The 288358-nt window shown below is 43.4% G+C and overlaps 8 protein-coding genes, 3 non-coding genes and 3 pseudogenes across 29 annotated transcripts; 6 read left to right on the top strand and 8 right to left on the bottom strand.

Moving 5' to 3' along the window:
- Positions 1–1235: 1235 nt before the first annotated feature.
- On the bottom strand, positions 1236–120054 carry Ap2b1 (adaptor related protein complex 2 subunit beta 1). 6 transcript variants are annotated; one of them, XM_075991336.1, is made up of 23 exons: positions 119864–120054; positions 116764–117063; positions 111319–111378; positions 104635–104740; positions 100027–100162; positions 96621–96866; positions 86884–87074; positions 84550–84771; positions 83680–83800; positions 83467–83562; positions 80740–80855; positions 78452–78617; positions 77144–77242; positions 73202–73461; positions 69505–69697; positions 55661–55706; positions 54714–54856; positions 45800–45945; positions 44063–44192; positions 17546–17630; positions 16601–16687; positions 8722–8876; positions 1236–2391 (listed from the first exon to the last, which is right to left on the bottom strand). In XM_075991336.1, the coding sequence occupies exons 3-23, from the start codon at positions 111353–111355 to the stop codon at positions 2317–2319; spliced, it is 2856 nt and encodes a 951-aa protein (XP_075847451.1). In that variant the 5' UTR covers positions 111356–111378; positions 116764–117063; positions 119864–120054; the 3' UTR covers positions 1236–2316. The 6 variants fall into 6 exon arrangements, with proteins under 6 accessions (XP_075847451.1, XP_075847454.1, XP_075847449.1 ...); XM_075991339.1 differs by lacking the exon at positions 55661–55706 and having other exon boundaries at positions 54714–54860; positions 119864–120045; XM_075991334.1 differs by lacking the exon at positions 119864–120054 and having other exon boundaries at positions 54714–54860; positions 55665–55706; positions 116764–116895.
- A 142-nt stretch (positions 120055–120196) lies between these two features.
- Positions 120197–124038, top strand: Pex12 (peroxisomal biogenesis factor 12). The gene is made up of 3 exons (XM_075991341.1): positions 120197–120776; positions 121051–121604; positions 122664–124038. The coding sequence occupies exons 1-3, from the start codon at positions 120651–120653 to the stop codon at positions 123061–123063; spliced, it is 1080 nt and encodes a 359-aa protein (XP_075847456.1). The 5' UTR covers positions 120197–120650; the 3' UTR covers positions 123064–124038.
- Positions 124039–124808: 770 nt separating this feature from the next.
- On the bottom strand, positions 124809–124905 carry LOC142832048 (Z30 small nucleolar RNA). The gene has a single exon (XR_012907141.1). It is a non-coding gene; the product is annotated as a Z30 small nucleolar RNA (small nucleolar RNA).
- Positions 124906–134410: 9505 nt separating this feature from the next.
- Slfn14 (schlafen family member 14) lies at positions 134411–144916 on the top strand. The gene is made up of 5 exons (XM_075942293.1): positions 134411–134650; positions 136730–137792; positions 139412–139543; positions 140151–140865; positions 143126–144916. Exons 2-5 carry the CDS (start codon positions 136766–136768, stop codon positions 143925–143927), a joined length of 2676 nt encoding a protein of 891 aa, XP_075798408.1. The 5' UTR covers positions 134411–134650; positions 136730–136765; the 3' UTR covers positions 143928–144916.
- Positions 144917–148059: 3143 nt separating this feature from the next.
- On the bottom strand, positions 148060–148250 carry LOC142832097 (U2 spliceosomal RNA). The gene has a single exon (XR_012907182.1). It is a non-coding gene; the product is annotated as a U2 spliceosomal RNA (small nuclear RNA).
- Positions 148251–154391: 6141 nt separating this feature from the next.
- LOC142860286 (schlafen family member 2-like) lies at positions 154392–211396 on the bottom strand. 6 transcript variants are annotated; one of them, XM_075991344.1, is made up of 8 exons: positions 168477–168644; positions 168229–168308; positions 164871–164955; positions 164630–164709; positions 161068–161245; positions 158956–160001; positions 157302–157409; positions 154392–156391 (listed from the first exon to the last, which is right to left on the bottom strand). In XM_075991344.1, exons 4-8 carry the CDS (start codon positions 164643–164645, stop codon positions 155865–155867), a joined length of 1875 nt encoding a protein of 624 aa, XP_075847459.1. In that variant the 5' UTR covers positions 164646–164709; positions 164871–164955; positions 168229–168308; positions 168477–168644; the 3' UTR covers positions 154392–155864. The 6 variants fall into 6 exon arrangements, with proteins under 6 accessions (XP_075847459.1, XP_075847458.1, XP_075847460.1 ...); XM_075991343.1 differs by having other exon boundaries at positions 164630–164955; XM_075991345.1 differs by lacking the exons at positions 161068–161245; positions 164630–164709; positions 164871–164955; positions 168229–168308; positions 168477–168644 and adding exons at positions 205984–206829; positions 211313–211387 and having other exon boundaries at positions 158956–159143.
- Positions 177812–187428, bottom strand: LOC142860287 (schlafen family member 1-like). The gene is made up of 2 exons (XM_075991350.1): positions 187154–187428; positions 177812–182638 (listed from the first exon to the last, which is right to left on the bottom strand). Exon 2 carries the CDS (start codon positions 182611–182613, stop codon positions 181171–181173), a length of 1443 nt encoding a protein of 480 aa, XP_075847465.1. The 5' UTR covers positions 182614–182638; positions 187154–187428; the 3' UTR covers positions 177812–181170.
- Positions 193638–195297, bottom strand: LOC142860285 (schlafen family member 2-like). Its single transcript, XM_075991342.1, is given in 2 exon segments — positions 193638–194532; positions 194534–195297. Coding segments are annotated over 2 exon segments (1041 nt in total). The 5' UTR covers positions 195260–195297; the 3' UTR covers positions 193638–194217.
- Positions 211397–217948: 6552 nt separating the features above from the next.
- On the bottom strand, positions 217949–222461 carry LOC142860289 (golgin subfamily A member 5-like; annotated as a pseudogene).
- LOC142860288 (nuclear inhibitor of protein phosphatase 1 pseudogene) lies at positions 218950–220277 on the top strand (annotated as a pseudogene).
- Positions 222462–230841: 8380 nt separating the features above from the next.
- Positions 230842–236418, top strand: LOC142860290 (schlafen family member 2-like). The gene is made up of 2 exons (XM_075991351.1): positions 230842–231115; positions 234760–236418. The coding sequence occupies exons 1-2, from the start codon at positions 231066–231068 to the stop codon at positions 235838–235840; spliced, it is 1131 nt and encodes a 376-aa protein (XP_075847466.1). The 5' UTR covers positions 230842–231065; the 3' UTR covers positions 235841–236418.
- An 11445-nt stretch (positions 236419–247863) lies between these two features.
- On the top strand, positions 247864–266927 carry LOC142860291 (schlafen family member 2-like). Of its 9 annotated transcripts, XM_075991355.1 has the most exons (8): positions 247864–248098; positions 253039–253221; positions 253377–253457; positions 254921–256865; positions 259917–260090; positions 261172–262208; positions 263545–263646; positions 264515–266927. In XM_075991355.1, exons 5-8 carry the CDS (start codon positions 259960–259962, stop codon positions 265033–265035), a joined length of 1791 nt encoding a protein of 596 aa, XP_075847470.1. In that variant the 5' UTR covers positions 247864–248098; positions 253039–253221; positions 253377–253457; positions 254921–256865; positions 259917–259959; the 3' UTR covers positions 265036–266927. The 9 variants fall into 9 exon arrangements, with proteins under 9 accessions (XP_075847470.1, XP_075847467.1, XP_075847471.1 ...); XM_075991352.1 differs by lacking the exon at positions 253039–253221; XM_075991356.1 differs by lacking the exon at positions 253039–253221 and having other exon boundaries at positions 256247–256865.
- A 642-nt stretch (positions 266928–267569) lies between these two features.
- LOC142832094 (U2 spliceosomal RNA) lies at positions 267570–267760 on the top strand. The gene has a single exon (XR_012907179.1). It is a non-coding gene; the product is annotated as a U2 spliceosomal RNA (small nuclear RNA).
- A 16340-nt stretch (positions 267761–284100) lies between these two features.
- The window catches only part of LOC142831580 (tudor domain-containing protein 7-like), a 20249-nt pseudogene continuing 15991 nt past the window's right edge, over positions 284101–288358 (bottom strand).

Here is a 288358-nt window from a genome sequence, read left to right on the forward strand (position 1 = left end):
CTTGAGAGGGGCCTGGAGGGAAGCTGGGCAGGGGCAGCAGACTGTTGTCTCTTCAGGAGACCCTTTCATGGAAGCAGCATCCCTCCCTAGCTCTGCCTGGGGTGGAGTGAGAGGTGGCTTCCCCAGGGGTCAGACATCACCGATTGGCTCAGTTAGGCCAGCAGAGAACAGCAGTTCTTATCCAACACAGGTAGAGAGGCCTCAGTTTCAGGGGTGGGCAAACCCTGGCATCAAACTGTTCTCTGCTTGCCCGGGCACATACTCTTCTTTCGGGAACTACAGTTTGCTTTGAGATGAGAAAACTGTGTTTGTAGTGTGAACCCCTTACACTACTCATATCCAACTGACTCCATGAATGAGTCTCAACAAGGGAACTTTGTCAACTTGCTTTTCCACCCAACATATCACCAACCTACCTGCCTCCCACACAGCCTTGCAGCATTTCCTATTCCCGCATGGTGAGGGAGGGTTGTATTTCCTTTCCACCAGCCAGCAAAGATGCTCAAGGCTTATGGAACTTGAGAGAAAACAGGATCATTCCAGCACTCGGTTGAAGGAAGCTGGTTTCTATCTGATTTTCCACAGCCTCTCCTCTGGATCCAGCGGGTTAGGGCTGAGTCTAGCATGAGGATGAGGTCTCTGGACCCTGGCATGCTTCTGACTTGAGCAGGGAACTCTTAATGGACCCTGACTACAAGGTGCCAGGCTGTGCCATCTCTAACAGTGTGAACAGTACTCAGAGGGCAGTGGGTATGAGACATTCTCTGATGAATCAGACCAATGTGCTATGGGAGGGGACCTCACATCCTCAGCCCTTTGAGAGATGACAAGAACTACATGGCCTTCTGGGATGATCTTACTTTGATTTGGAGCTTGAGTCCCATGGATGGAGAGCAGATCAGGGAGCTGAGGGACAGCGAGAACTGGCAACCTCTCTACACTCAATGCTGGCCTCCAGAACTGTGCTCTAGGAGAGCCTGGCAAATGTTAGCTCCACTTCACTCTCGTTACCTGGATGTGTATTCAGGTAACTGAGATGCCAACCGCCACCTGCCACCGGCCAATGGTGGAGCACCAAACTCAGTACGGAGTATGCAAAGAGCTGCAGGCAGGCACAGGAAAAGAACAGCAACAAGCCAGCCATACAGGGGAGCTGACGGAGCTTTAGGGAACCAGCCTCAGCTCTGCTACTCAAGAGCCAAGAGGCCTCAGCAATAATCTTTTTTCCTGTTACCTTTCTTTTTTTTCCGAGACAGGGTTTCTCTGTGGTTTTGGAGCCTGTCCTGGAACTAGCTCTTGTAGACCAGGCTGGTCTTGAACTCACAGAGATCCACCTGCCTCTGCCTCCCAAGTGCTGGGATTAAAGGCGTGCGCCACCACCGCCCGGCTCCTGTTACCTTTCTTTGTTGAAAAACAAGGTTGGACAAGCCATTAAAGTCTATTTCGACTCGAGAACCCTGACTTTCAGTGTGAACTGGCCCTGAGGAACAGAGGGAAGAAGGCTAGGGGAGGGCGCTGTGGTTCTCACTCAGCTCCTCTCAGCTCCTCAGCCAGTGTGATCACTGCGGCAGCGCAGTGGAAGGGAACAGCCTTCTACCATCTCTCGGCTTTGTGCCTACAGGCCCAGGGTCCCTGCACTCGGAAACAATGAAGACCACCACTGCCAAGCATGGAGTCATCAAATGAGATAGCGCGGGACATAAGGGAGCTTGAAGGCTTGGCCAAGGAAAGAATCTGGATAGAGGGGAAAAAGAATGCAAATGACCAGGAGCAGGGTTGCCACAGACAAGAGAACCCTCCTCCCCAGAAGGGGCTGGGGTCGTGCCTGTTTCTCCTCTAAGACTGACCGTCAGTCAACCCTACCTACTCATGTTCTACCTCAATTTCTCATCTGTACAAAAATAGAAAACAATAAGGTGCAGTTTATGTTTTTATGACACTTTTCCTTGCTTTAATTAACTTGTTGCCTTTTTCTGCTTGTGAAATGAGCTTTCGATGACAAAATATCAAACTACACTCAAAAGAGAGTGTAGAAAAGGCTAGCCATTGGCACAGCATGGAGAAGCACACAGGGAAGGGCTGAGAGCAGCAGCAGGTGGCAGAAGTGGGGAATGATGGAAGCAGTGGACACATGTCACAGGAAGCTAACCTATCCAACGGGGTGAATGCTAATGTCAGCACAGGGCGACTGGTCACTACGGGGGTGGGTGGCGCAGTGTTTGGGTTCAGGCTCTACACAGCAGTACGACTTCTTTCAGTTAAGAGTTCTTGGCTTGCACCGATTACAGGGTGGCTGGAGGGTACAGAACCCATTTATTAGTTTTTCAAAATGCTGTCATAGACCTGGTAGATGTACTGAGAGACTTCAGGGGCTCTGCACTTCAGCGACAGCTGTGAAAAGGAGGAAAAAGGAGATTAGTATGGAGATGGAAATAGATCCAGATGCATCCAAACATTCAGGTCAAGACCGTTTCTGACATTCCAAGACACTCTACGACTGCAACAGGCAAACAAAGAATTCACATTAACACAAACCATGGATTTCAAAACTTCAATTTTGTTGGTGTCAAGCTGTGCATTGTGATCTCCCCACAGCCCACATGATCCCAGGGGACCACTGTTCTGAGGCTCTGCCAAAGGTGCAGAGGTTAGTACTGAGGAAACCCCTTAACCTGGTAACAGTCCTTTCAGCTGCTGATCTCAGTCCCTATGTCTGATATGGATCTCAGTTCCAATTTCAGGAGGACAGAGTCTTAATTTCCTGAAACACCAACATTCTAAAAACTTAAAGTTAGCTAGGTGGTAGCTCATGACTGCATGCCAGCAGCTTAGTGCATATGGCCAGTGTGAACTCTGGAGACATCTCAAGGTACCCTGCCTATACCTGTCTGGAGCCTGTCAGCCCCAGCACAGGACAACAGCTTGTTGACGTGGACAATACTAAGGGTGGAGCTTTGAATATGAATACTATCTTTACCAATCCTTACCATATATTTGTTGGCACAAATACAAGTGCTTCTAGAGCTTCAAATTAGTTACTCATGTCTGCCAGACACTGTGTGGTCACAGGGAGGAGTTCACTCACTTTTGCTCTTGGCATCAGGGTGCTTTGGCAGAATCGAGGCTTTGGGCAAGTAAGGTTTCGTTGTGGTGGTCTGAGTGAAAATGGCTGCTACAGGCCCAAAGCGAGTGGCACTATTAGGAGGTACGGCCTGGGAGGAAGTGTGTCACTGGGAACGGGCTTTGCCATTTCAAATGCTCATATCAGTCAGTCTCTGATGGAGGAAGGTCATTGGTTAAAAAATAAAGAAACTGCTTGGCTGGCCCTCATAGGTTAAAACATAGGTGGGAAGAGTAAACAGAACAGAATGCTGGGAGGAAGAAGAAGTGAGCTCAGACTCGACAGCTCTCCTCTCGGGAGCAGACACCTCAGAGAGAAACCATGCTCCCTGCTCCTGGATAGACACGATTCAGCTCCGACCCAGGATGGACGTAGGCTAGAATCATCCTGGTAAGCCACCTTGTGGTCTACATAGATTATTAGAAATGGGCTAGTCCAGGTGCGAGAGTTAGCAGAGAAGAGGCTAGATAGAAATGGGCCAAGCAGTGTTTAAATGAATATAGTTTGTGTGTTGTTATTTCGGGGCATAAGCTAGTGAGGCGGCCGGGGTGCTGGGGACGCAGCCCCGGCGCTATTATTACAACAAGTCTCTCCCTCCCTCTCAATCCCTACTACCTATGGATCTGGATGTACAACCCTTGGCTACTTCTCCAACACCATGTCAAACGTGTGTTGCCATGACAATAATGTACTCCACCTCTGAACTGTAAGCTAGCCACAATTAATGTTTTCCTTTATAAGAGTTGCCACGGTCATGGCGTCCATTCACAGCAACAGAATCCCTAAGACAACTGTCATCAAACCATTAACACTGGGTGGAGTGGCAGCCCATGATGACATCAGGATCTTTGGTGGCTTGATAGAGGGAAAGACTAGGCAATGAGATTTGTTTCTTCAGGGATATTTTTCCCTCCTTCTGTGTATTCTGTTTTAGGGATAATCTGTTACTTTTCCTTTAGGATTATCTCACTGTGGCATGGGAGTGCATCCATGGGTTAACCTAACCATGAGCTCTGCAGGAGAGTGATTTATCTTTGTTCAACTGGAGATGCCAGACGACCACACAGTCCACATCGACACCTGTACCTACTCTCTGCATTTTTAAGAATGTGCAGCAAAATTTTAGCAATATTTTAAGCTGCCAACCCCGAGTCCAGCATACTCTGGTTTAGGCATACCTACAAACTCCACCACTACAATATGGAATGGCTCACATTTTTCTGTAAAGTGTTACCATGAGGTACTTGGTAGCTTTTGGATCTGTGTGCTTTTGAGGGGCTGAAAACTCCCAGGTGTTCTTAAAGTGCAAGTGAACCCTCGATTCCCATGCTTGTGTTTTCTGGGTCAAATGAAAAGAGATCATTTAAGATCTCTTCAGAAGCCGGGCGATGGTGGCGCACGCCTTTAATCCCAGCACTCGGGAGGCAGAGGTAGGTGGATCTCTGTGAGTTCGAGACCAGCCTAGTCTGGTCTACAGAGTTAGTTCCAGGACAGGCTCCAAAGCCACAGAGAAACCCTGTCTCGAAAAAAAAAAAAAAAAAAAAAAAAAAAGATCTCTTCAGCTATAGCATTTCCTATAACTGTGAATCTCTCTCTCTTTCAGACAGGGTTTCTCTGTGTATCCCTGGCTGTCCTGGAACTTGCTCTGTAGACCAGGCTGGCCTCGAACTCACAGAGATTAGCCTGCCTCTGCCACCCGAGTGCTGGGATTAAAATGCATACACCATCATGCCTGGCTTACAAATATCTCAAATTTTCAAAGAATACAGAGGAGAAAATATCTTTCACTTCATGATTTAAGAATCCATGGTTGATGCATACAGTTGGCTAACATATGACCACGCAAAAAGCAAACTACTGGTACACGTTAGAAACTAGTAAAAGGACATTATGGAACGTGCAAAAAATAATCTTATAGATTATATAAGGGGCTGGAAAAAAGGTTCATTGTAAGTTACAAGAGACTGGATTCTCACCCACATACATGGTGAGTGGGCATGCTTAACTGCCTGCAGTATCAGCAGCTGGCTGCACTGGCTGCCAACCGAGACTGGTCTAAACGAACAAGGCGAGAGTGAGACTCAGGCTCCCCGCGTATAAAACACACACATGTGGTGGTGTGATAGTAATGGCCTCCCTAGGCTCATACACCTGAATGTTTGGTTATTAGGGAGTGGCACTACTTGACAGGGATTAGAAGGTGTGGCCTTGTTAGAGTAGGTGTGGCCTTGCTGGAGGAAGCATGTGATGAGGGTTGGGCTTTGGGGTTTCAAATGTTCAAGTGTTCTCTTTTTTTCTGCTGTGTGGCGATTGGAATATAGAACTCTCAGCTCCTTCTCCAGCACTATGCTTGCCTTTGGATCGCCATGTTTGCCACCATAAAAACAATGGATTAATAAACTTCTGAACTATAAGCTAGCCCCAAATATAAGAGTTGCCATGGTCATGGTATCTCTTCACAGCAACAGACCACTGACTATGACACATGTGCACTGACACACATGAACACACACGCACACATCACACAGAGAGACACATAGAAAAGAGAGGCTATGTGGTGTATGATTTACTTTCTATAATATTCCAAAATGACACAGTCATTGTAGGAGAACCAATGAGTGTTTGCCAGGGCTAGGTTTACATTCCAGCCCCTGGGAAGCAGAGGCAGGTGAATCTCTGAGTTTCAGGCCAGCCTGGTTTATATGTTAAATTCCAGGCCAGCTAGGGCTACAAAGTGAAACTCTGTCTCAAAAACAAATAACACCCCCAACAACAAGAAAAAGACAAGACTCCTCACACACACAAAAAAACAAGTCACTCTTTCCCGCTGACAAAGTATGTCATGTGCAGTCTCATTTATGTCTGTACTTATTTGTTATTTTCTAGTTTTGAAAGTATACTACGTATAAAATATTATCTATATAAAAAACTGGGTAAAAGTAAAAAGTCCCATTAAAAACCATGTGAGTTCTCAATTATTTCAAAATAAAGTATGTTTTAAAGTGTTAACTATATCTAAGAGAGTGAATAGCCTTTCTCAAACAATTTGCTTTAGGAACCGTCAACAAACACCTGAACCTTAAATATTACTGTCTATTTTTTAAAAAAAAAATTACATGATTTTGAACAAATCTTTTTTAACCCCACTTCTGGTGCCAGGGGTTGAACATAGGTCCTATCCTAGCCAACAGGTGATCTACCATTGAGTGATATCCCCCAGCCCTATTTTTACTTTTTTATTTGAGATGGACAGAGTTTCTGAGTGCCCGGTTTGGCCTTGAATTTATGATCTTCCTGCCTGAGTCTCTCACACAGAAGGATCACAGTCTGTGTACCAGGGTCCAGCCTCACTAATTATTCTTTTTTTTTAAATATTTATTTATTTATTGTGTATACAATATTCTGTCTGTGTGTATGCTTGCAGGCTAGAAGAGGGCACCAGACCCCATTACAGATGGTTGTGAGCCACCATGTGGTTGCCGGGAATTGAACTCAGGACCTTTGGAAGAGCAGGCAATGCTCTTAACCACTGAGCCATCTCTCCAGCCTTCACTAATTATTCTTAAATATGTATTGCTGTGTGCATGTGGCACAGTACTTGTGGTGGTTAGAGGACAATTGGTGGGAGCCAGTTTTCTCCTTTCACCATGCAGATCATCAGGCTCGGTGGCAAGTGACTTTACCTACCCCGTCACCTCACTGCCCCTCTCTCATCATTCTTGACCAGGATCTCTTTGTCTACAACCTAGGACTAAAATGCTTCTTTAACTTAGTCAAGATGGAACAATGTATACACTACTAATGGTGAGTTTAAAAGGCACATACATACAGACTTTGAGCAAATGTCTAGAAAAGTAAATGGAGGTATTTTACAAGATCTGAATTTTACAGCAAGACCTTGTCCTGGAAGAGTACAGAGGGTTTTCTTGTCCTAGGCACTTAAGGTAAATAACAAGGTTGATTATCACTTTCTGAAAAAAGTAAGAGATGAGCCTGGCTTGTTGGCACATGCCTTTAATCCCAGAACTCCTTTTAACTTCAGCATTTGGGAGGCAGAGTCAGGCGGATTTTTGTGAGTTTGAGGTCAGCCTGGTCTATATGATGTATTCTAGGATGACTAGGGTTATATTATGGAACTCTGTCCCCAAAAAACCTAAAACAAACAGCAAAGCAAAACAAAAAAGATAAGAGATAGTGGCAGGGACGGGACGAGTGTCCACCTGTGGGGAAAGCTCACAGACGCTGACGAAAGCCCGAGCTGACAGGACTCAGCAGCAGGCACACACGTGGCATTCCAGCTTACACCAGGGGAAATGGAAGCTAGGATAAACAAGAGCTGTTAAAATTAAGGAATGGTGTCGGAGGAGTAACAGGTTCCCTGAGTCTGATTTTTCACCTTCCTCAGAACTAGTCAATTTTGAATCTTCTTCCCATCACATCTTTCAAAGCAGTCTAACATGAGAATGAGACATTCCCCCATTTCTCCAGGTTTGTCAGTAACCTTCCCAATGCAGATCACAAGCAGCCTTTGGACCAGTCTTTGCTGTTTAGCAATGCAATGGTTTCTGCTGTATGAAGCCATCCCAGAACCTCTACTTCAGTTCAGTGGGATACTGGAGGAGGTTCCTCAAGGTTCAAAGGGGAAACCTGCAGGCAGGAGACTTCCCTCCAGGCTAAAGAAACCATGGTTAGGAATGGTTAATTAGTGACTTGTTCAAATCATGACTTTGAGGTAGTAGTTGTGTCTAGGTTTAGACATCCTTAAGGCCAAGAACTCCAAAAGTACGAAAGGTCCAGTTTAAAGCCAGGTAGAAATTATTTTGGGGGTATGTGTGCATATGTGTGTCCATGTGCAAAAGCCAGAGGAGTGTGTTGGGCATCCGGTTCTACCTTTTCCATCACAAGTCTCTCACTGAACCTGGAGCTCACCACTCTGTGTGTGTGTGGAGGGGGGGGGGGGGGAGAGAATGAGGTTGGCTGGTCAGCAAGTTCCAATGATCCTCCTGCTCCCCCTCGTGCAATGCTGGGTTTTACAGCATGCGTGGTTATCCCCAGCTTTTATGTGGGCACTGAGGATCTGAACCCAGGTCCTCACGTTTACACAGCAAGCACCATTACCCACTGAGCCATCTCTTGGCTTCAGAAACATTTATTTATTTTTGAGACAGGGTCTCACTAGGAAGCTCTGGCTGGCCTCAAACTCACAACAATCTGCCTGCCTCTGACTACCAAATATGGGATTAAAGGTGTGCACCATAATGCCCAGCTAGAAACACTGCTCTTGACAGCTTATTACAGCACCAACTTGATGCTGAAGAGGAAACATCGCTATGTGTCAGGGAAGTGACAGGTTTGCAGACCTCCTTGCTGTCAGAGGCAAATGATCTACCCGAGTACCATGCATTTTGAGTGGCAGAAGACTACAGCGAGGAGAGGCAGTCTTTCATGAAGGCAACTAGGGACTCCTTTACTGAATGCTCCTTTTGGGTGTCTCAGGTCAAAGGTACTTCCTCCAGTCTCTGTTGGGCACTAAGGAAGAAATGTATGGGTTCTTACTGTCTTACTCTAATCTTTCTCATCCATTCAGGGAAAGGCCTTACCGTATAATTGGGGTTTCCAGGCTGGATCCGTAGCTCGGCCAAAATCCAAATGCCATTAGTGAGCTTCAGGGACTGGTACAGCATGTCTTGCCCTTCCACATTCCTCTTGGCAATAGTGTAAACATTGTTGTTTTGCAGCTTGCTGGAAACTGTGTCTAGAAGCAGAGATTCAAAACTTACTCATTGAAAATCTCAGACAGATGTATTCCCTCCTCCGACATTCTTGTGAGCATCGCATACTCGCTTGAGTTCCCTGATGAACTCTGGCACACACACATTCCAGGGGGCTCTTCTAATACAGATAGGCAAAACGAAGGGCCTGTCATATTATCATACAGAAAACATAATAAGGTGTGTTAATATTGGTTTAGAGTTACCAAAGAAGATTACACAGTAGAAAGGCCTCAGATTGACTGAGGCCAAACTAAGAACTCATAGTAATGACTTTTCTTGAGGCTGTGACAACACTCCCTGGCCCAAGCAACAGAAGAAAAGAAGGGCCTGTTAAGGCTCACAGTTCATTGTGGTGGGGAGTCATAGCAGCAGGAGCTGGAGGCAGCTGGTGAATGCTGCGCCCTCCTTCAGCAAAGGATGAATGGGTGCCAGTGTTCTCCTGCTTTCCAGTTTTTATTCAGTCCAGGACTCCACCCCAAGGAATGGTGGACAGAGTTAAGGTAGATTTTCCCGTGTCAATTAGTAATCCAGATAATCCCACACAGGCATGCCCAGAGGCTAACCTAATTTAGAAAACTGCTCACAGCAGTGTCTAGAGGCGTGCCCTCTAGGGGATGCTAGCTGGGTCAAATGGACAGTTATCGAGAATCACAGAGGTAGATTGGAGCAAGTGCTGGGGAGAGCAGGGGTCCTCACAGACGCGGCAGTGTGGGTGTTACTGCTCCCCAACCAGCGCAGTTACATTGATGGTCAGACGCAGGCTTCCCCAGTCCCTGTTACTTGACTCTGAGTCACTTAGGCCTCAGTTTCCCAGGGTTAGAAAAGGGCAGAACTGCACAAACCTTTTCGAATCAGATTTTAAACTGGATACTTAACTTTTTTTTAAGCAAGCAAATTAATTCTTTAGATGCTAGAGGAAATCATGCTTTCAAAGAAACAAGGAAACGAAGTGCTTTAATAAAAGACAAGAATGCAGTGCTGACCAGCTGCCTCAGGCTCCTGGCTCCTGCTGCAGTGACTCTCCACCTCGATGGACAGAGAGTCTGACAGACTCTTCCTTTCTTCTGTTGCTTTGCCCAGAGAATGTTGTCACAGCCCTGAGAAGTCATTACTATGAGTTCTTAGTTTGGTCTTAGTCAATCTGAGGCCTTTCTACTGTGTAATCTCCTCTGGTAACTCTAAACCAATGTTAACACACCTTATTCTGTTTTCTGTCTGGTAATATGACGGTCTGATAGAAGGATACCGAGGAGGGCTAAAGCTGTGTGAAGATGACTGGTCCACGAGGACCATGCCTCTGCACTCACTAGCTCAGGGCAGGGCTTTGCTCTTGTGACTACAGCATCAGAGACCTGATGGTCTAGAATTAAAGGGCATGTGGGATACTGGAGTCAGAGACAGACAAACTAAGAACGGAGATGATGCGCCAGGTGTGGTAGTCCATGCCTTTAATGCCAGCACTCGATAAAAAACCACACCCTCCACACAGAGAGAGAGAGAGAGACTAAAGGATAAGCACAGTTTCTTTGCTAGTTACTTATTGTATTAGCTTCAGATGAGACCTCAAATTACTCAGCCTAGTTCAGGAACTAAAAACTCTCCACAAAAAGGTCTGCTGTATTCCTGTAGGGTCTCTAGGAAAAGGAAGCATGGTGGCGTTCTGCCCAGGGAAAAGGAAGATCTCAGCACAGGCAACCTCATGTTTTTATTATGAGCTTTTCTCAGCATCTGGACAACACGTACCCGTTACCACTATCTGTAAATATGTATTCAGATTTTGTATTTACTCAGGTGCTAGAGCTGCTCCAGGGTTAAAGCACCTGCTCAGACGGAAGTAGCTTCTCACTATGATGTCAGGTAGTTTCAGGGACAGCAGCGCTAAGGCCTCATTCATTAAACATTTTATCAGTTATTATTTAACATTTTGCCTTTTATTTATAAAGTTTTCACTAATATCAAAGAAACAACTTAAGTTGTTAAGTAGTAACAACTTAAGAATGGCTTTAGGGGCTGGTAGAAGGCTCAGCAGTGAAGAACACTGGCTGCTCTGCCAGAAGACCTGGATTCATCCCAGCTCATTGTCTAATGCAGTGGTTCTCAACCTTCCTAATGTTACCACCCTTTAATACATTATGTTAATAATGTTAACCAACCAGAACATTCTCTCACTCTTTATTTTTTAAGACAGGGTTTTGATGGTGGAAGTTATAAAATAATTCCACACTAGTTCAGAATTTTATATAGTAAAGGGTTATTTATTTAGGGGAGACCTACAGATCACTATCCTAGATAAAAGTCCTCTGCATGAATGGGCAGAGAGCCGGAAGCAAGACAGCAAGAGCAGGCTTTACCAGTTGCATTTATAGTTTAAGAGACCACGCCCAAGTGGGTTGGTATCTTAAAGGCTACTGGCTAAAGGAGTGGAAGAAGCTCCCACAGCAGGGTTTCTTTGTGTAGCCCTGGCTGTCCTAGAACCAGCTCTGTAGACGGGGTTGGCCTCTAACTCAGAGATCTGACTGCCTCTGCCTCCCAAGTGTTGGGATGCATGTGCCACCACCATCCAACAATTTATTTTGTTGCTAAATTATAATGGTAATTTTGATACTGTTAGAAATTTTAGTACAAATATCTGATATGCAGAATATATGGTATGCCACCCCTGTGAAAGGGTCATTCAACTCCTAAAGGGGTCATGACCCACATGCTGAGAACTGCTGGTCTAGGAATCTGATGCTCTCTTCTGTCTGGCCTCTGAGGCATGCATGTGGTGCAGATTTATATGCAGGCAAAACACCCTCCATAAAAAAGAAAGAAGGGGGAAGGGAGGCAAAGGGAGGGATGGGTTTTATCCCAGATAGAAAGTCTATCTCAGGGTAGTTCTATGCAATACCGCTGGAGGAGGGAGCCTCAATAAACTCTGCAATCATCTTGTAGTGGGGGAAGACAGCTCTTGCTGTCACTCTGGTTCCTACAGTGAAGTGCTCTTGCAACTTAATGGGTTGCTAAGCAACATTTCCAGCTGGAGTTTGGCTAATGCTTTTTGAAAAGACGGTCTTTAACACACAGGGACTTGCTTTAAGTGGCAAAAGCTTTTTCCTAACTTTCAAGGTGCTTGCCTACTTTCCAGAAAGGCAGGTGCCTTTGTTGAGCAGTCTTGTTGCATAGGTCTACATTCATTTCATCCATGTATCGAGGCCCAGATGCCTGCAGACTTCTTGTGTTCTCACCATTTGTGTAGCAGATGACAGGGAAGGAACAGGGCTCGGCTCAAGCTGAATGGTTGCATGTACTGTGACTGCTATCAGAAGGCTGAATGGAAAAAGGGTACTTACGAGCCAACTTTTATATTTCTACTTACTGAAACTATATTAATATTATTAAAGGTGTGTGTTATTTGTTTTGGGGGCAGGGGTTTATTATATACCCTGGGCTGTGTAAATCAGACTGGCTTCTATTCCCGGCTCCCTAGTGCTGGGATTACAGATACAAGTCACCACACCCACATATTTTTAAATTTACTTTTTGAAGTGTTAACACACTGAACCCAGAGCCTTGCACGTATCAGACAAGGACCTATCACTGAATGAGGATTTAAAAACTGAAAGATATTTACTCTGCTAAGTTTACCAACTGAGGAGGCAAATGCTGGTGATGTATACCTCAACCTCCACCCAGGAGCCTGAGGAGGAAAGGATGCAGTGAGAGCAAATGTTAGGCAGCTTCCAGCCACACTGGAGCAGACTTCTTAAGCTATCACAGTGTTATGCACACTTGAACTACTGGCAGACAGACCAGAGTCTGGACGCTGGGAGATGGTGAGAAGGAGGTACGATGTCAACGGCTTCTGTGTCTACAAATGATGCTAGCTCAGGCCAAGGTACTGAGATCTGTCCCAAAGAAGGGTGATGGTCAAATACGATTGTACTTGCTTCAAGATGTCATTTCTTTTTGTTCTTTTTCTTCCTTCAACAGACCTGGCTCTGTGGATCTGGGTGTTTGGGGTCTTAAAAGGTGTGGGTGTGGTCTTCCCTCTCTCAGCTTTATTCTTTAGCTAAGGTCACAATTTTGTCGGTGAGAAGAGCAAAGAAGGACTATAAAGTGGATGGTGGAAATCTGCACTTGGGCCCCTTTGGGGCCCTGGTCAGCAAGTTCAAAACCGTTCATCTGAAAAGGACGTTTCAGAAGAAGACTGCTGAAAATGACTGGGAAAAATCATCTGGGGGAAAAAAAACTATTGCCAAGTGCCAACTAGGAAAGTTTCCATTTTTGAAATGTCCCAAAGCATAGGAGAACCACAATAAAACAGAAATCTAACTCATTCTCACTTAGTGGCCATGCCTGAAGAAATAGCTTTTTACACAGTACCAGACAAGTGAAGATATATACCAGGTGTTTGAGCTTTCTTGAGTATAGTAAACAAAAGGCTTGCAAAACGGCTTGCTATAAGCACCCCTTTTTAGATTATGGATGGCAATGTACCTACCTACTGTGTATTTAGGTAGTGTTTCAAGATATGCAATAATCCCAAATGTAGCTAAAAGGTACGATTTGGCTAGGTGGTGGTGGCATACACCTTTAATTCCAGCACTCAGGAGGCAGAGGCATGTGGATCTCTGAGTTTGAGGACAGCCAGATCTAAAGGACAGCCAGGGCTACACAGTGAGACAGTGAGATCCTGTCTCAAATTAAAGAAAAAGATACCTGTAGAAACGTTTGAATGTTTGCTGTTGAGAAACAGGAGTCTTGTCTGTTGGCGCCTTTTTAGCCTAAAATGTTCTAGTATTTACATACAACAAACAGCAATACCATCACCAACACCACCCCAGACATCTTTATTAAGGTCTGATTATTAAGACTTGCAGAGGGTCTCTTTCTTCTCTAGACAGAGATCAGAGAACAGACAGAAAATTTCACTGCTAAGTTGGTGAGTCCTGTAAGGCTGTGACTTCCTGGAGCCCAGAGTGTTCCTTCCATCTGTCAAATGTCTTCGCTAGCACAGAAGGTCTATTTTAAGTGCTGCTGCTATTGTGATTAGGAAGATCAGCTGGAAAGGATGGTATTTTTAGCTCTCAGCTAGACACAGGGTGTTGAATCAGAAGGCAGCAAACCTGCATAGACTCTGTTAATAGAGTCCTCAAGATGGGGAGGAAATGGAAAGGCCAGGGCCTTCCGCGCAGCAGTGTGGAGACAAAGAAGAGTTGGAAGGGATTAGCTGAACAAAGTGGTCTTGCAAGACAAGCAGTGATTTAGCAAGGGAAATGGCCTTGGGCAGCTGGAGAAGACAAACTGGCTGTTTTTCTTTACGATCCACGTGCCCCACTGCCACAATATGTGTCACCAGGAAACTGGTTCAATAGCATTTGGAACACACACACAGGAGGAACTAGTGTGAGGCCATGGTGGTTTTCAAAACTGAGTCTGCTGTGAGGACTGTATCAGAGCAAACAGCCTCCCTGAGAAAAAGGCCCCATGCTCTGGTGCAGTAGGCATTCTTTTCTTTTTAGTATTTTGGCATGCCAAACTAAAGTTCTTGGTTAATCAAATTCCCTGTGCAAATACACGTCCTTTACACACAGGACCCCTAAAACCAAAACTGCTTCCCAATTACTCTGGCTGTTACCTACTCTCTATAGGGAAGGAACGGTGACCTTCCACCAGAGGTCAGGAGCAAGCACTTGGGACCTGTGGTTCTACAAGCAAATACATTAGCGTAACACTGAGTGGGACAGGCTTTCTAAGCAGGACTTATCAGAGCTCTCAGTGTGTGCACACACAGGCATGCCGTATGCTGCATTTCCAACCTTAATCACTCTAGGAAAACGTCTCCACCTTTTTTTATTAAGGGACAGTTGCCACGGGATGGCGGTTAACCCAGAGCTGTGTCTGTGACATAGAGAGCAGAGGCTGATTCTCAATAGGGCCTGATTCTCTGGGTTTTGCCATCAGCACCATGGCCTCTATCTACCGCTGAAGGTTCCCACTTCCTGAGAACAGTTACTTCTGTGAAGCGCTTCTGTGCTCACCAAATTACTCTGTAATTTGAAATGGTTCACTGTAACTCACCAGTGAACTTCAGCTGGCAACTTAAAAACCCACAAAACAAAACTGAGAGTCTCCTCACACCCTCTCCAGGGGCACAGATGTGAGGTAAGGAGGTAACCCTTATAAAAGCCAAGCTCTATCTGAAGTGTCTATGCTCAAAAGATGCTGGCTGTCTTTTATGTCTGAGGCCTCAAGCAAGCATTTATCCTTCAAAATGTCTCGGAGGCCCAACTGGACCAGCACATTTGAGAGCCAGCACAGGAAGATGCTGATAACATTTGGATTTCAAAAGCCCTACATACAAAGATCTGTCTGAATACAGAAGAAAAATACAACACAGAGACCCAAAAACCTAAAATTAAAAAAGGAAAATTGAAATGACAAGACAGTGAGAGCTTTTTCTTTTCTGTACTGCATACTGTCTGTCTCCTTCCTCAAATGCTCTGCTCCAAGCGAATGGAGAACGGCAGTGTGCTGAAGACCCACAAGGAGGACCAACACTGTGCAGAGGAGGAAGCGAGGGGTCAGCGAGGAAGGTGCTGCACAGGAGGGAAGGGAGGCTGCTACAAAAGCCCGTATTCTGAACAACAAACATTCCAGTCAAACAAAGCCCTATGGACAGACAGCTGCTGTTCTCTCTCCTCTTGGATTACCTCTTTTAGTATTTTACAATAGCAACAAAATTAACTACAAAAGGGTTTAGGGATTAATGGTGATTTAAAAGGTTATTATCATTATCTGAAACCTGACAAACAGGAGAACACTATAAGTTATCAGCCAGGCTTTAATCAACCATGATACATGCTTTACTTATAAATAGAATTCTAAATACAGGTTCTCAGATCCTTTTCTCCAATGCCAAACACTGATCCGAGAGATGAAAGAGGCTTTCCATTCTGAGGAGGGTGGCTTTCCTCAAGTACCACTTTAGTTACCTGATGCTGAGGACACTTAAGTAACATGACTGACATTCATTCACTTCTTCTGCTACTGAAGGACTAGCATAGTACATGGGCCAGTTACATGGTTCGTGTTTTGTTTCTTTCATATTTTTCTACATTTTGCAGTGCTGAGAGCAAACCTAGGATCTTCTATAAGTTAGGGCTAGTTTCTTTATTTTAAATCTATTAATCTTGTAGCTTGTAAGTAATTCAGTGCTTTACATCATAATATCCCATATTTTGAAATTTTTTTTTTTTTTGGTTTGGTTGTTTTTGTGTTTTGAGAGACAGAAAGACTCAAAGACTCACTGTATAGTGCTGGCTGGCCTGGGACTCACTGTGTAGACATCCAAGCTGCCTGTTAACTCCTGACATCTGCCAGCCTCTGACTCAAGTGCTAGAATTAATCCATGCACCATCATGCCTGGACGCATTGTTTGTTTGTGTGTGTGTGCTTTTAAAAGGAGATGGGCTCATTATGTAGCCAAGACAGGCTTGGAATTTGTAATCCTCTTGCCTTGGCCTCCTGAGTTCTTGGATTACAGGTGTATGCCACCATGTCTGGACAACATGCCAAGTATTTAAGAGAGATTTGCAAAGTAATGTATGTAACATAAACCCATCACAATCATGTTAAATGCAGAAAGAAGTAGGGACAGGAAAGAAAAATTTTAAACATTTAATTTGACTAAGATGGAAATGAATCAAGAAGTATTACTTACCAGCATTTAAATGACATTCCTTAATCTGAAACTGAAGTTCATTTTCATTGGGAATATCCTTCCATGTTGCAAGGAAGACCTGGCGTTCTGTATGGGGAAAGGGAGAAGAGGGGATACGTCAGTATTCTATTCCCTGATGCTTCTTCTACCAGTTTTCCTTTAGCTTGCCAGGAGCAGGCTAGGATTGGAGCAAAGTTTATGATATGCAATGGTGCTGTATACTAGGCCCTTACTGACTGAACTAATAGACCCTGGAAAAAAAGTTTGCATTTAAAGTTTAGTTTTGGCTCCTTGTAGTCCTACTTGGGGAATTTTAGGCACATCTCGTGACCTTTCTTCTTTCCAGTGTTTCTCTGTGTAGCCCTGGCTGGCCTCAAACTCAGATATCCACCTGTCCTGCCTCTGAGTGCTGGGATTAAAGGGGTGCACCACTACACCTGGCTGGATGGCAGTTTCTTAAGTAAGGAAAGGGAAAAGCCAGTAGCTACCTTGGGGTAGGAAAGGAGACTAATGGTTTATTACAAATTACTGAATTCTTATCTCACTATGAACTCAGGGTCAAATAAGTGCTAAATTTACATACTATGTCACTAACTCATAAAATAAATGACTTTCATTTTGCAAAGGCAGAAACCAAAACAGGGGCCAAACATTTTGCCCACAAACACACAGATAACTGACAAAGACCAAGTTCACAGCCGTCCTCAGTCCTCTCACCTGTGTGTGGGGTGGCTGGGTCGATCAGCTAAGTGGCTCTGGGATTTGGGATGGCAGAGTAAGAACAGCGACTGACAAATGACCAATGATCAATTATTTATTGGGGTTTTAGAATATCATAACGCCATTTTAAAATTTCAAAATGGTCTGTACTTCTAAGGCTATGTTATGCTTGCCATTCAGATGATGGCCAAAGGTATATTTAGTAGGACAGGAGGACACACTTACCCATTTTGCCATCTTCTACAAAAAGCACATTGAGTGGGATGAGGCAGCTGAAGTAGAAGACATCAATATTGTTTTTAACAGCCACCTGGCAGGAGAGCAAAATGGAAAAATGTGGCCATCAATAAGGAGCCAGGCAGTAGGAGGAAAACAAGTGTGTGTCTAGAGATCTACTTCCTATTTCAGTCAAAGCAGGCCTCCAATCATCACACACCAGCCCATCGCTGCGAAGCACATCGTCCTCACTCATAACCGTGACCACCTGTAAGCAATCTATAGGATACCCTCTAGACCAGAGGTTCTCAACCTGTGTGTCACAACCCCTTTGGCGACTGAACGACCCTTTCACAGGGACTGCATATTAGTTATCTTGTATATCAGCTATTTATATTACGACTCATGACAGCAAAATTACAGTTTTGAAGTAGCAATGAGATAATGTTATGGTTGAGGGTCATCACAACATGAGGAACTGTATTAAAGGGCCGCAGCTTTAGGAAGGTTGAGAACCATTGCTCTAGACAAAGAATAATCTCTGCAGCTGTGTCTTTTCAACTTTAAAAAACTAAAGTTCTGAGTGCTTGTGCATGCACAGGGCTACTATGATGAATGTGCAGAGGTCAGAGGGCAACTTCTGGGTATCATACTAAAAAACACTATCTGCCTCCTTTGACACAGGTTCTTCCATTGGCCTAGAGTTCACTAATCAGAGCAGGCTGGCAGGCCAGCGAGCCCCAGGGACCCTCCCGTCTCTGCCCTGGCCACGTACCTACTACAACACCTTGAATTTCTACATAGGTTCTGAAGATGGATTCAATTCTCTTATTAAACCATCCTCCACAGCCCTCTTCCCTGGTGACATTTCTTTCTTTCTTTTTTTTTTTTTTTTTTTGGATTTTTCAAGACACCCTGGTGACATTTCTATTGTTTACAACTAACTAAACAAAGTAGCTACCATTCCCTTCTTGTTTAATAGATAAGGAAACTAAAGAAAGGAAAAGGGATGACCCGGGACAGGTCATAAAGACTGTACCAGGATTCAAACTCAAACTTGTCTGATTTTCAATTCAGTCTTGATTATGTTTTTTCCTCCTCAAAACCTAGAGGCCACATCACCTTGTAACTTTTCCAAGAGCTGGGTTTGATAAGAACCTCTCAGGTCCTACCATAAAGAAGCATATCGGGCTCAACTGCTGGTAAACCTCAAGGTTATAAGGACAAGCCTTTAAGCAAAGAAGTGGTTTTTCTTTTCTTTCTTTCTTTTCTTTCTTTTTATATACAAGCTTCTGGACTGTGGTCTTACCCTGTGTGCACATGCTGTTTTAAATAAGCTACTGCAGGCACTTTTATTTGGGGCACTTGACTAGTGTGGGCATGGGGACAGGCTGACTCCTGCCTGCAGCAGGTTCTGGAGCATGTGAGGTGGCAAGAGAGAGGAGCTGCTCTAAGACACTGCCTCCCACAGCTTGCTGCCACCAGCGACTTCCTCCCTATGTTCCCAGCACTGCAGAGTATGTTCCTCTGGGCAAAGTTCTGTGATCATTAACGAAGCCTATTTCTTTCTCACTTTGCTCTTAAAAAGCAAAAGAAACTGGATGTGGTAGCTCCTGCCTATAATCCCTACACCCAGGAAGTTAATATAGAAGGAACTGCTATGAGTTCAAGTCAGCTACAAAGACCCTGTCTCAAAAAACCAAAATCAAATAAACAAATAAGTAAAGAAAAAGTGCTTATCTAAACACCATTATTCTCTCTTCCTTTTTTCCATATTTTTATGAAAATGTTTTTGTAATGTATTTTCCCCCTTCTCCCAACTTTGTTCTTTCTCTCTTTTTTTTTTTAAAAACTCAAGCAAGAAACAAAAATCCAAGAAACAGAAAAACAAAAATCAAAACAACAGGCAAAAGACCAATAAGACAAAAAAAAACCTCCCCAAAACAAAAAGAACCCAAAAACAAACAAATAAACAACCCCCCCCCCAAAACAAAGCAAAATGAAAGAAAAAGCCCACAAAAGTACCAGAGTTCTATGTCTTCTGAGTATTCCTGGGCATGGGCCTGCCTGCCCTACAGTGTGGTTGGTGTAACCAAATGACAGATACTAAATTGAAGACAATTGATTTCCCTTTGTAGATAACCCCTTGGTCAGGAATGGACTCCATGTCCATTTCCCCGAGTGCTGGGACCCTATCTGGCTTGACCCTGTGCAGGTCCTGTGCATGTTGCCACAGTCTCTGAGTTCGTATGTGCATAAGTCCTGGTGTGTCTGGAGAATACTGTTTCCTTGCATTCATCCATTACCTTTGGATCTTACAATCTTTCTGCCTCCTCTTCCTCATGAATCCCTGATCCTTGAGGGGAGGAATTTGATGGAGACATCCCATTTAGTGCTGAGTGCTAAGAAGTATCTAACTCTTTGCACACTGTCAAGTTGTGGGTCTCTGTGTTAGTTTCCATCTATTGCAAGAAGCTGCTTCTCTGATATGTGTTGATTGAGGCACTGATCTATCTATCCTCCCCTCTTTTCTACCTAAACTACACACCCAAACTTCACCAAAACTGTGGCTATGTGACAGAAGAAACTCCTTTCTGAAACCTGCAGCTCTTACATCTTTCTGGACTTACAGAGCACCGTCGCCCCTCCTCTGTCATTACCAGGGTAAGCCTCCTTGATAGTCTCTCTGATCTCTCAGAATTCCTTCAATTACTTTCTTGGTAAGCTGTGCTTCTAACCTTCCAGTTACTAAGGATAAAAGTTTCTGACCTAAACCACACAGCCTGATTCTCAGAGAGACCAAGCCTGCTGGTTAAAGCAGGGAAAAAAATGTCAGAAAAGGGTGTGAAGCGCCTTTGGGTGCATTGCAACACCACTTCCAGAGACATAAGGCAGCCGTGGCTTCTGGAAGAGAGCTATGCTCGAATTCACCTGATTCTCAGCAGAAGAATTAGAGAAAAGGAACGTCTTTCTTCAAATTATGGCCTCGAGAAGATGTCACGACAGTGCCTGGCTCTGGAAAGGGCATACGAGTGAGAACTGGGGAGACAGCGTCGGCTGGTCACAGGAGGGCTTTGTGAACACTAATGACTATTATTACTATCATCCTTGACTATAAAGCAGTCAGATCTCACAATGCATCAGTTTAAAGATTTATGGGTGTTCACTATATTCCAAGCACTTGCCATAAAACTAAAAATAGAGAAACTACAATGGTTATCTCTGCAGGGGATAGTGATTCTTAACCAAGGGCTTTTCTCAGAACCATCTTGACAGGCTTTTCACAGCAGACATTGGGATCTGCTCTATATGACAGAATGACAGCCTCTTCCTCTGGAAACAGCATCTAGAAAGAGCACTAATATACAGCAGTGCTTTTGAAGGAGGCTGAGTGAGTTCCTAAACATCTGTCCCGAGAGCGCTATTCCAGTCACAGCCTGACGGCAGTGCGAAGCCATAAAATACTTCTTGAGGTCAGCAGGCTAAACCATTTCGTTACTGCCTGGACCTCATAAACAGATAAAAGCCAGGAACCCTCTGCCACTCTGTGACATACAATACAGGGTTCTCATCTTCCCCGAAGACGGCCCCAAAACATCTGCTCTAGAATAATTCTGTGAACAGATCCTTTAATCAAAGGCAGCAAACACTGCTGGCAGAGTCTTGGGAGTCAGAACAATGGGTTTCAAATTCTAACTCTGACACCTGCTTTCTGTGTGACTGAGGGGCAAACAATATCCAGAATAATTTCCTGTCCAGAAAAAGACCAGAAGCATTATTCACAGGGCTGTCATAAAGATGAGCTCATATTGGTTAAGCACACAGAATGCTGTCTCACTCTCAAGCACAATGGTGACTGCGTGACAATAGAAAACAACTTTCTATAGTGATATTTGGTTTGTGTTTTATCACATAAAGCTTACCTAAAGATCAGAGTACAGAGCTAAGCCACTAGATGCTAGGGCAGTGGTGGCACACATCTTTAATCCCAGGATTTGGGAGACAGAGGCAGATGGATCTCTGATAGTTCAAGGCCACTCTGGGCTACACAAGCCTGAATCTGTCTAAAAGAGAAACAGAACTCACACAAAGAGGATCCCAGCTCTTGAGACCTCATGCCTTTAATCCCAGCACTAGGGAGGTAGAGAGTGATATGGCTGGGTGGAAAGAGGAATATAAAGTGGGAGGAGACAGGAGCTCAGAGGTAGTCTGAGGTTTGGTGGAGACAGTTGCAGTCAGAGGATGCAGTCTGAGGATAGGATTGCCCCTTTGGTCTGAGGATGCAGTAGAGGTAAAAGGTCTCTCCAGTGGCTGGCTGCTCTGCTTCTCTGATCTCTCAGCTTTCACCCCCTAATATCGGACTCTGGGTTTTTATTATTAAGACCAATTAGAGTTCGAGCTACAACTTTCACTACCTTATTTCCTATTTTGATTTTTTGAGTTTTTTTAAAAATAATTAAGGATAACCACATTGGATTATCCAAGATTTTAGTATTACTACTATGCTACATAGGGATCAGATAGTTTTAAAGAGCTTACTGACAAAATGTTTGCTTAAGCCAACCAACATTCTACTGTGACTTGGTAAGAGACCATCTTTAAGAGCAACAGCACAAAGTTATTTGCTGGGGAAATGTTTTAATCTTATTTTAGTTTTAAAAAAATCTGTACTTTTGCAGTTTTCAAACTTTTACCATTAGGTAGAACTGCATTCATTTCAGGGCTCAGTGCTCCCACGGATCCACCTCTTGTTTACCTTTCTGGGCTAGTTCCTTCACTTCGACCATATCCAAATTACTTCTTGTCCCCAGTACTGAAAGTCACAGCTCTGCACTTTCCTGTGCTCTTCTCTCTGCCCGATACATCCTCTTCCTTAAGCTTTGTCTAACTTAGCTAACTGTAAGTCTCACAGGAAGTCCTCAGCCCCTCATAGCGCCCAGTATACACACTACTATTGCAGTGAAGAACGTATGCTCATTTATGTAGGGCCACTGCTGAGACAGAGCTGAGAGTGCTGGGCATCTCACTTTCACCAGCACCCGGCCTGGTTCCATCACTGTTTGTTGGATGAAATGAAGGAAAGGACATACACAAGCGGACCAGCACCCTGGTTTGTTGTTTCTCTCCTTTGCACTTCATTCCCAACACTCATACGTGTAACAAAAATATCAGTAAGAGCTCAGGAACACAGACTCTCAATGGAGCCCAGGGTTGGGGGAGAGATCATGGTGGTGGTTCTTTCAGTTTGAGATCAGAGCTTAAGCGTGGTCTAGCACTTAAGGGAGTAGACTGCACCCCTTTGATCCCAGCACCTGGGAGGCAGAGGCAGAAAGATCTCTGTGAATCTGAGAGCAGCTTGGTCTACAGAGTGACTTCTAGGTGCCAAGGCTATATAGTGAGCCCCTGTCTGAAAAAACAAAAACAAAACCAAACAAACAAAAAAGCAAGCTAGATGCTCCGTGGATATGCCAACCATCCTTTATAAACAGAAACAGTCCCCTTCTTTGAGATAATCACACGTGTATGTGCTTCACCTGCATGCATGTGAATGTACATCATGTGAATGTCTGGTGCCTGCAGAAGTCAGAAGAGGGAGTTGGACTGCCTGGAACTGAAGTTACAAATGGCTACGAGTCATTATGTGAGTGCTGGGAATGGAACCTCAGGCCTCTTCAAGAGCAACAAGTACTCCTATCTGCTGAGCTCTCTCCAAGAACCTAGCCTCTCCTTTTTCCTCTCCCACTTCCTTTTCTTTAGGATGCTGGATGTTGAATCCAGGGCCCTCGGCATACTAGGCAAGCACTCTAAGACTGAGCAACACCCAGGCCTGCGTTGTTTTAAACACAGAATCTTGCTGTATGGCTCAGACTGGATCCTCAACTCCTGATCCCTCTACCTCTGACTCCTGGAGAGACAGGCATAAACCATTACAACTCAAGAAACAAAAATATTTTTTGTAAGATAGTGGGTCTAAATTATGTAGCCCAGGCTAGCCTGGAGCTTGCTATGTCCTCTTACCTCTGCCACCCAAGTGCTGGGATCACTATTAAGCCCATCTTCTTACTGTCATTGTTTTAATGGACAGTTTAAACTATTATGTATTTATGTGTGTCTGGGTATGGTTTTATGCACATTTGTGTGGGTGCCCATGGTGGCCGGAGGCATTGATTCCCTAGAACTGGAGTTACAGGAGCTTGTGAGCTACCTGACATGGACGCTGGGAACCAAATGCGGGTGTGCACTCTTTACCACTGAGCTCTCTCCAGCCCAGCTGTCATTTCAAACTCAATAAATGGAACACAGAGAACCTTTCGGCATCTTCCTATTTCTGCACTTGCTTCCACTCATCCGCCTGCAACTCCCCTCCACAACACTCAGCCTTCCTAGTTTATTCCCCATACGGTATCCAGAAGGAGCTTAAAGAGTAGGAAGGCTGGCAAGTACTTCTCTGCTCAAACTTTCAATGGCTTTCCATCTCATTCAGAATACAACTGCTATAATCTGGTCCCATTAACCCTGTGACGGTTCCCCCCTTGCACTTCCAGACACATGGCCTGTTCTTTGCACACAGCCCAGCCTGCAGCTTCCAACTTCCTGCTTTTGCACTTGCTGTTTCTTCCTCCAGACTTCTGCATGGTTTACTACTTCCTCAGGGCTCTGCGTTAATCACAGCTGATCTTCTCAGGCAGGTGGGTCTTCCAGACCACGTATTATGACAGTAACAGATCACCCCTCCAATCCCATTATTTTTTCACTGTCCTCTTTCCTGTCCCACATGCTTTTCAGTTTTCTTTTTAACATTTATTTGCTGGCTTGATCGTACCTCTCGCAGTAAAACATGAATTATATGAAGGAAGTTTTATCTTTTGTTTACTGCAGGATTCTCAGTACCCACATGAGTGTGGAGTAGATGCCTTTAATCCTAGCACTCAGGAGGCAGACGTAGGTGGACCTTTTGTGAGTTCAAGGCCAGCCTGGTCTAAGTGTTCCAGGACTGTTACACAGAGACATTCTGTCTTGAAAAACAAATATATATATATTCTATTTTTATATTAAAAACATACAAAGCAGCCACACATATGGAGCATGCCTGTAATCCCAGTCTCCAAGAGGTGGGATCAGGAGGATCACAGGCAGGAGGCTAGCTTGGACTACATAGCAAGGTCATGCCTTAAAAAAATAAGCAAAACAGAGAATATCACTGTGCAACACAGCTCATAAACAGTAAATAATATTTAATCTCTAGTTTCACCTGTGTAAATGCACAGTATAAAATATATTTCTTATGTAAACTGTAGTTAAAAAGAGCATAAAGCTCACAATATTCACATTCCCAATAAAAAATGGTTTTTAAAAAAAAAATGGGTTCAGTGAGCAAAGGAACAGAATGCCCACTTCAGCTACGGCTCTGAGGCTGCCCAAAGCAGGCCACAGATGGTACAAGGAGAGGCTTGCCTTCCTCTGGTATACACACCATATGCAACATGTGGCCATAACAATATGAACCTGCTTCCTTCCTAGGGACATCAACAGGAAAAACAAATAGAAATGATTATTATGAGGCACTCTGAAACACAAAAGTGAGCTAAAAATGCTTACTAGCCATAATAATGCTTTTTTAAAGGTACTTTCAGGGCCTGCTGGGGAAAGAGTAGCCTGTCAGCGTCAGCCTGCACCCAGCAATTACTTTCTTTCCATAGCATAGGAGGCCTGCTGCAGTAGCTGTAGCCTCTTTATGGTGGCACAGCTGGAGACGAGCAGCCTAAATTAATATTCTAACTGCGTTCCAGTATATTTAAAAGTACTATAAAAAGGTCTGAAATGAACCCAGCCTGAACTCTGGCAAATGGGGCCTCTTAAGATGCCTCTCACCACAGGTAACCAAAGGAGGCACCACTACCACAGGACCCAGTCGAGCCATACAGGGCTAACCTCTGAGATTATCTCATTCACGCTTCATGACGTCACATGTGACCTTTCCAAGTCTCTGAAGAATATTTTTTCTTTTTATTCCTTTTCTCCATTTAGCTTTTGGAAAGATTATTTGCAGACTGGTCCAAGTTAGGACCCAGCAGTGACGCCAACAGTCTCCAGTTCTCCGAGGACTGATGATTCAGATGTGTTTTTAAAGTGCCACACAACCTAGTCAACAGATCCTAGGGGAATGGCTCCGAGTGACAGGCTTTTATCGGCACAGATTCTAAGTGTGATATATGTCACCTGAGACTCAGGCAGAAACAGCCTTTTCTGTTAGCTGCAAGAGTTCACCTGTCCTTCAGCTTTCTTCATTCCGAGTCAATGCCAAACTGTCTTCTACCTTCAGTTTAAATGTTATCTTCCACCTCAAAGCCTGTTGATCAATGAATTACGGGGGAATCTTCAGAGAATCCTGAAAAAGCAGAGCTATTTGCAACTGATGACAATGTCTGGGCACAACAAAATGTAGCAGAAATAGTCATAAAATTCTCACAGAAAAGATCAATGTATTTTCTGCCACATGGTAGTTACTCTTTAACCCAGTGATGAGCTGTAAACAACCCTCTTTCCATATTCGTTCTGTGATCATCCAATAGGTCAGAATTCATGTGAGTTGAGTAGCGCTCAGACCGCACCAACTTGCTGGGTACCCTGTTAAAGGCTCTATCTGTTGACGCTCGGGAGACGCTGGCTATTATCCACTGTCAAGAGGATGTGAACGGGAACCCTAGGAAGGGAAAGCACGGCAGCTTCCTCTCCTGACAGGTGTAGAGGTTCCAGGTCCGAGGTCAAAGCCCCATGGCAACAACACGCACTGCAGCACTTGTAGTTTTAACAAAAATAGAAGCTTTGACAGGACATCTCCCCATGACTCCTAGAACTCAAAATCCTCAAGTAGGACAAATTATTTCCCACATTTAAAAATACAAGAAATTCCTAGGAGCCAATCTCTTTTGCAGGCCTTGTTTTAAGAACGGGGACTCATATAATCCTCATTCTGCCACGAGAGTTATCTAATCAATTCTCAAACAAACTCTCAAGTCATTTAGACCTTGGATTAGAATGTATACAGACTAAATTCCAAAATACCAAAGAGAAGATTAAGGTTGTAAAGTAGACACTGGTTTCCACGAGAGACTAAACTGTCGCAATTCTGATTTGGGCAGGGGCACACAAGGCCGTCTATGGGAAAAGCCCAAAGCACAGCAGCATTAGGACTACTGAAATCAAGCTCTGCAATGTTTAAAGATGTATCTTTAATTGTTACTGATGTGTATATGTGCACATGCATACTGGTGCCTGTATGGCCCGGAACAGGGTGCTGGATACCGAACACTGGCTTTCTGAAGGGGCAGAACAAGCACTATCAATCACTGTAATGCTGTTTCTACCCAAGCTCTGCAACTCTTACTGCAGTTTAAATTTAAACCAGATCCAAGTAGCCTACCTACAGTCATTAGAGAAGCTCTCTGAACTGCAGGGAACAGGCTAAACTCACACCCTCAAGATCCCGGCACAATATTCAGTGCAAGAACAGCCAGGTGACAACTTGCTCCCAAAGTCCAGTTCAGCTTAGAAATTCCAATTCCTGTATCTCTTCTCTCTTAATTCATAATCACACCTATTTCCACCAATATAGATTTCTGGATTACATGTAAAGAAATCCTGGGTCAGAATTTTTCTTTTAAAGGCAAATGTTAGGCTGATCATTATCTAAAGAAACTGTTTTCTATTCTTGTGCACCCCTAACTGACCTGGAACTCACTATGTAGATCAGATGGGCTTCAAACTCATGGTGATCCACCTGCCTCTGCCTCCTGAATGCTGGGATTAAAGGTGTGTGGCACCATGCCTAGCTGTGAAATCTTTAAAAACAAATCAAAACCTTCAAGTAAATAAAAGAATGACCAGATAAAATGAACAACCATGTTCTTTTATTTTTATTTGATTTCAATGCTGAGTAAGTAGTCCAGGATAGACTCTCAATGGTCCTCTTGCTTCAGCCTCCTGAGTGTTGGAACTGCAGGTATGAGTTGCCATGCCCAGTTTACCTGTTCTATTCAAGCTCCCCCACCTCTCCATCTATGTGTTTCTCTTAAATACATCTCTGTATTTATTGGGGTTATGGAAAGGCAAGCAATTTGCCTTCTGGACTCAGTAAAAATGTCCTGTTCAGCTATGTTTCCTGTCAGGTATCTAAATGATTTTGGTTTCCCTTAAGCACTCTGAGAGCATTCCTCAACTTTTTCATTTACTCTGAGCTTGAGCTTTCAAATTTACTCTAGAAATACTAATAAAAGTAGTCTTAGGCTCTTAGGACACAGTTGAATAATTTAGGGCTGGCAGTTTGATTTTATTCTTAAGTACAGGCACAGGTTAGTGACATGAAAATTATACAAATGTTAGAAGACAGCCTATTTGTCTCCTCATCTCCAGTCTCGGGATGTGGTAATATGCCTTAAAGCAACAGTTCCTTTCCCATTCCCTCCCACAGAAATGAATCTGTGATTGCTGATCTGAGATGAAATTTAGGCTCCAGATCACCCCCACCCAGGAAAATGCTCAGACCCTGAGCAACAGCAGGCAGAGGTTATAGTAAGGGAAACCTTGCTAAGACGAAGAGCTGGTCTTGCTGGATATTGGTTAAGAACTAGAAGAATCTCAAAGCAATCCCCACCAAAATCACAACACAATTCTTCACAGACCTCAAAAGAACAATACTCAACTTCATAGGGCATAATTATTATCTCAAAATGCCCTTAATAAAAGGCAAAAGATTTTAACTTCATATGGAAAAACAAATCCCAGGATAGTCAAAACAATCCTGCACAATAAAGGAACTTCCAGAGGCATCACAATCCCTCACTTCAAGTTCTACTATAGAGCTACAGTAATAAAAACAGCTTGGTATTGGCATAAAAATAGACATGAGGATCAATGGAATTGAACAGAAGACCCTGACATTAATCCATACAACTATAAACCCCTGATTTTGACAAAGAAGCCAAAACTGTACAATAGGAAAAAAAAAAGCATCTTCAACAAATGGTGCTGGCACAACTGGATGTTGACATGGAGAAGAATACAAATAGATCCATACCTACTGCCACCCACAAAACTCAAGTCCAAGTGGATCAAAGACCTCAACATAAACCCAGTCACACTGAACCCGTTAGAAGGGAAAGTGGGAAGTGGCCTTGAATGCATTGGCACAGGAGACCACTTCCTAAATATAACCCCAGTAGCACAGACACTGAGAGCAATGATTAGTAAATGGGACCTCCTGAAACTGAGAAGCTTCTGTAAAACAAAGGACACGGTCAGCAAGACAAAAACGACAGCCTACAGAATGGAAAAAGATCTTCAATAACCCCAATCTGACAGAGGACTGATCTCCAAAATACATAAAGAACTCAAGAAACCAGACAGCAAAATACCAAATAATCCAATTAAAAAATGGGGTACAGATCTAAACAGATAATTCACAACAGAAGAATCTCAAATGACCAAAAGACAATGAAGGAATTGCTCAACATTGTTAGTCATCATGGAAATGCAACTCAAAATGACTCTGAGATATCATCTTATACCTGTCAGAAAGGCTAAGATCAAAAATACTGATGACAGCTTATGTTGGAGAGGATGTGGAGTAAGAGGAACACTCCTCCACTGCTGGTGGGAGTTAAAACTTGTACAGCCACATTGGAAATCAGCACGGTGGTTTCCCAGAAAACTGGAATTCAATCTACCTCAAGACCCAGCTATACAACTTTTGGGCATATACCCAAAGAATGCTCAAACATACCACAAGGATACTTGCTCAACTATGTTCACAGCAGTAATACTCATAATAATAGCCAGAGCCTGGAAACAACCTAGATGCTCCTCAACTGAAGAAAAGATAAAAATATGGAACATTTATACAATGGAGTATTACTCAGAGGTAAAAATCAATGACACCATGAAATCTGCAGGCAAATGGATGGGACTAGAAAAAAAATCATCCTGAGTGAGGTAACTCAGACCCAGAAAGACAAATATGGTATGTGCTCACTCATAAATGGATACCAGAAGTAAAGCAAAGGATAAACAGGCTATAATCCACAGCCCCAGAGAAGCTAGCTAACAAGGAGGACCCTAAGAGAGACATGCAGGGTACCCTAGGAAGGGAAAAGAGATAAGATCTCCTGAGGGAAGAGGGGAGGGGAAGGAGGATGAGAACAAGACGGTTGAATTCACAGGATGGTTGAGTTGGGGAAAGGATGGAGAGGGAGAGAAATGAAAAAGATATCTTGACAGAGGGAACCATTATGATATTAGGGGGAAACCTGGTGCTAGGAAAATTCCAAAGAATCCACAAGGATGACCCCAGCTAAGACTCCTAGCAAGAGTGGAGAGGGTGCCTGAACCGGCCTTCTCATGTAATCAGATTGGTGACTACCCTAATTGTCATCATAGAACCCTCATCTAGGAATTGACAGGAGCAGATGAAGAGCTTCTGGAGTCCAGTCAAAGAGAGGGAAAGGAAGGATTATACCAGTGTGTGTGGGGGGGGGGAGGGAGTGGGTGTTGGGGCAAGATCATGATGAGGAAACCCACAGAGACAGCTGGTCCAAGCTAGTAGGAGCTCATGGACTCTGGACTGACAGCTGGGAAGCCTGCATGGGGCCGAATCAGGCCCTCGGAATGTAGGTGACAATTGTGGCTTGGGTCTATTTGTGGGACCCTGGCAGTGGGACCAGGATTTATTCGTGATGCATAAATTGGCTTTTTGGAGCCCATTCCCTATGGTGGGATGCCTTGTTCAGCCTTGTTGAAGTGGGGAGGGACTTGGTCCTGCCTCAACTTGATATGCCAGGCTTACTTGACTTCCCATAGGAGGTTTTACTCTCTCTGAGGAGTGGAGGGGGTGGGAGAAAAGGTGAGATGGGGGAGAGGGAGGAGGGGAGTGAGGGGCAACTATGGTTGGTATATAAAATGAGTTAAAAAGAAGAGTTAGAGGAATCTGATGTTTATAAATGGAAAAATAGGCTTATCCAATAACAAACAGTAAACTATCCACTTATGGTGTTGTTTGGTACTATTCTAGGCACTGAGGGATTAGGAAGGGGGGGCAATAACTACTACTTTTCAACAGTTTGCTCTTGTCAGAGTGGGGAAGGAAGTACGGGTGAAAATGTATTTAAAACATGGCAAGTAGCATCAGAAGAAAAAAGGGTGGAGTGAGACCTTACTTAAAAGATTCTGTTTTAGCAGAGGTGTTGCCGAATATTTGTGTACACTGCGTGAAGCTGTGTCACTGTGATTGGTTTACTGAAGAGCTGAATGACCAATAGCTAGGCAGGAGAGAACAGGTAGGATTTCCTAGGAGAGAAAGCTGGGAAGAAGAGAGGCGTATGACTTCACCAGCAGACTGGGAGCAAGTCGGTTGTGCCATACTTAGAAGAGACACATGGTAGAATGTAGATTAATTAAGTTATAAAAGCTAGTTGGGAAAAAGCCAAGCTAAGGCCAAGCTTTCACAATTACTAAGTCTCCGGGTCATTATTTGCAGGTTGGTGGTCCAAAGATAGTACAACTAGAAAGCTTGCTACACAGAGGCCTGAAAGAACTAAATAAGCCATTGGGAAGGCACACTCCAGAGGAGAAATGGCCAATCTAAAGGGTTCAAGGTAGTAGAGGACCTACTGCCAGCCCTACAGCAGAGAAAGGAGAGGAAGGACAGATAGGGTCAATGAGGTACGAAGAGAGAAGGACATGGTTAGGACATGTAAGGTCCCGTAGCCTGCTAGGACTTCAGCTTCTCAGCTTAGAAAATGCACCATTCTTTCTGTCTGGGAATGTAAGCTCAAAGGGTTTCTGCACAGAACTTTCACCACAGCAGGTTCATTTCTATGAGCTTCATGCCTTACAAGGAACTTCAGGGTCAAGAGAAAATGATGTCAAGATACATGGCTCTGCTCTTGTTCCAGGTAGCATCCCTCCACACCCCTGTGGTGTTGAGGATTAAGCCCAGGGCCTTGTGCTCCAATGATCTATATAGCCAGCCCCACTGTACTCATTTAAAAAAAAAGTTTTACGGCAAAAAGCCCAACAGGAACTTATAGTGTAGATGCGACCTCTTTCTGTCAAAATATGACTAACCTGTGATACTATGCTGATCAACCCAGTGGCTATCTAAACACCATTATTACAAACCTTCACTTTTTCCTTACTCTAGTTAGTTAGCCTTCAATAGGATTCCTTTATATAGTATCAGTGCCAAAAATAGCCACCAATTATTTAACAGGCAGAGACAGGTCAGTTCTCCACATGATAACAAAAAAAAAAAAGATATTATTTTTATTCTATGTGTGTGAGTGTTTTTTTTTTATTTTTTTGACTTCTATTAAGTCCTTATAAAACAGAATACAAAATCTTGGCGTTGACAGTCGGTGCGAAAGGAGTCTGTGGTGGTCTTTCCAGCTGGCAGGACGGAGCTGAAAATGCTTGCACACCGCGCTCTAAAACAAGTCTCATCTTATAGAATCCAGCATGGTTGGTGGCCAAGCCATGGATCGTCTCACAGTTAAGGGGTCTGAGGTGTCCTCCAGGTTGGACACAGAGAAGACCAAGGAAGTGACAGCCCTGCAAGGGCTAGTCCTTGGGTGCCCAACAGCTGAATCACACTGATGGGTGAGAACTGGGGTACCCAGGAGCCCCCCCCCCACTTCAGGAGGCCTTTGGAATGTGTCCAGAGGCAGGCAGGACCGAAGGAAACCTCTCCCACTGTGATGATCCTATGAGACTGGGGAAGAGGGTATTGGGCAGTGGGTATCCCAAGCCCCCACCCACCAGACCCCAATATTTAAGAACTCTTCAAGAACAGGGAAGCAAGTCAAACTATTTCTTTAAAAAAAAAAAGCCTAAACTAAACTTGACACTCTTGACCAAGGGGTTTTAAGCCAGGAGACCTGGAGACACCTGAGCAGAATGTGGGGCAGGGTGGCCTGGTCCCCAAAGCCAATCCCCCCACCTCCCTGTCCAGCAGGGCCACAGAGAAAATGGGAACCCGTATAGCTCATGGCTAGAAACAGTCCCAGGCCTGGAGTACTGCAGGCCCACCCAGTGCCCTCCTCAGCCCCTCTCAAATGCCCAGAGGAAGGCCAAGGCAGCGCTGGCTCCTTTTCTGAAGGTAGGCACACACAACCCCCTGCCCTTGGGGGCAGAGGAAGGTAAGGGACCTCTGAGTGTGGCTATAGCTCAGGGTAACATAAGGGAGCCAGGAGAGCTCTGAACTCCAGGGTCAGCATCGGGCAGGCTGTGGCCGTGGTCAGGCTGAGCCCTGAGAAGGGGCACTCAGGTGCCCTGGTGGGGAGACACATGGGGACCCCATGTTTGCTTATGTGGACCTTGTCCAGCACCTCTCCAGCCTTGGTGGAGCTAGCTGGGTACAGGTCCTCCTCAGGCCCTGCTCCTGGGAAGGGGGACTGGGAGCTGTAGGTCTTTTCCAGGGCAAGGAGCTAAGCAGCCTGGAAGGAGATTGTGTGTGAGTGTCTTACCTGCATGTATGTATGTATGTATGTATGTATGTATGTATGTATGTATGTATATATGTATACCATTTGGGTGCCTGGTGTCCAAGGAAGCCAGATGGCATCAGCTCTCCTGGAACTGGGGTATAGACTGTTGTGAGCCCTCATGTCGGTGCTGGGAATTCAATCCATGCCCTCTGCAAGAGCAGCAAGTGCTCTTAACCACTGAGCCATCTCGCCAGGCTTCCCAATGCTAAACTCTTACCTTAAGCAATTCTGCAAATCCTATACAACAAACACCCCCCGTCCCCACCCACAGTCATAACTCTTCCCTTTCAATGACGGCTATATATATGTACCTTGCCAGGACCGGGAGAGACTGCAGCTGCCACATCATAGCATCAATACTCACGGATAGAGGAAGGAAACTTATCGGCTGCAGCCTGCTGTGAGAACTTATTATTAAACTTTCTTTTCTTCTTTTCTTTTTCTTTCTTTCTTTCTTTCTTTTTTTTTTTTTTTTTTGAGGTTCAAGGAATCGAACCCAGGGGCTTCATACATGCTGGGCAAGAGTTCTACCATTAGGCTACACCTCCGACTGCTGTTCAACTTTAAAATAGTAGCTAGCAGATAGCTCAGTGAGTAAGGGCACCTGCCACCAAGCCAGACACAACCTGAGTTAAATTTCCAGGACCCACATGGTAAAATGAGATAATCAACTTGTGCAAGCTGTTTTCTGACTGCCCCCTCCCCTTGTGCGCACTCGCACTGCAGAAGGCACTGAGGCACCAGGGGAACCTGGACGGTCAAACACACAGGGTTGTTCCTGCAAATGAGAGGATGCATATATAACCTGTTACCTACCCAGAAGGCTGGGAGCAGACACGGTTAATAGCCTGGTGACCTTTCCGCTAGTTATGTGACCATACAGGATCCTCCCCCATCCCTCATCAGGAGCTTGGTCCTCCTGGTCAGTCTATAGAACCATACCGGATCCTCCCCAATCCCTCATCAGGAGCTTGGTCCTCCTGGTCAGTCTATAGAACCATACCGGATCCTCCCCCATCCCTCATCAGGAGCTTGGTCCTCCTGGTCAGTCTATAGAACCATACCGGATCCTCCCCCATCCCTCATCAGGAGCTTGGTCCTCCTGGTCAGTCTATAGAACCATACCGGATCCTCCCCCATCCCTCATCAGGAGCTTGGTCCTCCTGGTCAGTCTATAGAACCATACCGGATCCTCCCCCATCCCTCATCAGGAGCTTGGTCCTCCTGGTCAGTCTATAGAACCATACCGGATCCTCCCCCATCCCTCATCAGGAGCTTGGTCCTCCTGGTCAGTCTATAGAACCATACCGGATCCTCCCCCATCCCTCATCAGGAGCTTGGTCCTCCTGGTCAGTCTATAGAACCTATCTTTATGGAAGTGTCAGACGTGCTTTACAAAGAGTTTTGATGTAGGCCCGTCCAATCTTTATTTAGTTTACTTAGTAGACTCAAAATTTATATATGCCTCATTTTGCACATGGAATTGAATTAATTAATCATCACAAGCAAAGTTTTCGCCAAATTGTACTGTGCTTAAGAATTTCTAAAATAAAAGACTCAGGGTCAGATTTCCAAAGTCTGAAGCAACACTGGCTACTGAGACATGTTGAACCGAACCGTGTTCTTGCCTCCTGCAGCTTGGTTACTCTGCTGGCTGTGAAGGTCACAGAGACCCACCCTCACACCACACATGTATACATTAAGTAAATCATGTAAAAAGCCCCTTTAAAACACATTTAATAGAAACTGTAGTATGTTCTAAGATTATGAAGGCAGGACTATATTAGTTAAAGTAACACCCCAAATCCTAGACTAGTAGGCTGTAGAAGCACTAGTAGCAGCATAAGAACTTCAGGTTAGCTGCAAATTGGAAATAACTAGAGTCACAGCTGTGCCTATGTACTGTCTGGTTTGTTATCAATTACGTGGACAAAAGGAAGACATGTGGCTGTTGAGATGCTGAAGAGGACAGATCACTGAGCACCGACACTATCTCTAGGCAGTCCTCCAGGGAAGCATCATATACAGAAGGGACAGAAACTGTCAGCAAAACAATAGATTCTGAGTATTTACTTTCCAATTCTTTCAGTGGTTACTGGAAACAAAGGTCACTTCTAAGCCAAGGACCACTGTTCATTCATACACCTTTCAAGAATATTGGTCAATATTTTTCTTAGTTTCTAAACTATAATAGACTCCTAACAATATTCACCAGTAACCCCACGTCTGGTTTTTTTTTTTGTCTGTTTGTTTTTTTGTTTTTCTCTTAAAATAGTAAGACTGACAACTACAACAATGCTTTCCCTTAAACCAGGTTTCCTGAAATGGAACAAAAGGGAAAGCAAAGCCAGGTGTGGCGGACACCTATAACTCCAGTTACTCAGGATGCTCAGTAGGATTGTGAGCTGAAGGCTAGACTGTGCAACATAGGGAAAATTATCTCAAAATAATACAAGAACATAAATAAAAGGGAAAATGAGTTCAGATTCAGCACATTTTCATTATATGCCACCATGACTGATTTTCACTCTGCATACTTTGATTCAGAAAGAAACTTCTGTAAAATCCACAATTGGTTTACCTACAGAGATACTAAAGGAAGACATTTTCATTTCAAATAACTATCTTTCTTATGGAATGGAATTTTATGAAGACTGAGAGGAGGATTTTAGGATAATAAACACTGATAGTATTCCTGCAAATACTCAAACCCCTACCACTGCCAGTGTAGTGTGAATTCTATCAAATTCAAACAGAAAAAGAGTAAACAAAAGCTATCCTCGCAAGTGCAGGATTTTCTATTCTCACTAAGAACGGAACCTGGGGTCTTGGGCATGTTAGACAAGAGCTCTGCCACGGAGATACAGCCCGAGCCCCAGGACAGAAGCCTTTACACGTGCATGCTCGGGGGCTTTTCTACTTGTTCTATGTGTATATTTTGTTTTGTTTTTCTTTGTTTTTAGGTGGTGAGAATTTAATCCCAGGTCTTAAACATGATAGGAAGAGTTATACCACCACGCTATACTCCAAGTCCTCAATTTTTTTTTAAGATTTATTTATTTATTATGTATACAACATTCCTTCCAGGTATGTCTGCATGCCAGAAGAGGGCACCAGATCTCATTATAGATGGCTGAGAGCCACCATGTGGTTGCTGGGAATTGAACTCAGGACCTCTGGAAGAGCAGTCAGTGCTCTTAACCTCATAACCGCTGAGCCATTTTTCCAGCCCCAAGCCCTCAATTTTTATTTCTAAAAAACTAATGGCTTTCATATTATGAAGCTTGAATAACCTACACTTTTAAAGGCAAAAAATTTTATATCTTATAAGATATATCACTAGAGAAAAACATGAGAGAGTATTATAAGTAAATGTGAACGAGACTCTAAAATAGACCAGTCTAGCTCAGGAAAATCCCAGTGTTCTCTTTAACTTGAACCTATAATGTACATTCAAACTTTGTGTAATGATTTTCAGGATAATGAGAACAGGGGGACTGGAAAGACATTACCTGTTTTGTACTGAAAATTCAACATTCTCCTAATACCTAAAGATCATATAGTTAAAGCTGTTTCCAACCATGTAACAAACTAGAAGTCTCCAATGGATTTCATTTTTCTATTATTCACTTATAATTTATAATTATGCTAAAAATGGGTATGATTTTAATAAGAGTCTGGGGCTGGAGAGATGATTCAGGGGTCAAGAGCACTGGCTACTCTTTCAGAGAACCTGGGTTCAAATGCCAGCACCCACATGTCAGCTCCCAACTGTCTATAATCCAACTCCAAGTGATCTGACACCCTCAAACAGGCATACAAGGAAACAAAACAAAACAAAAACAAAACGTCCTCATGCGTGTGTGTTAATTTATGTGCATGTGCCACAGGGTACATATGTGGAGGTCGGAGGACACTTGCAAGAATTTGTTCTCGCCTTCTATTATGTGGGTTCCAGGGATCTAACTTAGGTTTGTCTTGTTTCAAGGACCTTTACTGGATGAACCATTTTTGCTGGCTCAAAAAAGAATTTTTAAGAAGGTATAATCAGTCTTCTAAGCAAAGACAGAAATATAAATCACATTTAAGGCTGAGGCTATGGTTAAATTGGTAGAGTGCTTGGCTCAAATTCACAAAGCCCTGGGTTCAGTTCCCAGCACCACATAAACAGGAAGTGGTGGCACAAGCCTGTAAACTCAGATGTTCAAGGTAATCTCCAGCTACACAGAGTTAGAAGCTGGCTGAAATACATAAATTCTGCTATAACTAAAGAAGAATAAAACATTTTAGTCATAAATCCATAAAGGAAGTGAAAACTTAAGAGCAATAACATCTTAAGAAAAAGCACACAGATTGGGCAATAAAACCATAGAATCCTTAGACAGTTAGGAATTAAATCCTTAAATGGTTAGCATTCTGGACTTGTATGGTGGGGTAGGGCCATTTAAAAGAGAAGACTGGAAATGGATACACAGATTAATGGAGATGGGTTAGTTTAGGATATAAGAGTTAGCCAGAAATATGCTTAAGCTATTGGCCAAACAGTATTACAAATAATATAGTTTCTGTGTGGTTATTTCAGGGCTGGGCAGCCGGGAAAGAACAAGTGGCTCTCCTACAACAGGTAGGCTACAAAGAAGAGCTCTCTGCACTACCCAATCTAGAGTAGAGGAATAGAGATGTTTACTTAATTTTAATTTATATAACCACACTGTAAACTGAGGGCTTTTTGGCAGCAGGACCAGGTAGGATAGAAACTTGCATCTACATCATATGCAGGCTAATGACTAATATATTAAGCAGTACAACTAAAGAGGATTGAGGCTATAGCTTCACTGTACAACACTGCCTTAGTATGTCACAAGTTCCTCAGCTTGATCACCAACACTGCCACCTCCCAAACACAACGAACAATACGGCAGAAGCTTACAAAGATAGCAACTACCCTTCATAATAAATTTTCCCAATTTAAATAAATAGCCACAGTAAAACCAAAACAAGGGGCTATGGATGCAGCTCAGTGGTAGAATGGTCACCTAGTATGTACAAGGCTCTGCGTCTGAGTCCCAGAAATGGAAGACAAAACAGTTAGGACACTAAGACAAATTAGGAATTTGCACATTAAATGGATACTTGGCTGTCAAGAAATTCTTGGTAATATTTTTAAGATATGAGAATAATTATTGTAGGTGTGTGTGTGTGTGTGTGTGCGTGCGGGCCAGATACTGATGTTGGGTGTCCTCCTTAATAACTGTTGTGGTGGTTTGAATATTAAATATTCCCAGCTGCTGGTGCAACTGTGGGAAAGCTGTGGAACTTTTAGGAGGTGGAGTCTTGCTGGAAGAAGTGGGCTATTAGGACTGAACCTTGAGACTCTATGTATGGCCCCTCCTCATTTCCTGTTCACGCTGCTTTCCGATGTAAGTCAGCTCCTGCCTGCTGCCATGTCCTTCCCAACATGGTGGGCTATATCCTTCAGAAACTATGAGCCAAAGTTTGTGTTTGTCAATATATTTTGTCATGGCAGTGAGAATGTAACTATGACATGTTCCAAATTTTTTTAGACAGGGTCTCACTATATAGTCCTGGCTGATCTGGCACTCTCTTATGAAGAACAGGTTAGCCTTGAGCTCCACCTACCTCTGTTTCCTGAATGCTGAGATTAAAGATCAAATCACTCTGCCTGGTTCCAACTTATTTTTTAATACAGGCTCTCTCACTGATTGGCTAGACTGTATTGCCAGCATCACCTCCCATCACTGGAATTACTGGTACTTGTTGTCACGCCCAGGTCCTCATGCTTTCTTTGCCCACTAAGCCGTTTTCCTAGCCCTATCACCCTAATGTGGTTCTTTTTTTTTTAAAGAATTTTTTTGTTTTTGTTTTGAAGATATATGACAAAATTCACACAGAAGGAATGATACCAATGTCTGGGGTTTGCTTTAGAAAAATGGAGTAGTCTGGAAAGGATGGGGAACCTATATAAGACTTCATTGGTGAAGTACAGGGTATAGAACAGGATGAAGAACTATAAAGACTTCAGAGTAGAGAGAAAATGATTCTTAACCTAGAATTGATACAAAAAGTGTTAAACAAGTGTGAAGACAACAGGTGAAACCTTAGGGCAGGAGAGATGGCTCAGCGGTTAAGAGCACTGGCTGTTCTTCCAGAGGCCCTGGGTTCAATTCCCAGCACCCATATAGTGACTCAAAACTGTCTGAAATTCTAGTATATCCAACAACCTCTTCTGGCCTTCAGAGGCACCACACACATGGCACACAGATACACACTCAGGAAAAAATACCCATATACATTAAAAAAAATGGTGTCTCCAAAAATTTATTTCTCTAGTCTCAGGAAGATCTGTTTTATCAAAATGAAAAAAAAATAAAGCAAGAAAATGAAACTAAAATGCGGAGAGCCTCTGGAGGAGACGAGGGTGGTACTGCATGGTGTCAGGGGCCAGCAACAGTCTACACGGAGACAGGCTTTAAAACTTCGGAAGAGACTTCAAGAAAGGTAAGCTGACAAGACCATGGTGGAGAATATCAACTCCATCCATAACACTTTGCACTGAATTGTGCTTAAGAACATAAAAAAAGACATAAATTTTTGATTTCTAAGAACTTTGGTGGGGAAAAAAATCACAGCTTATTATATGGTTCAACATGACTGCATTTTAACAACAGAAAGCACTGACTGAAGCAAATTTCAAGGTGACCAGGAAGATGGAATGTGGGAATTAAGCATGCAGATGATAACAGCAAGGCAGACAGGAACTCTTAAAACCCAGAAGTTTCAGTAGACAATGTTTCATTTACAGAAGCAAATAGCAAAAGGATCAACTAGAAGAGGCTAAAGAGGTTGCTTTTATGGAGAACTAGGGCCACACTGGGGAAAGAAGGCTGGGGTCTGAGTTTTCCCTGTAGAATCAGTTTTTATTTTTCAGAGACGGATTCTCACACTTTAGCTTAAGTTATTTATTCAGCTAATCTGAAGCTCACTATGTAGCCCAGGCCAGCCTTATATTTGCTGCAAATCTTTTGCCTAACCCATACTGCTGCTGAGGTTAGAGACACCACATCCAACCCAAATGATTCTTTAAGTGATACTTACATAACCCTGCTAAAAAGTATCCTGAAAGAATGACGCTATCAATTTTCTCATTCACAGCACCACGAAAAAGGAAGCCATGTAGCCATGGGAACTCTAAGGCATGTCACAACTCCATTGTCTCTGTTCAGGCTCTGACTTGAAGAAGCAGTTACTTGCCAGTGAGTATACTGAGAAAATATTCCTGAGCAACTAACACATGAAGAATGGAAACAATGACACTGGAGTCAATTAAACACATTTAGAGAAAAAGTACTTAGAGACTTGTTAAGGTTTTTGTTTTATTTAAATAGAGGGAATAATCTTTTCTTTTTTAAGGATATAATTATCTGATATAAATAAACTCAAAAGAATTCTGCAGTGGGGCAAATTTTACTTTGTATGCTATTCTGGATTTAGAGGCCTTGTGTGTGTGTGTGTGTGTGTGTGTGTGTGTGTGTGTGTGTGTGTGAGAGAGAGAGAGAGAGAGAGAGAGAGAGAGAGAGAGAGAGAGAGAGAGAGAGAGAGACTTGTTGTGGAGCAAACCTAGAGTTTTACACACAGTAGGCAAGAACTCTACCACTGAATTATATCCTCAACCTCACAAAAGCCTTTCAGCCAGCCCTGGAATGGCAGTAAAATGATTCCAGGTTCAGATCTCAACCAGAGATTCATCCTGTATCTGTGGCACAATGGTTGACTTTCTACTTTTAGGAGTAATTGAGGCTGGGGAGACAGCTCAGTCAGTATAGAACTTACTTTGCAAGCATGAGGACCTGGTTTTGATGACCAGAAACCATTAAAACACAAACATGCATGGGGTAAAATGCTTTCAATACCAGCAGTGGGAAGACAGGCAAAGACAGGCAGATCCCTAGGGCTCGCTGGTCTCCTAGCTTAGCCTGCTTCATGAGCTCTGGGCCAATGAAAGACTGTGTCCTAAAACAAAGTGTTCTCCTGAGGAAAATGGCACCAGGGGTTGACCCCTGATCTACACACACATAGAGGAACAGCAGGCCTGGGAGACGGCTCAGTTGGTAAAGACCTGGTGTATAGGTCTGAGCATCTGAGTTTGATCCTTAGTAGCCACATAAGAAAGCAACCTATGGTGGCATGTGTTTGTAAATCAAACACTTTGGAAGCAAAGAAAGTAGATAGCCGGAGCTCATCAGACAACCAGACCAGCTGAATCAAAAAGCTCCAAGTGAATCCCATCTCAAAATACAAGGTGGATGCCAACCACTGGCTTCCATATCCACACGCACACACGTATGCATATTATATACACCACGCACAAATACAGGAGAAGAAATGATGTATTTTTAAACTTAAACTATTTCATACTATAACAAATGGTAGCTTATTGAACATTTTATTTATTTATTTTTTAAAAACAATTTATTTAGATTCATTTTATGTGCATCTGTGTGAGGGTGTCAGATCCCCTGGAACTGGAGTGACAGACAGTTGTGAGCTGCCATGTAGGTGCTGGGAATTGAACCTAGGTCCTCTGGAAGAGCAGTCAGTGCCACTGAGCCATCTCTCTAGCCCTTATTGAACATTTTAATGAAAAACTTTTGTGACAGTACTATAGTAAGTTTGGGCTACTTGGTCTAGTCTGAAGTTAAATTTAACTCTTCTTGTTCACAACAGGACAAGAGCAGAATGGAAGCTAAACTCTGCAGTCCCTCACTCGCTCCAGCTTTCTATTCGCCTCGTCTCCCAGCAGACATGGATATAGTGTTCAGAGGGTATGAAAGCTTTTCTCTTTAAGGTTTTATCTTTACCACTGACAAGTGACAATTAATAAGAGTCACAATTATGCTATCCCTGAGAGAAAAGAGCCCATGAGGAAAACTTGGAGAATCAGTAGATGACTAGAGATGGAATTGGGGGTGCGGTGGGTTGTGTTTGCTAGGCAAGTGACAGGCCTTTTACAGACTGCTTTTTATAACAGCAGGTATGTGAAACATAACTTACTAAAGAAGATCCACCTTCTTTTAGGAGAGTTCCTATCAGGGATTCAGTAAATTCGAAATGCAAATAGGAAAGTAAATTAACAATTCCTTTGTTTTCTTTTAGGAACCAAACACTTGCCCTAGTTTCTGTGACCCAAATATTCTTCCATCCTACTTCTGAAGGGGAGCATTCGTGCATGCATGCCGACTGTCCTAGACATCATGCTTGGGGCATAATAGGCCAATGGGAGGTTAGCCTCCAAGAAAAGAGAACAGATGCATATCTGGGTTAGTTACTGAAGACTGTGAGCTGGAAACGCCCTTAACACATTACTTTCCTCGTAGTAACAGCCAATTCTATCTGCGGAGTAACTCTAGTTTTCTTCTTCTAGTCTCAGCCAAATTACATTCTGACTCACTTGTCTACTCTAAAAAATTCTTACTCAGTGCTAAGAAAAGCAACAATCAGCCACTGTGGCAACAAGGTAGTCATAGAACCAGCAGACAATTGTGCTGGTGTCCCACTACTGAAGAATGTTTAGTTTGAAGTGCAACATAATAGCTTGTTTTATCAATAGTAGTCACATCCTACATGGGTATTTCTAGAACACCAAGCAATGTGATCCATCTGTCTGGACTGGAACGTGCATGGTTAATAAATTTTTTTTCAACATGTTAAATATATTTTAGTCTCATTCAAATATTCTGTCTTTTCAATTTCCAGGCAGGGATATCCTTCACTAAGTCTTAAGTCTGCCACAGCACATTTTCTTCCTTTTCTCCTTTCCACTGACCAAGTGTAAGCTAATTATCAACATATTTTCCCTTCAGGTGGGAGTCTTCTGTTTTTAAATAATTTATTTTTATTTTATTTGCATGTATGTGTGAGGGTGTCAGATCTTGGAGTTCAGACAATTGTTAGCTGCCATGTGGGTACTAGGAATTGAACTCAGGTCCTCTGAAAGAGCAGTGTTCTTAACGGCTGAGCCATCTCTCCAGCCCCCAGGAGTCTTCTTTAAAAAAAGACTTATTACTTTCATGTATATGAGTATTTGCCTGTATTCATCTATGTGTACCATGTGTGTGCAATGCCTACAGAGGCCAGAAGAGGGTGTCAGATCCCCCGGATTTGGAGTTACAGACAGCTGTGAGTTGCACGTGGGTGCAGGGAGTGGAACTTAGTTCTCTATTAAATGGAGACAGTGCTCTAAACTGTTAATGCATGTGTGCATGTGTCCGGTTTCTTGAGTTGGAAATTTTATATCAGGCATAGTGCTAAATGCCTATAATCCTACACTTAGAGGAGGTAGAACCTGGAGAATCAGAAGTTCAAAGTTATTCTCAGCCAAGTTAGGATAAATGAGACTCTCAAAAAATACTTTAAAATGTTAACTCTAAGCATAACTTGTTTTTGTTTATTAAAACAAAATAAAAAACTCTTCACCAAAGTGTTACTTTAAACTATCTTGTTACCAACTTTATCATAAGGAAAGAGGTTTTTCCTTGGAGGTTTCCTATTGGAAGGATGGATCTTTAGCATGCTGGAGTTGAGACAGGGAATGGCCTGGGGTGAGGGCACTGGGAATGCTAGCCCTTTTAGACATTCCAGTAGCTCTTGTGAGAGCTTGTCTAGGTTTTGAAAGAGTAAAGTTTTATTTTAAAAAATCACTGCCTGGGCTTCTCCTTCACTTTCACAGTTGCCCTGTCACATGCCATCTACCACAATCCTGTGTAGGATAAAAGGAAGCCAAAGTGCCCTTGCCAGATTAAATGTTGACACCATGTTCTTCCACCTGCTGAACTGTAAGCTAAATACTCCTCTGTACATGGGTATTTTATTATAGCAATGGCGAATGGGCAACTGTAGATAGATCATTTTACACATAAAGGAAAATCAGCAAGATATTAATAAACTGTGAGTAAAGGAAAACTCTGACCTGCAAGTTATTTAGAGGTTCCATCTTCATGACTGGGCCCAAGGTGTTGAGAGGCAGAGAGACATCAATGCTCTGGTTTGGCATCAGTGGAGTATGGATGGCCAAGGGTGTGCTCGGGATGACACCAAAACTAGAGAGAGGAGGAACACTCGGACATCAGTCAAGAGGAGAGGTCACATACCTGTAGGTTTCCATAGCTTAGTCAAGACAACTAAATAAAAGCTCTGCTGACCTGCTCTAACACTGCCTATATTCATACTTTCTATTTCCATTACATGGATTAGAAAGACAGCTGACCTGAGCTAGTGGGAGCTCACGACTCTGGACTGACAGCTAGGGAGCCTGCATGGGACCAACCTAGGCCCACTGCATGTGGGTGACAACTGTGTAGCTTGGTCTGTTTGTGAGGTCCCTAGCAGTGGTATCAGAACCTGTGCCTGGTGTATGAGCTGGTTTTTGGGAACCTATTCCCCAGGCTGGGATGCCTCACTCAGCCTTGATACAGGGGGAGGAATTTGGTCCTGCCTCAACTTGATATGCCATGTTTTGTTGACTCCCATGGGAGGCCAGCCCCTTTCTGAATGGAGAAGTAGTAGATGGGGGGAGGATAGATGGAGGTGGGGGAACAGGAAGAGAGGAAGGAGAAACTGCAGTTAGTATGTAAAAGAAATGAAAAATGTAATTTAAAAATAAAGAAATAAATAAAAACAATAAAAAGAAAAGAGAGATAATGTTCATGGGCAGGAACTATTGCTGATGCTTATTCTGAAAGATTTCTTTTGTGTATCATGTTGCTGGAGGGACAGCTTTTTTTTAAAACTGAAAATAGATTTTTCTCTCATATATTCCAACCAGAGTTTCCCTTCTCTCCACTCCTCCTAGCTCCCCAAAATTTTCCCTCTCCCCCAGATTCACCTCCCACCCCCAATTCCCTTCAAAAGGCCTCCAAGAGACAACAGCCAAACACAACAAAATAAGATACAGTAAGACAAGACAAAAGTCCTTATATGGAGGTTGGCCAAGGCAACTCAATAGAAGAGTCCCAAGAGCAGGCGAGAGTCAGAGACACCCCTATTCCTACTGTTACAAGTCTCACAAAACCACCAAGCTAACAACAGCCATAACATATACACAGAGGACCTGGTGCAGACCCATGCAGGCCCCATGTTTGCCACTTTAGTCCCTGTGAGCCCGACATGAGCTTTGCTTAGTTGATTCAGTGAGCCATGTTCTCTTGGAGGGACAGATTGGATAAGTATCTCTTTATATATATTTTTCCATACATAATCTTTTCAGAAAAAGATTTACGAATCTCCTCTGTGAGTAACCTAGCACATGGGAGGCTAGGACAGGAGGATTACAAGGAATATTCACTTTGTAAAGCAAAATATGAAAATCAATGTCATGTCACTAGCTTAATAACCCAATTGGTCAGTAGAAAGGTAACAACATACTTCTTTTTGTTGTTGTTGTTGCAGATGGATGGGTGTCTACTCCCAGTAGCACTGATGAAGGGTGGGTACCTTTTCTTTGCCAGTACTTGTCATTTTCGTGATAGCCATTCTGACTGGATGAGACAGACTCTCAAAAATGGTTTTAATCTACTTTTTCCCTGATGGCTAAGGACATTGGACAGTTTGACATTACCATTTTTTTGCACTATGTTTTTTCTTTAAAGAACTATATTCAGCAGGCACTTGACTCTTCAACAGCAAACCTAGGACGTGCACATCTTACCTATTCTTGTTGAACTGGATGGCAAAGTCCGTCATGTGCTGCAGAGCTTTGTTGGTGAAGTTCATTTCCATATAGATGTGGCCTTGGCGATGAGTGAATGTGCCCGAGATCTCCAAGCCTTTAGCCTTTACTGCAGGTAGCCAGACCTGATGAAACACAGCACAAAGCCCAGGAAGGAAGATTTACCTCCATGATGTTTCTTTCCCAACATGTAAGGGAAATCCAACCCCTCAGGAAATTATGGCAATTTTTAGATAGTAAATGTGAAGTTTGTGTGAAAGGCTTTGAATAAAGCAGTTTTTTTTTAAATTTTGAGATCATGCTCAATTATTTATGAGCCAATTTAAAGTAAAAGTCTATGAGCAATTGGCATTTTTTCTATCTTCTGTTCAACTTGGTCATTTTACTGTTTTAAGTTCTGCTGCCAAACGCTTATACAAGTAAAAACCATTCTGATGAGTACCATGCTTCTGTTAGGCTTGAAAAAAGACTCAAAGGGAAGAAATTGAATCTTCTAATGAAAATAGCATGACTGTAATCTTTCAAGACATTTTCAACATTACCAGCAACCTATTAAGGGCAAGGACCATATGTTATGTTATATTTAAATCTATTTCCATTTCTGACAAACAGTTAACGCCTCAGATGTTACTTAAATGTTTTTTCTCCTTATAACTGGTTATGTATCCTTGGCCCCAGAATCTATAATCCTGATTAATGCTACTCAAAAAAGGTAGAAAGTTTATGAGCTGTTATGATCCTAACTAGAGAGTTTATGGGTTGGAAATAATTATAATTTACCCAGCCACATGGAAAAGAGAAAATATAAACATATTTTCATTTATGAGAAGGTTACAAAAATTAGAAAAAAAAACAACAAAAAAACCCCCCAAAACCCCAAACAACAACAACAACAAAAAAAAAAACCAACAGAAACCCCGAAAAAACAAACACCAGTTGATTCCCGGGGTAAAGTAGAATATGGGAGACTTGGTATTCTTTATGATTTGTTGACAGTAATCTGACACTACCTCAGCAGAGGGCAGATAGGGAAGATCTGCTTTAAAATGTGAAATAATAAATACTCTCACAAAAGCATACCAGGAAATACAAAGATGTTTTCTGCAACATCACAACAAAGAATGAAGGAAGCACCAGGCAGTAACATAAATGCTCATCAACAGGAGAATAATTAATATGCTAATTTATCAATCTACTGAATATAGCCATTCAACAGAATGTGACAATTGTAAAAGGATGTAAAGCAGCAAACTCTGGTGCTAGCATTTTCAAAGGATACAATGTACAGGAATATGCATAGTTTTCCCTTTCTGTTTTGAAAGCATACAAACAAAGTTAATAGTGACTATAATATGAAGAAATGGGGACAAGAAAAGACTCAATATTCTGTTTTACATCTGTAAATTATTTAATTGGTCATTCGTAAGTGTAGTTTTTACACTAATAATGAGTACATTAAATAACTTTTATTGAGGCAGACGGCGCAGGCGGACGCTGGGAACCAGCGCGGCCGAGAGCAGATCTCCCCACTACAATTAAATCAAAGAGGTAGGCCTTTGGTTGGCGAGGTCCCTGGCAAATGAGGAGCCGGGTCCTGTTCCTGAAGACCCTTCTGAGGGGTGAGAGGAATCGTGGCCCCCGGCAGGAGCCAGGAAACAGAGCGAGGGCATTTTGTAAGAAGAGCCCCTGGCCAGCAGGGAAACCTGAACCGGTTTTAAAAGACCCATTAGATAGCATCGATAGGAGGAGATGGGCAGGCGCCAAGGCAAAAATTCACCCAATAATCTCAAAAACAACATGAAAACACCAGAACCCAATGATCTTACAACAGAAGGACTTGAACACCCTAACACAGAAGTGGAAAAAACTGACTTTAAATACGTACATGATACCCTGTGAAACCAAGAAAAATGATCAAACAGGTAATGGAAACAGTTCAAGAATTGAAAACTGAAATGGAAGCAAGGAAGAAAACACAAACGGAGGACCAGTTGGATATGGAAAATCTAGGTCAACAAGCAGAGCCTACAGAAACAAGCATAATCAATAGAATACAAGAGATAGAAGAAAGAATCTCAGATTCTGAGGACACCATAAAAAAAAATAAATGCACTGATCAAAGAAAACAGCAAAGCCAACAAATTCTCATCACAAAACATTCAGGAAATACGGGACACAATAAAAAGACCAAACCTAAGAATAATAGGAATAGAAGAAGAAGAGCCACAGCTCAAAGGCCCAGAAAATATTGTGAACAAAATTATGGAAGAAAACTTTACCAACATAAAGAAAGATATTCCTTTGAATATTCAAGAAGCATACAGAACACCAAACAGACTGGATCAAAGAAAAACATCTCCTCGCCATATAATAATCAAAACACTAAATACACAGGTTAAAGAAAGAATATTAAGAGCTGCAAAGGAAAAAGGCCAAGTAACTTATAAAGGTACACCGATCAGACTTACACCTGACTTCTCTATGGAAACCATGAAAGCCAGAAGGTCCTGGATAGATGTACTGCAGAAGCTAAGAGACCATGGATGCAAACCCAAACTACTATACCCAGCCAAGCTACTGTTCACTATCAATGGAGAAATCAAGACATTCCAGGATAAGAACAAATTTAAACAATACGTAGCCACAAATACAGCCCTACAGAAAGTAATAGAAGGAAAATCTCAACCCAAGGAACCCAACATTGCCAACACTGCCTACAATAACTGAGGCATCTAGCGACCCTTCACCAGCACAACTCAAAGAAGGGAGACACACAAACTCTACTACCAAAAACAATAAGAATAACCAGAGAAAACAACCACTGGTCATTAATATCACTTAATATTAATGGGCTCAATTCACCTATAAAAAGGCACAGGCTAAGAGATTGGATACGAAAACAGGATCCAACATTCTGCTGTTTGCAAGAAACACATCTCAACCACAAAGACTCAGAGTAAAGGGTTGGGAAAAGGTCTTTCAAGCAAATGGTCCTAAGAAAAAAACAGGTGTGGCCATACTAATTTCTAACAAAACTGACTTCAAACTAAAATCAATCAGAAGAGATCGAGATGGACACTTTATACTCATAACAGGAACAAATTCATCAGGATGAAGTCTCAATCCTGAATATCTACGCCCCTAATATAAAAGCACCCACTTATGTAAAAGAAATATTACTAGAACTCAAGGCAGACATCAAACCACACACACTAGTAGTAGGAGACTTCAATACACCTCTCTCTCCAATGGACAGGTCAATCAGACAGAAACCTAATAGAGAATTAAGAGAATTATTGGAGGCAATGAAGCAAATGGATTTAACAGACATCTATAGAACACTCCACCCAAATAGGAAAGAATATACCTTCTCTGCAGCTCATGGAACCTTCTTGAAAATTGACCACATACTCAGAAACAAAGGAAACCTCCACAGATACAAAAAAATATCAGTGTCCACCTGTGTCTTATCAGATCACTATGGATTAAAGTTAGAAGGCAACAACAATGCTACCCCCAGAAAGCCGACAAACTCATGGAAACTGAACATTCAACTACTGAACCACACCCGGGTCAAGGAAAAAATTAAGAAAGAAATTAAAGTCTTCCTTGAATTTAATCAAAATAAAGAGACAACATACTCAAACCTATGGGACACGATGAAAGCAGTGCTAAGAGGAAAGTTCATAGCACTAAGTGCCCACTTAAAGAAAACAGAGAAAGCATACATCGGGGACTTAACAGCACACCTAAAAGCTTTAGAAAAAAAAGAAGCAGACGCGCCCAGGAGGAGCAGAAGACTGGAAATAATCAAACTGAGGGCGAAATCAACAAAATAGAAACAGAGAAAACAGTCCAAAGAATCAATGAAACAAAAAGTTGGTTCTTGGAGAAAATCAACAAGATCGACAAACCTCTATGAAACTAATTAAACAACAGAGAGAGAACACGCAAATAAATAAGATCAGAAATGAAAAGGGGGATATAACCACAGACACAGAGGAAATTCAGAGAATCATTAGATCTTACTACAAAAGCCTGTATGCCACAAAACTGGAAAATACAAAAGAAATGAACATTTTTTTAGATAAGTACCATATACCAGAGCTAAACCAAGACCAGGTGAATGATCTAAATAGACCTGTTAGTCACGAAGAACTAGAAACTGCTATCAAAAATCTCCCTTCCAAAAAAGCCCAGGACCAGATGGTTTCATTGTAGAATTCTACCAGAACTTCCAAGAAGAGCTAATACCTATATTCCTTAATGTATTTCACAATATAGAAACAGAAGAGTCATTGCCAAATTCCTTTTATGAAGCTACAGTTACCCTGATACCAAAACCACACAAAGACCCAACCAAGAAAGAGAATTACAGGCCTATCTCACTCATGAATATCGACGCAAAAATTCTCAACAAAATACTGGCAAACTGAATCCAAGAACACATTAGAAAAATTATCCATTATGATCAAGTAGGCTTCATCCCAGAGATGCAGGGCTGGTTCAACATACGCAAATCTATCAATGTAATCCACCATATAAATAAACTGAAAGAAAAAAACATATGATCATTTCATTAGATGCTGAAAAAGCATTCGATAAAATTCAACACCCTTTTATGATAAAGGTCTTGGAGAGACTAGGGATACAAGGGTCATACCTAAATATAATAAAAGCTATTTACAGCAAGCCGACAGCTAACATTAAATTAAACGAAGAAAAACTCAAAGCCATCCCACTAAAATCAGGAACACGATAAGGATGTCCACTCTCTCCATACCTCTTCAATATAGTGCTTGAAGTTCTAGCATTAGCAATAAGACAACATAAGGGGATTCGTATTGGAAGGAAGAAGTTAAGTTTTCGTTATTTGCAGATGATATGATAGTATACATAAGCGACCCCAAAAACTCTACCAAAGAATTCCTACAGCTGATAAACACCTTTAGTAATGTGGCAGGATACAAGATCAACTCCAAAAAATCAGTGGCCTTCCTATACACTAAGGATAAGGAAACAGAGAGGGAAATCAGAGAAGCATCACCTTTCACGATAGCCACAAATAACATAAAATATCTTGGGGGTAACTCTGACCAAGGAAGTGAAAGATCTATATGACAAGAACTTTAAGTCTTTGAAGAAAGAAATTGAAGCGGACACCAGAAAATGGAAGGATCTCCCCTGCTCTTGGATTGAGAGGATCAACATAGTAAAAATGGCAATTCTACCAAAAGCAATCTATAGTTTCAATGCAATCCCCATCAAACTCCCATCAAAATTCTTCACAGATCTGGAGAAGACAATAATCAACTTTATGTGGAAAAACAAAAAAAACCAGGATAGCTAAAACAATCTTATACAATAAAGGATCGTCTGGAGGCATTACCATCTCTGACTTCAAACTCTATTACAGAGCTACAGTATTAAAAGCAGCTTGGTACTGGCATAAAAACAGAGAAGTCGACCAATGGAATCGAAGACCCTGACATTAACTCACAAACATATGAACATCTGATTTTCGATAAAGGAGCTTAAAGTATACAATGGAAAAAAAGAGAGCATCTTCAACAAATTGTGCTGGCAAAACTGGATGTCAACCTGTAGAAGAATGAAAATAGATCCATATCTATCACCATGCACAAAACTGAAGTCCAAATGGATTAAAGACCTCAATATCAGTCTGAACACACTGAACCTGATAGAAGAGAAAGTGGGAAGTACTCTACAACACATGGGCACAGGAGACCACTTCCTATGTATAACCCCAGCAGCACAGACATTAAGGGCCTCATTGAATAAATGGGACCTCCTGAGACTGAAAAGCTTCTGTAAAGCAAAGGACACAGTCACTAAGACACAAAGGCAACCCACTAACTGGGAGAAGATCTTCACCAACCCCGCAACTGACAAAGGTCTGATCTCCAAAATATATAAAGAACTCAAGAAACTAGACTGTAAAAGGCTAATCAACCCAATTATAAAATGGGGCACTGAGCTGAACAGAGAATTCTCAACAGAAGAACTTCAAATGGCCAAAAGACACTTAAGGTCATGCTCAACTTCCTTAGCGATCAGGGAGATGCAAATCAAGACAACTTTAAGATACCATCTTACACCTGTCAGAACGGCTAAAATAAAAAACACCAATGATAGCCTTTGCTGGAGAGGTTGTGGAGAAAGGGGTACACTCATCCATTGCTGGTGGGAATGCAAACTTGTGCAACCACTCTGGAAAGCAGTGTTTCGGTTTCTCAGGAAATTCGGGATCAACCTACCCCTGGATCCAGCAATACCACTCTTGGGAATATACCCAAGAGAGGCCCTATCATACAACAAAAGTATATGCTCAACTATGTTCATAGCAGCATTGTTTGTAATAGCTAGAACCTGGAAACAACCTAGATGCCCTTCAATGGAAGAACGGATGAAGAAAGTATGGAATGTATACATATTAGAGTACTACTCAGCAGTAAAAAACAAGGACTTCTTGAATTTTGAATACAAATGGATGGAAATAGAAAACACCATCCTGAGTGACGTAAGCCAGACCCAAAAAGAGGAACATGGGATGTACTCACTCATATTTGGTTTCTAGCTATAAACAAAGGACATTGAGCCTATAATTAGTGATCCTAGAGAAGCTAAATAAGGAGAACCCAAAGAAAAACATATAGGCATCCTCCTGAATATTAACCTTCACCAGGCAATGAAAGGAGACAGAGACAGAGACCCACATTGGAGCACCGGACAGAAATCTCAAGGTCCAAATCAGGAGCAGAAGGAGAGAGAGCACGAGCATGGAACTCAGGACCGCGAGGGGTGCACCCACAAACTGAGACAATGGGGATGTTCTATCGGGAACTCACCAAGGCCAGCTGGCCTGGGTCTGAAAAAACCTGGAATAAAACCGGACTCGCTGAACATAGTGGACAATGAGGACTACTGAGAACTCAAGAACAATGGCAATGGGTTTTTGATCCTACTGCACGTACTGGCTTTGGGGGAGCCTAGGCAGTTTGGATGCTCACCTTACTAGACCTGGATGGAGGTGGGTGGTCCTTGGACTTCCCACAGGGTAGGGAACCCTGATAGCTCTTTGGGCTGACGAGGGAGGGGGACTTAATCGGGGGAGGGGGGAAATGGGAGGCGGTGGCGGGGAAGAGACAGAAATCTTTAATAAATAAATAAACGGAAAAAATAAAGTTAAATAAAAAAAATGAATAGCTCAAAAAAAAATAACTTTTATTACGTATCTATCTATCTATCTATCTATCTATCTATCTATCTATCTATCTATCTATCTATTCGCTTTTTCAAGACAGGGTTTTTCTGTGTAGCAGACAGGGTTTTACTGTGTAGCCTTGGATAGCCTGGAACTCAGAAATCCACCTGCCTCTGCCGCTTAAGTGCTGAGATTAAAGGTGTGTGTCACCACTACTTGGCAATAGTAACTTTAAAAAAAATGATATTTTAAACACTTATAACCTTATTATTTTATGTATGTGAGTATTTTGCCTACATGTATGTCTGTGCACCGTGTATTTGTCTAGTCTACTTTTAGTTGTGCTATACAATGGCTGTATATACACAAGTAATGACTTGCAGCAGACAACCAGTGTACATTGCTATGGCAGGATTCTTTGTGGAGAATAAGATGGGGAAAGACAGAAATCAGGGATACTGGTCCTTAGAAAGAAAGACTAAACTCAGATTGGATGGCTAGCATGTCTCTCAAGAGCCTAAATGAAACTTCATTTACAGAGTCTCCCATTTTATATTTATGTCGGAGTGACATCAAGCAAGACTGAGACTGGAAGAGTCCTGAAACACACAGCTAAATAAGAACTCGAAAGAAGAGCACTGAAGCTGGATATAGTGGCTATACTGGTAAGCTGGCATGCATTATGATTGTAAAAAGTGGACTCCGGAAGTGAGGGCAGCCTTGTCTCTGACTCAAGCATTTCTCTCAAGTGACCCCCAAAACTCCCTGTCCTAGGTCAGTTTGGCATCCTGCCTCTAACAGGAGAAAACAGCAAATAGCTCAGGATATTTAAAACATTGCATCTCTGAGAATGGACAGAAGAAGGCAAACTATTTCCAACAGAAGCTACTAATGTCTACCATGGAATAAAAGTACCTGCTTTGGAGCCAGAAGCTAGTAACTCATCTAGAGAAACCTCTCCGCTTGCCTGGAGATCTCGCCAGGAGCTCCAGCCTCACTAGTTCAGTCAATTCTGCGGTGTGAGCATCTCGTCTGATGATGTCTTTTTACTGGTTCCCCCATAAGGGCTACTCCAGCTGCCTCTACTAGAGTAAGTGCCTGATGTGCAGATGCTCTGCTGTCTGTTCTTTCACTTCTGCTCGCTACATACTTATTAATAAATTCACTCACTTGAAACCACAAGCATGGCTACTGTAGATCATTCTCTGTCTAGAACAGTGGCATACTATTCTAGCAATATAAATCTAGGAGCTTGATGCAAAAGACCATGAGTTTGAGCTTGGGACACAAAAGAAAAGAGGTATACTAACACCTATGAAAATCAAATTTGAGGAATTGTACCCCAGAATCCATATATAGTACCAATAAGGAAGGAAAATAAAACAAAGTTTTTTTTTTTTTAAAAAGCCACTATTCTCTACTGTGTGTGCTTGCTGATACACTGTAAAGTGATGTACCTTAATGCTGACAAATTAGATATCTCTAAACATGAGGTCCAATTCGAGTATTTAATATTTCCAATTTTAAGCCTAATGGTGTTTCCTATGGTTAAGTTCCTCATAGATCCTCCAGAACAAGAGCTACATCCCGTGTGAGTGGAGTAACACTTGTTAGAAGTAATCTAGGCTTTGTCCACTGAGAAAAGTGTTGCCCATTCTATGTACTTACTGCTTTAGGAGCCACGTATCCACCAGGCGCCATGCCTATCCCCGTGGAAAGTTCAAACAGGTCATTCAAACCGCTGCTGACCACAGCAGGAGTGGGAGAAGGAGCGAAGGTTGCAGGCACCGACGATGGGATGAAGGACTGTCCTACCTTTGGGGAAAAAGGGAAAGAGATGAGAAAGAATAGAGTAATCGTCCTTAAACTGTTACTTATTTTAACAGCACTGGTTAATCCATTAGAAAACACTGCAGTTACAATATTTGTAAGAATCCACTCAGCATATTGTTTTAATTACTTTTTTTTCACCAATGATAAATGTAAACATACTTTAGAAACTTTGTCAAGGCACAGTACTAGGTAGGATGCAAGAACACAGTGATCCAAGATTTTGTCTTGTTTGTTTCCAATTTTAGCTTCCACGATTCTGTGCAAAAGGCCTACAGGTACTCTAACGAAAGAGGAGTTTATGTCTACAGAATGAAGGAGAAGCATCCAACTTAAATAGCGGTTCCATTTCTACATGAGTTGGGCCAAGTCTTACTTCCCATTTGAGTGTTAATATCCAGCAGGAAGCTCTCCTGAGGGAGATGATATTCACACCCCATAGGAATTCATCTATGAGGAAAATGCCTCTACGAATCCAGAACTCTCTCCAGTTCCTTCTGGACACCAGGGCATAAAAAGCATTCTGCAGTCAAGATGGGAGGGTCCATTTCCTTCAGCTCTTCAGTGTCAGAAACAAAAAGATCTATTTCTACAGGCACCACAGCATCAATCCCTAAACAAGTCCCTAGACCACATGTGGCATGTGACCCTGCACTCTCTGCCCTCATGCACTGCGACCAAGCTTGTGGTGTGCAGTGCTGGAGAGCGGGTGGCTACTCCCATAACATGTGCAGGAAAGAATCAAACAGGGCAGAGCTTCCCATGGTGAAAAAAACAGATGGCACTTACTGCCGGACTTCCTCCAATGCCCCCGCCAAGGTCACTGCCAAGCTGAAAGAGAGAAAGGAGAGAGAGGAGAGAGAGGTAGAGTTCATTTAGCTAAGTACTAGATGCCCACATAGATTCTGTAAATTGCTCTACCAAGTCATCGGAAACACATGCCATTTGACTTGTCTCCCAAAGCCTAAGGAATTCTAGATCATCAAGAAACATGTTCTAGGGGAACCAAGTAGTGGTAGTGAAAGGGTGTGAACATTTAGCAAAAACTTGGAAAACTTAGCAAAAACTGGGACATCGTAGGGATGTTTGAGATGTAATTTTCTACCCCAAATTCACTGGCATGAATCTGAGTAAGATTTAGTGTTTATATACTCAAAAGAGCTCTAAGCCCAAGCAGCAGCATTACTTTTCCTTACAAAGAAATTTAAGGTGGGGGAGAAAAGCAAAGAAAGACGAAAAATGCTTTAACCTACAAAACCTGCTGCCTTACTGAGATGATAGGAATCAAACCAGTATTGAGTTGCAATTTCAAGCTCCAAAAATTACCAGGGGAACATAAAAGGTTTTAGTTGAGAATGCTCCTTGGGGGAAAAACAGCTAGTACAGAAAGATATGCATGCATCGCCCAAACCTCCCACAGTTGGTACCTCTAAGGAGAGATGCTGTGATTTATATGGAGTCCGTCATTTAAAGGAGGCAAAGTAGAGAATTAGACTAGTTGGTTAGCTGACAGGAAAACATTCCACAGGCTCTTAGTCTTGCTTCTTTCCCCTCAGGTGAATACAAAATTCACTCTGAGGGCAGTCTTGTCTCCCTTGACAAGACCAGTGAAGAAAAACTGGAGCTCTTTAGCTAGTCGGTCTCTCTGTCTCTGTCTCTCTCTCTCTCTCACACACACACATACACACTAATGGTACTATTTACAAAGCTAAAGCCTTTTTGTGGGGCGATGTTTGCAGTCCTGTATTTGCCTCCTTCCTAGCTCTACAATCCTTTGTGAATCACCAAATAGTTTGTCCTAAAAACAGACTAAAAGTCTAAAAGTACTGCGGTATTTCTTGTTAGTGATGATAATTTAGAAATCATTGTGTTGGGGTAGTAAAGACAAAATAAGACTGCATCTTTATTTGGGAATGACTTATGAAATGACAGTACTATATAAAATGATGCTGTCAAAACTTAAAATTCAATCTATACTCAAAAATGGCGAGGCCCATGACAAAATTTTGTTTTATTTAAGATAGAGAATAATTCTAGCAGGTGCTTTAGCCAAGCCAACATTTCCAGAATGTGGTTCTCACAGATCACTCAATGGTGTCATTGGATGAAGCCAGATACTTAACCAAATAAAAAGGTCATTGCAACCACCAACCTGAGAAACTGAAAAGGTGCCAAAGCCAACAGAAAAGACATTGCATATTGCCTTTCCCTGGTTCTAAAATGACACATATCGGCAGCATGATGTCTGAAAAGCATGGTATTCTATTTATAACATTTATTGAAAGCAAGGCATGAAAAGATGCCAAGCAATGAAGGGAGCACAGATTAATCAGGGCAGGCTTTACAGACTGGCAGGAGGTAGAAAACACAATGCAAACCTGTACACATAACTAAGTAGAAAAGAAATTCCGAAGGAACAACCTCCCTCTGCCTAGAAGGTGATGAAGTGAAGATTCAAAGGCATGGCAAAGCAGAATTTTTAAAAAAGCAAAAAGGGCAGGTGTCGTTTCTCAACAGCATCCGCAAAGGCTGAAAACACAGGGCAGATACATTTTTGTTTTTAAAAGTTGAACCAATAAGCTTGCAAAAGCAATATAACTTGTAAACATCTTTTAATTTTCCTGTTAGTAATAAATATATGGTGTTTTCTGAGACTAACATTCAAACTTTTAAGTAATATTAATAACTAGTTTATACACCAGTAACCATGACTACTCCCAACCTTACGTACAAAACAAATCAAGCATCTGTGTGTGCACATAAGCTTTAAAAGCTGCTACTGCCAGTCTCATCATCAGAGATGGTGATTTACTTTTCTGAGGTGTCATCTGGACACTGTGAGATAGTTCTAGTTCATCCTAATATACATTCAGCCAGGGTTGAAAATATCACAGTAGAGAATTATTAGGATTCAGACAAGATTCTGATGTTAAAAATGACTTCAGAGCTGACTTCTATATAAAGCGAGAGATGAGAATGTGAGGGGATAAGAGAGGAAAGGAAACCAAAACAAGACCCGAGGAAGAGGCTCTACAAAACATCCCGTTTGTCCTAATGCTGATATGGCTTATCACTTCCTAACAGGCTAACCCTACCTTCCCCAAACCACTTGCTCCTCTGGCCAGGTTTGCAACCCAAGTTTGAAAGACAGAATTCTTTACCAAACTGGTTGGCATACACTGAGAAGTATTTAAAAAAGTAATAGTTTTTCCAAATATGCAATAAAAAGCACAGAGAAGAGGTAGCTAATTGGCAATATTTAGATTAAAGGAATAAATCCTGTTGTTGTTTGGATCCAAAATGTCCTCACAGGCTCATGTTTGCACATTTAGTCCCTAGCTGTTGGTGGTGTTTGGGGGCGTGGAAACCTGGAGGCACAGGCCTTGAGGGTTCTACCCAGTCATTTCCATTCTGTTTTATGCTTCCTGATCTATCAGGATGGAGGAGCTTCTACCATGTACTACAGCTGCCATGAACTTTGTGCTTTTGGGCCAGTGATGAGAGAAGTAACTAAACAAAACCCATTTGTAGTTCTTGTTTTGAGACAGGGTCTCACTATGTAGCTCATGGTGGCCAGGAACTCATTATGTAGACCATGTTGACCTTGAATTATAGATCTACCTGTCTCTGCTTCCCAAATGTTGTAATTAAAGGTGTGCATCACCATGCCTAGCCCATTTTAGTTTTTTTCTTCCCTTAGATTTTTATTCTCATCTTTGAATATTATGAGAATATTAGCTGGAAGAGATCTAAACACAATCTTTCCCCATGCTACTGACCAATTTTATTTGGAACCACAGAAGAAACAATCCAGGGGGTTGCAGAGATGGTTCAGTGGTTAAGAGCACTGGCTGTTCTTCCAGAAAATAAGCATTCAATTCCATGCATCCAAATGGTGGCTCACAATTGTCTACAACTCCAGTCTTAGAGGATCTGACACCTCTTCCAGGCATGCATGTGGTTCACAGACACACACGCAGGCAAAATACCCATATACATAAAAATAAATAAATATATTTAAAAATAAAACAATCCTGATGATCCTTTTTGTACTGCAATCTACCTAGAATCAAGAATACATTAATTCATCTAGAATCTGGCACACGTAAGGCCCAAAAGATATGAGACACACAGTCAGTAATACAAAGGTTAACTTAATTGTGCTATACCCAAAGTAAAGGGAGTAGTGTAATTCCCTATTCCCCAATCTAAACCACAGGATTTACTGCCGTTAAATGGTACTGAGAATAGAATTAACATTTGGTTCCTGTCAAAGAGTGGTCACTCCACCATGTCTAAAGTAATGCTTAATGAGGGGAATGGAGTTAATGTTGGATTACACAGTAATAGGTCACTGCAGAGCTATAGGAACTGGACAGAATGCAGTGATTCCATGGTGACCACTGTAACCTACAAGCTGAACAGATAGATTTAGGCACATCACATGAGTTCTGTAGCAAGGTCAAAAGTCTGAAACACATGTGAACTGCAGATGAGCTCTAAACAGCAGAGGGGAATGTCAGCTCGGCTTGAATGGCTACATACTACAAAAGAGTAACACAAGAGGGAACTGAAGAAGAAAATTCTATTAAAGAACAAATCTGCTCAACTCTAAGGGAAAAGAAAATCATAACAAAAGAATATTAACAGAAACGCTCACTGATTTAAAGGAAAAAATTCCACACAGCATTAGTGACTGGGTCCAGGTTAGGTTCCCCTGACCCTGCTTTGTGGCCAGTCCAGAGCACATCGACCTATCTCTAAAACTATGGAGCTGTCTAGGTACCTGACAGCTTATTTTCTTAACCACGGGAGCAGACTTTAAGCTCAAACATTCTACACTTCAGTCTAGACTCTCATTTATGGGATGCTTTCTAGAACTCACTGAAGGGAAGTGACCCTAAGGAAAGCACCAACCCTTACAGTTTGTTAACAGTTCTGGTCCTCAGGAGTCTCGAATGGTGTAGAACAAGACACAGAGATTCCTATCACAAACAAAGAAACCTGTGAGGGGAAAATATGGTTTTCAGCTGTTGAAATATCAAATATGGTTTCTCTATGCAGAGAAGCATCATAAAACATAATCAGTGAAATACACATGGAGATTCTATGAGCATGTGATAAGCCAAGAATCAAACTGATGACTAAGAACACAGACTCCTTTTCCTCAAAGGGGAAAGCAGGGAGCTATAGCAGACACTTCCTGATAAGAAATTTAAAAGTTTCTTTGAAGCCCATGATAGGACTTTCAAGCCAGACAGAAGCTGTATAAATATAGTCTGCCCACTGCTCCTCACACCACTGCCTCTCTACAGAGGAACTCATTCCTCCTCCCCACAGAGGAGGAGCTTGTAAGAATTGCTTTGCTCACAACTCTAACCTGGAATAGAGCCTGACATATCATAAGCATTCAATACACATTTATTAAATTAATGTTCTAGTGACCAGGTAAGTACAGCTACTGGCAACAGTTCTTAGGAGTCAACTTTGCAATGAAATCATTTTATTTACTGGAGAAAATAATCACCAAAGGACAGAAGCCAATGAACTGTCTACTGGCCCAGAGCACACTACTAACATCAATCAATTATCTTGAGTACATGTGAGAAGGACCAACTGGGGGAATGAAATCTCCAGGCTGAATGCCTTGCTAGGACGGCACTATCTGCATGGTTTGTTTGTGTTTGAGACAGAGTGGTGATATGTGGAAGAGGATGGTCACTTATTTGCTATTATAGCCTAGGCTAGCCTCAAACCAATGACCCTCCTATCTCAGCTTCACCCAGTGTCTGTGTGATGTTGCTAGCAGAAGAGACACCTATTATTTTATCATGAATCACTGCCAAATAGATGAGAAGGTGGGACTTGTGTATTCACCTGAGAGAGTTTAAGACCTTGAATTCTTCCTCTTTTCATCAACGAATATAGTTCTCTAATTCTCCAATGCTCATGTACATCCTAGTGACACATTAGCATAAAGGCACATGACACGGAACACAGGAGGTGCAGCATAGAGACGTCTGGGAGAAACCAGTCCATATTTTGTCTTAAACAATCAAGTAATTTACATGCTATGTTCTAAGATGTCAGTTTGTCCTGTGCTTTCGTTAATCACCATTAAGCAATACTGACACTGCAAAATGTTAAATCATTGTTTATCCTGCAGCTTCAAATGCACACTCACTGTCCTGTGTACTTCACAGTACATCAATCAAAGTGAGGTGCCACTGACCTTACTCTCGAACACAAATTTTGAACCACGTAGCTGAATACAAGGTCATAAAAATTTTGGAGACAGTAAAGGTTTCCATGCAATGACTAAAAATTAATTCAAAATCAAATGTGCGATGAATCACTTCCCATCCATGTTACATCATGTGACTTCACCGAAGTTTTAGTTCTGAACAAGCAGTATCTGACCTTTGTGCTGCTCTGCTGTCATGCCTCTTTCACAGCCAATAGTACTGCTCAAAGCACTCGACTCAGACACTGAATATTACTGTTTGCTACGAATTGTACAAAGTTTACTGCTGCTATTGAAACATCATGGATTAATTATGGAAAACAAAAACTTTTAATACTTTCCCACCTTCTTTTATTAGCACAAAAGTACCAAATTAGTGTATCTCTGTATTGTGTTATAATATCTGACTTTCAAAATTGCTGTTTTGAGTTGTTACATTGAGTTCTATTTTTTTTAAATCATTAAATAAACTTTGGTTTGGAATTAGGACAGAATTTCCAACAATGGAGAGTCCCTAAATATACTTCTACCACTCTTTTGTACTATGCATTTATGAGAAAACAGCATTCTGAGCATTAACAACTATAAAATATAAATATTATTAACTCTGAAAAATGTTAAAGCTTAAATATCAAATATTCAACCAAGAGTAACTTTTTATATAAAAATAAACAATACCAATCACATTAACATGCAGATGTGCTTTGATCATTAAGAAACAGTGGGGGTTGGAGAGATGGCTCAGAGGTTAAGAGCACTGGCTGCTCTTCTAGAGGTCCTGAGTTCAATTCCCAGCAACTCACAGCCATCTATAATGAGATCTGGTGCCCTCTTCTGGCATGCAGGCACATGTGCAGACAGAACACTATACATAATAAATAAATCTTTAAAAAAAAACAATTTAATTGAAGCTGGAGAGATGGCTCAGAGGTTAAGAACAATTGTCCAAATGATCCAGGTTTGGATTCCAGCACCTCTATGTCTGTCTACAACCATCCATATATAACTACAGTTCCAGGGGATCCACAGCCCTCCTCTGGCCTCTACAGGTACCAGGTATATGCTGCACACCGTGTATTTACATGCATATGGCAAACCATACATATAAAATATAAAATCAAATTTTTGAATGCTGAATTATATGCATACCAAGTAATTATTTTAAAAATAAATATCTGATTTATTGTCAGAAAATGTTTGATTTGTATACTTTTCTTCTTTTTTTTTTTCTTGGTGTTTCAAGACAGGGTTTCTCTGTATAGCCCTGGCTGTCCTCAAACTCAGAGAGGGCCATCGGTCTCTGCCTCCTGAGTGTTGGACTAAAGGTGTGCACAACCACCACCTGACAATATATGTTGTGGTCCACACAAAAGGATTGTTTTTGTTTTGGTGTTGGGTCTCCTGGAATTGGAGTTACATACAGCTGTGAGCTGTCATGTGGGTGATGGGAATTGAACCCAGGTCCTCTGGAAGAGCAGTCAGTGCTCTTGGCAGCTGAGTCATCTCACCAGCCCTTAGTATACTTATTTATGTATATACTGAGGGCTGCATAAAAATTTCCTGGGCAAGAGGGAGGGGGAAAGGAGTGGGGAGAAGGGGAGAAGGGTGGGAGGAGGGGGAGGGAAATGGGAGGCTGGGAGGAGGTGGAAACTTTTTTTTTTCTCCTTTTCTCAATTAAAAAAAAAATTTCCTGGGCATAGAGGACCTTGAATGGAAAACATTTAAGTTCTATTCCAGAAAAATGGCAATTACAAACAAACCAGAGCAATCACAAAATGGAGATAAATTTTGAAGATTAGAAATGGATTAACAGTAAACAATGGTCAAACTTCTCCTAAATTGCCTGTTATGGTTTGCATAAGTGTCCCCATATAGTCCATGTGTTAAAGGCTAGTCTAAACAAAGGCTATGGGGAGGTATGGGAAGAAGCATAAGTTATGAGAAGGATGCTGGCCTCTGAATAGGGCGGGCCCCTGTAACCCTTCTCATGTTTGAATTTCCAGTCATGGAACAAGTGATGGAAGTCTATCAACTATTGCTATCCTGTGCCCTCTCACTGGAGGCCCTGTCTCTGCAGTCCCTGTCTGGTCCTGGAGTCCTACAGGATTCCTGAAGAGGGGCTGGTTTTCAGTTACATTGGAATCTTGAAGAAATACACCCAATCGGGTGGATGAACTTGCCAGCAAGTGTGAAGGCAAGCAGGGAAAAGCAAAGCTTCCTTTTTCCATGTCCTTTATGTGGGCAACATCAGATGATGTGGCCCAGATTTAGGGTGGGTCATCCTGCCTCTAATAATCATTAAGAAACCCCTTCATAGACATGCCCAGAAGCTTAGATTTTAGGTAATTCCAAATTAGTCAAAATGACAATCAAGATTAGCCATCCACAGGTCCCAAAGCAATAGGACTAAACATTCGTTATCTGAAGCCACCAAAACGATGAGCCAACATCGTCATAGATGGATTATCTCAGGTTCTGCTTAATGACAAAGGTGACACAAACTGAGGCTAGCTCTTAAATTTCTGCATCAACAAAAACGAGTTTCAGAACCACTCTGAAAAATGTAATGGGTAAAATGGGTCAAGAACTTACAAAGATCTCTGTGATGGTTTGAAGAGGTAAGGCCTCCATAGACTCATGTTTTTGAATGTTTGGACCGTAGGGAGTGGCACATTAGGAAGTGTGGCCTTTTGGGGGAAAGTCTGTCACTGTGAGGACAGGCTTTGAGGTATCACATGCTCAAGAGATACCCAGTGTTGCACACAGTCTCCTTCTGCTGCCCATGGATCAAGACGTAGAGCTCTTAGCCCCTTCTCCAGCACCATGTCTGCCTGCATGATGCCATGTCCTGCCATGATGATAATGGACTGAACCCCTGAAACTGTAAGCCAGCCCCAATTAAATGTTTCTCCTGCATGGTATCTCTTCGTAGTAATAGAAACCCTAACTAAGACAATCTCTCCACACAATAAACTTAAAAAACCAAGTTCTTAAGTCACTGCAAAGGAGAAACAACAATGCAAAACTAGAATTTATGGAGAATTTCCCGTGGGCTAAGCACTCAAAACCATTAATAAAGTAGCACACGACAAACAAACACAAGGTAAAGAACTGCCGGGAACAGCGTGGGAGGGAGGTTTTGAAAAGCAGGCACTAGAATCTAGAAAAGCACAGCTTCTCCTAGATCCTGCTCTCGCTCCAGCTAGGGACAGAATCCTTCTCTAGTATGAAATCCTTCCTCAGCATAAACGGCACCTGGAATAATGTTTTCTTCATATTTTTTGATACACAACAGCACCACTTAAATAGAATAACACACAGAATCTTGGATGAACAAAAGACCAGTTTAGTCAAGGCTGCTGTTGATAGACTAAAACAACAATAGATAGGCAACAAATAACTGGGATTCAGTGGTTACTTCCATAGTCCTCAGAGGTATCAGACGCTGAGTACAACACAGACAAGAGTCACACACATGGATCTCAGGTCATCTCCTATCCTACAGAAGGATATGCACGGTGAGAAAAATCATACCTAACCCAGAACAGGCAGTTTTATAGATCGATATCAATGGCATTAATACACATGGCTTATAATATGAAGAAATGAAAAAGTCAAGATAACTACTTATGTAAGCCTACCTTAAATTGAATGCCACCATGCTTTACTTATAGAACAGGCAAACCACTTAGTTACATTTTACTTGAATTTTCCACATTAAGCTGACAGTTGTGTTTACAGTAACAGAAACAAGAAATATCTGTAGAGTAGAAGCAATAAGAGAAGAATGCTGAAGAGCAGTAAAAATAGAAGTGGCGATGAGACTGCAAGAATAGGTAGGCTTTAATCCCAGCACTTGGGAGGCAGAGGCAGGTGGATCTCTGTGAGTTCGAGACCAGCCTGGTCTACAAGAGCTAGTTCCAGGACAGGCTCCAAAACCACAGAGAAAGAATAGGTAGGAATTAAGTTTGATTCAAATTTTGAGCTAAACAGGCATTCCACTTCTAAAACTGCCCGAGCTCCTGTTTTTCAAAAGTGACTGCCCCCTTAAAACAAAACATAAACCAAGCAGGCCTAAGGAGCTTGGCTTGGCTCCTCTGTTTCCAGTGGCATTCTAGCCTAGTCTGCTGTAGGAGTCGCAGATTCCGAGAACAACGGGAGAACTGTCATCAACGGGAGAACACTTTATTTATGTATGACTAGTAAATTAATTAGCATTTCCTGAACATGACAGCTCTAGGAAAAGGTCACTAAATAGCACAATCTCTCAAGTATAGCGATGAAAGAAGGTAAAAAAAAAAAAAAAGACAAACTGGAGGATCAGAAGAATCTAAAAAAAAAGGAAGGCTGAAATTATCTGTTAGTGAACAGAAACTTTTAGGAAAATGAGCCAATAAAGCTAGTGCACACCTGTGATCCCAGCATGTTCAAGGGTGACGCCAGATAGGGACAGAGTGAGATATTGACTAAAAAGAAAGTATATAATCTAAATAGAAAATGCCCTAAATTTTTTTCAGTCTTCAATATATCTAATCAAGTTTAACTTCTAGCTAAGACAGACTGAATCATTTAAAATCCCAATGGAAAGAAGAAAAACAAAACAAATAAAAAAAAACCAACAAAACAAAGGTAAACTCATTTTTAAAATACTCATTTTTATTTATTTTATTGTTTGTTATTAGTGTGCATGTGTGCAAGTGTGCACGCAGGTGTGCATACAGATCAAAGAACAACTTGGTTTACTCCTTCCACCCTGGATTCTAGGGACTGAACTTGGGTCATCACTGGCCTGAGATGTCTGTTTTTGTAAGCTGTGTCAAAGAGGCAGTCAGAAAACATTTTTTTGCGGGGGAAGAAGTCACTGTTTGGCACAAGAGATCAGCTACCTAATTCCACCTAGAATTTTATTTGGCTCAATGCTCTTATTCCTGGCTGTAAAGTTAAAAACAGCTCCAACAACTTTAAAATAAAAGGAAAAAAAAAAGAGCATTTGGGGCCAGGTTTGGTGGTGCACTTAATCTTTAATCTCATCACTGGAGAGGCAGAAGCCTGCAGATCTCTGAGTTCGAGGCCAATCTGTTCTACACAGTAAGACCCTGTCTCAGAAAAGACCTTGCCCCGCAGATGTTTTACTGCTATATATAAATAGCATTGCTAGATGGGGTTAATTATGCAGCTGGAATGAGAATCATAAAAAGGTAAGGAGCTGGTAGGTAAAACTAACTAGTAGCATACCAATGACCTGCATAGAGTGAGGTTTAGTTAATACCCAACACTAATGCTGGACCTTGTGGCATATGCCTGAAATTTCAGCAGTAGGGATACTGAGGCAGGAGGATCGTCAATTTGAGACCAACTTAGGTTACATACAAAAAGAAAAAAACCTGTCAAAAACAAAAACAAAAAAGCTGCCTCAAAAACAAGGTAGAAAGCAAAGAACAACACCCAAGGCTGTCCCCATATACATGACTAACCAAAACAAACACAAAAACCACAAATAGGTTTTACCAGAGCGTAACAAATCAGGATCTCTGGTACAAGATCTTTATACACATTATTATATAGTTTTATGAAATGTTACTTACTATAAGGAAAGGTTTCATTTAAGAAATGACACTATTTATACAGAAAGCAAAAAAACTGAAATTATTTTCCTCTTTAGATCATTTGAACAGGTATTTTTAAAGCATCACAGTCCACCGATGCCTTAGAAACTTATTTTCCGGGCTGGAGAGATGGCTCAGAGGGTAAGAGCACTGGCTGCTCTTCCAGAGGTGGCTCACAACCATCTGTAATGAAATCGTGTTCTCTTCTGGCCTACAGGCATACATGCAGACAGACCACTGTATACATAATAAATAAATAAATACGTTTTTCTTTCTTTATTTCTTCTTTCTTTCCTTCCTTTCTTTCCTTCCTTTCTTTCTCTTTCTTCCCTTCCCCTCCCTCCCTTCCTTCCTTCCTTCCTTTCCTTCCTTCCTTCCTTTCCTTCCTTCCTTCCTTCTTTCCTTCCTTCCTTCGTTTTAAAAAGAAACTCATTTCCACACAGCCACATTTGGGCTTCTCTTGTGTTGCTCTTGTAAAAGAAATTTCTGTTTTCTGAGTGAATATATTAAATTATATACAGATTCAAAGTAAAAAGTAAGGGCTGTTAGTACTCACATGATGGCTCATAACCATCTGTCACTCCAGTTCCAGAGGATACGATGTCCTCTTTTGGTCTCTGAGGCACCAAGTATGCATGTGGTACACAGCCATAAAACACAAAGCACCCATACACATTTAATTAATTGACTAGAAAAGTACCCTGCCATGTTTTTTTTAAGACAAAGGGTCTTACAATATAGCCCTATAGCTGTCTTGAAATTTCCAATGTAGACTAGGCTTGCCTCAAACTCACCGAGAACCATCTACTTCTGCCTCCCAAATGCTGGGATTAAGGGGCACTGTGCCTAACCTCAAGCAAGTTCTTAGAACCTTTACACTCACTAACTAGGCTATGTTGGCTGGCCAACAAGCCCCAGGGACCCACCTGTCCATGCTTCTGAATACCAGGCTTAGAAATGTGTGCCACCATTACCTGCTTTTTGATGTGGGTGCTGGCAACCAAACTCAGGTTCTAGCCCTTAATGATTTAGCCATCTCAGCTGGGTGGTGGCGGCACATACCTTTAATCCCAGTACTCGGCATTTGAGACTAGCCTCGAATTAGAACTAGATCTAGAGAACTAGTTCCAGGACAGCTAGGGCTGTTACAGAGAGAAAATCTGTCTCCTCCCACAGCCTTTTTGTCTGAAGTGGTACTTACAATGAGTTTTATCTTTATGTACTATGTATCTATCCACCTGTTAGAATTGTGGGCCTGGAAACACCAAAACCAGGGCCTCTCCTCCACCTCCATCCCTAAACCCGTTTGTCCTCTTAGGTTCAATGAGTCCATCATGTAGTAACCCTCCAGAGAAAGCAGTAAGGAAGTTAAAGCATAAACCTGAGGAGGTAGTATTCAGTCTATAGTTGATACATCAATACAACAAGAGCTATTTTCATTTCTTGGGCAGCTCCATGATACTTAAATTATCTGTCTACTTTGAGTTGTAAAGGCTATACAGCAATGTGGGATGATGACAAAATACTATTCTTCTATAGTTAGTCAAGACCAAATTCCATGTTCAAAAGAAAGACAATAGGGATGTTAAATGTGACAACAAGCTAGAATTCCCTGCATGGTCTGTGACTAGACTCTGGATGCAGTGCACAACTCACAGAGGTCTGACTATAACCTTAATGGATTCTCTGCCAATCAAATCTTAAATGCAACTATACTGACATGGAAAAGCCATAGATATCACAGTCCTCATAATGCTTAAGAGACAACAACATTATATGCAGAAGAGAGTAAGTGGTTTTGCTTCTATCGTCTCCGAAAGTGTGATGATACTATGGTGTGTGCCTTTTAATGTTGCTGGGAAATACATCAACTTGTCAGGCATCCTGATAGTCACCAGAGTATCAGACACCTAGTCTGTAATCCACGAAGGTTAAGTACCTGATTTGCAGGGAGACTTGTGACCTACCATTTTCCTTGGCTTTTCCCCAGACATGGACGGTTGCCATTTGATAATTTCTCCATCTTGTACAACAATAACTAGTGGCCCATGTCCCAGACATTCTGGACTTTGGAGCCTTTTATTATTAGAATCCTGGAAGCTAATTAAATTGGAAGTATGACAAAGGCAGAAGTGAGGAGGAGGAAGGAGAAAAGTCAAGCAGTTTTTTCCAACTGTAATAAGGATACAGTTTAGACAAAAATGCTCACATAACTGCCTTAAAACATTTTGGAGTTGGAAAATGCACAAACCAATAAATATTTAAAAGAATATATTTAAAAATTTTTTTTAGAGTGTGTGCATGCTGAAGCAGGGTCTCCTGTAACTCAGGCTTCCCTGGAACTCACTTTGTAACCAAGGTTGGCCTTCAGCTCCTGATCCTCCTGCCTCTCCTCCCAAGTGATGGGATTATAGGTATATACCACCACACCCAACAGGTTTAAAAGCCTGAAAGATGGTGACCAGTATGAAGCCACTTTAATGATACTCAGGACCAAAGGAAAACTTGTAAGAAGTTAAGAAGCAGGAAAAATAATGAACTCTGGTAAGGACATTAATAAGATAGCCAAGTAACAGGTTGGCTAAATACCAGAAGTTCTTATAAGCAGGTCAACATGATAAATCAAAACACATGCAGACATATTCCATCCCAATAATGAACAGAATGGTAACAAACTCTCTAAAGATAGATAATTCTGTTTCTGCTTATCAAGGAAAGACAAATAAAGTTCTCTAGTTCACCAAGAACTAAAAATAATCAGAGAAAAGGAACTGCTTACCAGGCTATCCAGTCCTCCTCCTAAAAGGTCCACAGCTCCCATCTGCATGGAGGACACTTGTGGCATATTCACTGGGGGACCCAAGTCAAGATTTAAAAGATCCCCCAGAAGGTCACCTTGAGAGGGGATAACCTGAGGCTGTTCCAGGTTGGTTGCAGTGGTGGTGCCAACAGGGCTATCCCCTGCATCAGTGCTGTAATCAAACACAGAGGAGAGATTAGAAAAACATCTTCACCCATGATACAAAAAAGCAACAAGCAAACGTCACAGGTATAATCACAAAACACTAAATATACTATTAAACAGGGCTGAGGTGGCTCAGGAGGTAAAGGTTCTTGTCATCAAGTTCAATCTCAAGAATTCACACAGTGGAAGAGAACTGACTCCCACAGGTTGTCCTTCATGAGATGTGCGCACACATATAAAAAATAAATACATGTTAACAAAAAACTTAAGTAGCTTTGGACAAGATCTGAACGTGGAGGAGTAAGAATGGCAGTAAACAAACAAGGAGAGGATGAGCGATGCTGCCAATAGGGGATCCAGAAGGATGATTTAAAAAAAAAAGACACTCGGGTTTTGTCTGCTTTTTTCCTAGTGTTCTTATGCTAAGAACACATTCTACAACCGTGCTATAACCATAACTTCAAGATGCTCAATTCTGCTATGTGTAAAGAAAAATAACTACAGATGTTCAAAAGTCAACTAAAGACAAGCGACTGGCAGCCAGACATAGACAATAAACTTGGAAGGAAATTTATATACACATCTCAAGGCTGTGGGGCCATTTAGGGGATAGGTCCTGGCTGGCAGAAGTAGATCAATAGAGATAAGCTTTCAAAGGCATACCCGACCTCCTGCTGGCTTCTATGAGAACAAAGTGCTGCCTTACACCCCTACTGCCATGAACAGGGGTGTTCCTGTGCCCATACCTTCTCTGCTATGACCAGGGCAAAATAAATCTCACTTGTTTCTGTCACATATTTTGACACATAGTAAGATAAATGTGCTAGTCACTTGTCTCATTGCTGTGACAAAGTATGTGATAAAAACAACTTAAAGAGTTTTGGCTCATAGTTCAAGTGTGTGGTTCATCATGGTAGGGAGGGCACGGTGGCTAGAGCAGGAGACAGATGCTCACACTCTGCCCAATCAGGAAACACAGAGCAATGAAAACTGGTGCTCAGCTTACCTTCTCCTCTTTATTCAGCCTGGGCCCCCAGCTCTTGTCTCTTAGGGTTGGCCTTCCCAACTGAATTAACCCAGTCTGGACAATCTCTACAAACATGCCAACATTTGTTTCCATGGTTGCTGAACCATTAGGATCCAGCTGCCAAGAGTTACAGTTTCTTTCTCGTGCTAGCCTGTTCTCTGCTTCTTCTGCTGCCTCCCACTTCTACTGCCTTGAGTGGAGTACTTCTGGTGCCATGTCTTCCCTACTACAGTTCCTTAAGCAGGGGAGCCCTTCTATCCCCTTCCCTAAGGTTTTTTCTATCAGACGTTGTCACATGAAAGCTAACAACATTGAACTGCAGAGACTGAAGAAAAAGACAATCTAAGAAAGACAACTTAAGATGAAAAGTATCAATAAAGCCCTATCATGAAGGGACAAAGGAGGAGTCACAGGAGATGATCTCAGAACTTTTAAGAAACATATGAACACAAAGGCTAATGAAATTACATCCAAGAAAATCAATATCCAGTGTTTCCCATTATAAAGTTGTGTAAAGTAACTGCATAAATGCCATCAAAGATATAATCTCAAAAGGTTAATTTGTCACAAATCAGACAACTATTTCTAGGGCAGTTGGCAAATACTGGGCACAGTACACACTTGGGAAGACAGCACTTCACTCTTTTCTGAGTGATTCTAAAAGACCTCACCTTTTAAACCACTACAAGAGGCAGCAGGCTAAAGCTTTCAAGTGTTGCTGTATTTCATGTCACAAGTATATCACTAACTTTTGCTGCAGAAGAGTTAGGGATGGATGATATGGGATTTCCCTCTGTATGCTGTGAATACTATTGGTTAATAAAGGACTGCTCTGAACCTATAGCAGAGCAGAACTTAGCTAGGCAGGGAAAACTAAACTGAATGCTGGGTTAAAGGAGGCAAGAGGAGGGAGAAGCCATGTAGCCCCTGTCAGAGACAGATGTGGGGGGCGGAACTTAATTACCCAGTAAGCCACAGCCACGTGACGTACACAGATTAACAGAGATGGGTTAGTTTAGGATATGAGTTAGTCAGAAATACGCTTAAACTATTGGCAAAACAGTACTGTAAATAATATTGTTTCTGTATGATTATTTTGGGAGTCTGGGTGGCCGGGAAACGAACAAGCAGCCTCCTCCTACAGATGGACCTTTCTCACATGCCATTTGCAGCAATTAATCACATATATCTACAACCCCTGTTGTTTTTTGGATGGTTGGCGTGCTGGGAATTGAACTTAGGGGCCTCAGAGGTGATAGACAAGCACTCTACCACAGAAATATATTCCCCAGCCATTATCTCCACTTATACCAAAGTATGTTTTTCTTGTATCAGTCTTTAAAGACAAAAATAAAGTATAAATGGCTAAGGGGCTTTGATAAGGACCTATGTATAAAGCCAGACTTGGTTGCCTAGGCCTGCAGTCCCAACTTCATGGCAAACTGCAGCAGGAAAATCTAAGCTTCTAGGCTGAACAATGAGTTTTGGCTAGCCTTGGGTACATAAACCCTGCCTTATAAAACAGAAGCAGGCTGGGCAATGGTGGCACACACCTTTAATCCCACCATTCAAGAGGCAGAGGCAGGTGGATCTTGTGAGTTCCAGGTCAGCCAGGGCTACACAGAGAAACACTATTTCAAAAAACAAAAAAAAACCCCACCCCTCTAAACAAAAGCAAAAAGAGTTTATTAGTGTTCCTCCTCTCTGATTTTAAAACTGAAGAGTTAGGAAGCAAAAGCTGCATGCTGCATGCTGCCTGCGGTCTGCTCCTAACACACTTTCCTTACTGATCTCATTAAACTAATTTGGTGAAACAAAACAAAGTAGGCATATGTGACTGAAAGTTTTATCTATATATAGAATCTAAGCTGTAATACATTGTAATTCTATAAAAGCATTTCATTAGTAGTTTAACATAAGTCATCTATACAAGAGAAATGGTCTCTACTAAGGTTTTCTGTGTGTATGTGAGCATGTGCCAACCCACAGAGGACAGAGGAAAGCTGAGGCATTGTTCCTCAGGTGCCTAGTTGATTTTTCTTTCCATTTACGCACATCTGTGTTTAAGTGCGTGCGGCATGTGTTCCATGTCAAGGAGCCCTGGAAGCTTGATTAGTTTGGCTAGCCCCAGAACTTTCCTGTCTCACCTCCCCAGTGCCTGACTACAAGCACTCACTACCATGCCTAGTTTTTCCACATAGATTCTGGGGATCAGACTCCCTCTGTCACCTGAGTAAGCTCCTCAGCCAGGCCTGGTATTTAATAAATTACTAGACTTAAGCAACTTTCAAACCTTATCAAAACAGAAGGTATGAGCATAATTTCCTTTAATTTTATTGTACTCCTATGCTGGAACTGAGAGAAAGAAGCCCTTTAGGGCAGCAAGATTGCAGAAGGCACAGCAAGATCCTTTTCAGGCACAGAGCAGAAGACAAGACGCCTAACCAGCAGCTTAGTCCTCACGGAGTGACTTCACCTGCTTACCTCCCGTGATGAATGGGCAAGTGCTTGCGATGAATCCCATGACTCCCTTCCACAAAAGCATTTGGAGGCTTGTGGTACACAGAAGCCAAAGAACCAATGTGGCAGATGAGCTCATCCAGGAGGGTAGGCTCTATGAGGTCTGTCTCCTCAGAGATCAGTGGCTTCTCAGACAGCACTACTTCTTTGGCTGTCACAGGGTCAGTTGAAAGAAGGCGCCAATAAATATAACCCCGATCTCGAAGGTCAGGATTATCAGAATCCTAAAGCAAAGCAAAGGCAAGGAGACTCAGTTGGCTCTGTCTCCACAGAGACACTAAAGTGCCAGGCTTACTGTCAAGGCACTGCTGTAGTGACTTAAGCAGATTAGCTATCAAAATGATATTTTACTGGGATCTAATAATATAGTTATAATTATATATGTCTAATGTTTCAAGGAACTTAAATATACACTGAGAAGGGGTTAATGTTCAGACTCAAATTCAAAGGGAAGCTGAGAAGAAAAAAAAGCCACTTTAATCCAGCAATAGTTAAATGGCCTTGGGAAATAAGAATAGTATTTTAATTATTCTATTAAGGTCTCTGTATATCATGATAGTTCAGTGGGTTAAGGCACATGCTGGCCTTGTGACCTGAGTTAAACCTCTGGGACCTATATGGCAGGAGGAAAGAGAATTGACTCCACACAAGCTGTCAATTGACTTCTACAAGCAGAGTGTGACATGTGCTCTTTCTACTCTCTCTGTCTCTCTCTCTCTCTCTGTCTCTGTCTCTCTCACACACACACAAATAAAAATGTGTCAGTCTTTTAAAAAAAAGACTTTTTATTTTACTTGTACCAGTGTTCTGCCTACATACAGTATACATAAGTGCACCATGTGCATGCAATACCCACAGAGGACAGAGGAGGCTATCAGAGTCCCTGGAACTAGAATTACAGATGGCTGTAAGCAGCCATGTTGGTGCTGGGAAATGAAGTCAGGTCCTTTGCAAGAGCAGTAAGTACTCCTAACCAAACATTGAGTCATCTCTCTAGCCCTCATGTGTCAGCTTAAACAAAAACAAAACTGTTACATAAGTCGCATGCACCTGTAATTCTAGTACGCAGGAAGGACTGCATGAATTTGAGGGCAGCCTGGGGTATATACTGAGAACTGGGTCAGTTAGGTACACAGTAAGCTCCCATCTCTAAATTTTTTAATAAAATGGCCATAAATATTAGTAGTAATAATTCTAACATTTATTCTACCTTATATCTATTTTTTATATATTCTTAAATTTTTAAAATTTTTACTTATATGTCTACTTGTCTATATGGCACATGTGTGCAAAGCCTGTGGATCCCCTGGATCTGGAATTACAGACATTGTGAGACACCATATGGATGCTGGGAATTGTACTGAGTTCCTTTGCAAGAGTAGCAAGTGCTCTTAACTGTGGAGCCAATTATCTAGCACCATAATTTTCTTCTTGATTCAAATATCTACATGCATCTCCTATAGAGAAACTGTTTAAGTCATAGTAGTAAAAAGAGACTATATACAATGCTTATAAAAGTACTATTAACTAAAACAACAACAACAAAAAACCCCACACGATCCAACAACAAATCACAAATGTATGTGCGTTCAAAAAACGCAACACAAATTTAGCACTCTTTTTGTTGCAATTTTAAAATAATTTTATGCATGTTTATGGTTTAAAAATAATTATGCTCTGTTGAGCGTGGTGGTGAACGCCTTAGAGAAGGCAATTTCTCTGAGTTCAAGGCCAGTTCAAGATCTACGTAGTGAGACCTTGTCTTGGAAAGAAAAACAAATTATAATCATGCTACACTAAGATTTACAAGGGTATAAAATAAAAAAGAAATCTCTCACAATTATCCACTCCCTTCCCACTCTCAACTCTCCACCTCCAATAACCAGCACTATTAGCAAGCTAGATTGTCTCAACACATCACACAAGCTTTTGGCATAGAAACCAGTTTCATTTACACTCACTTTCACATATAGTCATACACATAATAAAAATTAAAATAAAAATATTTTCAAGAGCACTTACAAATGAATCTTTAAGATGTAAAATTAGTAACAGGAAAATGACAGCTCAGAACTAGGCAAAGTAACATAGAAGGGACTGAAACTCTGATAATATACCAATTAGAAACAGGTGAAAATGACAAAAAAATAGTTAATATTTGAATCGAATTCTATGTGTAGATACACATCTTAATAGACAATTGTGTTAAAGCCAACCTGTTTGCATATTCAATGAAAGACATTACTAAGTCTGATGGACTGGTGATCATCGTATTAGTTACACTATAAAAAAAGAAATTATTTTGATTTCTATGGATTTGAGATAGTGACCTGATATTCTTTTCCACTGCTGAAATTTGAACATAGGGCTCTGTGCACGCTACTATGACTGGGCTATATCCCCAGCATTTTAACAACTTTTTAAAATTTGAGACAGAGTCTCACTAAGTTTTCCAGGTAGACCTTGAACTTTTTGTTATCCTTCGGACTCAGCCTCCCCAGTAGCTGGAATTACAGCCTGTGCCATCAGGTCTGGCTATGACTTGACCTTTAAGGCCAATAGCCACATTCCCAAATTAGAATTCACTTGAACTTCTTTTCTTCTGACCAGACATATCTTATGGGATGGTCAGGGTTAACTGCTAACTTGACAGAATACATAATTACCTAGGAGATGGACCCGTGGGTGCGCTGAGGAGGGGAGGTGTAGTATCTTCATTATGATAATTGATATACATAAAAGAACCATTTTAATTGTGGGTGGAGGAATCCTGGTGATATAGAGAAAGGGTACTGAGCAGCACACATGCGTGCACGGTTCTTTGTTCCCGACTGTAGATACCATGTGACTGCCCCCCCCCATGTTCTTGTTCCTATGACTTCCAGTCTTATTGGACTGTAATGGGAACTGTGAGCCTTTCTTCCTTATGTCGCTTGTCAGAGCATTTTTGTTTGTTTGCTGTTATAGCCTTGGCTGTCCTGGAACTCACAGAGATCCACCTGCCTCTGTTTCCTGAGTGCTGGGACTTAAAGGTGTGCACCACTAGGAAAAGCATCATATAATTCAAGTATCAAACGGTGTAAGCACTTTAACATTATCTCTGAGAGAAAGGCGCCTCTCTGAAAGGTAGATAAAGCACACAGCATTTCATATGAAAACTGAAGGAGTCACCTAAAAGATAGCAGACTCAGTGTTATTTTCACCTATGTAGGGTATTTTTAATCAATAATATATAATCTAAATCAGCTTTTTAAAATTATCATGAAAAAAAAAAGAATAAAAAAAAAATAAAATAAAATTATCATGAAAACTGAAGTCAATCTAATTTTTTTATTTTTAAATTGTCATTTTTAAATTAAAAATGTGTATATGTGCGTGTCTGAATGTATGTATGTGCACCACATGTGTGCAGGGACTTGCACAGATCGGAAGAAGGAGAAGGAGGAAGAGGAGAAAGAGGAGGAGGAGGAGAAAAAGAAGAAGGAGAAGGAGAAATGCCTTCACAAGATCAGACTGTAGACAAGTAAGACATTCTCTTAATTAGTGATTGACAGGGAAGGGTCCAGCCCATTGTGGAAGAGGCTAATCCTGGGTCAGTGGTTCTGGGTTCTGTAAGGAGGCAGACTGAGCAGCCATAAGGAGCAAGCAAGCCTGTAAGCAGTACTCCTCCATGGACTACGCATCAGCTCCTGCTTCCAGGTTCTTGCCAGGCTTGAGTTCCTGCCTTGGCTTCCCCCAGCAGACTATGATTCAGGATGTGTTAGCTGAAGAAAGCCTTTCCTCCCCAAGTCGCTCTTCATTGTGGAGCTCACCACAGCAAACACAGCCTTGAAAAGACAAGAAGTGTCCACTTTTACCATGGGAAGTAGCACAAATCAACCCTTCAGATGCTCTCAGATCTCTCACCTGTGTGGCCAAGCTCAAGACCTGTTGGACCAGTTCCTGTGTTTCTGATGGCTTCTTGAGAAACAGCTTCACTATGGCAGTAAGCAGTGTGAGCTGCACCTAAAAAACAAAATCAACAAAGTACATGAGAGGCAGCATCTCATTTCCTCAACTATGAATTACTGATTTTGAGAGATGAAAGAGGAAGCTCAGCCAATGGAACGAAGAGCGGCCAAAGGGGTTCTCAGAGACAAGTAATCGCCTGAACATTCACTAGCCTCTTATTTCCAGTTGCATTTTTGTATCAAAAATGATTTGTTTCTGGGCCATATTTTCAACTGTTTTATTTCTTTTTAATAAAAAAGTATTATTATTGTGTGTACATGATATGTGTGCATCATGTGTATGAGTACATGGGTCACAGGGCACACGGGGAGGACAACTCTGTGGTCAGTTCTCTCCTTCCGCCTTTACACAGGTTCCAGGGATCAAACTCAGATTGCCAGGAGGCTTGGCAGAAGTCACCTTTACCCTCTGAGCCAGGCCTCAACTGTATTTTTTAAAGTACACACATAAAACTGGCTCTTGATTAAATTGTGTATTATTTACTTTGGCCAAAGCTTACAATTTTGAAGGACTTATGAAACCACTTGCCATACTGGGATAAGAGCCAAAACAGAATTATGTCAGATTAGAGCCAATTAGAGGGAGCCTGCTGATCTACTATTAATATTACGCCTATTAAAATTACTATATTGGATTACATACACAAACTTCTATTTGCTATGAGCACAAATGCCAGAGAGAAAGGCTTAATAGTCTGGCTGCTTTTCTAGGTCTCTGACTCTAATTTTATAGGAGGGAAGGACAGATGGGGAGAAATCTAATCATCCGCAGAGAATCTTTTCAAGTCTCACCATGATGTTCTGTAATGAGCAACAGCAAATGCTAAGGACAATATGTAATCATCTTTAGGTGACAGAAAATAAAACTCTGGTTACTGCTCTCAACCACCACAGGGAAGCTCACTTCTGGAGCATCACTTGCAGCACGTAAGAAATGAGACTACATAGGTGCTTCTCAATCTCTGGGGTGGAGGACCAGCAACCCGGGTTTCAAAGAGCCCCCAAATGTTCCAATGTGCGTTAGCGTCTATAAACTATGGTCTAAGGTCTGCAGCTATCACGCTAGAAACCAGGACTGATCAAAACAGTCATCCTCTCTGAGAAAGGGAAACCATGACATATAAATGCATACAAGAAACGACTCAATGTTTAACATCGGTTATCTTCCTGAAGAGATGTAGACACAGGATAGAAGAGAATTTACCTGGGTACTTTCATCATGAAAACCCTCCAGGAAGCTCTCTAGTAATTCATCAGCATTATCGATTCTTTCAGCATATTCTCCTACAATCCAAATCATAGCTGCTCGAGCATCGGGCTCATCCAGGGAGTCCAAGTTCTCACAGAGAGTAGCAATGATACTTTCATACCTGTTACAACAAATGGACTACCGTTACCAAGGACAAAACTAAGAACTGTACTTGACAGTGGAAGTTAAGAGTCAAAACCATCACCAGGGACTCCAAGCCAAATCACCAAACTACAAAGATGTTTAGTGAGCATAACGCAGTAAGTCAGAAATTAATGGCTTACACTTTTCTTCACATTTGCTTTAAAAATACCTTAGATTACTTTATTATTTTATGTATATGAATGCTTAGCTTGTATGTATGTGTGTGTACCACCCACAGCCCTGGTACCCACAGGGGTCAGAAGAGGAAATAGGATCCCTTAGGAGTGGAGTTACAGATGACTGTGAGCCACCATTCTTCAATTATATTTCTTTTTTCTTTCCTATTTATTTATTTATTAAGGCAGGGTATCTCTGTATAGCCCTGAATGTCTTGTAATTCACTATGTAGACTAGACTGGCCTTGAACTCACAGAAATCCACCTGTCTCTGCCTCCTGAGTACTAAAGGTATAAACCACCATGCCCAGCTCAATTACATTTCAATAACTAAGATTTAAACTTTTACAAGAGTTCATGAGACAGACTTTCACAAGGAAAGAAAATTAACCTGTGGTATAAGAAAATTCTACTATCTTATGTCTAAAACCAATCTTTAAGTACAATAGAGAACTTTTCTAGTATGCACTTTTGCCTTCATGGTAGAAAACATTAGAAATCTCACTTTCTTTTTAGGAAGATGGGGTTAGAAAAGAACAGGAAACTATCTGTCTCCTATTGCACTTGTTACTCTATTTCTCTCTGTGTGTGGTGTGTTTGTGTGTGTATGTGCGTACGTGCATGCACAAAGAAGCTTGACAGCATGTTCTACTTTAATGGAGGCAAGGTTTCTTTCTGAAACCAGAGCTCACTGATACAGCTAGTCTAGCTAGCCAGCTTGCCCAGATATTCTGTTTCCTGGCACTAGGTTTACAAGTGGGCCACCAGGTAAGCCTGACTTTTATATGGGTGACAGGGATCAGAACTCTGGTCCTCAAGTTTATGCAGTAAGCGCTTTATCTGAGCATGCTCCCCAACCCCCATCTGCTTTTTGTGAAAGAAATCTTTATGTTCTAATGCACACATTATAGACCTATGTCACCAAGACCAGCTGGCTAATGTAATTTAAACATAGAACAAGATGGAACAAAGTAATGTGGGAATTTGACCTAGATAACTAGGTCAAATATCTGTCCCGTTCCTACTCATTAAATCAGGCTTTTGACTTTTCTTAAAATTAAATTGTCATAACCCCTTATTTATATAATTGGTCATACTGAGATACACTTTTTTTTAAAAACAACCTATAACAAAACAGTTTAGAAATCTTACTCTCCTTTTTTTGGGAAGTGCAGTAAAAGATGGTGGTCCTCTTTCTAAAAATAACACTTCTCAAACAAAATAAAAAACCACAAACACACAACACACGAATTCTGACTCCCTGTCTTCAGAATTAAAGTACTGGTTTTATTGTTTTTGTTTTATAAACTAAGAATCCTCAATCTGAAATTCTGTGATGTGAAAATGCAGGCTCTGAGTATCTGTGTGGAAGCAGCTACAACACTGCACAAGAGGCCAGAGGTGGGGAATTCACTGCAATAAATTCGGCATTTCCCACAAAGTAACAGGTCCCACACAATAACTGTGTGGCTATTACTGTCATGCTTTTGTGAAGCAGTGGCCACATGATTCGTGTGTCATGTTAAGACCCTTCCAAGAGGGTAAAGTATACAATCATTTGTTTAACATAAACAAAGTGTATCCAGACAACAGGGAATATATAGGTTTCCTGTTAAATAGTAACTGCCGAGAGACAGTATATACTCAAGCAGAGACTCATTTTTACAAAAATAATAGAAGTAAATGGGTACAAAGGCTCATGCCTGCAATCCCAGCACACAGGGCCAACGTGAAACCCCATCACCATCTCTAAATGAGAAGTTTAATCTCTGTTAGCTGCACACCTATGTATCCTGACTTTTAATAAAGTATCTATTATAGCCAGTTATATTAAGAACAATAATTCTTAACTAGTCAATTTCAAAGTGCCTTACTTAAACATTTCCCAAATGATTTGAGAAAGTTACAAGAATTTTGACATACTTGTTGGGGTATTTGCGGAAGATGTCCCTGATGACAACAATTGCCTCTTGGACCACATAATTTACTTTGGTCTGGATTAGGTCAAGCAATGTGCTTACACAGCGTTCTGCTGATTGCTAAGGAGAGAAGCATCAAAACATAAGTCAGATGATCTATCCAATAACACTATCTCAACACAAAAAAGGAAAAAAAAAGGAAACATACAAGTACATTCACTAAATTAAACAGGCACTTGAATTTGCTAAAGCTATACTAGAGGAAGATCATCTATTGTATATCAACAGTAGAAATTCTAGAAATATACTGCTTTTATTCATTAAAAAACAAATTGAGAAATGTTTTGGATTTGGTTTTGTGTGTTCTAAGAGCCTCACTCAAGTTAGTCAAGCACTCTACCACTGAGGTATACTTCTATGTCCCAGATAATTAAGTTAAATGAGTAAACATTAACCTAGATAACTGGAAGACCAGAAATAGGAAAAAAATAGCCAGGGTCTGAGGAAAGAAAGGCAAAGAGTACATCTAAGTGGGAGGTCCTTAACTGGAATTCGTAGGTGAATGAAGAATGCATGGGATGTTTTGGTGTTTTAAAAAAGATTTCTTCACTGGTCTCTCTCTCCTCTCTCTCTCCTCTCTCCTCTCTCTCTCTCTCTCTCTCTCTCTCTCTCTCTCTCTCTCTCTCTTTCTCCCCCTCCCTCCCTCCCTCCCTCCCTCCCTCCTTCTCTCCTTCCCTCCGTGTATGTGTGTGTGTGTGTGTTGTGGAATTTCTGAGCTTACAGGTTTTCACTTTAGCCTTTGAATCTCGAGTTTTATTAGAACCACAGAAATTTAGTTAAAGCTACTTTTAAGGGCAGCAACAGAGACATTGTCTAGGTAGACAGAATTCCCTCCCAGGCTATAGCCTAAGCAGCCGGCTGCTAGTATTTACAGTGCAGCCACTGTGATGAGGATAAAACTGCATTTGTGTGCACACACACATGCTGGTGCTCATGAAGAGCCCTGAAAGCTGGAGTTACAGGAGCCTGTCAGCTGCCTGATGTGTTTGCTAAGATCTAAACTCCAAATCTCATGGCAGATCAACCAATACTCTGAGTCATTTCTCTGACCTCCTGCACAGGGTGTTTTAAACCTCCCAAAAAGGAATCACCAAATTTTGTATGGACTTACAAAATATTTTACAAATATAAGGTCCATAGCTTTTCTTTTCTTTTCAGTTATCTATGGCTCAAAATATCCCAGAATAGAGTTTAATCCATTAACCTTTTACTAACTGAATATGAAATACAAATTGATAAATTTATTGCTACTGTGACAGACTTTTTTTGAGGACAGGATTGTGAGAAAAATCCCCAAAGCCAAGGGTAAGTCTATCATTTATCACAATGTACGATCACAGGTCACTAAATTATGTGCCTCCTGTTAGGATTAAAAAGCACACACCACCACCTGAAACTCGTGAATATCACCAAGCCTCCAGATTTAGTCATCTAAAGGAAATGGAGGTATGAGATCAGTAGAACCATGAAGATACAGTCCAGTCTCTGAGAAAGTCTCTAAGTCTAGTGAGCAATCGGTATGTGTGGTATTGGGGCCAGCAAGATGGATCATCGGATAAGGGCACTTGCCACCGGGCCTGCTGACCTGAGTTTGATCTCCAGGAACCCTATGGTGGAAGGAAAGAACCAATTCTTACAAGTGGTCCTCTGACCTCCACATGCTGCCCCCTCAAACAATAAACATATAAATGTAAAAAATAAATAGGTAATATCAAAATAAGTTAAAACCAAAACAAAATACAACACCTAAGAACACATATTACCAAAAAAAAATAAATAAATAAAGTGTGGAAAAGACCACAAAATTAAAGCCAGGCATAGTGTCTCATGCTTGAAATCATACACTCGAGAGACTAACGGAGAGGGAATGTGACTTTGGAGCTAGCCTGGGCTGCACAGTAAGACTCTGTCTCAACAAGTAAAACCAACAAGCCACCCCCAAATGCTTGGGGGAGGAGTGGGGTGTGTTGAAAAGATAAAAATCTGTAATTAACAAATCAGTAAATAATAAAACTATTTATAGATATGGATGTAGCAAAAGAAAATCCAAAATAAAAAAGAGTTAAAAGTAATACTATTGGGGAAGTATATCTAGGTAGAGAAGGAAAAGAACCAGGGACAGCGGCTTTTCGTTTTCACTAGGGCTGTAGTGCCTGACGGGCACTGTGAGGGCGTTGTTTTTGGAAGATAGAGTTTATCCCAAGGGTGCGGCCTGTAGCGGCACAGGTTGCCAAGCTCATCCCAGGTGAGAGGTGACCTGGGGCTGCTTCCCAAGAGCCTTCAGAGGTCCTAGGAAGGGAGGCCTGGGCTTATTGGGAAACCCTTTAGGGGCTTTAATCTGGGGCTGAGAAGGCTCAGGGGCTAAGAGTAAAAATGGCCGCTCTTCCAGAGAACCTGGGTTAGATTCCCAGCACCCAGATTGTGGCTCATGACTACCCATCTGTAACGTTAGTTCCAGGGGGTCCAATAGCCTCTTCTGGCTTAGAGAAGTACTTAGCACACGCAAGGTACATAGACATAAGGCAGACAAAACACCCATAAGCACTAAATTGTTCAGTTCATTAAGTGTATATGCTTTATTATTTTGATAAACTTCAAAATATACATACTCTAAAGTAATGAACACTCAAAATCCCATACTGTGTGATCTATATCTCCTCTGGAGCCTTACCTCCACTTTGATGGCACACCGTCCAATGGCCCTCACAGCTTTGCGAACAAAGTCCACGTCGACCTCAGTGGCATATTCCTTCAGCTCTGCCAGAACCTGTCAAAGATCCAAGTGGATAACCTTTAAAGATTCTCAAACAGCAATTTCATGCCTTCTGGATGTCAGATCTTAAGTTCAAAGCCATCATAAATTTGAAACAGCTTAAGGTCTGACCTGCGCAATGTTAGCCTGGGATGCAAGACGAATCATGATGTCCAACTTCTCTAGTTTAACATAGATGGGATCATTGTACTTCACAAAGAAGACTTTAATTTCCTGTTTCAAGATTTCAGGCCTGTGATACACAACACAAGAAAGGAAGAAGATAGAACTTATTTACTGACATATCCTGCTCAGTCTTCCTGCCTGCCCCCTTGAGGGAGGCAAAACCACTGACAAATGTGCTGTGTAAGTCTCTATTGTGCCCCCACCCCATATAGTAGCTGCACTACACAATAACACTTTTACTTCCGCACAGTAAACCTGGGTGTCTAGCACATTCTAGGCAAGCATTCTAGCAAAAAGCTAAACTCCCAGCCCATCTATTCTCCACAAATTCCTTTTGATATCTGATTTGTGTTCTTTTAAAGGACAAGGGGTATGTTACCACAGAGAACTGCTGAGGAAGAAAAACCTGGTCCTCAACTACAGCTTTCCAAGGGTAGCATATCCAAAGGAAGCACTTAAGAAAGCAACCTTGCTGGGCGTGATGGCACACTCCTTTACTCCCAGCACCTGGGAGGAAGAGGCAGGGGAACCTTTGTGAGTTTGAGGCCAGCCTGAGCTACATAGTGAGAGCCTGTTTTCAAAAATCAACAAACAAACAAACAAGCCAAAACAACCCTGAACTGCAACAGCAGATAATTACTACCAAAAAACTGGTAACTGTAAGTTGTATTCCTGGGCAAGTTGTACTGCTATTATAACATTTTCACTTCCACACAGTAACAAACAAAAGAGATTAGCATCGGTCTATAGGGCATTTATATTAAGCTTAATTCAAGATCACACACGTTTTAAAATCACCAAACCACTATTTCCCACCTTTTCTGGACAATTAGATTGATGTTCCTCAGGGCAACATACTGTACTTCTGGCTCCCCCGACAGCAGAGTGACAAGCGGAGGTGCTAACTTCTTGAGCAGCATATTGTAGTAGTCAGAGTCCTTGGGTAACAGCTCTAGGAACTTCATCAGGACTTTCACTGCTGAAAGCACCACCGCAGAGTTGGCATGGGAGAGTCGAGGAGTCACTCGCTCACAGATGCTGTGGGCAGAAAGGGAAAATACAGCACCTTTGCTCAATTCATCCATAAAGTTATGCTTCAGAGTTCCATGGCCCAAGTATCAAGAAATCAAAGATTCAGTTAGCAAAGTCAAAGTTCTATGCTTAGGTCAAAATGGGATCCAACACCGCAGAAGCTTCGTGCCCAGCAGACTACAGGCAGAGCAGGGGCATCAGAAGACTTGAGAAGCCAGCAACAGGGATATCCAAACCGGAAGGGAACTAGCAACCCCCCAGACACTTGCACTCACACCAGTTACCTTCTGGATTTTAGTCCTCTGTCTCCCACACATAATGCTAGGGCTCCCTGCCTCACAGCTCATCTCTACTCAACCTATAGGAAATCAAACCAAACGTCCTGAAAATAAATGCACAGTGAGAGGTGTCATCACCTGTGTCTTAAAGACAAAGTGGGTTGGCAGACAAAACTACATAGCCTCTTGCTTTCAAGCTAGTAAGAAAAACTCGGGAACAGATGAGGCTTTTGTTCTGTTTGGGTTTGGTTTTTAATATTAGAATATTATTACAATATTCTCCTAACTTCTTCTAGCCCCTACTACCTATGCTTAGATGCCCCGTAGAATCTTGATAGTCACACGTATAGTGTTCTCTGAAATCAACCTAATCTTGCCTGCTCTTGGGCAACATCACGAGTCCTGTTTACAATGTTAGAGACAAGGTAAGCACCTGCTTACTCTCTTCTTTTTATGTCCACATGGCTGACTCCAGACTTAAAAAAGTCCCTTTCACAGATACCTTCTCAATTGCTCTTTTTAAAAAGTATAATTCCAAAAATTAAAATAAAAAAATAAAACCCTGCCAAGTGTGGTATGCACAGCTTTAATTCCAGCTTTTGGGAAGCAATGGCAGATGAATCTCTGAGTTAGAGGCCATGATCTATATGGTAAGTTTGAGTCCAGTGGGGGCTACATATCGAGAGCCTGTCTCAAACAACAAACAAAACAAATATTGAGGCAGGAAGGTCACAAGTTTGTGGCTAGCAGAGGTTATATGCATAGACCCTGACTAAAAACAAACAGAAACTATAGAGATGGAAGGCATTCTCTTTATAGTCCCTTCTAGTACCTCTGTTAGCAGTCATGAGTTATGGCCTGCGTTCTTGAATATCCACACTGTATAAACTCCTACCCCCAGAGTGAATGGTGCATGAGGGCCACAACTGTTGCCTGTTCTCTGTGGAATTCTCACAGCCTAGCACAGAACCCAGCACCGAGCACCGGCTTAAGAAGTTCTGCTGAGGGAACTAATGAGTGCAATGTCAATAGCCAACAGAAAACAAAATTCTTGGTAAAGTTCTCTTCAGAATATAACTGTACTTTCAATGATGGAAAGAAACTACCAGCAGTTTTAGGTCCAGAGGGAGTCATTTCCCAGACAAGTGAAGAGAACTTACATTCTAGTAGCTTGGAAATCAGCTTCAGCCAGGCAAGGAAGGTTCTTATCTACCATAATTAAAATATGTCAACTTTAATGGAGAGTCAGCAATTCTTCAGAAGTACTTTGCCTAGACCAGTGCTTATATATACAACATGCTCAATTTAAAAATGGGTAGTAACTCCAGCCTTGTAAACTGAAATGTACTTATATGTTGATGCCATTTGCTAATAAAGTTCTGACAGTCAAGGAAATCCGCAACTGTAGGCGGTAAAGGGCTGAGTGGAGCAATCAAGCCGTTCTCAAAAGCGCCAAATCAAGGGCAAGACACATCTGTGCTGCTGCCTCTAAAACACTTATCTATTGTTCAGCTCCATTACTAGTATGAAGAATCTAACAGAATAGACAGCATGTCATTACAAGGACAGACATAACTTTTGTTTACCAAATGACCAGGAATTGGAAGATGGGTGACAATATGGTGGAAGTTTTGGCAGAAGTATAACAGAAACAACTAAATTCTTGATGTGCTTTAGCACTTACAGTGCCCCTAACTCCAGTGAGAAAATATGCCAGGGATAGCAATGTCCCCTACACCCTCTGCCTTCCTCAGTCTGATAGCCTCTTACACTAGGAGCAGGCATTAGACATTACTCAGTCAGGCAAGACCATCAGCTTATGTCCAGTAGACAGACTGACCTCTGGGCTTCCCGGTCATCTTTAGGGTTGTAATTAGACAGGCAGTCCAAGATGAAAATCTGGCCCCATTCAGTGCACTCATTTAGGGCTGTGAGCAGCTTATTGATATTCTGAGGGTTCAGATCAAGTAAGTTGCTGTTTGGGTGAGATTCACTGATCTCAGACAATGCTGCCACAGCGTTAGCCACCACCTGTGAAGGAAACAGACAGTGACTTGAATATGCCAGACAACCAAAGCTACGACACACAAAAACCTTGGCAGGATCACTTCACAGCTCTCACTTCGCTCCTAAACATTTTACCCAGTTAGACAGAAATAAATGAACTGCTTTCAAAACATGCATTAAGCCACCAATGACAGCCTATACAGTTTCTGAGTAGTCAGGCACTCCAGAATCAGAGTAATTCATCCATTAGTAGAGGCACGATGATTCACTATGGAAACACTAACCACTGTAGCTGCACTCAAAACTGCAGCTAAAATCAAGACACAGCAACAGCTGCAAAAAAATGAAGCTAAACTGCTGGTGGCTCATACCTGCAATCTCAACACACGAGTGACTGAGACAAAAGGATATTTCCAAGTTTGGGACTATTATGGGCTAGCTACAGTAAGCTCCAGGGCCACCTATGGACAATAGAATGAGACCTCACCAAAAAAAAAAAAAAAAGTCAAAAGTAAAATCTCAATAAATATTTGTTGTGTAACAGAGAAAAATCTAGGCCAAAGGCCAAATTATAAATGAATGTAGACAACAGGGAGGTGACATTGTCCGTTATTCAATATTATCGCATACCTCAGAGTAAGTAAGTGTACTGGAAACCGTAATTCATGAGTACACAATTCTAGAAGAACACATAATCTCTATACAATGTGGTTTGTTCATCTGGAAATCAAGGAGAATTTAATCTACCTCATAAACTAATTTTAGCTTGAGGGTACAAGTTCAATTTTGTTATACATTAAGAAATATTTATGGAGAAGCTGGTCAGCAGCTCGGAGCACTGGCTGCTTTTCCTGAGGTCAAGTACCAGCACCCACATGGCAGTTCACAATTGTCTGTAACTCCAGCTTCAGGACAGACTTGCACAGGCACAGATGCAGGCAAAACATGAATGCAGATAAAATAAAATAAATCATTAATTTTTTTTCCATGTTAGGCCTTTAATCCCAGCTCTTGGGATGCAGAGGCAGGTGGATCTCTGAGTTTGAGTCCAGCCTCATACTGTGCATGTTCCAGGACAGCTAGGGCTACAAAGAGAGACCTTGTCCTTAAATACAAAAACAGAGAATTTCCACAATGCCTGAAAACAAATTTAAGGTGGTAACATTACCATAATTCATCAAATAACAACAGGAAGGTTTTTTTGCACTAACATCTCTAAAACTGGAGTGCATTTAAAAACAACCATCACGTTTTTTTTCTGTGCCTGGATGTTTCGTCTATATGAACATCTGTACACCATGTATGTGCCTGGTGCCCTCGAAGGTCAGAAGAGATGCTGATCTCCTGGAACTGGAGTTACAGATGGTTGATAAGAATCAAACTCGGATCTTCTGGAAGAACAATAACTGCTCTTAACTGTTGAGCCATTTCTCTAGCCCGCAATCACCCATTCTTTAGTGGAGAATGTTCTTCACAGGGATATAGAAGCTAATCATATATGTTATAGTTGATGAAACTGTAGACTCAATGAAATATAATATTTTAAATACATCCTCTTCTTTGAGATGGTGTGAAAAACTGTTACTCTAGACAAGAAAGCACACTTGTGCCTTGATTCACTGATAGGAGAATATGTGTAGCTACAAAACAAGGTCAGTATTTTAAATAAAAATTAAAGATTATTTCTAATATAACTGATAAATGAATATTCAAAGTTATTTTAAAATTTCAAAAGCACTCATGAACACCACAATGAAAATATTATCCCATGGTTCTGTACAGGTGAGTTTTAAAATATGTTTTACACTAAAAGTCCATACATTAAGATTAGCATGGCTGATCATAAGTATTTCATAATTTAAAAAGAATCAAGAAGCCAGCTTCAACAATACCTAAAAAAAATTCAATGGCATTGATGCATAGTTGAGTCTTACTAAAATCCCGACAAAAGCTTAAGAAACTGAGTTTTACAGTCATGTTAACAAGACAGAAACACAACGGCTACAACCTAGCTATCAGGGTTATTATCCACATTACCTAGATAATCGGGAGATTATACTAATCATGAAATAAACAGGGAAAGTAAATATCCAAGAGAGAGTGATTTAATACATAGTACAATGTAGCAATAGCCATCATTATGTAGAAGATAAGGATGGCAAACAGAATACTCTTAAGCTATAATTTGGTGATGAGAACAAAAAGTCCCACATGAAAAGAATCAAAGACTTGCTGAGTAAATATAATTAAGACATTTCGCTGCCACAAACCAAATCTGACCTAATGTATCATCTATAATAACACGTGTGAGCTTTTCTCAAAGGCTTTTGTTCATTCTATCCTTGTGCATGAGATTTAGTAAAACAGGAATGCATAAAGAATGAAACACTGCCTATAATCCCAGCATGGTTCAGATCATCTTCTGTTACAGAAGTTTGAGGCTAGCCTAAGGTACAAGACCCTGTCCGCAAGCAAACAAACAACCCCTAAACAAACAAAAATAATAATCATTCCCAGGAACTTCACATGCAGGGAAAATAACTTATTTCCCATGCATGATTGACCTTATTTTAGAATAAAAAAATTATAATGTCTTGTCAACTGCTTATTTTGACTGCTATGCCAACACATTCAACCATGGTCATCAGTTTAAAAGAAATCTCCTACCATAATTACCATTTTTATCAATGCATTTCCCTCACCTCCACCATGCGCGTGTGTGTGTGTTCATGTGTGCATGCATATGTGTACATGCATGCATGTGTTGTTTAAAGTTAAATAGAAGGCTTGGTAATAGAAAAGAAAAGATGAGAAATGAGGAACTAAAAATAGACACGGAGAGAACAGAAACAGATTAAACACAATGAGGAGTTAGAATCCCCTCGTTACCATTACAGGCAATTAGAAGTTAAAGAAAGTGTGTCATGCAACTAATGAAGGGTAAGTTTTAATGCTTAAATAGCCAATGTCTACTTACTAACATATTAAAACAAGGAAGGAAATACTCAAAAGTCAGCTAATAAAAATAAACAGAAAGATCAGATCAGAGGACCACGTTGAGCAGAGCCTGTGGGAGGGAAGAGGATACCGGTCAAGTCACCACCAAAGTGACAGGGCAGATGAGCCGCTCTTCCACCCTGCACCAGACTTCCTGTTCCTCGAAAACCACCCGAGGCTGCTTCTAGCTCTTCACAGTCATCTTCCAATCAATTCAGACTCTTGGGTTTCCAGAATTACCCAAGGCATGCTCATGGTGGAGTGCTTTTCATTCTCACGTCAGTAAAGCGTGCGCCCACATGGTGATAAACCTGATGCCAGTCAATCACACTGAATCTGGGGCAGATGAAGGAAAAGACTGAGTTCAAATTGACAAGTGGGCAGCTGGTGTACACCAGGCCTCTTTTTTTTGCCAATGCTTCTACAATTTTTTTGAAATAAAAATTTAAAGATAAAGTGATAAGTTAGAAATCATTTCTTCGCAAAGAACTTTCTCCAAAGAAGAACACACCACTGTAGGGACAGAGTGAGAAATGCCCAAAGAGAAAGCTCAGCCAAGGTCAGCATCTCAGACGCGTGTCCCTCGGTCACAGGGTCACTCTGTATCGGAACTGTTAAGACAAGTCTAACATTTCCTCCCTAAGAAATGATCCTTTATCTTAGGAATGCTGCTGTAATCTCAGAAAGCCTAGGAGCACATAAGGGAAAAAAAGAGTTCTAAAGGAAGTTCTTTTAAAAGTACATTTGCAGTCACATGTGGCAGCACACACCTGCAATCCCAGCACACACCTGCAATCCCAGCACTCAGGATGCGAAGGCAGGAGAATTAGAAATTCAGGGCCAGTCTTAATTACATAAGCCTCTGATTCAAAACACCAAAGCTGGAGGGGAAAGAACATTATCAATGGGGAGACTGAGCTTTCTGGACACACAAACTGATTTCTACAACGTTGGTATCTAGGACAGGAGAGACAGCTCAGAGCTCAGCATTAATGGGCTGGTCTTCAGAGGACCCAGGTCAGAATCCCAGCCACTCACATGGGTGCTCATTATCCTTCTGGCCTACACACACACACACACACACACACACACACCCCTCACAGAACATTAAAGTAGAAGAAAGACTAATTAGGAAGAGGAAAGGGATAAATGAGAGAGGAGTGAGATGATAATGGGGTACTTATGGTCAAAATATATGACATATATGTATGAAAAGGAATTAATATAGACCAATATAAACAAAATTTAGTCTAAATATTATTTGAAAAGCTTTTAAAAATTAATGTACTCTTTTGACAAGTTCACGCATGCTTATAATGCATTTCCTAAAATTTTTCTTCCTAAGATTTATTTTATACATATGAATGTTTGCCAGCATGTATGTATATGCACCACATGCATGTCTATTGCCTGTGAGGGTCAGAAGAGGACATCGGATGCTGGGAATGGAACCCAGGTCCTCTCAGCCACCGAGTCACCTCATCGCCCCACCCTCTTATCTCACTATCATGTCCTTTGGTTTTATCTCTTCAAATATTCTCAAAAGCTTTTAAAATAAAAGTGTTGCCATTAAAAGAGCAATCTTTCTAGAATTACTAAACCCATCACCACAGAACAATGAGAAATCCGTGCTCATTATTACTAAGATTTATTCTATACTAAGCTCACCATTAAATGTCTTGAGAGTCTTTGTCTAAAGCTCAACACTATGACATAAGCATTTTGTTATTCCCATTTTGAAAATGAGGACACTAAAGCTTGGGGGAACACACAGCTAAGGAGGATCAGATTCACTGATATTTCTCAGGTACACTGAGAAGATATGTTCTTTACTAATTGGTTTATACCTTATGGGAGGCTGGAGCAATGGAATGTAGTGGCATTTCACTTGTATTTTAATAAATAAAACTGCCTAAGATCAGAAAAGTAAAACGGCCACACTGGCCAGCGTTATGGACCAAGCAGCAATAACACACCTTTAATCCCAGTAGACACACTATCTTGCCATAGAAACCACTCAGTAGTGGTACACGCCTTTAATCCCAGTCCTAGAGAGGATTATAAAACGGGAGGAGACAGCTCTCAGGCTCAGTCTCATTCTGAGATTCCTGGAGACAGGATCACCATTTTTGAACTGAGGGAGAGATAAGAGCCAGTGGCTGGCTGTTTTGCCTTTTGGACCTTCAGGTTGAAGTTTTCTTATTAAAATACAAGTGAAATGCCACTACAATGGAAAATGGGTATTTCCCAGGGCTGCTGAGAGTGACAGAAGGCTTGGAAGATGGAGATCATGGGGGTTCTGTAGTAAACCAGAGGGGCTGAGAACTGAGCTCAACACTAAAGCACAAAGCACACATGGTATCACTACCAAGGGAGTCTCTCAAACCGTAGATCCTAATATAAATGTTAGCTGTAGAAAGAAAACCCAAGATACCAGAGAGCAAAACCAAATTAAGCAAGGAAAAGACTAACACGGCCAAAACTCTAAGGAGCACTCCATTCAAAAGCACACTTTTCCTGCAAACATACTTATCAAATGATGCTTCTAAAATTCTGGTATTTGTGAAGAAATCATGGACACTGTTTTCCTGCAGCTGCCAGTGTGTCTTCATCCTAAAGCAAGCTTACTTACAAAGTGGGCTAGTAAAATCCACAACTGAGCGAATGCTTAACTCTGATGCTATCACAAGATATTATTCTATCAAAATGCATGGGTATTAAATTAATGTGGATGTTGATCTTGTCCTAATGTCTACTTTATAATTACAGTAGCAGTCACCTTCTGGCATATGCCAGGTTCTTTAATGGGTACACTTTAAAATCTCAATTAATACTCCCAACCCCTTCTTCTCTCACCCCCTTTTCCATGTAGTCTTGGCTGGCCAGAAACTTGTTATATAGATCATGGTAACCCCAAACTCACAGAAATCTGCCTGTCTCTGCCTCCCAAGTGCTTTGATTAAAGATATACATTAATGTTGCAGGAGCTCCTTCCGCTCCTTCAGCCAATAGCCGTTGAGATACCAGCCCATTGGTCTCTCTCCCTTTAAAAAAGCAGCCACTTCCCTTTCCTCTCTCTCTTGCTTCCTGCTCCACTTCAGGAGACTAGACTCCCTTCCTGATTGTGCAGAGGGCTGTTGTCTGGGACGGTGATCTGTAATTTTTCCCCTTTAAATAAATAACCATTTTATTAATCATAATTCCAAACTGGTGTGGGATTGTTTGTGACTTACGCCTTCGCCTTCACATTAACTAGGCCTGGCCTAAGCTTTTTTATATTTAAAAATTTTTTATTATGTGTGTGTGTGTGCACACTCATATGTGAGTATGGGGCCCTCAGAGGCAAGACAAGGGTGTAGCAGTCACCAGAGCTGGAGTTATAGGCAGTTATGATGGAGAAGCTGCCAAACTTGGAGAGCAACACACCCTCTTAACCATTGAGCCTTCTCTCTAGCATGTATACTCCCAACTCTTGAAGACAGTATCTCTCATTTTCCAGAAGAGGAACTAGGAAGATTAAGCAACATTAGCATAACACTAGCACTAAACAGAGTCAAGAAATATTATCTCAAAGCTAGCCTTTCCTCTGGCAAGTAGGACACTGAGAATCGGCTTTAAGTAAAGTAGTGAAATAACTACAGGAAAATGGGGTATCGTAGGAACCCCTAAAAATGACAGAAGGAAAAAAAAAGTTCTATTACTTATTGCAAGGCACAGCAATGCTAGTACTCAGAGCTGATCTAACTCCAAGCACTGTCAGCTCCTGATTTCCACTGTATTCTCATACTAAGATTTTGGCCAGGTAGTGGCGGCACACGCCTTTAATCCCAACACTTGAGAAGCTGAGGCAACTGATCTCTGTAAATTCAAGACCAGATTCGTCTACAGAATGAGTTCCAGGACAGCCAGGGAGGTTACACAGAGAAACCCTGTCTTGAAAAGCCCCCTCCACCCCCCAAAGGATTTGAAGTCATGCCTGTAAATGTTCCAGTGCTTTTCTCTCTAGGAAGCCATTCTGAACTGTAAGAACTCTAAGGTGGGAATCTCATGTCCTTTAAGACATGGTGCAGTGCTGCCACCATGTGGGACAGCCTGAGAAAAGGTGGAAGAAAATCACTCAAACAAGGGACAAGGACTCAGATCCACAATTAGAGAAAGAAGATGACTTTGTAGTAATTAATGGTGGACAGATAATTAAAGAATTTCATGTAGTCAATTCTAAACCATTTTGAAACATGAAAACACAACAGACCTAACGCGTGTGGGGTATGTATACACTTAAGCTTGTTTCTTCACATAAATCCATGAAGGTGGTGATCAGGAATAGGTTTGGGACTCAGAGCTAGGCTGCAATCCTGGCTGCATTACAACTAGCCACATCCTATAGAGACAGCAGCCTCTGGAGTGCACAGCTCTTGATCTGAAACATGGAAAGTCTTCTGCTTCAGACAGACATGAAAACAAGTGAAATAGTTTACATAAAAGCACCCATCATTGTGCCTAGCACACAGGCATTACAAATTAAATATTCCTTTTCGAGAGAAACAAAAGCCTCAGAAGCTTCTGAGTTGTTTGAGCGAGTGTGCTCCATGCCACCACTAGACCTTGAATGTCACTGTCGCTCATGCACTTGGTCTACTTGTTATTTACATCTGATCCCACCAATAAAAGGAAAACCAGGCGCCAATGCTAGCGTTTACTTAAGGTTACTTTCCGGTAACTCTAAGTCAACAATAAAAGACACTAAAATAGTCTAGGGGGATGTGAAGAAAATGGTTTCTTTCAGTGGGAGAGGCCTCCCAGAATGTGAGTTTCTCATAAGCCTATGAAGTAAACTTAACTTATTTTCTATAAGTCTCCTCAAACATACTTGTAAAGTCTCTTCAAATCAGCTCTCCATTTGTTGTTATAAAAATAAGTTAAAAAGTGTCACCAATAGTCAGGAGTGATGGTAATCCCAGACTTCAAGAGTCTGAGATGTTGAGACTGTCAGTTCAAGGCTGACCTAGGCTGCAAGATGAGTTCCAACACATTCTGGACTGGACAGTGAAAACAAACAATGACGACAACTCTTGGGAACATTGGTTTAGTATGTATACTATATTAAGTTTAAATAGAAACCATCCACCAATGCCTGTTTAAATTACATACAACCAGGTAATGAAGGAAACAAGTAGGATTAGACTATATTGATAGTTATTTAATCTGGCAAAGATAAATAAATCCATTTATTATATTTGTGAAAGTACTATGCACTGTATTTAAAAAAAAATCAAGACCTCTCCTCTGCGGAGGAAGCTTAGATGAGGTTAGCAAACTAGGCATGCACGCTGCCAGCTGACCTGATACAGATCTTCCAGGGTTACCTGGATCTCAAATCCTGTTTCCTCACAAACAAACAAAAAACCTGATTGCTGTGCTTTCCATTCCTCACACTCTAAAATTTAACAGGTTTCATATGGAAGAATTACATGAGTGTAGAGGTGCCTTTTCCCCCGTCAACCTAGAATTGCTTGTGGGAGTCGGAGTTTATTTTTTGCCTCAATCCATTCTTAGCTTCACTGAATATTTAATAGGTTTCCACAGGGTACAAGATATTCCGCCTGTCTAGTTGGTGCTTAGAACTTTATCACCTCGTCTGTCCTTGGATAGAGAATTTCAAAGATGGTTGCTCAGAATGACAGAGTGAAGCACCAACAATGGCAAAGGTACACTGGTGCCAGCTAAGCAGTCCACTAAAACTGGCATTGCTAGGACTGGTGAGATGGCTTCGCACTAATGACGCTTAAAACCAAGAGACCAAGGATCTGAGTTTGATCCCTGGAACTCACATTGTAGGAAAAGAGAGCCATAGCACACCATGGCAATACTCACTTCAACACACACACACACACACACGAACACATGCAAAGTAATGTAAAAAGAAAAAAAAGTATGGCTATACAGACTCAATTCTTTATATAATTTTTAAAAAGGGTGCCAGGTTAGGTACTGCATGGGAAAGTAAACCAAAAAGTGGGGTTCATCTTCTAATAGTGGCGATGACACCTTCCTTACTGGAAGTCATTGTTCCAGTTCTTCCACACCTACTCTTAATCCTGCAAAGTGGTTCAAACAAAATATAAAGATGTCAAGAAGGAAATAAACTCCAGCTTTGAGATGGGGCTTTAGCTTGGAAATAAGGTACTTGCACAGGTTCTGGGTTTAATCCTCAGCACTGCCAAAACCAAACAAATAAAAAAAAAATTAAGCGTTATATTCTGGCTGTTAAATACACAGAACACAATCAATTTTATCTTAGAGTTCTTTGAGAATACATTACAATAGTTGGTAAATACAGATTATTTTGATTTAGTTTTAATTTCATACAAGATATACCACAGATCACTATCTGAAAAACTAATTCTAAAAATAAAAACACCCAGGGATATGAAGTATACCATCTATGTATTACACAAAACTATTTCCCACAACTACCCTGTGGTCAATGTCTCAAAGAAAACATGTGCTAGGCACACCTCGGAAAGGGCTCATTTTAAATGTTGCTCTCTTTATAAAAGCACAATGAATTACCATTGGATTTGAATCTGCTATGAGATCCCGCAGAGAATCCAGAAATCCCTGGTCTTCCACCATCTGGGCATTGATATCATGGAGTTTTGCCACACAGACTGCTGCTGTTTTCCGAACATAGGGGTCTTCATCTTTCAAGCACTTGCGGAGGGGTTCACAGAGATATTCTGTAATCTTGTCCACACGGATACACCCCATGGTTCTAACTGCCAATGCTCGAATCAAAGGATTAGGATCTTCACAATCCTATCAAAGAAAAAAGAAAAAGCAACTACATGAATACAAGATGATTACAAGTAAATACTCCAGTTGACATAAACCTTGCAAGTTTCTAGTATATTCTACATGAGAATCCAATCTCTCATGCTATTCTTTTCCTAAAGGTCTTAGTTGTCTACTCAAGAGCTTAGAAAAAAAGAAGTTTTTTAAGAAATTTATCAAGGCTGGAGAGGTGGCTCAGAGGTTAAAAGTACTTGTTATTGCAGAGGACCTAGATTTGATTCTCAGCACTCACATGGCAGCTCACAACCACCCATAATTCCAGTTCCAAAGGACCCAACCTCTGTAGGCACCAAGCATGTGCATGGCACACAGACACATGTAAACAAAACGCTCACACACATTAAATAAATCTAAAATAAAATAAGGATTTATGCTATGAATGTGTACAGGTGCCATGTGCTTACTTACGTAAAGGTACCCACAGAGGCCACAAGAGGGTGTCAAGAGGGTGCAAGTGGAGTTACAAGGGGTTATGAGCTACCGCATGTGAGTGCTGGGAATAGAACTTGGGTCCTCTGCAAGAGCAGCAAGTGCTCTTAACCACAAAGCCATCTCTCCAGCCCCAGAAAGAAATCTTTTAAGTGCTGCATACACACAATGAGGAAAGGTCCAACAGGGCTCAATCTTACTAGGCACGAGTCTGGTAAGTCGGTGTGGCCACCCCTAGAACTATTAGTGGACTTGCCTAACAGAAATGACCCCCTTTCTTCTATTCTTGTTCAGGAAAAAGGACAGAATTGGAAAGGTTATGTCACCTCCACTGTCAATCTGTAACAACCAAGTAAAAAAAGAACACAACTGCAGGAGGCCTACAGAATAAAACAAAGATGTGCTATGATGTGGCTGGGGCCTGACAGAAGCACACGTCCAGCTCAGCAGCAAAGTGGGCTTTCTGGGCTCCTCAGCAGCAAGCAGTCTCCTTTACAACAGAGTTTTTCCAAACAAAGCATTGGCAAAACACTGACAGAGAATAAATGTTCTGTCTGCATGTATGCCTGCATGCCAGAAGAAGGCACCAGATCTCATTACAGATGGTTGTAAACCATCATGTGGTTGCTGGGAATTGAACTCAGGACCTCTGGCAGCCAATACTCTTAACCTCTGAGCCACCTCTCCAGCCCGTCTCTCTCTTTTTATTTGTTTGTTTGTTTGTTTGTTTATGAGGCAGGGTTTCTTTGTGCAGCTCTGGTTTTCCCAGAACAGGCTGGCCTTGAACTCATTAGATCACCTGCCTCTGCCTCCCAAGTGCTGGGATTAAAGGCACCTGTCAAAATCTCCTGGCCAAGAATATTTTCTTAAAATTCCTGTTTCGCCGGGCGATGGTGGCGCACGCCTTTAATCCCAGCACTTGGGAGGCAGAGGCAGGTGGATCTCTGTGAGTTCGAGACCAGCCTGGTCTACAGAGCTAGTTCCAGGACAGGCTCCAAAGCCACAGAGAAACCCTGTCTCGAAAAAGCAAAAAAAAAAAAAAAAAAAAAATTGCTGTCTCAACAATTTCTTTAGGCTGGGCATGGTGGTGCATGCCTTTAATCCTAGCATCCTAGAAGCAGGTGGATCTCTGAGTTTGAGGTTAGCCTAGTCTATACAGCAAGATTTAGGACAGTCAGGCCTGGACAGTAAAACTTTGTCTCAAAATAAGAAAAGAAAAGTTCTCTTCAAATCATGTACATTTATGCTCAACTCTTTCAAAAATTAAAAAAAAAATCTTCCCTATAATATATTCTACCAAAGAATCATTTGCTCCCCCCCCCAAAAAAAACAAAAACGAAAAGTTGTGATCTGTGTGCAAATGTAGAAAACCACGAGGGAAAAAGCCTATAAAAAGTTTACCAGTTATTTTTCAAAGTTCAAACAGAGGCTAATTTTGGAAATGTCTGATGTTTTTAAAAGACAGAATCTATTGCAGACACAAAGCGGTAGTAAGGTGATTAACGCACCTCCAAGCCCATCCCAGCTAATGACAGAAAACTCTGACTACGCAGTGGCAGCAAGGAAACTGTATCACTCCTTATTAGTTAGGCTTTCTGAGACAGGGTCTCCTACGGCTAGGCAGGCTTCAAACTCACGAAGTTTGGCGTTGTCAGTTTTAGAGTCTGTGACAATAGTAGTGAGGTCATGATTTTAAAAACAGATCCTAGTCAGGTGTGGCAGCCCATGCCTAGAACTCTAACACATGGACGGGAGCGGAAAATGAGAGGAGGCCAAGGGAGGAGGCTCAGCCTGAGCTAGAGAGAAAGACCCTGGGCTAGGGAGGAGAGCAGGATGGAAGGACTGAGATCCTATGGTCTGACTCTGACAAATGTAAGCATGAAAATGATGCTGAGAGAGGGGCTGGGGTCAGAAGAGTGTTTTATGTACAGGGATATAAATTCAACAATAGTGGCCATGTGTCAGTAGTTATTTCTAAAAAAGAAATCACAAGATGAATATTTTACTATTTCCCCTACGTGAATATTTTTAATTTGCATAATAAAAATAGTTAATCATGGGTTGAAGGGAGGCTCAGCAGTTAAAAGCACCTGCTGTTTTTTCTAGAGGATCCAAGTTCAGTTCCTAGAACCCATGTCAGGAGTTTATAACAGCCTGTAACTCCAGCTCCAGAGGATCCAAAACCTTTTGGCCTCTGCACTCACATACAAATAAATAACAAAATAAATCCTTAAAAAATACTTAATCCAATGTTGTAAGGCCTACCAAATCAAAGACAAGTAGCACCTCCTGCAGTAGTGTTTCTGAGTCCTAACCCTAACTCCGAGGAAAGATAGAACAAATCCTCAGGTAACAATATGATGGTTTGTCCAACCTCTGTCAGCAGCTATCTATTAGGATGAAATACCCTATGTCCGTTAGCCTTGGAAGCAAGACACTGAGGTTCACCAGGCTTTCTTTTTTTTATTCATCTGGCAAGGATGGATGGACCAAGCCCCACAAGCAGAAGGCTTCTCACATGGTTTCAATGTCCCTGGCTGCTCTGCGCTGATGTACAGAACGCTTACAAAGTGAAAGTCCTGCCCTCTGCTAGGACTTCCCTGCAGGACTTTGTCCCTAGAACACAGGTTTCTGTCTGCAGTGCAGACACAAATGAAGAAAGCCACTCTGAAGATTGAGTCCTTGGGAAAACTACCTTCACAAAGCTGTTGACAGCCATGATGGCCATGTCTGGCTGACTCTTGGCATAGTTCATTAGATAGAGGTACACCAGCTTCTTCAGTTCCAGGTTGTCAGTCTGCATACAGTTCACCACATCTGGGAAGAGAGAGCTGAGGAGAGAAGAGGAAGAAATGAGTGAAGCAGTGTCGGTGCTAAGCTGTTCACAGATAATGAGGTGACGGCCTGCGATTCCAGAGCCATTTGACAAGAGGACAATGGTGACAATTCATTTTCACGGAAATGAGTAACGAAAATAAAAATAAGCCGGGCAGTGGTGGTATACACATTTAATTCCAGCACTTGGGAGGCAGAAGCAGGTGGGTCTCTGTGAGTTTGAGGCCAGACTGGTCTACAAAGTGAGTTCCAGGACAGTTAGGACTGTTAGACAGAAAAACCCTGTTTGAAAAACCAATCAACCAACTGATCAATCAATCAATCAATCGTACTACAGACTGTCAGCTCTCTAGATTGTTTAGTTTTGTAGTGCATAGGCTGAACTAAGGGCCTTGTGCATGGTTTCAAGAACTTTACTACTGAGCTATATCCTTAGTTCTTTCTCTCAAAGCTTTGGTGGAGTGGAGAAACTATTATGAAAAACTTGAGAGCAACAGAATGAGCCCAACATCTACATTACCCACAAATGCTGATACAGCTCCATTTTGACTCACATATACCCTCAAACCTCATTCCCACTACTGACTCTAGATTCCTTGTTCAGTGACAGAGACAAAACCCAGAGCCTCAGACATCCTAGGGAAGTGCTTTGTTACTGACCTATGTTCCAAATCCTGGAAAGATTTTAAAATGAATCACAGATATATTTCTTACCGAGCCACATGCCTAGGGCTTGGCTCTCTGAGCAGGGTCTATAGTTTAGGGGGACCTGAAACTTACTATGTAGGCCAGATGACCTTGATCTCACTATTATCCTACCTCAGTTTCCCAAGGGCTGGGTTTTCAGATGTGAACCACCACACTCAGCTTACATTATGTTGTTTCATCTATAATAAGCTAGGCATATTTTTTTTAAAAAATAGCTTTATTAAACAAAGAAAAAATAACAATTTTCACATCAGTTCATGGTGGTATCAAAGCATTCCAATGCTTTAATGCTCATTTCCCTCCACCCTTGACCAGTAGGAACTTAGGTGGCGCACAGGTTCTTGTGATATGACCCTATATTTTCAAATGTTTCTATGATTTTTCAAATGTTCAAGTTTTAAATTTTTAATAAAGATCTGGAATCAATAATTTCTCCAAAGTGTCCTTATTCCCTTTTGGGAGAATTTATGAATTTATTTACTTTTAGAAAGCACTATGCACTTACAATTGAGGTATTATCAAGTAAGTGGTCTATTGATTTCCCAATACCAGCCATCATTTCACAACCTACCATTCTCTTATAAGAACTGGAATGTCTAGATGCACTCATAAAATAGCATCATTAGCCTTAAAGGATTGAATTCCAAGTCAGGCTTCTAAAATGAGTCATATTTTAAAAATACAAGTTAACTAGGAAGTTAGCAAACAGCCTTTCCAAAGCTTTATTAGAATACTTTGTAGACTCTAGTTTTATATATCTTACAAATATAGGGAAGAAGACCACAAATGTCAGTATATTTTGCATATGTTTTGTACACACATAAAAGCATAATACAGAAACTTTCCTAAGTCATAAACATGGTATCATTTTTTAAAAAGGAAATACTCAAGTGTATCTGGTCTGTGCAGATATGGAGGAACCACATGGACCCTAGTGACTGGTTTCAGATCATCAGGCCATCTCTCTGGCCTTAAAGAGATGCAGAAAGGCTGCAAAACCAGTGAGTAATTACAAAACATTATTCAACGGTATGCTTACAACCCTAAGTAATTCTAACAACCTTCACAAGAAGACTGAAGCTGGGCACACTGGTGCATGCTTGAACCCCAGCTTCTGGGAGGCTGAGGCAGGAAGACTGCAAGTTCAAGGCCTGCCTGTGCTTCAGGGAGAGTTCAAAGCCAGCCTCTGCAACATAGTGAGACTCTCTTGAAATAAAAAGGAAAAAGAAGGCTGGGAAGGAGTTTAGTGAAGAAGGACTTGCCTATTGTAGGCAAGGCCCTAGGTTCAATTCTCAGCACCAACAAGAGAAAATTATAGCAGACTTCAAAGGTTTATTATTATTACTTCAAGAGGAATAACTAGCACTTCAAAACTTTCCCAGTTTTTCCTGTTTGAATGTCAATAAGTATAAATCACACAAACAAAAGTTTTCTGGAGATCTCAGGGAAAGTGAATGCCGAGACCAAAGGCTCAGAGCTGTCCCCATAAACAACAGTAAGCCCAGATATCAGTGGTGGGACAGGAGGCCGCTCAGCATCTTCTGATGCTCCTGATGCCCTGAGGAAGGTTTCTCCTAGTCCTGTCTCATAAAAGGACAAGACAGTAAATATTTTAGGCTTAGTACACCAAGAATTCACTTAAATAACAAACATAAGCCAGGCATAGTAACACACACCTTTAATTCCAGCACATGGGAGGCAGAGACAGGGGAATCTCTTTGAGTTTGAGACCAGTCTGGTCTACATAGTGAGTTCCAGGAAGGCCAGAGGTATGTAATAGAAAGACTTTGTCTCAAAAATAAAATAAAGGGCTGGAGAGATGGCTCAGAGGTTAAGAGCACTGACTGCTCTTCAAGAGTCCTGAGTTCAATTCCCAGCAACCACATGGTGGCTCACAGCCATCTGTAATGAGATCTGGTGCCCTCTTCTGGCCAGCAAGGATATAGATAGACAGAACACTGTATACATAATAAATAAATCTTTAAAAAAAATAAAATAAATCTTAAGCCCATTCCATAAATTATTTTAAAATTAGTATTTTAATCAAAAAAGATGGCAGTGCTTTACATTTTGCTTATTGTTTGTATGTGTTTGTGGGCATTCATGCTACAGCACATATGCAGAGATCTGAGATAACCTGCTAAAAGTGGTTCTCTGCTGGGTTCAGGGGAACCAATGGGTCATCAGGCTCTGCAGCAAACGACTTTACCTACTGATCCACCTCATCAGTCCCTTGTTTACACATTCGTAAAGCTCTACAAGACCTAGTTAAGTAGAAACAACGGGAGCCTCGTTATTACCTCTGCTGTGGGATGTTTCAGCCAAAGTACAAGAAAATTCAGCTTCATATGAATATATGACTCAAAAAAATAAAAAAATAGTTTAGTATCTTTTTCAAATAATGTTCTCTCTCTCTCTATATATATACACACACACACACACACACACACACATATATATTTATTTTATACAAGTAGTGTTTTGTCTGCATGTATGCATGTGCACCACATGTATGTCTGATGTCTGAGGAGGTCACAAGGTGTTGAGAGTGTTGGATCTTCTGGGTGCTGGGAATTGAACCCAGGTTCTTTGCAAGAGCAACAAGTACTCTTAACCACCGAGCCATTTCTTCAACCCCCTAATCACACACAGTATATTAAAATCACAGCTTACACACACACACACACACACACACACACACACATACATGGGCTGGCAGGATGGCTTAGCAAACAGAGTCCTTGCACATGGGCTGCACGGCCTGATTTAATCCAGGACTCCACAGGTGGCAGGAGAGAACAGACTCTTGAGAATTGTCCTCTAATGTCCACATTAAAAAATAGCTATTGAATAAAATAAAATTTTACTGCATCATCAATGACAATCCTAAATGAAACTGGTTTTTTTTTTTTCTTGTAACTTCTTTTTTCTTGATAGTAAAAAACAGAAGGACTATGCAGGCCAGCACCATGGCCTGTATCTGGCAATATCACCCACCACTGTTTTCTATCAACTCAGAATGGTACAGAGGCAAAGACTCGTTTTAAAGTCTCACTAATCACAAAGACGGAGGCAGTTTTGGTCATGCTGGCTTTCACCTGGAATCTGACAACAGAATGTTGAGTCGTACAGCGGAGGACACCAGCTTAACCCAATTAAAGAGTATGTGAGCTCAGCAGCTTTTCATCAGCTCCTAAAACTAACTGAGGCCACAGATATGTACCTGTGCCAGGGCTAAAGACAGTTTACGCTAAATCCAAAAGCAACAAAAATGAAAACAGCAAACTAATGAAACACTTAGGTCAGAGCTGATATAAAAGCATGGCCACTTCCTTGTGATGTTTTCAACGGGACAACCCCCCATTCTCATAGGTTTTTTTTTTATGTGTTTGCTTTTTTTTTTTTCTTTTTTTCCAAGACAGGGTTTCTCTGTGGTTTTGGAGCCTGTCCTGGAACTACCTCTTGTAGGCTGGTCTCGAACTCACAGAGATCCGCCTACCTCTGCCTCCCAAGTGCTGGGATTAAAGGCGTGCGCCACCACCGCCCGGCTATGCCTTTGCTTTTTTTGAGATAGAGTTGCTATGTTGTCCAAGTTGGGCGCCCAACTCAGACTCAAGTGATCCTCCTGCCTCAGTGTTTCAAGCAACTGGAAGTACAGACGTGCACCATTGTACCTCAGTGGTCTATGGTTTTATAGGAAAGCAGCGAGAACTATAAAAATGGGTTGAGCTCTCTGCGGTGTAAGCGTCGTCACCCTTACCTAACATCTTTCCCCACGGTCATAGCGGCAATCACCTTCTTCACAGCCTCCTTCCTCTTTTCTTTCTTTTCATTGTTGAGTTCAGCTTTTAATTCAAAGATTTCTCCTAAAAGAGATGAGAACAAACAGGTGTAGTCTCAGGACTAGAGAACGGGGAGAACACTGTAATATAAAATGACACCAGGATAGCAAGACAGCCACTGAACTACGATTATTTAAAAATTATGAAATGTGCAATCCAAAGCCCCAGAATATTAACTGACCCACCAACAAAGACTCCATCAATAAATTTTTAAAGCCTTTTAAATCGTCGTCTTTGAAAATGTAATGCAGACCTTTCTTTAGCAGTGATGGCACCCGCTTTAATCCCAGCACCAGGGAGGCAGAGGCAGGCAAATTTGTGAGTTCAAGGCCAGCCTGGTCTACAAAGTGAGTTCCAGGATAGCCAAGGCTACACAGGGTATTTGAAGGATGATCTCACAGCAGAATTTTAAGGATCTCAAAAGAAAATAAATGTAAGGTAGGGAGGTGGCTTGGGAAGGATTAAGATGTGCAGTCTTAGTGGCAGAAGTGTGTCACTCCAGAGGGCTTTGAGGTTTCAAAGGGCACCATTCCCGCTGTTCCCTCTCTGCTTCCTGTTTGTGGACCTGGATGTGAACGCTTAGCTGCAGCACACCATCACCATCTGCCTGCCTGCACACCATGATGGTGACAGACTCCTATCTCTCTGGAACTGGAAGTCCCAAAGAAACCCCTCTGTAAGTTGTCCTGGTCACATTATTCTGTCATAGCAAGAGAAAAGTAACTAATACAGTACTGGAAACCTGGTCAAATGCCAGGGCCAGGGAGGCTGTAGGCCATGGAGGGCAATCTATCCCTGCTATTCTGCTGCTGTTTTACTATGTTGTCTTCTACATGCTCACATTTATACTCAGGGGTTAGAGCTGTTCTCAATCTTGGTCAGAAAAGCTTTTATTGAATTAGATATTGATTATTGCAGAGTCCAAATTACTCAAAGTGCTGAGAATATGTGATCAAGTCTGCAGCCTTAACCGGAATCTCTGTATCAACCACCTTACCTGCCCCATGGCTCATAGAGCATCACAGAAGGAGCAGTGATGGAAACAGCGTATGAGCTGGAGGATGGGGAGGAGGGTTGTGAAGTGCTGTTTCTGTGCATGAGATGGCCACTGCATTCCTTAGCTCACAGTTCCTGTGGTTATGTGCACAACAAGGCAGCCAACATTAAAGCATGGATTGGGAAGGCACTCAGAGGCTCAACCCCTAGCTTGGGGGCTGTCAGTAGGTAGGTGTTGGCAGCTGAGTCATTTTCTTTGGAGGTGTAGCCACTGAGACTGTCTACACTACACTAGATGGCTCCCATGTTTATGGGCATGAATGAGGGCAGTACCAACTGGATTCAGTGGATTATTAAAAAAAAAAAAAGAAGGGGGAAGTGGTCCTGGACATGAAGATACATCATAAGTGTATGAAATCCTCAATAAATACATAGGACTAGTGATATAGCTAAATGGTTAAAGATGCTTCAAAACCTACATGGTGAAGAGAACTGACTTCTGAAAGTCGTCATCTGATTTGCACGTGTACTGTGTCACACACCTATACACATACACACAAATACAATAAACATGAAAATATCACCACCTTTGTCAGAACTTTAAGGGCTCAGCCCCAATCAATTCAATGTAGCCCAGCATGGTGGCACATGTCTGTACTTCCGGCATTTAGGAGGCAAAGGCAGGAAGGAAGACGGCCACAGGTTCAAGGCTAGCTTTAGTAAGTTACTACTACTTAGTACGTTCCAGGCCAGGTAGGGCTACATGAGATCCTGTCTCAGAAAGCAAGAAAAAAGGAGGAGGTCGAGTGAAACTTCAAGCCATTTCTAAAGGACCAATTCTGAATGGCTACTCAATAAGTGTCAAAGACTGTTGTCACTATTTTAAGGCACCATCTCTAGCCTCATCTGTCTTTAGAACACGGGGACAAAGTAAAAAGGCAATGGTCCTAAATGACAAAGGAAAGGGAGACTGGAAGGAGAGCTCCCCCTCCACCATGTTGATGCCTACTTCCATGTCTTCCTTCTATGTCTTCCCCCACCATTTGTTGGTGTTTGTTTTGCTTGTGATGGGGCCTGGAATTTACAATGTGAACTAAGATGGCCTCTTAACTCATAGGCAATCCTCTGCCTCTGCTTTCAGACTGTTAAAGATTGCAAGTGTGTGCCACCTCACCCATCTTTCCCATCTACACCTTCAAACTTGACAATATTGCCCCCTTGTCTGGTATGAGAGGCCCTTCTACATATGTGTTGCTTTTATTGGTTAATGAATAAAGCTGCTTTGGCCTACAGCAGGGCAGAATAGAGTAATATTTTCAATCCAAGCAGATAGAGGAGGAAAGAAGGCGGGGTCAGGGAGACACCATGTAGCTGCCAAAGGAGACAGACATCCTGGAACCTTGCCGGTAAACCAAGAGCCTCATGGTAATACACAGAATAATAGAAATTGATTACTTTAAGATGTAAGTGCTAGCTAGAAATATCTTTAAACTATTTGCCAAATGGTATTGTAATTAATATAGTTTCTGTGTGATTAGTTCAGGTCTGGACGTCTGGGAAATGAACGAGAGGTCTCCGACAGCACTTGTCCACCACCTTCCAGACTGTTCTCAATGCTCATTTTACCTAGACGTCCTCAACCAGTCTGCACACTAAGTCATCTCCCTGAAGCCCCTGGCAGGAAGTATACTGACAAGAGACATAAAAATGGAGCACAAAAAAAGCTCATCTTATCAATATCCATCCCCAGCAGGCAAGCAAATTGTTCTAAAAATCACGACCCCATTTAACTGACAACTACAGAAATAACACTGGCAGAAAGGCTAGGCCTTTAAAAGCGTCATTCTCTTCTTCACCGAGACCTGTGCTGCCAAATGCAGTTCTCAGGGCTCCTGTCATTTACTTCTGGAATAGTGAAGGACAAACAGCAGGGTTTCAGAAAGTCTGAATTGTGAGCAGCAGCAGGAGCTGCAGAATCAAAACAGGATGTAACTGAAATGATTCCAGAACCAAGCACAAATGTAAAGAATCTGCTCCAGAGGCGGTTCTAGTGGGCGGCACAGGAAGCAAAAGGAACACGGTCTATCCATTTTCGAAAAACATGGTATTATCTAGCAGTGACTCAACTGGTATGTCTCAAAGTTTCATAAATGTCACCTGCACCTTTACAAGAGAAGGTATGCTAAACAAGTATGTTTTAAAAACCTGTTTTAAAAAAGGTCAGGTGTGGTGTATGCCTTTAATCCCAGCACTCAGGAGGCAGAGGCAGGAGAATCTCTGTGAACTCAAGGCCATCCTGGTCTACAGAGTGAGTTACAAGATAGTCAGGGCTACATAGTGAGATGCTGTCTCAAAAAATAAAGAGCAAAAACAAAAACCTTTCTGTCATTATAGATAATATGTTGGTCACCAAAGCACATAAAGTATTAGCAGAAGAAAAAGTAATACATATCCAAATGATTAAGTAGTTAACTGAAAAGAGTAACAAGGACTTAATGGCTGGGTGTGTGTGTGTGTGTGTGTGTGCGCGCGCGCGCACAGCGAGCATGTGAGATGTATGTGTGGGAGAGACAGGGGACAACTTTGTAGAATTGGCTCTCTCCTTCCCTTTACAGGCTTGCTCAACAAGGACCTTTACAAGGACTTTTTCAGTAGCCCTGTTTGATTTTGTTTTTGTTTTGTTTGTTTTGTTTTTTGAGACAGTTTCTCCGTAGCTTTTGGTTCCTGTCCTGGAACTAGCTCTTGTAGACCAGGCTGGCCTCGAACTCACAGAGATCCGCCTGCCTCTGCCTTCCAAGTGCTGGAATTAAAGGTGTGCGCCACCACCGCCTGGCCTGTTTGATTTGTGAGACAGGGTCTTGCTATGTAGCCCAATCCAGCCTCACAAGCATCCTGCCTCAGCCTCCTAGGTACAGATTCTAGGCATATGCTACCATGACCGGCAGGCTAATGTTTTTTGAGGTATAAATAATAAAGATAGAGAAGAAACTGAATAGATCTATAAAAACAGGTACTAGGAGAGCCAAAGTATCTTGCATGCACACTTTATTATCCAGTCCCACTCCTTCCACTAGTCAAATCTACCAAGTGCTGCTAGCAGCTAAAAATGGTTCTCTTTGTTGACTACACATTAAAAATGTCTGTAGAGCCTTTAAAATCTCAATATTCAGCCTAGTATGGTGATGGATGTGTGTTTGTAACCCCGGCACTTGAAAGGATGTCAGAAGAGTGAATTCCAGGCTAATCTGGGGTACAACACAAGTTCTAGGACAACTTTGTTACTCAGTAGTAAGAATCTAACTCAACATTAAATAAACCAGATTAGATAGCAAAGATCAGAACAGAGATTGGAGAGATGGCTCAGAGCTTAGGAGCATTGGCTGCTCTTCCAAAGGACCTGGATTTGATCCCAGTACTGAGATGGCAGCTCACAACTGGCTATAACTCCAGTTCCAGGGGGAATCTGATGTCCTTTTCAGCCTCCACAGGCACTAGGCATGCATGTGGTGCAGACATACCGCAGGTAAAGTACCCATACACATAAAATAATAATAAATAAACAAATTTTTAAAGATCTCCTATCACCAACCACCAAACACAAAACAAAACAAACAAATCAATCTTCAAACTGTATCCCACAGTTATGATTTTGATGCATCTGCTTTATAATTCTCTACATAGACACAGACCTTTTTCTTGTATCATTTAAAGCTACATACATCTTTAGCCCTGATATATAACTTGTGTTTTTCAAGGTTAAGAAACTTTCCTTAATTATTTTAATTAAAATATCAATGCAACCTAAACGGACCTTGTTCTTCCCACCCCATGCCCAGCTGTAGGGCACATTCTGCTTAAGAATAAGAATTACATTTATTGGCATGTCTCTTTAGTCTTAATCTGAAACAATTTATTTTCATGATATATTTTTTAAACTGGGTCTTAATGTGTACCCTGGTTAGCCTGGAACTATGAAGACCAGGCTGTAAACTCCCAGTAATCTACTTGCCTCTCCCTCCCGAGCATTGGGTCATGATAAGATTTTTTTGAGTACAGGACCCTTATTATGAGAAGCACGTCCAGTTTGCCATGGATTTCCCTCATTGTAATAAGGTTATGAATTTGGCAAGCTAACTTCACAGAACGTCACATCCAAAGGCAAATAGTGTCACTTTGACCTGTTGTTGGTGCTGATAACATTGATTATATGGATAAAGTTCTAAACACCACATCTGGTTTTTTGTTGTTGTATTTTTTGTTTGTTTTGTCTTTTTTAGATTTTTAAATTTTTTTTTGTGTATATGAATGTTTTGCCTGCTACCCACAGAGATCAGAAGAGGGCAACAGATTCCCTGGGACCAGTTATAAACAGTTGTGACCCACCATATGGATGCTGTGAATTGAATTAAGGACCTTGATTATATTCAATAGGTTATAATCCTTACTCTAATCACTTTTTTGTTGTTCAAATTACCCAAATTTGGCCAGTGGAAGTTCCTTTAAGGTGTGGGGGTGGTCCTTGATGGCCCATCATTTTCTGAGTAGTTCCTTACTTAGAAGATATTCACCCTCAACTTAACACAGCCCCGGAATCAGTATTTGCCAAACGAGTTCTGGATCCTTTCAGTGAAAGATGGTTTTTATTTATTTTTGTTTTTTGAGAAAAGGTTTCTCCGTGTAGTTCTGGCTATTTTGGAACTCAGCCTGTGGACCAGGGTAGCCTCAAACTCAGAGATTCATCTGCCTCTGCCTCCAAATGCTGGGATTAAAGGCGTGTGGTACCATTGCCAGGCTGAAAATGTTATTTAGAAACCAAGATTGAGTACTAGGTACCCTTGGCACCCACTCGACTTAGAGGAAATTGGAAATTTGAGTACTTAATCAGGAACACCCTCCACAAGTGTTAAGGTACCAAGCAAAATGCGCATGGTGCATACTCAAAGGCAACTACGCGTCAAGACAGCACACCAGAAACTACTTCAAGGCAAATAAACACAAATTCTATGCCAGCAAAGTTGTCACATTCCAGCCACTGGAGGATACACACACCAGAGGAGCAGGCCAAGACACTGGAAATCAAGAGCAATAAACGCCACAGTAGTTGGTGCCATGCCCAGAATATTTCAACAAATATAAAACCTGATGAATACAAAACCAAAGATTTCTGACCCCGAGAAACAAAACGAGCTCAGCTGGGTGTGTAGTAAGATGAGGACAGTGAGGCTAATCTACCCCTGACTGAAGGCCATCCATAGCTCTAGAAATCTGCCATCTGGAAACAATTTGGGAAAGCAGATTTTCCCAAGAAAAGTCTTTAGTTCCTAGGCCCTCACTCAAGTGTAAGCCCCACATTATATTACTGCCCACAAAGGCGATGAAGAGCTGGAGGTGTAGCTTGATGGCTAGATTAGATCCCCAGCGCTGGAGAGCGAGCATAAAAAGTCCCCTACACTTTAATTACTTATTCAAACACAATTAATTGCAGAAACATCAAATTCCCAATGAGAAGATGCAAACACATGTAAAAAACTTCAGAACATTCTACTTGGGGAAGGTAACCCAGCAACTTAAGTGAACAATCCGAAGACTGGACAGGTTCTACTTACCCTTCTTATTGGTTGTGAAGTACTTGGAGTCAGTCATGATTCTGGATCTTTAGAGAGTACCTACAGCAAGAGTGAAGAACGTTGTTAGCCAAAGTATGTCTCAGCAAGGCATCTGACTGACTTGAAGACCATCTATAGTTCAGACCTTTTAAACAAAAGGAGTAGCTTCTCCTGTTAGCACTACCATTCTTGCTTCAAGCAGCCCAGGAAAGAAAAACTGCAACTTGCCTCAAGGAACTTCTAGGGCAAAGTATGAAGGACAAATGGAACAGGGTAATAACCTGAACCCCTTATGGCACTGAAGCCTCCAAGGACAAGCTTGGCACCTTTGTAAATACACCTTAGCCACTCACTCAAACATTTAAGACAAAAAGTCTTAGTGCCAAAGATTTCTCCATAACTTTCTAATCAGAAAAAACCTGGTTACTCCCCTGCCTCAGCTCAAAGGCAGAAACAATTCTGCCAACCTATTAAACACTGCTGGCAAAAAGGGTCTCAGAAAATAAGAGGCCTGCCTTACTCCCTGCCCTGGGAGGTAGAGGAAGGAAGGCCAGGAGTTCAAGGTCATTCTCCTCAGCACAGCTACACAGTGACTTTGAGGTGAACCTGGACTACAGAAGACCCTGCCTCAAAAATAAAAAAGAAAGAAATTAAAGAGCTAGAAACCACGAATACCACATAGATTACAGAAACTGTTTTGATGTTTGTCACAGAGGTTTGCATTAACATTTTCACATCTTTCTAGCAAAAATCCAGAAAATGCCATTATCAATCCATTCACAGCATCAACTAAATAGAAAGCAGACAAATTAGGGATTTTTTTGTTTTTAAAGATTTTTATTATTTACTTGTGTGTGCACCCATGCCCAAGAAGATCAGAACAGGAGCTGGATCCTGAAGCTAGAGTTACAGATGGCTGTGAGCCACCTGATGTGGGTGCTGTAAAAAGAACAAGAGCAGCAAGTGCTCTTAACCAGTGAGCTGCCTTGAGCTTTTTGAGACAGCTTCTGTAGCCCTGGACTGACCTGGAATTCTCTATGTAAAAGGCCCTCTCCTCCTGCCCTCTGTCCAGGCACTGGGCTTACAAAACACGATACCACACACAGTTCTTTTTGGTTTTTAGACAGGCATCATGTAGCCCAAGATAGTCTCAAACTTGCTACATAGCTGGAGATGACTTGAATCCCACTTCTTCTGTCTCCACCTTCCAGGTGCTGGGAATACAGGTGTGTGCCACATGACTGGTTAGGAATTCTTCACGGAACAGGCAGGAGGATCTCTGAGTTCAAGGGCAACTCAGTCTACATACTGAATTCAAGGCCAGCCAGGGCTGCATAGAAAGATCCTATTTCAAATAACGACAGACTTTTTTTTTAAGGATTTGTACTAGAAATCTTGTCTGTGAGTTTACACACACACACACACACACAGAGAGAGAGGGGGGGGGAGGGGGAGAGGGGAGAGAGGGAGAGAGGGAGAGAGGGAGAGAGAGAGAGAGAGAGAGAGAGAGAGAGAGAGAGGAGATACAGAAAATCACTAGTGCCTGACAAGAGTGTTAGAAGCTGCCAGTCAAAACTTACTGTTTACACAGAATGCTGTTAAACCATTCTAAAGCCCATGGAATCATCAAAACTTCAAACTTATGATTTAAAAACAAAATCTGTTTGGAAGTTTTTCACCCAGTTACTTGGGGAAATTGCACAAAAGCACTCTGCTTTCTAAAGCTAACATACACATATATAAGATTATTTTTTTCTTCTGTTTTGAGACAGGGTCTTCTCTGTGTCCTGGCAGGCTCCAGACTTGCTATAAAGCCCAGACTGGCTTCATACAGTGATCCTGCTGTTTCTGCCTCACGCGTGCTGCAAACACACGTGCCACTATACCCAGATAACACGACATTCTAACAGGGATTCTCAACATACTCTGCTCATAGTACACTGACATATACATGGTATAACATCCAAAAACATAAAATAACAATTTTTTAAAAGACTGCAACATAGCACCGGAAGGTAGTGGCGCACGCCTTTAATCCCAGCACTCGGGAGGCAGAGGCAGGCGGATCTCTGTGAGTTCGAGACCAGCCTGGTCTACAAGAGCTAGTTCCAGGACAGGCACCAAAGCCACAGAGAAACCCTGTCTCGAAAAACCAAAAAAAAAAAAAAAAAAAAAAGACTGCAACATAGATCCTAAACCAAGAATCTCTGCTCTAACAAAAAGAAATAAAGAGATATGACCAGCTACTTGGGAGGCTGAGGTAAGTCTAGATAATATAAGGAGACTTTGTCTCAAAAATAAAAAAAATAAGGCTGGAGGTGGTTCAGCAGTGAAGAGCACTGGCTGCTCTTTCAAAGGATCTGGGTTCTGTCACTTGGCAGCTCACAACTGTATCTGTAACTTCAGTTCCAGGGGACCAAAGGACCTCTCCTGGCCTCTGGGGGCACTGAGTACACAAGTGCTATATGGACCTACATGTGGCCAAAATACCCATACACAAAATAAAATAAAGAAGGGCTCAGAGGTGGAGGGCTTGCTCAATACATGGGAAACCCCATGCTCAGGCCTCAGCACCAATTCAGAACAGGGATATGGCTCAATGGTAGAGTGCTTACCTAGCAGGCATAAGACTGCTCCATCAAAAGAAAAAAGAAAAAAATTTAAAAAGAGAAAAATAAGCAGGGAAATACATCACTCACTTAACTGACACTATGGTAAACAATTATGCAAAGAATCCTGCGGACAAGTCTATCTTTGCCTTTAAGAAAAAGCAAAAACAAACAAAAAACCTCCAAGGGAAAAAAAATGAAAACAGTCTAAACAAAAGCAAAGAAGTAGAAAAGAAGGATTCGGGGTAGACTGGATCTAAACACAATATATGCATATATAAATATTAAATATTTAATTAAAAATGAGAAGCGAGCCGGGCGATGGTGGCGCACGCCTTTAATCCCAGCACTCAGGAGGCTGAGGCAGGCAGATCTCTGTGAGTTCGAGGCCAGCCTGGTCTACAGAGCTAGTTCCAGGACAGGCTCCAAAGCCACAGAGAAACCCAAAAAGAGAGAGAGAGAGAGAGAGAGAGAGAGAGAGAGAGAGAGAGAGAGAGAGAGAGAGGCGGTAGTAATGGCAGAACCTTAATGTCACTGTAACTTTCAACTCAAAATAGTTAAATATACCTATTTTTAAGTGAAATAGCCCAAGTACTAGCCAGATACACACACCAGCTTCTCCAAAGATATGAAAACTGGATCTAATATGCCTATATTAGAAACCGCAGAAAAAGAGCCTGGACGGGAGCTGGAAATAATACAACCTGCCTAGTGCTTCAAAATTCAAACTCCTACTGAAGTAAATCTTTGCTTTTCAGGAAACCCCTAGAAATAAGCAAGCCACAATGGAATCTGAACTCATAGGAACTTAAACAACGTCAAGCCTGAAAAATCACTAGCTGATTGATGGTGTGACCTAGGGACACTGGTAGAGAACAAAGCAGTCACCAGGCAAAGTATGTAATCACCTGCATTTGTCCTGGCCCACACTGTGATGCCAACGCCTTTCACAGGCCTCCCTGTACACAGCTATAATCTATAGCAGCATAACCTAGTTTCTGCCAAATATAGATTGTCAAAGTCCCTCCCTCCTTCCCTTCCTCCAAGTCCCCAAAAGAGAAACTCAACATTGAAATAAGATTAATAGGCTGAGTATAATAAGGTCAGAAAAAAGTTAATAAGGTCTTAATTTCAAATGGTTCTCTGGGAAATGGTAACTAACACTAGCATTGGCAAGGGGACTATGCCCTTCTTTGCATTTTGAACTAGCCAAAGTTCGGGGAACTGTAAAGCAGAAGCGACATTCTGGTAACCTCTGCTTACAAGGCTGAGGTGGAAGATCCTATCTGGCCAAATGGCCAATAGTACAAGGACAACAGCACTTCAGACTAAATACCTTATCAGAAATAAGACGTAAAGGCCAGATTCATCTCTGGTTTCTATTTTAAAAACTGTAAGTTAATTCATTAATATAGCATTATACATAAAGAAGCCCAATAATTATGAAAATGCCAAGGTATTCTAGGAAACAAGCCTGGGAGGAAAGAAAAAAGGGGATGGTGTCCTCTCTGGAATATTCCTTGTCTGACTTGGTTCGAACTTGGGCCTAAGGCATAACAGTTTAAAATGATGGTCCTTTTCAGAAGAAAAGGCTGTAAGGGAACTTCTTTGAGGCCTCATTGGTCAAAACATTTGTTTTATATTAAGTTTAATCACCCACCTTTAGGGAGGCTGTTTGCAGAACACACTCCCCTTCATTTCTCGGGAGTCTGCCCTGCAAGACACCCGCGACCAGCTCCGGTTTTACACCTCACTTAGTCACCACTGAGCTGTGTTACCCTCCCTGCACCGCCTTCACCTGCCGCTTTCTATTATTACTCTGTAAGTGCACCCTAAGGCTAAGCACAACTACAATTAATAATTTAAGTGCTCCTCACTGAGAGCACTTTCGAAGTCAACTTGCCTTTCTGAACTTATTGTGTGTCCTTTGTCTTTTAAACCACAATGGTTGCAAAACTGTTTGGCGATTCAAAAACCCTCTCCCTTCTAAAAGTTAAAAAAAAAAAATTCAATTAAGCATCCATGACACATTCATGCTACTTCATAATGAAGTAAATAACCTGAGTTTTATAGGAGCCCTCCCCTAAACAGAAGGCTGCTCAGAAAGCTAATGCATTCTGTGAATTCAAAGAATAAATAGCAGGAAATTCCAGTTTTTTCACTTCTAGTAGCATTTACAACCTTGCTCAAACTAGACTGCTCCTGATAACCACAGGGAAGAAAAGGTGGGGGAGGGGGGAAACCAACAATTTCGGACTAAGATTGCCCCCTCTCACACAGGGGGTCAATTATACAGGTTTCACCTTCCTTCCTCGAAGTACATTTAGTCCCCTTTTCTCTTTACCAGTCAAGACTCTGGAGATCTGTTCAGTTTTCAGCAGGTAGGGAGAGGTGCCTTTAAACCCCAAATACGGGCGACAAGAGCGGTTTCCGTGGCCAAACCGTCGAGGGAATCCTTTCTCCTTCTGCTGTGCGGGACACGTCCCGGCTTCTCAATGAACAGATGACAAACGGGAAAGCAGGGAGGTTCTCCCTCGGCCTCCAGCCGCTAGCCGCCACACCCCTGGCCTCAGCCCTCTCCCTCCGGGGCACTCCGGAGCCCCCAACTACCAGCTGTTGCACCCGACTGGGCCACCACGGCCACCGCGGAGGAGGCACTTTCTCCAGGTTTCCCCCTCACAACGGTCACACCCGAGGACTCCCTCCATCCTCAACCGTCACGCTCCGCGGATCTCTCTTTCCTCCCGCGCCTACGACCGGGCTTAGGGTTCCCCTCCCTCACAACCACCTCCAGTCAGTCAGGGACACACCCCAAAGCCAGCCGCCTTGAACTTACCGGAGGCAAGGGCGGGGTGGTGGCGGCAGCCGGAGAGCACGGCCCGGGTGGTAGTTTAACGGTTTCCTGCGCGTCACGATTCTTTCTAGATCTAAGCCACTGCGCAAAACCCAATTTGCCAGGGACAAAGATGGTGGGCCGGAAGCTTTGGCGTAAGAGAATCTCGCCGCGTGACGTCATCCGGGTGCGCGGAAGAACCGAACAACTAGGCTGTGTCTCTGTTGCCCAGGCAACGGAAAGGTTTCCTTATCTCTGGGTCAGGGAAGTGCCTGTCGACCAAGGCTTTGAAAGCCAAAGCGGCTTTCCCAAAGGATATGCTGAATTAGTGGATATTCTCGGCATTTATTTCCGTGAACAAGAATTTTGTAAAGTCTGGGTGGGATACCCTATTTTCTTAAACACAAACCTCAGGTAATATGTCGGATTCATAAGTCTGTAGGCTATAGAAACCGACTGACTACATGACTAGAGGAACTAGGAGATAGCGACTTAAAGAGTCTAAGAAATATTCAGAGCAGAGTTCGAATCTCCATATTGAATATCACTGGGGAAACTTAATAGTGCCCCACCCCACCCCACCCTGCTCACGCCCTTCGTCTTGGTACTTAAGTGGTGTAAGCTAGCTTTAAAAACAAGAAACACGTGTCAGACGACGTAGTTCAGGGTAGCCAGCAACTGGAGCCCCTCTTGTTTCTGCCTCTAGCGTGATGGAACTCATCTTTTTTGAACTTTGAATCTATATACCTTAGAGGCTCTTCTGCCCTGCTGCTTTTGGCTTCTCTCACTTCACCATTAAACAAATATTTATTAAGGACTACTACAGAAATCCAACTTTTTTATTTTTGTAACAGTCCTAGCTGTCCTGAAAATCGTTTTGTGGAGCAAGCAGGCTTCGAACTCACAGAAACCGAAGCAAGCCTGGTTCACAGAGTGAGTTCCAGTACAGCTAGGGCTACACAGAGAAGCCCTTTCTCAAAAAAAAAAAAAACAAAAATGAAAAAACAAAAGTATAATCAAGTTAGCTATTGTTGTGCTTTCCTGTCACTTTAAGGGACAAGCCACGCCCACTCCCATTACCTCTGACCTGCCCGCTGCCATATGGGCCCTTCCTTTTCTGCTTCCTTGACGTGCTTGCTTTTTATTATAAGGAAGACCTGGGAATGTTATGGTTTTGGTCCCTTTAAGAGACAAGCCACACCCATTCCCCTCCCCATCCGCTGAGGCAGGCTGATCTTCAGCTTCCGGCCTGAACTGGTTCTCTCTTTTCCATCTTCCTCTCAGAGAGGCAGCTTCGCTTCTGCCTCTCTCCCCACTTCTCTGCTTCCCCCCTTCTCTGTCTCTTTCTCCTCTTCTCTCTCTCTCCCTCCCTCCCTCCCTCTCTCTCTGTCCCCCCCTTCACCCTTCCTTCTCCATAACCCCCTGAATAAACATTCAACCTCACCCTGCATGTCGTGTCTATCCATGTTTCTGTCTTCTGCTCGCCCACCATGTGTCTCCCTGCCTGGAACCAGCCATTGCTCAGGGACCAGCAGCCGTCTCTGTCTGGGGCCCACTGCCTGCTGCCACATGGCCCGCCACCACTGCTCTGGGACCAGCAGCTGTCTCTGCCTGGGACTGGCTGCTCCCAGGGCCCGCTGTCTGCCGCCACCATTTGGGACCTACAGCATTTCTTTTGCCTACTGCCGCGGGGATCTTGCAGCATTTTTTAAAAAAGAATAATAGCTATTTTCTGAGAATTTATTACATAATTTCCTGTGTACATATTTATTATATATTTAAGATCTCCAAAACTGATGGTCAGGCTTAGCCTTTAATGCCTTCTAAAAGAAAGGTCAATCCCTTATGTGTCTTTTATTAAACTACACATTTGAGAGTGAGGTTTTTGATGTATTATTTGTTTACTAAAACCTGGCACATTACCAAAGTAAAATAAAAATCGACACCATTTTTTCCCTCAGAACTGGGGATGGATCCTAGGGCTTCATACATGTTGGGCAAATACTGTACCACTGAGTTATATCCCCAACCATGACATTATTTTTAACTCTTCCTTTTCTCATGTAATAATCAGCTTCCTTTTAAAAGAGTAATTTCATAGATCCATTCATCTAGATGTCTTGTTCCTCTAAGAATGAAATGAGACTCTAAACCAAGATTATTCAACTGGATTTTCTTTTTTCTCCTCCTTTCCCCCTTTTCATGTTTCAAGATCTCACTGCCCAATCTCTCAGGTGCTGAGATTACCTGTGGGTGCCAGCACTTCCTGTCAGTTAAAACTGGACTCACCAGCACAGCGACGCTTGATACTCATTTTAACAAAGTTACTTGGATGAAATTTTGCTAATTCCTGCTATGGAACTCTAAAATGGTTAAATAGTCCTGTTCTTTTTGGGCTCTCTTATTTTTGTGAGTATGGGCTACATAGTGATTACCAAACCAGCCATGGACAGGTACACAGCAAGAAACATTTTAAAGCTAAAACAAACATTTTTTTTTAAAAAAATACGTTTTAGTAATTCAAAAGTTGCACTTCCTGACAACTATTCTAGTAAAGTATAAATCATATTCTAGAACTATACAGGTAACTTCTAAAGTTGAAACAACTAAGCCCAACCTTAAAAAGGTTCTCATTGTATAAACCAATTGCCTACTTTTACACTCTAAGGTCCTAAGGTCTTTTTAGCCAAGGAATTGGGAGTTACAGGGAGACGTTGAACTCGTCCAAATTCCATTAACCTCCACCCACAACTCAAAAGAAGTAAAGTACACAATCTGGACTTTGCAAACCCTTTGGCAGATTACTTTTTGTATACAAACCGAAAAGTACCCTAGTCTATCAAAACTCCGCTCCCGCTAGACTATCAGGTTGCTACAGTGTCAGGAACAAATTTCTTCTAGCAGAATGTGTCTTGAGTAGTAACTTAATTTTACACATGGAAGACAATTTAAGCTACCAGTAAGAAAAGTAATCGTTCTAAATTCTGGTGGATAAGAAGAAACTTTTTCATCTTAGTGAAACTTGTTGAAAACTGACAATAAGAAACGTTAAAGTCTGACTCTAACTTCTCGGGAAGATAGAAGAATTTGAACTAAGCACCACCTGCGTCGGGTCTGCGCAGAAAGGACCTGCTCATCTTTTTCCCCCTGGCTTGATCGCCCGTGGATAGGGGTGTCGGGCAGGGGCCCCAGCTCTGCAGAGAGGCTGGAGTTTGGCCCTCCACCGAAGCCTCCGCGCAGAGATGACCAGGAACAAACCCACCCGCCACACTAGCCAGTAGCCTCATTAAAGTCAGGAGGACGGAAGCGGAAGTCCCGGTTGGTCATAGAGTTCCCTGGTTCCGGCTAAGGGCCACAGTCGATGCTAGAGCGCCTGTCTTCCGCCCGCTGTGCGGAGGTCCTCAGAGCTTCTGTTTCCGGGTGCGGCGTCTGTCACAAAGCCTAGACCTCCCTTCGCAGGTGGCGTCACGGGTCCTCAGCACCGCGCCCGAGGTCAGCAAGCAAGGACGGGCGCTTCCCAGCGGGCGCCGGGCCTCGCAGCTGCGAACTGCACCTCGAGCGACACGTTCCTTGGCTCACACCTGGCTCCGAGTCACTCACGGTCTGCCCTGTGAGGTGCAGCATTTGACAAGTCATTCCCCAGCCCCCACATGCCACGTCCCGAGCTTCGGAGTTAACAGCCCTCAATTTTGAGACTCCCTTCCCCTCGGCCTCCATAAATCTTTTTATTTTTTTTTTAAACCCCAGTTGAGTTTGCTCTTGTAAAATTAAATTTGGAGTTTCGGGTGCCATGCAGAAAGATTAAGACTCAGCACCCGTTTGATAGAAATCAGGTTCATGCTCCTTAGAGTGTTTGTGGGAAACGTGACTCCCAGTACACACAGGATACCATGGCTGAGCACGGGGCTCATATCACAACTGCTTCGGTGGCGGACGACCAGCCATCCATCTTTGAAGTGGTAGCGCAGGACAGTTTAATGACAGCAGTGCGACCCGCTCTTCAGCATGTGGTCAAGGTAAGGTGTTATTCCTCTGAAAGGTTTCAGGAACGAGTGGCTGCAACTCAAAACATCTTATTAGTAGTCAGGAGTTTGCAATGACCAAAGTGTCATTCTTATCCATGGCTTAATTTGCATCCAAAGAGCCCTGTACAATTTCTAGGACCTCAGGGAGCTTAGGCTATACCCCCAAAGCGAGTTATTTCAGCTAGGTGTGTTGACTTTAGAAGGAATAAGCTAATGTGAACACAAATGGAAGACGGTCCTGAAATGAATCTTGTTTTTGCCTCAGGTTCTTGCAGAATCCAATCCTGCACACTATGGCTTCTTCTGGAGGTGGTTTGACGAAATCTTCACCCTGCTAGACCTTCTACTCCAGCAGCATTACCTTTCCAGAACCAGTGCCTCATTTTCTGAACATTTCTATGGCTTAAAGCGGATTGTAGCAGGGAGCTCACAGCAGCTTCAGCGACCGGCCAGCGCTGGGCTTCCCAGGGAGCACCTTTGGAAGTCCACCGTGTTCCTAGTTCTTCTCCCCTATCTGAAAGTGAAGCTAGAGAAGCTGGCTTCTAGCTTGAGAGAGGAGGACGAATACTCTATTCACCCCCCTTCTTCTCACTGGAAACGATTCTACAGAGCCTTCCTGGCGGCATACCCGTTTGTTAATATGGCCTGGGAAGGCTGGTTTCTTACACAGCAACTTAGATACATCCTAGGAAAAGCGGAGCATCACTCGCCCCTGCTGAAACTGGCTGGAGTTCGGCTAGGTCGACTGACAGCTCAGGACATGCAAGCTATTGCACACAGACTCTCTGAAGCCAGTGCGATGCAGGACCCTGTCAGAAGGTAAGACCTTAACGTTGTCTAAAACCCTTCCGTTAACAAGATTTAAAGTTGTACGTCAATCATCTGGTTTGCGCCAGTTATTAATGACATTGTCATAGCAAAATCACTCCTCACATCCATAAACAAGGACCACCTTTCTGGTAATGTTTCTCATCATAATAGGTACACCTTGCTGCATGCCTGGTGTATGCAAGGCTCCATGGGAGGTATTTACTTTGTGTACATTATCTTATGCCTCATCACAGACTGCTAAGTTAAATGCAATGGCTTCAGTTAATAGTTGGGGGAACCAACGGCTAGAAGACGTAGAACCAAGACTCAATGCAGAACATACAATTCTAAATGTTTTCTTTTTTCGAGACAGGGTTTCTCTGTGTAACAGTCCTAATTGTCCTGGAACTAGCTCTTGTAGACCAGGCTGGCCTAGAACTCACAGAGAACCATCTGCTCCTGCCTCCCGAGTGCTGGGATTAAAGGTGTGTGCCACTACCGCCTGGCTTAAATGTTCTTATCCATGAACCACCTCCACCAATGCTTATTCTCCCACAAGTTCAAAGATATATGCATCTCTTTGCCGCTAAATTACTTTTTAGGTCAAATATTTCTTCTTCTTGGTGAATTATCTTCCATCTTAAAATTCTATAAATTCATCTTTAATGCCTTCCTCAGATCAAAGCCTAATCTTTTGTTGCAGCTGGGGGCGCTAGAGAGATGGCACAGTGGTTGTGTGGATGGCATGCACTGCTTGCTCTTCCAGAGGATCAGAGTTCAATGCCCAGCAGCCACATTTGGCAGCTCACAGCTGCCTGTGACTCCAGATCTTCTGACCCGACTGGTACCTGCATGCGCATATAGACAAGCAGACACAAACATACAATAAAGCTTTTCTTAGGTGTACATCTAGCAGTCGATGGGAGTGAAAGGTTTACAACAGACCCTCCAGTCCAGGAGCGCTCCATCTCCAAACCAGTGACTCCCTGGAACTACACTTGGTGACTCTGTGATCACACCCAAATAAGCTATTTTTTTTTCTATGCCCTTTGCTCTCTTTCCCAACAGCGTTGGTGAGAGGATAAAGTCGGCTCTGAAGAAAGCTGTGGGAGGTGTCGCCTTGTCCCTCTCCACTGGCCTTTCCGTGGGGGTGTTCTTCCTGCAGTTCCTTGACTGGTGGTACTCTTCTGAGAACCAAGAAACCATCAAATCACTGACTGCTCTGCCTACCCCACCGCCACCTGTACACCTAGACTACAACCCGGATTCGCCCCTGTTACCCAAAATGAAGACAGTGTGCCCGCTCTGCCGTAAAACCCGGGTGAATGATACAGTTCTTGCCACCTCTGGCTATGTGTTCTGTTACCGCTGTGTATTTAATTATGTGAGGAGTCACCAAGCCTGCCCCATCACAGGCTATCCCACGGAAGTCCAGCATCTAATTAAACTCTACTCTCCAGAGAACTGAACGAGATCAGCAGAGTATCTCACAGCTCAAGTTCTGGACTGTAGGCCGCAAGATTGTTTCAGTGTGGCAAACAACACTGATACTTCCCTAATTCATAACTGCAGTTATTTTCAGTAACTATATGGATTCCTTTAAAAGGACATATCCACTTGATCCTAACTTTTTGCTCTCTACCAAGCTGGTTAAGCAGGAGAATCAGGATTACAGGCGGCGTGAGGGCCAATGTGGACGTGGACTAAAGAAGGCCTCTAAGTGTTGTTGCTTGTCCTCAAGAGGAGGGTTTTCAGTTGAATGTGGCAGCTGAAATATGTGTCGTATCCGCACCCAGGAGGCAGAGACAGGATTTTTGAGTTCAAGGCCACCAGAGGGAGACTGTCAAAAAAGTAAAATGAAAGTGAGAGGCTATGATTAAGGACACAAGCTCACAGGCAAACCCAGGTTAGACCTTACACGACAGGTGGTCTGGTAAACGGGCCTTCTCTTTAGAAGGTATTTCTTTACCCGTGAAGAAGTAGCGTGTAGTCTTCATCAGACTACATACAATATGAAACAAGGACTTCTTTCTAGAAATACTTAGGGACATTTTAGAGAAGCAACCCCTTCCAAATACCTTGACTTACTAACATCCGCTAATTATCAGCAGATAATTGCTCACACCTGTCTCTCTTGGAACTTGAGTCTGGAAATTTCCATGTGAATGAAAGCTAGCAAGCAATGGTGAGATGCAGTAAATACTTACGGAATGTTTACCGAATGCTTACCTAGTGAATACTCAATGAGGAGCAAAAGCTTTCTGCTTGCTCTTAGGAGTTTTCTCAATTGACAGTTTGCTCAATTGACATGAATCATCCTGGGTATTATGAAAGTTTCTATGAAACATTTAAGTAAATTTTAACAATACAGGATTCTGGGAAAGAATTGTTCCATGCTGTCATGATTACTTCAGGGGTTTAAAATAAATTTTCATACAGATCACCTTTGAGTTCTTGAAGTATTCCTGTATTGATTTAAGTTTTGCTTATTAAAAAGACAAATCCAATAATCAGAACAAAAATTCTGTTCTAACAATAATACTGCCTTGTATGAAATAGCATTTACCAGAAACACAACAGATCAGTTGCCTATTTAGGGAAATTTATGACAGTAGGTGGACAAGCTGATGAAGAAATGGCTTTTGGAAAATCTTTAATGTAGGATGAACGAAAATAATTTGTAAATGCTTGGTATAATACTGTGACTCTTCGAGACCAGCCTGGTCTATAAGAGCTAGTGCCAGGACAGGCTCCAAAGCCACAGAGAAACCCTGTCTCGAAAAACAAACAAACAAACAAACAAAAAAATACTGTGACTCATATTCTCTGGCACCAGGAAGATGAAACAACTTTATTAGCTTTTAAAATGGACAGACCATCCTGTGGACTAAAAATATTAACATTCACATATACCAGAAGGAGAGACCATGGTCTTTTACAAGATCTGGTAAAACCTATCATAACAAAGGTCTAACCCAAACAAATACCATTGTTTATTACAACACTTTTAATACAGTAATAAATCAATGAAGAATTGGTTCCGATTCAGGGCAGAAAGGATGAATCCTCCATGACGTTTTCAACCCTGATTTCTCACCTGGACCTAAGAAGGAAAACATGAAAGTATCAGTAATTCAAGGCTACAGAAGAATACACATCATAAGCTAGGATCCACACAGGTTCAAATACACCTGGCGGCAGGACACGCACAATCAGCTCAGAGAGAAGATTAAGGGATCATGTCCTGGTCAGAGCCAGTGCCAGAGCAATGGCAATACCAGGTCAGACTATACTTCACTCATCATTGCATCATCTCATTTAACCTTCCTGGGTGACCTAGGATGCCTACTTTCATACCCAAAAAGAATTTAGACTTGCATACCAAAAGAGCTACTTTCCTTAGACCTTTTTTAGAAATACTTTCTGCTATGCGGTAAGTAATTGGGCAGGGGGCTTTTCTGTTTTCACAACACAGAGTAGTGAGATATCACTCAGAAATTTTTTTAGAGCCAGGCATGGTGGTACATGCCTCCCTTAATCTCAGCACTTGGGAGGCAGACTGTTGAATCTCTGTGAGTTTGCCGTCTACATAATTCCAGGACAGCCCTCAGAGCTACATAGCAAGACCCTGTCTCAAATTAACAACAAAAATTTTTGTTATTTAAATGAGTCCAATCTCCACTTATTTGGACAAAATCTTAGGAATATTTGTGAAGAGACTTATAGCCTAATTTAAAGTAATACCTGTAGAAAAGATTCTCTACAAAATTATAAATCAATTAACATGGAATTCAGCTGCTATCAAAAATAAAAAAAATATATATAGTCAAAATGCTTGTAGTTCCAGCTACTCTAGAGGGTCAGACAGGAGGATCACTTGAGCACAGGAGTTAGAGGCCTGAGCAACGCAGGAAAACCTAGTGAACAAACTATTCAACACAAATTTTTCTATCAGAATCTTCTAATTTCAGTTCAAAATCTCTGAGAGGCTAGGCTCTGCTAACGCTCTATAGCAATTAACAGCAGAATGAGGAAGAGAATTGGTCTGAACACCAGGTTTCTATTTTTCTACCTCTTAACTTCTCAACTCCTGCCTTTTCCTAACATAGGAGAAACTACTGGAACCGGGGAGATGTCTCAGCATTTAAGAACACTAGTACCTCTTGCATAGGACCAATAACTGACTTTAAACCCATCACCTTGACAACATTGTGATTCAATGGGTCTCCTGTCTCTAGTTTCCCTGGGCTCCAACACATATACACAGACCAAAAACCTATAAAAGTGTGATTCAGCAGCTACAAGCATCCAATTACTCCCCATGGCCCAGGAAATAAAATCCAAATTTCTTTGCTTGGCATTCCAAGGGATTTCAAAACCACAAGTGAAACCACAGGTCAAGTCCCAGAACCATCACAACAAAAACAACCCCCAAACAAAACAAAATTCAAGCCAGGTGTAGTGGTGTGTACACCTGAAATCCTACTGCTTTGGGAGGCTGAGGCAGAAGAATCCTAAGTTTGAGGCCAGGGTGGGCAATACAGACCCTGCATTTTTTTAAAAAAAAAATTGAATCCAAATTAATCCACGTTTGTTCTTATCTAATTAATAGCATAACCCTAACAACTCTTATAGACCACCCAACCCAGACTATCTGTAACTTCTTAGATCTACTCAATTTGGCCTTGTGCCTTCCCTTCAATGGAAACCCTTCCTCCAGCTCAGTTCTGCCTCCCCAGTAGTGACCCTCCGAACTGCCACTTTATGCATGAGGCTTTATCCCAATTAATCCCAAAGGAAGGCTCCGACCTTCTTCTGAATTACGGAAGCAGAGTTCGTGGAACCAATTCCACTTAAAGATCCCTGCAGACATGGGAACTGAACCCAAGCTCCTGCCATGCCCAGCACGTTCCCTAGTTCTCTGTCTCTACACAGTCCACCTGAAGCTTCTTCCCGCTCTTCATGTGAGAATGGCTGGGGATACTATTGGAGCTACTCTGATATCTCCTTTTCTGTTAAGTGCCCTGAACTGCCTTATTTAATTTCCTCTGACCTCCACAGTTTTCTCTTCCGTCACAGCAATCAACACCCACTAAATACGCAGCAGTTCACCAGTACCCCCCCCCCAGCTCCATCTCCCCCACCAGCCCCATCTCACTGATTTCGAGGCTGACTGTTACTAGCCTGAGTACAATAAAATGACCCCAGTCAGCCCTATGGTCCTCAATTAGAAAAGCAGCACAATTTATAATGCCAGTTTACCTCCAACCGGTCACGCGGGCAAGGACCACACCTCGGGTATCTCCAAGCTCTCATTCGCCTATCCTCTAACACATGGCGCTCTGCACAGATCCCTTTGCTGGCCAGCGAGTGCTCACACACAGTACCTCCTCAAAGCAAAAAAGAGATAAAAGTCCAAACCCCACCAACTTCGAGAGACAGAAGCCATCCTTGGTGGGGAAGAAGACTGAGGCCAGGGTGGGACCTTGAATCGGCACCCAGCCTGGACTCCTCATTCCGCAGTCTTGTACCAAGACTGTCAGGAAACACCTCCCGTCTGCAGAGGATGACGGAACCCAGTTCTGGGACACTGCGACCTGGCCACACAGGATTCCCGCGCCCTGCTCCTCTGCCGGTGTGCTTCCCACAGCCCCACGCGCACTAAACAGCCAATCCCGCGGCAACCAGAGATTCACGTGAGAGCTGTAAGGCGGGGCTGATATGAAGAGCAGCCAATCGAAGGGCGAGGTGAAAGGCAAGGGGTGGAGCTGTCGTAATGGCGGAGGCTGCTTTCCCGGTGCTTCTAGGCTACCGGGCCTGTGGTCTACGAGTTAGGGCTGTGTTGTTCTGTACAGAGAGCGAGCGATGCTGTTTTTCTTCTCCCTACAATACTCTGTTCATGGGATTCCTGGCGACTGTTAGGCACAGTGATTTTACGCTTGCCTCGGTAGAGAGTGGGGAAGGGAGAGAGGCGAGAGACCCCTATGTTGAACATTTTTAAAGACAAAGTTTTTTGTTTGTTTTTTTTTTTTTTTTTTTTTTTTTGGTTTTTCGAGACAGGGTTTCTCTGTGGCTTTGGAGCCTGTCCTGGAACTAGCTCTTGTAGACCAGGCTGGTCTCGAACTCAAGACAAAGTTTTTTAAATCAATTTATTTATGATTGTGCATGTGCGTTTTCCTTGCGTGTTTGTCTGTGCACTATGTCAGTGCAGAGCCTGCAGGAGTCAGAAACGAGTGTCATTTGGAACGTGAGCTATCACGTCGGCGTGGGTAATAGGGGGCCATTTTCATTCAAACCTCTGCATAGGTGTTGCTGGTCTTGAACCTTTGATCCTCCTGACTCCACCCCCGCCCCCAAGTGTTGGTATTACAGGCATGCACCACCACACCCGCTTTACTGACTTAATTTAGGGACAGGATTTCTTTTCTTTCCTTTGTGGGGGAGAGGGTTCGAGACAGGGTTTCTCTGTATCTTTTTAAAAATAATTTATTTTTATTTTATGTTTGTGCATTGGTGTTTTAGCTGCATGTATGTCTTTGTGAGGTGTCATATCCCCTGAAAATGGAGTTCTAGACAGGTGTGAGCTGCCCTGTGCTGGGAGTTGAACCTGAGTCCTCTGGAAGAGCAGTCAGTGCTCCTATCCTCTGAAACATCTCTTCAGCCCCTTCGCTGTGTATCTTTAGCTGTCCTGGAACTCACTTTGTAGACCAGGCTGGCCTTGAACTCACAGAGATCCGACTGACTCTGACTTCTGAGTGCTGGGATTAAAGGCAGGCACCACCACTGTCCAGCCAGGATTTATTTTCCGGTGATGGTCCTAACAAATTACCACAAACCTGGTAGCTTAAAATGACAGAAATATGTGGGGTATTTTTTAAAGATTTATTTTTATATTTTATGTGTATGGATTTTTGGTTGCATGTATGTCTGTGCACCATGTTCATGTGTGGTATCTGAGAAGATCAGAAGAAGGTATTGGATTCCCTAGAACTGGAGTTATGGATGCTGGTGAGCCACCATGTGGGTTCTGAAATGAACTGAGATTATCTGTTGTGGGATATTTGTACAATGTGTGAAGATGTATTTGCTGTGACTTATGTAATAAAAAGCTGAATGGCCAATAGCTAGGCAGGAGGTATAGGTGAGATTTCCAGGGAAAGAAAGAAAGAGTTGGGAGCTGGAGAGATGACTCAGCAGTTAAGAGCACTGACTGCTCTTCCAGAGGTCCTGAGTTCAAATCCCAGAACCACATGGTGACTCACAACCATCTATACTGAGATCTGATGCCTTCTTCTGGTCTATAGGCAGACATGCAGACAGAACACTGTATACATAATAAATATAATAAATCCCCCCCCAAAGAAAAAAGAAGAGGAGGAGGAGATAATCGAGGTGCAGAGAGACACCAAAGAGTCCTGGAAGGAGTTGGACATACAGAATGAAAATGGTAAAAAGCCATGAGGCAAAATGTAGGTTAGTATAAATAGGTTAATTTAAGTTATAAGAGCTCATGGAACAAGCCTAAGCTAAGGCCAAGTGTTCATAATTAATATTATTTGGGAGCTGACTGGCAAAATAGAGAAAAATTCCCTACATTCATGTGAAAAATCAATTACTTCCAACTACTAAGACATATCTCTAGTCCCAGTCAGTTTTTTTCTTTCTTTTTAAAAACTTTTAATGATTTATTTTACGTGCATTGGTGTTTTGTCTGCATGTGTGTTTGTGTAAGATTATTGGATCCCCTGGAACTAGAGTTTCAGGCAGTTGTGAGTCACCCTGTAGGTGCTGGGAAGTGAACCAGGGTCCTCTGGGAAGAACAGTCAGTGCTTTTAACTGCTGAGCCACCTCTCCAGCCCCTTTTTTCTTTTTTTTTCTTTTTTCTTTTTTTTGGTTTTTTGAGACAGGGTTTCTCTGTGGCTTTGGAGCCTGTCCTGGAACTAGCTCTTGTAGACCAGGCTGGGCTTGAACTCACAGAGATCCGCCTGCCTCTGCCTCCCGAGTGCTGAGATTAAAGGTGTGCGCCGCCACCGCCCGGCCCCCTTTTTTCTTTTTTTATAGCAAGAGGTTCTGATGGGAAACCTCCTTCAGCTAATGACCTTTAAGAGACTGGACCAGGTAGGGGTGTGACTTTTTGGGTACCCAGAGAAAACAACCGGTCTGCCCAGCTCTCCTACTCTCTTGTTCCCGCGACTCCTGTTTCTGTTCCTCTCTAACACAGGCAAAAACCAAATTGGGACTGTCCACCATGGCTTGCATCTCTCGGCCATGAGGCTACAACTGCAACACCTGCTGGCCGGTAATGATTATTACACCTACTCCAATTCACTGTAATTACCTTAGGACAGGTAAGATCTGTAAAGCTACAAAAACAATTACCAATAACATAGCTATCCAGGAGTTCAATAATTATTTTTGCTTATTCTATGGATGGTATTCTGCAAGGTTTATGTGATTTTCCTTATACATAAACACACATCCAATCCAATATGGGGCTTCCAGGTTCTCTAGCACAAGGTAATGCAGAAACTGATCAAATATTGATTGAAAGTGTGCTGAAGGCCTTAGAATTTCATAAAAAAAATCATGTCAATAGCAAAGGTTTAAAGAAAGTTTCTTATTACATAACAACAAGCTAAGGAGATTATAAAGAGATATCCTACTTGCTTTTTCTATAACCAAATACCATTACCTGCAGGTAGTAACCCAAAGGGTACTCAAAGGAATGAGATCTGGCAGATGATGTGTTTCACTTTACAGAATTTGGAAAATTAAAATATGTGCACCACACCATTGACACTTACTCAGGTTTTCAGTGGGCAACTGTCTTGAGCTCAGAAAAGGCTGATTCAGTAATTATGCATTTATTTAGAAGTTATGACCATCATTGGTATAGCTGCACAAATAAAGACAACGGTCCAGCATATGTGTCTAAGAATACGAAATGTTTTTTGCTTATTATAATATAAAGTATATTGCAGGTATACCAAACAATCATACAGGTCAGGCAGTTATAAAAAGATCAAATTGAACTATAAAGGATACATTACACAAACAGAAAGGGATGAAAAATACCCCCAGAAATACATTGCATAATTTTTTTTTTTTTTTGGTTTTTCGAGTCAGGATTTCTCTGTGGCTTTGGAGCCTGTCCTGGAACTAGCTCGTGTAGACCAGGCTGGTCTTGAACTCACAGATATCCGCCTGCCTCTGCCTCCCAAGTGCTGGGATTAAAGGCATGCACCACCACCACCCGGCTAACCTTGAATTTTCTTAATACTAATGAGAAAGGAACAACAGTAGCAGAGAGACATTGGATAATAAAAAAAACCCTTCTGAATTAAATCAGCCAATGTATTTCAAGGATGTGTTGACCTCACAATGGAAACCAGCAGATATGCTACATTGGGGAAGGGGTTTTATTCTTGTTTCCACAGGAGAAGAAAAACTATGGATACCACCAAAATTAATAAAGATTTGCTTTAAAAAAGAGAAACTCTTGGGGCTGGAGAGATGGCTCAGTGGTTAAGAGCACTGTCTGCTCTTCCAGAGGTCCTGAGTTCAATTCCCAGCAACCACATGGTGGCTCACAGCCATCTTGTATTGAGATCTGGTGCCCTCCTCTGGTGTGTGGGCATACATCGAGGCAGAATGTTATATAATAAATCTTAAAAAAAAAAGAAAGAAAAAGAGAAACTCTTGAGAAAGAGAAATGACAGCTCAGCTCATCCACAGAGCTGACAACCATACAGGTGGTAAGAAAACCTCATAAGAGTTTGGGTAGGGTTCTGTTCTTATCTTTACAGGAAAATTCAACATCTTCAAAAAGTCAAGAGATCCTGGACTTTTAGACACGTGAAGAGTAAAAAAATAGCTATCCAGAAAGGATCATCAGGCAGAAAGGAATATGACTTATGAGGACAGGTTTTATATATATATGTGTGTGTGTGTGTGTGTGTGTGTATACATATATATGTGTGTGTGTATACACACATATATTTATAAATATATAGAGCTGTCTTTGGAGTTGATAATGGCTAATCCTTCTCTGTGGGAGGTCATTCTGTATATGTGTAGCTTTTATTGGTAATGAATAAAAATCCTGCTTTGGCCTGTGATAGGGCAGAGTAGAGCTAGGCAGGGAAAACTAAACCGAGTGCTGGGAGGAAGAAGATAGAGTTAGGAGATGCCATGTAGCTGCCACTGGAGACAGACACACTGGAAGCTTGCTGGTAAGCCACAGCCATGTGGTGAAATACAGATTAATTGATATGGGTTAAAGATATAAGAGCAAGCTAGATATACGCGTAAGCTATTGGCCAAACCTTATTGCAAATAATATAGTGTATGTGTGGTTATTTTGAGTCTGGGAAGCTGGGAACAAACAAGCAGCCTCTTCCAACACTTCTCTAAATCTGAGCATGTTGTTAGAAGAAAAATTCAGTTTCTGTCTCATGTCAGGAGCCATCTAATATGGGTCAGAAAGAATTTAAAAAACTTACTTTTCTCCATGCCTATTTTGTCTGTATCATATCTTTCATTGAATACATGTCTACATGAATAATGTGTAAGTTTTCCACAATGAATAGTAGATTTTCCTGCAATAATCTATGAAGTTTCCAGGAAGACAATGGGGCTTCACAACCGTGATGCTATATGGTTGAGATGACATCATGATGCTGATAGTGCTTTTAAGACCAGTTTTTGGTACCAGCTGATGAAATGGTGCACCTTCTTACAACATTCTGACCAGAACTCCAAATAAGAACTTTAGAAAAACCCTATTGACTACTCAGAGATCATTTGAAATTATACAAGACACCCATTGTTTTACTTTCACAGGATCCCATAGAAAGAACATCGCACCCATGACAGCTGGAAGCAATTCTAGAAGACAATATACCTTCTCCCAACAAAGTTTGTCCTTAGAGTTATGGACACCATATAGTGGCTGAAAAAAAAAAGAAGAAAAATTGAATGGGATGCTAGGTAGATTAGTGTGAACTTACACTAATAATAATAATAATGAGTAGTAGATTGAATACTTGTGAGCCATTATTTATGGACAATTTACATTGGTATAGATTCTTGTATATTGATACAAGTTCAAATTATATTTGTTTTATTGAATATGCTCCTATTTCTGTTTACAATATTTGTACACCTATGCAAAGTTATTTTGTTAGATTATTTGAATGCATGTTTTTACTTCTGTTTAAGACATTTTATATGTTGATATAATTTTTAGGATATGTCTATCATATTGCCTGGTACTAGAAACCTAGCCAAATACCTGGGGCCAGTGAAGTCATTGAACATGGAGGAGAACCTATAACTGCCACTTTTCTTTTTTTTTTTTAATGTATAGCCCAGGCTGGCCTAGAACTCGTGATCCTCCTGCCTCTGCCTCCTTCAGCAAATCCTACCGGCGTGCGCCACCACAACCGGCTAACTGCCACTTTTCTAAACCAGCACAATTCCTAACTACAGTTCAAATATTTATCCTTATACCCACAGAGAAGTATAGGTCTTACTCATTAAAGAAATGTTTCCTTGTAACAGATGGAGATCATCACAGAAAGCCACAACCAATCAAACTGCAGAGAACAAGCGACCATGTGGTGTCCAGTCGCAACCGAAACGTCTACAACACAACTCCTGTGCCTAAGATTTGGGGGGCCAAAATGGAAGAGAGGGGGCGAAAAGACTGTAAGAGTCCGCGGAACAGGAACTTTGATGTGAAATTGCATCTCCTAGGAATGTAATAGAATAGACGCTTCACCTATGAAGCCCCATCAATGTGCTGACTGAACAAGGGCAGCACGGATAATGTGCTACTATGGAAGGCGGAAATCTCCTGGGGCCTCAGCCATAGACAAGGAAATACTGAGGGAGAAATAGTCTGTCCCAGTGAAGAGCTCACAGATTAGTTAACCAACACCAATTTGCAGGAAAATGAATACAACTGAAGATAATAGTATTAAGCAAGTTAAGACAGTCTCAGGCAAATATTGTATGTTTTCTCTCATTCCTGGTTCCTAGGTTCTATATAAATATATTAAATCAGGTATGTATATATGACATGAAAGCAGAAATAAAGCTTTTTAGGGCAAGAAAGGGAACTATCAGGAGGGTAGATGGGCAGGAAGAGGGAGATTGAGGGTATAGGGTGGATACATTAAGCATATAATATATACTTGTATAAAAACTTTAAAAATAAGGATCCTAAGAGAGACATATATGGATCTAATCTACGTGGGAAGTAGAAAAAGACAAGATCTCCTGAGTACACTGGGAGCATGGGGACCATGGGAGAGGGCAGAAGAGGAGGAAAGAGAAAGGGAAGGGAGCAGAGAAAAACCATGTAGCTCAATAAAAACAACTAAAATAAATAAATAAAATTTAAAAAATAGGAAAAGTGATAAAAGTAAGTAAAACACAATAGAAATTTTAGACAATAATGAACTAAGCTAACATGCTCACAATGAGTGTGTACGGGATAGCCTAATTTAAAGTGAGTACAGCTGGACATGGTGACACACACCTTTAATGCCAACATCATGGAATGGAGGCAAAGGCAAAAGGATCTCTGTGAGTCTAAGGCCAGCCTCGTCTATATAGAGACTTTTAGGCCATCCAAGGCTGCATGGGGAGACCCTGTTTCAAAAGATTAGATTGAGTGCAAAGATTTGCAACCAGTTTTAACCAGGAAAGAGGTGCTGTGTCTCGTGTGGAAGCGATGCTCCCTCCTTTCAGAAGATGTGAACTGAACTCGGGCCGCTCATTTGAAAATTGCCAAGTTTCCCCACTCTAAAAGGACCTGATTCACTCTCTGAGGTCAGACCTTAGCTCGCTAATCTGCCATGACAGAGACTCTTCTTGAGTCCTTATCAGCCTTCCTCAGTGGGTCAGTGTTGTGAAGGCTGAGGAGTCTGGCAGAGTTCCTGTTCCTCCCAGGCCGATATCACAGGGCGGCAGGGCCCTCAACAGCAGGCAAACATTCCTCCCAGAGCCAGATGAGGAGCTGAAGCAGCCAGAGGAAACAAGAGTACCAGGTAAAGAATTGTTTTTCTAAATCTCATCAGTATTTTGGGCACAGTTCAGGTCTGAGAGGAGGAAAGTTGGGTATAGGTAATAGTCAAGGAGATATTTGTTAAGGAAAATGAGTGAGAGATTCTCAAACTTGTGGGAAGGATGCTCAGTTGGATCTAGAATCTCAGAACACTTAGTCATCTCCTGTACTTGTGAGCATCCAAATACCATCCGTGAGACTTGGGGTTATGAGACTCTCAGTTAGGTTTGTTGTATAGATCCCACCCATGAAAGTGACCAGGAAAGCAAACTGAGAATAAGGAAGCCATTTCTAACAGAACTTCAGAAAATGGAATGAGCTTGCTCTGGACTGCACGCAGTCTCTGCAGGACCTCGGTGTGCAGACAGCACATGGGCACTCTTGCACAGAGAAAGACCGCTTGCTTCAGTTAATAAGAAAATGTTCTGCGTTAGAGTTAATAATGGCCTTTCTGAAATATTTTCTTCAGAGCTCTACTTTCAAGTTAGATGGCTATTCTCTAGTCTTAAAACAAAAGGTTGTTGGTCACAATTTAGAAACCAGACTCCAAAGGCTTAGGCTCTTTTCCAAATCTTAGGGGCTCCACACTACAAGGCCAAACCAGAAGGGAAGGTGAATCTCTGCCTCACACCACACTGTCCGTAATTTAGAAGACGTGTAAAGAACTAAAGCAATTTCAGCATTTGGCTTTGATTGGCATTCTTTCGAGAGTAAACTAAGGTCTTTAAAACTTTTAAAATACCATATAAAATATCAAATCTTATGAGCTGTATACTTTTTGTTTCTTTGTTGCTGTTGTTTCTAAGATTTATTTATTATGTATACAGTGTTCTGCCTGCATAGTATGCCTGCAGGCCAGAAGAGGGCACCAGATCTCATTAAAGGTGATTGTGAACCACTATATGGTGGCTGGGAATTGAACTCAGGACTTCCAGAAGAGCAGCCACTGCTCTTGACCTCTGAGCCATCTCTCCAGCCTCTACTTTTTGTTTGGTTTGCCTGTCGGAGACAGGGTCTCATGTAGTCAAGGTTGGCACTAAACTTACTATAGTCAAGAATGACTTTAAGCTGCTGACCCACCTGCCTCCATTTCCTGATGGGATTACAGTTGTGTTGGGATTACAGTTGTGTACCCATACGTCTGGCCTCAAATTCTTCATCCACCTACATCAGCCTTCTGAGTGCTAGGATTATAGGCGTGTGCTACCATGCCTAGCTTGATGCTTATTTTTATATCAAGACCTACCACGCACAATCCAGACTCCACTTCCTTTGTTTTCCACTGCTTCTTCGCTTCCTCTTTGAGTTATGACTAGAGCCCCTGACTTCAGCTTCTATTTCTGCACATCTTTTAACTACTCACTTAGCTCCTGCACTAACCCATCCCCCTTATATCTGGACTCAGTGTTGGTGCATCCCAAATTTAAGTGGAGTGGGCTGCAAATCTTCAGCAACTTATTTTTTCCCATTATGGAAATGTATTAAATATTCACCTTTTAATCTATGGCTTCTCTTGTTGAAAGTTCTATTTGGCAAAAAAAAATTTAAAAATATTTATTTATTATGTATACAATATTCTGTCTGTGTGTATGCCTAAATGTCAGAAGAGGGCACCAGACCCCATTACAGATGGTTGTGAGCCACCATGTGGTTGCTGGGAATTGAACTCACGACCTTTGGAAGAGCAGTCAGTGCTCTTAACCTCTGAGCCATCTCTCCAGCCCTGGCAAAATTATTTTTAAAAAACAATGCTATCAAGGATTATTTCCAAAGCTGGGATCAGTGGAACAGGTCTGTAATCCCAGTTATTCAGGAGCCTGAGTCAGCGGGGACCCAGCTAAAAATGGTGAGTGAAGGGAAGGCTGGGAATGTAACTCAGCAGAAGAGCATTTGCTGAGCATGGAAAAGCTGGGGGTTCAATTCCCAGTCCCACTAAAATATCTTTTGAAAGATTACATTCAATGTTAAAATGTATCTCCAACAATGTAGAGCCTTGGAGGAAATATTGTCACCTCTGAACTTCTTACTAATACAGAAATATTTCTGTCCTGGTTATTTGTAGGAATACCTTTCTGTTATTGCTGGGAGTGTAAAAAAAATGCCCTATGCTGAGATCACCATAAATTTGGGCAAAGTGACTTTGGGAGAAGAGAACAGGAAGAAAATGACCAATAATTGTTTGAAAAGACACGAGAACTCGAGTGTCATCCAGGCTGTCTGTGCACTGCTGAATTCTGGAGGAGGCGTGATCAAAGCAGATATCAATGATGAAAACTATAGTTACCGGTGCCATGGGCTGGGACAGGATCTGGAAACTTCCTTTCAAAAGCTCCTTCCGTCAGGTTCACAGAAACACCTTGACTGTATGCAACAGAACCACCACTTCCTGATTTTTGTAAAGTCGTGGAGCCCAGATACCTCCAGCCTTTCGCTGAAGATTTGTAGCTTACGCTCCAACTTATACCAGAGAGATGTGACCTCTGCCATCAACCTGAGTGCCAGCAGTGCCCTGGAGCTTCTCAAAGAGAAAGAGTCTAGAGCCCAAAGAGGTGTCCCCAGGTTGCAGTCTCAGAAATGCACGTTTAACAGATCCATCCAGGAAGAAGAAGATATTAAGGTGTGTGCCTCAGAATTTTTTAAAAAAGATAAACTCAATTATAAGGAGAGGCTTAACTTCACAGAGTCAACACACGTGGAGTTTAAAAGGTTCACCACCAAAAAGATTGTCCCTCGGATTAAAGAGACGCTGGCTCATTACGTCTCTGCGTTTGCCAACACTCAAGGGGGATATGTAATTATCGGGGTTGATGATAAGAGCAAAGAAGTGTTTGGATGTAAGAAAGAAAAAATGAACCCGGAATTACTAAAAATAGAAATTAAAAACTGCATAGAAAAGTTGCCCACATACCACTTCTGCCGTGAAAAGCCCAAGGTGAATTTCACAGCCAAAATTTTGAAGGTTTACCAAAAAGAGGCCCTGTATGGTTATGTCTGTGTGGTTCAAGTAGAGCCTTTCTGCTGTGTCGTGTTTGCTGAGGACCCAGACTCCTGGATCGTGAAGGACAATGTTGTCAAAAGACTGGCGGCTCAACAATGGGTGGACATGATGCTGGGTATTCAGCCAGGTAAAAAAAAAAAAAAGATGGAAGGCATCGCCGAGGCTATGAACCCTCTTCTTTACCTTTTGAGGGTGTTCTGTCATGTAGTTTAGCTTTAAAAACCAGAAATATACTCTTGTTTACAGATGCACTCCCACAAGAGTGTTCTTTTACTAAGGGTTTAGTTCCAAAGACTCAGAGTCACTTTGAAATTGAAAGAAACAAAGAAAAAAGAAAGGAAGGAAGGAAGGAAGGAAAAAAGGAAGGAATAAATAAATTTGGATTTCAGTCTTTTGGGGGCAAGTTATCATATATCTTCAGCCATGAATTAGTGAGTTCCTTTTCTGTGCTGTAAAATTCTGTTGACAAAAGTTGGCTGATTTTTCTCATGTTCATGGAATAGTTTCACTGGAAAAACAATCTTGAGAGGACACCATTTAAGTATGACATTACACTAAGTATTTGGAGGGAAATTCTCTCTGTCTCTGTCTCTCTCTCTCTCTGTGTGTGTGTGTGTGTGTGTATGTGTGTGTGTGTGTATGTGTGTGTGTGTGTGAGAGAGAGAGAGAGAGAGAGAGAATGTCACAAATTTGAACCATTTCAGTAAATCTAGAAGCATATATCTTAAACTATGAGGCACTACACCCTGGGAGGAATGAGGCAAGAGCAGATAGATACTCTGGGGAGTGACCACCCCAAGGGAGGAAGACCGCTGGTGGTTGTACTTCCCTTACATCTTGTTTGGCAGTCAGCTTGGTGCTTCCTATTCAACCCAGAAAATACTTAAAAATAAGCTCGTTTACTTGCTTGCAGGATCAGATGCTCCCGATTTGATAGAACACCTTACATCACTGGATACAGACGTCATGGCATCATCCCTTGTCTTTTCCTAAATTTGTCTGATCTATTTCCTCATCTCTCCAGGGAGATCCTTCACCTTTTAATTCCTTCTTTCGCTGGATGGAAATTAAAAGTAACTGTAATGAGCCGGGCGGTGGTGGCGCACGCCTTTAATCCCAGCACTTGGGAGGCAGAGGCAGGCGGATCTTTGTGAGTTCGAGACCAGCCTGGTCTACAAGAGCTAGTTCCAGGACAGGCTCCAAAACCACAGAGAAAACCTGTCTCGAAAAACCAAAAAAAAAAAAAAAAAAAAAAGTAACTGTAATGACCAGTTACAGCCTGTGCTGCCCTCTTTGGCCACAGGACTGCTTACAGCCAGCGGGGCTTTCTTCTTTCCTCCATCGCTCCTGTAGGTGGCCACCAAGGTGCACAGGCTGCTTGCTTAATTGTGATTTCTCTCACTGTCCTTGAGCTTTGAGTAACAGCTGTGCTTCGTGTGACCTTGGCTGCATCTAGCAGCTTCCCTTTCTTCTTACAGGTGACCTGGCATCAGGATTTTAGAGTGGGAAGGAAGCTCAGGGACCATTACCTCCTGAGAGACAGGAGAAATGGCACTGGTTTGAGTTACCCAGGGAGGCACACTCCTGGAGAGCCACAGAGCAGTTCCCAGCTTCTTTTTCCTGCCGTGAACAGCTGGGTGAGACAGCGTAGCACCTCACACCTGGTTCTCGTAGAAAGAACAACTGCAAAGTTCTTCCACCTTTGAGTTTTCATTTCACCTGAGACCGCTTTGTATACTTGCTTAGATCCTTCCAGTTTGCCCACCACTGATCCCAGTGCTCACCCAATCTCATCAGCTTGGTCTGCACCAAGAAGGCCAACGCATCTCAGCAAAGTCCTGAAATATAAGGAGACTCTGCAGCGTCATTTCTTTCCAGGTACGCCTGTCTCTGTTTTGGTTTTGTTTGGCTTTTGAGATAGTTTCTTACTATGCAGTCTAGCCCAGGTTCCCTCTTCATTTCAGCTGAGAAGGTTGTTTTTATACAAAAAACATAGCTCAGTGGTAGTTTGCCCAGCATAGGCAAGGTCTTGAGTGTGATACCCAGCATTGAAAAAAGAATTAAGTTGGGAGGAATTGATAGCAAGTAATCCAAATCGTTTTTCTTAGAGAATGTCAAATGTAAGACTTACCAGACATACCAGACATAATGGTCCTATAATTACACACACACACACACACACACACACACACACACACACACACACACACAGAGAGAGAGAGAGAGAGGGGGGGGAGGGAAGGAGGGAGGGAGGGAAGGAGGGAGAGAGAGAATTCTTAAATCTTAGTCCTCAATCTCCATCAACCTATCTGTATTGATTTCAAACTACCTATGTCTTTTAGTCTTCAAAATGGAACGTACTGGAGTTAGTTCTCTTTGCAACAGGAAAACCATGGTTCTGAGGCTAGAGTTGTCCTTTTCTGTCAGGTTGCAAGAACTGGCTTTGTTTTCAAGTTTTGGTAACTTCTATTCCTTCACTTTTCAGTGACAGAGGCAAACCTACAGTTTCAGCCAGAATCCCTCTGTAAGAAGCTGTTCTCAGATCATCACGGACTGGAGGACTTACTGAAGGCACAGATGCATCCTTGTTCTCACGGGACTGTGATAGTTTCTAGAAGCTGGGCTGGTGATATTGGTTTAATGAAAGAGCAGAAGGTCCTGTGCGATGCTCTCCTGGTAGCAGTCAACAGCCCGCTGGTACTCTACACAATCTTAACAGACCCGAGTTGGAACAGAGGATCTGACTATGTGCACAACACCGCCCTTCAGTTAAAGCAGCAGCTACAAACTCTTGGTGGCTACTCTGGGAAAGTGTGCATCATTCCAAGGCAGATATGCTTGAGCAGCAGAGGGCTCAGACCTGATCCGTCCCTTGTGTGCTACCCCCGATCCTACACACTGTCTAGTCAGACAGAAGTGGAAGATGTGCTGAAAGCCCTTGTGGTGGTCCCACTGTGCTCCAGGTCCCTGCTGAGTCATCAGCTGGGCTGTGAGTTTTTCAAACATCGGATAGAAGAGCAATGCCACTCACTTTCCGAGAGCCTCTGGGAAACCCCGGAGCTGTTCATCCATTGCTTTCCAGGAGCCAGGAAGACACCTCTAGCCATAAAGATGACGGAGAAAATCAAGGATGTGTTCCACTGCAAACCAAAGGAGATCCTCTATGTTTGTGAGAATGACTCCCTCAGGGAGTTTGTGATGTGAGAATTTTACCATCTAAACTTCAGGGGGGAAAGGCCTTTCACCACAGGCACAAAAGGAATTTGTTTCGCGTTTAAGGTTTGGCACTGTTTTTTCACCGTGTAAGAGCAGAAGCGTGAGTAAACACAGATGTCCAAACGTGGTTGAGCTTTAAAACGGGTGATTTATCATATTCAATCCCAAATAGGCTAAGGATGCTTGTCATTTGTTTATTTGTTTGAGACAGTCTTTCTCCTTAAACTCAATCCTCCTGCATCTGCTTCCTGAGCACTGAGATGAAAGAGATACACTACCATGCCCAAACATGACTCTAATTCATAGTAGAAACATGTTCACACGATCTGTGTCCTCAGCTCTAAGAAAAGTAGAAACGAACCTGTTCTACTTTAAGTAACTTTTTGCTGGATAGTTAGTGTTTTGGTTATACAATTAGTCACTATATCTAGCTGGAAGTTAAATGCAAACACAATTTAATTTTGTCTATAAGATATTCACATATTTGAGTTGTTCTGCACCAGTAATTTTAGAAAACATTAGTTCTCTAGCTTTCAGTGTAGTAAATAAGTTGGATATTGCACAGTTTAGCAAAGATGGAAAATTCATACTATTTCTTTTGGTTTTAATTATTCAAAAATATTTTTGAGCAGTATTTACATTAGATGCTATTAAATAGAATGTCAGAGAAAAAAACAATGAAGACTTTACAAAATAAACAACGCAAGTGCTGTGTTATTGGTATTATTGGTATCATAATAAAGATCTTCCTCTTTATTGTGTCGGTCAACAATTACTCTCCAGAGAAGGAGACTCTTGGCCATACTAAATCATTAGGAAGCCAGGTGTGAGAGCGCATGCCTGTAATGCCAGCACTCGGGAGACTGAGAGTTTGAGGCCAGCCTGGCCTATAACAGTGAGGCCCTGTATCAAAAGAATCGGCAAACGATAAACAGTAGGAGAAGTGAATGAGATGGGGAGGAGCCTTCTAGGCAAAGGGCACACAGCAGGTCAAAGGCAGTGAGAAATAAGATCTAACCGGAGTAGAGCCAGAGTGTGGACACATGGAAAATGGTGACGCTGGAACGTTTACGGGAATGACTAACATAATGCAGATCTGTAACTAATTTTTTTAAATGTCCCAGCTAAAACCCCAATTGCCAAATACCTATCAAGCTCCTAATGTGAGGAAGGTATGGAGACAGCTTAAAATCAGTGCTTCCCTCAAGAGCCACAGAGGGCAAGCTAGAAGAGAGTGAACGTAGTTACAAGTCACCGCCCAGAGAGCAAAGCCCCAGGAACTGTAGCCTCAGTCCTGTATGAGGGACCGACCCTGTTGGATCCTTAGAGACGGCAAGAAGCCAGCAGACCTGAGAAAGGTGTTTGTGTAGCTCAGCATATGTGCATGCTACAATGTACCACAGCATGCTACCATGTACCACAGCATATGTGCATGCTATGATGTACCACAAAGGGAAATGGACTGGAGAGAGGAAGCCCTTTGTGTTTTCTTTTCCTTTTCCTTCCTTTCTCTCTCTCTCTCTCTCTCTCTCTCTCTCTCTCTCTCTCTCTCTCTCTCTCTCTCTTTCTGTATCTTCTTGAAGAAACTCAGCAACTGGTGTTTTTCTTACCAAAAACTCAAAGGAGTTTCTGATTTTTATAAGACAAGCAAAGAAAAAGACCTTGCTTTACACAGAATTTGAATTAGCACATACCTCTTCTGCATGTATGGACTACGATATGCCTCTAGGAGACTGTTCCCTAATCCTAAGAGGACACGTTAAAGAAGTAGGAACAGGCATGAGTTACTTTTGAGATTTCCTTTAACTGTAGTGATCTTGTCTTCTCCTGCCAAGCATCACAACTGGACCAGTAGAAACAGCAAGATTTCCTAACTTCTTTTTTTTTTTTTAAGATCAAGTATTGCTATGCAGGCTAGGTTGGCCTATGGTCATTTTGTAGTCCAGGCTGTCCTTGGACTCAGGATCCCCAGCCTCCTGAGTGATGGGATTATAGGCACAAACCACCTGACTGTCCAACTACTTCATAGTAAAATTTCACATGAAGATTTAACTGAAAAAAATCCCCAAACTGTATTCTATCTTTTGGGTACCTTGGAAGTAGAGAGATTTTATTGTGCTACCTCTATTAGTGAATCGATCTGCAAAGAAGAATGAACATCTATTTCCAATCCAAAGTGTAAGGAAAGCTTTTGTTATCTTTGTTTAAATGCCTGAAACCATGTTTTCTCTTTTATGATTACAGCCGACAAGTTGCTTGCCAAGTTGTGACCCAGAGGACCTTCATGACAGAAGAGTTCCCAAAGATTAAACACATAGTGGTGGATGAGCCTGAGGATTTCTGTAGGAGACACGGTGATTGGTACAAGAAGGCTAAGAGCATCACCCATCCAAGAGCGAAGGGGGCTTCAAGCGAAAGCCTTCACCATGGGACCCTCTGGCTTTTTCTGGATCCTTTCCAAACCCACCCTGCAGATGTTAGTGGCCTTCCTGCTCCTTCTGCTCAGTTTCCTCGGAAAGTAATCACTGAGATCCACTGTGCTGTGGAAATAGCAAACATCATAAGAGAAGAAATGAAGAGGATCCGAGAAAATCCTCCCTCCAACGCATCTCCAGACATGCTGGCCATGCTCCAGGAGGCTCCCTACGAGGAGGCGATGTGTGCCCAGGTTCTGCCTGGTGTGTGCGAGATCAAGGCTAACCTGACACTAGAAGAGATGGCTGACCATGTGGCAGAGAAATGTCACAGCCTGTTCCACGATGGCTATCTGTCCACAGATGTTGCAGTTCTGTACAGGAGAGAGGAAGACAGAAAACAGTATAAGGCTGCATTGCGCAGAGCCATGGCCCACAGAGCAATGGAGGTTGCGTTCTGCACCGCTGCTGACGTTTGTAGCGATGGCATTGTTTTAGACAGTGTTCAGCAGTTTTCAGGCATGGTAAGGAAGATTGTGTTTGGGCTTAGTCCCGAAGGCGCGCAGTCAGAGGGGGCCCATAAGCTCTGCTTTGCCTCGAAAGCCGTTACACATCTCTACTTGCTGTACTAAAGGAGGACAGCGTCCTGGTGACTATTGTAATAAACACAGGAAGTCGAACAAGAGCAATCTCTCCTCCCAGATGGGAGATGGGTGGTGACTACTTCCTTTTTAATATTACAAGTGGAGAAATGAAGGCACATCGCTATGGCCTGGAGTTGCAGCCTTTTTTTTTTCTTTTGGGGAGGGCTGTGTCACTCTGCTAGTGGTGGCTGTGCCCTTTGCTCAGTCTACTTCTCTCTCCTGGACAGTGACAAGATAAGTATGATTCCCTGCCTCCAATCTTCCTACGTCAATTCAGTTCTTATTCTGTCATCCAAAGATCCTAAAATAGAAAACAAATCTTACGAAATTCCCTGCTCTGGGGAGTTCCTGCAGCCTTTAAATGGAATGAGTTTCCAAGGCTTTCTATGGTGCTGGCCCCATCCTGGATCATGCCTCCATCTCCCAGCGTGTCTATGCACTCCAGGCTTGTAGCCATGTTGGGAGTGATGGTCGGATATCCTTTAGACTTGGACTGAGTGTCTTGAGAGCAGCACCTAGATTAGCATCTCAGACCGTCTTTGGGGCTCCAGCTTCACAGGTGCAAACTTGGTTTCCTTTCCTCACAAAGTGCAGCGTAGTCTCTTGGGGTTGACTCTGTTAACCAAGGTCACAGCAGACAAAAACGTGAGCGAAAGCGCCACTCCGTTCGTTTAGAGTGTACACTGTGATAGTCAGTGGGCTAGGGGTATTTGGCTAATTTATACATTCATCAAGAACATAGGAAGCTGAGTGATGTGAGCAGAGCCTTACAGTAAGAACAGCTAAAGGGACAGCCTAGATCTAGTGGCCAGCTGTTCTCTCTCTCTCTCTCTCTCTCTCTCTCTCTCTCTCTCTCCTCTTTTCTCCCTTAATATGACAGATAATACAATTAGTGTAATAAAATAACAAAGATAAAGAGTTGCTTGTGGTGTGAAGCTTCTAAAACATTGTTAAAGGAGGGCAACAGAATATGATCATATCAGCTTGAGAAATGGAAAAAAAAATTAAAAAACTCCTAAACATCTCTTGATCCGGTGTATTTTTTTTTCATTTTTGTTTATTCCTCTTCCTTTAAGATATGTTACACACATTGCAAGTTCTGCAATTAACTTTCTGTTCTATATGGCTGCTTCTTCCATTTAATTTTTTGCAAAGTGTTGCTACAGTGTTACTGTGCCTAATACTTCACATCCATCTTTATTTCTTCCCTTTGCATATCCTAACAGTAGAGCTAGATATTGAAAACTGGTATAGCTACTCTGGAAATCACTGTGGAGACTTCTCAAATAGCTAAAAATAAACCTACCAGCGAAATATGCCTGGGGCATAATCTTAAAGGACTTGACATCACACTCCATGATGAACACGCTCAGACATGCTCGTTGACATCACACTCCACTGTGAACACACTCAGACACGCTCGTTGACATCACACTCCATGATGAACACGCTCAGACACGCTCGTTGACATCACACTCCACTGTGAACACGCTCAGACACGCTCGTTGACATCACACTCCATGATGAACACGCTCAGACACGCTCGTTGACATCACACTCCACTGTGAACACGCTCAGACACGCTCGTTGACATCACACTCCATGATGAACACGCTCAGACACGCTCGTTGACATCACACTCCACTGTGAACATGCTCAGACACGCTTGTTGACATCACACTCCACTGTGAACACGCTCAGACACGCTCGTTGACATCACACTCCACTGTGAACACGCTCAGACACGCTCGTTGACATCACACTCCACTGTGAACACGCTCAGACACGCTTGTTGACATCACACTCCACTGTGAACACGCTCAGACACGCTTGTTGACATCACACTCCACTGTGAACATGCTCAGACACGCTCGTTGACATCACACTCCACTGTGAACACGCTCAGACACGCTTGTTGACATCACACTCCACTGTGAACACGCTCAGACACGCTCGTTGACATCACACTCCACTGTGAACACGCTCAGACACGCTTGTTGACATCACACTCCACTGTGAACACGCTCAGACACGCTTGTTGACATCACACTCCACTGTGAACATGCTCAGACACGCTCGTTGACATCACACTCCACAGTGAGCACGCTCAGCCATGCCCATTTCCTCTGTATTCACAACAGCTGGGAAACAACCTAAATGACCTTCAAAACTGAATGATTAATGAAAAGGGATATGCACACAAAGGAATTCCACTCAGCCGCAAAGAAAAATGAAGTCATGAATTTTGTAGGTAAACGGATAGAAGTAGATCATATGCCAAGTGAAGTAATCCAAACCCAGAAAGACAAATGCCACATGTTCTCTCTCATCTGTGGTCCTTAGCTCAGAATCTTTAGACATGAGTAACCACAGAAAGCAGGAAAGTAAAAAGGGAGCAATTCAGGAGAGCTCTAGATTGGCACAGTGCTATGAAGCAGAAAACGGGGTGGGGCTTTAACCAGGGAGGGGGAAGGTGAGCAATACAGATGGGGCAAGAAATAACACTAAGAATGTTTCATAAGACATGTAGACCCCACGATTTTATGCTTACCTAAAATTACATGTAATATATATGTGTATGTGTATACACAGATGTATAGTTTAAAGAAGTTACGACACTTGGGGTGACAATGCTCCCCAAAAGAGCCGTGAACTAACAAAGCCTCCAGTACCATGTATGAGACACATGAGTTCTCTTGACTTGTAGTCCAAGCGGACCCCAAACACAACAACATGGTCTATTGCTGCTGCACTTGGTTGACTCCCAGAATTTGGAAGGAAGACCCTATCTCTGAAGAAGTCACACCCTTGTGACACAGGACTTGGAGGAAATGATCTGGAACTGGCCTCAGAGCCTTGTCCTTGTTGACGGGCTCTTGCAGTGTTAGAAGATTCTATGGACGCTGCCAAGGGAGAGATGCATTTGGTAGTCCCCTCCACTGGAAAGCCTATGAACCAGAACTGTAGTAGAAGCATGGATCACTTAACCTTGATGTTGCATAAGTACAGTTTCAGGGAAAAGAAAAGATGACCCCATTCACGAATGGGATTTTAAAAATAATTTTTAGCCAAGCATAGTGGCATACACCTTTAATACCAGCCTCTTATGTGCTATGGACTGTCATGAAGCTATAACCCCAGACTGGGTTTTATTTTATATTTTGAGACTGGGTCTCACTAAGTTACCCAGGCTGATGTTCAACCCGTCATCCTCCTGCCTCAGCCCGGGGAGTAGTTAGGATAAGAGGCCTACACCACCAAGCCTAGCTTATTCTAAATTTTGTTCAGATGATTTAGGAAATGTGTAATAGTATATTTTCTATAAAGTGTACTATTATAGCGGAACACACACACAAATCAAAAAACAAACACAAAACCCTCATCCTCATTTTCACAACGCCCCCGATTGTTACTCAATTTTGCTCTTTCATTTCCAGTGCTAGCACACTGGCAGATATGCTTTTGCTGAGTTGTAATCACAGGCACACTCCTCTTGGTGCCTGCTGGGGCTGATGTTCCACAGCCCCTTCTCACTCTGCAGTCTCCCACGGCAGACAAAGCATCTTCCAGGTCACAGCCTAGGCACAGCAAGCAGCTCCTTGGTGCCTTTGAGCAGGGAGGGACTGACTGGCAAGGCAGATTTCCTGCAGCCTGAGCTCAGGCCTGTGGGTTAGCACTTCACTTCATGAAGGTCTTAAAACTAGGGCAAGGTGAGAGCTCCAGCACTGTAGGGGACTTGGCCACAGAGCAACATAGATAGATTCTTCTCCTCACGGGTCACTGTGAGGAGATGGCACAGGTGACAATTATAATTGGTACAGGTAAGCAAAAGTTACTAGACAGTGGCTACATATGCTACCCAAATTTATGCTGTTTGACAAAACTAATTAAAGACAACTGAAAAGCTGCAGATGCAAGAAAGATCTAATTCCTTACCCTCCTGCAAAGAGGTGGAAAAAAGAGAAGACATTCACACTTAAGCTTCTGGGAACAGCGGCACAGTGAACACGAACGGATAGATCCATAGATCAAAGAAACTACAATAGAAAGCTTCGTTAAGAATCCTGAAGCTCTAGGAAGCAAAAAGTCAATCTGTTGTTAGACCACAAACATTCCCCCGAGGGGGTGCACCGTTCCTGGAGGTACTGCAATACCAGGTCGATGCGTGAAGTGGACGGAGCAAGCTCCTATTCCAACTCCTAATTCCAAAAATCCATTTAATATATTGTCCTCGGATAGAGGACGTATCAGATATTAAACTGATAAGAACAGATACTACACTTGATCTTAGCCAAAAGGCCGAGAAGCGATACCGACTACGACCCAGACGCTTGCTCCACTAACAGGCACACTCACCTTTACTTCACGGTTACAAACACGGTCGCACCGACAAACACTCACCAGGCACGAACTCTCTTGTTCTATCATGAACACAACTTTTACTCTGTAAAAAGCTCGTGAAAATTCAAGGAAGGGCGAGATTTTTTCCTTGCACTTTTCGTTCCCAGAGTTCCCAGGAAACCGGGTCATGGCTTCATTTGCATGCCCCGCCCATCGCGCTTTCGGTCACGGTGCTGCAGGAGTGGCTGATGGACCTACAGACTGATGCTTTTCCCAGGATTTTCACAATTTCCGGACACAGACTTGACTACAACTATCAAAAAGAGGTTCCCTCCCTCACCCACCCACTCCTCCTCTTATATCTAGTCCCTTATGCATCGCGTCTCTCCCCGAGATGACTGACATTCCTGACTGAGCGGAGGGGTCGGTGCCTCCCTGCGTGTGGACCTAGGGAAGAGACTTTCTGATCTGCTCAAGGGTGGACTGAGCCTTGGATGGGCGCTTGGAATTTCGGCTCTTTTGCTGTAACTGTTGCTCTGGCTTGTTACGTGCCGCGCCCTTCCCCCCCTTAATTCCTCCCCTTTAAGTCTTATTTAAGTCTTATTTTATGCAGTCTCTAGCAGATGAAGTCCAAACTGATCTGGAACTTTTGGTGAGCTTCCCATGCCAGCCTGGCCCAACACCAGGTTCATTTCTTTTATAGTTTGAGATAGCCGCTGTGTAGCCGTTGCTGTTTCAGAACTTGCAATGTCGACCAGGTAGGCATCAAACTCAGAGATGGATCTGGCTCTGTCACCCTGCCCGCCACACCCGGCACAGTTCCTTTTACCAAAACTCATATTGGGTTAGATTTTATGGCGCAGACCTGTAATCAACTCCTCCGTAGGCTGGTCCAGAAGAGGACCCAGTGATCCAGGCTGGTCCAGGCTCCCAGTGAAAGGACATGTCTAAGCGATTAAAATGTGTGCTATTTAAAAAGTTTTGAGTTTGGGTTTTAAATACCTTGGGTGTGGAGGAGAAAGGTCTCTTAGAGGATATAGCAAGAACTCATATGAACATTTTGTCAGACTAAACCATGTTTTGTCAGACTAAACCACATGGTGGGCTCTTGGTCCATTCCCGGCAGCCTGCAGGAAGGGTTACTGAGTACAGGAGGGGATGCAGGAAGGATGTGGTGAAGATCACACACATCCCAGCACATTGCTCAGCCCTCATGGTTATTTCATAGTTTCCTTTTCTCTTGCTCGCAGGAACCCCTGGTATGGTCTTCTTTTCCCACTAGTCAGTTTCTTCCACCTAAATAGGGTCCTTTCAGATATTATTTTGAAAGGTTTCTCTTTGGGATTTGGGGCAAGATCATTAGTCCTGATTTTACTCAGTCAGTATTCACCAACGGATGCCAACAAGAGTTCATGACCTCTTGTCTTCTCCCCACTCAGAGATGTCACACAGCAAGGATGTGAGCTCCTTGCAGTAACCTGTGTGTGTGTGTGTGTGATCCTCAGCGCTCTGACACAGGGGCAAGTCTCTGAGACTGTGAACACAGAGGAAGAGAGTTGTGTAGGCCTGCAGCTTTGGCGATCCCTGTCTGTGACCAGCAGACCCTGGTGCACATGGGGCAGGAGTCTGTGGAAGATCACAGGGTGAGGAGATGAAGGTGGTCAGAGCCTGCTAAGTCCCTTCAAGATCTCGTGAGCCCACACACAAGCTCCTATTGTGCTCTGTTTACACTATTATGGGATTCCTGAGAGTCTCCACAGGGACATCCCCTAAAGACTCCACCACTCCCAATTAGCATCATTGTGAGGAGCAGGCCTGTTGTAAGAGGCTATTTGTTCATTTCCTGGCCACCAAGACTCCTAAAATAATCACACAGAAAACATATTATTTGCAATACTCTTTGGCCAATAGCTTAAGCATATTTCTGGCTACCTCATATCCTAAACTAACCCATCTCTATTAATCTGTGTATCACCACGTGGCTGTGGCTTACTGGGTAAAGTTCCATCATGCATTTGTCTCTGGCAGTGGCTACATGGCTTCTCCTTGACCCTGCCTTCCTTCTCCCAGCATTCAGTTTAGTTTTCCCCGCCTACTCTGTACAGGCCCAAGACAGTTTCTTTATTAACCAATGGTATTCACAGCATACAAAGGGGAATCCCACATCACAGGCCTTTATGAAGTGGAAGTCTGAGTGATGCTCAAGATGCAAACCATAGCCATCTACCCCAGATCCTAAATTTCACGTCACCTCACATAGGAAAACACATTCAATACAGCACCAAGAGTCTTGAAGTCTCAACTGCTTCTGTCTCCTACCTGGGGCACAAGCCCCTCTCCCCCTGGCCAGTTCACCCTGAGCACCTCTACTTGTATTGCAGGTGAGGGGCCTTCTGGGATTCTGTTTCTCTGCCAGTTAAAGAACTAAAGGCAGGAAAACTATGGAGCACAGCAGGGAGGGTGGTGGAGTGAGATCTCAGACACAGCAGACCGCAGCAACAGAGTCAGCCTGTCGAAGGCTTTTATTAGGGGAGAGGAATCACAATACAGAGCAAGACAGACAGACAGGAAAGACCCCGAGCAGAGCAGAGGGGGCCTCGGGAAGCTGAGGTTCTGTCTCTCCTTGATGTCTGGGGGCTCATAAGGTCTTCCATCCCCATTTTATGACTGTCCAGATTGAACAAAGACAGTGCAGCTGATAGATCCATAAGTCTGGGAAAAACACATTCTGGTCTGGCTTTAGTCTTGTTGGATTGGTCCATAGGTGGTGGTGGGGTCCTACTGGCAGGAGGAAAAGTCCATCAGGCCTTTTTTGAAGCTGCCAGGCTTTTGCCTCAGGTCAGGAGGATGAGGAAGAAGTCACCATCTTGTAATTTCACAAACTTGATGATCTGGTCATGACCTCTCTACTTGTACCTTCTCCATGTGTAGGAAAAGCCCTTCCATCCTCTCTTCCCTCTTGAGCTCCTTTTTGCTTTCTGACCATTTCTTCCAGGAATACTTACCTGTGCTGTTTGCTCTTTCATTTTTTTCTCCCCTTTAGCTGCCTTCCCTTTAGCCACACTGATTAGACAGTACACAGCCTGTAGTCTGAGGGGGAAAGAGAGGTGGGTGCTGGTGTGTCAGGTTTTGCAATAGGAAAGCCTCGGGTGAGGCCAGGGCAGCACCAGCCAACCAGAGACTGAAGATGCCAGGGTCTGCTTCCATTGTCTCCCCAGCTCAGCTTGCTTCACCAGCCTCCTGTCTCCTGATTGGAAGTGCTCTTCCAACAAACGCACGATCAATACATGAATATTCTATCTGTGTGCTCACTTCGGTTTCTTCGTTTTCATTGCTGCTTTTCTTTATTAATTTTTATTGAGCCATATATATTTTTCTTCGCTCACCTCCCTTCTTTTCTCCTCCCCTTCTACCCTCTCCCATAATCCCCACACTCCCAATTTACTCAAGAGATCTTGTCATTTTCTACTTTTCATGTAGATTAGACCCATGTATGTCTCTCTTAGGGTCCTCTTGTTGTCTAGGTTTTCTGGGATTGTGAATTATATGTTGTTTTTTCTTTGCTTTATGTCTAAAAGCCACTTATGAGTGAGTACATATGATATTTGTCCTTCTGGGTCTGGGTTACCTCACTCAATATGATGTTTTCTAGATCCATCCATTTGCCCACAACTTTAAATTTTTATTTTATTTTTTTTGCTGTATAATATCCATTATGTAAATATACCACATTTACCTTTTCCATTCTTTGATTGAGGGGCATTTAAGGTTGTTTCCAGTTCTGGCTATGACAAATAATGCTTGCTATGAACATAATTGAGCACATGTCTTTGTGGTTTGATTGAATATCCTTTGGGTATAGACCCAAAAGTGGTATTGCTTGGTCTTCAGGTAGGTTGTTTCCTAATATTCTGAGAAATTGCCATACTTATTTCCAAAGCAGCTGTATCAGTTTGCACTCCAACCAGCAATGCAGGAGGGTTCCCTTTGCCCCACATCCTCTCCAACATAAGCTGTCATTAGTGTTTTTAATCTTGGCTATTTCTGACAGGTGTAAGATGGAATCTCAGAGTTGTTTTGATTTGCATTTCTCTGATGGCTAAGGATGTTGAGCATTTCCTTAAGTGTCTTTCAGCCCTTTTAGATTAATATGTTGAGAGTTCTCTGTTTAGGTTTGTACACTCCCTTTTTTTTATTGGATAATTTGTTCTTTTGATGACCAATTTCTTGAGTTCTTTGTATATTTTGGAGATCAGACCTCTGTCGGTTCGTGAAGATATTTTCCCATTCTGTAGGCTGTTGTTTTGTCTTGTTGACCGTGTCTTTTGCTTTATAGAGCTTTTAAATTTCAGGAGGTCCCATTTATTAATTGTTTCTCTCAGTGTCTGTGCTACTGGGGTTATATTTAGGAGGGGGTCTCCTGTGCCAGTGTGTTCAAGTGTACTTCTCACTTTCTCTTCTATGAGGTTTAGTGTGGTTGGTTTTATGTCGAGGTCTTTGATCCATCTGGACTTGAGTTTTGTGCATGGTGATAGATATGGATCCATTTTAATTCTTCTACATGTTGATATCCAGTTATGCCAGCACCATTTGTTGACTATGCTTCTTTTTCCATTTTATATTGTTTCCTTCCTTGTCAAAGACCAATGTTTGTATGTGTGTGGATTGATATCTGTGTCTTTTATTTGGTTCCATTGGTCCTCCTGTCTGTTTCTATGCCAATACCAGGCTGTTTTCAGCATTGTTATTTTTCATTCCAAGTAGATGGCATTGCAGATACCTCAGAAGTTAATTTTACAATTTGCATCAGACCTAGGACTCTAACAACCATAAACATCCCCTGATTTCTTTTAGGAAAACAGTCAGATTTAAGTAGATTTAATACATTATGTACCAGTAAGTTGTAGGTCTTCCTTATATTCAACTTAAAATGGATTATTTTTCTTTTTAAGAAATAGAATTTCAGGGCTTCAGATAAGTTCAAGATCAAAATCAATTTAGAGAAATATCTTAAGAAGACCAAAATAGGTTTACTTATTTTGACACTAGGTATATGAGTGTTTCTGCATGTATATGACCACACCCCTGCCTTATTCTCTTTCAAGACAGAAGAGTATAATGGATCCCCCAGAACTGGAGATAGAGATGGTTCTGAGCTACCATGTGGGTGCTGGCAATAGAACTCAGGTTCTCTGCAAGAGCAGCAGTACTTTTAACTGCTGAGACATCACTCCAGACCCTAAAATGGACCTTTTAAAAAAATTAGGAGTGCATAAATGTATCTATTTGTGTGTAGATGTGGGGTTGGTGACCATGCACCACAGCCCATGTGGGGATCAGACTACAGCTTACAGGAGTCAGTCTTCTCTTTCCAGCACTGATCCCTGGGATTGGAGCTCAGGTCCTCAGGCGACAGAGCAGAAACCTTCGCCCACTAGGACATCCCACCGTCCCCCACACTTCATTCATTTGTTGATGGTTTTCTAATTTGTCTGACATCCTGACCCTTCAGTCAAGCATGTCAGCACTGCTACTCCACTGCCCTTTCCCAGTCCACCTCTCCTCCCCACACCATGACAGCCTCCTCTATGCGCTTTCCTGCTTCCTGGTTTCCTAGATTAACCAGCTCCCATTCAGTCTCTCAGAGAGGCTGTCATTAGATAGCTGCTTTCAATAAATTCTCTCCTAATGAACCTCCCATATGTTCCCACACCCTTGACACTACATCAATTTCCAGGGTCAACCGTGTTGTCTCTTGACATACTCTCATGAATTCACCCTTGATCTTGCCTCCTTTTCCAAGGGTCTCTAATAGACCTCAGACCCATGGCAGTTTGTGGGTGATGACAGAGTGGTAAGGCGCCCTCTAGACCAGTTACTTGAACAGGCTGTCTCAAGGGCAGTGTTCAGGCTGTGATGCTAGCATGTCCTCTTACTTTCTTGGTCTTCAAAGCTCTGAGCCACAATTCTGAAAACCACAACCCCAAGTAATCAAAACACCTAAAACATCAGGTTAGAAATATTATTCTGGAAAAATAATAAGAATTATTAAAAAGGCATTGGTGATGTTTTCAAATGATTATTTATTTTAGAAACATAAAAAAATGGCAGAACATGTTGATGGCATCCCAATTTTGATAAGTATAACTTCCCAGATATAACAATGAAGATTCATCAAAGAAAGATGCATACAGAATTGTATTTAGAAAGACACAGATATAAGAAAATATTGGATTACAAATAAGTTAGATTTTAAAAATAAATTGCATTGATTAAGAAATACATGAAAACAGAAAACATGACTTAGAATGACTGGCATCTCTGAGCGCCCAGCCCATAGCCCTGTCATACAAAGTCTCGTCATGGTCAACCTGCCTTTTGATGAGCACCATCAAAAGTCACAACAGGTACGAGTGCATATATAATCACCCTGAGGGGCCAAATGTTGAGAAATTGCATCCTTCACAAATGAAGATGTACAACGAGGACATTACTTCCTTTATGAAGGATACACCAACATTTCAAATGCACAGTACTCGCATATAAAGTCAATGCTGTAAACACCTTCATAGGTGTTAGTGTACAGCACAGACAATACTACAATTCGAATATAAAACATATATACTTCGAACCGTAAAAGAACAATATCAGTTTCTTAAAACCGTATCATCAAGACTTCAAAAGGGACCAATGTTTTAGAGAGAAACTGAGGCACATGCTATAGTCCCATAGAGAATACTAGCATGTCCTAATTCCTCACACTTGTTGGCCTTCTGAAGCCTTACATAAACAGATACACTGTTTTCTTAAGACGCAATGTACAATTGTATTTCTTTTCTACATATCTTTGAGCTTTCCAGAAACCTCCCGTAGTTACTATTTGCTGCTGTGAGCAGTGTCCACTTACTTTCTGCAAACCCTGCGCCTTGCCTCTGTGATTTGGGACATGTGGAAAGTCCTTCCTGGGTTGTCACATACAAATCACAGATTTAACAGCAATCGCACACACAGCTGAGCAGCAACACTGTGACCAAATGTTGCCTTACACTGCCTTCTTCATCACTGCCTTCACTAACTTCTCTAGGGAGAGTGTCTTCCATCATTAGAGTCCCCATGCATTTCCTCAGCGAGAAGGATGGCTATGCAGATTGGGACAATTTTTGGCCTTTTAATTATTTTCCTGTGTATTTCTTTTGAGGCATGGTCTTTCTTTACACCCCTAGCAGTCCTGGAACTCTCCTGTAGACTAAGATGACCAGCCTTATTCGAAGAATTGGAATGAAAAGCATGAGTCACATCCCCGGCTTAGGGACACATTCTTAAAGCACTGTTTTGCCATTGTCTTCTTCAACGGCCAATCCCTTTCCCAGAATTTTATTATTATTTTTGTTAAGTTATCTAAAGACGTATTTTCCATTTTTTAACAGAATGAAAGAATATTATCACCTACAAAACGTGAACTATCATGGCACCAAAGTCCATTTCCTATGACAGGCAGTCTCAAACATGAGTTAGGACAATCCTCGAAAAGTAAAGTATCTAATTCTATGTTTAAAATTTCAGAGGCAAACTGATCACTACAGTTTAACCTTGGTACACTGTCCCTAAGACTTCAGCAAGAGCCTTCTCTAAGTCCCTTACTGTCTTGGTTGTCAGATAATAATCACTGGGGTATCTTATTATCGAGCTTGAATCATATAGAGACACTGCCTTATGACCCAAGTACGTTATCTTTATCGCAACACCTATTTTCCCAGTGAAACCGCCAAGATTTACCAGCTTCTGCTTTAAAGTCAGTGCAATTTGTTTACAGTCGTTCTTTAACTTAGTGCCCAGGTCCCTCGGAACGGAGCTGTCGCCTTCCAGCTCCTCCTCTCCCCGGACAAAGCTGTGCAGGGTCAGGAGACTGTCCTGGGAAATATGAAGCACATCCAAGATGACTTCCTGCTTCTTCTGTAAGTCCAGACTTAAAGCCAAGCTCTCAGAGATGATCAGCGTTCCTTGACGAAGTGAGCCCAGCTCTGTCTGAAGGAACTGCTTATATCGTTCATGTTCTGAGCACAGCTCCATGCGGAGGTCTTCTGGAGAGCATGGCACCTTTCTAGCCAGCACTAGAAGAATAAATAAACATACCAAATTATAAATCAAATATGTCATGAATGTCCTGTATGAGCTATCACCAAGCAGCTGGTAAGTCCCACACTTTGCATCACAACCCAGAAGGTGAACACACAAGACACCAAACGATTATTTAAGAACAGAAGGGAGGCAGTGCAAGGGGGACTTAGAAACTCAGACTCTGCAAAGAGAGAGCTTTGGAAGCAGTTGAACACTCACATTCCTGACTTTTCCATAACATGGTGCATCAGGAGCCTGCTCTGGTGCTCAATGAATGAGAAGAGTCAGGGGAGCAAAGGACAGACCTAGTGCTGAAGACCGAAAAGTCAGGCATCACCAAAGAGGTGATGAGACAGGAGGAAAGCGAGGAGACACAGGATGGCTCCACAGAGCAAAGGAGAGAGCAGAGCACATTCCCAGAGCTCCAGGGATGGGGAGAGGATGCATCAAAGGAGAACACAAGGTAGGCTAGACTTCCCTGTGAGCACAGACTGGCAATCACGGACTTAGGATAAATCCAAGTTCTTGAAAACCTATTTCCAGTACAGGAGTTTGAAGAGACACTGTCACCTTCTACCTGTCAGGTTGACATTGGAGAGGAAGTCCATTTTGTCTGTCCTCCTATGTCAGAATGTTACATGTAGCCAGATGCTATCTATAGTGTGTGTGTGTGTGTGTGTGTGTGTGTGTGTGTGTGTGTGTGTGTGTGTTCTGGTGCTTTCAGGGTGGTATGGGGTGGTTAATGTTTGAGACAAAGTTATTCTAGTGACCTGAAAGGGACCTGACAGCAAATATCAATCCCAGTTCAGGAAGCCTGGAGACAGATTTCAGCACAGAGACCTATTGAGGCAAGGAGGCCTGAACACGGTCACAGCAACCAACCTAGGAACCCAGTGTCACTACCTGGAAGGCGGGCACTCTGTTGCTGGGCTTCTGGAATGTCAATAGCAAAGAGACACGGTGGTGGGCTGCTTGATTGAAGGGTCTGTTTGTATTTTTGCTTGAAGAAACCTGAGAAGACAGAAAAGGTAATTTTAAATTTCTTGCCAGTCATACTGTTCACTAACTAGTGCAATGTGTTTTAACAATCCAAGTTGAACTGTGCTTTCCTAAGAGAAAACGGGGTTAGATATTGAGGTTAGATTTTGAGGTCAAATGCAACTTGCAAAATTAAGCTTTGATGATAGTGAAGTTCTCAGCAGTACACTTACAGAAAACATAACTGCAAAAAGCGCACTAATAGTTCCTGAATGTGTTAACAACTAAGTGGGTCTGTTTTACTTTGTTCTAAGTGTAATTTAGACAACATCCCATAGACCATGCTGGTGCAAACCCACTACGTGGACCTTGGGCTGCAAGTGCACCACCACGCCCAGTTTATGAGTTTACAGACCAGAGCGATTGAAGCCAGGGCTTCTGGATGCTAGGCCAGCACTCTGTCACCTCAGAAATGTCCCCAGGTTTGGTTTCTTTTTAAAGCTGATAAATCCAGAAGGAATGAAGGCTGGGAGAGGAGTGGGTTTGTGCAGAGATGGGGAAGCTCGCACTGTGAGACTGCAGAAGTTTCCGGTGCTCATGTCAGCTGGGCATCCCTAGTCTAAGGGAGTTAAAATGCCAGCATTTTTTCCTTCTGAGAAAAATTCAGGGTTCTATTTTGTATACAAATGTGAGAAAGAGGAATCTTTAAGATAAAGGCACAAATGGCAATAAAGAGGCAAAAAACAAAAACAGCAAAGGAGCAGATTAGATAGTGGGGTTTCTGAACCGAACACAGGTTACCATAGGACCCGGGGTAATGGAGACAATCTATGGTGGGCGAGCGCATCACAATGTCCAAACAAAGGGACATTCTCATCGCATTGCTTGGTTTTCTAATGCATTTGTCACTGTCAGTGACGGATGAGGGACACAGAAAGTTGACCCTGAGAAATGGGATCAGTGCAGTGGGAGCCTGGGGTGGGCTCCAGAAGCCTTCGCAGCAGGAGGGATTTAGACAGACAAGCTGCCTATAGGCTGAGAAAGGCAAGGAGAACTCGATAGGCAACTCTGGGTGGATGCGCAGAAATTCAGAAAGCAGATAGGATAGCGTCCATGAGAGGCTCTGCTGATCAGCTTTCTGATGGAAACGGGTGTGACAGTGAGGCTAGGACTGGAGAAACTTTCAGGATTCTGTTGCAAGAAGTTGGGCTGTGTCTTGCCCATGGCCTGAGTCTTGGCAGGGATCTCAGCTTAACCTACTGTTGGAGGTGGCAAGACCCTTGAAGGGAATTATGGGGCCTGGCCCCCTTTCCTCTTCCTGCTTCAGTCCTGGCCACTGGAGCAGCAGGCTGTATCACACTTGGTCATTGTGAAAGAAATAGCTCATAGCCTTACTGAAAGCAGCTAACATACTTTCCATAGGGCATCTAAGTGGACAGAAGAAACAGGAGGTTGTGAGCTCTGGATAGTATCTAGTAGAGATCAGTAAATGAGGAGTTTGGTGTTGTCCAGGTCCCAGAAAGCAATCTTCCAACCCCCAAGCCAATTAGAAAGTGATTGCTAATCCCCCTTCCCCAACCTGGTTTGTCTTCCATCTGGAGCTTGACCCATTCCTCTGAGGTAAACCTCTTCACATCGTTGTCTTCCACGTGCCAGGATTCGGGCTCTTCAGCAAACACAGCACAGCAGAATCTCTCCACTCTGAGTGCACACACATATTTGCACATGGCTCCTGGTCTGTGGACTGGGATGAATTTGCATGTGTACCTTATCTTCTCCTGCTTCTCCTCACAGAAGTGACCCACAGGCAGCTCTCGTATGCATGCCTCTATTTCACTCTCTAGATCCTCAAGATCTGCTTTCTCTGCTTCAAAACCAATTATTTGTTCTTTTTCCAAATCTAAACCAATGAACAAATATCCCCCATCGGTGTTTGCAAATGCAGAAACAGTTTTAGGGAGAATCTCCAGAATTTTTTCTTTAGGGGACATTTTAACTTCTGCATGTTTGGATTTAGTGAAACAGAATGTCTCCTCCAGGGTCACCTTTTCTCTGTTAAAAAAAGTGGCAAGGCATTTATCAGAGTCACATGATGCAGGCAAGCTCTCTTTTGAACGTGATCTCCCTTCAGAGTCCTTCTTGGCTTTGAGGAAGTGCACGGCGTCAGGACCTTTCAGTTCAACTGAAGTTGACAAATTTCTCACATAGAAATTGGTTTTCAAGGTGAGGACTCGCTGACCAGAGATATCCGGGACCCACGGTTTCACAAAAATTAAAAATTCCCCTTTGTTCTGCATGTAGTCTCGGTATTTATAAGGAAATAGAACAATTTTAAGAAAAGAATCTTCCAAATCCAGTCCTACTCCATCTCTTTTGAAGCTGTAATCTGAATTCTTAACGCGAGCCTTGACCACGCCCCCTCCAGAATTCAGCAGAGTGCACACAGCCTGTGAGATACTGTGGGCCTCTCTTGCTTTCAGCTCTTTATTTTTCATTTTCTTCCTAATCTCCTCTCCCTGTGTGATTTCTCCTACATACAGAACCAGTTCGGCATAGTCCGTCTCCTGGTCAATGCTGATGCTCATTTTCGGAGCACTTGCTCTCTTTCCCAGATGAAATCCTTTCCTGTAAAAGATACGGAGCCATTAGAGCAGGAGCCAACCAGCGAGAGCCAGCTCTGCTTTACAGAGCACAGCACAGCCGCCTGAGCTGCTCTGGGTGAAGGTCGGACCCGATGTTTTGTTTATGGGTTGTTTGACAAATTTTGAACAGACTACAATAACTTGTGAAGTTGGTAAATTTTCTCATTGGTTGTTGTGATTACATATGATCCTCTTCTAGTCGTTTTAAACTAATAAACTTCTTTGTGTATATTCATCATTCGTGGCCCTGTGTTATATAAGGGGCATTTAGAAATTTTAGTCTATTTATTTTACTACTTTATGTGTATATGTTTTTTTGCCTGCATGTATGTATGTGCCCCACAGGTGTGCCTGGTGCCCATGGAGGTCAGAAAAGTGTGTTGGATTCCTCAGGATTGAAGTTGGTGGTTGAGAGCCCCCATATATCTACCCTGTGTCCTCTGTAAGAACAAGTGCTCTTAAGCACCGAGCCAGCTCTCCAGACCCTAGAGGACATGAAACCTAGGTGAATGCTGCACACTGAGTATATTCTCCTGTCTGACCTTTCTTTGATGTCCCCTATGGCCCCTTAAATAATTTCACCTCTTCTTTCATGTCTTATACACACTCAAGATTTTATGGATGTGTAATCTATAAACTCTAGGGAGCACAACCGAGAGGAAATGTCTGAGATTTGTCTCTCTAGGACTGGTTTGATTCACTGAGTGTGAGCATGTCTTATGGTCTCCACTCCCCACAGTGGTTGGGACGACACTCAGGGCTTTGCATTTGTGAGGTGAGCGTTCTCCATGGGGCACACTATAGCTCCTTACTTCCTTTAATGCAGGGGTTCCCCATGCTCTATCTCCCTACAGGTGTTGCGTCTATGCTCTGGGGTCTTGATTTTCTCTTTTCATTTTCTCGGGACTTTTGTTTCTAATCCTGTGAAGTCTTCTTTGTGCTGTTGCTTAGGAGTGCTTTGCTCTGTCCTAGGACTCTGAGCTTCTGACTTTCCTTCTGGGCTGCTTCCTAGTTTCTTCCCACCAGGACAAATCAGTTAATACACATACCTTGAGTTTTTCAAATGTCCTGATCTGGCAGGCAGTCTTCTCTGGAGAACATTTCCCGAGAGTTGACCAGAGGACTCTGTGAGTGTCTGTGGATTCACATCTTTCACCGACATTGGGCTCTTTGCAGGCATTGTTTCTTTCAATAACTTCTCAACTGCTTTTTGACACTTTCTGCTTTCTGGGGACAAAAACTGTGTCAGTCTTCGTGATAGCAATCCACATTTTTTTGTTTGTTTATTTGTCTGTTTTCAGTTCCTCATGGAGGTTATTTGATCACATTGTGAACCCCGAAATTGCATTACTTACTGGAAAAACCTGTTTCTCGTTGTGACATGACTCAGCCCTAGCACACACCTTTAATCCAAGAGTTTTCTGCTTGAATCTTGTAAACAGAAATAAGTAAAATCAACCATAGTTCAAGAGGTGGAGCAAGCAACCCGTTGATAAGGGTAAAAAATCCATAGATAGTAAGAGGGAGTTCAGAGGATGAAGGAAGAGAGAGACGCACAGGAAGTAGCAGGGAGGGACATTCATTTGGAGGAGTTTTAATTGACAGTATAGAAAACTCCTTTTTTGAGATGCTGATAGAGGAGGAAGCAGTTGGGTGCTTCCTCTGCCTCTCTAAGCTGGTAGACTTTCACCCCAGCATCTGACTCCCAAGTCTGTATCGGTAAAATTGAATGATTAGTTTAAAACAGCAGCTGCTTTTGATGCTCCCTGGCTTAGTGGTTTCATTGTTTTTTTTTCTTCAGTTTACATGTTTGTTTTTCTGTCTATTCAGTCTAGTATTGGGCATTTCCATGGGGAACACATGGCTGGCGATGCACAATCCAGCCAACCACATCCTCACTCTGTACTGAGGGTTTACTCAGCCATAGCAATGAATACAATGCATCGTTGCAGGAAAATGGATGGAGCTGAGGAGTGTGATAAGTGAAGCGATGCAGAAAGACAGACATCACGTGTTTACTCCCACATGCAGAATAAAGCCTCTAAAAGGTATTAAAGTACTAGGGCAGGAAGAGGAGCAGGAGGGGAGGGGAGAAGAGAGAGTAAAGAGGGGTTCCCATGACCAAAGGACATCTCGTGGGTGACAATGTCAGAGTGAAGCCCCTTATTCAGTAAAACGAATACCAATCAATAAGAAAGAGGCTTCTGTGAAGGAAAAACATCACCACCACCAACAAATCAATTTTCTCATCCTAACTTTCAGCCTGAGGTGTTTTGAACTGCGGCTGCTTTGCTGTACTGACGCTAGGGGGCACTCTCACACAAAATGACAGCGAAGACAGCCTTGGACAAGAGGAGCTGCAGAGCTGTGGGAGGATAAGGTGGGGCACTTCAGTGTCTTGGCCAATGGCCTGTCCCTGTTGTGAGCTAACCCCCACTGAGCTCATCTGACTTCAGGCAACCGAGTTTGTGTGAGTGACTTGTGCTGTTCTTGCCAGCTTGGTGTGGATGCTCAGGATTCTTTTATGCCCTGTAGATTTTTAGCTCTCTGAACATGTTTGAGTGTGCTTTGTGTGTGTATGATAGCTTAAATTTTTTGAATGTTTTTTTCCCCGTTATGTATGTCTGTGAATCACTAATGTCCCTGGTATCTTTGGCAGTCAGACAATGACATTAGAACATCTGACTTGGAGTTACAAATGGTTGTGAGTTGCCCTTGGGTGGTAGGAACAGGTCTTCTAGAAGAGCAGCCAGTGCTCTGGATTGCTGAGCCATCTATCCTTGTCAGTCTTTCTCCATCCTTCCTTTCTTCTCTTGCTAACATAAATGCCGTTTATTCAGAGTGCAGAATACCCATATGAAATATATACATATTATGAGATGGTTAAACTAAGTTAATTAACTTATGGATTATTTGATACAAATAGGAGGAAACTGTCATTTTTGTGTGAAGAACACTAACCACCTACTTCTAGAGTTAGGTCTGGTGGTGCATCCTATAATCCCAGTACCCAGGAGGCTGAGGCGGAAACTGCACAACTTCAAAATCAAGCTTGGAATGCAGAGTGAGTTCAATGTCAGCCTGAGTAACTTTAGCGAAACTCCTTCTCCAAATAAAAAGTAATCAGAGGACTGGAGATAGAGCTCAAAAGCAGAGCATTTGCCCAGCATGTCCTCGGCCCTGCCTTCATCCCTCTGTACCACAATACGATGTCTAATTTTGGTAGCTTTCCAGGTAGAACACACTACCGTTTGCTGTAGGCGCCCTGTTCTGCAATGCTCCTCTTACATAACAGACAATTGCTAGCCTTTCAGCATGTGAGCCCATTCCCTGCTCACTGCCACCCTAACTTCTCCTGTCATCTCAGTTTCTTTAGATTCCTTATGTAAGTGAATTCATACAGGATTCCCCCTTCTGTGCCTGGCATATAATACAGAACATATTCAGGTTCTTCCATGTGTTCACAAGGGACTATATTTCCCTCCTTTTAAGGCTCCATACCAGCCCGTTGTATGTGTACTACATATTCTGTGCTTCTCATCCATCCATGATTTCATATTTTGACTTTTTCAAAAATGCAGCAACAGCCAGGGACAGGCAACCCTCTGCCATAACGATCTCACTTCCCTGGACAAACCTAGTGGTGTCTCTCACTCGCTGAGCTGCCACTGTGTTCTCCAAGTTCTCCACTCTAAGTCATATGCTCACCCACGCTGTCCTGGGATCTCTTGACTCCACATCTCTGACAACATTTCTCTTTCATCTTTCTGATAACAGTCACTGCAGATTCAGGAGCTGAAGAGACAGGCTCCATAGGTAAGAGCACCTGCTGCTCTTGCAGAAGACTCAAGTTTCCTACATGCACGTAAAATAAATTAGTCTTATAAAAAGTCAGGATGCTGAAGGATAGCTCAGCAGTTAAAGCACTGGCTGCTCCCCCAGAGGACCTGGTTCAGTTCCTAGCACCCACGTGATGACTCACAGCCTTCTGTAACTCTGGTTCCAGGGAATCTGTCATCCTCTTTATCTCTACAGAGCAACAGGCACACACATGGTGTACATGAAGGCAACAACAAATAATAATAAAATAATAATTATAAAATAAAACAATTATAATATAAATATAATAATAATTAAAATAATAAATTACCCAGTCATTGTGACAAGAATAAATCATATTTCACTGTTCTTCTTGTACCTCCTCAAAGATTATGACTTTAAATTTTTGTCAAGTGTCTCTTTGGCATTTGTGAATCTGCGTTGAATGTTTCCCTAGCCTCTATCCAGCTGTGGATTCCTGAACAGATGGGATCCTGGGGTTTCTCCTCTTTCAGCATCTGAGCTGTGGGGTCTGAAAATTATCTTTTTAGCCTATTTTTAGCTGAAGTATATCTTTAGTGTGAATTCCAATTTCATTCTTCTCTGTGTAGAGATCTTTCATCAGTTTCTGGTTGTAGAGTTAGTTCTCTAAGAGGATGGGGCATCATTAAGGGACGCTGAGGATCTACACAAACCCCTCCTCCCCTGCCTCACCAGCCAGACTTGGACCAAGCATAATCCAGCACCTTAATCTTTCCCTATCCCTAAATAGAGAAAAGCATTTGCTCTCACCAAACTCCTGCAGCATCCAGGTCCCCAGAAGTCTGTGCTTTGGGAGAAGAGGCTGTGGAGATGCCAAGGATCCAAAGATTCTAGAAGAGACCAATTTATCCAGGATTTACAGGAAACAGTGGATTGTTGAAGCATCAACTCTTATTCATCCCGGAATAGACAGGACCTGCTTTTGGGGTGAGGACAGAAAGAGAAATGCAATGAATCTGTAGGACGCTGGTGTGAACCTGGCTCACCCTACCTTATGCTGGAATCTTGTTGCTTGAAGTTCTTTTTGTTCAAAAGAGGGAATTTCACGTTGTGCAGCCTCCTCCAGAGCAGGAGCCCTGCAAGGATGAGAGTTCCTTCAGTGCCGAATGTGGCTTCTCCTGGATAAATACTTAACCTTCATGAGTTCTGGTTTAGTTTCGTTGTTATTGTTTATTTAGTGTTTCCACAGAGGGAATAAAGCAGTTTTGTTCCTTTGTCTTCCTCCTCTCTCTGTCCAGAGTTACCCAAATTCTGGCCTCCAACCTTGTTCCCACCTCAGCCTCCCAAGCACCCATGATTATGGGCACACCCATCACTCTGTTGTTATTTCTAGGGGAGAAGTCAATCTATTAACATTTGACTTAAGCTTCTGCACCTATGATGTTCTTCTTAGCATCACTGTTGAAAAAAATGCTGGTGTTAATTTTTCAGCAACTTCACGAAAGGAGGGGGAAGTGCTGGGTCGCAGCTCAATGGCAGAGATCTGCCCTGATGTGTGGACCATTCTGGATAGAACACCGTGCAGCACAGCCATTACCCTACAGCTGAAGGAAGTACCATTTCACTGACATGATGAGCTTTCTTTCCCTCATGGGCGAGTTCATCATGGTTTGCCATCCTGGCAAAAATCAAAGTAGAAAGTTTGGAATTTTGTTTTGCTTTGCAGTCATTTTTCATTTACAATTAGTTTAAAAATAATGATTAACAGCTTCCGTCAAAACCCTGAAAACTGTAGCTTTTTAAAAAGTAGTGTTTTGATTCACATATGTGTGGGTACCACACATGGGACTGGCGCTCATGGAGTTCTGAAGAGGGATCCCCGAAACTGAAGTTAGGGATGTTGGTGAGCCAGCATGCTGAAAACCAAACCCAGGTCCTCTGCAAGAGCAGCAAGTGCTCTGAGCCTCAACACCATCCCAGTGCCTGTAAACTGCTCCTAATTTCATATTCATAATAATGCACCAGTACTTCTTAATATCATGACAACTGAGATTGGACATGGCTTCCAGATGGTTAGAGTAATATATGTGAGGATTGGGTGTAATCATAACTGAGGCAGGAGAATACTAATCATCATATCACTAATTATTTATTTATTTATATTTCATTTTTATTTATGTATTTTGAGATGGGATCTTTATATGTCCACTTGGCTGGCCTCGACCCATCAGAATGGCCTCTAACTCACAGAGATCCACCTGCCCCTGCAGCCTGAGTACTGGAATTAAAGGGATGAGTCAACCCTCCTGGCCACAGCTATTGAATTTCTATAGGCCCAGGGTTCTCTCATAAATGTCCTGAAATCTACATGTAGATGTGGTGCAGGGGTATAAAAATTATACTGGAAGGTGGGAATCCTGAGAAGATACACAAAATAATTAAATCACAGAAAAGAAAAATAGAATACTGAAGTCAAACAACCTTGTGGGAAAGAAGTTTGTTTTGACTCCAGGAATCCAATTTAACTAAACCATGAGGATGCATCAGAATTCGTGACTCATTTTACAAGAAGGTAATATTATCTAAAACTGTAAAACCATAGGAACACTAGAGAAGTTTCTGGAAGCTGAATTACTAGGTCAAGTGATAAAACTACTTATATATTTTATATTCACCATTGGGTTTTCCCCAACAATTTTCTATTGGGCGGGTCTGTGCAGGCACGCTCAGCACCTGATAGGACACAGGCCTAGGGTTCCATATCTATTATAAACCAGTACATTCCTCTATGTTCCCCAAGTACCCCGAGCAAGGAGGAAAACACTGTCCCAAGATGAGTTCAGACTGGCCATGCATTCAGATAGGTCTGAGGTAAAGAAAGCACTGAACACTCTGCTGAAAGTTCACAGTCAGGCTAAAGAAAGAAGTCTGGTCTCCCAGGAGAAGAACAGTGAGGAAACCAGAGGTGTGTGATCACTCAAATGTAGACTGAATGCCTAATCATGATGTTCATGTGATGTAACTGAGCTAGAAACACACAGGAAGTTGTGTGTTCTTACTGTGATGAGCATTCTGGTTCACGGGAGAGCTAATGAGTGTGTGTTAGTGCCAGTCAGTGCCTATTTCTACACAGGAGGGCAGCCCCAGATGTCAGTCACTTTCCCTAATGCCCTGCCAGAGATCTTCATCTCCATTTAAAGAGCTGTCAGGAGCCAAGCATGGTGTCGGCTTTGGGAGCCTGCTGTGGGCATCCTGAGCTTGAGGCAGGCAGAACACACACTGTGAATCACAGGCCAGCCTGGGGTACACACCAAGACCCTGTCTGCCTCCTTCCCTTCTAAAATACAAAAACAGACCCACAACCAAACTACACTGGGTCTAAAGCGACTGTACCGCCGAGGAAGAAGCAGTTTCCTTTCTGGTCAGTTAATAGTTGCACTCCACCCTGTTCTCTGCACTCCTGAGCAGTCTCAGTTCCTCATTCCTTACCAGCCCCTCCTGTCCTGCACCCTCCTTACCAGGTCCTGCCCTAAGCCAGCACCCCTGTATGAAAAGGGAACAGAAGTCATATTTCACACCGAAGTGCAAAATGACAATGCCCCTGAGATTATTAAAACCCGAGGGTGCTACCATGCAGTCACATTGAGAGGAGTTGTGGGCTAGCCTGGGACAATGACCATCTCAATTCAAGGGTCCATCTATGAAAACTGACTATGGTTTATATCCACTACCTTCAGGAACACGGCTATGACACCATCCTTAAAAACCAAGGCAGACACCAGAGCTCACCAATTTCCAAGATTGATGTAGAGCTCACTCAAGTCCTGGAGCCCTGGGTCTAATTTACCAGGTTCCTTCTTAAATTGTAGCATTGAGTTTCAGGACATTCTCTCAAAAGAAAACTGGGGTTCAGGGAATCCAGTCAGCTCTCTTTGGAAGTAAAGAGGATGGCATTCAGATGTCCTTACTTTCCCCCAAATGCAGGTTGGTAGGAAAGCAGAGAAAGAGTGGCCAGGAGAGGAAGGACCTGCTTTCTGTGGAACAGAAACAAACACCCAAGCCTAGACCACGCTGTCTCTTTCTCTCCTGGGTTGGCACTGTGCATTTCCCTTCGAAAAGCAAAGTTCCCATCTTCTAAATTACAAAGTTCCATAGGGGCTGATTTTTTTCTGGCTCTAAAGTGCTACTTCCCTTCTGGGAACCATGTTTTCTTACCTTGCAACAGGGTCAGGTCTCCAGGAGAATAGGGAACCCTCAAGAGACTCTAGAGAGTCACACAAGCCTGCCATACAAGCCCCTCATTACCTCCCTATTCCTGCCTCACTAGTCAGTCACAGAATGAGCATAGTAGCTTCTCACTCAGCAACTTAAAGCCCCCCTCCCCAAGAGAGGAAGACATTTGCTCTCACCTCAGCTCCGGTGACTCTCAAGTCCTCAGCAGTCTGTGTTTGACAGAAGAGTCTATGAAGATGCCAAGGAGTCGAGATTCCTACAAGGAAACCAGGTTGGGTTTACCTGAGAGGGATGGGTTGTGCTGGCAACTCCCCCACTCCACATCCCCCAGGGGTCAGTAAGTTGACAGGCCCTGACTTTGGGTGGGAAAAGAAAGAGAAAGACAGTAGGGTCATGGATGCTGCAATGGACCTGGCTCACTTACTCAGTGTCCTGGGAGCTGAGTTCCTTGAAGCCAGAGCACTGGTAGGTTTCCAGTTGTTTCTCTTTCCAGAGATGAATGAAGAATACATTGGGTGGCTAAAAACCTCCCCTGATAAACTCTTAGACAGCAGCTGGCTAATATATAGCCAAGGTGTGGTTACTTGATGCCCTGAAGTGACTAGTTTTATGAATTAACCTGTGCTGTCCTCTGGGACTTTGAGCATTGCGTCACTCCAGGAAGTATGATGGGGAACTGTCACGCTCTGTGTAATTCTCACTCAAATGGACGAAGACAAGAACAAGAACAAACGGAACGCAAACAAACGTGAAAGTGTGAGGAGAACACAGGGACCAGATGGAAGGAGAAGGGCAAAGGGAGGGTAGAGGTCCAGGGGAATTTGTTCCTATATAATAAATACTGGCATGAAAGAAATTCTAATTTAATTTAGAAAAGAAATGAACTGTTTGTGGTCTCTTAGGAGGAGCGCCAGCCTTCCATCTTTAGCAGCCATCCTAGAGCAGCCTAAGCCCCAGAGCCACAAAGGGCAGGTGCTGGGGGGAGGGGAGGAGGAGAGCAGTGAGTGTCCTGGGGAGAAGGAAGGGGCCTGCAGAGGGCTTCTGTTAGCCCTTGGGCACCTGGCAGGAGCCTTCAGACAGAAACCTGGCCAGCCCAGCATCCTATGGCCACTAAGTCACTCTATTGTCTGTGTGCCCTATGTCACCCCTTCCCCCCATTTAAGAGACAGGCTCCAGATGTTACCTCTCTCTTCTTTCCCTTGCTCCTTTGAAGAGGCAGGCAGGTAGGCCTTTGCGTCCCTCACTCTCTATCTCTGTCTCTCTGCCTGTCACCCTGTTTCTCTCGCCCCATTCATGTTGTCCCCTCCCCAACTCCCTCTTCTCTTTTGTCACACCTGTCCCCAGGGGCTGGTCTCTCCCTTTCTCCCCACTTTCCCCCAATCCCTTTCTCCTAATAAAAAACTCCTCCTTGTGAGCTCCATCGCATGGTGTCTTTCTCAAGCCACTTTTTGATCCTACTGCACATACTGGCTTTGGGGGAGCCTAGACAGTTTGGATGCCCACCATACTAGACCTGATGGAGGTGGGCGGTCCTTGGACTTCCCACACGTCAGGGAACCCTGATTGCTCTTCGAGCTGATGAGGGAGGGGGACTTGATAGGGGGAGGGGGAGGGAAATGGGAGGCGGTGGCGGGGAGGAGGCAGAAATCTTTAATAAATAAATAAATAAAATAAAAAAATTATAACATTGGCATCGTGTGAAAGATTGGTAGACTAGCCTGGCATTTTCTATTACCTACCAGCAATCTGAGGCATGTCCAGAACATGCTGTGAAAGTGTCCCCAGTCACCAAGCAAAAACTGCCTTTCATTTCGAGTACTGCCGAGACCCTCTTCAGACCGTGGACAACAGGACACTGGGGAGTCGACTGCCTTGAGTTGTTGCCTAGACAAAGGCAGGCTGCTCCTCCACCAAATTCCTCACCCCTGTTGGACCTTCTGTGACCTTGCAGGCCTAGACCTAACAGCAGAAGACTGATGTTGCCCTGAGACCTCTGCCCTCAACTATCATGGAGGACCTTGGGGAGTAGCTGTCTAGGTAGCCAGCAAGTAAGCGTCTCTCATTTTCAATCGCTCCACTCAGGTAAACATTACACTTCTCAGAACACTGATGCCGTTTGACGACTGGTAGCTGTGTCAGTTTAACAGCAGCAACCACGGCTTCAGCTGCTTCCTCAGGTCTCTGTGTGAAATTCAGGTCACAGGCCTCACTTTCCCAGAGTTAATACTAAATCCGCACACAGTTCCCCTTGCTCCAAGACTCAAGAAAAGAGAAATCTCAAAACATGTTTCAATGTAACCTTTGCCATTCCTTTATTTGAAGGAGCTCACTTTGCACTGACTGCCCGCAGTGGTCAGCCCCCTGTGTCTCCTAGTGAATTAGATAGAAAGACGGTGTTTGAGGTGTGAAGTTTATGTGAGGGTGAGACAGCATAAGATGTGAGGATCTCAGAGTGTTTTAAGGTCTAAGAAAGTGACTCAAGGTGTGTGAATGCGTGTTATGAAGGTCTGAGGATGAAAGGCTTAAGTGCCAGTGACGAGAAAGCGATTTGAGACGTTTGAAAGAACGAAGCCCGTTTCTCTCTCTCGTTATGCTACTGTGATATTAAGACTGCAAAAGTTGACAGTCTTCACAGTAATGGATGGGATTCTGGTAAGCTAGTAACCTAGCGCTGGTGAAGAACTACACACCATACTACCACCATGCCACCATAGCCACAAGCTCAGGATTTAAATTCCCTTAGCTGGTTTCTAACTATAGACTTAAAAGGTCCTTTGCATTGTGCTACAAACATCTGTCGCAGTTTCCTGGACAGAAGAAAGGGCGTTAATGCTTTCGGTGAAAATCATCTCTGGTGTGAGTGTGCTGCCGTTCCTAACTTATCTTTTCCCAAACTCACAGAATTCTAGTAGGTTCCAGGGAGTCAACTGGGATCCACCCAAACATGTCAGATTCACTCCAGATAAGCACGATCCCCCCTTTCCCTGGTCTTGTGATGTCCCCTCCCTCAATTACAAGGACCTAAGGATTTTTTTTCTCTAAACTTAATTTTTATCTTCTGTCCTGCCAACATCTTCCCCGGTCCAAGCAGTGCCAGATGTTTCCACAGAGCGTGGACAGAAGTGAAACAGCCATCTACTCCAGGACCTCATTGCCAGCACCCCACTCTAATTTCCCAAGATTTTGATGCCCACATGTTAGCAGGAAGCAGTTTCGAGGACTTGGTGCCCTCATTTCCTGTCCCCACTTACCATCCCTAACTCACTTTTTATAATAAACAAAGGTAGGAATGTTAGCATCCAGGCACCTGCACTGTCCTTCCCCTGAGGACCTGGCAGGATGCACTCAGGCAGTACCCTGACTAGTCGAGCGTTCTATGCCCACTATGTCACTACATAGTCTGTGCGCATGTGCTAGGTGCCCCCTTTAAGAGACAAGCTCCACTCATTCCCTCTCTCTCTTTCTTGATGCTCCTCTGAAGATGCAGGCTGGCCTTAGCCCTTCTCTCTCTAACTCTCTTTGCCTCTCTCTCTGCCTGTCTCTCTGTCTCTCCCTCTCTTCCTTTCTCTCTCTGCCTCTCTGTTCTCTTCTACCACTCCTGTCTCCAGAGGCCAGTCTCCCCCTTTCTCCCCTCCCCCTTACCTTTGCCATGTGAGCTCTGTCACATGGCGACCTTCTCTCGCATGCCACTTTTTAAACTGCAACAGCTGCTGCACCACTGCAGGCAGAGGGCACCCCCCCCCCCCAGCACTGCAAGAAAAGACGCCAGTGGCTCTAAGGAGTTTACAGCCTCCTACTGCTGTTTTTTTTTTTTTTTTTTTTTTTTTTTTTAGCTCTTTACTTCAATGAGTAATCTCAGGAAAACACAAGCAATGTCCGTTTCTTTATTTTTGGGCTTTTGTTTTATTTTGTTTGTTTTGAAAGGTGGTGTATATATATTTTACAAAGACTGGGTTTACCCATCCCCTTTGATCTCTGTCACTTCCAGTGTTCAGAGACCTCAGGTTTGAATACACAGGGGACAAAATGCCCAGACCACCAGGGACTCTGTGGGGTGCATTGTTTGGTCTCTGGAGCTCAACCCAAGCCCCAGTCCTGCCTCAACTCCCTGCTGGTTCAAGTGCAGCCTAGACTCTCACTGTCAGGACAGGTAGGGGGCTGCCCGTGTGAGAAACTGAGGGAATGTGCTCCAGGCCACTGCTGTGGCAGAGCGGAAGGAGTCACCAACTCCTCACTTGCTGAATTATTTGTAATTGTATTTTAATCTGTTTCCCATCTCCAAGGGAATTTGAACAAACAACTTGCCTGGGGAGTTAAAAAAAATCCATATTGTTGGGGTTTTGAAAGAGTAGAAGACTCCAGAAGCCCTGATTAGTTCAAGAGTCAGACAGTGACGGATGCAGACCTAAGGCTTGAGGACACAGCTCCATTTTGCCTCTGTGAGGTAATGCAATTCCAGGCAAAAGGCTGAGGTTGGCTTCCTTTCAATTTCCCCACCTTTCTAAGGTTTTGTTTCTTAGAAAACGAAAGTGCAGTTCTCTGTTCTCCTCTGCCTCCGCCCTACTAACCTCAGGAATCAAAGTCTACTTCCTGTTGGGCAATATTCATCATTTTACAAGCTGCCTTGAGACTGAAGAAGCTGACTTAGAAAACACCAAATTCCTTGCAAAACAATGAGGGGAATGGCATTTTTAAAATATATAAGTTGGATTAATGCAGCAGCACTTATAATAAAATATCTTTTAAGAGGAACTACCACCAAACACTTAAATGGTGTTTTTTGTTTGTTTATTTGTTTTTTTTTGGGGGGGGGTTTCGAGTCAGGGTTTCTCTGTAGCTTTGGTTTGGTGCCTGTCCTGGAACTAGCTCTTGTAGACCAGGCTGGCCTTGAACTCCCAGAGATCCGGCTGCCTCTGCCTCCCGAGTGCAGGGATTAAAGGCGTGTGCCACCACCCCCCAGCTTAAATGGTGTTTATGAGCAGGTGGCAGCATGCTTCTTTGTGTTGGCTTGGACCTAGGAACTCCATGGAGTTGTGGCAATAAGTGTAGCTCCCACCAGTACCTCCACCATGAAGCTAGACCCTCAAAAAGCTAAGGAATTGGGTGGATCCAGCTGCCAAATTAAACACACAGAGGATTATATTGATTTTTAACTGGTTTGGCCTATTAGCTCAGGATTATAAATAGCTAGCTCTTAAAATTTAAATTAACCCTTAATTTAAGGGTTAACCCTTAAGTCTTATCTTGTTTAGGCTTGGTACCTTTTCTCAGTGAAGTATTCTCATCTTGCTTCCACTGCATCTGGGTGGTGACTATGTCTCTCCCTTTTCTCATTTCCGAATTCTCTTCGTCTGGTTTCCTTGCCTATACTTCCTTCCTGACTACTGGCCAATCAATGTTCTATTAACACCAATATGAATGACAAATCTTTACAGTGTACAAAAGCATTATCACACAGCACTCTTCTCTGTATAGACCTCCAGACCTCTGTGGTTAACTAGTGGCTAGCTCTGCCCACTGACTCCAAGCAAGTTTCATTTGTTAGAACACAAACCAAATATCACACAACAATAAACTGTGCCCATTGGTTTCTCTTGTGGTCCAACAGGGTCTCAGGTAGCCCTGGCTGTCCTTGGACTGGCTGTGTTACTAGCAAGGGCATGGAACTCCTGCTTCTTCCACCATCCTCTCCCACCATGTGTCTCCAGGTCTGGCTGGTTTTCATTTCAGATTTTTTTTTATCATTAGTGTTTTTTAGCTAGTTAATGCTCAAAATAAAGGAAATCTTCTGCAGTCTTCATACATGGATAGATTTGTTCCTTGCCCATTACCCTCCCTCACATCTGTCTTTTCCCCCACTAGTCTCCTAATTAACTTCCTTCTTCCTTCATATCATACATGCCAATCTACGTTCATATATGAGAGACCCATGTGTTTCTTTCCCCTTCTTGTTAGTCTCTTCTCCCTCACCCTATCTTCCCCTTTCCTGTGTGTCTTTTTGCCTGCGTGTGTACGTGCACGGGTATGTGGATGTGTTATGTGAATGTGTGTATGTTTGTGCACATGCATGCATGTGTGTGTATGTGCACATGCACGTGTCTCTCTTTGTGTTTGTATATTTCGTGTTAAGCATGCATTCAACCACTGTACTTTGCAGCGCCATCTCTCGAGTAATTTTATCTTTGTCTTCACACACACTTCAGTTTAATGTCTACACTTGCCAGATTTGGTTTACTACTTTGTAAGTATTTCAGTTCCCCAAGTTTTCAGCTTCATCATTGTCCAAAGGAATCAGCAAGGAACATTGCTGGGTCCTCCAGAAGACAGGGCTGAGACAGAACCAGTCCCACTGATCTCTCCCTGGGGATGAGCAGGACCTGAAACCCCCACCGCCACCCCTGCCGGCCACTTAGGAGAAACACACACTGAGCTGGGAGACTGTCAAAGCAGGATCTCACTTTATTGCATCAGGGCAGGAACTTATAAAGGGCCTAGGTAGTAGACAGAAGTCTTGGGATGGGGTGAGTTGGAGGGAGAAATAAGGGCCAATAATATCCTGTCACGTCAGAGGTGGCTGGGCAGAGGCAGGCCTAGATCAGGCTGTCTGAGTCACTCCTCTCCAAACTCAAGTTAGGCTTAGGAAGTTACACTGGGCCTTATCAAATTCAAGTTAGGTTTAGGAAGTTACACTGGGCCTCATGAGGCCCAACAGAACTTGTCAAAAACTTTCTGCTCAGGGTAGGGATGGAGCTCAGAGGTAGATTTATCTAGTATGTGTGAAGTCTGGTGTCACTAACCAAACACATATGCACACACACAAGGAGAGTGAGAGAGAGAGAGGGAGAAAGACAGAGACAGACAGAGAGACAGAGACAAAAATGCAGATAGACAAAGACTGAGGGATCTGGTTCTTTCCTGTGACTTCATGAGTTTGGTTTGGGGGTGAATCACAGCCTCCCCTGGAATAGTCTCTGTGTGCTTTCTGTCCCTTTTATAATGTTGTCACAAGGGGAAAATTGTTTGTCTTTCATCTTGTTTTATGTCTCCAGAGCTGAGATTTGTAACCACTGAGAACATCCTCTCTGGTCTCCAGCAGCCAGTGAGAGCATGTGCTGACCCATGGAGTGGCCAAATGGCTTCAAGACATAAAGAAAAAGCAGATGTCTCCAAGTCTGAGTGCCATGGTTAGAGGGTGTGTCTTCAGGAGCCGTCCAGTCCACACTGGCTTTTCACCTTCACCCTCACTGTCTTGATATGAGTGTGAATCTCTTGTCCCCGTGTTTTCCTCCCGAGGTACCATAGGCCAGTGAGTCTGTGACTCTTGGAGGAATTTCACAGTCCCTTAGAACAGTGGATCTCAAGCTCTGGTTCTTGACCGCTTTGGGGGTGAGCAATCCTTTCAAAGAGTTCACTTAAGACCATCGTAGAACACAGAAGTTTACATTATGATTCATAGCAGTAGCAAAACCACACTTACGAACTAGCAAGGTTATGGGCACACACTTTTAATCCTAGCACTTGGGAGGAAGAGGCAGACGGATCTCTGTGAATTCCAGGCCAGCCTGGTCTATAGAGTGACTTCCAGGACAGTTAGGACTGTTACACAAAGAAACAGTCTTAAAAAACCAAAAAAAAAAAATGGCAAGGAATATAATTTTATGGTTGGGGGTCACCACAACATGAGTATTAAAGGATCATAGGGTTATGAAGATTGAGAATCACTGCATTAAAAGATTTCTACATGCACACTATCCTGATAACTAGTGATAATGGCCTTTATTCTAAATGTCTGTCTGTCTGTCTCTGCTAGACTTTCTGTCTCTCTACACCCGCCTTCACCTCCTCTGTTTAAAAAAATCTTATTCTTTGCTCTACCAGGCTTCAAGGTCACAGCAATTCTCCTGCCTCACGTTTCTGCGTGAACCAGCTTGCAGTGCAGTTTCAGCTTTGTTCACTGATTCTGGGAGAGAACTTCCTGAGTCTTGTCAGGGTAATTTCCACACCTGTACACTCTTGTGGGTGCTCCTCACATTTGTGGTTAAACTTTCCAAAGCTGTTTTGTGGGCTGTAGAGATGGTTCAGCAGTCAGGAGCACTGACCAGTCTTCCAGTGATGCCACAGTTTCAAGAGCCACACCAGTAACTGGGATCCAGCAGGAACCTCAGCTGAGCTTCAACTGAAACTCTCAGGGTCATGGAGGGTACTAGAACACTTAAGTAGATAGTCAAGGAGATGAACTGACTGATTCCCTGGGTGGCTCTAGCAATTTTGCTTCTTCTTGTTAGTTTTGCTCAGTTTTGTTTGCTTTCTTAATTTCCTTACTGGAAAACACTTCTTGAGCAACGTAGAACTATTGGACATATAAGGCAACCTCTCTCCCTTCCCCATCCCTCCTGGTTGGCTGACACTCTCTCTCTTTTAGTCACAGCAGTCTGGGAGGCTGAGGTAAGAGGACTGTTGTACGTTGGAGGCCATTCTGGGCTACACAGTGAGTTTAAGGCTAGCCTGACCTACACGGTAAGTCATTGTCCAAAAATGTTTTAAAATGCCTCTTCCAGTTCTGTGAAATGCCATTTCTGGACATGACAAGGTTGCTGTGCTCATAAATTCACAGCAGCTGTGAGCATCTACACACGACCCACACAAGATCCAGTCAGTGAATAATTGCAGCATGGATGGGGAGGTAGTTATGAAGCTCCATCCTAGAGAGGCTGTTGGCAGCTGATGGCTGCTGGAGAGGTGGAGTCTTAGTTGAGGTTACTATTGCTGTGATGAAACACCATGTCCAAAGCAAATTGGGGAGAAAAGGGTTTATCTGTCTTACGCTTCCACATTGTAATCCTTAACGGAAGGAAGTTAAGACAGAAACTCAAACAGGGCAGGAACCTGGAGGCAGGAGCTGATACAGAGGCCAAGGGTGAGTGCTGTTAAGTGACTTGCTCCCTATGGCTTGCTCAGTCTGCTTTCTTATGGAACTCAGGGCCACCAGACTTGAAATGGCCCCACCCACAATGGACTGGCCTTCCTCTATCCATCACAAAAAGAAAATGCCTACAGGATAACTGACAGCCCAATTTTATAGAGACATTTTCTTTTTTTCTTTTTCTTTTTTAAATAAATGACACTTTTATTTTATTTCATGAAACTGGAAATATGGCTCAGTTTTTTTTTATTGATAAAAGGAGAATAAAAAAAATTTCCACCTCCTCCGAGCCTTCCATTTCCCTCCCCCTCCTCCCACTCTTCTCTCCCTCCTCCCGCCCTTCTCCCCCTCCCCCCACTCCTCTCCCCCTCCCTCTCCAGTCCAAAGAGCAGTCAGGGTTCCCTGCCCAGTGGTAAGTCCTAGGTCCTCCCCCCTCCGTCCATATCAAGGAAGGTGAACATCCAAACTGGCTAGGCTCCCACCAAGCCAGCACATTAAGTAGGATCAAAACCCCGTGCCATTGTCCTTGGCGTCTCATCAGCCCTCATTGTTCGCCATGTTCAGAGAGTCCAGTTTTATCCCATGCTATTTCCGTAACAGTCCAGCTGGCCTTGGTGAGCTCCCAGTAGATCAGCTCCACTGTCTCAGTGGGTGGGTGCACCCCTCGTGGTCCCGACTTCTTTGCTCATGTTCTCCCTCCTTCTGCTCCTCATTGGGACCTTGGGATCTCAGATCCCAATCCTCCTGTTTCCCCAAGTCCCCCGCTCCTTCCCTTCTACCTTTTCTCTCCCCATCTCCCCTTACCCCCATCCCACCCCACCCCCAACATCCCAATTTTCTCCCCGGCTATTTTGTAGAGACATTTTCTTAATTGAGGTTCTCTCCTCTCAGATGACTTGCTGGTGTCAGGTTGACTTAAACTATCCAGCACACGGGGTGATCATTTTTACTCAGAGATGTGACTCCTTGTAGCTCACCCACACTTAAGCAGGCAGCACTTAGTGGTCTCAGCGGATTATATTTTAATGAGATGTGGTGGAGATGGGGAGGGCGCATCTCAGGAGAGGCTGGAGCTTGATTTGATCAAGATACATTGCTCATATGTATGAAATTGTCAAGAAATAGAAAACTTGTGTTTGAAAACACTAGAATAGCAACAACAGATCTCTTCCCCTAGAGGATAATAACAGTTTATATGTGTGTAACTTAGAGCAATCATGAAACAAAACTGTGGAGATTACTGAGGACAAAACCCACCACAGGATGCATTTGCACCAATCCTGTGTCGAAGCCTGAAAGAATCTAAGTCTATAGATGACAGGGATACAGGCACATCCGGGTCGCCTGGAGAACGTTCACAATAGACCAGATGTGGAATTAGGACAGTGCGCATCAACAGAGGACTTGATAAAGAAACTCTGACATCTGTTCACAACGAGGGTTTACTTAACCACGATGAAAATGAAGTGATGCTCTCTTTCCCAGGATAGGGGCTACAGCTTGAGATTATTTTGTTTAGTAAAATAAGCCATACCTGGAATGAGAAATATGTATCATCTTCCTCTCTCTCTCTCTCTCTCTCTCTCTCTCTCGTTTCAAGACAGGGCTTCTCTGTAGTTTTGGAGCCTGTCCTGGAACTAGCTCTTGTAGACCAGGCTGGTCTCGAACTCACTGAGATCCGCCTGCCTCTGCCTCCCGGGTGCTGGGATTAAAGGCGTGCACCACCACCACCCAGCAAGATCATCTTCTTTTATATGCAAAATTCAGATTTATTTGGAAGAAGAACAGGACCAAAGGGAAGAAGGAACAGAGAATAAGAGGGGGGAAAAGGTCGTGGGAAAGGATAGCAAAGGAGCGAAGGGAGAATGCAGTGAGAAAGGGATTATAAATAAGAAAGGTTTGCTATAGAATGCTCTTCTCTGAGATTCCCACGGAAGCATGTTTCTTCCTACAGGGAGGGCACCTTGCCTGGGGGAGTTTTCATCTCCTGTTTCTAGGAGGAGAAAGAATTAGATTGTCTCTCTTGCATCTGCAGTTTTTCAGTTGCTTTAAATCAAATAATGCCAAACAGTATGTAGTGGGGTCGCAATTGCTACCACTGTCTAGTAACCTTTGGGCAAGCAGGGATCTGCTTACGGACCTCCTGGATTCTGTACCTGTCAACTGCCACTCTTCACGGAGGACACATTTGTCACCGGTGCCAGCTTCTCACAGTGACCTGTGGGGAGGGGAATGTGTCTCTCTTGTATTGTTTTGTGGTCGAGTGCCCTGGAGTGTTGGAATCCTCCCATGTCCTGGATTTTAAGACTTAATGGAGTAAAGTGCTAATCCACCAGCCTCTTCCTCTCCCACAGGCCTCATCTCAGGCTACAGAAAACCCGCATTACCATTGCTCAAAGGCACCAAGGACCTGCTGTGCCTAGGCTGTGACCTGGAAGATGCTTTGTCTGCAGAGTGAGAAGGGGTTGTGGAACATCAGCCCTGAGGGGCAGCAAGTGGAGTGTGCTCAGCCAAGATGCTTCTGGGCATGGAGACAAAAAAAGTGAAAAACAGCTGTGGTCCGTCTGTTGGATCAGGGTAGAACAAGAATGGGTTCTCTTTTATGGTTCTCTGTTTCTACTCTTCTGTAGTGTGGCACTACAGAATTTTTGATGACAACTATGTTTTTAAATTCTTTAGTGAAGATAATACATTTCTCTGAACATCTCCTTCTATGTAAGTCACTTGGGTAAATATTAGGTTTTAGAGAAAAGGTTGTGGCACTTAAGAGGAATCAATTTGGCTGACATGAAATACTATAAGTGTATTCCTTCATCTCAGCATAAATCAGACCACTACTGTCAACACGGAGCTGCACTGCAGTAAGAGGCTGCTTGTTTCTTCCTGGCTGTTCAGCTCCGAAATAACCAAATAGAAACTGTATTAATTAAATCACTGCTTGTCCCATTAGCTCTAGCTTCTTATTGGCTAACTCTTACATCTTAATTATCTGTGTATCGCCACGTGGCTGTGGCTTACCGGGTAAAATTCCACTGTCTGTCTCCAGCAGGGCTACATGGCTTCTCTCTCACTCTGCCTCCTTTCTCCCAGCATTCAGTTTAGTTTCTCCACCTAGCTCTCTTCTTTCCTGCTCTGCTATAGACTCAAAACAGTTCTTTATTAATCAATGGTAATCACAGCATACAGAGGGGAATCCCACATCACTGCACGTCACTGATTGTGCTGTCCAGGGAGGCAGAGAGGCATGGAGGCTGACACTGACTTTGGGGTCGGGCAGCCTTGGCTTTGGATCCTGAGTTGAAATTTATTAGACCCATGATTTTCTGTGGGAATTTTAAAATTTAAATCAAAACTTTCTCATCTCTAAACTAGATCTAATTGGGCCCAAATCAATGGACGGTTTCTCACGAAGAAGATTGTTTCCTGTGAGCACATTGCTGAGGTTTTTATTTGTTTATCTGTATTTATTGAAAAGCTGTGGAAAAGAAGGTGGGAGGCTGGTGAAGCAATGGTGAGCTTGGGTGGAGACGGCAGCAGCTGCTGGGAACTGTGCAGACTCGGGGCTGCTGGTGCTGCTCTGGCCTCATTGGAGGTTTTTCTTTTGCAAACCTGACACACCGCAAGGTACTTTCCTCATCACAAACTCTAGGGCTGTGAGATGTCTGATAATGTGACTGGAAGGGAGGACGGTTCAGGGAGAAAAGAGTCAATGGGAAAAAAGTGGGGAGAGAAAGAGCAAAAAACCAAGGCCCAGACTGCTGAAAGAAATGCCTACTGCCTGAAATGGAGCTCAGGTGGGAGATGCTGGAGCTTTCTTTACACAGGAGTAGAGGTGGTTGATGTGATATCCAGGGTGAGAGGAATCTCTGTCCCAGGTAGTTGGCAGGAGCAGTGGAGACTTCAGCTCCGCTGTTGATCACTAACGGAGTAGAGTCAGAACTAATGATCTTGTCTCAAATTCCCAAGAGAAAGTCTTCCAACTTCCCAAGCTAAATGTATTCTAATTGTTAATCCCCCTTCCTGACCCTGGCCTGCTAGACATTAAGATCTTTTTTTTTGTTTGTTTTTTTTTGTTTTGTTTTTCGAGACAGGGTTTCTCTGTGGTTTTGGAGCCTGTCCTGGAACTAGCTCTTGTAGACCAGGCTGGTCTCGAACTCACAGAGATCCGCTTGCCTCTGCCTCCCGAGTGCTGGGATTAAAGGCGTGCGCCACCACTGCCCGGCTTAGACATTAAGATCTTGACCCATTCCTCTGAGGTAAACCTCTTCACACAGCTGTCTTCCACGTGCCAGGATTCAGGCTCTTCAGCGAACACAGCACAGCAGAACTTCTCCACTCTGAGTGCACACACATATGAGCGCACAGCTCCCTGTCTGAGGACTGGGATGAATTTGCATGTGTACCTTATCTTCTCCTGCTTCTCCTCACAGATGTGACCAACAGGCAGCTGTCGGATGCACTTCTCTATTTCACTCTCTAGACGCACAAGCTTGCTCTTCTCCGCTTCAAAACCAACTATTCGCTTTTCTTTTTCATCTAAGCCAATGAACAAATATCCCCCGTCAGTGTTGGCAAATGAAGACAGAGTTTTAGGGAGAATATCTTTAACTCGTTGTAACAACTTTTTTGTTTCGAACGATTTATATTCAACATTTTTGGATTCGCTAAAGGAGAATTTTTCTTCTGTGAGTTCTGCCTTGTTAAAAAAAGCTGCAGCCAGCTCTTGCACATGCCGTTCTTCTTGCACATCCTGATCTTCTTGCACATCCCGTTCTTCTTGCACATCCCGTTCTTCTTGCACATCCCGTTCTTCTTGCACATCCCGTTCTTCTTGCACATCCCGTTCTTGCACATCCCGTTCTTCTTGCACATCCCGTTCTTCTTGCACATCCCGTTCTTCTTGCACATCCCGTTCTTCTTGCACATCCCGTTCTTCTTGCACATCCCGTTCTTCTTGCACATCCCGTTCTTCTTGCACATCCCGTTCTTGCACATCCCGTTCTTCTTGCACATCCCGTTCTTCTTGCACATCCCGTTCTTCTTGCACATCCCGTTCTTCTTGCACATCCCGTTCTTCTTGCACATCCCATTCTTCTTGCACATGGAGCTTTTCTTGTCCGGGGTTGCGGAGTTCTTCTTGCACATCTTCCCCAGGCCTTTTGTCAGACGACACTGTTTTTATTGGAGATCTTAATCCATGGTTCTCCGGGTCTTTGAAAAATTCCAGAGCAGCATCCAAGTCCATTGGATAACAGCAGGCACCATTTCTCTGGTACAAGTTGGTTGCAATGGTAGCAGGCTTCAAACCAGAGTTATCCAGACTGCATGGTTTCACAGAGATGACAAAGCAGCGTTCTTCCTGTTCGAAGTCGAGGTGGATCCGAGCAAGTGGCATAATATCATTGAAAGAGAGCTCCAAATCTTCTCTTATTTCGTGTTTGTTGTAATTATAGTCTTGATTTTTAATATGAGCCCTGACCTTGCCTCCTTGGGAATTCAGCAGAGCACACACAGCAGCTAAAATGATTGTCTTCTGTTTCCCAAGACCATCCTGCCCAAGAGTGACTTCTGCATTTAGAACCAGCTCAGCGGAGGTGCTTTCAGGATCGATGGTGATGTTCTGTTCCACCCCAGCCATTCTGTTCCCAGAGGGAAATTCTTTCCTGGAAGACAGGCAGAACCATTAGAATAAGGCTGAAGAGGTAGAGCAAATTCTATACTGAGAAGCTAACAGCAAAATTGTACACTGGGTGAGTTCCATGGCACTGCGCAGTGTGCAGGTGGGGGAATAAGCCATTTGGAGATAGATACTAGGCCATGATAGCGCACATATGTAGTGACTCTCAGGTCTGTTGCTATCCTTCATTATGATCCATCTGTAGTTTAGCTTCATCTTATCAGTAATTTATTTCCTTCTTAATATTTAACATGATACAACTTGAATTTTGTGTCTTTCCATAAACTACAAGGGCAATTTACCTAATTTTTTTCTTAAAGATGTAGGTTTTCTATAAAGCCACTGATACTTTTTCTTGAATAATTTCAGATGTTCATTCAGCAAGTGTGATGATCTCTCTTCATGGAGAGTCCCTTAGCAAAATTGTCCCTTGGGACCTAAGGGACACAGAACAATAAAGAAGGGTATTTATTTTCTTTCTTTCTAGGAATAAATTTCACTCACAAACTTTGGCCATTGATCTTAGGGAGGACGACCTGAGTTGTGGTCCTCTCTTCCTGTAAGACAGCCACATATTTCCAGGGAGGTGTGGTTCTTACAGTTTAAACAGAATCACTAGGCTTCTTTCCTTTCAAAGCTGATGCTGTAATTACTACTCCTGTGGTCATGAAGCCTCTGGGGGGTTACCAGGTCAACAAGGTGGAACCATCTAAATGGTCCCAGTGTTCTGATAAAAGGAACTCCAGATAGCTAAGCTCACACTGTGCGTCATGTCACAGTGAGACGCTGGCGGTCTTCAAACAAAAGAGGATCGTCACTCGATCGTAACCACGACGGCATCTGCATTTTGACCTTTTGCCACCTACACTGCAAGGAAAAATGTCTATATTCGTATTCCACCAAACTGTGCCACTCTGTCAGATCAGTGTCAGAATGACACAGGCTGGGTCTCTGTGCCTCTCACCCGCCGGGGTTTTCCTCTAAAGAGCCGGCAGGGTCCATTGTTCTGCAAATGGAGAATAAAATGATATGACAGCTGTTAACTACTTTTGTTGTTGCTGTTGCCTTAAGATCTTTTTTTAAATTTTGTGCTTATGGGTATTTTGCATATATGTGTGTCTATTAGCGTGTGTGTGTGTGTGTGTGTGTGTGTGGTGTTCATAGAGGTCATAAGACAGCACTGAATCCTCTGGGACTGGATGCTTGTCTATAGGTGGGTGCTGGGAACAGATCCCTGGTCCTCTGCAAGAACAGCCAGTGCTCTTAACCACTGAGCCATCTTTCTAGCCTGAGCTCTCCCAGTTTTGAAACTGACTTCTTTTTGATTGGGCATACATGTTGTTGCCGTCAACCTCTGACTTGTAATTCAGTGGGTCTCTGGTTTTTAATGTTTCTGTGGGAGAAAGAGTACTCAGGATGGTTTTCCTTGTTTTTTCCTGCCTAGTGTGGGCTTTAACTCTTAAGCAATCCTCCTGCCTCAGTCTCCTGAATAACTGTGACCATAGAAACGTTCTATTACTTTGTTACCTTAGCACAAAAGTTAATTTACTGGCAATTGTTTTAAGTTTGCATCAATGAGGTTCTTTCCGCTATTGTTGTGGGTGGATGGTCATGTCAAGTGTAACAGCATCATAAAATGAGTCCCAAGGATGTGGGGGATCCTCAGTGAAAAGACACTTGCCTGATATGCACTGTGCCCAACCTATACATAAAATTAGATTATATTAAATGGCTTCAATATTTTACAGACATGAACTCATTGTTTTGCCATCCTATATGAAAGCGAAGAAGAGAATTTGGAATCTTGCTTTTCCATGGCGTCACATATTATTCACAATTAAGTTTGTATAATTATAATGAACTGCTTTTCTTTTCTTTTTTTTTTTTTGGATTTTTCAAGACAGGATTTCTCCGTAGCTTTTTGGTTCCTGTCCTGGAACTAGCTCTTGTAGACCAGGCTGGGCTCGAACTCACAGAGATCCGCCTGCCTCTGCCTCCCGAGTGCTGAAATTAAAGGCGTGCGCCACCACCGCCCGGCTCACGAACTGTTCTCAAAAAGACTCTAACACGCTGCCCAATCCCACATGCAACATTAACGTGAGAGTAAGGAATCCCCTGTTACTCCAACTATACTAGCGTCGTGGCTCAGTGTAACTGAGGTTTGGGTATGCTAATCACATCTGATTTTCTTTAAGCCCAAGAGTTCTCTCATGGAGTCCCTAGTCCTATACACAGCATAGTTCAGGCATCTATCAAGATCTGCTGGAATGGGTGGGAGGCCAGAACAAGTAGACAAAACAGAAATAGATCCAGAAAGTATGAAGTGGAACTCTGAAGGAGCAAAACCATGTAAAGAAGGAGTTGGAATTTCTGGAAATGAAGATTTAGTCTAAACCATGAGGCCCTACTGGGCCTTCTGTCTCAGGTCTGTAAACTAGCAAAGAATCATCTGAGTACATACAGCTATGTGCATGGAGAGAGAAGCTTTGGAAATCAGAACTACTGGGTCAAGTGATGAACACCTAAGAATTTGGAAATGAACTAGAAAACGATGCCCTAGAGGATGGCATCAGTCTTTGCTCTACCGGGTTTATCTTGGGCAAGCCTATAGAGCTGCATCTAGTGCCTCTAGGAGATCACACTGTGACTGCAGACCTAGAACCAACTGCACCATGCACAGCATCCCTTAGGGTTGCCTAGGAACGTGAAGATGCCTTCCTGAGAGATCTTCATTCAGAGAAGCCCTCAGGGGAGAAAGCTTTTGACTAGAACTCAAGACATTCTAGAGGAAGAGATGCTGAGGCAGAAGTCCTGACTCCTGGCAGAGGAACACCAATGGGACACAGCCATCTGTGCTTAAGTTCAGGGCTCCACAATAGTCTCAGTGTAACAGCGCTGTGCCCAGACAGCAGAGAGAGATGTCTGCTTCTTCCGTGCTGATCTTTCTTCTCCTTATCACAACAAGTGAATGTTGGTAGATCCTATTTTCTCCATGGGATGCTGCCCCAAACTTGGGACCAGTTTCCCTGAGGGTTTTCCAGATGATATCTTCACTCCAAAGCAAGGGGAAATGGGGAGTCAGGGGGGTTGGGGTTGCATGCCTGTCATCTCAGCACTTGCAAAACTGAGTCTGAAGACAAACTGGGCTATATTTTTAGCAAGATTCTGTCTGCCATAGTCTGCTTGCAGGGTAGGCATTGGGGTAGAGAGCTATGAGTAGAGAGGAGACAGGGAGACCAAAGAAAAACAAAACCGAAAGTCTTGTAAGATTACGGGAAATGCAGTTTCATTTCTGCCCAGTTAGGAGCTGCAGCCCCACCCTGTTCTATTCATTGCTGAGCAGTATCTGTTCATTTCCTTCCAGCACCTCCCATTCAGCACCTTGTTTTAAGCCAGCATCCCTAGTCCACTCCCCAACATCAAAAGGGGAAGGAACCATATCTTACCCCAAAGTGAAACTCAAGGAAACTGGTGTGGAATCATCTTATAGGAAATCTGAGGGCTAACCTGGGACCCAGGCTCTCTAATTTCATGCCTGTAACTATGAAAAATTTTATGACTTAAATTCCCGCGGGCATCTACCTGGAAAGCAGTCCTCAACTAGTAAGCTGGAGTCTGGAGTCCATGAATTCTGGTCCCTGAATGAAACTCGCTGATCTTCCACAACCTTTGAGTCTGGTTTAAACACTCGTTTTTTTTTTGTTTTTTGTTTTTTTGTAAAATTCTTTAGAGTGTTCACTGGAGAAAATTCTCTCAGAGCTCAACTCACAACTTTGGCTGTTGTTACCTTTAGCAGGAAATGATGGCATTCAGACAGATGTCCCTAGTTCTGCAGGCAGTGCCGTTCGGCAGGAGGGAATAAAATGGGGTGGGGACACAAGAGTGGGAGACGATGCCTCTTGGGAAACAAATAACCCTGGCGCATTCCCTGTTAGGATGATGCTTTGCCTCTTGGAAGATCATGTTCTCATTCTAGATAAAAAAAATTCTCAGGACTCTCGGGTTCATAGATCTCTTTAGTTCTGGGATGCAGTTCCTCCCTGCCTAATGGCAAATTTCCCCTAACATTCTACAGAGTCTTGTCTCTGAGAGATGGACCCCCCCCCCCCGAGGGACTTGGAGTCCTGCACAAACCTGGCCTGTGCATAACCTTTTCTCCCTGCCTCACTTCCCCTGCTTGACCCTCTCAGAACCCAGGTTTCCTCTCTTAGGGATCTGTAAGTACCGCAACCCAAGCAGCCTGAGGGACTTTGTTTTGATCCCATTCTCCCTAAACTTCCAAGCCCTCAGCACCTGTGAAGGAGTCTATGAAGATGAACAGGAGCCAAAGTTTCCAGAAAGAAGTCAAAGCAACCAGGCTCCTCTCCAGGGCTGGGTGTTGCGCTGGAAGTGCTCCCTCCTCATCCCAGAGCCAGCAGAGTGAATTCTGGGAGGGCATGGGGAAAGAGAGGGATAAAAATGTTGAGATGGTGAATGCTACCACAGAGTGTAGCTCACTTACCTATAAAGCTGCTCCAAAGAATCTCTCCGGCTTGATGCCTCCTGTGAGCTGGCTGTGCTGTGGACACCTGCTGGACGAAGCAGGGAAGTTCGAGCCTGGGACAGACTCCCACAGCAGGGGCTTGATGGCTGTCACCAGATTTCCTCCGCAGGTGGATTTGGAAGTGCCAAATTTCAGTACTTGTGGTCGCACTAAACTTTCCTCTTTGTGGATCTTTGCGGTGTGAGCGGATTCCTCCACTCTCAATACGGAGTTCAGTTTTGGAGAACCTGTGAATCATCGGTTAGCGTCAAACCAGGAAGTGTGAGAACTCTAAGCTCTTTGATCCCTTTCTGTGATTGTCACTCAGCCTGTCGAAATTGAAGAACTGGGCTCCTAGAACTTGGTAACTCAGCCTTCACAACTTCACCAGAATCCTCAGGATAAAGATGCTGTCTCTGCCCTCTGCCACTAGGGACAGGCAGGAACACCTGTCAGAGCCTTGCAGGGAAGGAGCATGGGGAGGGAGACTGAGCCAGGGGAGGAAGTGTGGGATGCTGGCTCATAAGATGCAAGCTGTATCTCCTAGGTCTTTGGGAAGATGGGGGATCTGTGGGAGTCTCCATGTACTACCCTAAGCAGACAAGAATCATCCACCACTTTTTCTTTGTGCCCTGACTTATGATAATTATGGCAATACAAGTCTCTGACCCACAACATTTAAGAACCACCAACCAGGTGTGGGGAGAAAGGAGAGACTTTAGGGTAGAGAGGAGAGGTGAGAAAGAAAATAGAGGGAGTGAGGAAGAGGCAAGAGCTTAGGCAAAGGCGAGAGGAAAGGGGAGGCCAGGGGGCAGGAGAATGGGTCTTCAGACACCCCAGCTGTGGGTGCCTCTCCACCAGGAACCTCAGGCAGGTAAAAGAGCCTGTGGGTGACTCTAGCACCCTTGCTTAGGACACCCCAGTTGAAGGTGAAGGGAGCAGAATTGAGACTTCTGCATCCTGCCATGTGCTCCTCCCCGACCTTGACACCTGTAGGCAGAGAAACTGTTCGTTTCATAGACTGCGGTTGGATCACTTGATACACACCTGTAGTGACCGCAGTAATGCTGCCTGCATCCTGTCGTCTTCTGGACTTTCCATCCCTGAGATGATCCTGCGATACTGGAACCTCAAGGAAATGGTGCCCAAAGCCTTGAATCTAAGCTTGATCTACCAACGCAAACTTGTGTCCAGATGACCATGTGAACCTGATGGATAGTTTTCCAACACTTGACATTTCAGAATTAATTATTTTCCTGAATCACTAAAATGTCAGTTTGCATCTCACATGTTGCCAAATGTTTATTAATATATGTTATATATATGTAAGATATGTATACTCATATGTACATTATGAAATGTCATTCAGATTAAATAAAAATGAAATTATGTTATTTGCAGGAAGGAAAACAGAAAATATTAGAAAAAAATCTTTTTGGTGAATAAAATATTTCAGACCCAGAGCTGCAAATATTGCTTCTTTTCCCATCTATATGGAACTTCACTTTATGCTGAGTGAGAACCATGTCTCAAGGTGGGAGGAAGGGAACAAGAGAAGAGGAAGAGGCCAAAGAATGACAAAGGTTACATGCTTTCTCTTATCGCAGAACCCATTTCTGTGTATACACACATATATGGACACCCCAGGGGACTGTGGGATTGGCAAGGTGACCATCAGGAGGGAAGAGGAGGAAGCGGGGAGGGTAACCGGATATGGATGTGGGTGAATTACAAGGGCAGATGTGTGTGAAAATATAACAAGGCACATTGTTATATTTGTTGGCTAAAAATAATTTAAACACAAACAGATCCTCTGTCTGTTCAACAGCAGGAGGCATGTCTCGGAGCTCAGAAGGATCACCTCATTACCTTGGAAAACATCTGCCAGAGCAGACAAAAGCCCCATCCTGAAAACCTTTGGATAACAACTGGAAAGCATTGGGGTGATTGTCACACCCCACATGTGTCAGTCAGGATGTTGGCTCCAGGGCCACATTAGGCTTGTTGGGAGCCTGCAGCACCACTGTGGTCATTGGGCTTCTCTGCAGGAGCAACCGGCTCCAAAGTCAGCATCTAATCATGCTTGAATTATGGTCTGATGTGCTACCTCATGAGATCCAAGAGATCTGAGAACACAGGGCCAGACAGGAGAATCGTGGGAGACCCCGAGGGACATTACCAGAGGGACTATTACTTACTAATCCCTTACCAGAGGGCGATACAGGTCTGAAGGTTAGGAGAAAATCTGCGTGACCCCACAGAATTTTACCAGAATGCGATCTTAGATGTTATGTAGAAATTGGCCGGCGTGGAGGAGATGATCACACATGGATGTTGAACATAGGCTGAAGCATCCAGGAGACATGGAATCAAGTCGGTCCTGTGCCTCCAGATGGAACAGCAGCAGAAAGTGTCTCTGGAAGGGCTGAGGAACTGCACTGCCCAGAATGTGCCAGGCTAATAATTCATCAACATTCTTCGGCCTTCCCATCATCCTCTTGTCCCTGTGGCCTTGGTAGCCAATGGCATGGAACCACTCATGCAGACCCATGACAGGATGCTCAGAACTCTGCTCCTTGTGGCTATCCCTGCCATTCTCTGGAAGCCCTGGGTGGCTCGCTTCAGCCCCACAATCTGGTTCTCGTTGTTGATATGGTACTGACACAGCAAGCCTTTGTGTGCTTGTAGTGGGGTTAGCAACACACTTACTTTCAGATTTTCTACTCCAAGGCAGCTGAGAGGGTTTATATCTAGGATTATCATCTTTCCTTCAAATGATATAAGGGAGGTTTGTTTTTTTTTTACTTTTATCTAGAAAGGTGATTTTAACAAAAAAAAATTCAGACAATTTTTGTAGCAGGATTTTCCATGGTGTGGAAATCTTAAACAGACCCTAACACAACCCAACAATTTGCACCATGCTGAAGGGAATTCTAGAGTCTGTTTTGAAGGAAAGCCACACATATGCACATACACATTCTTACACACACAAATACAAACATTTAATTTAAGAATCTTAATAATTTCTGGTTTGTTTTTTTTTTAGTTGTAGTGGTTACTAAACTTGGGGCTAGCACATGCTAACATGCTTTTTGCATCTGGTATATACCTTGAACCTAGATTGACATAGCAAAGTGTCTGTCAGTGTTTAGTTAGAAGAATACTCCTAGTGTTGTATCGTGTGTTAGGGTTCATGTGTCGCAGGAGGGAGATACCACAGACTGAGTGGCTTAACGGAAATTCATTTCCCACAGTTCCTGTGGTTTTGGAGTCCAAGACCAAGACTGAGACAGAGCAGGGTTCACTGGGGGGGGGGAGGGCGCTCTACTCAGCTGCCAGTCAATCTATGCTCCCATGGCCACAGGGACATAAGGAATAGGAAGAAAGCACCCTGCCATGTCACCTCCTAAGGACATGGTCCATGTGCTGTTTCACCCTGGGGACTTTGTTTAGCCTTGCTCACCTCCTTAGTGGCACCACGTCCACTTTAGGGTGGGTGAAGATGACACACTCAGTTTATAACACTGTCCCCGAGACTATAACCAAAGGAAGGGAATTCCAGTTCAAGCGGAACTTAACTTGAAATTGATATGCTGATGACTAATCTCCAGTGTCAACCTGAGCACACTTAGACGTTTCTGTGAAACTTGTCTCTGCTCTGTTGGTGGGAAACTCTCTACAGAGGTTTAGCTAGGAGGGAAGATGTACCCGACATAAGGTCTCTGTATCCCATGGCCTGGTGTCCTGGGCTGAATAAACCCGGGAAGACACCAGGAAACCAGCATTCACTCCTCTCTGCTGCCTCAGTTTCCACACAGTGGACCTGTCGCCTCACACTCCATCCCTCATAGCTAGAGGCCCTCCAGCCACCCCTCCATCCCTGCCTCCATGATGGACTCTGCCCTCGGGATGCTGTCATGGCAACCAGCAATGTAAACAGTGCAGTACTTCAGAGGGAAGCAGCAGAACTAAGCTGTAGACACGTCATAGACGTCATAGACGCTGATTGGCTTTGGCGGGGCTGGAGTGATTCATGGGTTCACGGGAATAAACCTAGGTCATCTAAGTTACACCCTCAGCAAACACTTCTATACAATGTTTAATTATTTAAGACAAGGTGTTGGATATATCTTATCCTGACTTGGGCACCTTATATAACCTTATAGCCTCTTATCAAACTTTTAATTCTACTGCCTTGTCTTCTTAGTGCTATACCCATGTGCTATCAAACCAGGCTGAACTAGGTTCAAGAATATTCAGATTCATTGGTTTTATTTCATGTGTATTGAGTGTTTTCATTGCAGGCACATCTGTCCTGCTGTGTGCACAGTGCCTGCAGAGTTCAGGAGAGAACATCATATCTCAAGGAACTGAAATTACAGATAGTTTTGGAGCTCCATGTGAGGCTGGGACCTGACCCGGGCTTTTAATAAGAGCAACAAGTGCTCTTAACCACTGAACCATCTCTCTAGCCCCACTAGACTCACTGATTTCTAAAGATGTCCCTCCCCATTTCTGTTCCTCTTAGGGCTCATATACCCTGTTAGTGTCAGATTGTTTTTCTCTATGAAAGCCAGAGATAGTAATTTTATGAGTGCCCTGTTCTTTCGTTAAAAATGACAATTAGGTTGTATTATCACAAAGCTAAGACTCTTGGCACACAACTGTAAGCTCAACACTTGTGAAGTTGAGAGAAAAGGATCCTAAGTTCTATCTTCTCCTCTGTGACTTACTGAGTTCAAGACCAGCTTGGACCACACAAGACGCAAAACAAAACAAAACAAAACCGTGTTTCTTCTTTTATCATAATGTAGTCTTAGTCTGAGTCATTCCAAATCAAACTTTGAGGATAAGTTTTGTTTTTCCCACCTCTTTTGTGCTGTGCTCCCAAAGCCTTGGAGCAGGTTGCTCTGAGCCTGCTCAGTGTCTGCAGGGTTTCCCCGAGCACTGGCCTCTGAGCTGTCACAGTGTCACTTATCCTTAAAATGTGAGCAGGTGTGAATCTCTGCAGTGCCCACCGCCCACTGTAAGGGAACACAATGTCCTTATGAGGCTGATATGAGCGGCCATCCGTGAAGACCAATATTTACAAGGCCGTGTGAGAGGCAAGGCACATCTGTTTCACAACTGTCATAGGTGCTTTGCCACTGGGCCCTGGGACTTCTGCAGCCATGGCCTTTGCCTTGACTTTCAGTATCAGACATAAGTTCCCTGCAGAGGTGTGTGTGTGTGTGTGTGTGTGTGTGTGTGTGTGGGTGGCGGGGGGCGATAGGATCTTAAATCCAATTGGAAAATGATTGAACCCTTTCTCCTCATGCCAGTATCACACCAGAGGGCACACGTTCATTTCTACGGTAACTGGGAATACATAGGTGGCATCGATTTTTAATTCCATATATGATTCTACATTTAATGTTGATTCAACTATTCTGAGTGATAGGGGGATTGACCCCATGAAATGTTCTGACTAAGAAGACCCACAGACACAATAGGGATAAAATATGCCTTCCTTAGGCCAGTGGTGGCGGTTCACACCTTCAATCCCTGCACTCAAGTGGCAGAGGCAGGCAGATCTCTGAGTCTGAGGCCAGCCTGGACTATAAGTGAGTTCCAGGACAAACAGGACTACACAGAGAAACCCTGTCTCAACGAACAAACAAGAAACCTGCTCTTGCCAGTCTGTTCCACACCCCCACACTTGTGGACTCACCAACCCTATATTACCACCTTCCTCACCCCAACACTGAGAGCACAGCCAGTGGGCTACAGGAAGAATTTCTCACAGACTTTACACTAAGCAGGTGTCTTAGTTAGGGTTGCTATTGCTGCACTGACACCATGACCATAAAGTAGGAGTTGGAGGGAACGGTTTATTTAGCTTACACTTCCACAGTGTCATCGGCCTTGAAGGAAGCCTGGACAAGAACTCAAACAGAGCTGGAACCGGGAGGCAGGAGCCTATGCAGAGGTTGGGCTGTCCCACATCAGTCACTAGTTTAGAAAATGTCCTATACAGCTCTCCTGGGCAGTAGAGTCTAAAAGCTAGCCCTGCCCCTTACTAGCTGTGGCACTCAGGTGAGCTGGCCCTACCACTCACAGGGGCAATGTGAAGAGCAGATCCAGGTGGCACAGGTGCAGAAGAGTGGGCAGATAGAACAACAAGGCCAAGACCCAGGGTTTTGAATTGGCTCAGCCCAGCATCTAACCTATTCATGAACAGCTAGAACATGGGAAGGGGCTGGTCCTGTAGAAGCATAGCTGCAGGATCTCCATGACACCAACAACAACAGTATATCTGAACGGGGTCCAGGGGAAGGTCCAGTACTGATAGGATACCAAAACCAGAATCCTGGAATCAGACAAATAACTCATTGCAAAAAAAATTTTTTTTCAAGTAAAGATGTTTGACAAAAAGGGTACAATGTGTGATACACTGTGACACACCACACCTTCCATGGTGAGCTTGTTGTTTTAAATCTTTATTTAGTTTTTGCTTTTCTTCTGCAAGTGAGGTTGAAACACCAGGTGGTGGTTATGGAGGGAAAAAAGAGGTGAGTGGAATTGGGGTGCAATTCACAAAGAATCAACAAAAAGTTAAACAAAAGATAAAAGAATGAAAGAAAAGAAGAAAGGAAGGAAAGAAAGAAGGAAGGGAGTTAGAAAAAGAGGAAGGAAGACAGGTAGGGAAGGAGGGAGGGAAAGAGAGGGAGGGAGGGAAGGGAGAGAGGGAGGGAAGGAGAAAAAATGTGTGCACTGCAGGCTTGGCTGAAGCCTGATCTTATGAAGAAGGCATTTCCTTTGGTCTACTGAAGTCCATCCACAGCTAGCAGGGAATAGTTGGTTGGCAGCAGAACTCTGCTGAGAAATCCTCTCCAGTTACACAGCTTCAGGGATTTGCAGGCTTGGCCCTCTTGTAGCCATGAAGTCCTACAGCTGTGCCAGGCCTAAAGGATATCATTGTCACAGGCTCTAGGTGTTCCTTGAGAGCCTCAGCTAACACATGACCAGTGGGCATGCGTGAAGTCACCAGTGGTGCCAGAGGCTTACTTGCCATCCATCAGGCTCTTGACCCATTGCTCAGTGGTAAACCTCTTCACACAGCTGTCTTCCACGTGCCAGGACTCGGGCTCTGCAGCGAACACAGCACAGCAGAATCTCTCCACTCTGAGTGCACACACATATGAGCACACGGCTTCCTGTCTGAGGACTGGGATGAATTTGCATGTGTACTGTAACTTCTCCTGCTCCTCACAGAAGTGAGTGACAGGCAGCTGTCGAATGCACTTCTCTATTTCACTCTCTAGATGCACAAGATCGCTCTTCTCTGCTTCAAAACCAATTATTTGCTGTTTTTTTCCCATCTATACCAATGAACAAATATCCCCCATTAGTGTTTGCAAACGCAGATACAGTTCGAGGGATGAGTTCTTTGATGCATTTTCACAGCTGTTTCACAGAAAGCAATGTAACTTCAACATGGGTGGATCTGGTGAAGGGGAAGTCTTCCTGGTGCTGAAATTGTGTCTTATTAAAAACCGCAGCAGCCAGGTCCTCCAGGTCGCTCTCTTCTTCTACTCCAGGGCAGGCTCTGCTTGCAGGCAGCTCTGGTCTGACACAGGATCTCCCTCCCACTTCCTCCAGGTCTTGGAGGAACTCGTGAGCAGCAGCGGCATTCATTTCACTTGAAGATGAGAAGCTTCTAAAATACAAATTGGTTCTCAGGATGCAGATCGGCAGACCGAAGACATCCAGACTCCATGGTTTCACAAAGATATTCAAGTAGCCTCCATGCGCCATGAAGTCCAGATGCCTCCCCACAAACGGCAGACATTTACAAAGAGAGGCTTCCAAATCCAGTCCCAATCCATCCCTGGGAAGGCTAAAATTTTCATTTTCAATTTTAGCCTCAATCACCCCACCTCCAGAGTTCAGGAGGGCACACACAGCTCGAGAGATGTTTTCATTCTCCCGTTTTCTGAGGAGTTGGTTCTTCATCTTCTTTCTATTCTTCTCCCCAAGTGTGATTGCTTCCACCTTTAGAACCAGCTTAGCATAGTCTGTTTCCAGATCCATGGTGATGGCCATGTCCCCAGCAGCATTTTCATTTTCAATCTGAATTTCTTTCCTGTAAAACAGGACAGAGCCTTTAGAATGAGACCTAACAGGAGAAAGCAAATTCTGTACTGTGAAGTCAACAGCACAATCCCTGGCTACGTATTATTTAAGATCCGGTCACTTACAGGAGGAGAAATTGTTATTTTTCACAGCTTTTGCATTCATTGGCCAAGCTTATTTGCCTACTGGGTTTTCAGATGTGATGTTCCAAGTATAGTTAAGTCCTTTGAATTTTCAATTTAGTTTAATTTTCACTGTTTCTTTTCCAGTCATTAATACTGTCTTCAGTCTCCTCCAAACAAACCCTCATTGGAATCTGTGTGAATTTTGTCTTTTATGTAGCAAAGGCTTTAGTTACACAATTTTTTTAGACTTATTTATTTTATGCCTATTGGTGTTTAGCCTGAAATTATGTCTGGGAACCATGTGCATGCAGTAGCTCTGAGGCCAGAAGAGGGCACCAGATCCCTTGGAACTAGAGTTTCAGATGGTTGTAAGCCCCGTATGGGTATTGAATTCTGGTGTTCTGGAAGAGCAGCCAGCCCTCCTCAGCACCGAGCCCTCTCTCCATCCCAGCTTTCAAATTTATGATTAGTATCCATTCTGTCCATTTTGCAATTAGGCTATTTCATTATGTTTGACTAAGTTTATTATCTCCTTGGATATCAACCCCTTAGCAGACTGTGTGTTGCAAACCTTTTCTCCCTCTGTGAATTATCTGTGTTTGTTCATTGCTTCCTTTGTTTTGCAAGAATATCCCACTTTGATGAAATCTCAGGTCAACATTGGGAATTTTTTATTGTGCTTTAGGAAATATCTGCATTGATTTTTCTCTCTGTTCCTGTGACAATTATCTAGACAAAAAGCAACTTTGGGATAGAAAATGGTTTATTTGCAAATAATTCAACCTCACCACCCACCACTGAGGGATGCAGAGCAGGAACTTGAAGGAGGCCTGCTTGCTGTTCTACACAACATTACCTTTGACCAAAGAACCCACTTCACAGCCTAGGAAATATACCAGGAACCATGGGGGATGGAGCTGGCTGGCTAGCTTTCTTATGCTATTGAAGTCTCCCTGCCTAGGGAATGGAGCTCTCCAAAGTCGTCTAGGCCCTCCTACATCAATTATCAACACAATCTTACACACATGCCCACAGCCAATCAGATACTGGCTCAATTGATGAACTCTTCCCACGTAATTCTAGGCAGTAGAGCCAATCAAGGCAACATCCAAATGACCTTTGCCAAAACCAATGTCATAGAACTTTTCTTCTAAGTCTTCTTTTAGTGGTTTTTCAGTTTCTTTTTTCTTTCTTTTTTTTTTTTTTTTTTTTGGTTTTTTCGAGACAGGGTTTTTCCGTGGTTTTGGAGCCTGTCCTGGAACTAGCTCTTGCAGACCAGTCTGGTCTCGAACTCACAGAGATCCGCCTGCCTCTACCTCCTGAGTGCTGGGATTAAAGGCGTGCGCCACCACCGCCCGGCTGGTTTTTCAGTTTCTTACATTTTTTATTGTTTTATATTGATATGTTTATCATTTTCTATCCAGCTTGCGTAATGTGGTATCGGAAAAGTTCTAATCTCATTCGCTACAACTCGACATCACCTCAAGTCTCTGAACGACTTTGTCTTCACTCTAGGGTCTTGCCTCTCTCAGAAGGCGATTCTGCCCATTAACTCTTCCTGCTTTTGCATTAGCCATAATTCCTGTTTTTCATAAACCTTGTGAGCTTTGACTGAAAATGGGTCAGTTAGGAAAGCAGCTAGCGCTGCTAATCTTCCAGGGCACCTCCATACCTGTCTACTGATTAGCTGGGCAGGCCCTCATCCTCTGCCTCAGTATGAGGTCACATTAAGGTCTCCGTGGCTGGGCAGGTGACTCTGTAGGTAAAGTGCTTGTTTTACAAGCTTGAGGACCTGAGTTTGGATTGCCAGCACCCACATGGAAAGCTGAGAACGACCTCATGTGCCTAAATCCCAGTGTTGGCAGACAAAGAGGGGACCCCTGGGTCTAATTAACCAGGTAGTTCCTTCTCAAATTATAACACTGACTCCGGAGGAAATTTTCTCAGAAGGGAACTTGGGGTTCAGGATGTTATTCTTAAAAACGATCCCTGGGCGGGGTGGCAGAGCCCGCCATGAGAAAAACGGCTACAGCTTCCCACCAGCGGGAGGGCACGGAGGGCACGCTCCACGGAGGGCACGCTCCACGGAGGGCACGCTCCACGGAGGGCATGCTCCACGGAGGGCAAGCTCCAAGCGCGTGGTGGCAGCAGATAACAGACACATAATCACAGGAAATAGCCATAAGTATTTATTAAGGAAGAGGGAGAGAGAAAGAGGGAGAGAGAGAAAGAAAGAGAGAAGGGATAAAAGGAGAGAAAGGAGATAAAAGGAAAAGGGAGAAAATGCACGTCAAGGAAGCAGAAAAGGAAGGGGGCCCAAGATGGCGGCGGGCAGGTCATAAACCATCATAAACAGGAACTAAAGCAGCCTGTACTGCTGAGAAAAGAACAATTTCATTTCTGAGAAGGGAACAGTTTCGTTTTCTGAAAAGGGGAGAAGTTTCATTTCTGCCCAGTCGGTAGTTGGGACTCCACCCTGTTCTTTGCACTGCTGAGCAGTCAGTTCCTCATTCCTTCCCAGCCCCTCCTGTTCAGCGCCTCCTTGTCAGGCCCAGTCCTAAGCCAGCACCCATGGTTCACTCTCCACATGGAAAGGAGACAGAGTCTCATCTCACACCCAAATCCCAAAGCACAATACTCATGTCCCCATATCTATCACCATGCACAAAACTCAAAGACTTCAACATAAAGCCAGCCACACTGAATCTCATAGAAGAGAAAGTGGGAAGTAAACTTGAACACATTGGCACAGGAGACCACTTCCTAAATATTACCCCAGTAGCACAGACACTGAGATAAACAATTATCTCCTCCTGAAACTGAAAAGCTTCTGTAAAGCAAAGGACATGGTCAACAAGACAAAATGACAGCCTACAGAATGGGAAAAGATCTTCACTAACCCCACATCAGACAGAGGTCTGATCTCCAAAATATACAAAGAACTCAAGAAATTGGCCATCAGAAGCACAAATAATCCAATAAAAAAATGAAGTACAGACCTAAATAGAGAACTCTCAACAGAGGAATCTCAAATGGCTACAAGCCACTGAAGGAAATGCTCAACATCCTTAGTCAGCAGAGATATGCAAATCAAAACAACTCTGAGATTCCATCTTACACCTGTAAGAATGGCCAAGATCAAAAACAGTGATGACAACTTATGCTGGAGAGGTTGTAAAGAAAGGAAACACTTTTTCATTGCTGGTGGGAATGCAAGCTGGTACATCCCCCTTGAATGTCAGTGTGGCGATTTCTCAGAAAATTAGGAAACAACCTTCCTCAAGTCCCAGTAATACCACTTTGGGGTATATATCCAAAGGATGTTCAATCGTGCCACAAGGACCTGTGCTCTACTATGTTCATAGCAGCATTGTTTGTCGTAGCAGAACCTGGAAACAACCTAAATATCCCTCAACCGAAGAATGTCAGGAGCCATTTTCCCAAAGATTATAGCAAGGCAGGAGCCATTTTCCCAAAGATTATAGCAGGGCAGGAGCCATTTTCCCAAAGATTATAGCAGGGACTATTGTCTTAAGGATGTTTGCGGGGAGCCCCACGTCCAACTATCTTGAGAACTATTTGTTAGCAGAACCCGCCCCACATTCCAACTATCTAGAGAATTATTTGTGGTTGGAATCACAAAAGAAAGATTCTGCTTGCACAAAGAACACTAGTTGTGTCAACTTGTGACCTTTGCTGCCTTGGCAAGGTCCCTTCTTGCCCTTTGCCATGCTCCTGCCCCCATCCCAAGCCAAATTCCTCATTCGAGGGCTATATAAGCCACAACCATTTCACTAATAAAGAGAGACCTTGACAAATTGAGAACAGAATCTTGTCTGGCTTTGCTTGGTCTCCATTTCTCCCTCCCGCCCATGTCTTTTCAGATAGCGCCTCTTCGGAACCTTGGAATAACTGACCAACTGGATGGGTTACAGAAGAATGGATAAGAAAAATGTGGTACATTTACACAACGAAGTACTACACAGCAGATAAAAATGACATAATGAATTTTGCAGGCAAATGGATGGAGCTAGAAAACATCACTTTGGGTTCAAGATGTTTGGGGGTTATTTTAAAAACATTGATGTAGGATGTCCTTCTGTATATGTGTTGTCTTTATTGGTTGATGAGTAAAGCTGTTTTGGCCAATGGCTTAGCACAAAAAAGCTAGACAGAAAGTCCAAACAACGATGCAGAGAGAAAGGGGAGGCAAATGATGCCATGCCGCTGTCAAAGGAGAAAAAGGTCCGAATATTACCGGCAAGCCATGAGCCTCATGTTCATGTAAACTACTCGAAATGGGCTAATTTATAGTTAGGGCTAGCCAGTAAGAGGCCTAAGCCATTGGCCAAACAATTATATTTACTATATTAGCCTCTGAGTGAATATTTAATAAGCAGCTGGGGGAACTATCGAGTGGGAGAGAAACTAATCCAGGGTACCAGCAGGACAGAGAATACTCCCTTCTACAACACACTTTCCCCTTTGACACATTTAATTGCACTCTGCAAAGCGCACCCTTATAATTTAATGTGGTATGTTTGAGTGTGCGTGTGCACAACGAGGAGGTGCACATGTGTGTGCACATGCTTGTGCACATGTGCCTGCGCTTGTAGAGACCAGAGGACAATAGCAGGTGTCATTGGCTTAGAATCACCAATCAGACTAAGCTGGCCATTGAGAGGTCTTCCTGTCTCCACTTCCCCAACACTGGAATTGCAGTCATGGCATTTTATGTGGGGTTTAGGTATCAGATTCAGGTCCTCCTCTGTCACAATCAACCAGGGGTGGCACGGCCCTTTTTAGACCTGAGCTGGTGGAGAACACAGATGTCTCCTCCCCCAGACTTCTTGATTTGGGTAGTCACAATCAACCAACAACCCCCCTTTCACAGAACACCAACAATTATTTAAAAGGAATTAGCCATAGTGTATGGAGAATCCAAAAAGATGGATACCGATGAACAGGAAGGAGTAGGGAGGGACTTGGAGTTCTTGTGGTCTTTCTTGGTTTGGGATGGCTGGAGAGATGCTCTCTTTCTTGTTGGGTCTTCAGCCAAAAAGGAAGTTCAGCAAGTTTCTTCTTGGCCTCTCTGTGATACGGCGTAAAAGAATGGTAGATAGAATTTATTATAAAATATTCAGCTTTAATAGGATAAGGAAAAGGAGGACTTACGAAGCCAGAGGTCCCACGAAGCACAGGAAAAACAAAGAGGGTGTGGGGAGCACACCCGAAAGATTTATAGGTAAATATTAGTCTAAGGGGATCCTGCCCTGCAAGCAAGGTGATTGGCTGGGCTCCCCCTACATCTCTGAGTTAGCAGATTTTCACCCCAACATCAGACCCCTGAGTCTTTACTGGTAGATAGAATGATAGAGACTTGGTTAAAAACTACTTTTGGTGGCAGCAGCAGAGCCAGTGCTGGTGGATGGGAAGTCTCACCAGGCTATGGCCTTAGTGGCAGGGTGCTGACTGTGGGGCAGAGGGGTTGCAGGTAGTAGTGACAATGTCAGTAGATTCTGGTGCAGACGATAAGCCAACAGCGAAACAGCAGTTCGAAGCCCTAAGGCAGCTGTGTTGATGTCTGTGGAGCCTATTGCCACCATATAGAGACCTGTAGTCCGAGCTGCCACCTTGGGCCATGTTGTTATCTGAGGACCATGGTGCCATGGGGGCCATGCCAATCTTAGTGGCCCACACTGCCACCTGAGGCCATAGAGACATCCTGGCCCCAGCTGCTGCAGATGTCCATGTCTGGGTCCTTTGTCCTACCACAACTAGTGTCTGTTGATGTCACTGGCCCATGATGCCACTAAAGGCCACACAGCGGTTCAGGGTCTAGGCCACACCATGTTGGTGTCTGTGTTGGGCTGTCACCTGGGCCAAGTCTTTTTGAGTGGTCAGTGCTGTCAGCTGGCTTCATGTGATTTATTTGGGAGTTGGGTGTCAGGCCCCAAAAAGAGCCCCACAGAGTCCAAAGAATCAAAGAGTAAAACACAAACAAACAAACAAACAAACAACTGCATATGTGTGCACCCAGTTCATCTGCCCTGTCAGGAGTTCTCGTCATGGTCAACCCATCTTTTGATGACCTCCATCAAAAGTTTCAGCAGGTACCACTTCACAAATGAATGTGTACAACGAGGACATTGCTTCGTTTATGAAGAAACACCAACCTTCCAAATGAATATGTAATACTCCCATGTAATCTCAATGCTGTAACACTTTTACAGGTGTTAATTTATAGCACAAACAACATGACAACAGGAATGTAAAACATACAATACATCAACCAGTAAAGAGCAATATCGACTTATAAACCATACTATCAAGACTTCAAAGGGAACAATATTACAAAGATCTTACTGGAGCTCATGCTATAGCCCCATAGAGAGTACGTGCATGGCCTAATGCCTGACACCTGTTGACCTTTTGAAGCCTTACATTAACAGATACATTGCTTTTCTTTAATACACAATGAACAATTGTATTCCTTTTCTCGTGACTTTGACTTTTTTGGAGACCTCCATATTTACTACCTGCTGCTGTGAGCCATCTCCATTTATTTTATGCATATCCTGAGCCTTGCCTCTGTGATTTGGAATATGTGGAAAGTCCTCCTTGGGTTGTCACATACAAATCACAGATTTAACAACAATAGCACACACAGCTGAGCAGCAACACTGTGACCAAATGTTGCCTTACACTGCCTTCTTCATCATTTTCTTCACTAACTTCTCTAGGGAGAGTGTCTTCCATCATTAGAGTCCCCATGCATTTCCTCAGCAAGATAAATGACTATGCAGATTGGACACGTTTTTGTGTTTTGATTATTTATGTATGTCTTTATTTATTTATTTTGAGTCATGGTCTCTTTTCATAGCCCTGGCTATCCTGGACTTCTCTATGAATATTAAAAGGATGGGCCATTCTCCAAACTCTAAAATTAAAGTCACAGACCCCATCCCCAGTTGAGGGACGCATTCTTAAAGAACTGTTTTATTGTTGTGTTCTTTATCAGCCAATCCCTTTCCTAGAATTTGGTTTCTACTTTGTGAAGTTATTAAAGGATACAATTTCCATATTTTTACAGAATCAGATGTAACCGCCCAACGGGTCAGTTAGTCTAGGGGTGTAACCTGCCTGGCAGGTCAGTTATTCCAGGCTCCCGAAGAGGCGCTATCTGAAAAGACATGGGTGGGAAAGAGGAACGAGGGCAAGCAAGATCTGTTGTCAAGGTCTCCGTTTATTAGCGTAATGGTTGTGGCTTATATATTATATAGCCCTTGGATAAGGAATTGGGCTTGGGATGGGGGCAGGGGGCAGGGGCATGGGATCTTGCTGGGGCAGCAATGGTCACGAGTCGACACTTGGTCACGAGGTCATGAGTCTTTGGTCAGGAGGTCACGAGTCCACACACCTAGTGTTCTCTGTGCAAGCAGAATCGTTCCTTTTGTGATTCCAACCACAAACAGTTCTCTAGATAGTTGGAATGTGGGGCAGGTTCTGCTAACAGATAGCTCTCAAGATAGTTGGGTGTGGGGTGGGCTCTGCCAACAAACAGTTCCCAATATAGTTGGGGTGTGGGGCTCTCTGCAAACATTCCCAGGACAACGGTCCCTGCAATACTTTTAGGGGGAAATGGCTCCTGACAATCAGAGAATATTTTCACCTCATAATATGAGATATCATTGCACCATAGTTCACTTTCCATATCAAGCAGTCTCAAACACGATTTAGGACAATCCTCGAAAAGTAAAATATCTAATTCTATGTGTTTAAAAATTCAGAGGTAAACTGATCACTACAGTTTTACATTGGTACACTGTCCCTAATACGTCAATAAGGGCCTTCTCTAAGTCCCTTACTGTCTTGGTTGTCAGATAATACCCTCTGGGGTAACATATTCTCGAGCTTGAATCATATAGAGACACTGCCCTATGACCCAAGTACGTTATCTTTATCGCAACACCTATTTTCCCAGTGTAACCGCCAAGATTTACCAGCTTCTGCTTTAAAGTTAGTGCAGTTTGTTTACAATCGTTCTTTAACTTAGCGCCCAGGTCCCTCAGAACGGAGCTGTCGCCTTCCAGCTCCTCCTCTCCCCGGACAAAGGTGTGCAGGGTCAGGAGACTGTCCTGGGAAATATGAAGCACATCCAAGATGACTTCCTGCTTCTTCTGTAAGCCCAGACTTAAAGCCAAGCTCTCAGAGATGATCAGCGTTCCTTGACGAAGTGAGCCCAACTCTGTACGAAGTAATTGCTCATATCGTTTATGTTCTGACCACAGCTCCATGCGGAGGTCTTCTGGAGAGCATGACACCTCTCTAGACAGCACTAGAAAAATAAATAAACATACCAAATTAAAAATAAAAATGCCCAGAATGTCCTATTGAGCCATTGTGAGTCCCCCTCTTCATATCAACAGTAGGTGAACACACAAGACACCAAAGAATAATTCAAGAGCAGAAGGGGCAGGTGCAAGGAAGACTTATAGACTCAGGTTCTGACAAGAGAGAATCATGAAAATAGATATACACTCACATTCCCGCCTTTTCTATTACATGGTGCATCAGGAGCCTGCTCTGGGCAACTCCATTATTGAGAAGAGTCAGGGGAGCAAAGGACAGACCTAGTGCTGAAGACAGGAAAGTCAAGCATCAGGAAGCACCGAAGAGATGATGAGACAGGAGGAAAGCGAAGAGACACAGAAAGGCTCCACAGAGCAAAGGAAGGAGCAGAGCACATTCCCAGAGTTCCACGGATGGGGAAAGGATGCATCAGAGGATCAGAGGAGAACACAAGGTAGCCAGGCTTCCCTGGTGAGCTTGGAAAATTCGGAGAAGACATTAAAGGTAATTTTCAATTTCCCATATGCCATGCTGTTTATCAACTAGTACAACATGTATTAAAAGTCTCAGCTGAACTGTGTTTTCCTCAGAGAAAATGGGGTTAGATAGCGAGGATAGATTTTGAGATCAAATTCAATTTGCAAAACTAAGTTTTGGTGATAGTGAAGTTCTCTACACTACAGAAAACATAACAGCAAAAAGCGCACTAAGAGTAATTGAACGTATTAATAATAAAGCGGGTCTGTTTCACTGTGTGCTTTTTAAAATTGAGAGAAGGATTCATTTAGACCATGCTGGTCACAACCCACTCTGTGGAGCCTGGGCCACAAGTGCACCATCGTGAGCAGATCATGATTCTATGTAACACTGGAGATAGAAACCAGGATTTCCTGGATGCTAGGCGACCACCCTATCACCTAGGAAATGTCCCCAAATGTGGCTTCTTTTAAGAGCTATTCAATCCTGAAGGAGTGAAGGGTGGTAAAGCAGTGAGCTTCTGAAGAAGCTGAGGACGCCCGCATTTTCAAAGACTGTAGAATTTCTGGTGCTAGTTTCAAGTGAGGCCTTTCATTCCAAGTGAGATGAACGCCAGAATGTTTCTCTCCTTCAGAAAACGTTCTGAGTTTTATTCCACATGCAAATGTGAGACAAAGGAGGAACTTTTAAGAAAAGGGTGAACGGAATAAAAGAGTTAAACAAAGACTAAGGAGAAGATTAGATGGCGGGGTTCTGATGTTCTGAAAAGGAGCACAGGTTACCACAGGTCCGAAAGCAATGGAGACACCACATGCTGGGCTAGCACACTGAAATTCCCAAACAAAGAGACATTCCCTTTTCATTGCTTGGTTTTCTAATGCATTTGTCGCTGTCAGTGAAGGATGAGGGACACAGAAAGTTGACCCTGAGAAATGCGATCAGTGCAGTGGGAGCCTGGGGTGGGTTCCAGAAGCCTTCACAGTAGGAGGGATTTGTACAAAGAAGCTAGATATAGTCTGGAAGAGGCAGGGAGAACTCGATAGGCAACCTGGGGCAGAAATTCAGGAAGTACACAGGACAGGGTCCATGAGAGGCTCTGCTGATCAACTTTCTGATGGAAACGGACGTGACAGTGTGGCTAGGACTTGAGACCACTTTCAGGATTCCACTGTAAATTGTAGGGCTACCTATTGGCCCTGGCCTGTTTCTTGGCAGGAATCGCATCTTAACTCCCTGAGAGAGTTGACAAGACCCTTCAAGGGCATTATGAGGCTGGACCCCTTCCTTTTCCTGCTTCAGTCCTGACCACTGGAGAAGCAGGCCATGTCACACTTGGTCATTGTGAAGGAAATAGTCTTACTAAAAGCAGCTAACATACTTTCCATAAGGAATCTAAGTGGGCAGAAGGAAACAGGAGGTTGTGAGCTCTGGATAGTATCTAGAAGAGAACAGTAAATGAGTTATTGATACCTGAGGAGTTTGATTTGCCCAAGATCGAGAAAGCAATCTTCCAACCCCCCTAAGCCAAATGTAAAATGATTGTTAATCCCCCTTCCTCAACCTCGTGTTGTGTCCATCTGGAGCTTGACCCATTCCTCTGAGGTAAACCTCTTCACACAGCTGTCTTCCACGCGCCAGGACTCGGGCTCTGCAGCGAACACAGCACAGCAGAATCTCTCCACTCTGAGTGCACACACATATGAGCTCACATCACAGACTGGGATGAATTTGCATGTGTACTTTATCTTCTCTTGTTTCTCACAGAAGTGACCAAGAGGCAGCTGTCGTATGCACTTCTCTATTTCACTCTCTAGATTCTCAAGATTGCTCTTCTCTCCTTCAATACCAACCATTTGCTGGTTTCCTCCATTTAAACCAATGAACAAATATCCCCCGTTAGTGTTTGCGAATGCAGACACAGTTTTGGGGAGAATCTCTAAAATCTTTTCTTTAGGGGTCATTTTAACTTCTGTATGTTTGGATTTAGTAAAACAGGATGTCTCCTCCAGGGTCAACTCTTCTCGGTTAAAAAATGTGTGTGGACTTCCGTGCTGTAACTCATCAGAGTCACACAATCCAGGCAAGCTCTCTCTTGAACGTGATCTCCCTTCAGAGTCCTTCTTGGCTTTGAGGAACTGCACTGCATCAGGACCTTTCAGTTCAACTGAAGTTGACAAATTTCTCACATAGAAATTGGTTTTCAAGGTGAGGACACGCTGACCAGAGATATTCGGGATCCATGGTTTCACAAAAATTAAAAAGTACCCTTTGTTCTGCACGCAGTCTAGGTATTTCTGAGGAAATGGAAGAATTTCACGAAAAGAATTTTCCAAATCCAGTCCTATTCCATCTCTTTTGAAGCTGTAATTTGAATTCTTAATGCGAGCCTTGACCACGCCCCCTCCAGAATTCAGCAGAGTGCACACAGCCTGTGAGATACTGTGGGCCTCTCTCCTTCTCAGCTGTGGATCTTTCATTGTCTTCTGATTCTCCTCTCCCAATGTGATTTCTCCTACAGATAGAACCAGTTCGGCATAGTCCGTCTCCTGGTCAACGCTGATGCTCATTTTCTGAGCGCTTGCTCTCCTGTAATACAGACGGAGCCATTAGAGCAGGAGCCAACCAGTGAGAGCCGGCTCTGCTTTACAGAACCACAGCACAACCACCTGAGCTGTTCTGGGTGCGTCAGTGTGAAGGTCGGACCCCATGTTTTGTTTAGGGACTATTGGACCATTTTGAACAGACTACAGTAACTTGTATGCTTAGTAAAATTTCAAATTCGTTGTCATGATTGTATATAATTTTTAAAAAGTGTTTAAAATTAAGAACCTCCATTGTCCTGGGCAGTGGTGTTACATTCCTTTATCCCCAGCATTTGGAAGGCAGAGGCAGGAGGATTTCTGAATTCGAGGCCAGCTTGGTTTACAAAGTCAGTTTCAGGACACCAGGGACATTATGCAGAGAAACCCTGTCTCAATAAACCAGAGAGAGAGAGAGAGAGAGAGAGAGAGAGAGAGAGAGAGAGAAGGAAAGAGAGAGAGCATTTATTTCTGGTTTTGAGCCCCCACATGTGTGCTGAGAATCTGTAAGAGATACAAGGGATTTTAGACATCAAGTTGCCTACGTAGCAAAAAAAAAAAAATCCAAGTTGTCAATTCCCTTTAATTGTTTTCTAAAATGTTCCTGCTCCAGTTGTCTTACAGATACCTGCAGGTTCCTGAAAAAAGTTCTGCTGCTGTATCAAAAATCAGGTCTGGCAAAAAACAACAACAAAAAAAAACCCAAAAAACAAAAACAACAACAACAACAAAAACTAATATTCTTCAGAGCCTATTTTAACCCCACCCATTTTCAAGCATAATTTACAGGTCACTCCTGCTGTCTGGACCAAGACCAATTTATAAAGGTCCCTCCAGTTAACACCAACACCTGTACCAGTTCCTGGGACTTCACCAGTGCTACTAACTCTCCTGGCTCAAAAGGACATCTGTCCACTAAAATCTGGTTTTAAAAATGGCATATCTGCTCTGGTATCTCACTTATTCACCCGAGCCTCTCTTGTACTACCAGGGCACTTCTCTGTCCCATTCTTTCTGACAGTTAATTGCTCTTACCATGGCTAGGCCCCTTCATAGGGCCAACAATAACAATATTTTTCTCCTAGCCACCTGCCTTCTCATCTCCCTCAAGGAACAGCTGCCTGATGTCTCCAGGATGACAGTAAACCGGATGCTGCTCCAGCCACACCTCTTGCTGAGCTTGAGCCCACCAACTCCCAGCTCCCCTCTCCCATGTCACCCCACGCCCGCAGGAAGTAGCCAGACTTGAGCCGGTGCCTCTTTATCCAAAAAGAGTGAAATGTTTGGTCGAAAATGTCACCTCAGCTCCCTGGCACCCCTTTATCCAAAGAGTCTGGAATGTTTGATTGGGGTCTTCACCCCAGCCCCTGGCATCCATTTAAAAATGTTTGGTGGAAAGTTCAATGTCAAAGCCCCCTTTCCTTAGAGTTGCCTCAGTCCAAACTCCACTTCCGAGAAAGCCCGCCAAACAGTAACCCCTCCCCAGGGAAGGTCAAGACCACTCCCACAGGCTATTTAAACTGCCCCCCCTCGAAAATGAACACGTGGTCCCCCCTTTCCCTCTGCGTGGTCCTTCTGGTTCCCTCCCCATGTTTTCCCTGGGACCACCCGGGAGTACTGGGCATCTTCTAATTCGATCTGATTTGGTCTGATTGGGATTATTGTATTGGCAGAGAGGCTTGTCGGTCAGAAAAATACTTAACAGTTTTACGCCTGTGTGTGTGCTTGTTTTAAAATCTGTAAAACTTGTAACGCCAGATTACAACTACTCTGGATAAGTATAAATACATGGATAGCTGCCATTTTGGTATCTCAGCGGCATCTTTACTAAGGGTACCCACATGCACTGGCCCCACCAAGGAGACATTCCTCTCCAATATACTTTGACTTACAATATATTCCTGTCCTGTTCGAAAGAAACAAGATTTATAACAATGCTGATTTACTGAGATATTAAAGCTGAGATCTGGGGAATATGCCATTTAAATGGTTAATTAATAAAATACTTTTCATAAAGAAGAGACCATTCACTCCTAGCAGCAGCAACAACCCATCTCTTCCAAATAAGACAGAAGACAAATGGGCGCACAACGCCCAACCACAATTTTCTTCATCAAGTGAAAAACGCTAACCACTGGGTTAAACTGCCTTTCCTCTAAACTCCTGAAGATCTCCAGACAGCGGATAAAAAATGTGGAATCAACTGCCTAGCTGCTCAGGCGAAGGTAGGCTTGTCTTCCTACAGACTTCCTACCCCACAGGATCTTCTAAAACCTGGTAGCCCCTGCGCTAAACAGCAGAAGAAAAATACAGTCCTGATGCCCCTGCCCTCAACGACCATGGAGGACCCTGAGGAGTGGCTCTAGGGAGCCAATCGAGTAAGTTCTCTGTCATTTTTTTTTAAAATCAGTAACTCAAGTAAAATTTTATCCTTCCTTAAGATCTCTGATGTAGTTTGACAGCTGAGAGGTTTTGTCAGTTTTAAGGAACAATCTCACCAAACAAATTTCAGTACCACTTCTTAATGTGTCCTAAATAAGAGGTGTTTTAAGATATACTAATGGAAATTATTAAGCTATGTACCTGAAAATTATGAAGGTCTGAGTACAAATGCAGGCTATCAGATTTCTCTCTCATGCTTCCTTCCATAATACCTCTACTGCAAAATCAAGATTTTAAATTCTCTTTGGTCATTTTCTAAAGGTATTTTTCATTATGCAAAAACATCAACCACAGTCATTTTGACATAAATATGCTGCTGTTTATACAATGTATGTGCCTAAAACTTATGTTTTCACAAACTCAAGGAATTCTTGTGAGTTCCAGGAAAGTGAATCAAAGGATCCACCTTAAACAGGTCAGATACATACCTCTCAATTCCCCCGGTCCTGAAAAAGGTTTTTTCTTCCTAGACTTAACCGGGTCCAAGAGACACTGAACAGGAGTAATCAGCTACCCCAGGAGGTGACTCACCCAGCTTCCTCAGGTTCCCCAAGACTCCGACATCCACAATAAACAGGAAGCTGTCTTGAGACTCCAAAGTCCCAATCCCCTCAACCTGTCATGCCTAACTCCCCACTTTTTTTTTTTATTTTATTTTTTTTTTAAGTGAAAGGTGGGGATGTTGTAAAAGTAAATTGCTGGCCTGGCCTGTCACCTGGGTAACCTATCCCTTTAAGAGGCAAGCCCCACCCACTCCCATTCTCCCCTTTCTGCTGAGAGGAGTGTATCTCTGGCCCCTCCTCCCCTGCCCTTCTTCTGGAGAGGCATCTTCTGCCTCTCTCCCTTCCCCTCTTCTCCCCTTCTTTCTTCTCTTTATCTCTCTCTTCTTCTCCCCCCACCCCCAGTAAATAAACTCTATATCCAAGCTCTCTCTGCATGTACCTGTCTCACACCCACCACAGTCTCCCGTCGACCATGGAACCTGTAGGGGTGGTGCCTACAGGAATGGCAACTGTTGGTGGTCCAAAAGAAAAAGCCTGTGTAAACTTTCAGAGGAGCTAAGTGCTAGCATGGAACCCTGGCCATTCAGTTTGAGACCACAGCTTTGAAAACTGACTATGGTTTACACCCACTACTTTCAGGCACACATCTGGGACACAGTCCTTAAAAACCAAGGCAGAACTCACCAAATTCCATGACAGAAGCAAAGTTCACTGAAGTTCTGGAACCCTGGGTCTAATTTACCAACTTTCCTTCTTTTTTTAAAAAATATTTATTTTTTTTATGTATACAATAGTCTATCTGTATGTATAGATAGGCCAGAAAAGGGCACCAGACCTCATTACAGATGGTTGTGAGCCACCACGTGGTTGCTGGGAATTGAACTCAGAACCTTTGGAAGAGCAGGCAATACTCTTAACCACTGAGCCATCTCTCCAGCCCCCAACTTTCCTTCTTAAATTATAGCGTTGAGTTTGGAGTTATTTTCTCAGGGTGTCCAATCAGCTATTTTTGGTGGAAAAAAGGATGATATTCAGATATCCTTCTTCTGCCATAATTGCAGGTTGGTAGGAAAGCAGAGAAAGAGTGGCCAGGAGAGGAAGGACCTGCTTTCTGTGGAACAGAAGCAAACACCCCAAGACTAGACCACACTTTCTCTTTCACTTCTGGGTTGGCACTGTGCATTTCCCTTCGAAAAGCAAAGTTCCCATCTTCTAAATTACAAAGTTCCATAGGGGCTGATTTCTTTCTGGCTCTAGAGTGCAGCTCCTCCCCTCTGGTCTCTAAGAGGATAGGGACCCCTCAAGAGACTCTGGAGAGTCACACAAGTCTGCCATACATAGCCCTCATGACCTCCGTCTTCTTGCCTCACTAGCCAGCCTCAGAACAAGCATAATGGGTTCTCTCCCAGCAATTTAAAGCCCTCCCTCCATCACAAAGAGAGGAAAGCATTTGCTCTCACTCTGAACATGGACACTATAAAATAATGCTAATACTAGCTCAGAATCAAGTATAATAAAGGGTTATTTTTTTAGGGGTAGACTCACAGATCACAGTCCTCTCCACAAACGAGAACAGGAACCGAATGCAGTAGCCGGGACTGAGTGAGCAAGTGAGCTCTTTACAAGGGCATTTATGGTATGAGAGGCCACACCCAAGCAGGCTGGTAGCTTGAAGGCTGCTGACGGAAAGAGTTCCTACAGTACTTTCCCCTTTTGTTTAAATAAAACGGTTTTAAGCCTAAGACAAAACTATATACAATAAGAACAAACATCAGGTATAAAAATTAGAATTACAACCAGCATAAACAATATGAAGCAAGAAACATATGCTAAATGTTTCAATAATTATTCTATCCTAAGGAGTCTAAGTCTTGTATTAAAAATGGCTTGGCTAAGTCATAAGAGAAAAGTAATTATGACTATCTAGTCTTCAACCCTATCGAAGACCTGAGAAGGGAGAAAATATTACTTGAATGCAATCAAGCACCTTCTGAAATGTGCAATAAAAGACAGAGACAACTGGCTATGGCTTGGCTAAGTCATAAGAGAAAAGTAATTATGACTATCTAGTCTTCAACCCTATCGAAGACCTGAGAAGGGAGAAAATATTACTTGAATGCAATCAAGCACCTTCTGAAATGTGCAATAAAAGACAGAGACAACTGGCTACCTGGGCAATCACCCAAAGTCTCATTTGCAATGATGGAGCAACCAACTTTGGCTAAGGCCTAGAGTAATTGACAGACCATTTTTAGAGGCAAGAAAATTTTCATGACTATCTTACCATGTCTTGGCAATGTTTGATATGTCTTACCATGTTTGACAGTCTTTGTTCTTGTATCCTGTTTGTCCTGTCTGGTCACCATGCATTTTGTCAGTGGAAGAGGCATGGGCAGTTCCTTGTTCAAAGGCCAGTTTTGCCAAGTGGAGAAAGAAAACAAGCTCCAAGTGGAGTGTCTTTGGTGCTCAACACTCTCTTGGGGATAGATTGGTGCTGCCAGGAGCAATTGCATCTCACATCAACAGAACCCTAAGTTATTTAGATGCTATATCCTACAGTTCTTTAAAGTGGTTGAAGATTACCTATCTATGTGGAATACAATCTCTACATATCTAAAGAACCTGATTAGTCTAACTATAAGTATGACAAACACAAATGACTATTGACCTATAATTCTTAATACCTATATAACTTAAAGACTAAGACTTTATATTAGATTATTATACAATCTTTAGACAATTGTGCAGAAAATGAGGACAATGACCTCAAAATGTAAACAATGTATAAGTATCTTGATTAGAGGTAGAAATGTATAGTGCAATATGATAAATATATCCTAAAATTTTATTAGTATATGAAATGTCTTAAACAGAGGTAGAAACATACATGCATACAAGATGACAAAATATCTTTGCATAGGTATACAAATATTGCAAACAGAAATAGAAGCATATTCAATATAATTGGAATTTGTATCAATATACAAGAATTTATACCAGGACTCGCCGATCGCGGGCTTGGTGGCAACATGTCTGTGGCGTTCGGAGCCCCAAAGCAGCGGGACAAGGGGGAGATCATGCCCGCCACCATCCAGAAGATGCTGGATGAAAATAACTATCTTATTCAGTGTATAATGGACTATCAGATTAAAGGGAAGGCGTCAGAGTGTTCTTAGTATCCGTAGATCTTGCATACAACCTGGTATACCTTGCTACAATAGTAGACTCTAATCAAAATATGCAGTCTCTCCTGCCAGCACTGCCCACACAGAATATGCCTATGGGTCCTGCAGAGATGATTTGATTATTGGTTCTTTTGATGACCAATTTCTTGAATTCTTTGTATATTTTGGAGATCAGACCTCTGTCTGATGTGGGGTTAGTAAAGATCTTTTCCCATTCTGTAGGCTGTCATTTTGTCTTGTTGACCATGTCCTTTGCTTACAGAAGCTTTTCAGTTTCAGGAGGTCCCATTTATTGTTTCTCTCAATGTCTGTGCTGCTGCGATTATATTTAGGAAGTGGTCTCCTGTGCCAATGTGTTCAAGTGTACTTCCCACTTTCTCTTCTATAAGGTTCAATGTGGCTGGCTTTATGTTGAGGTCTTTGATCCATCTGGACTTGAGTTTTGGGCATGGTGATAGATGTGGATCTATTTTCATTCTTCTACATGTTGATCCAGTTATGCCACCACCATTTGTCAAATATGCTTTCTTATTTCCATTTGATATTTTTTGCTTCTTTGTCAAAAATCAGGTGTTCAAAGGTATATGGATTAATATCTGGGTCTTTGATATTAATTATATCTGTTATTATTATTAACTAATATCTGTTCCATTCATCCTCCTGTCTATTTTTTATGCCAAATGCCAGGCTGTTTTCCGTATTGTAGCTCTAAAATTTTAAACACATAGAATTAGATACTTTACTTTTGTGGAATGTCTTAAATGATGTTTGAGACTGGCCTGACATGGAAAGTGAACTATGGTGCAAAGATATTTCACGGTATGCAGTTGATAGTGTTCTCTGATTCTATAAAAATATGGAAAATGCGTCTTTGAATAACCTCACAGAGTAGTGACCAAATTCTGGGAAAGAGATTGGCTGATAAAGAATGCAACAATAAACCAGTGCTTTAAAAATGCCTCCCTGGGTCGGGGATGAGGCCCGTGCCTTTAATTCCAGAGTTTGGAGGATGGCACATCATCTTAATATACATAGAGAATTTCAGGACAGCCAGGGCTTTGAAGAGAGATCATGCAGCAACACAAATAGGTAAATAATAAAGAACCAAAAGCCTGTCCCAATCTGCATAGCCATCCTTCTTGCTGAGGAAATGCATGGGGACTCTAATCATGGAAGACACTCTCCCTAGAGAAGTTAGCGAAGACAATAATGATGGATGTAGTAGAAAGCAACATTTGGTCACAGTGTTGCTGCTCAGCTGTGTGTGCCATTGCTGTTAAATCTGTGATTGTATGTGACAACACAGGAAGGACTTTCCACATGTCCCAAATCACAGAGGCAAGGCACGGGATATGTCAGGAGCCATTTTCCCAAAGAGTATAGTGGGGACCATTGTCCTGGGGATGTTTGCAGAGAGCCCCACACCCCAACTGTATTGAGAACTGTTTGTTGGCAGAGCCCACCCCACACCCAACTATCTTGAGAGCTATCTGTTAGTAGAACCTGCCCCACATTCCAACTATCTAGAGAACTGTTTGTGGTTGGAATCACAAAAGTAACGATTCCGCTTGCATAGAGAACACTAGGTGCGAGGACTCGTGACCTTGTGACCTACTTGTGACCAAGTGTCGACTAGTGACCATTGCTGCCCCAGCAAGATCCCATGCCCCTGTCCCCTGCCCCCATCCCAAGCCAAATTCCTCATCCAAGGACTATATAAGCTGCTGCCATTACACTAATAAACGGAGGCTTTGACAACAGATCTTGCTTGGCTTCATTCCTCTTTCCCGCCCATGTTTTTTCAGATAGCGCCTCTTCAGGAGTCTGGAATAACTGACCTGCCAGGCAGGTTACAACCCTAGACTAACTGACCCGCTGGGCGGTTACAGGGATATACATAAAATAAATGGAGACAGCACATAGTAGCATATAGTAATATATGGCAGGTTTCCAAAAAGGTCCAAGACCCATAATACCCATAGGAAAGGAATACATTTGTTCATTGTGTCTTAAAGAAAAACAATGGATCTGTTGATGTAAGACTTCAAAAGGTCAACAGGTGTCAGGAATTAGGACATGCTAGTACTCCCTATGGGACTATAGCATGTGCCTCAGTTTCTCTTTGTGTCATTGTTCCCTTTTGAAGTCTTGATAGTATGGTTTATTAGTCGATATTGTTCTTACTGGTTGATGTATTGTATGTTTTACATTCTGTTGTCGTGTTGTTTGTGCTATAAATTAACACCTGTAAAAGTGTTACAGCATTGAGATTACATGGGAGTATTACGCATTAATTTGGAAGGTTGGTGTTTCCTTCATAAAGGAAGTGATGTCCTCGTTGTACATTTTCATTTGTGAAGTGTCAGGAGCCAATTTCCTCCTAAAATCATTACAGGAACCATCACCCTGGGGAGTCTGCAGAGAACCCCACACCCCTAATTGTGTTAGGAATCGTTCTATTGACAGAGCCTACACCACACCCAAATTGGCTGTTAATGAGAGCTATCTGTTAGTGGAACCCATCCCTCATTCCAAACTATCTAGAGAACTAGGTGTGTCAACTCGTGACTTCCTGGCCTAGGTGACCTGACCTAAGGTAACCTCCTGGCTACGTGACCAACACAGACCATGTGACCAACGTGAACCACGCGGCAAGAGCCCAGGCCCCTGTGCCCATCCCCCAACTCCTTACCCTATATAAGCTGTACCCCATCTCTAATAAACTGAGGCTTTGACAAGAACCCCGCTTAGCCTCCTTCCTCTTTCTTAGCCCATTTGTCTTCCAGATAGTGCCTCTCTGTGACCCTGGAATAACTGAACTGCCAGGCGGGTTACTAACCCTAGACTAAGTAACCCGCCAAGGCAATCTACAGTGAAGGATAAAATTTCTCAACATTTGGACCCTAGGGGTGCAGTGGTAACCTGTTGTGACTTTTGATGGAGAAGAAACTCATCAAAAAATAGGTTGACCACCTTGAGAATTCCTATGACAGAGCTATGGGTTGGGTGCTCACATATCATATACTTGTGTTTCTTTGTTTGTTTTTACTCTTTGACCCATTGGACTCCATAGGGCTCTTTGCGGGGGGGCTCCACCCAGCTCCTAAATAAATAGCACAGAATTTTATTCTTTCTTACAAATGCCCAGACTTAACTTGGCTTATTTCTAGCCAATTTTTAACTTATTCCATCTATCTTTTGCTTCGGAGATCTTTTCTTTTTCTATTTTTGTATTATCTTTCTTTGCCTCTTACTCTGTGGTGTTGGTATACCTGGGTGACTGGCACCCAGAGCCTCCCCCTGCTCTTTCTCTTGCTCCTAGATCTTCTCTCAGAGATTTCCCCTCCTGGTTATTCTCCCTGCCTGCCAGCCTCCCTCCCATCCCCTCTCCCGCCTGGCTATTGGCCTTTCAGCTCACTGCTCTACAATCCGGTGTCTTACATAGGCAAAGCAACATAGTTCCACAGAGTTAAACAAATACAACATCTTTGCATCATTAAAAAATGTTCCACAGCATAAACAAATGTAACACGCCTTTTAGCTAATATTCCACAATACACAAATGCCAGTCATCCTAAGCCATGTTTTCTGTTTTCATCTATTTCTTAATCAATTCAATTTATTTTTAAAATCCACTTCATTTTTCATCTAATTTTTTTTTAGATCTGTGTCTTTCTGAATACAGTTCTTTTGTGTGCATCTTTCTTTGATACATCTTTCTTTGAGGGCACTTCATTGGTATATCTAGGGATCTATATTTACCAAAATTTGGATGCCAGGAAAATGTTCTGCCATTTTTATGTTTCTAAAATAAGCAATCATTTCAAAACATCACCAATGCCTTTTTAATAACTTATGTTTTTTCCAGAATATTTCTAACCCGATGTTTTAGATGTTTTGATTACTTGGGGCTGCGGTTCTCAGAATTGTGGCTGAGCTATTGAAGACCAAGGAATTAAGAGGACATGCTAGCACAACAGCCTGAGCACTGACTGCCCTTGAGACAGCCTGTTCAAGTAACTGGTCTAGATGACACCCTTCCACTCAGCCACCACCCACAAACTGCCATGGGTCTAACGTGCATCAAAGACATTGGAGATGGAGGCAAAACCAAGGGTCAGTTCATGAGAGTAGATCACGAGATAACATGGTTGACCCTGGAAACTGATGTACAGTAGCCAAGGTTGTGGGAACTTACGGGAGGTTCATTAGGAGAGAATCAGCTATCTATTTAATGACAGCCTCTGAGAGACAGGATAGAGCTGGCTAATCTAGGAAACCAGGAAGCAGGAAACCGCGTAGAGGAAGCTGTCATGGTGTGGGGAGGAGAGGTGGACTGGAAAGGGCAGTGGAGTAGCGGTGCTGACATGCTTGACTGAAGGGTCAGGATGTCAGACAAATTAGAAAACCATCAACAAATGAATGAAGTGTGGGGGACGGTGAGATGGCCCAGTGGGCGAAGGTTTCTGCTATGTCGCCTGAGGACCTGAGCTCCAATCCCAGGGATCAGTGCTGGAAAGAGAAGACTGACTCCTGTAAGCTGTAGTCTGATCCCCACATGGGCTGTGGTGCATGGTCACCCACCCCACATCTACACACAAATACATTTATGCACTGTTAGTTTTTAAAGGGTCCATTTTAGGGTCTGAAGTGATGTCTTAGCAGTTAAAAGCACTGGCTTCTCTTTCAGAGAAACTGAGTTCTAGTCCCAGCACCCATGTGGTAGCTCACAACCATCTGTAACTCCAGTTTCAGGGCCTCCATTGCACTCTCTGTCTGAGAGAGCCTGAGGCATGGGTGTGGTCATCTGCATACATGCAGCAAACACTCATACACATAGTATTAAAATAAGTAAACAAATTTTTTGTTATTAAGGATTTTTTTATTAAAAGAAATCTATTTTTATTCTTTTTTTTTTGAGACAGGGTTTCTCTGTAGCTTTGGTGCCTGTCCTGGAACTAGCTCTTGTAGACCAGGCTGGCCTCGAACTCACAGAGATCCGCCTGCCTCTGCCTCCCGAGTGCTGGGATTAAAGGCGTGCGCCACCACCGCCCGGCCTTATTTTTATTCTTAAATACTATTAGTTTCCATAATCAGTGTCACCTAAAATATAGAAAGGTCTCTACAGAACAACCACTCCAGGTCTCCCCCCCACCTCTTTCTCTCTCTCTCTCTCTCTCTCTCTCTCTCTCTCTCTCTCTCTCTCTCTCTCTCTCTCTCTCTGCATATCTAGGGCAACTGTACTCAGAAAAAGCAGAGCTGAATTTGTCAAATTACTGCCTGCATTTAGAGACTCTCATGGAAATAAGGAAGAGTCAGAAACCAGAGTAATAACTTAAAATTAAAAGCATTCAACGATGAAACCATTTTGTGCACTATTCCGAGCAGTCTTAGGTGTTGGTCTTTCTGCAGATCCCAGCTCTGGACAGTGGCAGGCACCCTTGGGAACCAATGGCTCCGTTCACTTGCCGTAAGGTTGGTCATGGTGCATTTCCGGTGATTAAGTCAACAGGACAATCATGAACCAGAGGTGAAGCAAAGCTATATAGGTAATTACAAACTCTCGTGCAATGGGGCATCTTCGGAGAAAAATTCCCAGGCGGATACTAAACTGGTCAATGGAGCTAGCAGCTTTGCGTACCTTTCCATACATTCCTGCCAGATTAGTTTCTGTGTCATCAAAAAGAACAGGATCATTTTGCAGGCGTGTCCCTTCACCACTGTCAATTCCAGACACATTAATGGAGGATCCGCTGCTGAGCCCGGGGAAGGCAGAGTGCACCTGCATCTCCAGGCGCTCTAGCTGGAAGACTAAGGAGCTCTCTTCAGTGCTGAGGCTTCTATGGTCGGCTTCTGGATGAGTGTCTCTGTCAGCTGATGGAGTCATCTTTCTAGCTCTGACGGACTGCTATTGCTTAAAGTTTTGTTGGTAAGGTTCTTGCTTTGTACGTGCGTGTCTGCGTGCGCGCGCACAGGCTGCTGGGAGGCCGCCTCTTCCCTCTCGGCCTCCCAGTTTCCGGGCGTGCTTCGGGCCGCCAAACGGGAGAGGGAGATGCAAGATGGAGGCAGCAGCGAACTCAGGCTCGGGCCTCTGTCCGATGGCCCGACTTGGCAGGCATGCCCCCGCCTGGCTTGCATCTGGATGTAGTGAAAGGAGACAAGCTAATTGAGAAACTGATTATTGATGAGAAGTATTACTTATTTGGGAGAAACCCTGATTTGTCTGAGTCCACGCGGCACATGACGAGAATTTTCTTGGTAGATCTCAATAGCACTCGTGGCACTTTCTTGGGTCACTTTCGGGTGGAACCTCACAAGCCTCAAGAGATTCCCATTGATTCCGCGGTCTCATTCGACACATCCACAAGGCATACACTCTGCGAGAGAAGCCTCAGACATTGCCATCAGCTGTTAAGGGAGACGAGAAGATGGGTGAAGGGGATGATGAACTCAAGGGCTTGCGGGAATTTCCAGAAAAGGAGACTGAGCTTGATAACCTGACAGAGTTCAACACTGCCCACAGCAAACGGATTTCAGCTCTCACTACTGAGGAGGGAAATCTGGACATTCAGAGACCAAAGAGGAAGAGGAAGAACTCACAGGGGACTTTCAGTGAGGACGATGAAATTATCAACTCAGAGGATGTGGTTCCCTCTGTCGGAGCCTTCCAGAACATGGTGCAGACTGCAGTGGTTCCAGTCAAGAAGAAACGGATGGAGGGCTCTGGCTCTCTGGGCCTGAAGGAGACAGGAAGCAGGCGCATACAGAACTTTGCCTTCAGCGGAGGACTATGGGGGGGGATGTGCCCCCCACACATGGTGAAACAGGCTCCCAACCGCATGGCATCCATGGGACAGCACTCAGCGGTGGCTTGCCCATGCCATGCCCGAACCTTGCTCCTGATATGGACTTGACTCCTGTTGTGCCGTCGGCAGTGACCATAAACCCCACACCAAACCCTGCAGTCTATAACCCTGAAGCTGTCAGTGAACCCAGGAAGAAGAAATACGCAAAGGAGGCTTGGCCAGGCAAGAAGCCCACAGCTTCCTTATTGATTTGATATTTTTGGCTATGGAGTGGGTGGGATGGGTGGAGGCTGGCAAAGGGGCTAATGAACTAGGGAGGAAACTTTCTGTGTGTGCGGTATCGTCTTTCAGAAAGTCTCCTGGGCCTCTAATATGTAATATTGAGACTAGGGGTGGGGCTAAAGTACCAGTTAGAGACCTGAGTTAGAACCCCTAAGTGTGGAGAAAGGCTCCCCAGGCCCTAAGCAGACTGCCCTGGCTCGCTCGCTCTCTCTCTCTCTCTCTCTCTCCCTCCCTCCCTCCCTCCCTCCCTCCCTCCCTCCCTCCCTCCCTCCCTCCCTCTCTCTCTCTCTCTCTCTCTCTCTCTCTCTCTCTCTCTCTGCCTCCATCGCATCGCCTAGGGCCGTTTTCATGTGAAGTCACACACATTCAGGAGGAATCCAGAGCTATAGAATCTTGTGCTGCCCTCTTGTGGCATCAACTTTTGTGTGTGCCATGAGGCAGTTTCTTAAAAATATGACCAGTTAGGGTGGCTCACGTTGAACAGGAAAAGACTCTACTTTGCAAGGACCAGGTTCGTATCAGGAGGACATTGCCAAGCTGTCTGTTTGGAGGCTCCCCCTACCCCCATATACCCCCCCACCACCACCACCCAGTAGCACTGTCTGGTTATTCAGAGCTCCAGGCTAGACCTGGCTAACAGGAGACAAGGTAGGAACCATTGTATGAGCTTTGTACCGATTTGTACATCTGTGGAACAGGGCCTTTTCTGCTCCAAGTGTAGCTTTTTACCTGTAACCTTTATTACATTGTAAATGAATGGTAAGCTGGTTCCTTAGTTTTTGAATTTCTTCCTCTCGATCTTTAATTCTTCTGCATTGTATGGTGTTCTATGCAGATCTTCTTCCACCTAATGGAATCCCTGTTTCATCCGGTCCAGCTTGGTCTCCAGCTCTTGTTTAGAGGCTTTCTGCCTAGCTATCTGGTCTTGTGGATCTTCACTTGCCTCCATATCCTGCAACTCAGATCTCAACTGATGTATCTGGCCCATCCGCTTCTGGGTCTCCTCCTTTTGCATCTCCTTCTCACGTTGAAGTTCGAGCTCCATGCTGCCAGCAGTACTGCTATCCAGGCCTTCAAAACTGGAGCCTTCCTTTAAACTGGTTATCAATTTTTCTTTAGTCTGCAGTATTTGCGTAGCTTTCTGCTTGTAGTCAACTAATTCCTGCCTAGAAGACTCCAAGCCCGGCCTATGTAGCCTGACTTGCTGCTGGAGCTCATCAACCTTCTTCTTCTCCTCAGAGTACTTTCTTCCTGCCAGAGTAACGGCTTCTGCCAAATTCTGACGTTCCGCTTCCATTTTATTAAGGCGTGCAATGAACTCACTCTGCATCTGGTTGTAGCTCTCCTGCTTTCTTCAGAGTGGCATCGGCTTCATGCAGCCTCTCCTGAAGAGTTTGCAGAGCGTGGTTCTGTAGGCTACTGCCTTCACTGTGATCCTCCATTATTGGTGGCTTTTCACTCTGCAAGGTTTCCAGTGCGGGAACTCAGCACCTGCCAGCCTTCCACAGTCGCACCTTGAGCACAGCCAGCTGGAGTCCTTTGCAGCCACTGCTTCAGTAAGGTCATCAACTTGGGCTCATAGTTCCCGAGATATTTGATCACTTTTTGAATGGTCCACATTCCATTTTTCAACTCTTGCCCTTATCTTATTTAATTCTTCTTGAGTTTCTTTGGATCAATGAAGTAGTGAGGCCATTTCCTGGTTTAAAGGCTGGACTTCATTCCTGAGCAACTGATTCTCCAGGTGGAGATGAGACAATTCATGCAATCTGTTCCCATCGGTAGGTGCCGGGCTGTGCTCCGTGCTTTCCTTCGAGGATCCCTGGTGGCCTGCAGGTACAGAATCAGAACTGTTCCCTTCAGGACTTTGGCTCCCAGGATTCTCTTCAGTGGACTTTGTGATGGTTACACTTGTGTCCACAGAACTGATGCTTGAGGACTGAGAGCTTGGAAAGACGGGCACTTTGCCCTTCTCTTTCTTGATCTCCACTCTCCCCATCGGCTCCTTCTGGGAACTGTTAAGAAAATCAAACAGCAGCTCCTCATCAGGCTCTGACATTTTCCTTCGAACAAACTGTGATGAAGGCCTAGGGACAGATGCATGTTCAGTGGGATGGGAGGCCTTTCCGGATGGCCAGGATCCTTCTTTCACATTTGCTGCGCCAGCTATGACGGTGGCATTTTGATGCTGGATCTTCCCAGCAGCTGGGGAAATATCGTCAGTTTAGGTCCAGTCTGGTATGTTGAATCTGTGTTTTGCTGGCAAAGTTCCAGATAGTCAATATTTTTGCTATAAAAGATGTTACTGGTGTGGGGGCCAGCCCATGATAAGCTAAGTATGGATAGGTCACCCAAAGGAAGTTCTTTATTTCCAACCATTATCACCTGCCAGAGTAGTCAGCCCTCGATAAATTTAATAAGAGGCCCGAGTCTCAGTAGTTTACCCTGAAGCAATGCCTGGCTGCAAGAAGAACCACAAGCTGAGTTACCTGTCTCTTACCCAAGAACAGATCATTCAAAGGAAATGCCTGGCAATCCAAGCATGTAGATAGGAACACCTGCCAGTGTTCTTTCACCAGGACACCCTAGACAAATGTCAGCCAGTCAGGTGTCTTAAAACCTCAGAAACCCCTCACCCCCACCTTTCCTACTATAAAACGCTGTTCTAATTGAGCTCAGGGTGCTCTATTTATTCCAATACACTGGACATGCAGAGAGACTGAGCTTGCAAACTTGATTAAAATAAAGGCTCTTTGATTTTACATATGGTACTCGGTTTCCTTGTTGGCTTTTGCGGGCACTTCGTGGATTTGGGCATAACAGCTGGTATTTTCCTTTCTGAGAGCTGTTGCAGTCCCTTGATCAACTCAGTTTAAAAGATCTTGTGCCCTAATCTCAAGGTCCAAATCAGGAGCAGAAGGAGACGGAGCACGAGCAAGGAACTCAGGACCGCGAGGTGTGCACCCACACACTGAGACAATGGGGATGCTCTATCGGGAACTCACCAAGGCCAGCTGGCCTGGGTCTGAAAAAGCATGGGATTAATCCGGACTAGCTGAACATAGAGGACAATGAGGAATACTGAGAACTCAAGAACAATCGCAGTGGGTTTTTGATCCTACTGCACGTACTGGCTTTGGGGGAGCCTAGGCAGTTTGGATGCTCACCTTAGGAGACCTGGATAGAGGTGGGCGGTCCTTGGGCTTCCCACAGGTCAGGGAACCCTGATTGCTCTTCGAGCACATGAGGGAGGGGGACTTGATCGGGGGGAGGGGGAGGGAAATGGGAGGCGGTTGCGGGGAGGAGGCAGAAATCCTTAATAAATAAATAAATTTTAAAAAAAAGATCTTCTGCCCTTCCAGCAAGAATAGCAAACCAAGACATATGGTAGCAGGATAATCCTACTGAGGACCCCGAGTGACACCGCCATGGCCTTATCGCCTACCCAGGCCGCCAGAGGAGCAGGCTGCTCCTGGACCTGTTAAAAAGGGGTTTAATCTAAATTTGACTTGATTTTAAATTTATATCTCCAGTCCTGCAATATTGTTTCTTTAAAAAAATCAATCTATCAAACAAACAAACAAAAAACATCCATTTTCAGTTGATTATAAGGAACACCTCTAAATAACTGGTACATAATGTATAAAATCTTCTTAAATCTGTTTTCCTAAAAGAAATCAGGGGTTAATTATTGTTGTTAGATGCCTCAGTCTAACACAAATGATAAAATTAACTTTTGAGTTGCCTGCAATGCTCTATACTTACAATGAAAGCAAACAAATAGCAGTAAGCACACTGATAGAATATTCATGTATTGATCATGCGTTTGTTGGAAGAGCACTTCCAATCAGGAGACAGGAGGCTGGTGAAGCAAGCTGAGCTGGGGAGACAATGGAAGCAGACCCTGGCATCTTCAGTCTCTGGTTGGCTGGTGCTGCCCTGGCCTCACCCGAGGCTTTCCTATTGCAAAACCTGACACACCAGCACCCACCTCTCTTTCCCCTCAGACTACAGGCTGTGTACTGTCTAATCAGTGTGGCTAAAGGGAAGGCAGCTAAAGGGAAAGAGATAAATGGGAAATGGGGAGAAAAAAAATGAAAGAGCAAACAGCACAGGCAAGGACCCTGGAAGAAATGATCAGAGGCCAAAAAGGAGCTCAAGAGGGAAGAGAGGATGGAAGGGCTTTTCCTACACATGGAGAAGGTACAAGTAGAGAGGTCATGACTAGATCATAAAGACGGTGAAATTACAAGATGGTGACTTCTTCCTCATCCTCCTGACCTAAGACAAAAGCCTGGCAGCTTCAAAAAAGGCCTGATGGGCTTTTCCTCCTGCCAGTAGGACCCCACCACCACCTATGGACCAATCCAACAAGACAAAGCCAGACCAGAATGTGTTTTTCCCAGACTTATGGATCTATCAGCTGCACTGTCTTTGTTCAATCTGGACAGTCATAAAATGGGGGTGGAAGACCTTAAGAGCCCCCAGACATCAAGGAGAGACAGAACCTCAGCTTCCTGAGACCCCCTCTCCTCTGCTCAGGGTCTTTCCTTTCTTTCTGTCTTGCTCTGTATTGTGATTCCTCACCCCTAATAAAAGCCTTCGACAGGCTGACTCTGTTGCTGCGGTCTGCTGTGTCTGAGATCTCACTCCACCACCCTCCCTGCTGTGCTCCATAGTTTTCCTGACTTTAATATTTGACCTGGCAGTGAAAGGGAATCCCAGAAGGCCCCTCACCTACAATACAAGTAGAGGTGCTCAGGGTGAACTGGCCAGAGGGAGAGGGGCTTGTGCCCCAGGTAGGAGACAGAAGCAGTTGAGATTCCAGAAATAAGAATGTATAAATAAGAAATATAAAGCCTAGGAGAATGAGAGCAGACTGTCAGCAGCTCTCCTAAGCAGCTTAAGGATTAACTGTTAACAGTGGATTACTGTGCTTTACATCCCATAGCTCTATATACAAGGCCGAAGCATCTCTCTGCAAACTGAGAGCCTAACACCCCCCATCCCCAAACCCCCATCCATCTTTGATTAAAAAGGGATATGAGCTGAGTTAACTTTTAGGAGATAGATACACATGACCTCTGCATTGCACATTATCCCTGCTATGTGAAACTGGCAGCATCAAAGGGGAGAGCACAGGGCTTCAGTAAACACTACCTGGAAGTACCAAGGAAGACAATAGACTAAGTACAAACACTAGTTTAACTGAAAAGTGAAGACTGTAAAGTAAGGCAATCTGTATCTGAGTTTTACCTTGAGATTGTAAAAATTCCTTTGTTCAGACCTAATGCTTGATGGCCCTACTCTAAGAAGGTAGATTCAGAACAGCCTTTGGCACAGCCTTACAAAATCCATCTCTGGCATGGTCTCAGCTGGCTGATAAACTTTTTGTGCCCCATGGAGGTTTTTATTTTAATTTTTATTGTTTTTTCCTGGAATAAAGTTTGCTTCTGGATTATTACACTTTGGTGGTCTGTCTCCATCTTTGCGCACCTGTGTGGACCCAACATTTACAATCTCAGAGACTTGCCACCGTGTCAGAGCACTGAAGATCACACACAGGTTATTGTGAGGAGCTCACATCCTTGCTATGTGGCATCTTCTGAGTGGGGAGAAGACAAGAGGTCACAAATTCTTGTTTGAGTTCACTGATGATTACTAACTGAGTTCAATCAGTACTAATGATCTTGCTCTAAACTGCAAAGAGAAACTCTTCAAACTGATACCAGAAGGGGACCTATTTAGGTGGGAGGAACTGACCAGTGGGGGAAGAAAAACATACCAGGCATCCCTGCAAGCAAGAGGAAGGAAAACAGAAAATAACCATGAGGGCTGTGCAATGTCCTGGTCCTGGGATGTGTGTGACCTTCACCACATCCTTCCTGCATCCCCTCCTGTACTTAGTAACCCTTCCTGCAGGCTGTTGGGAAAGAAAAGGAGGCCACCATGTGGTTTAGTAGTCTGACAAAATGCTCACGTGAGTTCTTGCTATATCACTTGAGTGGTTCTCCATTCCTCCAAAACCAGGCTACCTTTAAAATCCAACTTTAAAGTTAAAAGAAGCAAAATTCATATAAAAAGACTTGTTTAACTGCAGACTTCTCTCCAATGAGACTGGCCAAGATATTCAGCATAGTGGAAACCTGCTTTAATTCTTTATTTTCCTCTTTCCCTTTGTTCTTTCCTTCTGTCCTTCCATTCCCTCCCTCCCTCCCTTCCTGTGTTGTGTTGTTCTGTGGCTGAGTCCTCTTCCTTGCCTATGGCTTTTAAGGCCTTCATGAAGTGCTAACCCACCACCCTCTTTCCATATGGAACTTTATTGTAGACCGTAGAAAGTGATAATGTATAGTGTTACATTATGTTCACTGGAAAAACTCATCAACAGATCAGTTAGCTTTGGGTAAATCTACATATATTTGCAACGTAATTGCGGAAACTCCAAGAAATGATTAGCAATCCAGGAGATGTAAACCTAGCCTTAAATGTTTTTTAAAACTTAAAAAGCTGAAAATGTGCAGCGTTGGGAAATGAGTCAGCAGGTGCACCTGTGGACCTGTGCACCCGGACACAAGTCTGGGTTTGCTGGATCAAGCAAGGTTCAACGCCTCAGGCACCATCTCCTACTGAGGACTGAGCAGCTCAGGAGCAGTGATGGAAAACACTAGAAGACAGCAGGATGTATGGGGCATCGCTTCAGTGAATCCAGGAGTGAGGCAAATGAAGCAGAACCCAAAGCTGTGATGTGACTCTCTTCCTGAAGTTGGTGGTGGAGAGAGACCTACATCCGGGTCCTGAGGGCCCCTCCCCGGCCCCTCCCTCCCTCCCTCTCCAGCCTCTGCTCTCTTGGTCTCTTCTCTCTGGACCTCTGCTGTAGCTGTCTCTGCTCTCCTCTGCCCCTCACCTCTGCTGTAGCTGTCTCTGCTCTCCTCTGCTCCGCCCCTCCCCTCTGCTGTAGCTGTCTCTGCTCCCCTCTGCTCCGCCCCTCCCCTCTGCTGTAGCTGTCTCGCTCCCCTCTGCCCTGCCCCTCCCCTCTGCTGTAGCTGTCTCTGCTCCCCTCTGCTCCGCCCCTCCCCTCTGCTGTAGCTGTCTCTGCCCTGCCCCCTCACTTCTTACACACTGGGTCAAGGTCCCCAGGTGCCGGCAGAGAGGGGAAGGGAGGAGAAGGGGGAAGGCGGAAGGGAGAAGAGAAAGGGAGGAAGTGTTTTCTTCTGTGCACAGATTCCTTTTAGCAAAGCAGCTGCGACACTTTCTGTGTCTGCGCTGATACCTTAAAGACAGCAATCTTTTTTTTTCTTTTATTGATTCTTCGTGGATTTCTCGTCACGGAGTCTGATCCCACTTATCTCTTCATTCTATTGCATCCTCCCTCTTCTGTTGCAACTTCCGCCCAAACCAAACCAAATGTAAATCATAAACCGAGCTGTTACGAAAAAAAATCCTAAGATTTTTGTGCTCCGCCCGCACACAAAAATCCAATTAAAACAGATTAAACCAACTTAAAACGCCCATGTTTTATTAAGTGCAGTGCTCTCAGATGGCCAAGAGCACGGCAGAGGTGACAGAAAAGTGAGAAGCACATGCAAGCCTGGGACCGCTGGGAGCTTAAATACCCTGTGGGAGTGGTCCTGACCCTCCCCCGGGGAGAAGTCAGGACCTGGAATGCTGGCATTTGGAGTCCAGACCAATGCAACTCCCAGGCCAGGGGGCTGGGATGGATGCCAGGGGTTGGGGTTATGCTCCAACTTAACACAAAATAACCAACGAGAGAGAGAGAGAGAGAGAGAGAGAGAGAGAGAGAGAGAGAGAGAGAGAGAGAGAGAGAGAGAGACTGAGACTCTTGTAATGGAAGCTGTAGTGTGGCCGTTGGGTCCCACAGTTTACCCATTACTCCATTCATCTTTACATTTAAGAGTCCATTACCATGAATCTGGCTCAGGGCCTCTGGCTTGTGCTACCCAATGGTAAAGGACTCTCACTGGGCCTCCTCTTGGATATCCTGTTACTGCCCTGTGTCATGGAGATCCTGCTGTGTTGATCTATAGGCTCATTCCTTCACATGCTCCAACACTTCCTAGATGAGGGGGATGTGAAGAGTCCAGTAATAGAATATAGAAACAAAGGGTCCAGGAATATAGACATATAAAGTTGGAAGCCCAAACACATTTTGGAAGGTTTTCCTATAATAATATAATTCCTATATAATAAAATAATTCCTATATAATAAAAACAATAAAGATGGCAGCCACTGTTAACCTTTAGCACACACTTCCTCTTTTAAGGGCAGACATCCTGGCAGCCACTGTGCACAGAGGTAAACTTTAACAATTGTCTCCTGCCTCCCAGCTTCCCAGCTAGGCAGGTACTGCGGACAAAGTTTAGCTTCTACCTCATGCCTCTATGGGACCCTCTGCTGTGTTCCCTTAATTTTTAACACTCCCCTATGCGACTCTACTCTCTGCCTTGCATTCTTTCAGGGACAGTGAAAGCAGCTGTGACAGCCATAGGCTTTCGCAACCATCCCAAGCTAACATTCTAATGTCCTTTAACTGAAAGTTGTAAAACTTAATAAGTAATGTGACTTTAAGCCTGAACTCAAGGCTGTAAAAGTTCTTTGATCCACACCTGGTGCCTGATTTTACCTTAAGAGGAGGCCAAAACCAGCCCCTATTGCCACAGTTCCAGAAGCCTGATCTCTGGCTGTGGTCACAGCTATAGCTGACAAGCTTTCTATGCCCCATGGTGATTTTTTTTTCTTTTTCTGGGATGAAGCTTGCATGTGGTTTAATAGAATTTGGAGATTGGTCCCTCCACCATTGTGTGATCCCAGGCCCAACAGATGTTGGGCTGGGTCAACTCATATCCCTGGATATGGGCCTGGGTGGTAGCTGGGTGGGCCAGCCTGCCAGCTTTCCAGTATGGTCTCTAGTGTCTTGGCAGGCTCACTCAGCCTACAGCAGGGGTGGAGCCAGATCACCTTTTCCCAGGTCCTCGGACCCAGGTCACCCACACTCACACCATCAGCAACAGCCCTACTGTTTCTCCCAGGAGAGAAGCAGGCTTCAGTATCCTGGTTGCTGTAGGGGCATATGAGGTGGGGGCAGAGTCAGCTCTCCTACTCTCATGCCCTCAGTGCCAACTAGCCTGGACCCCGCCCCCACAACAGGGTTGGCTCTAGTGTGCCATCCAGGCAGGCTGCAGCGCCCAGTCTCCTGTGTGCTGTAGCTGGTGAGGGGCAGGGCTAGCTCTCTCACCCTAGACTCTGGACAGCTGTGTGGCCTTTGGTGGCATCATGGGCCTGTGACATTAACACAGACCCTGGCTATGGTAGGACCACGAACCCAGACACGGTCTTCATCAGGACATTCTGTATTCTTCAGTTTGCTGCCGTCCTAATCTGAAGTCTTCCACGCCCCGAACTTTGGAGTTGAATTTCTTTTTGCTGACTTTGGAACTAAACCTGGGCTCCTGGAGGAGAAGCTAGAAGGAAGGAGGAGAGAGTAGAGGAAAGAAGAGAAGGAGAAGCTTCATTGGAGAGTCTGCAGACGCAGGGACCACAGGCACTGGCATCCCTTTTACCAGCTGCCTCCTCTAGATGCTGCTCCTGCCTGGGCTGCCAGTTTTTACCCTCTCTTCCCTTCTTCCCAGTGCCCCCCTATAGCACCTGACCTTTGACTTGCCCCACCCTCGTGCTGTAGGACTTCCCTAGGAAGCGGGAGGGTGGATGTGTGCTCACAGGGCTCTGACTTGGTGTGGAGGAGGAGGGTGACTCACTGGACTGAATTCACTAACTAGTTCTCCTTAGCTACTTCCTCCCCCACCTCCTGACACCCCCAGCACAGAGGGGGTTTCCGTCTCTGCCCACTCCTTCTTCATACTTTGTATATGGTTTCTTCTTCATTGCTTCCTGCCAGCCTGGGAAACCCCCAGCATCCTGTTATTTCTTAAATTAAAGATTAAAGAAAAGATTCTTAAGTCTGTGAAGCGGTTTCCTCAGATCTGGCCTGGTGATGACAGGAGATGAAGCTCAGTCCACATGGATGATCCCTGGTTCTGGACCACTAGGGTGGAGGGACAGTGGGATTCTGGACTGCACAGCTTCTAACAGGCAGTAGAGTCAGGAATGGGGTTTGGGTGGCACTCCCCAGCAAAGCAATTCAAGCAGAGACCCGGTCCCCCGCGCCCCCCCCATGAACTGAACATTTCCGGGGCCCCCGTCTTTCTAAGATTGCTGTTTCTTAGGGAAAAGCAGGTGAGAGAGGATGACAGTGGACAGAGCATGGGCAATGCACGTTATGAAAATTTCCAGGATCCCAAATATTTTGCACAGTTCATATGCGCTCAAAACCAGAATCAATTTCCTTGGGCCAGTTTTCCATGCAACAACTTTGGGAAGTTTTATTATACCAAAGTGACAGGAGGGGTGATCACTTTAGGGTAGTCCTGGGAATCCCAAAAAACTCATCTCCCCAGAGGGCTCTAGGATCCCAGGAAAAGAAGAGGGGTCCCACCCATTTGCATTTCTGGTGGAGCAGTATATTGAAAGTCTTAAGCCCTGGGCTGAAGTGGCTTCAGGGGTATTAACAGGGACACTTGCCCTTTTACAAAGGGACAGCCGTGATGATCTGGGGAATCCAGGTGCGGTAGATTACGAAATAGTCGGTTTACTCCGCCTGTTACGTTCTGACCAATAGAAAAAACGTCTTGGGCGCCTGCCAGCTGGCTTTTAGCCAGCGTCGCCCCAGACGAAGAGGGTGGAACTACGTGCGGATAAGTACTCGCAGTTGTTAGTTTCCAATCCCACACCAGTCACCAGTGCTGACTGAGGTGGTGGTGAGCTCCGCAAAGATCAGGGGAGCAAAGAACAAAGGACTAGGTTAGGCTTGGAGGAGGGGACACAACCGGAGCAGTAGCTAGGACTGGACAAGTGACACAGCCCACCCTGGAAGACCTCGCAGTGGGGAGGGTCTTCCTCAGGTGACTGTAGACTGCCTCATCACACCAGGGGGCTGACTGGGAGAAAATATGAGCCCCAGACTTCAAACAACTCAGCTAGGCAACCGCAGAACTCATGGGTAAGTGATCACTTCGTTAGAGCCTGCTCAAGCCCCAACCCTATAGGGGTTATGCACTTTCGGTTTCTCCCTTCCAGTCCCGGTACAGTCTAGTGGCTCTGGGATCATATGGGGGGTGATCAATACAATTATTTTCTATCAGAGGACCCTTGTTTGTTTCTGTTTCTACATGGACCATTGGCTTTTGGAGTCTTCATAGCTCATTTTGACTAAGTACAGGCTGTGGAGGACTTGGGTGAGCTGTGGGTGAGTCAAATGCCTTTGTCTGCTTAGGGTGGAGGGAGGGTTTAAGCTCAGGCTCTGCTTTGTCTGAGGCAGAACTAGTGAGGCAGGCAGCAGAGGGTGTGGGTGGATCAGGCTCCTGCTGGTCTCCTCTGCAGCCTTCCCTGTTCTCTTGGAGATCTGACCCTGTGGGAAGTTGGGTAACTATGTCCAGCAGGCAGGCAGGAACTGCAGTCTAGATGAAGAAAGAAGTACACTAGAGTCCGGAGAAGCTGACACTGCTCTCCTCAACCAAAGCAGAGCACCTTAGAGGAGCCCAAAGAGGGCTCCAGGTCTCACTGTTCTCCAGAGGCAGCTCCTGCTCCTGTCCTAGGGGGTTTTCCTGCCAGTCTGCAGTGCTGACATCGGAATGCCATGTTCTTCCCCGCTGGACATGAAAAGGGAGAAGTTTCATTTCTGCCCAGTCGGTAGTTGGGACTCCACCCTGTTCTTTGCACTGCTGAGAAGTCAGTTCCTCATTCCTTCCCAGCCCCTCCTGTTCTAACAAGAGCTAGACACCTTAAATCCCATGTCAAAGTCTCAGGGAATTTTCTCCAGGGCACAACACAATTTGGGAGTGGATTTAGGGTTGGAGAATCTGATTTGTAAACCACAGCTAAAGCTCCTGGGAGGTTAATGAATTTACATGCCTGGATTTGTGGTTCACCTGTCCTGTTTCTTTTTGAAGGATTGAGTCCCAGATACACGTAGAAAAAAAAGTGAATTTTGAACCATTGAAAAATTTACCATAGTCACAGGTTTAGGAGTGAGATGGTCCGTGTCCCAGGCTAGTCCACAGCACCTTTAAATATGATTGTATTATATCCCCCTTGAGGTTCAAAATTCCTGGGGACATGAGTATTGTGCTTTGGGATTTGGGTGTGAGATGAGACTCTGTCTCCTTTCCATATGGAGAGTGAACCATGGGTGCTGGCTTAGGACTGGGCCTGACAAGGAGGCGCTGAACAGGAGGGGCTGGGAAGGAATGAGGAACTGACTTCTCAGCAGTGCAAAGAACAGGGTGGAGTCCCAACTACCGACTGGGCAGAAATGAAACTTCTCCCTTTTCAGAAAACGAAACTGTTCCCTTCTCAGAAATGAAATTGTTCCCTTCTCAGCAGTACAGGCTGCTTTAGTTCCTGTTTATGATGGTTGTTGTTTTGCTTTAGTATTTTAGAGGGGAAGGAGGCCCACAGGGTCTGGGGGTGTAGCCCATGCTGGCCTGTGATTCACTGTTCATTTTTTCCATTTCTCAAGCTCACAGTGCCCACATCAACCTCACAGGGTCAGCACCATGCTAGGCTCCTTGCAGCCTTTTGGGTGGAGATGAAGAACTTTTACAAGGTGTTATGGAAAATGTGCTCACATTTGGGCGGCTAAGTCACACCTGTCCCCTCTTTCTGTGATTTTATTACCAACCTGCAATTGTGACAGAGTAAGGTATCTGAATGTCATTCTCTTTGCTTCCAAAGGTAGCTGACTAGACACCCTGAACCCCAAGTTCCCTTCTGAGAGAATTTCCTCCGGAGTCAGTGTTATAATTTGAGAAGGAACTACCTGGTTAGTTAGACCCAGGGGTCCCCTCTTTGTCTGCCAACACTGGGATGCTAGGCACATGAGGTTGCTCTCAGCTTTCCATGTGGGTGCTGGCAATCCAAACTCACGTCCTCAAACTTGTAAAACAAGCATTTTACCTACAGAGTCACCTGCCCAGCCACGGAGACCTTAATGTGACTTCATACTGAGACAGAGGATGAGGGCCTGCCCAGCTAATCAGTAGACACGTATGGAGGTGCCCTGGAAGATTAGTAGCGCTAGCCGCTTTCCTAACTGACACATATTCAGTAAAAGCTCACAAGGTTTATGAAAAACAGGAAATTATGGCTAATGCAAAAGCAGGAAGTTAATGGGCAGAATTGCCTTCTGAGAGAGGCAAGACCCTAGAGTGTAGACAAAGTCGTTCAGAGACTTGAGGTGATGTCGAGTTGTAGCGAATGAGATTAGAACTCTTCTCACACCATCTTACAGAAGCCGAATACAAAATGAATTAAACATACCAATGTAAGATCAGAAAAGAAAGGTTAGAAATAGGAAAACAACTAGAAGAAGACACAGAAGAAAAGTTCTATGACATTGGTTTTGGCAAAGGTCATTTGGATGTTGCCTTGACTGGCTCTACTCTCAACTGGACAGAACCTAGAATTATCTGGGAAGAGTTTATTAATCAAGGGATCGCCAGTATCTGATTGGCTGTGGGCATGTGTGTAAGATTGTGTCGATAATTGATGTAGGAGGGCCCAGACCACTTTGGGCAGCCCCATTCCCTAGGCAGGGAGACTACAACAGCATAAGAAAGCTAGCCGGTCAGCTCCATCCCCACGGTTCCTGGTATATTTCCTATGCTGTGAAGTGGGTTCTTTGGTCAAGGTAATGTTGTGTGGAACAGCAACAGGCCTCCTTCAAGTTTCTGCTCTGCATCCCTCAGTGGTGGGTGGTGATGTGGAATTATTTGCAAGTGAACCTGTTCTATCCCAAAGTTGCTTTTTTGTCCGGATAATTGTCACAGGAACAGAGAGAAAAATCAATGCACATGTTTCCTAAAGCACAATAAAAAAATTCCCAAAGTAGACCTGTGATTCCATCAAACTGGAATGTCACTGCACAGGAAAAGGAGCAATGAACAAACAGGCAATCCATAGAGGAAGAAAAGGTTTGTAACACACAGTCTGATAAAGGTTAATATCCAGGGAGATTATGCACTTGGCCAAAGGTAAAGAAATAGCCTAATTGCAAAATGGACAGAATGGATACTAATCATAAATAGTTTGAAAGCCGGGTTACAGAGATGGCTGTGTGGTTAGGAGCACTGGCTGCTCTTCCAGAACACCAGAATTCAACACCCAGCACCGACATTGGGCTTACAACCACCTGTAACTCCAGTTCCAAGAGATCTGATGCTCTCTTCTGGTCTCCATGGCTAGCGCATGCACATGGCACATAAGACAAGCATGCAGTCAAAATACCAGCAGCCGTAAAAAAAAGTCTAAAAAAAAGTGTAATTAAAGCCTTTGTTACAAAAAAGACAAAAACCACACAGATTCCAATGGGGTTCTGCTTAGAGGAGACTGAAGACAGTATTAATGACTGGAAAAGAGATAGTGAAAATTAAACTAAATTGAAAATTCAAAGGACTTAACTATACTTGGAACATCACATCTGAAAACCCAGTAGGCAAATAAGCTTGGCCGATGATGCAAAAATCTGTAAAAAGAAAACCATTTCATGTGGAACATGTGTACCCAAGGATTGTGCTGTTGGCTTCACAGTACAGAATTTGCTTTCTCCTGTTAGGTCTCATTCTAAAGGCTCTGTCTGTTTCACAGGAAGGAAATTCAGGTTGAAAATGAAAATGCTGCTGGGGACATGGCCATCACCGTGGATCTGGAAACAGACTATGCTGAGCTGGTTCTAAATGTGGAAGCAATCACACTTGGGGAGAAGAATAGAAAGAAGTTGAAGAACCAACTCCTCAGAAAACGGGAGAATGAAAACATCTCTCGAGCTGTGTGTGCCCTCCTGAACTCTGGAGGTGGGGTGATTAAGGCTAAAATTGAAAATGAAAATTTTAGCCTTCCCAGAGATGGATTGGGACTGGATTTGGAAGCCTCTCTTTGTAAATGTCTGCCGTTTGTGGGGAGGCATCTGGACTTCATGGCGCGTGGAGGCTACTTGAATATCTTTGTGAAACCATGGAGTCTGGATGTCTTCGGTCTGCCGATCTGCATCCTGAGAACCAATTTGTATTTTAGAAGCTTTTCATCTTCAAGTGAAATGAATGCCGCTGCTGCTCTCGAGTTCCTCCAAGACCTGGAGGAAGTGGGAGGGAGATCCTGTGTCAGACCAGAGCTGCCTGCAAACAGAGCCTGCCCTGGAGTAGAAGAAGAGAGCGACCTGGAGGACCTGGCTGCTGCGGTTTTTAATAAGACACAATTTCAGCACCAGGAAGACTTCCCCTTCACCAGATCCACCCATGTTGAAGTTACATTGCTTTCTGTGAAACAGCTGCGAAAATGCATCAAAGAACTCATCCCTCGAACTGTATCTGCGTTTGCAAACACTGACGGGGGATATTTGTTCATTGGTTTGGATGGAAAAAAACAGCAAATAATTGGTTTTGAAGCAGAGAAGAGCGATCTTGAGAATCTAGAGAGTGAAATAGAGAAGTGCATTCGACAGCTGCCAGTCACTCACTTCTGTGAGGAGCAGGAGAAGATAAAGTACACATGCAAATTCATCCCAGTCCTCAGACAGGGAGCCGTGTGCTCATATGTGTGTGCACTCAGAGTGGAGAGATTCTGCTGTGCTGTGTTCGCTGCAGAGCCCGAGTCCTGGCACGTGGAAGACAGCTGTGTGAAGAAGTTTACCACTGAGCAATGGGTCAAGAGCCTGATGGATGGCAAGTAAGCCTCTGGCACCACTGGTGACTTCACGCATGCCCACTGGTTATGTGTTTCCTGAGGCTCTCAAGGAACACCTAGAGCCTGTGACAATGATGTCCTTTAGGCCTGTCACAGCTGAAGGACTTCATGGCTACAAGAGGGCCAAGCCTGCAAATCCCTGAAGCTGTGTAACTGGAGAGGATTTCTCAGCAGAGTTCTGCTGCCAACCAACTATTCCCTGCTTTGGATGGACTTCAGTAGACCAAAGGAAATGCCTTCTTCATAAGATCAGGCTTCAGCCAAGCCTGCAGTGCACACATTTTTTCTCCTTCCCTCCCTCTCTCCCTTCCCTCCCTCCCTCTCTTTCCCTCCCTCCTTCCCTCCCTGTCTTCCTTCCTCTTTTTCTAACTCCCTTCCTTCCTTCTTTCTTTCCTTCCTTCCTTCTTCTTTCATTCTTTCATCTTTTGTTTAACTTTTTGTTGATTCTTTGTGAATTGCACCCCAATTCCACTCACCTCTTTTTTCCCTCCATAACCACCATCTGGTGTTTCAACCTCACTTGCAGAAGAAAAGCAAAAACTAAATAAAGATTTAAAACAACAAGCTCACCATGGACGGTGTGGTGTGTCACAGTGTATCACACAGTGTACACTTTTTGTCAAACATCTTTACTTAATTTTTTTTTTGCAATGAGTTATTTGTCTGATTCCAGGATTCTGGTTTTGCTATCCTATCAGTACTGGACCTTCCCCTGCACCCCGTTCAGATATACTGTTGTTGTCAGTGTCATGGAGATCCTGCAGCTATGCTTCTACAGGACCAGCCCCTTCCCGTGTTCTAGCTGTTCATGAATAGATTAGATGCTGGGCTGAGCCAATTCAAAACCCTGGGTCTTGGCCTTGTTGTTCTATCTGCCCACTCTTCTGCACCTGTGCCACCTGGATCTGCTCTTCACATTGCCCCTGTGAGTGGTAGGGCCAGCTCACCTGAGTGCCACAGCTAGTAAGGGGCAGGGCTAGCTTTTAGACTCTACTGCCCAGGAGAGCTGTATAGGACATTTTCTAAACTAGTGACTGATGTGGGACAGCCCAACCTCTGCATAGGCTCCTGCCTCCAGGTTCCAGCTCTGTTTGAGTTCTTGTCCAGGCTTCCTTCAAGGCCGATGGCACTGTGGAAGCGTAAGCTAAATAAACCGTTCCCTCCAACTCCTGCTTTATGGTCATGGTGTCAGTGCAGAAATAGCAACCCTAACTAAGACACCTGCTTAGTGTAAAGTCTGTGAGAAATTCTTACTGTAGCCACTGGCTGTGCTCTCAGTGTTGGGGGTGAGGAAGGTGGTAATATAGGGTTGGTGAGTCCACAAGTGTGGGGGTGTGGGACAGACTAACAAGAGATGGTTTCTTGTTTGTTCGTTGAGACAGGGTTTCTCTGTGTAGTCCTGTTTGTCCTGGAACTCACTTATAGTCCAGGCTGGCCTCAGACTCAGAGATCTGCCTGCCTCTGCCACTTGAGTGCAGGGATTGAAGGTGTGAACCGCCACCACTGGCCTAAGGAAGGCATATTTTATCCCTATTGTATCTGTGGGTCTTCTTAAAACTCTCATGGGCTCAATGCCACTATCACTCACAATAGTTGAATCAACATTAAATGTAAAATCAGATATAGAAATAAAAATCAAAGCCACCTATTACATTTTCTGTTCCTATAGCAAAGCCAATGTGCCCTCTGGTGTGAAACTGGCATGAGGAGAAAGGGTTCAATCATTTTCCAATTGGATTTAAGATCCTATCGCCCCCCGCCACACACACACACACACACACACACACACACACACACACACACACACAGACACACCTCTGCAGGGAACTTATGTCTGATACTGAAAGTCAAGGCAAAGGCCATGGCTGCAGAAGTCCCAGGGCCCAGTGGCAAAGACCTATGACAGTTGTGAAACAGATGTGCCTTGCCTCTCACACGGCCTTGTAAATATTGGTCTTCACGGATGGCCGCTCCTGTCAGTCTCATAAGGACATTGTGTTCCCTTACAGTGGGCGGTGGGCACTGCAGAGACTCACACCTGCTCACATCCTGAGGATAAGTGACACTGTGACAGCTCAGAGTCCAGTGCTCGGGGAAACCCTGCAGACACTGAGCAGGCTCAGAGCAACCTGCCCCAAGGCTTTGGGAGAACAGCACAAAAGAGGTGGGAAAAACAAAACTTACCCTCAAAGTTTGATTTAGAATGACTCAGACTAAGACTACATTGTTGTGGAAGGAAAAAAAAAGCCATGGTGTTTTGTTTTTGTGGTCCAGGCTGGTCTTAAATCAGTAGGTCACAGAGGATGAGATGGAAGTCGAGATCCTTTTGCCTCAACTTTACAAGTGTTGAACTTACAGTTGTGTGCCAAGAGGCTTAGCTTTGCGATAATAAAATCTAATATTTTCCAAAGAAAGAAATAACAAGGCAATCATAAAATTACTATCTAGGCTTTCATAGAGAACAAAGTCAAACACTAACAGTGTATACAAACTCCAAGAGGCACAGAAATGGGGAGGTAAGTCTAGAAATCAGTGAGTCTTGTGGGGCTAGGGAGATGGTTCAGTGGTTAAGAGTACTTTGTTTTTACTGAAATTCTAGGTCAAGTCCAAGCCTCTTGTGGGGTTTCATAACTATCTGTAATTTCAGTTACTTGGGATATGCTGTCCTCTTCTGATCTCTGTAGGCACCATCCACACAAGCAGCAAACAGCCATGCAAGCAAGGAAAACACTCAGACACATAAAAATATTCTTAAATCTAGTTCAGCATGGTTAGGTTGGGTAGCACATGGGTATAACACTATGGGGACAAGGCAGTAGAATTAAGAGTTTGATAAGCTATATAAGGTGCCCAAGTCAGGCTAAGATACATCCAACACTTCGTCTTAAATAATTAAACGTAGTATAGAAGTGTTTGCTGAGGGTGTAACTTAGATGACCTAGGCTTATTCCCATGAACCCATGAATCACTCCAGCCCCACCAAAGCCAATCAGCGTCTATGATGTCTATGACATGTCTACAGCTTAGTTCTGCTGCTTCCCTCTGAAGTGTGCACTGTTTACATTGCTGGTTGCCATGACATCATCCTGAGGGCAGAGTCCATCATGGCAGCAGGGATGGAGGGGTGGCTGGAGGGCCTCTAGCTATGAGGGATGGAGTGTGAGGCGACAGGTCCACTGTGTGCAAACTGAGGCAGCAGAGAGGAGTGAATGCTGGTTTCCTGGTGTCTTCCCGGGTTTATTCAGCCCAGGACACCAGGCCACGGGATACAGACCCCATGTCGGGTACATCTTCCCTTCTAGCTAAACCTCTGTAGAGAGTTTCCCACCAACAGAGCAGAGACAAGTTTCACAGAAACGTCTAAGTGTGCTCAGGTTGACATTGGAGATTAGTCATCAGCATATCAATTTCAAGTTAAGTTCCGCTTGAACTGGAATTCCCTTCCTTTGGTTATAGTCTCGGGGACAGTGTTATAAACTGAGTGTGTCATCTTCACCCACCCTCAAGTGGACGTGGTGCCACTAAGGAGGTGAGAAAGGCTAAACAAAGTCCCCAGGGTGAAACAGCACATGGACCATGTCCTTAGGAGGTGACATGGCAGGGTGCTTTCTTCCTATTCCTTATGTGGCCATGGAAACACAGATTGACTGGCAGCTGAGTAGAGCGCCCCCCTCCCAGTGAACCCTGCTCTGCCTCAGTCTTGGTCTTGGACTCCAAAACCACAGGAACTATGGGAAATGAATTTCCGTTAAATCACTCAATCTGTGGTATCTCCCTCCTGCAATACATGAACCCTAACACACGATACAACACTAGGAGTATTCTTCTAACTAAACACTGACAGACACTTAGCTATGTCAATCTAGGTTCAAGGTATATACCAGATGCAAAAAGCATGTTAGCATGTGCTAGCCCCAAGTTTAGTAACCTCTACAACTAAAAAAAAAAAACACAGAAATTATTAAGATTCTTAAATTAAATGTTTATATTTGTGTGTGAAAGAATGTGTATGTGCATATGTGTGGCTTTCCTTCAAAACAGACTCTAGAATTCCCTTCAGCATGTTGCACATTGTTGGGTTGTGTTAGGGTCTGTTTAAGATTTCCACACCATGGAAAATCATGCTACAAAAATTGTCTGAATTTTTTGTTAAAAACACCTTTCTAGATAAAAGTAAAAAAATAATAATATTACCTCCCATATATCATTTGAAGGAATAATAATAATTCTAGATATATAAACCCTCTCAGCTGCCTTGGAGTAGAAGATCTGAAAGTAAGTATGTTGCTAACCCCACTGCGAGCACACAAAGGCTTGCTGTGTCAGTACCGTATCGACAACTGTTGTGCCCAGATAACGACCCTCAGAGAAACCGCCAGGAACCAGAGAAGATCAGACTGCAAAAAGCAAGGTTTTTTTTTTTAATTGCAAGTACAAGCTAGCCTGGAATTTCTGTCTCCAATACCCCATAACAGCGAGGTAGAAAGAGATTGAGAGTTCCTCTGCGGGGTTAGGTTTTTTTTTTTTTTTTTTTTTTTTTTTTTTTTTTTTTTTTTTTGGTTTTTCGAGACAGGGTTTCTCTGTGGCTTTGGAGCCTGTCCTGGAACTAGCTCTGTAGACCAGGCTGGTCTCGAACTCACAGAGATCCGCCTACCTCTGCCTCCCGGGTGCTGGGATTAAAGACGTGCGCCACCATCGCCCGGCAACGGGGTTAGTTTTTAAAGGTAAAACTACAAGCAAGCCTTTCAGAGCTGCTTTGGCCCAGGTGCAAGGTTGTTGTTCTTTCCCATCCTGCTATGTCAGCTTGTTCTTTGTTTCCACAGCAAGGCTACCCTGCCATCTTTATCACCAGGTGGCTGGATGTCCTTGTGCTTTGGAATTTCTTGGGTGGGAGGGGGAAGGAAAGGTCACTATCTTTCTGGGAACATGAGACTACTCTGGGTTTCTAATTTTAAAACATTCTGCTAGGAAATTTCTTCTTGTCCCTTTGAGAATAGGGGCGAGGGTCCCACATTCCCCACTCCTTTTGGTCCTAAGGGGGCTCAATAATGAGCCTGTTTGCTATAGCTCTTCGTTGGCCCTACTGATATCATCATACATCTCACTTATATAAGGCCTGATTGGAGTAGACCCCGGTTGCACCATAAGTTGTATAGTTCCCAATTTTTGTTCTATATATTTGACTATTCTATTAATAATATAGGGCCCAAAGGAAGAGTAACAGAGGTCCTATCAGGGACGAGATGAGGATGGTGAACCAAGAGGATTTGGAATACCAGGCCTCAAAACAACTCTCTCTCTCTCTCTCTCTCTCTCTCTCTCTCTCTCTCTCTCTCTCTCTCTCTCTCTTGCTAGTCCTTCATGGACTTTTGCCATGGAATCTTTTACAATTCCTGAGTAGTCTGTATCGAAGCAGCATTCTTCTCCCAAAGCTGCACAAAGCCCCTTTTCTTTTAGGAAAAGTAAATCTAGGCCCCTTCTGGTCTGTAGTACCACCTCTGCTAGGGAAGACAGAGATTCTTGCAGGTGGGAGATGGATGTTTCTATTCTCTGAATGTCCTCATCTATTGATATGCAGAGATATGAATAATAATGCTGTTGGTGACTAGGGAGGCTGCCCTGTTCCCAATCCTGCTAAGCTGGTTCCCATCAGGATGGCAAGGATGGTAAGAGCTGTGACCGGCTCTCTCTTTTGTGTAAGAGCATTATATAAGAGCATAAGCAGCTCACTAAGGCTTAACAACTCCTCAGTGGCATCGTAGGTTACCCTGGGAACCAGAGGTACAAGGACACAAATCCCCTGGTTGGATTCAGCACAGTCACATGGGTGCAGGGTGTTAGGCCAGAGGAACATGCCCACCACATATTATTTGCTGGGACCAAATATCCTGATTGGTTTGTGAGTGGCATAGTGTGATTGCAGAGGGGTAAATAGCAGTCAGGTTAATTTAAGAGATAAGAGTGAGCTACAAATATGCATAAGTTAATAGGCCAATCAGTGATTTAAATAATATAGTTTCTGAGTGGTTATTTTGAGTCTAGGCAGTCAGGAAAGAACAAGCAACCTCCAACTACAAATTTGGGCTCCAATATGTGCTAGATAAATCCACATAAAACCTGAGAGGCCTTGAAAAGAAATTATAGACACTAAGAAACAAAGTTTAGCCACATTTTCCTTTCAGATGGGCTCTGCTTGCTGGCAGCAGGCTGCACCTCCTTTAAGAGAAGTATTCCTGACTCAGTGGTAGTAGAAAAAAAAAAAAAATCCTATGAGGTTTCAAAACAGCAGATTCCTGGGCTGTGCTGTCAGCTTGAACTCTGGCTCTTTCCGAATGCCGAGTATTTAAGTGGGATTTGTGAGCAGTGTGTTACAAACTGCTTAATGGCTCAATATAGACCCACTGCATACTTCGAACTGGAGCAGTGTAAGCGGCTTACAGAAGCAGTGATCATGCTTCAGACATGTTGGACTTGGTGGAGCAAGCAGGCAGGGTTGTGTTGGCCCTAGCCGTGGCCATATAGAAAAAAAACAAAAAAGAATTATTCCTGCACAGAAAAAGATTTCAGATACACAGTAGCACAGATTCAGACATAAAAGACCTCTAAATGTGACACAATGTTTAAAAAATGTACGTAGGCTTGCAAGGGAAAAGAAAAAGGGTATAGAGTTAAAAAAGAAAGTAAATGGCTTATAAAAAACATAAAACAAAGTCTTTAAAGAGACAGAGTACAGTCATAGATTAAAGGAGTAAAGATAATAAAATAAATATTAAAAAGTAATAGAGTAAGGGGCTGGAGAGATGGCTTGGTGGTTAAGAGTGTTGCCTGCTCTCCCAAAGGTCCTGAGTTCAATTCCCAGCAACCACATGGTGGTTTACAACCATCTGTAATGAAGTGCCCGCTTCTGGCCTGCGGACATACAGAGAGACAGAGTATTGTATACATAATAAATAAATATTAAAAAACATGTGGGACAGTGGAAGCAAAGATTTTTTTTAAAGTAATAGAGTAAAAACAAATAAGACACATAAAGATGGAATATACACAGAGAGTCTGGGTTATGTACATTATTGTGTTTTCTTTGAATTTTTGACTCTAAAGGAGCTAAGTACAGAGAGACATTGTATGGGCTGCTAAGCTAAACCAGCTCATAGACTTTAAAGGTATCTTGATTCCAAAATTTGGGTCTAAGAATTTGTTGCTTTGGAAAAAAGGTTCTTCTTTTGTTTCCACAGAAGATGAGAACCTGTGGATTAATTCCAGACTAATGTAGTTTGATGACCAAGACCCCTAAAAGGTCACTGTAAGCACTCCTAGAAATACTTCATCCAACAAAAACCAGGAAGCAGTTTGAAAAGAACTACACCCAAATTCCCAAATATTGTTTATAAATGTTTGTTTACATTTAAAGGTGGATATGATATAGAGATGGATACTTTGTATTGGTATGGATCTTGGTCTATTGATACAAATTTTAGGTCAATTTTGTTATTTGTATGTTTTTGCTCTTGACTAAGGTATTGTGCTTGTGAAGCTCATTTAAAAATGTAATCTATAATTAAGAAATACAGATTAATAGATAGTCATCAATAATAGTCAAGCTTGTAGGCATGGTAGTTAGGTTTTCTAGATATACAGAGATGTATTTCAGATGGATAGATAGTCTTCAGATCTTTCAAAGACTACAGAATATGACATTTAAATTTTTTTAAAAACTTACGACTTTTCATGACAATAAGACATATCTGCTCCTGGCAGCACCAATCTACTTTGAGAGGAAGATGGGCATCAAAGAGGCTCCTTATGGAGTTTGCTAGCCATTTGGGCAAGAAACTACTCTTTCATAAATTGCTTGATACTATGCTATATGAACTGACTATGCAGGAACCACAGAAAAATGACTGCTGAAGTTGCTTAAAGACAATTCTTTGGGGTTCCTGCTTCATGAATGAGTCTGCTAGACATTCTACAGGACACAGAAAATTGTGACTAACATATTGCCAATATAGGCAGAACTGTCTTTGAAATTTCCTGTTTCATGGAAAAGTCTGCTGGATACTATGGGCCTACAGGCTGAAGATGGATGCTCCAGTGTCACAGAAGAACTGTGGGTAACTGTCCAGACAGCAAGATGTCTCTGTCAATTCTAGAGTTTTGGAAGTTGCTTACAATTTACTTTCTGGTTACTTAGGTAATATTACATCCTCTTGGGTCTTTGGTGTATTTAAAGAATAGAAAGTTATAGTCATAGTTTCCATAGTTATGATAAAAGATAAAGTATATATAAATATTGTAACTGTAATTTTTGCTTTATACCTGTTTTGTTATATCTATTTTTACTATGTTAAAATTAAAACTTTCTTTTTATTTAAACAGAAAAGAGGAGATGATGTGGGAAATCCTTCTGTATATGTGTTGCTTTTATTGGTTAATAAATAACGAAACTGCTTTGAGCCTATAGCAGCACAGATCAAAGCTAGGTGGGGAAAACTAAATTGAATCCTGGGAGAAAGAATGCAGAGTCAATGAGATGCCATGGAGCCACCAGAGGAGAAAAAAATGCAAGCTGCCACCTGGAACCTTGCTGATAGGCCACAAACCTAATGGTAAAATATAAAATAATAGAAATGGGTTAATTTAAGAGATAAAAGTGAGCTATATATATATGCATAAGCTGATAGGCCAACCAGTGATTTAAATAATATTGTTTCTGTGTGGTTATTTTGAGTCTGGGCAGCCAGGAAAGAATAAGCAGCCTCCAACTACACTGGTTTACAGTGGTGAGTTCCAGGACAGTCAGGGCTACAAAGGAAAGAAAAAACTTATCTTAGAAAAGAAAAAAATAAGGAAAGATAGGATGGAAGAAAGGAAGGAAGGAACAAAAGAAGGAGGAAGGGACAGAAGAAGGGAAAGAGAGGGAGGCAAGGAAAGAAAGACAACAACAAACCCAACACACAATAAAACTAGTTCTTTTTAAATAAAATTTTCAATGTTTTATTTATTTTTATTTTACACTCATTGGTGTTTGATTTGCATGTATGTCTCTTGAGGGTGTCAGGTCCCCTGGAAATTGAGTTACAGACAGCTAAGTGCTGTGCAAGCTGGGAATTGAACCCAGGTCCTCTGGAAGAGTAGTCAGTCCTTCTGACTGCTGAGCCATCTCTCCAGCCCACAAAACCAGTTTTTAAAGTTTAACCACAGATGTGAAGAGCATTCACAAGGCTGTACAGGTACGGAAGATGCAGTCCTGACAAGACTCGGGAAGTTCTCTCCCAGAATTAGTGAGCAAAAACTGAGACTCTGTATTGCAAGCTGCTTCATGCTTGAATCCCAATACTCAGAAACATGAGGCAGGAGAATTGCTGTGAACTGGACCTGCTAGTGCAAAGAATAATAAGGAATTTTTTAAACAGAGGAGGTGAAGTGGGGCACAGAAAGATAGAAAGTCTAACAAACAGACAGTCAGACCCTGAGAATAAAGACCATTATCATCAGTTATCAGGATAGTGTGCATACAGAAATTGTCTAATGCAGTGATTCTCAACCTTCCTAACATCATGACCCTTTAATACAGTTCCTCACATTGTGGTGACCCCCAACCATAAAATTATATTCCTTGCTATTTCATAAGTGTAGTTTTCTACTGCTATGAATCATAACGTAAACTTCTGTGTTCTACGATGGTCTTAAGTGAACTCTTTGAAAGGATTGCTCACCCCCAAAGAGGTCAAGAACCAGAGCTTGGCTGAAGGAGCAGAAGGAGCTCCCGCAACAAGGTTCCAAGCCACGTGGCTAAATACAGACAAGAATTATTGTTTAATTTAAGTTGTAAGAACTAGTTAATAATAAGTCTGAGCTAATAGGCCAAACAGTTTATAGTTCATATAAGCCTCCATGTGTTTCATTGGGACTGAATGCTGCAGTTCCGGGACAGAAACTTCTATCTACAAAAGGCGCCACAACATTTGTTAAGAAATTCCACATAAAGCCTGAGAAAATTTTTAAAAGAAAGAAAAAGAAAAAGGATGCTAGAAAAGAGTCAAGCACAGCTTCTTGGTAAACATCTTTTTTTTCAATAGACTCAGTTTGCTGGCACCAAACAGAGGTGGCTCCTTGAAGAAAGGCTTCCTGACTCAGTGTTAGCAGCAAAAACTGTAAGGCAGTTTTGTTAAGAGTCTCTACCACCAAATACTTAAATGGTGTTTATGAGCAGCTGGTAATTTGCATCTCGATGGTAGCATGGACCTAGAAACTCCAAAAAATTGTGTCAATAAGGGTGGTTCCTGCCAGTACCTCTGCTATGAAGCTAGACTCTCAAAAAGCTGAGGAATGGGCCAGAACCAGTCACCAAAACCGAAGCTTTAATCCTAGCCATATCACTTAGCAGATTAAAGACTCATGTGGTCAGAAAAAGATAGAGATATACAATAAAGACAGATTCAGATGAAAAGGAAAAACTTCTAAATTGTTTACAGTGTTTGTAAAAATATATGTAGGCTTGGGAGAGAAAAGAAAAAGGATAAAGTCCTTAAGAAGGAATAGAGTAGTACAATGCCCTTAATCCCAGCACTTGGGAGGCAGAGGCAGGAGGATCTCTGTGAGTTTGAAGTCAGCCTGGTCTGTAGAGTGAGTTCCAGGATAACCAAAGAGAAACTCTGTCTCAAAAAATCAAAAATCAAAAATTAAAAAATAAAAATAAAAGAAAAAGAGTTGAAAAAGAAGCCACATAATGATCGAAAATACAAAGAGAATCTGGACATTGTATGTTATTTGAATTGTTTGCTGAGGAAGGAGCAACAGCTGCTAAAAGACATTTGATTATAAATGCTGCTAGATTAATCCAACCTCTATATTTTGAAAATGCCTTGGCTTCAAAATTTAACTCAAAGATATGTTACTATGGAGAAGATGTTTTGTTTTTGTTTCCACAGGAAATGAGAAGCTGTAGATTCATTCTTGGTTAAGAAAAGTATTGTTTGATCAAGGAAGACACCCTTAAAAATCTCCAATGGGAATGGATGATCCAACATTTCAGAGGACCTCCTTTGCAGTCTCCTCTGTGTTCTACATTCAGAACAGCCTCAAGACTGCTGGCTGAGATGATCCAGACTCAGAAAATGCTCCAGTCAGGATTTGACTATAACCCTAAATTTTCTTCGGGTCCCCATAAGATTATCAGTGCCTCTAATCATCAGGAAGTAACCAAGACAACTATGCCCACATTCCCCCCAAAAATGGATTATGGATCCTTGTCTTTGTGTAGTGTGTTGGTGACAAGTTGTTATAGATAATGGTCAGAAAAAAAGCTAAACAAAGGAGATTAGATTCAGGGTCTTGTTTTGAAAAGAAAATAAGGGGTAAATGCTGTGGGACAGTGCTCTGTACACTGTAATGATTTGTCATTTGTTTTGGTGTGGGCAGAGATATTGGGTGCTTAAAGGAAATCTCACACTGGCTCAGAACTGAGAGATAGATAGCTATTGATTTAGGGGAAAAACTTACAAATCAGGATAATCTGCTTGAAGGGTAGATGGAAATCGGATTCAAAACAAGCTGAAGGAACAATCAGGAACAAAGGGGGGGCAGAGAGAAGAAGAGGAGGCTGGATGCACTCAGGCATCGGGGTAAATAGTCTATGAGGCCATGCCTGATGTGGGAGTTACTTCTTTCTAATCTGTTGCTTTCATTGGTTAATTAATAAAGAAACTGCCTTGGCCCATTTGATAGGCCAACCCTTAGGTGGGTGGAGTAAACAGAACAGAATGCTGGGAGAAAGAAGCCGAGTCAGTGAGTCGCCATGATTCTCCCACTCCAGACAGACACAGGTTAAGATCTTTCCTGGTAAGCCACCTCGTGGGCTACACAGATTATTAGAAATGGGTTAGATCAATATCTAAGAGCTAGCCAATAAGAGGCTGGAACTAATGGGCCAGGCAGTGTTTAAAAGAATATAGTTTCTGTGTGATTATTTTGGGGCATAAGCTAGCCATGTGGGCGGCTGGGTGCCGGGGAAGCAGCCCTGCCGCTCTTATTACTACACATGCCCCAGTAGGCGGGTAAACCTTCCTGCAGCATTTTGGTTTAGTGAAGCAATGATTGACCAATAGCCAGGCAGGAAGTATAGGCGGGGCAGCCAGACTAGGAGAATTCTGAAAAGAGGAAAGTCAGAGATACAGTCACCACCCAGACACAGTCACCACCCAGACGCAGATGAAGCAAGATGAGAATGCCTCATTGAGAACAGGTACCAAGCCAAGCGGCTAAACATAGATAAGAATTTTGGGTTAATTTAAGTTGTAAGAGCTAGTTATTAATAAACCTGAATAAGCCAAATCAGTTATAATTAATGTGTTTAATTGGGACTGAATGGCTACGGGACTGGGCAGGACAGGAATTTCTGTCTGCAGAAATTGATACAGGAAGTGATAAGGCAGGGTGGAGAGGGGACCTAGGCCTCTTTCATCAGAGGAACGGAAGAGGTAGGAAGTCACTGCTGACTGTTCCCCCGCTTCTCTGATCTCTCATGTTTTTACCCCAATATCTGACTCCTGGTTTTTATTGATGAGATTGATTAGATTTATGCTTCAGTTTAGAGTTCATCTAAACCTTTCGCCCCTTTGCTCTGCAAGGGATTTAGTGTTTTTTAATACAGTTTCTTCAGTCTCAAGCCGGAACTCATGATATCATACTTACTGAAATGTGATGAATATTGCCCAACAGGAAGAGACGCCTTCGCTTCTTGAGTTAGAAGGGTGGAGGCCGAGAGGGACAGAGAACTGTGCTTTCGTTTTCTAAGAAACAGAACTTTGGAAAAGTGGAGCAATTGAAAGGAAGCCAACCTCAGCCTTTTGCCTAGAACTGCACTATCTCACAGAGGCAAAATAGAGCTGTGTCCTTCTCAAGCCTTAGGCCTGCATCTGCCAGTATCTGACGGTTGCACTAATCAGGGCTTCTGGAATCTTCTCTTTCAACAGCCCAATACCATGGATTTTTTTTTAAATTCTCAGACAAGTTTCTTGCTCAAATTCCCTTGGAGATGGGAAACAGATTAAAATACAATTACAAAGAATTCAGCAAGTGAGGAGTTGGTGACTCTTTCCGCTCTGCCACAGCAGTGGCCTGGAGCACATTCACTCAGTTTCTCACAGGGCAGCCCCCTACCTGTCCTGACAGTGAGAGTCTAGGCTGCACTTGAACCAGCAGGGAGTTGAGGCAGGACTGGGGCTTGGGTTGAGCTCCAGAGACCAAACAATGCACCCCACAGCGTCCCTAGTGGTCTGGGCATTTTGTCCCCTGTGTATTCAAACCTGAGGTCTCTGAGCACTGGAAATGGCAGAGCTTAAAGGGGATGGGTATGCCCAGTCTTTGTTTAATTTATATATTTACTAAAACATACCCCACCCTAAATTAGAAAAAAAAAACTTAAATCAAAGAAACCAAAAAGCTTGTGTTTTCCTGAGATTACTCACTAAGGGAAAGAGCTAGAAAAAACAAGAATGGATGTGTTTTAAAAGAGCCCCAATGAAAGCAAAGCAGTAGGAGGCTGTAAACTCCTTAGAGCCACTGGCGTCTTTTCTTGCAGGGCTAAGGGGGGGGGGGGGGGGGCGCCCTCTGCCTGCACTGGTGCAGCAGCTGTTGCAGTTTAAAAAGTGGAACATGAGAGAAAGGCGTCATGTGACAGAGCTCACATGGTTTTTTGGTTTTTTTGTTTTTTTTTTTAACTGGGGCAAAGTATGGCGAAAGAGTGGAAAAGAGGAGAGGGGAGACTGGACTCCGGAGACAGGAGTGGTGGAAGAGAGGAGAAAGGCAGAGAGAGAGAGAAAGGAGAGGGAGAGACAGATAGACGCAGGGAGAGTTAGAGAGAGTGTGAGAGAGAAGGGCAAAGGCCAGCCTGCACCTTCAGAGGAGCAGCAGGAAAGGGAGAGAGGAGGAACGAGTGGAGCTTGTCTCTTAAAGGGGAGCACATAGCTTGTGCACATAGCTCATGCACACAGACTATGTAGTGGCATAGGAACCATAGGACCCTCGGCTGGCCAGGGTACTGCCTGAGTGCATCCTGCCAGGTCCTCAGAAGGACAGTGCAGGTGCCTGAATGCTAACATTCCTACCTCTGTTTATTATAAAAAGTGAGTTAGGGATGGTAAGTGGGGACAGGAAGTAAGGGCATCAAGTTCTCAAGACTGTTTCCTAGACCCAAATTGGAGTACCGGACTGAGCTCTTAAGATCCAAATGAGAAGAAGGAGGGAGAACATGAGTAAGGAAGTCAGGACCAGGAGGGATGCACCCACCCACTGTGACAGTGGAACTGATCTATTGGGAGCTCACCAAGGCCAGCAGGACTGGGACTGAATAAGCATGGGATGAAACCGGACTTTCTGAACATGGCGGACAATGAAGGCTGATGAGGAGCCAAGGACAATGGCACTAGGTTTCGATCCTAATACATGAACTGGCTTTGTGGGAGCCTAGCCTGTTTGGATGCTCACCTTCCTGGTCCTGGATAGAAGTGGGAGGACCTTGGACTTCCTGCAGGGCAGGGAATCTGGACTGCTCTTCATTCTTGAGAGGGAGGGGGAGTGGAGTGGGGTAGAGGGGGAGAGGGGGAAGGGAGTGGGGGGAGGGGGCCATGTGTGGGAGGAGGGGGAGGGAAATGGGAAAGGGGAGGAGGCAGAAATTTTTTTCAACAACTAAAAAAATAATAAAAAATAAACAAAACAAAAAAATTATTTTGAAAACTTTTAGTTCTAGGTGTAATGCTGGTTTTCTCAAAATTGTATGTTTGTAGTACAAAGTAATAAATTTAGAAATAGCATGCATTCATCTATAAAAAAAAGACTGCTTCCTGCTGATTTGTGAGTATCAAAATCTTGGGGACTTAAGAAAGCTGGGGTGCCGGCCACGACATCCTCGTGTATATGGCTGTTTCGCTTCTGTCCACGCTCTGTGGAAACATCTGGCACTGCTTGGACTGGGGAAGATGTTGGCAGGACAGAAGATAAAAATTAAGTTTAGAGAAAAGAAAAACTTCCTTAGGTCCTTGTAATTGAGGGAGGGGACATCACAAGACCATGGAAAGGGGGGATCGTGCTTATCTGGAGTGAATCTGACATGTTTGGGCGGATCCCAGTTGACTCCCTGGAAACTGCTAGAATTCTGTGAGTTTGGGAAAAGATAAGTTTTACACACATTAGAAAAGGCAACACACTCACACCAGAGATGATTTTCACCGAAAGCATTAATGCCCTTTCTTCTGTCCAGGAAACTGCGACAGATGTTTGTAGCACAATGCAAAGGACCTTTTAAGTCTATAGTTAGAAACCAGCTAAGGGAATTTAAATCCTGAGCTTGTGGCTATGGTGGCATGGTGGTAGTATGGTGTGTAGTTCTTCACCAGCACTAGGTTACTAGCTTACCAGAATCCCATCCATTACTGTGAAGACTGTCAACTTTTGCAGTCTTAATATCACAGTAGCATAACGAGAGAGAGAAACGGGCTTCGTTCTTTCAAACGTCTCAAATCGCTTTCTCGTCACTGGCACTTAAGCCTTTCATCCTCAGACCTTCATAACACGCATTCACACACCTTGAGTCACTTTCTTAGACCTTAAAACACTCTGAGATCCTCACATCTTATGCTGTCTTACCCTCACAGAAACTTCACACCTCAAACACCGTCTTTGTGTCTAATTCGCTAGGAGACACAGGGGGCTGACCACTGCGGGCAGTCAGTGCAAAGTGAGCTCCTATAAATAAAGGAATGGCAAAGGTTACATTGAAACATGTTTTGAGATTTCTCTTTTCTTGAGTCTTGGAGCAAGGGGAACTGTGTCCGGATTTAGTATTAACTCTGGGAAAGTGAGGCCTGTGACCTGAATTTCACACAGAGACCAGAGGAAGCAGCTGAAGCCGTGGTTGCTGCTGTTAAACTGACACAGCTACCAGTCGTCAACCGGCATCAGTGTTCTGAGAAGTGTAATGTTTACCTGAGTGGAGCCATTGAAAATAAGAGGCGCTTACTTGACAGCTACTCCCCAGGGTCCTCCATGATAGTTGAGGGCAGAGGTCTCAGGGCAACATCAGTCTTCTGCTCTTAGGTCTAGGACCTCACGGAAGGTCCAACAGGGATGAGGAATTTGATGGAGGAGCAGCCTGCCTTTGTCTAGGCAACAACTCAAGGCAGTCGACTCCCCAGTGTCCTGTTGTCCACAGTCTGAAGAGGGTCTCAGCAGTAGTTGAGGTGAACGGCAACTTTTGCTCTGTGACTGGGGTTGCCACTTTTGAAGCAAGTTCTGGCCATGACTCAGATTGCCAGCAGACAGGAGGAAATGCCAGGGTAGTCTGCCTAGTTTCACACAACACCAATGTTATAATTTAAAAAGTGACATGAGAAAGAAAGACACCAAGTAACAGAGCTCACATGGAGGAGTTTTTATTGGGGGTAAGGAAATGGGGGAAGGCAGGAGCAGAGGGGAGAGATCGACCTCTGGCCAGGGACAGGTACAAAGGAAGGAAAGAGAGAGGCACTGTGGTTGGGGGGCAGAGAGAGAGAGGCAGAGAGACAGATGAGAGAGAAGTAGAGATAGAAACAGGCTCAAAGGCCTGGCTGCCTCTTCAGAGGAGCAACAGAGGGAGAGGGAATTGCTGGAGTTTTTCTCTTAGATGGGGAAGGGCACATAGGGCATGCAGACAGACTATGTAGTGACATGGTGGTCGTAGGACCCTGGGCCGGCCAGGTTTCTGTCTGAAGGCTCCTGCCAGGTGCCCAAGGGCTAACAGAAGCCCTCTGCAGACCCCTTCCTTCTCCCCAGGACACTGACTGCTCTCCTCCTCCCCTCCCCCCAGCACCTGCCCTTTGTGGCTCTGGAGCTCCTCCTAAGAGACCACAAACAGTTCATTTCTTTTCTAAATTAAATTAGAACTTTTTTCATGTCAGTATTTACTATAATAGGAACAAATTCCCCTGGACCTCTACCCTCCCTTTGCCCTTCTCCTTCCATCTGGTCCCTGTGTTCTCCGCACACTTTCACGTTTGTTTGCATTTAGTTTGTTCTTGTTCTTGTCTTCGTCCATTTGAGTGAGAATTACATAGAGCGTGACAGTTCCCCATCATACTTCCTGGAGTGACGCAATGCTCAAAGTCCCAGAGAACAGCACAGTTTAACTCATAAAACTAGTCACTTCAGGGCATCAAGCAACCACACCTTGGCTATATATTAGCCAGCTGCTGTCTAAGAGTTTATCAGGGGAGGTTTTTAGTCACCCAAGGTCACACCTCCTGCCTCTCTGGATAAGAAAAACAACTGGAAGACTACCAGTGCTCTGGCTTCAAGGAACTCAACTCCCAGGACACTGAGTAAATGAGCCAGGTCCATTGCAGCGTCCATGACCCCACTGTCTTTCTCTTCCTTTTCCCACCCAATGTCTGGGCCTGTCAACTTACTGACCCCTGGGGGATGTGAAGTGGGGGAGTTGCCAGCACAACCCATCCCTCTCAGGTAAACCCAACCTGGTTTCCTTGTAGGAATCTTGACTCCTTGGCATCTTCATAGACTCTTCTGTCAAAGCACAGACTGCTGAGGACTTGGGAGTCACCTGAACTGAGGTGAGAGCAAATGTCTTCCTCTCTTGGTGGGGGGGGGGGTTAAGTTGCGGGGAGAAGCTACTATGCTCATTCTGTGACTGACTAGTGAGGCAGGAATAGGGAGGTAATGAGGGGCTGTGTCTGGCAGGCTTGTGTGACTCTCTAGAGTCTCTTGAGGGTTCCCTATTCCCTGGAGACCTGACCCTGTTGCAAGGTAAGAAAACATGGTTCCCGGAAGGGGAGAAGCAGCACTTTAGAGCCAGAAAGAAATCAGCCCCTATGGAACTTTGTAATTTAGAAGATGGGAACTTTGCTTTTCGAAGGGAAATGCACAGTGCCAACCCAGGAGTGAAAGAGAAAGCATGGTCTAGGCTTGGGTGTTTGTTTCTGTTCCACAGAAAGCAGGTCCTTCCTCTCCTGGCCACTCTTTCTCTGCTTTCCTACCAACCTGCATTTGGGGGAAAGTAAGGACATCTGAATGCCATCCTCTTTACTTCCAAAGAGAGCTGACTGGACACCCTGAACCCCAGTTTTCTTTTGAGAGAATGTCCTGAAACTCAATGCTACAATTTAAGAAGGAAACCTGGTAAATTAGACCCAGGGCTCCAGGACTTGAGTGAGCTCTACATCAATCTTGGAAATTGGTGAGCTCTGGTGTCTGCCTTGGTTTTTAAGGATGGTGTCACAGCCGTGTTCCTGAAGGTAGTGGATATAAACCATAGTCAGTTTTCATAGATGGACTCTTGAACTGAGATGGTCATTGTCCCAGGCTAGCCCACAACTCCTCTCATTGTGACTGCATGGTAGCACCCTCGGGTTTTAATAATCTCAGGGGCATTGTCATTTTGCACTTCGGTGTGAAATATGACTTCTGCCTCTTCATTGGGGCTGGTGATCGAAGGGTGCTGGCTTAGGACTGGACCTGACAAAGAAGGTGCTGGACAGGGGGGGTGCTGGTATGGAATGAAGAAATGAGACTGCTCAGCAGTGCAGAGAACAGGGTAGGGCTGCAGCCTTCTTAGTAGTGCAGGTGCTTTAGTTTCAGTGTAGTTTGGTTGTGGGTCTGTTTCTGTATTTTAGAGGGGAGGGAGGCAGACAGGGTCTTGGTGTGTACCCCAGGCTGGCCTGTGATTCACAGTGTGTGTTCTGCCTGCCTCAATCTCAGGATGCTCACAGCAGGCTCCCAAGGCCTACACCATGCTTGGCTCCTGACAGCTCTTCAGATGGAGATGAAGATCTCTGGCAGGGCATTAGGGAAAGTGACTGACATCTGGGGCTGCCCTCCTGTGTAGAAATAGGCACTGACTGGCACTAACACACACTAACACACACTAAGTAGCACAAAGCAGAATGCTCATCAGAGTGTGAACGCACATCTTCCTGTGTCGTTTTTGCACAGTTATATCACATTAACGCCACAGTTAAGCTTTCAATTTAAACTTGATTGATCCACACCTCTGGTTTCCTTACTGTTCATCTCCTAGGAGACAAGACTTCTTTTTTTAGCCTGACTGAAAACTTTCAACAGCGTGTTCGATGCTTTCCTTACCTGGGACCTATCTGAATGCATGGCCAGTCTGAACTCATCTTGGGACAGTGTTTTCCTCCTTGCTCGGGGTCCTTGGGGAACATAGAGGAATGTGCTGGTTTATAATAGATATGGAACCCTAGGCCTGTGTCCTATCAGGTGCTGAGTGTGCGCCCACACACCTGCCCAAGAAAAAATTGTTGGGGAAAACCCAATGGTGAGTATAAACTATAATCAGTTTTATCACTTGACCTAGTAATTCAGTTCCAGAAACTTTTTTAGTGCTCCTATGGTTTTGCAGTCTTAGATAATATTACCTTCTTGTAAAATGAGTCACGAATTCAGATGCATCCTCATGGTTTAGTTGAACTGGATTCCTGGAGTCAAACTTCTTTCCTGAAAGGTTTTATTACTTCAGGATTTTATTTTTTGCTATCTGTGATTTAATTATTTTGTGTATCTTCTCAGGATTCCCACTACCCAGCATCATAGATATTTATATTCCTGCACCACATCTATGTGTAGATTTGAGGATACTTATGAGAGAACCCTTGGACCTAATGAAATTCAATAGCTGTGGCCAGGAGGGTTGACTCATGCCTTTAATTCTAGCACTCAGGATGCACAGGCAGGTGGCCAACCTAATGGGTGGAGGCCAGCCAAGTATACATAGAAAGACCCTATCTCAAAAAGCATAAATAAAAAATAATAAAAATTAAATATAAATGAGTAAAAATTAGTGATATGATTAGTATTCTCCTGCCTCAGTTATGATTGCAGCCAATCTTCACATATACTACTTTAACCATCTGGAATCCATCTCCAGTCTCAGCTGTCACGATATTATGAAGCACTGGTACATTAATATGCATATGAAAATGAGCAGATTACAGGAACTGGGAATAGTGAGCCACCATGTGGTTGCTGGGAATTGAACTCAGGACCTCTGGAATAGCAGCCAGTGCTCTTAACCACTCAGCCATCTCTCCAGCCTTAGGAAGGGGGAGTGGTATAAAAGTTTAGAGCACTTTCTGCTCTTGCAGAGGACCTGGGTTTAGTTCCCAGCATGGTGTCTCACCAACATCCCTAACTGCAGTTCCGGGGATCCCTCTTCGAACTCCATGAGCACCAGTCACATGTATTAAAATTATTCATTTGAAAAAGCTACAGTTTTCAGGGTTTTGACGGAAGCCGCTAATAGTTACTTTACAAACTAATTGTAAGTAAAACATGACTGAAAAGCAAAACAAATTTCTAAACTTTCTACTTTGATTTTTGCCAGGATGGCAAACCATGATAAACTCGCCCATGAGGGAAAGAAAGCTCATCATGTCGGTGAAATGGTACTTCCTTCAGCTGTAGGGTAATGGAACAGCTTCACGGTGTTCTGTCCAGAATGTCCACATCAGGGCAGATCTCTGCCATTGAGCTGCGACCCAGCACTTCCCCCTCCTTTCATGAAGTTGCAGAAAACTGACACCAGCATTTTCCAACAGTGATGCTAAGAAGAACATCATAGATGCAGAAGCTTAAGTCAAATGCTAACAGATTGAATGCTGCTCTAGAAATAACAACAGTGATGGGTGTGCCCATGATCATGGGTTCTTGGGAGCCTGAGGTGGGAACAAGGTTGGAGGTCAGAATTCGGGTAACTCTGGGCAGAGAGAGGAAGAAGACAAAGGAACAAAACTGCTTTATTCCCTCTGTGAAAGCATTAAACAAACAATAACAACAACAACGAAACAAAACCAGAACTCGTGAAGGTTAAGTATTTATCCAGATGAAGCCACATTCGGCGCTGAAGGAGTCCTTGCAGGGCTCCTTCTCTGGAGGAGGCTGCACAACATGAAAGTCCCTCTCTTGAACAAAAAGAACTTCAAACAACTAGATTCCAGCACAAGGTAGGGTGAGCCAGGTTCACACCAGTGTCCTGCAGACTCATTGTATTTCTCTTTCTGTCCTCACCCCAAGGGCAGGTCCTGTCTATTGCTCTGGGATGAATAGGGCTTGATGGTTCAACAACCCACCGTCTCATATAAACTTTCAATAGTTTCTGTCCCTCCTATTGTCTTTGGCTCCTTGGCATCTCCACAGCCTCTTCTCCCAAAGCACAGACTTCTGGGGACCTGGATGCTGTCAGAGTTTGGTGGAGTGAATGCTTTCCTCTGTTTGCAGGATGGGGAGAAGTTAACGATGCCAAATTATGCTTTGTCAAAACAGAGTTTCTTCGGACCTATGTTTAGCCCTTAGTGCCACAGAGATGTAGTTTAATCTTGGTAGCTCCATAAACTGCCAAATTATGTCTCTAAGAGGATGGGGCAACCTGAAAGGGCTCTGGAGATCTACACACAGCTCTTCTTTCCAAGCCTCACCAGTCAGACTTAGATCAAGCATCAATGATAACTTGTATCATTTGTATAGGGTTATCCACATTTCAATGAACTTAATTTTACTGTACGTAGTTCCTATCTGAATCCTACAGTCTGAATCCAGCTCATTTCTGTTAACAGCAATGGAAAGAAGGTAGGAAAGAAGAAAGACTGACAAGGATAGATGGCTCAGCAATCCAGAGCACTGGCTGCTCTTCTAGAAGACCTGTTCCTAGCACCCACAGGGCAGCTCACAACCATTTGTAACTCCAAGCCAGACGTCCTTATTTCATCTTCTGACTGCCAAAGATACCAGGGACATTAGTGATTCACAGACACACCCAATGGGAAAAAAAACTATTAAAAAAATTTAAACTTATTATACATGCAGCATTCTTAAACATGTTTTTTTAAAGATTTATTTTATTATTATGTACATTGGGGCTTTGCCTACATGTATGTATGTGAGATTCCCTAAAATTGGAGTTACAGACAGTAGTGAGCTGCCATGTGGGTGCTGGGAATTGAACCCAGGTCCTTTAGGAGCAACAGTCAGTACTCTTAACCACTGAGCAATCTCTCCAGCCCCCACTTAAACATGTTTAAAGAGCTAAAAACCTACAGCCCATAAAAGAATCCTGAGCATCCACACGGAGCTGGCAAGAACAGCACAAGTGACTCATGCAAGCTCGGTTCCCTGAAGTCAGATGAGCTCAGTGGGGGTTAGCTCACAACAGGGACAGGCCATTGGCCAAGACACTGAAGTGCCCCACCTTATCCTCCCACAGCTCTGCAGCTCCTCTTGTCCAAGGCTGTCTTCGCCGTCATTTTGTGTGAAAGTGCCCCCTAGCGTCAGTACAGCAAAGCAGCTGCAGTTCAAAACACCTCAGGCTGAAAGCTAGGATGAGAAAATTGATTTGTTGTTGGTGGTGATGTTTTTCCTTCACAGAAGCCTCTTTCTTATTGATTGGTATTCATTTTACTGAATAAGGGGCTTCACTCTGACATTGCCACCCATGAGATGTCCTTTGGTCATGGGAACCCCTCTTTACTCTCTCTTCTCCCCTCCCCTCCTGCTCCTCTTCCCGCCCTAGTACTTTAATACCTTTTAGAGGCTTTATTCTGCATGTGGGAGTAAACACGTGATGTCTGTCTTTCTGCATCGCTTCACTTATCACACTCCTCAGCTCCATCCATTTTCCTGCAACGATGCATTGTATTCATTGCTATGGCTGAGTAAACCCTCAGTACAGAGTGAGGATGTAGTTGGCTGGATTGTGCATCGCCAGCCATGTGTTCCCCATGCATGCACCTGCTGATAGAATCTTTGATTCAGCAGCTCGGCTGCTGTGCAGAGGAAGGTGACGCACGTGTGTGTGTGTGTGTGTGTGTGTGTGTGTGTGTGTGTGTGTGTGTATAGTGCATGATGACATGAATTCTTAGGTCATATACCCAGAACTGTAACATCTGTGTTTTTATTTTATTATCTTGAACAGAACATCTTTTCTTTATTCTTGGATAATTTCATGTGTGTAACAATGTATCCCGATCATAAGCACCGTTCCTCCCCTTCTCCATTTCTAACACTTTCCTGCCTTATCTTCTCTCTCTTATTAATTAGCTAATCAACTGTGACCCCCTGAGTCCAGTGAGTGCTGCCTGTTGGACACGGTGTGTCTTTGTTGGCTTGGTCTGGTGCCTGTACTGACAGTATGGGGAGTTCATGAGTACAGAGTCCTCGTCACGTCCTGAAGACAGCATTTCTTCATATTCCACCTCACCCTCTTGCTTTTACAACATCTTAATGGATTTATTTATTGTTATGTGTGTGTGTGTGTGTGTGTGTGTGTGTGTGTGTGTGTGTGTACACAGAGGTCAGGAGAGGATCCTTATCCCTGGTCCTGGGGCTGTGGATGGTTGTGCTCTGCCACTCAGGGCAGTGAGGCAAATCTGAGTCCTCTAGAAGAACAGCAAGTTCTCTTCAACACGACCCATTTCGGCAGCCTCCAGCTCTCAGCCCCAACATTCTTCATGTGCTGTCTTCTGCACTGGTCCCTGAGCTTGACATTTAAAAAGAGCACTCAGCAGTCAGTTCTTCTCAACACTTGGAGCAGTGATGAGTCTCTGTATTATCGACTGATCACAGCAGAGGGAAGCTCTTCAGGCCAAGGTTGAGTGCAGCAGTAATCCAAGTATACAACCATCATGGGAAATTTTTAAACATTATTTATTTATTTTGTGTATATTGGTATTTTGCCTGCATGCATGTCTTTGTACCACGTTTAAGCCACCATGACAATGCCTCTCTCTCCATCCTCCATATTCCCTCTTACTCTCTATAGTTTCTTTTGCTTTTATGAGATTACTTACTCTGTCTCTTGACTTATGATTAAAGGTTGCTTGAGGGCTGAGCAATACCACAACTAGAAACAGGTTTTTCCAGTAAGTAATGCAATCTTGGGGTTCACAGTGTGATAAAATATCTTGCAACAAGGAACTGAAAAACAAAACAAACCCCACAAAGTCCATCATTGTATGAATCACTATCATGAAGGCTAACATGGTAATCATATTTGTCCCCAGGACCTGACATCAGAAAGCAGTTGAGAAGTTATTGAAGGAAATAATGTCTGGAAGCACCCCAATGTTGGTGAAAGATGGGAATCCACAGACATCCACAGAGCCCTCTGGTCAACTCTCGGGAAATGTTCCCCAGGGAAGACTGCCTGCCAGATCAGGACGTTTGAAAGACCCAAAGTATGTGAACTAACTGATTTGTCATGGTGGGAAGAAACTAGGAAGCAGCCTGGAAGGAAAGTCAGAAGCTCAGAGTCCTAGAACAGAGCAGAGCACTCCTAAGCAACGGCACAAAGAAGACTTCACAGGATTAGAAACAAAAGTCCTGAGAAAATGAAAAGAGAAAATCAAGACCCCAGAGCATAGATGCAACACCTGTAGGGAGATAGAGCGTGGGGAACCCCTGCATTAAAGGAAGTAAGGAGCTATAGTGTGCCCCATGGAGAACGCTCACCTCACAAATGCAAAGCCCTGAGTGTCATCTCAACCACTCTGGGGAGTGGAGACCATAAGACATGCTCACACTCAGTGAATCAAACCAGTCCCAGAGAGACAAATCTCAGACATTTCCTCTCGGTTGTGCTCCCTAGAGTTTATAGATTACACATCCATAAAATCTTGAGTGTGTATAAGACATGAAAGAGGAGGTGAAATTGTGTAAGGGAACATAGGGGACAGATGGGATAGGAATGTCAAAAAAAGGTCAGATAGAATATCCTCAGTGTGCAGTCTTCATTTACATTACATGTCCTTCTCTTGGGGCTGGAGAGTTGGCTCAGTGCATAAGAGCTCTTGTTGCTCTTACAGATGACCCTGGATAGATGTCCAGCACTCATCTAGTCTGATGAATTCAACACCCTTTTCTGACCTCCAAGGGCACCAGGCACACCTGCGGAGCACATACATATGTGCAGGCACAACACATATATGCATAAAGTATTCAAATGAATAAACCACAAATTTTTTAAAGTTCATTATACAACACAGTTCCACGAATAAAGAAAATCCACAAAGAATGTTATTAGTTTAAAACTATTAGAAGAGGATCATATACAATCGTGACAACCAATTTCAAATTTTAGCAAGTTCACAGGTTACAATAGTCTGTTCAAAACTGTTCAAACAGTCCCTAAATAAACATCGGGTTCGACCTTCACACTGACGCACCCAGAGCAGCTCAGGCGGCTGTGCTGTGGTTCTGTAAAGCAGAGCCGGCTCTCACTGGTTGGCTCCTGCTCTAATGGCTCTGTCTGTTTGACAGGAAAGGATTTCGTCTGGGAAAGAGAGCAAGCGCTCAGAAAATGAGCATCAGCGTTGACCAGGAGACGGACTATGCCGAACTGGTTCTGTCTGTAGGAGAAATCACACTGGGAGAGAAGAATAGGAAGACAATGAAAGATCCACAACTGAGAAGGAGAGAGGCCCACAGTATCTCACAGGCTGTGTGCACTCTGCTGAATTCTGGAGGGGGCGTGGTCAAGGCTCGCGTTAAGAATTCAGATTACAGCTTCAAAAGAGATGGAGTAGGTCTGGATTTGGACGATTCTTTTCCTAAAATTGTTCTAATTCCTCATAAATACCGAGACTACATGCAGAACAAAGGGGAATTTTTAATTTTTGTGAAACAGTGGATCCAGGATATCTATGGTCAGCGTGTCCTCACCTTGAAAACCAATTTCTATATGAGAAATTTGTCAACTTCATATGAACTGAAAGGTCCTGATACAGTGAAGTTCCTCAAAGACAAGAAGCACTCTGAAAGGGGATCATGTTCATGTGACTCTGATGAATGCCTTGCCACGTTTTTTAACAGAGAAAAGTTGACCCTGGAGGAGACATTCCATTTCACTGAATCCAATCATGCAGAAGTTAAAATGTCCCCTCCAAAAAAGATTGAAAAAATGATTTTAGAGATTCTCCCTAAAACTGTGTCTGCATTCGCAAACACTGACGGGGGATATTTGTTCATTGGTTTAGATGGGGAAAACCAGAAAATAATTGGTTTTGAAACAGAGAAGAGCAATCTTGAGAATCTAGAGAGTGAAATAGAGAAGTGCATCCGACAGCTGCCTGTTGGTCACTTCTGTAAGGAGAAGCAGGAGAAGATAAAGTACACATGCAAATTCATCCCAGTCCACAGACCAGGAGCCGTGTGCAAATATGTGTGTGCACTCAGAGTGGAGAGATTCTGCTGTGCTGTGTTCGCTGCAGAGCCCGAGTCCTGGCACGTGGAAGACAGCTGTGTGAAGAGATTTACCTCAGAGGAATGGGTCAAGCTCCAGATGGAAGACAAACCAGGTTGGAGAAGGGGAATTAACAATCACTTTCTAATTGGCTTGGGGGTTGGAAGATTGCTCTCTTGGACCTGGGCAACACCAAACTCCTCATTTACTGATCTCTACTAGATACTATCCAGAGCTCACAACCTCCTGTTTCTTCTGCCCACTTAGGAGATTCCCTATGGAAAGTATGTTAGCAGTTTTCAGTAATACTATGAGCTACTTCTTTCACAATGACCAAGTGTGATACAGCCTGCTTCTCCAGTGACCAGGACTAAAGCAGAAAGAGAAAAGGGCCTGCCTCATAATTCTCATAAGGGTTTTGTCACTTCTTATAGTGTGTTAAGCTGAGATCCCTGCCAAGAAACAGGCCACGAGCAAAATGCAGCCCAACATTTTGCAACAGAATCCTAAAAGTGGTTTCCATCAGAAAGCTGATCAGCAGAGCTTCTCATGAACCCTGTCCTATCTACTTCCTGAATTTCTGCTCATCCAATCAGAGTGGCCTATCGAGTTCTCCTTGCCTCTTTCATACTATATCTAGCTTGTCTGTCCAAATCCCTCCTACTGTGAAGGCTTCTGGAGCCCACCATAGATTGTCTCCATTACCCCAGGTCCTATGGTAACCTGTGTTCAATTCAGAAATCCCACCATTTAATCTGTTCCTTTGTTTTTCTTTGCCTCCTTGTTGCCATTTGTGTCTTTGTCTTAAAACTTCCTCCTTCTCATATTTGTATACAAAATAGAACCCTAAATTTTCTCAAAAGAAAAAGTGCTGGCCTTTTAACTGCCTTAGACTAGGAAAGCCTCCGTTGACATGAGCACCGGAAACTTCTGCAGTCTCAGAGTGCAAGCTTCCCCATCTCTGCACAAACCCTCTCCTTCCCCAGCCTTTATTCCTCCTGGATTTTCCAGCTTTAAATAGAAACCAAACCTGGAGACATTTCTGAGGTGACAGAGCATCCAGAAGTTCTGGCTTCAATTGCTCTGGTGTGTACATTGGTGGTGGTGGTGTACTTGCGGCACCAGCATGGTCTATGGGATGTCTCTCTAAATTTTAAAAAGCATGGAGTAAAAAGAGACCCATTTAATTGTCAATGCCTTCAATTACTATTACTGTTCTTTTTGCTGTTATGTTTTCTGTAAGTGTTGTGTGGAGAACTTAACTATCATCAAAGCTCAATTTTGCAAATTGTGTTTGACCTCAAAATCTAACCTCACTATCTAACCCCACTTTCTCTTAGAAAAACACTGATCAACTGAGACTGTTAATACACGTTGCACTGGTTAGAGAACAGAGTGGACTGTGGGAAATATAACACTACCTTTTCTCTTCTCGGGTTTCTTCAACCAAGAAGATGAACAGACCCTTCAATCAAGCAGCCCACCACCGCGTCTCTGTAGCTGGTTTGCTACTGACATTCCAGAAGCCCAGCAACAGAGTGCCTGCCTTCCAGGTAGAGTCACTGTGGCTTCCTAGGTTGGTGGCTGTACTATGTTCAACCTCTTTGCTTCAGCAGGGCTCTGTGTTGAAATCTGTCTCCAGGCTTCCAGCACTGGGATTGACACCTGTTTTCAGGTCCGAAGAGTAACTTTGTTTCAAACAGTAAGCACCCCATACACGCTGTCAGCCCACAAGTACACACACACACTATAGATAGCATCTGGCTACATGTAACATTCTGACATAGGAGAACAGACAAAATGGACTTCCTCTCCAATGTCAACCTGACAGATAGAAGGTGACAGTGTCCCTTCAAATTCCTATACTGGAAACAAGGTTTTCAAGAACTATGGGTTTATCCTGTGGCTGTGATTGCCAGTCTGTGCTCGTAGGAAAGTCTAGCCTACCTCGTGTTGTCTTCTGAGGCATCCATCCTCTCCCCATCCCTGGAGCTCTGGGAATGTGCTCTGCTCTCTCCTTTGCTCTGTGGAGCCGTCCTGTGTCTCCTCACTTTCCTCCTGTCTCATCATCTCTTTGGTGATGCCTGACTTTTCGGTCTTCAGCACTAGGTCTGTCCTTTGCTCCCCTGACTCTTCTCGTTCATTGAGTACCAGAGCAGGCTCCTGATGCACCATGTTATGGAAAAGACAAGAATGTGAGTGTTCAGCTGCTTCCAAATCTCTCTCTTTTCAGAGTCTGAGTTTCTAAGTCCCCCTTTCTCTGCCTCCCTTCTGTTCTTGAATAATCGTTTGGTGTCTTGTGTGTTCACCTTCTGGGTTGTGATGCAAAGTGTGGGACTTACCAGCTGCTTGGTGATAGCTCATACAGGACATTCATGACATATTTGTTTTATAATTTGGTATGTTTATTTATTCTTCTAGTGCTGGCTAGAAAGGTGCCATGCTCTCCAGAAGACCTCCGCATGGAGCTGTGCTCAGAACATGAACGATATAAGCAGTTACTTCAGACAGAGCTGGGCTCACTTCGTCAAGGAACGCTGATCATCTCTGAGAGCTTGGCTTTAAGTCTGGGCTTACAGAAGAAGCAGGAAGTCATCTTGGATGTGCTTCATATTTCCCAGGACAGTCTCCTGACCCTGCACAGCTTTGTCCAGGGAGAGGAGGAGCTGGAAGGCGACAGCTCTGTTCTGAGGGACCTGGGCACTAAGTTAAAGAACGATTGTAAACAAACGGCATTAACTTTAAAGCAGAAGCTGGTAAATCTTGGCAGTTACACTGGGAAAATAGGTGTTGTGATAAAGATAACGTACTTGGGTCATAGGGCAGTGTCTCTATATGATTCAAGCTCGATAATAAGTTACCCCAGAGAGTATTATCTGACAACCAAGACAGTAAGGGACTTAGAGAAGGCTCTTGTTAAAGTCTTAGGGATAGTGGACTGATGTAAAACTGTAGTGAGTGACCAGTTTACCTCTGTAATTGTAAACACATAGAATAAGATACTTTACTTTTCGAGATTGTCCTAACTCATGTTTGAGACTGTCTGTCATAGGAAATGGGCTTTGGTGCCATGACATTTCACATTTTGTAGGCTATAATATTCTCTCATGATGTGGGAGTGTCATATCAATCTGTTGTTTCATTGGTTAATTAATAAAGAAACTGCTTGGCCTGATAGGTTAGAACATAGGTGGGTGGAGTAAACAGAACAGAATGCTGGGAGGAAGAGGAAGTGAGCTCTGACGCCATGCTGCTCCTCTCCAGGGCAGACGCGATGAAGCAAGACGCCAGGTCAGACATGCTGAATCTTTCCCGGTAAGACTGGTGCTACGCAGATTACTAAATATGGGTTAGGCAAGATGTAAGAATTAGCCATTAAGAGGGTAGAACTAATGGGCCAAGCGGTGTTTAAAAGAATATCATTTCCGTGTTATTATTTTGGGGCATAAGCTGGCTGGGCGGGAGCTGGGAGGGACGAAAAGCAGGCCTGCCTGCAGCTCCTTCTACACTCTCATTCTATTAAAATATGGAAAATATGTGTTTGAATAACTTCACAGGAATAGAAATAAAATTCTGGGAAAGGGATTGGCCGTTAAACAAGGCAATGGTAAAACAGGGCTTTAAATTTTTTTCCCCTAAGCCGGGGATGTTGCCCATGACTTTAATTTCAGAGTTTGGAAGGCTGATCATCTTAGTCTATATAGAGAGTTCCAGGACTGCCAGGGGTGTGAAGAGAGACCATACCTCAAAATAAATACATATGGAAATAATTAAAAGGCAAAACCATGTCCCAATCTGCATAGCCATCCTTCTTGCTGAGGAAATGGATGGAGACTCTATTCATGGAAGACTTTCTTCCTAGAGAAGTTAGTGAAGAAAACAATGAAGAAGGCAGTGTAAGGCAGCATTTGGTCAGTGCTTCTGCTCAGCTGTGTGTGCTATTGTTGTTAAATCTGTGATTGTATGTGACAACCCAGGAAGGACTTTCCACATGTCCCAAATCACAGAGGCAAGGCGCAGGGTTTGCAGAAAGTCAATGGACACAGCTCACAGCAGCAAATAGAAAATACGGGAGGTTTCCGAAAGATCAAAGACACATAGGAAAGGAATAGAATTGCTCATTGTATCTTAAGAAAAACAATGTTTCTGTTGATGTAAGACTTCAAAAGGTCTCTATGGGACTATAACATGAGCCTCAGTTTCTCTTTGTAACATTGTTCCCTTTTGAAGTCTTCATAGTATGGTTTTAAGAAGTTGGTATAGTTCTTTTATGGTTTGATGTGTGTATATTTTATATTCGAGTTTATATTAGAATATAAGTAGTTTATAACTTTTGTGCTGTACATTAACACCTGCAAAGGTGTTTACAGCATTGAGTTTATATGCGAGTATTGTGCATTTGAAATGTTGGTGTTTCCTTCATAAAGGAAGTGATGTCCTCATTGTACATCTTCATTTGTGAAGGATAAAATTTCTCAGCATTTGGAACTTAGGGGTGATTATATATGCAGTGGTACCTGTTGTGACTTTTGATGGTGCTCATCAAAAAGCAGGTTGACCATGATGAGAATTTGTATGACAGGGCTATGGGCTGGGTGCTCAGAGATGCCAGTCATTCTAAGACATGTATGTATTCTGTTTTCATCTGTTTCTTAATCAATGTAATTTTTTATTTGTTATCCTATATTTTCTTATATCTGGGTCTTTCTGAATATAATTACTCTGTGTGCATCTTTCTTTGATAAAGTTTCATTAGTATATCTGGAAAGTAATACTTACCAAAATATGAATGCCAGGAAAATGTTCTGCCATTTTTTATGTTGCTAAAATAAATGATGATTTCAAAACATTATCAATACCTTTTTAACAATTCTTATTACTTTTCCAGAATAATGGTTTTAGGTGTTTTGATTACTTGGGATTGTGGTTTTCAGAATTGTGGCTCAGAGCTTTGAAGACCAAGAAAGTATAAGGACATGCTAGCCCGGCAGCATGAACACTGCCCTTGAGATAGCCAGTCCGCTCAGTCAGGAATGTCAGTCATCTCGGGGAGAGACGCGATGCTTAAGGGACTAGATATAAGAGGAGGAGTGGGTGGGTGGGGGAGGGAACCTCTTTTTGGTAGTTGTAGTCAAGTCTGTGTCCGGAAATTGTGAAAATCCTGGGAAAACCGCTGGCATCAGTCTGTAGATCCATCAGCCATTCCTGCAGCACTGAGACCGAAAGCGCGATGGGCGGGGCATGCAAATGAAGACATGACCCGGTCTCCTGGGAACTCTGGGAACGAAAAGTGCAAGAAAAAAAAATCTCGCCCTTCCTTGGATTTTTACGAGCTTTTTATAGAGTAAAAGTCGTGTTGACGATAGAACAAGAGAATTCGTGTCTGGTGAGTGCTTGTCGGTGCGACCATGTTTGTGACCGTAAGGTAAAGGTGAGTGTGCCTGTTAGTGGAGCAAGCGTCTGTGTTATGGGCAGTATCGCTTCTCGGCCTTTTGGCTAAGATCAAGTGTAGTATCTGTTCTTATCAGTTTAATATCTGATACGTCCTCTATCCGAGGACAATATATTAAATGGATTTTTGGAACTAGGAGTTGGAATAGGAGCTTGCTCCGTCCACTCCACGCATCGACCTGGTATTGCAGTACCTCCAGGAACGGTGCACCCCCTCGGGGGAATGTCTGCAGTACAAAAATAGCTTATGTCTTTTTCTCCCTACAGGTTCAAGTTTTTTAGTGTTTTCTCTGTGACTTGTGCTAAACCTTGTTTTTCTGCCGAAAACCCAGCTATTTTCTGTTTAGTTTGTTTGGTTACTTTTTCCCATTGTTATGTTTGGATACATGTTCTCTCTGTAGTTTTGTTTCTACAGAATACGCGTCAGTTCAGGTGGCCTTCACGACTGCGCTTCTCCCGAGACAACCTTTCCTAGACCTGTCTATCCACTTGACAGCACTATAAACACTTTTCCCAGTCCTATAAATGTAAGCAATTTAAAAATAGACCGTGCAAGACGGGTCACCACACAGGTGACACACACCAGAGGCAGGCGGGCCCACCTGGTCTACAGAGGTGAGTTCCAGGACAGCCAGGGCTGCACAGAGAAACCCTGTCTTGAAAAAACTAAAATGAAAAGGTTTTAAAGTAATTTAATTTCCCGTATATGGGAGAGAAACAAAAAATGATCATATACAAAGCCTTATTTTGCTCTATTTTTCCTCGAGTTTCACCTATATTTCTAGGATAATTAAACGCTGGGGTTTGTGTGTTTTTGTGAGAGACTCTCAGAACATTTCTGGGAGAAAGAAAAGGCGTTAAGTCGTCAGAGGACAGACTCCTGTACATCTGTCTGTGTTTACCGTGGCGCTATTCACAGGAGCTGAGATGTGAATTGCTCTTTCTCCCATCTACTGATGAATGGACAAAGGAAATGTGCACGTGGAAGTTTTCCTCTCCTCTTTGCAGGAGGGGAAAGAATTGGATTGTCTTGCATCTGCAGTTTTTCAGTTGCTTTTAATTCAAAATTGTATTTGTTTTTTGATTTGTGTGTGTGTTCCGTTATAATAGTACACTTTATAGAAAATATACTATTGCACATTTCCTAAATCATCTGAACAAAATTTAGAATAAGCTAGGCTTGGTGGTGTAGGCCTGTTATCCTAGCCACTCCCCGGGCTGAGGCAGGAGGATGACGGGTTGAACATCAGCCTGGGTAACTTAGTGAGACCTAGTCTCAAAATATAAAATAAAACCCAGTCTGGGGTTTAGCTTCATGATAGATAGAGTCCATAGCACATCTGAGAGGCTGGTATTAAAGGTGTGTGCTACCATGCTTGGCTAAAAATTATTTTTAAAATTCCCATTTATGAACGGGGTCATCTTTTCTTTTCGCTGAAACTGTACTCATGCAACATCAAGGTTAAGTGATCCATGCTTCTACTACAATTCTCCAAGTAATTTCTTTAAGGTTCTGGAATCGAGTGTTTAGGCATGGCTCTACAGCGCATGCTCCTTTGCAGAGTCAACTATTTCTGAGACACGAGTACTCATTTTTGTAATCATATGCTGATATCAGTCTCCCCCCCCCCTTATTTAAGTTAAAAAATTCTATATGTCTGCTAGGTTAATGGTACAGGTATGCAATCATGGACATAATATGACATTGGGGGTGGGGGTTGAAGAGATGACTCAGTGGGTAAGGAAGAACATTGCTCTCCCAGAGGCTCTGAGTTTAATTCCCAGTCCCCATGCTCGGTGGCTCACAACCAACTGTAACTCTAGCTCCAGGGGCCTCCATGGGCACCTACACCTATATTCATACATACACACATACACATAATTTTAAAAAAATGAACCTTTTAAAAAAGGAATGCTAAGGATGTAGCTCAGTGTTACAGGCTTGCCTAGCACATCCAAGGCTCTGGATTTGACCCTCAGCACTGGGAGAAAAAGCAAACACCACCACCACCACCCTAAGTTAACAAACGTGATGACAGAGGGTTCTGTGCCCTTCACAGCAATAGAAATAAGATGTTTCTTTTCTGCACCTCACCCCTTTAGTCCAGCAACCCTACCTCTGGGGATTTGTCCAGGGAGAGGAGGAGCTGGAAGGCGACAGCTCCGTTCCGAGGGACCTGGGCACTAAGTTAAAGAACGATTGTAAACAAACTGCACTAACTTTAAAGCAGAAGCTGGTAAATCTTGGCGGTTTCACTGGGAAAATAGGTGTTGCGATAAAGATAACGTACTTGGGTCATAGGGCAGTGTCTCTATATGATTCAAGCTCGAGAATAAGTTACCCCAGAGAGTATTATCTGACAACCAAGACAGTAAGGGACTTAGAGAAGGCTCTTGCTGAAGTCTTAGGGACAGTGTACCGAGGTTAAACTGTAGTGATCAGTTTGCCTCTGAAATTTTAAACATAGAATTAGATTGTCCTAACTAATGTTTGAGACTGCCTGTCATAAAAAATGGACTTTGGTGCAATGATATTTCATGTTTTGTAGGTGATAATATTTTCTTATTCTATTAAAATATGGAAAATATGTCTTTGAATAACTTAACAGGAATAGCAGTGAAATTCTAGGAAAGGGATTGGCCATTTAAAAAGGCAATGATAAAACAGTACTTTAGGGCGGCGGAGCGCGGCCGGAACACCGGGCGGCGGAGCGCGGCCAGAGGACGCCCAGCGCAGCCAGCGGGGACCCACTGGGACCAGAGCGGCAGCAGAGGACACAGGCTGCTGGCAGCGGGAACCGTCCCAGCAGCAGAAGCAGGCTGCAGGGACCGCGCGCAACACCAAGAACAGATCGCCCCACTACAATTAAACCAAAGAGGTAGGCCTTCGGTTGGGGAGGTCCCTGGCAAAGGAGGAGCCGGGTCCTATTCCTGAAGACCTTTCTGAGGGGTGAGAGGGATCTTGGCCCCCGGCAGGAACCAGGAAACAGAGCAAGGGCATTTTGTAAGAGGAGCCCCTGGCCAGCAGGGAAACCTGAACCAGTTTTAAAAGACCCCTTAGATAGCATCGATAGGAGGAGATGGGCAGGCGCCAAGGAAAGAATTCACCCAATAATCTGAAAAACAACATGAAAACACCAGAACCCAACGATCTTACAACAGAAGGTCTCCAACACCATAACACAGAAGAAGTGGAAAAAATTGACTTTATGAAAGCTGTAGAGTCCCTTAAACAACATGTGAAAAATGCCCTTATAGAAATGGATGAGAAGTATAACCAAAAATTTGAAGAAATGAGTAAATACGTACATAATACCCTGGGAAACCAAGAAAGAACGATCAAACAGGTAATGGAAACAGTTCAAGAATTGAAAACTGAAATGGAAGCAAGGAAGAAAACACAAACTGAGGACCAGCTGGATATGGAAAATCTAGGTCAACGAGCAGAGCCTACAGAAACAAGCATAATCAATAGAATACAAGAAATAGAAGAAAGAATCTCAGATTCTGAGGACAACATAGAGAAAATAAACGCTCTGATCAAAGAAAACTGCAAAGCCAACAAATTCTCATCACAAAACATTCAGGAAATATGGGACACAATAAAAAGACCAAATCTAAGAATAATAGGAATAGAAGAAGGAGAAGAGTCACAGCTCAAAGGCCCAGAAAATATTTTGAACAAAATTATGGAAGAAAACTTTCCCAACATAAAGAAAGATATTCCTTTGAATATTCAAGAAGCATATAGAACACCAAACAGACTGGATCAAAGGAAAACATCCCCTCGCCATATAATAATCAAAACACAAAATATACAGGTTAAAGAAAGAATACTAAGAGCTGCAAAGGAAAAAGGCCAAGTAACTTATAAAGGTAAACCGATCAGACTTACACCTGATTTCTCTATGGAAACAATGAAAGCCAGAAGGTCCTGGATAGAAGTACTGCAGAAGCTAAGAGACCATGGATGCAAGCCCAGACTACTATACCCAGCCAAGCTTTCGTTCACTATAAATGGAGAAATCAAGACATTCCAGGATAAAAACAAATTTAAACAATACGTAGCCACGAATCCAGCCCTACAGAAAGTAATAGAAGGAAAATCGCAACCCAAGGAATCCAACATTGCCAACACTGCTTACAATAACTCAGGCATCTAGTGACCCTTCACTAGCACAACTCAAAGAAGGGAGACACACAAATTCTACTTCCAAAAACAATAAGAATATCTGGCATAAACAACCACTGGTCATTAATATCACTTAATATTAATGGTCTCAATTCACCTATAAAAAGGCACAGGCTAAGAGATTGGATACGAAAACAGGATCCAACATTCTGCTGTTTGCAAGAAACACATCTCAACCACAAAGACAGGCATCTACTCAGAGTAAAGGGCTGGGAAAAGATCTTTCAAGCAAATGGTCCTAAGAAAAAAGCAGGTGTGGCCATATTAATTTCTAACAAAACTGACTTCAAACTAAAATCAATCCGAAGAGATCGAGATGGACACTTTATACTCATAACAGGAACAATTTGTCAGGATGAAGTCTCAATCCTGAATATTTACGCCCCTAATATAAAAGCACCCACGTATGTAAAAGAAATATTACTAAAACTCAAGGCAGACATCAAACCACACACACTAGTAGTAGGAGACTTCAATACACCTCTCTCAGCAATGGACAGGTCAATCAGACAGAAACCTAATAGAGAAGTAAGAGAACTACTGGAGGTAATGAAGCAAATGGACTTAACAGACATCTATAGAACATTCCACCCAAATAGGAAAGAATATACCTTCTTCTCTGCAGCCCATGGAACCTTCTCGAAAATTGACCACATACTCGGAAACAAAGGAAACCTCCACAGATACAAAAAAATATCAGTGTCCACCTGTGTCTTATCAGATCACCACGGATTAAAGTTAGAATTCAACAACAATCCTACCTCCAGAAAGCCGACAAACTCATGGAAACTGAACAGTCAACTACTGAACCACACCTGGGTCAAGGAAGAAATCAAGAAAGAAATTAAAGTCTTCCTTGAATTTAATGAAAATAAAGGGACAACATACTCAAACCTATGGGACACCATGAAAGCAGTGCTAAGAGGAAAGTTCATAGCACTAAGTGCCCACTTAAAGAAAACAGAGAAAGCATACATCGGAGACTTAACAGCACACCTGAAAGCTTTAGAAAAAAAAGAAGCAGATGCGCCCAGGAGGAGTAGAAGACTGGAAATAATCAAACTGAGGGCGGAAATCAACAAAATAGAAACGCAGAAAACAGTCCAAAGAATCAATGAAACAAAAAGTTGGTTCTTGGAGAAAATCAACAAGATCGACAAACCCCTATCCAAACTAATTAAACGACAGAGAGAGAACACGCAAATAAATAAGATCAGAAATGAAAAGGGGGACATAACCACAGACACAGAGGAAATTCAGAGACTCATTAGATCTTACTACAAAAGCCTGTATGCCACAAAACTAGAAAATACAAAAGAAATGGACATTTTTTTAGATAAGTACCACATACCAAAGCTAAACCAAGACCAGGTGAACGATCTAAATAGACCTGTTAGTCGCGAAGAGCTAGAAACCGTTATCAAAAATCTACCTTCCAAAAAAAGCCCAGGACCAGATGGTTTCAATGCAGAATTCTACCAGAACTTCCAAGAAGAGCTAATACCTATACTCCTTAATGTATTTCACAATATAGAAACAGAAGAGTCATTGCCAAATTCCTTTTATGAAGCTACAGTTACCCTGATACCAAAACCACACAAAGACCCAACCAAGAAAGAAAATTACAGGCCTATCTCACTCATGAATATCGATGCAAAAATTCTCAATAAAATACTGGCAAACCGAATCCAAGAACACATTAGAAAAATTATCCATTATGATCAAGTAGGCTTCATCCCAGAGATGCAGGGCTGGTTCAACATACGCAAATCTATCAATGTAATCCACCATATAAATAAACTGAAAGAAAAAAACCATATGATCATTTCATTAGATGCTGAAAAAGCATTTGACAAAATTCAACACCCCTTTATGATAAAAGTCTTGGAGAGATTAGGGATACAAGGATCATACCTAAATATAATAAAAGCTATTTACAGCAAGCCGTCAGCTAACATTAAATTAAATGGAGAAAAACTCAAAGCCATCCCACTAAAATCAGGATCACGACAAGGCTGTCCACTCTCTCCATACCTCTTCAATATAGTGCTTGAAGTTCTAGCAATAGCAATAAGACAACATAAAGGGATCAAGGGGATTCGTATCGGAAAAGAAGAAGTTAAGCTCTCGTTATTTGCAGATGATATGATAGTATACATAAGCGACCCCAAAAACTCTACCAAAGAACTCCTACAGCTGATAAACACCTTTAGTAATGTGGCAGGATTCAAGATCAACTCCAAAAAATCAGTGGCCTTCCTATACACTAAGGATAAGGAAACAGAGAGGGAAATTAGAGAAGCATCACCTTTCACGATAGCCACAAATAGCATAAAATATCTTGGGGTAACTCTGACCAAGGATGTGAAAGATCTATTTGACAAGAACTTTAAGTCTTTGAAGAAAGAAATTGAAGAGGACACCAGAAAATAGAAAGATCTTCCTTGCTCCTGGATTGGGAGGATCAACATAGTAAAAATGGCAATTCTACCAAAAGCAATCTATAGATTCAATGCAATCCCCATCAAAATCCCATCAAAATTCTTCACAGATCTGGAGAAGACAATAATCAACTTTATATGGAAAAACAAAAAACCCAGGATAGCCAAAACAATCTTATACAACAAAGGATCGTCTGGAGGCATTACCATCCCTGACTTCAAACTCTACTACAGAGCTACAGTATTGAAAACAGCTTGGTATTGGCATAAAAACAGAGAAGTCGACCAATGGAATCGAATAGAAGACCCTGACATTAACCCACAAACCTATGAACACCTGATTTTCGATAAAGGAGCTAAAAGTGTACAATGGAAAAAAGAGAGCATCTTCAACAAATTGTGCTGGCAAAACTGGATGTCAACCTGTAGAAGAATGAAAATAGATCCATATCTATCACCATGCACAAAACTCAAGTCCAAATGGATTAAAGACCTCAATATCAGTCCGAACACACTGAACCTGATAGAAGAGAAAGTGGGAAGTACTCTACAACACATGGGCACAGGAGACCACTTCTTACGTATAACCCCAGCAGCACAGACATTAAGGACCTCATTGAATAAATGGGACCTCCTGAGACTGAGAAGCTTCTGTAAAGCAAAGGACACTGTCACTAAGACACAAAGGCAACCCACCAACTGGGAGAAGATCTTCACCAACCCTGCAACTGACAAAGGTTTGATCTCCAAAATATATAAAGAACTCAAGAAACTAGACCGTAAAAGGCTAATCAACCCAATTATAAAATGGGGCATTGAGCTGAACAGAGAATTCTCAACAGAAGAACTTCAAATGGCCAAAAGACACTTAAGGTCATGCTCAACTTCCTTAGCGATCAGGGAAATGCAAATCAAGACAACTTTAAGATACCATCTTACACCGGTCAGAATGGCTAAAATCAAAAATACCAATGATAGCCTTTGTTGGAGAGGTTGTGGAGAAAGGGGTACACTCATCCATTGCTGGTGGGAATGCAAACTAGTGCAACCACTTTGGAAGGCAGTATGGCGGTTTCTCAGGAAATTCGGGATCAACTTACCCCTGGACCCAGCAATACCACTCTTGGGAATATACCCAAGAGAGGCCTTATCATACAACAAAAGTATATGCTCTACAATGTTCATAGCAGCATTGTTTGTGATAGCCAGAACCTGGAAACAACCTAGATGTCCTTCAATGGAAGAATGGATGAAGAAAGTATGGAATTTATACATATTAGAGTACTACTCAGCAATAAAAAACAAGGACTTCATGAATTTTGCATACAAATGGATGGAAATAGAAAACACTATCCTGAGTGAGGTAAGCCAGACCCAAAAAGAGGAACATGGGATGTACTCACTCATATTTGGTTTCTAGCCATAAACCAAGGACATTGAGCTTATATTTAGTGATCCTAGAGAAGCTAAATAAGGAGAACCCAAAGAAAAACATATAGGCATCCTCCTGAATATTAACCTTCAGCAGGCGATGAAAGGAGACAGAGACAGAGACCCAAAATGGAGCACAGGACTGAAATCTCAAGGTCCAAATCAGGAGCAGAAGGAGAGAGAGCACGAGCATGGAACTCAGGACCGCGAGGGGTGCACCCACACACTGAGACAATGGGGATGTTCTATCGGGAACTCACCAAGGCCAGCTGGCCTGGGTCTGGAAAAGCCTGGGATAAAACCAGACTCTCTGAACATAGCGGACAATGAGGACTACTGAGAACTCAAGAACAATGGCAATGGGTTTCTGATCCTACTGCACGCACTGGCTTTGTGGGAGCCTAGGCAGTTTGGATGCTCAACTTACTAGACCTGGATGGAGGTGGGGGTTCCTTGGACTTCCCACAGGACAGGGAACCCTGATTGCTTTTTGGGCTGGGGGGAGACTTAATTGGGGGAGGGGGAGGGAAATGGGAGGCGGTGGCGGGGAAGAGACAGAAATCTTTAATAAATAAATAAATTTAAAAAAAACAAAAAAAAAAACAAAAAAAAAAAAAAAAACAGTACTTTAAAAATTTGTCCTTCCAACTTATGCTGGAGAGGTTGTGGGGTAAAGTTCCACTCCTGCATTGCTAGTGGGCATGCAAGCTGGTACAACCCCTTTGGATATCAGTGTGTCAATTTCTCAGAAAATTAGGAAACGACCTTCCTCAAGACCCAGTAATACCACTTTTGGGTATATATCCAAAGGATGCTCAATCGTGCCACGAGGACATATGCTCAACTATGTTCATAGCAGCTTTGTTTGTCATAGCCAGAACCTAGAAACAAACTAAATGCCCCTCAACAGAAGAATGGATTAAAAAAAATGTGGTACATTTACACAATGGAGTACTACACAGCAGAAAAAAATAACGACATCTTGAATTTTGCAGGCAAATGGATGGAGCTAGAAACATCATTTCTAGTGAGGTAACCCAGACCCAGGAAGACAATTATCACATGTACTCACTCATAAGTGGTTTTTAAACATAAATCAAAGAAAACCAGCCTGGCAGTGGTGGCGCACACCTTTAATCCCAGCACTTGGGAGGCAGAGGCAGGCGGATCTCTGTGAGTTCGAGACCAGCCTGGTCTACAAGAGCTAGTTCCAGGACAGGCTCCAACACCACAGAGAAACCCTGTCTCGAAAAAAAACCCAAAAGAAAAAGAAAACCAGCCCACAGTCACAATCCCAGAGAACCTAGACAACAATGGGGATCCTAAAAGAGACATACATAGATCTAATCTATATGGGAAGTAGTAAAATACAAGATCTCCTGAGTAAATTGGGAGCATGGGGACCTTGGGAGAGGGTTGAAGGGGAGGGAAGAGTTAGGGAGGGGAGCAGAGAAATATGCAGAGCTCAATAAAAATCAATTTTAAAAATGTATACAAAGTAATAAAAAAATTTTTTTCCCTAAGCCAAGGATATTACTCATGCCTTTAATTCCAGACCTTGGAGGAAGGTTGGTCATCTTAGTCTACATAGAGAGTTCCAGGACAGCCAGGGGTGTGAAAAGAGACCATGCCTCAAAATAAATACATAAGGAAATAATTAAAGGCAAAAGTGTGTCCCAATGTGTTTAGCCATCCTTCTTGCTGAGAAATGCATGGTACTCTTAATCATGGAAGACACTCTCCCTAGAGAAGTTAGTGAGGGCAGTGATGAAGAAGGCAGTGTAAGGCGACATTTGGTCACAGTGTTGCTGCTCAGCTGTGTGTGCTATTGTTGTTAAATCTGTGGTTGTATGTGACAACCCAGGAAGGACTTTCCACATGTCCCAAATCACAGAGGCAAGGCGCAGGGTTTGCAGAAAGTCAATGGACACAATTCACAGCAGCAAATAGTAACTACGGGAGGTTTCCAAAATGGTCAAAGACACATAGGAAAGGAATACAATTGTTCATTTTGTGTCTTAAGAAATCAATGATGGGGCTGGAGAAATGGCTCAGAGGTTAAGGGCACTGGCTGCTTTTCCAGAAATCCTGAGTTCAGTTCCCAGCAACCACATGGCGACTCAGGACCATCTGTAATGAGATCTGGTGTCCTCTTCTGCTCTGTTGCCATACATGTAGGCAGAACATTGTATGTATGTATGTATGTATATAGTAAATCTGTTTTTTTAAATCAATGATGTTGATAAAGACTTCAAAAGGTCAACAAGCGCCAGGAATTAGGCCATGCAAGTGCTCCTTACGGGGCTATAGCATGTGTCTCAGTTTCTCTGTGTAACGTCGTTCCCTTTTGAAGTCTTGGTAGTATGGTTTTATAAGTCGATAGAGTTCTTATATGGCCCGGTGTGTGTATGCTTTATCTTCGAGTTCTTGTATTGTCTGTGCTGTACACTAACACCTGTGGAGGTGTTTACAGCATTGAGTTTATATGCGAGTACTGTGCATTTGAAATGTTGGTGTTTCCTTCATAATGGAAGTGATGTCCCCATTGTACATCTTCATTTGTGAAGGATGCAATTTCTTGACAATTGGCCCCTAAGGGCGATTATATATGCAATGGTTGTGACTTTTGATGGAGCTCATGAAAAGGCTGGTTGACCATGATGAGAATTCCTATGTCAGGGCTGTGGCCTGGGTGCTCAGAGATGCCAGTCATCCTAAGCCAATGTGTTCTGTTTTCATCTGTCTCTTAATCAATGCAATTTATTTTTAAAATCTACTTTATTTGTTATCAAATCTTTTCTTAGATCTGGGTCTTTCTGAATATAATTACTCTGTGTGCATCTTTATTTGATAAAGCTTTATTGGTGAAAGATCCCCAGAGAGGACCTTTCCTCTCTGATGAAGACCCCAGAACCAGGACACTCCGAGACCAGGCCACAGGATGCAATTAACAGGAGGTTTATTGAGTAAGCACAGGTACCTGCGGGCAGCAAGTCTTTCGTAGGGCTTGCGCGCCTGCAGACTGGGGGAAAGTCTTTTTATAGGAAAGAGGGTAGCAGAAGCGGATTACAGAAGCAAATGCATGGTTATTGGTCAGCTGGAATGGGCAAGGGGCACAGGTGGTTTTTCCTTTCCCAGAATAGATGTATGGGATCAGGTATCCTGTTTTTCTCTTGGTTCTTCCTTTCCCAGCCCAGATGTATGGCAACAGGCTTCCTGTTAATTGATTCTATATTCTGCCTTGCAGCCAGGAACCCTGACCTCACTCTGCATTTACATTGTTCGTCAAAAGCCTTGTGGAATGACGTTACAGCAGCTAAGCTGGGATCTTCCATAGGGGGAATTGTTTCTCCTGTGAATTGTTGATATATCCTAAGTTGGGCACATGTGCTGGCTATAGGCATCCTGTTTCCCCTAGGCAAACGGGATGTTCTCATGAGAGCCGGCTAGCTGCAGGTCCTGAGAGGGTCCTGAGGGTCTCAAGCGGACAGGATGTTTCTCATGAGAGCCGGCCAGCTGTGGGTTATGGGGGGGGGGGCGGCTGGGCTCATTATTGCTGCTAACTTAATGCTACTAGGTAGGGGTCTGCTAACTTAATGCTACTAGGTAGGGGTCTTTTATTCTTTCATTTCCCCATTTTTTTTTTTTGGGTAGACTACAAAGGGCTTAACTCAGTCCTGTGAAACACATGGATGCCTTCTCCCAAGAGGCAAGTTTCAAATCTCTTTTGTTGTTGGCACCGGGAGTGTTGTTTCTCAGCTCCAGAGAATGTGCCGGAGAAGTCAGTTTCGGTCCAGCTGGCACCATATGGCATTTACGAGTTTTCATTGCATCTTGTAGCATCAGCTTTATCCAAACATACAGGGTTGTGTCCATTGTGAGAACTTTAACAAACAATGAGAGAAAATGCAATACAGGATGACAAATGTTCAAAATAAACAAAAAGCCCTAAAACCAGAGGACAGCCAATGAAGACATAAATATCTTTTTGAGACTGACCTTACCCAGGCTTTACATTTGTAAGTACAGTATTAAAAAAAGTTTTGACATCCCATTGATAATTTATTTTATCATATATTAAACCATATCTGTTTATCTTTTGAAATCCATATCCCTATAGATTAAAACAAGATTTTTTTGTAGAAAAACAAAACCTGCCAAGAGGTAAGGAGGCTTTAGGTGTGTTTGCTTCTCTCTGCAGCTATCTGCACAATATGGTCTGATCTGGTAAAGTCTCAAACTGTACTAAATAATTTCTGTCCATAGGTCCCAGACACACAGAGGAGGAACAGAACAGGATTGTCTTTTGCTTCTGCTGTCTGATATTGTGCTTTAAAAGACATTTTTTTAAAAAAATGAGCAGAGCCCTGTGGGTTTCTGACTTTAGGAAAGAAGAGCCTTAAAGGTGATGTAAGCCCATCTTATAGCAGATGTGCCTGCCCTGTGCAAGCCTTGAGCTCAGGATTTTATCACCAGGGTCAGCCACTGTCAGTGGATACATGAGCAGCAGCTAACTAGCCAGGCAACAGAACTAGTGGCAGCGATTGTCGGGGTGTTTTGAACCCAGGAAGGACAGGAGGGAGGGAGGTCTGTCCAGTCATTTTTGCTGGTCTCCAGGGCCAATTATGTCAATTTGTTCTTTTAGAATCTTATTTATCCTATCTATCTGACCTGAGCTTTGGGGTTGGTAAGTTTAAATTTTAATTGATCCCCAATGTCTTGGCCACATCCTAACTTACCTGGGCAACAAAGACAGGTCTATTATGGGACATGATTATCTTGGGCATCCCAAACCTTAGGATGATTTCTTTTTGATCTTTTTAGTCATTATATTGGGTGTCTCAATCTTGGTCAATGTATGATGGCTATCTTCTTTGGAAAATGTGTGGCCTCCTGGAGGCTCAAAATTTTTGCAGATGTCAGTCCTTCTTGTCTGTATATTGTTTTGAAGCATACCTGCTGTTAGTATAGACGTTTCCTCTGCCATCTGTAGAGCTTGTATCAAAGCCACAAGTTCAGCGTTTTGGTCGGGTTGTCATCCCTGAACGGAGGCTACTGGTCCCGATCATTTGCTTCCTGTCCACCAATGTTGCCCCCGCCTTCCGCTTACCTTCAGTCTTGTGTACCTGCTTAGCTCAGACCGTCAGCCTTGTGCCCCTGGCAAGCTTCGCCCTCATTTTCGGTTCTGTCTGGCACAGCTTAGTCTGTCATTTTGCCATTCGCCTGTCCTTTATGCAGATGTTGGTAGGATCCATAGTTCATCGACGTCAGCCCAGCACAGGAGCAGTAGTCAGGCACAGGAGGGCACCTGTGGTAGCATTGTGACTGCTGTATCGCAGTCTGACATGGGTGAGGGGAGCAAGACTGTAAAGTGAGCAGTCAGGGCTCATGTAGGCTTTAGAGCAAGCACAGCATCAAGGCAGTTGCTAGGAGGTGAGGATTTCTTCAGCGGTGGAGGCATGGAGAGGTGGTCCTCCTGGTGAGGAGGGCGTGGTAGAGGCAGAGGCAGACAAGCAGCCTGCGTCTCCTGCAGAACTGAAAACAGCAGCAAAATCAAAAGTCCCTCATTTGGTCAACAAAAGGCTTTGGTCATATATTTAGAAGTGACCAGGGAGGAACGAGTCATTTATTTGTTTTTTTTTTTAAATTTATAGTTCGTAAGGTGTCCAGTTTGTATTCTTTATTCAGTTTCAGTATCCCTCTTTATTTGTCTTTGATCTTCTGTTGCCCAGGCTCCTAATCTATCTGAGTCCTATCTTTCTTTTGTTTTCCGCCTCTCTCTCTTTTATTTTCCTTTCTCTGTCCCTCGTTTAACAATTTTTTTCTCTCTCCAAATTTTATTAAGTATAATCTTTTTATCTATTTGCTGTATCTTTTTTTATATCTGATGTTGTCCGTCCTATGTAGGCTATGGCTACTGCTGTCTGCTGACCTTCAGAGGTTGGGTAAAATGCCTGTAAACTTTTATTAATCATTTAAGGAACACAGATCTTAACTGGCCCCTGGAGAACCTCTCTTACCTTGGCCGAATTAGTGGGGTGCCTTGCAGGCCCCCCTGAGATTTGCCATGAGCCCAACATTATGACTGTCAGTTTCTCCCTTTAAGAATTAATTAGACGTTATCATGTAGAAGAATGAAAATAGATCCATATTTATCTCTATGCACAAAACTGAAATCCAAACAAATTAAAGACCTTAACATAAGGGCAACAATATAAATAGAATTTTGAACATGGCCTCAGTAGCGTAGACATTAAAGGAAACAATCAGTAATTGAAATCTCTAGAACTGAGAAGCTTTTTTATAACAAAGGATATAATTAACAACATAATATCAGCCTGTAGAATGGGGAGGTATCATGAGACATATAAGGAACTTAGGAACTTAATTCTCATAAAAACAAATATTTCAGTACAATTACGTCACAGACCAAAACTGTAAATTCTCAACAAATGAACTTGAAATGACTGAAAGATATTTAAAATCTGCTTAAATATAACATCTTTAATCATTAGGGAAATGCAAATTAAACAATTTTGAGATTTTATCTTATTCCTGTAAAACTGACCAAGGTTAAAAATATCATTTGACGGGGCTGGAGAGATGGCTCAGTGGTTAAGAGCATTGCCTGCTCTTCCAAAGGTCCTGAGTTCAATTCCCAGCAACCACATGGTGGCTCACAACCATCTGTAAAGAGGTCTGGCGCCCTCTTCTGGCCTTCATGCATACAGACAGAATATTGTATACATAATAAATAAATAATTAAAAAAAATATCATTTGACAATTTATGCTTACAGCTACTTTGAACATTAGCATGGTGGATTTTTAGAATTAGATAACATACTACCTTAAAAACTTAGCGACATTTTTTTATATTATCATAGACAGAATCTGAAAGCAACCCAAAATGTACCTTTTTATATTAATAATAAATGAGAATCTTTGTCATGTTTTTTTTAAAAATATTCATAAACATTATAAAGAGTCAAAAGGGCCATTTTAACTCAACCTCGTCATTTAGTAACGCCCCCTTTGCCATTGTAGTGGGGTGAGAGGCTTTAGCAGATCTTTGCCTTGTGGGGCAACTCGGGGCCCCCACCTTATTACAAGCATTGTGAGCAGACAAGTGTTAAATTTAGATCTAAACATGGGCTGGCTTAGAAGCTCATCTGGGCTGTTCATAGGGCCCCAGCCCTGTGCCAGGGCTTTTATAGCAATAGTTCTTGAAGACAGTGTAGTCCTGCACCCATCTAAACAGAGCTGGGAATTCACTTTTCTCTGGACACACTGCATAGTAAGAAATATAGAAACCAACAATCTGTAGTTTTTTATAAGCACATTATTTTAAAGTGACTTAATTTAATTTTTTAATTTTTAAACCAGAGGCTTTTACCTGGATGCAGCACATGATGACTGGATTAGAGCATCCCCAGAAGACAGATGTTATTAGGGCTGGTAGGCCCTTTTAATGTCAGCTTACTCCATTACCTGCAGCTCCTTAATCCACATTTGTCATTTACCAACAGCCACAGGGATATTTACTTGCAATCTCTTGCCCTACTGCCAAAACGGAAAGGTCCAGGAGGCCTTAGTTCCGTGACCCTGGCGCTAGCATCAGCTACTTTCCCTGGGCAAGGGCCATAGATCTTTGGCACAAGGCTTTATATGGCATTTGTAGAGGGGAGGCTGCCATTTAATCCCTAGCACCTTATTTTTCAAGGAAAACAAGCCTTATCTTTGGAAAGAAGACCCCATAGGGAACCCCATTGGGGATCCTCCCAGGACCTGGCTTCAGCAGCTCCGTCCACAGTGAGCTCCTAGTTGTATAGCACAAGCTTCCCCCATCCACACCTCAGTACTCACAGCAATTTAGCAGCTTTTCTCTGAATGGGATTCCAGAGGCCCCAGGAGGCATTCCCTCCAGGGAACTCGTCAGGTCAGGTTTGGTCGGCCATCTGGAAGCCTCAACTCAGTTCCTGGGGGATGCCACATCGGTCACCATTGAGGCTCCTCTTTAGCCCTCACACTGCCAGTAGCAGCTGGGAAGACCTGTGCATTGGCTGTAGGGGGAGGGAACATCCTGGACTGTCTAAGGCAGCCCTCCTCCCCCAGTCCTCCCGTGTGGTGCTGGTAGACTTCAGGTCAACAAGGGAGGACGTCACTCTCAGCACAGGGATTTCGGGGGGGGGGGGGCAAGCATTCCCTTCTCGTGGATGTTCCAACCCCAGTCTCTACCTGACGTAGCAGGGAGAGCTAATTGTGAGCAGAGGTGGGCAGGATTACATGGCCCAACTAGTCATCAGCTGGGCTTATTCCTGAGCAGCGTCTAACGGAGCTAAAGCCTTTGTTTGGTTTTGACACAGCTAAGAGAGCTCTCCCGTCAGTGAGCTCCCCTGTGGGGTGGGGTGTGGCAGAGGCTCAGTGTTACCCCAGCACCTGGCACTGAGGGGAGAGTTATGCTCCCTGGGCTCCTGCAATGATGCTAAGGAGTTTAAGCATCTCTGCGTCGGCGCCCATGGTAACAGCTAAGGCGGCCGCTGTTGGGCCGGGGAGGAGACTCACACGCAGATGTGGGGGCCACAGCTGCCCCCTTCTCTGACTCTGGCCAGGGTTGCTGCCATGCCCCGTCCTGCATCCTGCTGAGAAGTTTGCTCAGAGCTGGAGCTGGTTGCCCCGCCTAGGCCTGGCTCCAGGCTGTGCTGCAGGAGATCACAGCCCTGCTCCCTCCCTCCTTGCAACAGCAAGCAGGACAGTTCAGCAGCACAGCCTAGAGAAGTAAAGGAGGGGCAGACTGTCAGCATTTCTTTTGGATTTTCATAGAGTTAGGGCCAAAGAGATGGTTATTTACTGCCCCATGGTACCAGATTTAGACTCGAGTACAAACAGATATACAAAACAAAGAACATATTAAGCACAAAAATACACAAACAATACAGATGCGCAGGCGCAGTTTCGGCGTAATACCCAAAACAGACTTTCAGACGGAGACCTCTCTCCTCCCAGAAGAATCACGTACCCTTTGGACTGTGGGGGTGCCCCGAACAGCCCTTCCTGGGTAGGACTCACCGAATACAGATGGGCCAAGAATCTGGCCCCAGACACCTCTGGGACGTCTCCCAGGGCTGCGGTCGGGAGTATGAGCTCGTCAGCTCCTCCGCGGGTCCGCCAGATACAGATACACCTCTGCCAGATACGGATACAGATGGGCCAAGAATCTGGCCCCAGACACCTCTGGGACGTCTCCCAGGGCTGCGGTCGGGAGTACGAGCTCGTCAGCTCCTCCACGGGTCCGCCAGATACAGATACACCTACAGATATGGGCCCCAGACACCTCTGCCAGATACGGGTCTAGTTAGCTAACTAGTACGGTCGCAAGCGCAAACATAGAAACACAAACGGTCACACAGACAAACGCAAAGACTAACGAATCAACGCTGGCCAGCTTACCTCCCTGTGGTGGGTCGGTAGTTCCTGGGGGGTGTCTTCAATTCCCGGCCAATGCACCAAATGAAAGATCCCCAGAGAGGACCTTTCCTCTCTGATGAAGACCCCAGAACCAGGACACTCCGAGACCAGGCCACAGGATGCAATTAACAGGAGGTTTATTGAGTAAGCACAGGTACCTGCGGGCAGCAAGTCTTTCGTAGGGCTTGCGCGCCTGCAGACTGGGGGAAAGTCTTTTTATAGGAAAGAGGGTAGCAGAAGCGGATTACAGAAGCAAATGCATGGTTATTGGTCAGCTGGAATGGGCAAGGGGCACAGGTGGTTTTTCCTTTCCCAGAATAGATGTATGGGATCAGGTATCCTGTTTTTCTCTTGGTTCTTCCTTTCCCAGCCCAGATGTATGGCAACAGGCTTCCTGTTAATTGATTCTATATTCTGCCTTGCAGCCAGGAACCCTGACCTCACTCTACATTTACATTGTTCGTCAAAAGCCTTGTGGAATGACGTTACAGCAGCTAAGCTGGGATCTTCCATAGGGGGAATTGTTTCTCCTGTGAATTGTTGATATATCCTAAGTTGGGCACATGTGCTGGCTATAGGCATCCTGTTTCCCCTAGGCAAACGGGATGTTCTCATGAGAGCCGGCTAGCTGCAGGTCCTGAGAGGGTCCTGAGGGTCTCAAGCGGACAGGATGTTTCTCATGAGAGCCGGCCAGCTGTGGGTTATGGGGGGGGGGGGCGGCTGGGCTCATTATTGCTGCTAACTTAATGCTACTAGGTAGGGGTCTTTTATTCTTTCATTGGTATATCTGGCAAATTATACTTACCAAAATGTGGATGCCTGGAAAGTGTTCTGCCATTTTTATGTTTCTAAAATAAATGATCATTTGAAAACATCACCAATGCCTTTTTAATAATTCTTATATTTTTCCAGAATAATATTTCCAACCTGACGTTTTTAGATGTTTTGATTACTTGGGACTGTGGTTTTCAGAATTATGGCTCAGAGTTTTGAAGACCAAGGAAGTAAGATGACCTGTTAGCATGGTCATTTGAGCACAGACCTTGAGACAGCCTGTCCAAATAACAGGCCTAGAGGGTACCCTACCACTTGGCTACCACCCACAAACTGCCCTGGGTCTGAGGTACATAAGAGACACGGGGGATATAGATAAGATCGAGGTCAATTCATGAGAGTAGGTCAGGGGATAACACTGTTGACCTTGGAAATTGGTGTACTGTCAAGGGTGTGGGAACTTACAGGAGAATCAGCTATCTATTTAATGACAGCCTCTGAGAGACAGGATAGAGCTGGCTAATCTAGGAAACCAGGAAGCAGGAAACCACGTAGAGGAGGCTGTCATGGTGTGGGGAGGAGAGGTGGACTGGAAAGGGCAGTGGAGTAGCAGTGCTGACATGCTTGACTGAAGGGTCAGGATGTCAGGCAAATTAGAAAACCATCAACAAATGAATGAAATGTGGGGGATGGTGAGGTGGCCCAGTGGGTGAAGGTTTCTGCTATGTCGCCTGAGGACCTGATCCCTGATCCCAGGGATCAGTGCTGGAAAGAGAAGACTGACTCCTGTAACTTGTCCTCTGACCTCCACATGGAGCTGTGGTGCATGGTCACCCACCCCACGTCTACACAAATAGGTACATGTATGTGCTTCTGATTTTTTAAAGGGTCCATTGTCACAGCAGTCTGGAGTGATGTCTCAGCAGTGAAAAGCACTGGCTTCTCTTTCAGAGAAACTGAGTTCTAGTCCCAGCACCCACGTGGTAGCTCACAACCATCTGTAACTCCAGTTCCAGGGGATCCATTGCACTCTCTGTCCTGAGAGAGCCTGAGGCCTGGGTGTGGTCATGTGCATACATGCAGCAAACACTCATACACATAATATCAAGATAAGTAAATGTCTTTGGTCTTTTTAAGGTATTTGTCTAAATTGATTTTGATCACAAATTTATCTGAAGCCCTGATATTCTATTTCTTTAAAAAAAAAATTCATTTTAAGTGGACTATAAGAAAGACCTTCAACTGATGGGTACATACCATTTTAAATCTACTTAAATCTGACTGTTGTGTTTTTTTTTTTTAAAAGAAACCAAGGATTATTTATTGTGGTTAGATTCCTAGGTCTGATGTAAATTGAAAAATTAACTTCTGAGGTACCTGCAATGTGGAAAGGACTCTTACTCTCCATACAACACCTGCAATGCTATCTACTTCCAATAAAAAGCAACAATGAAGATACTCAAACCGAAGTGAGCACACAGATAGAATATTCATGTATTGATCGTGCGTTTGTTGGAAGAGCACTTCCAATCAGGAGACAGGAGGCTGGTGAAGCAAGCTGAGCTGGGGAGACAATGGAAGCAGACCCTGGCATCTTCAGTCTCTGGTTGGCTGGTGCTGCCCTGGCCTCACCCGAGGCTTTCCTATTGCAAAACCTGACACACCAGCACCCACCTCTCTTTCCCCTCAGACTACAGGGCTGTGTACTGTCTAATCAGTGTGGCTAAAGGGAAGGCAGCTAAAGGGAAAGAGATAAATGGGAAGAGGGGAGAAAAAAATGAAAGAGCAAACAGCACAGGCAAGAATTCCTGGAAGAAGTGGTCAGAGACCAAAAAGGAGCTCAAGAGGGAAGAGAGGATGGAAGGGCTTTTCCTACACATGGAGAAGGTACAAGTAGAGAGGTCATGACTAGATCATAAAGACGGTGAAATTACAAGATGGTGACTTCTTCCTCATCCTCCTGACCTGAGACAAAAGCCTGGCAGCTTCAAAAAAAGGCCTGATGGGCTTTTCCTCCTGCAAGTAGGACCCCACCACCACCTATGGACCAATCCAACAAGACTAAAGCCAGACCAGAATGTGTTTTCCCCCGACTTATGGATCTATCAGCTGTACTGTCTTCGTTCAATCTGGACAGTTATAAAATGGGGGTGGAAGACCTTAAGAGCCCCCAGACATCAAGGAGAGCCAGAACCTCAGCTTCCTGAGGCCCCCTCTGCTCTGCTCAGGGTCTTTCCTGTCTGTCTGTCTTGCTCTGTATTGTGATTCCTCTCCCCTAATAAAAGCCTTCGACAGGCTGACTCTGTTGCTGTGGTCTGCTGTGTCTGAGATCTCACTCCACCACTCTCCCTGCTGTGCTCCATAGTTTTCCTGCCTTTAGTTCTTTAACTGGCAGAGAAGCAGAATTCCAGAAGGCCCCTCACCTGCAATACAAGTAGAGGTGCTCAAGGTGAACTGGCCAGGGGGAGAGGGGCTTGTGCCCCAGGAAGAAGGCAAACGCGGTTGAGATG

Source organism: Microtus pennsylvanicus, chromosome 11, assembly GCF_037038515.1.
Source record: "Microtus pennsylvanicus isolate mMicPen1 chromosome 11, mMicPen1.hap1, whole genome shotgun sequence".
Classification (NCBI taxonomy): domain Eukaryota; kingdom Metazoa; phylum Chordata; class Mammalia; order Rodentia; family Cricetidae; genus Microtus; species Microtus pennsylvanicus.

Excerpts from the sequence above, each read along its gene's own strand:
- Pex12 (XM_075991341.1), top strand. The coding sequence starts at position 120,651 with ATGGCTGAGCACGGGGCTCATATCACAACTGCTTCGGTGGCGGACGAC. Across the intron at positions 120,777-121,050 it reads CTCTTCAGCATGTGGTCAAG|GTTCTTGCAGAATCCAATCC; the intron begins GTAAGGTGTTAT and ends TTTTTGCCTCAG. Across the intron at positions 121,605-122,663 it reads ATGCAGGACCCTGTCAGAAG|CGTTGGTGAGAGGATAAAGT; the intron begins GTAAGACCTTAA and ends CTTTCCCAACAG.
- LOC142860286 (XM_075991344.1), bottom strand. Across the intron at positions 160,002-161,067 it reads GGACATTTGAAAAACTCAAG|GAAAGGATTTCATCTGGGAA; the intron begins GTATGTGTATTA and ends TATCTTTTACAG. Across the intron at positions 156,392-157,301 it reads ACAGAGTGCCCGCCTTCCAG|TGCTGGCTAGAAAGGTGCCA; the intron begins GTAGTGACACTG and ends TTATTCTTCTAG.
- Slfn14 (XM_075942293.1), top strand. The coding sequence starts at position 136,766 with ATGCCCTATGCTGAGATCACCATAAATTTGGGCAAAGTGACTTTGGGA. Across the intron at positions 137,793-139,411 it reads GATGCTGGGTATTCAGCCAG|ATCCTTCCAGTTTGCCCACC; the intron begins GTAAAAAAAAAA and ends ATACTTGCTTAG. Across the intron at positions 140,866-143,125 it reads TCCCTCAGGGAGTTTGTGAT|CCGACAAGTTGCTTGCCAAG; the intron begins GTGAGAATTTTA and ends TTATGATTACAG.
- LOC142860287 (XM_075991350.1), bottom strand. The coding sequence starts at position 182,613 with ATGGCTGGGGTGGAACAGAACATCACCATCGATCCTGAAAGCACCTCC.
- LOC142860291 (XM_075991355.1), top strand. The coding sequence starts at position 259,960 with ATGTCTGGAAGCACCCCAATGTTGGTGAAAGATGGGAATCCACAGACA. Across the intron at positions 262,209-263,544 it reads CCAGATGGAAGACAAACCAG|AAGATGAACAGACCCTTCAA; the intron begins GTTGGAGAAGGG and ends TCTTCAACCAAG. Across the intron at positions 263,647-264,514 it reads ACAGAGTGCCTGCCTTCCAG|TGCTGGCTAGAAAGGTGCCA; the intron begins GTAGAGTCACTG and ends TTATTCTTCTAG.
- LOC142860290 (XM_075991351.1), top strand. The coding sequence starts at position 231,066 with ATGAGCCCCAGACTTCAAACAACTCAGCTAGGCAACCGCAGAACTCAT. Across the intron at positions 231,116-234,759 it reads GGCAACCGCAGAACTCATGG|GAAGGAAATTCAGGTTGAAA; the intron begins GTAAGTGATCAC and ends TCTGTTTCACAG.
- Ap2b1 (XM_075991336.1), bottom strand. The coding sequence starts at position 111,355 with ATGACTGACTCCAAGTACTTCACAACCAATAAGAAGG. Across the intron at positions 87,075-96,620 it reads TAGCAGATTCAAATCCAATG|GTGGTGGCTAACGCTGTGGC; the intron begins GTAATTCATTGT and ends TTTCCTTCACAG. Across the intron at positions 16,688-17,545 it reads TGTAGAAGATGGCAAAATGG|AACGCCAGGTCTTCCTTGCA; the intron begins GTAAGTGTGTCC and ends TTCCCCATACAG.